The sequence below is a fragment of the Ranitomeya variabilis genome, chromosome 3, assembly GCF_051348905.1.
Source record: "Ranitomeya variabilis isolate aRanVar5 chromosome 3, aRanVar5.hap1, whole genome shotgun sequence".
NCBI classification, from domain to species: domain Eukaryota; kingdom Metazoa; phylum Chordata; class Amphibia; order Anura; family Dendrobatidae; genus Ranitomeya; species Ranitomeya variabilis.
Genome location: NC_135234.1, coordinates 239,866,186 through 240,154,543, shown reverse-complemented (window position 1 = coordinate 240,154,543; position 288,358 = coordinate 239,866,186). Strand labels below are relative to the sequence as shown.

The following is a 288,358-nucleotide window of genomic DNA, read 5'->3' as shown; positions in this document are numbered from 1 at the left end:
CATACCCATTTATAATTTAGAAAAAAAACAAAAAACTACATCATTGACCGCTTAAAACATAGGCACTGGATCATCAAACAGTTTTAAAATAAAATAATATGATTTGAAATGTCACAATTGGCTAATAGAAATGGTAAAAGAATACACCAGATCAGTGAATTCATGAGGAGCACAATCATCCCACCTATCTTCACAACTTTGGGTTGTGACTGATAGCGACTGGTATATAGCATACAGGCAATCACTTTGCTGAGGAATGGGACTAAACATGGGAATCACGCCACAGAAATACACCAGGGTAAACCTAGTGAATCACCTGTATTCTTAACAGTGGTGTTGGGATGACAAGATAGGTGATAACTAGTGTTGAGCATTCCGATACCGCAAGTATCGGGTATCGGCCGATACTTGCGGGTATCGGAATTCCGATACCGAGATCCGATACTTTTGTGGTATCGGGTATCGGTATCGAAACAACATTAATGTGTAAAATAAAGAATTAAAATAAAAAATATTGCTATACTCACCTCTCCGACGCAGCCTGGACCTCTCCGAGGGAACCGGCAGCGTTCTTTGCTTAAAATGCGCGCGTTTACTTCCTTCCGTGACGTCACGGCTTGTGATTGGTCGCGTGCCGCCCATGTGGCCGCGACGCGACCAATCACAGCAAGCCGTGACGTAATTTTCAGGTCCTCAATGCCTAATTTTAGGCTTTGAGGATTTTAAAATTAGATTCCGGCTTGTGATTGGTCGCGTCGCGGTCACATGGGCGACGCGACCAATCACAAGCCGTGACGTCACGGGAGGCAGGAAACGCGCGCATTTTAAAATTACGTCACGGCTTGTGATTGGTTGCGTGCCGCCCATGTGACCGCGACGCGACCAATCACAGCAAGCCGTGACGTAATTTCAGGTCCTGTATGCCTAATTCTGCATTCAGGACCTGAAAATTACGTCACGCTTGCTGTGATTGGTCGCGTCGCGGTCACATGGGCGGCACGCAACCAATCACAAGCCGTGACGTAATTTTAAAATGCGCGCGTTTCCTGCCTCCCGTGACGTCATGGCTTGTGATTGGTCGCGTCGCCCATGTGACCGCAACGCGACCAATCACAAGCCGGAACGTAATTTTAAAATCCTCAATGCCTAGAATTAGGCATTGAGGACCTGAAAATTACGTCACGGCTTGCTGTGATTGGTCGCGTCGCGGCCACATGGGCGGCACGCGACCAATCACAAGCCGTGACATCATGGAAGGAAGTAAACGCATGCATTTTAAGCAAAGAACGCTGCCGGTTCCCTCGGTAAGGTCCAGGCTGCGTCGGAGAGGTGAGTATAGCAATATTTTTTATTTTAATTCTTTATTTTACACATTAATATGGATCCCAGGGCCTGAAGGAGAGTTTCCTCTCCTTCAGACCCTGGGAACCATCAGGGATACCGTCCGATACTTGAGTCCCATTGACTTGTATTGGTATCGGGTATCGGTATCGGATTAGATCCGATACTTTGCCGGTATCAGCCGATACTTTCCGATACCGATACTTTCAAGTATCGGCCGGTATCGCTCAACACTAGTGATAACTTGTTGATAAGAAGAGGTCCAACAATTGGGACCTAGGGCACTTTTATCCCCAACCCTTTCCTTTGAGTAGGCGTAAAGTTGCTTCCACTGGATGAGCCCTTAAAAAACTCTTATTGGCAAAAAAGCACAACAATTTTTTTTCTAATGTTCAGTATTTGGTCAGTATTTTACATCAGTATTCTAAGCCAAAAACCAGGAGTGGAAAAATCAGAGGAAAGGTATAATAGAAACACGTCACCACTTCTGTATTTTTCACCCATTCTTGGTTTTGTCTCACAAACACTGATGTTCAGTATTTGGTCAGTATTTTATGTGTGAAGTTAGCTTAGGTCCTTAACTGTATTATGCTGCATTTACTTGATAAAGCATAATAGTTACATAAGAAATATTTGGTTACAATGTTTAGCTTTTTTTGCTTTGCTTTGTTTTCTTGAAAAAAAGCACAAAGTTGCTATGTGTACACCCTGTGTGTAAAACTACTCGAATTGGTGTTGTAATATGGTCTTGGAATATATACGGATAGCAACTCATTCTAGATGTGAGCCAAAGCAATTTGGAAAATGTTGTTTTCCTCATAAATTTGCAAATGTGTTAAGATTGTCAAATTATTTTAAAATGTGTATTCCGTATGATTCTTATTTTAGATTTGCTGCCTCTAATGCAAAATATATAACATATATTTTAAAATTAAATAGATGTGTTTTATTATTATTTATGAACTTGATTGACGTTAAGTCCCAAGACAGATCAATGATATTTGTCTAAGATGTGGTCAAGATGAATTCACCATTTAGTTAACAATTATGTGCAAGCAAAATAGCGGGTCGGAACTCCATGTAAAAGTGTGGTGCTCGCGGAGAAAAATTGAGGCATTTCTTTTTCCTATGACTGCATTTAGGGATATCAGTAGTCAGCACAGGGTTGGTGGAGCTGGACAATATTTTGAATCGTACTTTAATTAGCCTATTATTATTTTTATATATAATAAAAGATTTTGATCATGTACATACAATTAGAATTATGTTCCAATTTGTTGCAATAAAGAACATCAGGCAATTCTCCAATCATGTATGGTTCAGCGACGACATGTTTCTGTACCACCCTTTACCGAAATTTGAGTAAAGTGTACTAGAAAGAAAAACCAATAACAAACAAACCAAAAATATATCCGTTTCACAACCACCATCAAAGTAAAAATTCAGTAGCACTTGGACAATAGTTGTTGCAGATTTCCACTTTCAGCAGAATTATTCAGCGATTATGTGACAATTAACTGATTTACTTAGGATATATTTACACTACACAATTATCGTAGTGTTAAACAGGCTGCTAATCTTTCAACAAATAAGCAAAATGTTTGTTAATTTTTTAAATAATTTTTAAGCTTGCTTAAAAATGATCACTTTCTGGCTATTAACCCCTTTCTGACATTGGACGTACTATCCCGTCGAGGTGGGGTGGGCCTGTATGACCACCGACGGGATAGTACGTCCAGCGCGATTGGCGGCGCTCACGGGGGGAGCGCGGCCGATCGTGGCCGGGTGTCAGCTGCCTATCGCAGCTGACATCCGGCACTATGTGCCAGGAGGGGTGACGGACCGCCCCCGGCACATTAACCCCCGGCACACCGTGATCAAACATGATCGCGGTGTGCCGGCTGTACAGGGAAGCATCGCACAGGGAGGGGGCTCCCTGGGGGCTTCCCTGAGACCCCCGCAGCAACGCTATGTGATCGCGTTGCTCTGAGAGTCTCCTACCTCCTTTCTCGCTGCAGGTCCCAGATCCAAGATGGCCACGGCATCCGGGTCCTGCAGGGAGGGGGGTGTCTTACCGAGTGCCTGCTCAGAGCAGGCGCTGGTAAGCCTGCAGCGCTGTAAGTCAGATCGGTGATCTGACAGAGTGCTGTGAAAACTGTCAGATCACCGATCTGTGATATCCCCCCCTGGGACAAAGTAAAAAAAAAAATTTCCACATGTGTAAAAAAAATTTAAAAAAAAAATTCCTAAATAAAGAAAAAATATATATATATTATTCCCATAAATACATTTCTTTATCTAAATTAAAAAAAAACACAATAAAAGTACACATATTTAGTATTGCCACGCCCGTAACGACCCCACCTATAAAACGATATCACTAGTTAACACCTTCAGTGAACACCGTAGGGGGGGGAAAAAAAAAACAAGGCAAAAAACAACGCTTTATTATCATACCACCGAACAAAAAGTGGAATAACACGCAATCAAAAATATGGATATAAATAACCATGGCACCGCTGAAAATGACATCTTGTCCCGCAAAAAACGAGCCGCCATACAGCATCATCAAAGAAAAAATAAAAAAGTTATAGTCCTCAGAATAAAGCGATGCCAAAATACTTATTTATTCTATAAAATAGTTTTTATCATATAAAAGCACCAAAACATAAAAAAAATATAAATGAGGTATCGCTGTAATCGTACTGACCCGAAGAATAAAACTGCTTTATCAATTTTACCAAACGTGAAACGGTATAAACGCCTCCCCCAAAAGAAATTCACGAATAGCTGGTTTTTTGTCATTCTGCCTCACAAAAATCGGAATAAAAAGCGATCAAAAACTGTCACGTGTCTGAAAATGTTACCATTAAAAATGTCAACTCGTCCCGCAAAAAACAAGACCTTATATGACTCTGTGGACCAAAATATGGAAAAATTATAGGTCTCAAAATGTGGAGATGCAAAAACTTTTTTCCTATAAATAGCGTCTTTTAATGTGTGACGGCTGCCAATCAAAAAAATGCTATAAAAGTAAATCAAACCCCCCTTCATCACCCCCTTAGTTAGGGAAAAATAATAAAATTAAAAACATGTATTTATTTCCATTTTCCCGTTAGGGCTAGGGTTAGGGCTAGGGCTAGGGCTAGGGTTAGGGCTAGGGTAAGGGCTAGGGTTAGGGTTGGGGCTAGGGTTGGAGCTAAAGTTAGGGTTAGGGTTGGGGCTAAAGATAGGGTTAGGGTTGGGGCTAAAGTTAGGGTTAGGGTTTGGATTACATTTACGGTTGGGATTAGGGTTGGGATTAGAGTTAGGGGTGTGTCAGGGTTAGGGGTGTGGTTAGGGTTACCATTGGGATTAGGGCTAGGGGTGTGTTTGGATTAGGGTTTCAGTTAGAATTGGGGAGTTTCCACTGTTTAGGCACATCAGGGGCGCTCCAAACACGACATGGCATCCGATCTCAATTCCAGCCAATTCTGCATTGAAAAAGTAAAACAGTGCTCCTTCCCTTCCGAGCTTTCCTGTGCGCCCAAACAGTGGTTTACCCCAACATATCAGGCATCAGCGTACTCGGGACAAATTGGACAACAACTTTTGGGGTCCAAGTTCTCTTGTTACCCTTGGGAAAACATAAATTTGGGGGGCTAAAAATCATTTTTGTGGGAAAAAAAAAGGATTTTTTATTTTCACGGCTCTGCGTTGTAAACTGTAGTGAAACACTTGGGGGTTCAAAGTTCTCACAACACATCTAGATAAGTTCCTTGGGAGGTCTAGTTTCCAATATGGGGTCACTTTTGGGGGTTTCTACTGTTTGGGTACATCAGGGGCTCTGCAAATGCAACGTGATGCCTGCAGACCAATCCATCTAAGTCTGCATTCCAAATGGCGCTCCTTCCCTCCCGAGCTCTGCAATGCGCCCAAACAGTGGTTCCCCCCACATATGGGGTATCAGCGTACTCAGGACAAATTGGAAAACAACTTTTGGGGTCCAATTTATCCTGTTACCCTTGTGAAAATACAAAACTGGGGGCTAAAAAATCATTTTTGCAAAAAAAAAAAAGAATTTTTATTTTCATGGCTCTGCGTTATAAACTGTAGTGAAACACTTGGGGGATCAAAGCTCTCAAAACACATCTAGATAAGTTCCTTAGGGGGTCTACTTTCCAAAATGGTGTTACTTGTGGGGGGTTTAATGTTAAGTACATCAGGGGCTCCCAAACGCAACATGGCGTCCCATCTTAATTCCAGTCAATTTTGCATTGAAAAGTCAAATGGCGCTCCTTCCCTTCCAAGCTCAGCGTACTCAGGACAAATTGCACAACAACTTTTGTGGTCTAATTTCTTCTCTTACCCTTGGGAAAATAAAAAATTGGGGGCAAAAAGATAATGTTTGTGAAAAAATATGATTTTTTATTTTTACGGCTCTGCATTATAAACTTCTGTGAAGCACTTGTTGGGTCAAAGTGCTCACCACACATCTAGATAAGTTCCTTAAGGGGTCTACGTTCCCAAATGGTGTCACTTGTGGGGGGTTTCAATGTTTAGGCACATCAGGGCTCTCCAAACGCAACATGGCGTCCCATCTTAATTCCAGTCAATTTTGAATTGAAAAGTCAAATGGCGCTCCTTCCCTTCTGAGCTCTGCGGTGCGCCCAAACAGTGGTTTACCCCCACATATGGGGTATCAGCGAACTCAGCACAAATTGTACAACAACTTTTGTGGTCCATTTTCTCCTGTTACCCTTGGTAAAATAAAACAAATTGGAGTTGAATTAAATTTTTTGTGTAAAAAAGTTAAATGTTCATTTTTATTTAAACATTCCAAAAATTCCTGTGAAACACCTGAAGGGTTAATAAACTTCTTGAATGTAGTTTTGAGCACCTTGAGCGGTGCAGTTTTTAGAATGGTGTCACACTTGGGTATTTTCTGTCATATAGACCCCTCAAAATGACTTCAAATGAGATGTGGTCCCTAAAAAAAAATGGTGTTGTAAAAATGAGAAACTGCTGGTCAACTTTTAACCCTTTTAACTCCCTAACAAAAAAAAAAATGTGGTTCCTAAATTTTTCTGATGTAAAGTAGACATGTGGTAAATGTTATCTATTAAGTATTTTGTGTGACATATCTCTGTGATTTAAGGGCATAAAAATTCAAAGTTGGAAAATTGTGAAATTTTCTAAATTTTCGCCAAATTTCCATTTTTTTCACAAATAAACGCAAGTTATGTCAAAGAATTTTTACCACTATCATGAAGTACAATATGTCTCGAGAAAACAGTGTCAGAATCGCCAGGATCCGTTGAAGCGTTTTAGAGTTATAACCTCATAAAGGGACAGTGGTCAGAATTGTAAAAATTGGCCCGGTCATTAACGTGCAAACCACCCTTGGGGGTGAAGGGGTTAAACATGTAGCCAGTAGGCAGTTCTTTTTAGTCATGGCTTATGCAATGCTAATAGCACTTAGGACATACAGCAACTATTATCTTTATTATCATAACATGGGACATTACAGGAGAAAATAATACAAACAAACTAAAGAGGTTACACAATACAGTATAGACAATCTCCAAAAAATGTACACAGTGCCATCTGCATTCTATACAGTCTAGCTGAATCTGCTGTATATTTTACCAGGAGTTGGAATCACTTCTACAATAAAGCATGTGATACTTTACAGCTCATAAGTTTCCTTCTTGTTACCTCACGTTTATTGCAATATGTGTCCACTTGTATTTGGGCAACTATACCTACTGTATGGCAAAATGACACTATGGGCATACAAATATGGTATGATCTCTTTGGCACATTAAATGTATTATATCACACTCAGCTGTGTAACGTGAAGTTCTCAGGCCGTAATGCAAAATCAGTACATATGTTCACACATATGTGATTCTATATATGCAACAAGTATGCCTATATATATATATATATATATATATATATATATATATGCACTAGTATGTGGTTTTGCATATGTACCAGCATATATATGATTATATATGTACATATATCCTCATGTGAACTATTATGTAATTATTATATATACAACCCCTGGCAAAAATTATGGAATCACCGGCCTTGGAGGATGTTAATTCAGTTGTTTAATTTTGTAGAAAAAAAGCAGATCACAGACATGGCACAAAACTAAAGTCATTTCAAATGGCAACTTTCTGGCTTTAAGAAACACTAAAAGAATTCAAGAACAAAAATGTGGAAGTCAGTAATGGTTACTTTTTTTAACCAAGCATATGGAAAAAAAATATGGAATCACTCAATTCTGAGGAAAAAAAATTATGGGATCATGAAAAATAAGCAAGCAAAAAAACACTCCAAAACATCAGTAGTATTTTGTTTCACCACCTCTGGCTTTTCTAACAGCTTGCAGTCTCTGAGGCATGGACTTAATGAGTGTCAAACACTACTCTTCATCAATCTGGCTCCAACTTTCTCTGATTGCTGTTGCCAGATCAGTTTTGCAGGTTGGAGCCTTGTCATGGACCATTTTCTTCAACTTCCACCAAAGATTTTCAATTGGATTGAGATCCGGACTATTTGCAGGCCATGACTTTGACCTTATTTGTCTTTTTTCAAGGAATGTTTGCACAGTTTTTGCTCTATGGCAGGATGCATTATCATCTTGAAAAATGATTTCATCATCCCCAAGCATCCTTTTAATTGATGGGATAAAAAAAAGTGTCCAAAATATCAACATAAACTTGTGCATTTATTGAAAATGTAATGACAGCCATCTCCCCAGTGCCTTTACCTGGCATGCAGGCCCATATCATCAATGACTGTGGAAGTTTGCATGGTCTCTTCAGGCAGTCATCTTTATAAATTTCATTGGAATGGCACCAAACAAAAGTTTCAGCATCATCACCTTTCCCAATGCAGATTTGCGAATCATGACTGTAGATGACTGGATGAAAGTCATATTGACTTTCATCCAGTCATCTACAGTCCACGATTGCTTTTCCTTAGCCCATTGTAACCTTATTTTTTTCTGTTTAGGTGTTAATGATGGCTTTCATTTAGCTTTTCTGTATGTAAATCCCATTTCCTTTAGGCGGTTTCTTACAGTTAGGTCAAAGATGTTGACTCCAGTTTCCACCCATTCGTTCCTCATTTGCTTTGTTGTGCATTTCCTGTTTTGGAGACATATTGCTTTAAGTTTCCGGTCTTGGCGCTTCGATGTCTTCCTTGGTCTACCAGTATGGTTGCCTTTAACAACCTTCCCATGTTGTTTGTATTTGGTCCAGATTTTAGACACAGCTGACTGTGAGCAACCAACATATTTTGCAACATTGCATGATGATTTACCCTCTTTTAAAGGGAACCTGTCACCCCCAAAATCGAAGGTGAGCTAAGCCCACCAGCATCAGAGGCTTATCTACAGCATTCTGTAATGCTGTAAATAAGCCCCCGATGTATCCTGAAAGATGAGAAAAAGAGGTTAGATTATACTCACCCAGGGGTGGTCCCGGTCCGGGGCCTCCCATCTTCTTACGATGATGTCCTCTTCTTGTCTTCACACTGCGGCTCTGGCACAGGCGTACTTTGTCTGCCCTGTTGAGGGCAGAGCAAAGTACTGCAGTGCGCAGGCGTCGGGAAAGGTCAGAGAGGCCCAGCGCCTGCGTACTGCAGTGCTTTGCTCTGCCCTCAACAGGGCAGACAAAGTCCGCCTGCGCCTGAGCAGCAGCGCGAAGACAAGAAGAGGACGTCATTGTAAGAAGATGGGAGGCCCCGGACTGGACCATGACGCCCATCAGAAAGGACCGCAGCGGGACCGCCCCGGGTGAGTATAATCTAACCTCTTTTTCTCATCTTTCAGGATACATAGGGGGCTTATCTACAGCATTACAGAATGCTGTAGATAAGCCCCTGATGCTGGTGGGCTTAGCTCACCTTCGATTTTGGGGTGACAGGTTCCCTTTAAGAGTTTGATAATCCTCTCCTTTGTTTCAATTGACATCTCTCATGATTTATATCAGTCCACTTGGTGCAAAAGCTGTCCAAGGTGTGATCACTCTTTTTTAGATGCAGACTAACGAGCAGATCTAATTTGATGCAGGTGTTATTTTTGGGTATGAAAATTTCCAGGGTGATTCCATAATTTTCCACCTATGCTTGGCTAAAAAAGTAACCATTATTGACTACCACATTTTTTGTTCTTGATTTCTTTTAGTGTTTATTAAAGCCAGAAAGTTGCCATTTAAAATGACTTTAGTTTTGTGCCATGTCTGTGATCTGCTTTTTTTTCTACAAAACTAAACACCTGAGTGAACATCCTCCAAGGCCGGTGATTCCATAATTTTTGCCAGGGGTTGTATGTTCTAATTAGTGTTGAGCATTCCGATACCGCAAGTATCGGGTATCAGCCGATATTTGCAGTATCGGAATTCCGATACCGAGATCCGATACTTTTGTTGTATCGGGAATCGGTATCGGGATCGATATAATGTGTAAAATAAAGAATTAAAATAAAAAATATTGATATACTCACCTCTCCGACGCAGCCTGCACCTTACCGAGGGAACCGGCAGCCTTCTTTGCTTAAAATGCGCGCGTTTACTGCCTTCCGTGACGTCACGGCTTCTGATTGGTCGCGTGCCGCCCATGTGACCGCGACGCGACCAATCACAAGGCGTGACGTAATTTTCAGGTCCTGAATGCCTAGAATTAGGCATGACGTCACGGAAGGCACTAAACGCGCGCATTTTAAGCAAAGAAGGCTGCCGGTTCCCTCGGTAAGGTGCAGGCTGCGTCGGAGAGGTGAGTATATCAATATTTTTTATTTTAATTCTTTATTTTACACATTAATATGGATCCCAGGGCCTGAAGGAGAGTTTCCTCTCCTTCAGACCCTGGGAACCATCAGGGATACCGTCCGATACTTGAGTCCCATTGACTTGTATTGGTATCGGGTATCGGTATCGGATTAGAACCGATACTTTGCCGGTATCGGACGATACTTTGGGATACCGATACTTTCAAGTATCGGACGGTATCGCTCAACACTAGTTCTAATATCAGGTTATGTATTTGCACCAGTATATAATGATTACATATGTTTGTACACTAGTATCTGCTTATTACATAAGTGCACCAGGAGCTGATTACATATATCGAGCAGATTGCATACATTTTTTCAGAATTAATTTTTTATTAAAGCAAAAGCTTGACATAAGATTAGTGGAATAACAGATCCAAATGGATCTGACAATTCATGTAAAACAGATTTTCATATAGTTTTTCAATCTATTATTGATTTATGAGCCCTTTTATTTTTGAAGGGATGGTAGAAGGATAATTATTTTTTTCCAGTTTGAATAAAAAGGAAAGGAACGATTTATTTTTAATCAGCCATGCTTTAGATATATGTGCACGTCTTAAAATTATGTATACATGTATAACTCTTAAAACTCCACATAAAAATAGTAATTATGTGGGTTGTTTTTGTGTCATTTGTATTTAGAAAATAAATTTATGAGAAATTCAAAACGGAAACTGAATGTCCATTAAGCCTAATTCCTATGAAAGAAGCCACCTAGTAAATGATAATTAAACCTGAAAGATTATCCATCCGGCAGCATGGAGGCTTGTGATTATGCATTACCTAGCAATGCAATAGGGCTGCTCCTGCAACAAAGGGATTTACTGTGATCAGTATAAATCTTTTGGCTCTTCCTATGGGAAATAGAGTCAGTGTGTTATAAACGCTGTTCATGCCCTGTTTGCTCTAACATGAAAGCACTTAACTATTGATATCAAGAAACAAAACTGCCTGATGCTTTGCTTGTCCCACAGATACCGAGACTGAAAATAATAGTGAAAAAATGCTTGAAAAAAAATGTCTTCCTTACTGACAAATGTAGACAAACTTAACTATACAAATATCATGCCATCTTGATAAATTTTCCTAGATAGTTATCTCAACTAAATGAACTAATGTTTTATTTTTTTCTTTCATAAATCAAAAGTACATGTAAAAATAAGAAACTTTTCAATATGTCATATCAGAGAAGTCTGCTTTTTTCTCCTTCAGGACTGATTGAATATTCTCAAAATTCTCAATTCACAGGTAAAAATCTATATTTATATATCTATTTATTTACTTTCCCATTATTAAGATAGGAGATGGCAGTTGGTTTTATAGAATTTGCAGTAAAATGTCTGCGTCTGCTTATAGCTCCTCCCTTCTCCCTCCCTCTCCTCTTCATAGAATTTTAAAAGTGCCAAATGTTGTCTCCTATCTCAGTGATGGGGAAATCTGTCTTTACTGAATACTTACAGATTTTACTAATGAATCAGGATGAGAAAGTAGCAGATTTCTTTAGTAAGATATATTACAATTTATTTCCCTAATTCCCCTGATTTTCCTTCCCTCCTGGGAAACTATTGGACTCTGATTGCCTCCCCTCCATGCCCAAAACTGTATGTTAAAATTTGAAAATGTCAATAAAGTTTTTGAAAAAGATATATTACAACTTGCTTATTTTGACGTGCATCATTGATATATGAAATAAAAATTAAAATAATGGTTACACATTAACATTGTAAAAGCCATGGACTGCACTCAAGTTAGGTTTCTGCTTTTCTGAGCCCTGATATCCAAGTTCTGTGGTATCTGCATTCTTTTAACCATGGATATATCTTAAATAGTGCATGCACACAGTTGGTATGAACTTGTATATTATAATTGATTCTATTGCTCTAAATTTTACTAATGTTAAACATAAAACATGTCAAAGTACGTTAAAACTCCAAGGTTCATTGATAGTAATTAGACATTATGTGACTATGGGTACAGAAATAACGTATGATCTGCTTGGCATATTAAATGCATTATATCATACTCTGATGCATAATGGGAAGTTCTTGGACTGTAAGGCAAAATCTGTAGGACGATCCAACACTAGCCAGGTACCATTTATAATACCATGGGACCAAGAGACCTCCTTAGACATCAGTGTCCAGGTGTGACTGCTAACTTTGTATACTAGGGCCATGTTACAGAACCACATTTTACTTATTATATCTGTTCTAAATTAAGATTGATTAACCCTTTTACCACCCAAGATGGATTGCACGACCAGGCCAATTTTTACATTTCTGACCACTGTCACTTTATGAAGTCATAACTCTAGAATGCTTTTAGAGATGTCACTAATTCTGAGACTGTCTTTTCATGACATATTGTACTTAATGATAGCAGTAAAATTTCTGCAATATAACTTGCGTTTATTTGTGAAAAAATGTAAAAGTAAGTTTGGCAAATATTTGAAAAATGTTGCCATTTTCAAACTTTGAATTCTTACGCCCTTAAATCAGAGAGTTATGTCACACAAAATAGTTAATAAATAACATTTCCCACATGTCTACTTTACATCAGTACAAATTTTTAAACATTTCTTTTTTGTTAAGTTATAAGGGTTACAAATTGACCAGTGATTTCTCCTTTTTTCAAAAAAATTTACAAAATCTAATTTTTTTAGGGACTACCTCACATTTGAAGTGACTTTGAAGGGTCTATATGATAGCAAATACCCAAAAGTGTCATCATTCTAATAACTGCACCCCTCAAGCTGCTGTTTATTAACACTTTATAGGAATCTTTGGCTTGTGGAAAAAAAAACATTTAACTTTTTTCACAACAAATTTACTGTAGATACAATTTTTTTTATTTTCTCAAGGGTAACAGGAAGAACTAGATCGCAAAATGTGTTGTGCAATTTCTCCTGAGCATGCCGATATGCTGTATGTGGGGGAAAACCACTGTTTGGGCACACGGCAGAGCTCGGGAGCGAAGACGCCCATTTGACTTTTGAATCCACAATTTGCTGGAGCAATTAGTGGACGCCATGTCACATTTAGAGAGCCCTTAATGTGCTTAAACAGTGAAAATCCACCATAAGTGACACCATTTTGGAAGCTAGACATTTTGGAAACTAGACCCCTCAAGGAATGTATTTAGGTGTGGTGAGCACCTTGAACCCCCAGGTGCTTCACAGAAGTTTATAATGTTTAGCCGTGAAAATAAATATATCAAATTTTCCACACAAAAATTTTATTTTAGCCCCAAATTTTGCATTTTTATAAAGGCAACAGGAGAAATTGCACCATAAAATTTGTTGAGCAATTTCTCCTGAATATGTCGACACCTCATATGTGGGTGAATACTACTTTTAAGGCACAGTGGAAAATTCAGAAGGGAAGTAGCGCAACATTGGAATTCAGATTTTTCTGGAATGTATTGAGGGTGCCATGTCACATTGGAAGAGCCCCTGAGGTGCCAGAACAACAGAAACCCCCATATGTGAACTCATTTTAAAAACTACATTCCCCAATTAATACATCTTGAGGTGCAGTGATCATATTGACACCACATGTGCCTCACAGAATTTTATACCTTTGAGCAGTGAAGACAGAATAATTTTTACCACTAAAATGTTGTTTTAGCTCCAAGTTTTTAACTTTTCTAATGGCTAATAGGGACTTTTGCTTACAACAAACTGAGGTCCATATTTTCCTGAGTGCGCCAATACCCTGCATGTAATCAGGAAATATTTTTCAGGCACAGTGCAAAACTCAGAAGGGAAGGAGCGGCATACTATAATGCAGATTTTACTGTTATAGTTTTGCGTGTGCCATGACACACTGGGAGAGCCCCTGAGGTACCAGAACAGCAGAACGCACATAAGTGACCCCATTTTACAAATTACACGTCTCAACAAATTCATCTAGGTGTGCAGTGATCATATTGACACTACAGATGTGTTATAGAATTTTATACCTTTGGGCTGTAAAGAAAAAATAACCGCATTTTTACCACCATAATTTTGTTTTAGCTCCAGATTTTACATTTTCTCACAAGAAGTAGGTAAAAATAGCACCATAACTTGTCTTACAATTTCTACTGAAAGAGGCAATATCCCAAATGTGGCTGTATAGTACTGCTTAGCCATACGGAGAGACTCGGAAGACATAGAGCGCTATTTGGCTCCTGGAGTGCAGATTTTCATAGAATAGTTTATGGACTCCATGTAGAGAGCCCCTAATTTCTAGAAGAGCAGAATCCCCCCTCAAGTGACCCCATTTTGGAAATTATACCCCTTTGGGAATTTATCTACATGTGTATTGACGATTTTGACTCTGAGTGTTTTCCAGAAACAAGCAGCAGTGGATGTTGCTGAGTAGTGTTGAGCATTCCGATACCGCAAGTATCGGGTATCAGCCGATATTTGCTGTATCAGAATTCCGATACCGAGTTCTGATATTTTTGTGATATCGGAAATCGGAATCGGAAGTTCCCAGTGTATAGTTCCCAGGGTCTGGAGGAGAGGAGACTCTCCTTCAGGCCCTGGGATCCATATTCATGTAAAAAATAAAGAATTAAAATATAAAATATGGATATACTCACCCCTCCGGCGGCCCCTGGACCTTAGCGATGTAACCGGCAGCCTCCGTTCCTAAGAATGCAGTGAGTTTAGGACCTGCGATGACGTCGCGGCTTGTGATTGGTCGCGTGAGTGGTCACATGAGTGGTCAGGCGACCAATCACAAGCCGCGACATCATCGAAGGTCCTTCACTCTGCATTCTTAGGAATGGAGGCTGCCGGTTACATCGCTAAGGTCCAGGGGCCACCGGACGGGTGAGTATATCCATATTTTTTATTTTAATTCTTTATTTTTTACATGAATATGGATCCCAGGGCCTGAAGGAGAGTTTCCTCTCCTTCAGAACCTGGGAACCATCCAGGATACCTTCCGATATTTGTGTCCCATTGACTTGTATTGGTATCGGGTATCGGTATCGGCGAGATCCGATATTTTGCCGGTATCGGCCGATCCAATCCGATACCGATACTTTCGAATATCGGAAGGTATCGCTCAACACTATTGCTGAGTGAAAATTGCAGACTGCCATTGTAGTGACCCGTACATTGTAGTGACCAGTATGTTATGCCCAGCACATGCCTCTGGAGACATGTACCCATAAATTAGGTGAGCTCTCATCACTACAGAAATGCCAAAAGTGGATGCTTGTTATCAACAATTTGCATAATGTTTGGGATCACATTTATCCAGCACTCTGTGCTGAGCACTTACTTTGGGGTTTCCATCTAAATCTCTGAGTGACGTGAATCAGATGAATCCCCTGAGGAATCCATTTGATAAAAGGAGACAACAGAGTTACTCTGGTCTCTGTCTAGCCTCTGTTCAATGTTGTCCTTTTCAGAAGTGCAAAAAACTGTGGCCAACGGCAATTTTATGCTATCCTAAAAAGAAGGACACCGCCGAATCACAGGTCCTATGGCATCCACAATGCCTCCATCTGCCTAATTCAGAAGGGGGTTTAGTCTGATGATTTATACGGAAACACCGGTTTAAGTGCTCAGCACAGAGTGCAGGATAAATGTGCACAGAGCCTTATTGCAATTTTTGGGAGGCAGAATGAGCAAAACAGGAGGTGAAGTATTGGTTTTATTTATTTTTTTACGTCGTTCCTGGAGCGGTATAAGTGATTAGGCAACTTTATTCTTCGGGTAGGTGTGATTACAGCGATACCAGATTTACAGTGCCTTGTGAAAGTATTCGGCTCCCTGGAACTTTTCCACCTTTTCCCACATATCATGCTTCAAACATAAAGATACCAAATGTAAATTTTTGGTGAAGAATCAACAACAAGTGGAACACAATTTTGAAGTTGAACGAAATTTATTGGTTATTTTACATTTTTGTGGAAAATCAAAACTGAAAAGTGGGGCGTGCAATATTATCTTTATGTGTGAAGCATGATATGTGGGAAAAGGTTGAAAAGTTCCTGGGAGCCAAATACTTTTACAAGGCACTGTATATCAGATTTTTATGTTTGGCTGCTGTCACACATTAAAAAATGCTTTTTATTGCAAAAAATAGCTATTACATCTCCATATTTTGAGAGCTATAATTTTTCCATATTTCGGCTGACAGAGTCATGTGAGGGCTTGTTTTTTTGCAGGACGAGTTGACGTTTTTAATGGTACCATTTTTAGACACATGCCTTTTTTTATCGCTTTCTATTCTGATTTTTGTGAGACAAAATTAATAAAAACCAGTAATTGAGCTGTTTTTAATGGATTTATTCATTCCTCGTGTGGTAAAATTGATAGGGAAGCTTTATTAGTCGGGTCTGTACGATTACAGCAATACCGCAGTTATAACTTTTTTATGGTTGGCACTTTTACTCAATAAAAACTATTTTATAGAAAAAATAACTATTTTTGCAACGCTTTATTCTGAGACCTATACCTTTTTTATTTTTCCACTGATGGAATTGTATGATGTCTTGTTTTTTGCGGAACAAGATGACATTTTCAGCGGTCACATATTTATTTAAATTTGTCTTATTTATTGTGTTTTATTCTACCTTTTGTTGGAGGAATGATGATAAAGCATTTTTTTGCCTTTTTTTATGGCATTCTTTAAGGGGTTAAGTAGCGTGACAGCTTCATAATTTATGTCGTTGTGAATGCGGCAATAAGAAAAATGTGTACTTTTATTGTGTATATTTTTATAAACTTTTTTACTTTGTCCCACTAAATGACTATCATTTTTTGCAGGCTGATCGCTTGCATAACATTGAGGTGCAGCAGCATCCCCATACTATGCAATGCAAACTATCATCACTGCATTGACAGACAAAGTTGCTGATCATGCACTGCGCAACTTTCATGGCAACCATTTGGTCAATGTGTGACACCGTGGGATCTCCAATACAAGGGCAGAGGGGCTGTCATCCCACTGCCAGCTCCTGAAATGCTGCAAATGACTTCATGAGTTAAAGTGCTGGAAATGATGGCTCAGAATTAGCTGACATTCACAGCGATCGCACGTGCACAGCCTGTGTGCGCGCAAAATCGCAGGGACATATGCATAAGACCCGGGTCACAGGGACATACGGATACGTCCAAGGTGGGAAAGACGTTAAATAACCACTTACATCAAAGTTGTTATCCTCTTAATATATAGTAATCATAATATGATACGGTGGCATGTAAAACTTGTGCAACCTTAGTCAAATTTTCTGTTATTGTGGACATCTAATCAAATTGAAGAGGAAATGATCTCTAAAAGGGCTAAAGTTAAAGATGACACATTTCCTTTGTAATTTATGCAAAAAGAAAATATTGTCATTTTTTACATTTGAAAGATTACAAAAAGAAAAATAAGCTGATGCAAAGATTGGGCACCCTTAGAGATTAGTTTGCTCAGATAACTTTGACCAAGGTTTCAGACTTTAATTAGCCTACTAGGGTAATGGCTTGTTCACTATCATTGTTAGGAAAGGCAAGGTGATGCAAATTTCCCAGCTTTATGAAAATCCCGCCTACTTTATCCCTGTGGCAAAAAACAAGAGCCATGAGTTGTTCTATACATCTGCCTAGCACTCTGGAAATTAAAATGGTGGAGACACACAAAGCAGGAGAAGATTAGAAGATTAGAAGAAGATAGTAAAGCATTATCATGTTGCCCTTTCCTCATTTTGAAATGTAATTAAGAACTGGCAGTTAACAGGAACAGAGGAGGTCAAGATAAGGTCTGGAAAATTTCAGCGAGAGCTGCTTGTAGGATTGCTAGAGAGTTCAGAACTCCTGCTTGACTGCAAAATAACTTCAGAAGGATTTTGCAGACTCTGTAGTTGTGGTACATTGCTCTACTGTTCAGAGACAACTGCACAAATATGGCTTTAATGAAAGAGTCATCAGAAGAAAACCTCTTCTGCATCCTCACCAGAAAATTCAGTGTTACAAGTATGCAAAAGAACATTTAAACAAGCCTGATGCATTTTGGAAACTAGTTGTGTTGACAGATGAGGTTAAAATAAAACCGTTTGACCATAATAATTAAGGGTATGTGTGGAGAAAAAAGGGCACAGAATTTAAGGAAAAGAATATCTTGCCAACCCTTAAGCATGGGAGTGGATCAAACATGCCTTGGGGTTGTGTTGTAGCCAATGGCACAGGGAACATTTCACGGGTAGAGGGTAGAAAGGATTTAGTTAAATTTCAACAAATTCTTGATGCAAACAATATATAACACGACCTGTAAAAAAACCTGAAGTTGAAAAATGGATGGCTTCCACAAATGGATAATGATCCTAAAGTCACATCGAAATCCACAGTAGACAACCTCAAAAGATGCAAGCTTAAGGTTTTACAATGGCCCTCACAGTTCCCTGATCTGAGCATCATTGAAACTCTGTGGCTAGACCTCAAAATAGCCATGCATGCAAGACAACCCAGGAATCTCACAGAACTGTAAGTATTTTCAAAGGAAGAATGGATAAAAATCTATCAAACAAAAATTGAAAGACTCTTGGCTGGCTACAAAAAGTGTTTACAAGCTACTTTCAAAAGGTGGTGCTACTAGCTACTAACCATACAGGATTCTCTAATGTTTGCATCTGGGCAATTTCCTTTTTTTAAAAAATTACAATATTTGTTTTTTTTTGCCTAAAACACAAAGTACATGTTAGGAATGGCGGAACTCACCAAATAATGATAATAGAAAATATAAGGTGCGTTCACAGTCCGGGGTCCACCGTCCAGAGATGACTCCTGCTGCTGAGTAATGGCGGATGGACGCTTGCTCACACATCGGTTTACACTTCACCCAGTGTGAATGGAAGCAAACTCTGTTGCTTCACAGAGTCGCCAATATACGCTGCGCCCTGTTAGCAGTCACAGAGTGCAGCTGAAAGACACTAGTGGGATCCCTATGAATCACCCCCACTAAACTGGTGATTGAACTCGCTCTGACCCTCGGTGGCTTTTGAGCTGTGTCTGAGGACGCCCTGAGTCAGATGCTGAGTCCAAGCAGGAATTCCCACCCTACATTGACCGGTTGTCAGGAAAGCGCACTGATAGCGCATGGCGCAGCACTGGCGGGCACTGCAAAAAGAAGCTGTAACGTGTGCTGAGTGTGCAGGTTAGCACTGTCGGGCGCTAGGTAGCTTCCACCATTTGCAAGCAGTCATCAACACAAGGAATGGGAATGATTAAGGAGCTTTCAGCCATCGACAGACATTCATCTACTCACACACGTTAGTAAGTATACACTAGCGCATGGCCGAGCTGCCATGCAAAGCTTTTATAGCAGTAGGACACCGGGACCTTCCAGATGATCCAATAGGAGTCGCATCAGGACCTGAACATGTGACCCCCAACCTCCAATGGGAGGTCATTCCGTGGGCATGCTCAGTATGAGAAAAGCGGCATTTAGTCCCAGAAAGGCCTGCTTCCTGCTGATCAGTACTGGCTACAAAGGTAGAGGCTGAAAAGGCAGCAGTAACCAGTCGCACAGTATCAGCCTGAGCCAGACACTGGGACCGACGTCTCCGCTGAGCAGGTTCCACTGCGGCTGGAGAAGAATGGGAGACCTCAGTGGACATGGTTTGAGATTCCTCCTGTGCAGCGGCGGGAACTCGACACATAACAGTACATGTGTCATCTTTAACTTTAGCCCTTTAAAGATCATTTCATCTTAAACTTGCTTAACTGTTCAAAATAACAGTAATTTTGACAAGGGGTGCCCAAACTTTTACATGGCACTGTATACTTACAATTGCTCATTTTGAAACAGGAAACATGTAGAAACAGGAAGTATCTTGTCCCTGCATTTATCATTCCCTTCTTCAACTCCTGAACCAGCTGCTCCCTCCTCCTCCTGCCAGGGACTTTTGCAGAGAAAACAAAGAAAACTGACCTCCTATTTCTACATAGCCCTTATAAAAATTCAGCTAGTCAGTTTTTAATCTTATGATGTTTTGCAAAAATGCAAAATCTGCAGTTGTAGGTATACAGTGCTATGTAATATGATGACTGCAATATATTAAACCCTTAACCACCTTGTGTTTTTCCATTTTTGCTTTTTGCTCCCCTTCTTCCCAGTGCCATAACATTTATTCTTCTCTCAATATGGCCATGTGAGGACTTATTTTTTGCGGGAAGAGTTGTACTTTTGAACGAGACCATTGATTTTACCATATAGTATACTGGAAAATAATGTAAAAAATTCCAAATGCGGTGAAATTGCAAAAAAAGTCCAATTCCACAATTATTTATTTATTTATTTATTTTACCATTTTTACTCAATGCTAAAACTGACCTGCCGTTATGATTCTTCAGGTCATTATGAGTTTGTAAGTACCAAACATGTATAGATTCTTTTTTATTTAATGGTAAATCCAAAGATTTTTTTTAAAAAAGAAAAAAAACGCAGTTTTCCGAGACCCGTAGTGTCTTCATTTTTCGAGATATTCGGCCGAGTGAGGACTTATTTATTGCACGATGAGCTTACATTTTTATTGATAACATTTTGGGGTAGATATGATGTTTTGACTGCCCGTTATTGCATTTTATTTTAATGTGGCAAACATAAAAGCATAATTCTGGTGTTTATTTACTTATCTGATTAATTCTTTTCATACTTAAAAGCGGCAATACCAAATATGTCTATTTTTATTGCTTTATTTTGAATGGGGCAAAAGGGGGGTGATTTGAAATTTTATATTTTTGTAATTATTAAAATATTCTTCCCAACCTTTTTTTATGTTTTACGTGGATTAATAGTCTTCTTAGGAGACTTGAAGCTGCAATCATCTGATTGCTAGTGCTACACAAAACAGGACTCCAGCCCTGCTATGTGTAGCAAAAATTCTCATCTGCCATAAGCAGAGACCATAGGGTAGAGCTCATAGCAGTTCAGCGATGACAGCCTCAGGGGTTTTCTGCATACCCTGTGTTGTTATGCCAACCCATCGGCACTCCACTATCATGTGACATAGGGACTGATGGGCAGAGCAAATGATGCGCATCTGGTTTGCACAATTTAAATGCAACTGTCAGAGATTGACAGCAGCATTTAACATGTTAACAACCGTGGTTGGATCACGATTCCACTTGCGGCTGTTAGGGGCACATGACAACTGATCAGATCAGCTGTAATGGGCCAGAAAAGGTGCGGGCTCATCGCAAGAGCCCGCACCAAACAGGGAGAGGCTACCTATGACGTACCTATAAATCATGTGTTGTAAAGGGGTTAAGAGAACTAAAGTTTTGATGGGAGTGCTTCTTTTATCAACTGAACATTGTTGATATAGTTTTGATATCATGTTTTCTAAAGTAATCCATGACTTTCTTGCATCTTGTAGTTTATATTTGTGATAAATCTTTTATGTGACAGAGTAAAGCCAATACCAAGCTAGTGAAAAGGCTAGAAAAAACAATTGCCCATACAACATGGTGAGGTTAGCCCTTCATTTTTATTTTCTGTTCTAAAGGGAAAATTTGCTAGCATATTCAAATGAATTTGATATTCAATCAATGAAGATTAACTTGCCTAAGGTAAGATGGTTTTTACATTCATAAGGAAGTCAAATACGATTATGCATATGAGGAAATTCTACAGAGATGACTAGAGTATAATATATGATAATTATTTGAAAGGATATACTTACTCACTGATTTGCATATCTAGAGAGCCAGACAGAGATGGCAGAATGCAAAAGGTAAAGAGATTCATAGCATTGAACAAACCATAGGAAAACTACAGAAATAATGCAATAAGTTAAACTGTACACAACAAAGACATAGGAAGACATAAAACCGTTAAAAAAACACTAAATTTCCACTCAGAATAAATATGGATGTGTGAGTATATCCGAATCAAAATGTAATTTACATATTTCAAATGACAGAAAAAAGGTCATGATCTCCGCTTCCTGCTAAACACTTGGGGCTTCATTCTATTCAAAGCAAAGTGGTTGGAGATGTGACTTTTAATGAGATTTAGGCAAATATCTAGTTTGCTTATCTTTTGCTAGGTCTAGTTCTGACAGGTCTGTCTGACACATATCATTTCACATTCTTGCAGATCTGTATTCATATTAAATAAGGAATTGAAAGTTTGACTAAAATAACTTTTTCAAAGATTATATTACATATAACATTTTTTAAATGTAAAACATTAGACTAAAGACATTCACAACCGACAATATTAATGGGATTGGCCAACAATTCAATCTGTATGGAGGCCTCCTGACTCTCTCAGGACAAATAATGTAGTGGGAGATAAGGATTTGGTGTACTGAATTTCAATCCTTTTATTCTCCTGGAAATAAGCCATTGTACTTGGAGTCTAAAGCTGGAGTCACACTAAACGACTTACCAATGATCACGACCAGCAATACGACCTGGCTGTGATCATTGGTAAGTCGTTGTGTGGTCACTGGGGAGCTGTCACACAGACAGCGCTCTCCAGCGACCAACGATCAGGGGAACGACTTCGGCATCGTTGAAACTGTCTTCAACGATGCCGAAGTCCCCCTGCAGCACCCGGGTAACCAGGGTAAACATCGGGTTACTAAGTGCAGGGCCGCGCTTAGTAACCCGATATTTACCCTGGTTACCATTGTAAAAGTTAAAAAAAAAAAAACACTACATACTCACATTCTGATGTCTGTCATGTCCCCCGGCGTCCACAGGGTTAAAACTGCTTTTGGCAGGAGCGCTGCTAATGCATGCGCTGCTGCCGAGAGCTTCCCTACACTGAATGTGTCAGCGCCTGCAGTAACAGCGGTGAAGCTCTCGGCAGCAGCGCGTGCATTAGCAGCGCTCCTGCCAAAAGCAGTTTTAACCCTGTGGACGCCGGGGGACATGACAGACATCAGAATGTGAGTATGTACTGTTTTTTTTTTTACTTTTACAATGGTAACCAGGGTAAATATCAGGTTACTAAGCGCGGCCCTGCGCTTAGTAACCCGATATTTACCCTGGTTACAAGTGAACACATCGCTGGATCGGCATCACACACGCCGATCCAGCGATGACAGCGGGTGATCAGTGACCAAAAAATGGTCCTGATCATTCCCCAATGACCAAGCAGGGGCCTGATCGTTGGTCGCTGTCACACATAACGAGATCGTTATCGGGATCATTGCTACGTCACCAAAAGCGTGACATTGCAACAATATCGTTAATGATATCGTTATGTGTGACTCAGCCTTAGGCTGGAGTCACACTCAGCGTAAGACAATACGGTTCGTTTTAAAATATTAAAACAACCGGTGTGTTTATTTCATTAAAATAATTTTTAATAATGTGTGTGTGTGTTTTTTAACCCTTTGACCCTTTAACAATTGGATTAATAATGGATAGGTGTCATAATTGACGCCTCTCCATTATTAACCTGGCTTAATGTCACCTTACAATAGCAAGGTGGCATTAACCCTTCATTACCCCATATCCCACCGCTACACGGGAGTGGGAAGAGAGTGGCCAAGTGCCAGAATAGGCGCATCTTCCAGATGTGCCTTTTCTGGGGTGGCTGGGGGCAAATGTTTGTAGCCAGGGGGGCCAATAACCATGGACCCTCTCTAGGCTATTAATATCTGCCCTCAGTCACTGGCTTTACCATTCTGGCGGAGAAAATTGCGTGGGAGTCCACGCCAATTTTTTCCGCCATTTAACCCTTTATTTTAGCAGCTACAGCAACCAAATTTTGCACATACACACTACTAACATTAGTAGTGTGGAATATGCAAAAAAAAAGGGGATATGAGATGGTTTACTGTATGTAAACCATGTCTCATATCCTGTCGGGTTTGGGAAGGAGAAATGAAAAGCCGGCAATTGAATTACCGGCTTTTCACTAACACCGCTGCGTATTTCTCGCAAGTCACACTGCTGGTCCATGTGGAATCCGTATTTTTCTCGCCCCCATAGACTTTCATTGGCGTGTTTTTTGCGCAATACGCTGACAAACGCAGCATGCTGCGATTTTCTACGGCCGTACAAGACCGTATATTACGGATGCGTAATATACGGCTGATAGGAGCAGCCCAATTGAGAATAATTGTGCCGTTTGTTTGGCGAGTTTTACGGACGTATTTTCTGCGCTCTTACGTCCGTAAAACTCGCTAGTGTGACTCCAGCCTTAAAGGTACCTTCACACTCAGCAACTTTACAACGAGAACGACAACGATCCGTGACGTTGCAGCGTCCTGGTTAGCGATCTCGTTGTGTTTGAAACGCAGCAGCGATCCGGATCCCGCTGTGATATCGCTGGTCGGAGCTAGAAGTCCAGAACTTTATTTGGTCGTCAGGTCGGTGTATATCGTCGTGTTTGACAGCAAAAGCAACGATGCCAGCAATGTTTTACATGGAGCTAACGACCTGTGAGAACGATAAGTGAGTCACTGTTACATCACAGGATCGCTCCTGCATCGTTCTGGAGCTGCAGTGTTTGACATCTCTACAGCGACCTAAACAGCGACGCTGCAGCGATCGGCTCGTTGTCTATATCGCTGCAGCGTCGCTGAGTGTGACGGTACCTTAAGGCTATGTGCACACGTAGGAAGGGTCATCTGCGGGTTCTCTCACAGCAGATTTGATAAATCTGCAGGGCAAAACTGCTGCGGTTATCCCTGCAGATTTATCGCAGTTTGTCTTGCTGTTTCCGCTGCGGGTTTACTCCTGCACTTGTTTTACTATTGATGCTGCAAAGATCTAATGTTAAAAATAATAAAAAAATGGTTATACTCATCCTCCGACATCCCGATCTCCTCAGCGCTGCACACGGCGGTCCGGTTCCAAAGATGCTATGCGAGAAGGACCTTCATGATGTCACGGTCATGTGACCGCGACATCATCGCAGGTCCTGCTCGCATAGCAACCCTGCGACCGGACGGCCGCATGCAGCGCTGAGAGGCGGGAGGACTTCAGGGGCCATCAGAAGGTGAGTAAGTATATGATTATTTTTTATTTTAATTCTTTTTTTTACACAAATATGGTTCCCAGGGCCTGGAGGAGAGTCTCCTCTCCTCCACCCTGGGTACCATCCGCACATCATCCGCTTACTATGGGCTATGCCCACCATGCGGGAAGTAAGTGGATCAATGCATTCCTATGTGTGCAGAATCGCCGCGATTCCGCACAAAGAAGTGATATGCTGCGGATTGTAAACCGCTGCGTTACCGCGCGTTTTTTTCCGCAGCATGTGCACAGCGTTTTCTGTTTCCCATAGGGTTACATTGAACTGTAAACTCATGGGAAACTGCTGCGAACCCGCAGCTGCAGAAACGCTGCGGATCCGCAACAAAATCCGCAATGTGTGCACATACCCTAACAGTCGCCCCCTTATAGAAAACCAAGGTATGCTGAACAAAGTGTATGGGTTAGTCAGGAAAGACAGTTGTCAAAGATCGCTTGGCCAACACAGTTATGTAGTGCATATGGGTCCATTAACCTCTTTCTGACCTCGGACGGGATAGTACGTCCAAGGTCAGATCTCCTGCTTTGATGCGGGCTCCGGCGGTGAGCCCGCATCAAAGCCGGGACATGACAGCTGTTTTGCGATTCACCCTCCGCTATTAACTAGTTAAATGCCACTGTCAAACACTGACAGCCGCATTTAACTACCGCTTCCGGCCATCAGGACGGAAATGAGTGTATCGCAGACCCCCGTCACATGATTGGGGGTCAGCGATGCATCGGCATAGTATCCAGAGGTCTCCTTGAGACCTCTATGGCTGCTGATGCCAGCTTGCTGTGAGCGCCACCCTGTCATCGGCGCTCATAGCAAGCCTGTAATTCAGCTACATGAGAGCGATCTGATGATCGCTTCTATGTAGCTGAGCCGATCCAGTTGTGCCAGCTTCTAGCCTCCTATTGAAGCACAGCAAAAGTAAAAAAATGTTTAAAAAAATATGAAAAAAATATATATAACAGTTTAAATCACCCCCCTTTCGCCCCATTCAATATAAAACAATAAAAAAAATCAAACCTACACATAGTTGGTATCGCCAAGTTCTGAATTGCCCAATCTATCAATAAAAAAGGGATTAACCTGATTTCTAAACGGTGTAGTGAAAAAAAATTAGAATTTTTTTTTTTAGCCAAGTTTGGAATTTTTTTCACCACTTAGATAAAAAAGAACCTAGACATGTTTGGTGTCTATGAACTTAAAATGACCTGGAGAATCAAAATGGCAGGTCAGTTTTAGCATTTAGAGAACCTAGCAAAAAAGCCAAACAAAAAACAAGTGTGGATTGCACTTTTTTTGCAATTTCACCGCACTTGAAATTTTTTCCCCTTTTTCTAGTACGCCACATGGTAAAACCAATGATGTCGCTCAAAAGTTAAACTCGTTCAGCAAAAAAATAAGCCCTCACATGGCCATATTGATGGAAAAATAAAAAAGTTATGGCTCGGGAAGGAGGGGAGTGAAAAATGAACACAGAAAAACGAAAAATCCCAAGGTCATGAAGGGGTTAACCCCTTCACACACAAGCCTGTTTACACCTTCATGACTAGGCCAAATTTTACAATCCTGACCAGTGTCAAGCTATGTGGTAATAACTCTGGAACACTTGAACTGATCCCACTGATTCTGAGAAAGTTTTTTACTTTACATATTATACTTCATGATAGTGGTAAAATTTGTTTAATTTGACTTATGTGTATTTGCAAAAAAAATTGGAAATTTGTAAAAAAAAAATTGAAAATTTAGCAATTTTCAAATTTTTAATTTGTATGCCCTTAAACCAGGGAGTTATTTCACACAGAATAGTTAATAAATAACATGTCCCACACATCTACATTACATCAACTCAATTTTTAAAACATAATTATTTTTGTTAGGAAGTTAGAAGGGTTAAAGTTTGACCAGAGATTTCACACTTTTACAACAAAATTTACAAAAATAGTTTTTTTAGGGACCACATAACATTTGAAGTAACTTTGAGGGCTCTATACAACAAAAAATACCCCAAATTGACACTATTCTAAATGCTGAACCCCTCAAGGTGCTCAAAACCACATTCAAGAAATTTGTTAACACTTAATGTGCTTCACAGGAACACAAGCAACGTGGAAGAAAAAATTAGCATTTAACTTTTTGTCACAAAAATTTTAATTTAGCCCACATTTTTTATATTTTCACTAGGGTAACAGGAGAAAATGGACTTCAAGATTTCTTGTGTAATTTTTTCTGAGCACACCGATACCCTATATGTGGTGAAAAACTACTGTTTTGGCGCACAGCAGGGCTTGAAAGGGAAGAAGCACCGTTTGACTTTTTTAGCTCAAAATTGTCTGGAATCATTAGCGAACGCCATGTCACGTTTGGAGAGCCCTCATGTGCCAAAACAGTGGAAACCCCCCAGAAGTGACACCATTTTAGAAAGTAGATCCCTCAAAGAAAGTATCTAGATGCTTGGTAAGCACCTTGAACCACCAATGTGCTTCATAGAAGTTTATAACTTTGAGCTATGAAAGGAAAATATCAAATTTTTCCCACAAAAGTTCTCTTTTAGCCACAATTTTTTATTTACACAAGGGTAACAGGAAAAATTGAACCATACAGTGAAAATTCTACTGAGTACACCGATACTCCATATGTGGTCAAAAACTGGTTTTGATGAACAATGCAAAGCTCAGAAGTGATGAAGTGCTATATTAGAGTTCAGATTTGGTTGGAATATTTTGAGGGTGCCATGTCACATTGGCAGAGCTCCTAATTTGCCAGAACAGCAGCAACCCACCATAAGTTGTGTCATTTTACAAACTAAACTTCTCAATGATTTAATCTAGTGGTGCAGTGAGCATGTTTACACCACATGTTCCCTACAGAAATTTATACCATTGGGCGGAGATGAAAGAATACTTACATTTTTACCACTAAAATTATGTTTTAGCCCAAAATTTAAAATTTTTCTAAGGCCTAATAGGAAAAAATTGATTTTTCAGTTTGTTGTGCATTTTCTCCTGAGTGCGCCAATACCCTACTTGTAGTTGGGAACTACTTTTGAGGTATGGAACAAAACTCAGAAGGGAAGAAGCGCCATGATTTAGTGCAGATTTTACTGTTATGGTTGTGGGTGCCATGACCCACTGACTGAGACCCTAAGGTTCCAAAACAGCAGAACCCCCATAAGTGACCTCATTTTACTAACTACACATCTCAGTGAACTCATTAAAGGGTGCAGTGATCATATTGACACCACAGTTGTGTCACAGAATTTTATAACATTGGGCAGCAAAGAAAAAATTAAATACATTTTTACCATAACAAAAATTTTTGTTTTAGCTTCCGATTTTACATTTTCACATGGGGAAATGAGTAAAAATGGCACTAAAATCTGTCCCACAATTTCTGATGACGGTGTACATACACCATTTGTGTCTGTACAGTACTGTTTAGCAACATGGCGAGACTAGGGAGGGATGGAGCACTATTTGCCCTATGGAATGGGGATTTTCATAGTTTGCATGTTCCATATACAAAGTCCTCTAAGGGCTAGAAGAGCAGAATACCTCCCTCAAGTGACCCCATGTTGGAAATTATTGGATCGCCCCCAGGCGAAGGGCAGCGGGGTACTCGGTACTGGGTCTGTCTCTCTCAGTTCTAGGGATGTCACGGTGGCCCGACCCGGTCCGTGGCCCGACCCGGTCCGTGGCCCTTCTAAGGGGCGCCCAATTAAAGGTGTAGTGGTTTGTACGGTGTTCGTGACGCCACCTGTGGTATTCGGACAGGGTGACCGACTCTGCTGGGGGTCCGCTGGGGTGATGGAATGGCAGCTAGATGGTGTACTTTCCCACAGGTGAAGATTATATTCCCAGGGCTTCCCAGATGTGTAGATGGTGATGGTGGATGTCGTAAGGCGCAATGAATAACGAGGACACAAAGGTTGCAGTCTCTTTACCTTTTACAGAAGACTTCAGTGTCCACAGTCCAGAGTACCGTTCACAGGGCTGGCTGAATCCGGTCAGTCCGAAGGCACATCCAGAGTTCCCTTTGCAGGTGGAAATCAGTAGCCTTCCTACTAGCGCCTGTGTGTTGTAGTACCTCCCTGCTGAGCACCACGGGATACTCCTCACAACTTTTGTGGATGTTTCTGATGTTCTCTCTCTCTCTGTCCCCCCAGATGATATGGATAGGACAACCCGTATGACGGGGTAGGCCTAGAGCTATTTTATAGGGACCCTAGAGACGCCCATCTCCCTCAATTTGCCTCCGTTGTCTTCATAGGTGTTAAGGTCGGGCAGCCAACTTGGAATTAACTGTCCTGCTGGTCTCTGAAGTAATGCGTAGAGCCTATTACTCCCTCGGTGTTCTGGCCACCGGCTACATGCCTCGGAAGGATGTTGCCGGTCCTAGGGCAGGACTCCTCTCGGTGTCATCTCCTTGTGCTGTGATCTCGTTTCTCACTCTCCACAATATAGTTTGCTTTGTGTCCTTTCTTAGGATGCTGCCGCAATGAAGTGCAGGCGCAGCTCCGTAGCATTCTATCTCGTGCTTGGCCTCTGTCAGAATCCCACCCCTGACAGAGACCCTCTGTCTGCAGCTCAGATGTTCCTCCTTCTCCCCCTGTCTGCCTGATAGGTCTTCTCTGGGTCAAACCCAGGTAGCTTTCTGTCTAGCTTCCTATCTAACCCACCATTTTACCCATCTGTCAGGAGTGGCCTAGTACATAGATCCTTTGCTCCCCCTGGTGGACTAGAGTGTGAAGTGTAGTGTGTGACTGTGATACCTGGTCAGGTGAACTCCTTTAGTACAATCAGACGTAACATTACTCCCCTGGTGGAAGAGCGACATTACTGCAACGACCAGGACTCAGGGGCGCTGCACTCCCCCCTGTTAAATCCAGCACTCCTGGGTTGGGAAAAGAAGAACAACAATACATATTAGCAAAAGACATACAACATTTTTGGAATGCTGTAAACAAGTAAGTATAACAATGCTTCCCTTTATGGAAGTGAGAACACTTGAAAGTTGCAAACAAAAACATATTTACATTTTGCGTATAAATTTAAATAACACTTATTAACTAACTAACTATGAATAATCATTATTACCCATACAGGTATGCTATCTACGAAAACAGTACTTTTCCTTTAAGGGCGTGTACCCACTAAAGGTATACCATAAAATTCAAAAGTGCAAATCAACATTCTCTTTATTTATCTTCCACTTTCACGTATGCAGGCCTATCTGTCTACCCCTACGGGCCTACTGCATCTTCCCTTAGCTTCCTCTCATAAAATTCTAATTTTTACTTTAACTTCAATTTTTATTCAAAGAACATTATTAACATTTCTACTTCTAACTACATACTATCACTATGTAAGAACATTATTACTATCTAACTAGTTAAGGCAACATTATCACTTTTAGGCAAAGTGCAACAACTAACATTCCCTTTAAGAGGAAACCAAGTCTCTTCTGAGGTACTGCAAACAATCAGTTTGCAAGTCAGTTTAAAGCAAGAACTTTCACGCTGTAATCAGGAACAGTCTTTCCAAAAAGCTCTTCTTTGTAAAACCAGTAGAGAGCACCTTTAAGATGGTGCAAACTATGTACAGCGACAGTTTGTGAACCATTCACCGTCCTTGATTCGGCAGTCCTTTGATAAACGTAGAAAACTTGTGCAAAACTTAGAAACAATAGGGATCCCGGGTCAACAAAGGGATCCCTTTAAGAGAAATAACCCTAAACGGGTTTAAAGCAGCAAAACAGAAAAACAAACAGTTAACTATTTACAGTTTATGGTTCTCCGAGGTTTAGTTGGACGGCTTCCAGGGCTGCACCTGGCAATTAACCCTTCTTGACCGGGGAAGGGTGAGGTCCAGGGTTACACCCGGTGCTGGATAAATGCCGTTAATCCGTCTTTCATGTACGGTTAAGTCATGCGCAGCGATGGAGGTCTGCGTAGCTTGAGTAAGGGCATTTGCTGCAGAAGAGGTAGCGGCTGCTGCAAGATCAGTCACTGGAACGGAGTCAGCAGCTGTGGCACTAGCAGTCGCTGGAGTGTTGTCGGTCATCAGGGCAGGGTCATCCTTCATACCTGCTTCAGATGCGGTCCCTCCGGTGCCGGTCTGCTCTGTCTCCACTGGGGTCTGGAACGCTGGTTGCGGGGCCTTGTGCTGCAACGTTGTCATCTCTGCTTGCAACATCTCGCTTTCCGGCAGGGCCTTGCTTTCTGGCTTCGGAGCGCTGGAACCTCTTTCTTGCTCTGGACCAGACGAGGCTGCTGACAGGTGTCTGGGGAGGCTCCCGACGAAGGTCTTCTTCCACCTGGCCTCAGTGCTCAGCTGCATCCGCCGGAGTTGGTCGCTGAGCTCGTCCACTCCGGCCTGCAGGAAGTCAGGGCCAACAGGTGATGCCTGGCCGCGGTGTCTCTCTGGGTAGCTGGGGGAGTCCTCTGCTCCGACCCCACGTTCCGATCACGGGCGGCTGGCCATGGTGTCTCCCACGTGGCTGGCTCCTTCTTTGTCCTTTTCCCGCTCTCTCCTTCGGGGGCAGTTTTGTTTTCTTTGTCTCCGCCTGCTATTGAGGATCAGGAGGCGGATCTCGGCTGCTGACGGACGCGTCATCAAGGTACAGAAATATTTAGACTGGGCGGCCATTATTTTTCGTGCTTCTCAGTTCGTTCACACCAATAACTCCATGCCCTTCTTCTTCTTCTTCTGCGCTCCTCGTGGCGCGGTAATGGCGGCAATTTTAGCAGGAATTTTTTCTTTGGCGGCAACTGGCTATACACAGTCTTTAAGCAAATCACAGTTCCAATACAGTTCTGACACAGTTCTTAGGCACACATGACCTGATTTTCAGGCTTAAGTAGATCCTGTTCGTGACGCCAAAGTTGGATCGCCCCCAGGCGAAGGACAGCGGGGTATTCGGTACTGGGTCTGTCTCTCTCAGGTCTAGGGATGTCACGGTGGCCTGACCCGGTCCGTGGCCCTTCTAAGAGGCACCCAATTAAAGGTGTAGTGGTTTGTATGGTGTTCGTGACGCCACCTGTGGTATTTGGTCAAGGTGACCGACGCTGCTAGGGGTCCGCTGGGGTGATGGAATGGCAGCTAGATGGTGTACCTTCCCACAGGAGAAGTATATCCCCAGGGCTTCCCAGATGTGTAGATGGTGATGGTGGACATCGTAAGGCGCAATGAATAACAAGGACACAATGGTTGCAGTCTCTTCACCTTTTACTGAAGACTTCAGCGTCCACAGTCCAGAGTACCGTTCACAGGGCTGGCTGAATCCGGTCGGTCCGAAGACACATCCAGAGTTCCCTTTGCAGGTGGAAATCAGTAGCCTTCCTACTAGTGCCTGTGTGTTGTAGTACCTCCCTGCTGAGCACCACGGGATAGTCCTCACAACTTTCGTGGATGTTTCTGATGTTCTCTCTCTCTCTCTGTCACCCAGATGACATGGATAGGACAACCCGTATAATGGGGTAGGCCTGGAGCTATTTTATAGGGACCCTAGAGATGCCCATCTCCCTCAATTTGCCTCTGTTGTCTTCATAGGTATTAAGGTCGGGTAGCCAACTTGGAATTAACTGTCCTGCCAGTCTCTGAAGTAATGTGTAGAGCCTATTACTCCCTCGGTGTTCCGGCCACCGGCTACGCGCCTCAGAAGGATGTTGCCGGTCTTAGGGCAGGACTCCTCCCGGTGTCATCTCCTTGTGCTGTGATCTCGTTTCTCACTCTCCACAATATACTTTGCTTCGCGTCCTTTCTTAGGATGCTGCCGCAATGAAGTGCAGGCGCAGCTCCGTAGCGTTCTATCTTGTGCTTGGCCTCTGTCAGGATCCCACCTATGACAGAGACCCTCTGTCTGCAGCTCAGATGTTCCTCCTTCTCCCCCTGTCTGCCTGATAGGTCTTCTCTGGGTCAAACCCAGGTAGCTTTCTGTCTAACTTCCTATCTAACCCACCAGTTTTACCCATCTGTGAGGAGTGGCCTAGTACATAGAACCTTTGCTCCCCCTGGTGGACTAGAGTGTGAAGTGTAGTGTGTGACTGTGATACCTGGTCAGGTGAACTCCTTTAGTACAATCAGATGTAAAATCCCTCCCCCTGGTGGAAGAGCGACATTACTGCAACGACCAGGACTCTGGGGCACTGCCTTATACTCCTTTGGTAATTTATCTACAAGTAAAATGATCATTTTAACTACATGGATGTTTTCCAGAAACAAGCAGCAGTGGATGTTGCTGAGTGGAAATTGAAAATCTGCTATTGTAGTGCCATACATTGTAGTGCCCAGTATGTTATAGTGCCCAGTATGTTATTTCCAGCTGGAATCAGGCACCCATAAATTAAGCGGGTTCTCATCGCTACAGAAAAGCCAAACATATGGGCGCGAAATGTGGTTTAGGTATTGTCAAGCAGTGAATGTACGTGATTGGAGAAAGAGGCCCTGAACTGTCCCTAGGACTGGGGCCCTAACTATCCCTGCTCCCGAAGAAAGCAACAAAGGTACAAAAACACTCACCAAAACTATAAAGGTACATAAGGAGGGCTAGGAATGTAGCAACCAAATGGGAATAGGACATAGAGAAAGGAACAACACCCCTAAAAAGGTTGCAACATTCTCCAGTAGCAACAACGATCTCCAGTTCAGCACAGCGTCTCCAAGGAGCTAAGACGCAAAGCTTTCAAAGGCAAGGAAGAGAAGGTTTGACCAGATTTTATAGGGAGAGGAAATGACCAGGTCAGGAACAGCTGTGAGATAGAGCTGCAAATTTCTAACCAGCATAGAAAGGGTTGTTAACCTATTCAGCACCAAAGGAAACTAAATCCATTTAATATGAAACACAAACACATGGACTAAATGGAAGATCTGTGATTAACACTATGTAATGACTTTCTAACACCAGATCTCCCAGGAGCACGTGACCCACTCGTGACATGCACACTGTTAGGCTCAGAAGGGAGGGGGTTTGGGATCTGAGAGTGCAGAATTTGCTGGATTTCTTTTGAGTGCAAGCAGCCATGGTGCTTTTTTTCAGCCTTTGTACAACCAGTGTAATAATTATAGGGGATAACTCTGGAGACTCTTTGCTTGGAACAAGACAACTACAGGACATAGTTTTATAATGGTAAAGTCTATATTATCACACGGTGATTCAAACAGGTGCAGAGAGAAACTCAAGTCCACAACACTTGGTGTAAATATTAAACGCAGCTTAAACAGTCTATAGGGAACTTCAGAGGAAAATGCAATCACGCAGAAAGTTTATGAAGCACAGTTATTCTTGAGGATACTTGACACGAATAAGTCCTTGTTTTAGTCCAAACATAGATAGATATGCTTATAAGGCAGTTCAAGCAATGTCTTATCTCAACCAGGAAGGCGTGGGTGATAATCTCAGGTTTAAGCAGAGCAGCAACAGCTTACATGACCAGCAAATGCAGATGGGAGTAAACACGAGCAGCAGATGAAGGAGGATTACTGGAAACTGGTGTATGCAGCAGGAACTTAGAGCAGAGTAGCAGGATCTCCACACAGGTTCACAGGAGCAGGTATATAGCCAGGGAGTCATCAGAGTCAGGAGCTGGATGCAAGTCAGAATACTCTAGCACAGACTGAAGGCTGGGGTGGAGTTTTATAGCAGGAAGACAGTGCACATGAGACCAAAGATGCCATCTTGGAAAAGGGCAGTAATGCACAAAAGGTAATAAAAATGTTCAGAGTCCGACAACCAGTAATGTGGAAGCCTCCTATATTTTGGTTAACAGATGACGGACCTGAGTGGGAACTTGCTTCTTTTGTGGATTGAGTTTTCATTGGGAATATGTTACTTAATGTTGGGATCACATTTATCAAGCTCTCTTCTCTGAGCACTTATATCGGGGTTTCCATCTAAATCTTCAAATGATGTGATTTAAATAAAACCCCCAAGGGATCCAGTCACTATAATGAGGCAGCAGAGTTATTCTGGACTTCGTCTGGCCTCTGTTCAGAGGTGCCCTTCTTTTCAGGTGTTAACTAGTGGGGCAGTTTTATTGGTTGGTTCGTTCTGGAGGCAGCGATACCAAATATGTGTACTTTTCTTTATTTATGGGTACAATAGATTATATATTTTTATTGTTATTTTGTGATTTTTTTTATTTTTACCATTTTTTTCTTTTACTTTTTTACATAGTCCCTCTATGGGTCCTTGACTTTTTGCAGTTTGATTGCTTTATAAAGTATTGCAATGGATGAGCACTCACAACTGGAGATCACCTTGTCATTGGCTGCCGGGCACGCATGAATTGGCCAAATTATGTGCTAAGCATTTCAATTTTTTCTTATTATCTAGAGCAGTAATGCAATTCAAATTTCATATATTTCATGTTTACATGCTGAAGCACTACAGAGTGAAAATGTATTTGTTTGTTATGTATAGAGATGGCTACTCTTAATTTGCACCTGTACGAGAGGTTTTCTCTTTGGAAGTGACAGTCTTTTGTTATCTGTATATTGGATTTCTGACCGAGCACTCCACCCACTTGCCTGTGAAGGGACCTACCTACCCATAAATACAGGCTTCAGCCTAGGATTCACATTAGATAGATTCCCGGCAACTGCAGATCGCCTTGTTGTTGGATGTCGGGCACTCATGAATTGGCCAAATTATGTGCTAAGTATCTTCATTTTTTCTTATTATCTAGAGCATTACTGCTATTCATATTTCATGTTTACATGCTGTAGCACTACAGAGTGCAACTTTATCTGTTTGTTTTGTGTAGGGATGGTTACCCTTTGTTTGCACCTGTACACACCAGCCTTCTGTTTTTAAGTTACAGTCAGTCTTTTGTTATTAGATGCAATATCAGTCACAACTACTATCAAATGTATGGCCCCTGAACCTGATAAATAATAAAATGGAGGTATCGCTTGTAGGCATGCACCACAGCCATTACAATCACCTGATTGGTGATGCTGTATGTTTAATGTCCTAAGGTCAAAAATATCAGTCGCTAAAACCCTCTTGAATTTCAACAGACAAGCTACTGGATCATATAAAAGTTTCTGGGCAGCTCTTCAGCTATTTGTTACAGTTTTTTCAAATGATCACAAAATCATCAGACAACTGTCAATAATAAGGCAGAAATCACAACAAATATATCAAAGTATCCGGACCGAGGGGGGCCGAAGCCCTGCTCTCTCCGTATATGCATAAATGAAACCACACCAATTATGCGTGTACTACTCCTAGAAACATAATAAACTAGAGAACATGGAGTAAAAGACACTAACAAATATGAAAGATAAAACTGTAAATTTTATTGCAATATTTAAAATACACAAAATATGACAATATGTTGTCATATTTTGTGTATTTTAAATATTGCAATAAAATTTACAGTTTTATCTTTCATATTTGTTAGTGTCTTTTACTCCATGTTCTCTAGTTTATTAACTGTCAATAATATAAATCATGTGCATCAGAGGTATTTGAATGAATAAACTGATAAATTAACATTTACAAAGCAGCATTTGTATATATTGGAGAGCTTCGGACATTGCATTCTATCTTCAGAATATTTAAATCTAAATGTAGAGTTCATCCCTACAATGCCCAATGTTCCACAAGATTTAAAAATCTACAAATGCAGCAAAAATGCATTAATACAAAAACTGACACTGAAATATTTATGCGAGGATGTTCAGCTTATTGAGATTAATTCTGTGCATTCACCAAACGCTTCATTGACACTGGTGCTCGTTCAGTGTTGATGTGATAAAAATTGTTGTCTGACTGTGCATAAAATAAATGACAAGTAGATGGGGAAATAAAGGTATTACTGTACATGTAAAATAAACAGTTCATTGTAAAAATGCAAATGATAACAAATCCCATATTAAAATATTATTAAACAGGAATATTGTGATTGTTTTTAAATGGCTAAGCAGCATTTCATGGAAAAGAGATGACCACATGTCAAAAATCTAAATTAGAACCTCATTATGTTACCACTTGGCCCAAAAGATTCCATAGTCCATCAATGATCACTGGATCAACTCAGCACTGCCATTATAATATATATGGCACATGCTAGGTGTAGAGCTTCATAGAGATTTTGCATTGGCATCAGAGATTTAAAGCAGATTTGCCACAAGACTTTACAAGAGAAAATTAATATAATATTTAATAGATCTCAACTTGATAAGCTGATTTAACACTTTGAACATTCATGTCAGGATTAAAGTATATTGCAGATATTAAGATTGCATATTTTGTGGAATTTAGACCTAACCTCATAAAATGCTCATTTTAATATTAGGCTGGAAAGCATAAAAGAATAATACAGTCATTCTAACATAGGTTTTCAAAGTAAGTGCAACAGCCTCATCAGGTCTGATATATATCTGCTGTAGTATCCCAGCAATATAAGTTTGTCTGTGAATCGCTTCAGCATTTCAGAGAACAACATATGTTTTATAGCTACCAGAGCTCGAACTGTGCTGCACCATAGTCGGACAGTTGGTTCCTCATCAGTTTTTCCCTGCCTGCTGACCGTGACTGGCAAACCTCTGTTCGCGTGCACACAATGACAGAGAATGTCAGTCGCTGTCAGTGGATGGGAAGAAGCTGCCGGCAGCTATTAAAAGCATGTTTTTTTCTGAAACGCCACAGTGTTTCAGAGTCAGACATGCAGTCAAGGCAAAAAGTGTTGGCACCTGATATGATAGAGTAGCAAGTCACTCGGAATAAAAGGTAAATGTAAATACTGCAACTGACCCTGCCAATTCCTGTACAGACTAGAAATCCTGACTCCACAGTTCCTAGTGGTTCCTGCATGAGCAGAGATCACCCTAACCACAGACTAAAAGATGGCAATTTGGACTTATGCTGCCAAAAAGGCCATTGAGCGCATCACATTCCTCCTTAAGAACCAGAGGGAAGAGCAGAGTGTGAATTACTTGAAGAAGGGAAAGTGTGCCGAAAAAAGAAAAGATTCCAGAGTGAGTAAAATAAACCACAAAATACAAAATGAAGAAAAAAGTAGGTACACTTAGAAAATATGCTACCTATTTCCTAAAAATAAACAGAAGCTAGGTGCAGAGCAAAAAACAGAATCAGCAAAGACAGAAACCCTAGATAGAAATACACTGACTGGTTTTAAACTATAGCAGAATGGCTAAACATCCAAATTAAAATATTTCCAGCAGAAAATGACATCACCGGAAAGGCGATAAAGCAGACAAATGAAAACACCTGTATTACACTAAGCAGACTGTAGCCAGAATAGCAGAACTTAAACACCTGGAGAAAGGTTTGTCTGCTGCCGCTAAAGGGGCAGGAAGCCCACCGCAAAACACAGGCTCAAGAGTTCAAACCCAGGAGCATGACAGCACTCTTGAAACTGTGCCAGAAAATACATTATTTCTCCCAGAAAGTTATTGCAGGTATACACATGTTCATTTATTTTTTGTGTATTGAAATTACACAAAAAATTAGACAAAAAGGAAAATTGGACATAATTTCACACAAAACTAAAAAAAGGGCCTGACAATTGTTGATACCTTTCCAAAATTGTAAACCACTTTGTTTAAAGCATGTGATTCTCGGTCAAACTCACCTGTGGCAAGTAGCAGGTGTGGGCAATATGAAAATCACACCTGAAACCAGATAAAAATGGAAGAAGGTGACTCAATCTTTACATTTTGTGTCTGTATGCACCATGATAAGCAAGGAGAACAGAAAGAGAAGACAACTGTCTGAGAACTTGACCAAAATTGTTGAAAAATATCAACAATCTCAAGTCCAAATTTTGACAAACTTTTGTCCACAGTGTGCAACATAATCAAGAAGTTTACAACCCACAGCACTGTAGCTAATCTCCATTTACGTGAGGGTAGAGAAAAATTGCTGAAATGTTGCAATGCAGGATAGTCCAGCTAGTGGATAAGCCCCAATTAAGTTCCAAAGATATTCTGAAATCAGAATGAGGCCTAGAAAGAAAAGAATGCAGTGCCTACAGTCAAATATAGTGAAGGTTCAAAGATATTTGGGGTTGTTTTGCAGCCTCTGGCACTTAGTTCCTTGCCTGCGTGCAAGACCTCATGAAATATGAAGTTTAGCAATGGATTTTGGGTTGCAATATTGTACCCAGTGTCAAAAAGCTGACTTTGCATTCAAGGTCATTGTCCAGCAGGACAATAACCCCAAACATACTCCAAGAAGCACTCAGAAATGGATGGAAACAAATCACTGTAGAGATCTGAAGTGGCCAGCAATGAGTCTGGATCGAAATCCCATTGAACTCCTGTGAAGAGATCTTAAAATTGCTGTTGGGAGAAGGCAACCTTCAAGTATGAGAGACCTGGAGCAGTTTGCAAATGAAGAGTAGTCAAAAATTCCAGCTGAAAGGTGCAAGAAGCTTGTTGATGGTAATACGAAGTTATTGATTGCAGTCATTTATTCCAAAGAGTGTGCAATCAAATATTAAGTTTAGGGTTCCAACTATTTTGTCCTGCCAATTTTGGGGGTTTTGTGTGAAATTATGTCCAATTTGCCATATTTTCATTTTTTTGTGTTGTTCCAATACACACAAAGGAAATAAGCATGTGTATAACAAAACATGTGTAATTGAAATAATTATCCGGGAGAAATACTTCATTTTATGGAACAATTTTAAAGGTGCCAACACTTTCAGCCATGACTGTACATGGGAGGGACAATACAGCCAGTGGCTGATACATGCTGCCCACGGTTATCAGCTGAGAGGTTTTCTTTGAATTTAACACCTTAACGAGTGCCGATATGCCTTTTAATGGTGACAGTAAAGGGTATTTATTCCTCTGTGCTGCTTTTTAATGCCACTGAGAAATAAGGGTATAGCCCCTCAGCATCTGAAAATTTCCAGGTTTTTAGCTACCAGGGATAGATGAGACTCTGGAGAACATGATCAGGGCCAATTTTTATGGTCCCCTGTCAGATGATCATCGTTATTCACCAAATAACTGAGATCACAAACACAAATCAGATTTACAATTAATTCCCCAATACCTCCACCATCCTCGGACCCTACTGCTCTATCCCCTTGCCCTCAACATCATCTTCCTGGAAGAAAATGGCAGGCGCATGCGCAGTGCACCCGGCGAGATCTGCCGGCCAGTACCCGACAACAATAGGAAATTTTTCCTATTGGTTCACTTTTATCACTGTGATAGACCTTAACCCCTTTCTGCCAGCTGACGGAATAGTACATCAGCTGGCAGATCCCCCGTTTTGAGGTGGGCTCCGGCGGTAAACCCACCTCAAAGCCGCGACATGTCAGCTGTTTTGTACAGCTGACATGTGCGCGCAATGAGCGCGAGCGGAATCACGATCCACCCGCGCCCATTAACTAGTTAAATGCCGCCGTCGAGCGCTGACAGCAGCATTTAACTAGCGCTCCCGGCTGCGCGTCCGGAAGTGCTCGCACCACAGACCCCCGTCACATGATCGGGGGTCAGCGGTGCATTGCCATAACAACCAGAGGTCTCCTTGAGACCTCTATGGTTGTTGATGGCCGATTGCTTTGAGCGCCACCCTGTGGTCGGCGCTCAAAGTACACCACCATTTCTACTACATAGAGGTGATCTGTACTTCACCTCTGTGTAGCAGAGGCGATCGTGTAGTGCATGCTTCTAGCCTCCTATGGAGGCTATTGAAGCATGCCAAAATTAAAAAAAAGTGTTTAAAAATATAAAAAAAATAAAAAAATATAAAACTTCAAATCACCCCCCTTTCGCCCCAATCAAAATAAAACAATAAAAAAATCAAACCTACACATATTTGGTATTGCCGCGTTCAGAATCGCCCGATCTATCAATAAAAACAAAGGATTAACCTGATCGCTAAATGGCGTAGCGAGAAAAAAATCAAAACGCCAAAATTCCGGTTTTTTGGTCGCCGCGACATTGCATTAAAATGTAATAAAGGGCGATCAAAAAACGTTATCTGCACCAAAATGGTATCAATAAAAACGAAAGCTTGGCACGCAAAAAACAAGCCCTCGCATGACCCCAGATCACGAAAATTGGAGATGCTACGGGTATTGGAAAATCGCGCAATTTTTTTTTTTTTTTTTAGCAAAGTTTGGAATTTTTTTTTCACCACTTAGATAAAAAATAACCTAGACATGTTAGGTGTATATGAACTCGGAATGACCTGGAGAATCATAATGGCAGGATAGTTTTAGCATTTGGTGAACCTAGCAAAAAAGCCAAACAAAAAACAAGTGTGAGATTGCACTTTTTTTGCAATTTCATCACACTTGGAATTTTTTTCCCGTTTTCTGTTAAACGGCATGGTAAAACCAATGGTATCGTTCAAAAGTACAACTTGTCCCACAAAAAATAAGCCCTCACATGGCCATATTGACAGAAAAATAAAAAAGAGGGGAGCAAAAACCGAAAACGAAAAAAAAACGGAAAAAGCTCCGGGGGTGAAGGGGTTAAATCAATCCCCTTTTGTCAGCCCCTTAGTTGCATAAAAATGATAAAATAAAAAAATTATATATTTTTTCCATTCTTCGCAGATAGGGTTAGGGCTAGGGTTAGGTTGGGGTTAGGGCTGTGGTTAGGGTTGTGTTAGGGATAGGGTTGGTGTTAGCGTTGTGTTAGGGTTAGTGTTATGGTTGTGTTAGGCATAGAGTTAGAACATGGGGTTTTTTAAAAGTAAAAAAAATGATAACGATATGACCGCTAGTGTTGAGCGCAAGTGCTTGCTACTCGAGTTTACATCGAGTGCTCTGGTGTGCAACGAGTATCGCTGATGCTTGCATTTTTTAGGTGTCTAACATCCACAAAACATGCGGAGCAGGGACTCGAGCATGTCACTCGAGCACCCGCGATATTTGGTGCATACCCAAGCACCCGATGCAAACTGGATTAGTGAGCACATGCGCTTAACACTAATGATGACATAGTCAATATAATGACCTAATGTTATCAAATTCTGTGTAGTACCTGTGGGTTCAAGATGCCCAATATACCCAAGGATATAATCCTCAAGCGGTATGATTTTCAAAATAGGGTCTCTTGTGGGGGGTTTCCATTGTTTAGGCACATTGGGGGCTCTCTAAACGCGACATGGTGCTCGCCATCGATTCCAGACAATTTTGCGGTAAAAAAGTCAAGTTGCTGTTTACCTTCCGAGCTTTTCTATGCACCCAAATAGTAGTATTCACCCACATATGGAGTATCAGCGTACTCAGGAGAAAATGCACAACAAACTTTATGGTCCATTTTCCCCTGTTACCCTAGTAAAAATAAAAAGTTTGGGTCTAAAGTAATTTTTTTGTGAAAAAAGTTAAATGTTAATTTTTTCTTTCAACATTGCTTCAATTCTTTTGAAGCACCTGAAGGGTTAATAAATTTCTTGAATGTGGTTTTGAGCACCTTGAGGGGTGCAGTTTTTAGAATGGTGTCACTTTGGATTATTTTCTGTCATAGACTCCTCAAAGTTACTTCAAATGGTATGTGGTTCCTAAAAAAATTGTTTCGGAAGTTTTGTTGGAAAAATGAGAAATCGCTGGTCACCTTTTAACCCTAATGTAATAATTATAGGGGATAACTCAGGAGACTCTTTGCGTGGAACAAGACAACTACAGGACACAGTTTTATAAGTGGTAAAGTCTATATTATCACACGGTGATTCAAACAGATGCAGAGAGAAACTCAAGTCCGCAACACTTGGTGTAAATATTAAACGCAGCTTAGCAGTATATAGGAAACTTCAGAGGAAAATGCAATCAAGCAGAAAGTCAATGAAGCACAGTTATTCTTGAGGATACTTGACACGAATAAATCCTTGTCTTAGTCCAAACACAGATGAGCTTATAAGCAGTTCAAATAATATCTTAGCTCAAACAGGGAGGCCTGGTTAATAGTCTCAGGTTTTGCACAGCAGCAAACGTTACATGTCCAGCAAATGCAGATGGAAGTAAGTATGAGTAGCAGATGAAGGAGGATTACTGGAACTGGTGTATGCAGCAGGAACTCAGAGCAGAGTAGCAGGATCACCACACAGGTTTACAGGAGCAGGTATATAGCCAGGGAGTAATCAGAGGTCTGGAGCTGGATGCAAGGCAGAATACTCTAGCACAGACTGAAGGCTGGGGTGGAGTTTTATAGCAGGAAGATACAGTGCACATGAGACCAAAGATGCCATCTTGGAAAAGGGCAGTAATGCACAAAAGGTAAAAAATGTTCAGAGTCCTGACATTACTCCCTCCTTAGAAGCGGCCTCAGGACTATCCTGGACCTGGTTTCTCAGGGAATCTCTGATGAAAATGAGAAATCTTCTGTTGGGCATTGATGTTTTCCACAGGTTCCCAAGAGTCTTCCTCAGGGGGATATCACTGCCATCTTATCAGATATTGGAGACGATTCCTGCAAATCCTGGAATCAATCATTTCCTCCACCACAAATTGTTCTTGCCCATCAATCACCACAGGCTGCGGAGGTGGCACAACATGTCCCTGGAAGGTATTAGGAGATACAGGCTTTAGTAAAGATTAGTGTTGAGCGATACCGTCCGATACTTGAAAGTATCGGTATCGGATAGTATCGGCCGATACCCAAAAAGTATCGGATATCACCGATACCGATACCCGATACCAATACAAGTCAATGGAACACCAAGTATCGGAAGGTATCCTGTATGGTTCCCAGGGTCTGAAGAAGAGGAAACTCTCCTTCAGGCCCTGGGATCCATATTAATGTGTAAAATAAAGAATAAAAATAAAAAATATTGATATACTCACCTCTCCGACGCAGCCTGGACCTTACCGCTGTAACCGGCAGCTTCCGTTCCTAAGAATGAGCGCTTGAAAGACCTTAGATGACGTCGCGGCCTGTGATTGGTCGCGTGAGCGGTCACGTGACCGCCACGCGACCAATCACAAGCCACGACGTCATCTAAGGTCTTTCAAGCGCTCATTCTTAGGAACGGAAGCTGCCAGTTACATCGGTAAGGTCCAGGCTGCGTCGGAGAGGTGAGTATATCAATATTTTTTATTTTTATTCTTTATTTTACACATTAATATCGATCCCGATACCGATTCCGATATCACAAAAGTATCGGATCTCGGTATCGGAAATTCCGATACAGCAAATATCAGCCGATACTTGTGGTATCGGAATGCTCAACACTAGTAAAGATACATGAAAAACTGGGTGTACCTTCATTGTCCTAGGCAGCTTCAGCCGGCAGGCCACAGAGCTCACAATACCGTTGATCTTGAAAGGGCCAATGAATTTCTGTCCAAGTTTTTGTGAAGGAACATTTAACTTCAGATTCTTAGTTGCTAACCACACGGAATCTCCCACCTTGAACATGGGTGCAGGTTTACGGAATCTATCAGCCGATCTCTAATAACATTCTAGAGCTGTGGTCAGGGATTCCTTCAGAACCTCCAGATTTTGTCTCATTGCAGTCAGCCTTTCCTCCACTGCCGGAACTGGAGAATTAATTGGAGACCTAGGGAGAATACACGGATGATAACCCAGATTGGCAAAAAAAGATGTAAATTTAGTGGAGGCGCTCTGAGAATTACTGTATGATATGAAAATTCGGCTAACGGCAGCAACTCCAACCAATCATCCTGGAGATGGCTGACATAGCATCTTAGATATTGTTCCAGCGTCTGGTTGATATACTCAGTCTGACCATTTGTCTGGGGATGGTAAGTGGAAGAGAGACAGACATTAATATTGAGTGCAGAGCAAAACCCCTTCCAGTATCTTGAAGTGAACTGTACTCCACGATTAGAGATGATCTCATCCGGAACCCCATGCAACCGAAAGACATTCTGTATAACCAAGTTCACTGTATCTTTAGCTGAGGGGAGGCCAGTGCATGGAACAAAATGAGCAGCTTTAGTCAGGCGATCAACTACCACCATGAATGTATTCATGCCCCCCGATGTAGGCAGCTCCACAATAAAGTCCATTGATATAGACCCCCAAGGGCAGGACGGAACAGGTAATGGTTGTAGAAGACCCGTAGGTGCCACATGAGGAGTCTTGTAATAAGCACATACCTCGCAAGAGAGAACATAGTCATTGGTATCCTTCAGGCAAGTTGGCCACCAGAAGAATCGGCTCAGGAAAACTTGTCTTCTGTACCCCCCTGTGACCAGCCAACTTGGAGTCATGTACCAACTTGAGGATCTGCAGATGGACGACCTCAGGGACGTAGATACGTCGATCTCTGAACCACATGCCACCCTTAAAGACAAGATTAATATCCACAGGTGGGTTGGCCAGAAATACATCACCTTCATAGGCCTCCCTGCACTCCTTCCACAAGTCCTGATCGTGGATAACTCCGATGAAATTGGCATCAAATAGAATGGTCTTGAACGGGGCTCCAGGTACGGAATCCGCAGCATGGATTCGGGATAAAGCATCAGCCTTCCCATTACGAGAACCTGGACGGTACGAGATAACAAAGTTAAATTGATTTAAAAATAAGTTCCAACGAGCCTGACGAGGAGAAAGACATCTAGCGGATTTAAGGAACTCTAAATTGCGATGGTCAGTTAGCACTATGATCTGTTGTGCAGCTCCTTGCAGATGATGCCTCCATTCTTTGAAAGCCGCAATAATAGCCAGCAATTCCTTGTCTCCCACATTGTAATTCTTCTCTGCTGAGGTTAGTCTACGGGAAAAGAAAGCACAAGGATGTAGCAGACCCTTTTCTCCAGTTCTTTGGGACAGAATAGCCCCCAAAGCATTATCAGAAGCGTCCACCTCCACAATGAATGAAAGTGTTGGATCTGGGTGTATCAACAGCGGTGCTGATGTGAAACAGATCTTAAGCCGATCAAAAGCTTCTTGAGCCTGTGATGACCACTTAAAGGGCTTTTCCTTCTTTGTCAAGGAAGTAATGGGACGGACAATATCAGAAAAATTTCGAATGAAGCGTCTTTAGAAATTTGCAAAACCAGTAAAATATTGGACCTCCTTAACGTTCTTGGGTACCGGCCAGTCAAGGATAGCCTGAATCTTACCAGATTCCATGTTCAGCCCCTGTGGAGAGATGATATAACCTAAGAACTGTATCTCAGAATGATGGAACTCGCATTTCTCCGGCTTAATATACAGATGGTTCTCTTTCAGACATCTTAAAACATTTTTGATATGTTCTGCATGTTCCTGTAGAGAGTCAGAAAAGATTAGTATATCGTCCAAATAGATCACCACAAACTCCAACAAATCTCTGAAAATGCCATTAGCAAGGTGTTGAAACGTCGTAGGGGCGTTACAAAGCCCGAAGGGCATCACAAGAGATTCAAAGTGTCCATACCGGCATCTGAATGCTGTCTTCTATTCATCCCCTGGACGAATATGCACCAAATTATAAGCCCCACGAAGATCCAGTTTAGAGAACACCTTAGCATGGCGGACTCTTTCCAGTAATTCGGGAATCAGAGGCAAAGGGTAACGGTTTTGTACGGTTACCTTATTGAGTTCCCGATAGTCAACACAGGGTCTCAGGGTCCCATCCTTCTTTTTTACAAAAAATATAGGTGCCCCTGCTGGTGAGGAAGAAGAACGTATGAAGCCTTTGGCCAGATTTTCATCAATATACTCTTTTAAGGCTTGAAGCTCAGGTGCTGCCAAAGGGTTTACGTTACCAAAAAGAATAGCTGCCCAGGAAGCAGCTCAATGGGACAGTCATAATGCCTGTGTGGAGGAAGCTGATCTGCCTTCTTCTTGTCACAGATGTCAGAGAACTCTTTATATGCTGGAGGTACATGTGGTTCCGTAGCCGTGGACTCCGGGACAGCTTCTGTTAACGCTGAGTTGCTCCTTGTTGGAAAGGTAATCTCCTTGGTCTCCCAGTTGATAATTGGGTTCTGAGAACGCAACCAAGGAATGCCTAAAATCACAGGAAAATGAGAAGAAATTAGCAAGAAAGAACGTTGCTCCTGATGATTAGGCTCCAACACAATTTCAAGGCGTACGGTCTCCTGATCCACAGGCCCAGAAATTAAAGGTGGCCCATCCACTGTTTCCATGGTAATTGGAGAGGCTCTTTGCTGAATTTCAATACCATGTTCTTTGGCAAATGTGATATCCATGAAATTGCCACCTGCACCAGAGTCAATCATTAGGGTTGAGCGAAACGGGTCGGCAATTTTCAGAAGTCGCCGACTTTTGGCAAAGTCGGGTTTCATGAAACCTGACCCCTGTGTGGGGTCGGCCATGAGGTCGGCGATCTTCTGAATCTGGAATCGGAATTCCGATACCGATTCCCGATATGTTTAAGATATCGGGAATTGGTATCGGAATTCAGATTTAAGAGTAAAATAAAGAATTAAAATAAAAAATATCGCCATACTTACCCTCTGACGGGCCCTGGTACTAACCGGGAACCTTCCTTCCTTAGAATCAGCCTTCCAGGACCTTGCGGTGACGTCGCGGTGACGTCGCGGCTTGTGATTGGTCGCGCGGCCCCCATGTGACCGCTCGCGCGACCAATCACAAGCCGCGACGTCACCGTGACGTCACCGAAGGCCCTGGAAGGGCTGATTCTTAGGAAGGAAGGCTGTCGGAAAGAATCAGGGCGTGTCCGAGGGTGAGTATATACCTAATAGGAATATACTCACCCTCGGCTTCGTTCCGGCAGCCTTCCTTCCTAAGAATCAGCCCTTCCAGGACCTTCGGTGACGTCACCGAAGGTCCTGGAAGGGCTGATTCTTAGGAAGGAAGGCTGCCGGAAAGAAGCAGGGCGTGTCCGAGGGTGAGTATATACCTAATAGGAATATACTCACCCTCGGCTTCGTTCCGGCAGCCTTCCTTCCTAAGAATCAGCCCTTCCAGGGCCTTCGGTGACGTCACGGTGACGTTGCGGCTTGTGATTGGTCGCGCGAGCGGTCACATGGGGGCCGCACGACCAATCACAAGCCGCGACGTCACCGCGACATCACCGCAAGGTCTTGGAAGGCTGATTCTAAGGAAGGAAGGTTCCCGGTTAGTACCAGGGCCCGTCAGAGTGTAAGTATAGCGATATTTTTTATTTTAATTCTTTATTTTACACTTAAATATGGATCCCAGGGCCTGAAGGAGAGTTTCCGCTCCTTCAGACCCTGGGAACCATTGGAAACCCAATGCACTGCATTGGGTTTCGAGTTTCGGCCGACCCCGACCCCGACTTTTTTATAGGATCGGCCGATTTCACTTGACCCGACTTTTGAAAAAGTCGGGTTTCGTGAAACCCGACCTGATCCTATAAAAGTAAAGGTCGCTCAACCCTATCAATCATAGCTGCACTGGAAATCCACTGTCCTGAACACAGGATCTTAATAGGGAGAGAACAGTGAGAGTTCTTTTCCTTCAGCTCCTTGGGGGGTGAAGTCATAGAAAGTGAATGGAATACAGCGTTTAAAGGCAGGCTACATTCAGAGATGTCAGATTCATCATTACAGTTGTCATACTCCCCTACTGCTGCTAGCACCTTGTTAGGCCGTCTAGGACACTTAGGACAATTGATCATGAAGTGGTCAGACTGGCCGCAGTAGAAACATAGACTTTCACGAAGGCGATGCTCCCGGCGCTCATTGATCTCGCGCCTCTAAACGGAATCAATTTGCATGGGCACCTCCTCCACCTCCCAAGAGGTTTTACCTGCAGGCTCTTTGGAAGGAAGGGAAAAGTTAGAAATACAGTTATAAGCAGCAAATTTCTCCTGCCTACGCTCAGTAAGGCAAATGTCTATGCGCACACAATGCTGTATAAATGTCTCTAGCTCTTGGGGTGACTCTGAGTGAGCAAGTTCATCTTTTATAATACTAGACAGACCCCTTTTAAAAATAGGTAATTGTGCATAACTGTCCCAATTGGTATCTAATCTCCTGAGTTCAGTGGCATACTCAAAAACAGAACGTTTAGCCTGGCGTAAAGACAACAAAGCAGATTCAGCGGTTGCACAGCAATTAGGGTCATCAAACATTAATGCCATAGCGGCCAATAAATTATCCTAGTTATTTAACCGTTGGTCACGAGACTCAATCATCGGATTCGCCCAGGCGAGCACTCGTGCGGTCAGCAGCATTATTACACACAATACTTTGGATCTATCAGTAGGAAAATGGTCAGCATGCAAAATATAGCATACATTGATTCACAAAGCCACGAAATTTGTCGCGATCACCATTAAATCTGAATGGGGGCAACTTAGGTGGGCTAGGTGGTGGTGGGACTCTATGCCAGCAAGTTTGTTTTCCTGGGCTGTCATGCGGTTGCTTAAGTCCTGCAAAGTCTGTCCAAACACTTGTTGATTGAGTTCAAAGCTTCCAAACTTCTTTTGCAGACCTTCCACATCTTTCTGCAGTGATCTAATTATGGAAAACACCTGCTCTAGTCTGCTTTCTGCAGTCATTGTTCCAGCAGTCTCCTTTTTTTTATGGCTAGAGTATCCTGTAATAATTATAGGGGATAACTAAGGAGACTCTTTGAGTGGGACAAGACAACTACAGGACACAGTTTTATAAGTGACAGAAAAAAGACTCGCACATCCAAACTATTGTGAATAGGTGCATACCAGGAGCAGCTACCTCCATACATCTTGATGATGGTTGATGGGCTCACACTATTTGATTATATCAAATTCTGTGCAAAGCGTCTCTTAAATATTTTCCTAATGTTCAAAAGCCATTTTGCTATTCATATTTCATGTATTTCATATTAGACATGCTTTGGCACGATAGAGTGCAACCTTTTTTGTATATTAATGTATGGAGGTAGCTGCTCCTGGTATGCACCTATTCACACTAGTTTGGATGTGCGAGTCTTTTTTCTGTCATTTCTATGTTAGCTGACTGACTGAACACTCCCCCCATCACCATGTGGTTTTTAATTGCATCTCATCACACTTGGTCCCGGCCAACTCATATGTAGGCTTTGCTGAGCAGAGGTGTCCACATTCACCCAGGCATACAGACATTGGCCTTCGGTAAGTGTTCACATTTGGACAGGGAGGTCAGGGACCCATCAGTTTTATGAGACCACCTTGACGATGGTTGATGGGCTCACACTATTTGATTGTATCAAATTCTGTGCAAAGCGTCTCTTAAATATTTTCCTAATGTTCAAAAGCCATTTTGCTATTCATATTTCATGTATTTCATATTAGACATGCGTTGGCACGATAGAGTTCAACCTTTTTTGTATATTTATGTATGGAGGTAGCTGCTCCTGGTATGCACCTATTCACACTAGTTTGGATGTGCGAGTCTTTTTTCTGTCATTTCTGTTAGCTGACTGACTGAGCACTCCTCCCATCACCATGTGGTTTTTAATTGCATCTCATCACACTTGGTCCCAGCCAACTCATATGTAGGCTTTGCTGAACAGAGGTGTCCACATTCACCCAGGCATACAGACATTGGCCTTCGTTAATTGTTCACATTTGGACAGGGAGGTCAGGGACCCATCAGTTTTATGAGACCACCTTGACGATGGTGGATGGGCTCACACTATTTGATTACATCAAATTCTGTGCAAAGCGTCTCTTAAATATTTTCCTAATGTTCAAAAGCCATTTTGCTATTCATATTCCATGTATTTCATATTAGACATGCTTTGGCATGATAGAGTGCAACCTTTTTTGTATATTTATGTATGGAGGTAGCTGCTCCTGGTATGCACCTATTCACACTAGTTTGGATGTGCGAGTTTTTTTTCTGTCATTTCTATGTTAGCTGACTGACTGAGCACTCCTCCCATCACCATGTGGTTTTTAATTGCATCTCATCACACTTGGTCCCGGCTAGTGTTGAGCATTCCGATACCGCAAGTATCGGGTATCGGCCGATACTTGCGGGTATCGGAATTCCGATACCGAGATCCGATACGTTTGTGGTATCGGGTATCGTTATCGAAACAACATTAATGTGTAAAAGAAAGAATTAAAATAAAAAATATTGCTATACTCACCTCTCCGACGCAGCCTGGACCTTACCGAGGGAACCGGCAGCGTTCTTTGCTTAAAATGCGCGCGTTTACTGCCTTCCGTGACGTCACGGCTTGTGATTGGTCGCGTGCCGCCCATGTGGCCGCGACGCGACCAATCACAGCAAGCCGTGATGTAATTTTCAGGTCCTGAATGCCTAATTCTAGGCATTCAGGATTTGAAAATTACATTACGGCTTGTGATTGGTCGCGTCGTGGTCTGCATTCAGGACCTGAAAATTACGTCACGGCTTGCTGTGATTGGTCGCGTCGCGGTCACATGGGCGGCACGCAACCAATCACAAGCCATGACGTAATTTTAAAATGCGCGTGTTTCCTGCCTCCCGTGACGTCACGGCTTGTGATTGGTCGCGTCGCCCATGTGACCGCGACGCGACCAATCACAAGCCGTAACGTAATTTTCAAATCCTGAATGCCTAGAATTAGGCATTCAGGACCTGAAAATTACGTCACGGCTTGCTGTGATTGGTCGCGTCGCGGCCACATGGGCGGCAAGCGACCAATCACAAGCCGTGACGTCACGGAAGGCAGTAAACGCATGCATTTTAAGCAAAGAACGCTGCCGGTTCCCTCGGTAAGGTCCAGGCTGCGAAGGAGAGGTGAGTATAGCAATATTTTTTATTTTAATTCTTTCTTTTACACATTAATATGGATCCCAGGGCCTGAAGGAGAGTTTCCTCTCCTTCAGACCCTGGGAACCATCAGGGATACCGTCCAATACTTGAGTCCCATTGACTTGTATTGGTATCGGGTATCAGTATCGGATTAGATCCGATACTTTGCCGGTATCGGCCGATACTTTCCGATACCGATACTTTCAAGTATCGGACGGTATCGCTCAACACTAGTCCCGGCCAACTCAAATGTAGGCTTTGCTGAACAGAGGTGTCCACATTCACCCAGGCATACAGACATTGGCCTTCGGTAAGTGTTCACATTTGGACAGGGAGGTCAGGGACCCATCAGTTTTATGAGACCACCTTGACGATGGTTGATGGGCTCACACTATTTGATTATATCAAATTCTGTGCAAAGAGTCTCTTAAATATTTTCCTAATGTTCAAAAGCCATTTTGCTATTCATATTTCATGTATTTCATATTAGCCATGCGTTGGCACGATAGAGTGCAACCTTTTTTGCATATTTATGTATGGAGGTAGCTGCTCCTGGTATGCACCTATTCACACTAGTTTGGATGTGCGAGTCTTTTTTCTGTCATTTCTATGTTAGCTGACTGACAGAACACTCCTCCCATCACCATGTGGTTTTAAATTGCATCTCATCACACTTGGTCCCGGCCAACTCATATGTAGGCTTTGCTGAACAGAGGTGTCCACATTCACCCAGGCATACAGACATTGGCCTTCGGTAAGTGTTCCCATTTGGACAGGGAGGTCAGGGACCCATCAGTTTTATGAGACCACCTTGATGATGGTTGATGGGCTCACACTATTTGATTATATCAAATTCTGTGCAAAGCGTCTCTTAAATATTTTCCTAATGTTCAAAAGCCATTTTGCAATTCATATTTCATGTATTTCATATTAGACATGCTTTGGCACGATAGAGTGCAACCTTTTTTGTATATTTATGTATGGAGGTAGCTGCTCCTGGTATGCACCTATTCACAATAGTTTGGATGTGCGAGTCTTTTTTCTGTCATTTCTATGTTAGCTGACTGACTGAGCACTCCTCCCATCACCATATGGTTTTTAATTGCATCTCATCACACTTGGTCCCGGCCAACTCATATGTTGGCTTTGCTGAACAGAGGTGTCCACATTCACCCAGGCGTACAGACATTGGCCTTCGGTAAGTGTTCACATTTGGACAGGGAGGTCAGGGACCCATCAGTTTTATGAGACCACCTTGACGATGGTTGATGGGCTCACACTATTTGATTACATCAAATTCTGTGCAAAGCATCTCTTAAATATTTTCCTAATGTTCAAAAGCCATTTTGCTATGCATATTTCATGTATTTCATATTAGACATGCTTTGGCACGATAGAGTGCAACCTTTTTTGTATATTTATGTATGGAGGTAGCTGCTCCTGGTATGCACCTATTCACACTAGTTTGGATGTGCGAGTCTTTTTTCTGTCATTTCTATGTTAGCTGACTGACTGAGCACTCCTCCCATCACCATGTGGTTTTTAATTGCATCTCATCACACTTGGTCCCGGCCAACTCAAATGTAGGCTTTGCTGAACAGAGGTGTCCACATTCACCCAGGCATACAGACATTGGCCTTCGGTAAGTGTTCACATTTGGACAGGGAGGTCAGGGACGCATCAGTTTTATGAGACCACCTTGACGATGGTTGATGGGCTCACACTATTTGATTATATCAAATTCTGTGCAAAGCGACTCTTAAATATTTTCCTAATGTTCAAAAGCCATTTTGCTATTCATATTTCAGGTATTTCATATTAGACATGCTTTGGCATGATAGAGTGCAACCTTTTTTGTACAGTTTTATAAGTGGTAAAGTCTATATTATCACACGGTGATTCAAACAGGTGCAGAGAGAAACTCAAGGCCACAACACTTGGTGTAAATATTAAATGCAGCTTAGCAGTATATAGGAAACTTCAGAGGAAAATGCAATCAAGCAGAAAGTCTATGAAGCACAGTTATTCTTGAGGATACTTGACACGAATAAATCCTTGTCTTAGTCCAAACACATATAGATGAGCTTATAAGCAGTTCAAATAATATCTTAGCTCAACCAGGGAGACCTGGTTAATAGTCTTAGGTTTTTGCAGAGCAGCAAATGCTTACATGTCCAGCAAATGCAGATGGAAGTAAGAACGAGCAGCAGATGAAGGAGGATTACTGGAACTTGTGTATGCAGCAGGAACTCAGAGCAGAGTAGCAGGATCACCACACAGGTTCACAGGAGCAGGTGTATAGCCAGGGAGTAATCAGAGGTCAGGAGATGGATGCAAGGCAGAATACTCTAGCACAGACTGAAGACTGGGGTGGAGTTTTATAGCAGGAAGACACAGTGCACATGAGACCAAAGACGCCATCTTGGAAAAGGGCAGTAATGCACAAAAGGTAAAAAATGTTCAGAGTCCTGACACCTAATAAGAAAAAAAATGACGGTTCCAAAATTGTGCAGATGTAAAGTAAACATATGGAAAATGTTATTTATTAAGTGTTTTGTGTGACATAACTCTTTTATTTAAGGGCACAAAAATTTAAAGTTTGAAAATTGCAAAAATTTGAAAATGTTTGTCAAATTTCCATTTTTTTCATAAATAAACGCAAGTCATATCATAGAAATTTTACCATTTTCAAATGCTGTGTTGTATTTTCCGCAGCACGTCAATTCTTTGTGCGGATTCCGTTTTACACCTGTTCCTCAATAGGAATCCGCAGGTGAAATCTGCACAAAAAACACTGGAAATCCACGATAAATCTGCAGGTAAAATGCAGTGCCTTTTTTCCTGCGGATTTTTCAAAAATGGTGCGGAAAAATCTCACACGAATCCGCAATGTGGGCACATAGCCTTAGGGTTAGGGTTGGAATTAGAGTTAGGGTTGGAATTAGGGCTAGGGTTGGAAATAGGGTTAAGATTAGGCTTGTGGTTAAGGGTTATGGCTAGGGTTAGGGGTGTGTTGGGGATAGGGTTGTGGTTATGGTTGGGATTAGGGTTAGGATTAGGGTTAGGGTTGGGATTAGGGTTAGGGGTGTGTTGGGGTTAGGGTTGTGGTTAGGGGTGTGTTGGGGTTAGGGTTGTGATTAGGGTTATATCTAGAGTTGGGATTAGGGTTTGGGGTGTGTTGGGGTTAGTGTTGGAGTTAGAATTGAGGGGTTTCCACTGTTTAGGCACATCAGGAGTCACCAAACGCAACATGGCGCCACCATGGATTCCAGCCAATCTTGCGTTCAAAAAGTCAAATGGTGCTCCCTCCCTTCCAAGCCCCGACATGCGCCGAAACAGTGGTTTACCCCCACATATGGTGTACCAGCATAAAAAATTGCTTGCTAAAACTTAATTTTTGAGGAATGAAAAATTATTTTTTATGTTCACGGCTCGGCGTTATAAACTTCTGTGAAGCACTTGGGGGTTCAAAGTGCTCACCACACATCTAGATAAGTTCCTTGGGGGGTCTAGTTTCCAAAATGGGGTCTCTTGTGGGGGGTTTCTACTGTTTAGGTACATCAGGGGCTCTGCAAATGCAACATAATGCCCGCAGACCACTCCATCAAAGACTGCATTTCAAAACGTCACTACTTCCCTTGCGAGCCCCGACGTGTGCCCAAACAGTGGTTTACCCCCACATATGGGGTATCAGTGTACTCAGGACAAACTGGACAACAACTATTGGGGTCCAATTTCTCCTGTTACTCTTGTGAAAATAAAAAATTGCAGGCTAAAAAATAATTTTTGAGGAAAGAAATTTTTTTTTTTTTTTCACGGCTCTGCGTTATAAACTTCTATGAAGCACTTGGGGGTTTAAAGTGGTCAACGCACATCTAGATTAGTTCCATGGGAGGTCTAGTTTCCAAAATGGGGTCACTTGTGGGGGATCTCTAATGTTTATGCACACAGGGGCTCTCCAAACGCGACATGGTGTCTGCTAAAGATTGGAACCAATTTTTCATTTAAATAGTCAAATGGCGCTCCTTCCCTTCCGAGTCCTGTTGTGCACCCAAACAGTGGTTCCTCCCCCACATATCAGGTATTGGCGTATTCAAAACAAATTGTACAATAACTTTTGGGGTCCAGTTTCTCTTTTTACCCTTGGGAAAATAAAAAAATTGTTGCTACAATATAATTTTTGTGACTAAAAAGTTAAATGTTAATTTTTTCCTTCCATGTTGCTTCTGCTGCTGTGAAGCACCTGAACGGTTAATAAACTTCTTGAATGTGGTTTTGAGTACCTTGAGTACCTTGCGGGGTGCAGTTTTTAGAATGGTGTCAATTTGGGGTATTTTCTGCCATATAGACCCCTCAAACTGGCTTCAAATGTGAGGTGGTCCCTAAAAAAAGTTTTTTGTAAATTTCGTTGTAAAAATGAGAAATCGCTGGTCAAATTTTAACACTTATAACTTCCTAGTAAAAAAATTTTGTTTCCAAAATTGTGCTGATGTAAATTAGACATGTGGGTAATGTTATTTATTAACTATGTTGTGTCACATAACTCTCTCGTTTAACAGAATAAAAAATTCTAAATTTGAAAATTGCGAAATTTTCTAAATTTTTGGCCAAATTTCAATTTTTTTCACAAATAATTGCAAAAATTATCAACCTAAATTTACCACTAACATGAAGCCCAATATGTCACGAAAAAACATTCTCAGAACTGCAAGGATCCGTTGAAGCATTCCTGAGTTATTACCTCATAAAGGGACACTTGTCAGAATTGTAAAAAACAGCCTGGTCATTAAGGTCAAAATAGGCTGGGTCATGAAGGGGTTAAGGTCAAAATTGGCTCAGTCACTAAGAGATTAATATTGTATGCAGTTTGTACTGTGAAATCTTGTAACTCATGTTTAAGTTAAGCCCCAACCTAAACCCAGCATGTGGTAAGAAATATCTATGAACATTTTCATTTCCTAGATTTGTACTGAACCACACAGTTTTACAATAAACAGAGAATATACCATTTATAACCACCCTCTGCTTTCTATCACTAAGCCAGTTACTTACCCATTTACACACATTTTCCCCCAGACCCAGCATTCTCATTTTGTGTACCAACTTCTTGTGTATACCACGTCCATGGTCTCACCTTGGTCCAGTCTATAGCTTAGCTCTTCATAAAAACTGATTAGATTGATTTGACAGGAGTGATTCCTCATAAAACCATGCTGATATGGAGTTAAACAGTTATTTTCATTGAGATAATCCAGAACAACATCTCTCCGAAACCCTTCAAATATTTTACCAACAATAGAGGTTAGACTTACTGGCCTATAATATAAAGGTTCGCTTTTAGAGCCCTTTTTGAATATTGGTACCACATTTGCTATGCGCCAGTCCGGTGGTACAGACCCCGTCGCTATAGAGTCCCTAAATATAAGTTAGCTCTCTTAGTACTCGTGGGTGTATGCCATCTGGACCCGGAGATTTATCTATTTTAATCTTATTTAGCCGGTTTCGCACCTCTTCTTGGATTAGATTGGTGACCCTTAATATAGTGTTTTCTTTGTCTCTTGGCATTTCACCTAGCGATTTATTTTCCACCATGACTACCATGGAGAAGAAGGTCTTTAATATATTAGCTTTTTCCTCGTCATCTACAACCATTCTTTGCTCACAATTTTTTAAGGGGCCTAGACTTCCACTTATGATTCTTTTACTATTGATATAGCTGAAGAACAGTTTGGGGTTAGTTTTACTGTCCTTAGCAATGTGCTTGTCTGTTTCCTTTTTTGGCAGCTTTATTTAGTGTTTTAGATAAAATATTTTTCTCCCTGTAGTTTTTTAGAGCTTCAACGGTGCCATCCTGCTTTAGTAGTTTAAATGCTTTCTTTTTATTGTTAATTGCCCCTCTTACTTCTTTGTTTAGCCACATTGGGTTTTTCCTATTTCTTGCCCTTTTATTCCCACAAGGTATAAACCGCTTGCAGTGCCTATTTAGGATTTTCTTAAACATTTCCCATTTATTATCTGTATTCTTATTTCTGAGGACATTGTCCCAGTCAGCCAGATTAAGGGCATCTCTAAGCTGGTCAGACTTTACCTCCCTAAAGTTCAGTGTTTTTGTGACTCCCTGATAAGTCCCCCTACGAAAAGACAAGTGAAACTGTACAATATTGTGGTCGCTCTTTCCTAGATGCCCGACGACCTGCAGATTTGTTATTCTGTCAGGTCTATTAGATAGTATTAGGTCTAGAAGTGCTGCTCCTCTAGTTGGATTCTGCACCAATTGTGAAAGATAATTTTTCTTGGTTATTAGCAGAAACCTGTTTTTATGGGTTTTGTAGGTCTTTGTTTCCCCGATAATATCCGGGTAGTTAAAGCCCCCATAACTAAACCCTGACACCATTCTAAAAACTGCACCCCTCAAGGTACTCAAAAGCACATCCCAGAAGTTTATTAACCCTTCAGGTGCTTCACATAAATATTTGGAATCTGGAAGGAAAAAATAAACATTTACTTTTCTTTCACAAAAATTTTCCTTTAGACCTAATTTTTTCTACTTTCGCAAGGGTAACAGGAGAAAACAGAACATACATTTTGTTGTGCTATTTCTCCTGAGTATGCTGATAACCCCATATGTGGGTCAAATCTACTGTTTGGGCACACGGCAAGGCTTGGAAGGGAAGGAGTGCTATTTGACTTTTTGAATGTAAAATATGCTGGAATAATTATCGGTTTCCATGTCATGTTTGGAAAGCCCCTGATATGCCTAAACAGTGGAAACCCCCACAAGTGACACAATTTTGGAAACTAGACCCCTTACAAAACGTATCTAAATGTGTATTGAGCATCTTGAACCCACAGGCGCATCACAGAAGTTATAGCGTAGAGCCGTGGAAATAAAAATTCAAATTTTTTCCAAATAACTCTTTTTTAGCTCCATATTTTGCATTTTCATAAGGGTAACAGGAGAAATTGCTCCATACAGTTTGTTGTGCCATTTCTCCTGAGTACACCGATACCCCATATGTGGAGGAAAACCACTGGGTGCACGGCAGGACTTGGAATGGATGGAGTGCCATTTGACTTTTTGAATGCAAAATTTGATGGAGTAATTAGCGGATGCCATGTCCTGTTTGAAAAGCCCCTGATGTGCCTACACAGTGGAAACCCCCGTTGGAAACTAGACTCCTCTGGGACCTTATCTAGATGTGAATTGAGCACTTTGAACCCACAGGTGCTTCACAGAAGTTTACAATGTTAAGCTGTGAAAAAAAAAAATCACATTTTTTCCACAAAAATCAGTTTTAGCTACAAATTTTGTATTTTCACAAGGGGAAAAGGAGAAAATGGACCCCAAAGTTTGTTGTGCAATTTCTCCTGAGTTCAACGATACCCCATAAGTGGTCAAACACTACTTTTGAGGCACAGTGCAAAGCTCAGAAGGGAAGTAGTGCCATATTACAGTGCAGATTTTGCTGCACTTGTTTGAGGTTGCCATGTTACATTGACAGAGCTCCTAAGGTGCCAGAACAGCAGAACCCCCAAAAGTGACCCCATTTTACCAATTAAACCTTTCCATGAATTCATCTAGGGCTGCAGTGATTATATTGACACCACAGGTGTGTAACAAACTTTTATACCATGGAGAAGTGAAGTGAAAATAATGTACATTTTTACCACCAAGATTGTGTGTTAGCCCCAAATTTTACATTTTCACACTGGGAAATGGGTAAAAATGGCACCAGAATTTGTCTTACAATTTCTGCTGAATGTAGAAATACTCCATATGTGGCTGTACAGTACTACTTCGCCATACGTAGTGACTCGGGAGGGACAGAGCGCTATTTGCCTCCTGGAACGCAAATTTTCCTAGACTAGCTTGTGAATTCCATATAAAGAGCTAGAAAATCATAATCTCCCCTCAAGTGACCCCATTTTGGAAATGATAATCCTTTGGGAATGTATCTACAGATGTAGTGACGATTTTGACTCCATGAGTGTTTCGAAGAGAAAAAGGCAGCAGTGGATGTCACTGAGTGAAAATTGTAAACTGCTGTTGTAGTGACCAGTATGCTGTAGTGACCAGTACACTGTATTGACCAGTACATCATGCTCAGTTCACGCTTCTGGAGACACGCACCTGTAAGTTAGGTGGGCTCTCATCACTTCAGAAATGCCAAACACGTTGGCACTAAATGTTGTTTAGGTACACTGCGGCTCAGAAGGGAGGGGTGCACTTGGATTTGGGAGTGGAGAATTTGCTGAATTTCTTTTGGCAGGTGAGGAGCGATTTCACTTTTCCAGAGCCTTTGTGCTACCAGTAAGTGGAAGCCCCCTATATTTCTGTTAAGAGATGACATATCTGAGTGGGGACTTGCTTTTTTTGTGGATTGAGTGGAAGCTTTTATTGGGAACATTTAACTTAACGTTTGGGATCACAGTTATCCGGCGCTCTACGCTGACCACTTACCTTGTGGTTTCCATTTAAAACTCAGAGTGATATGATTCAGATGAAACCCCCAATGGATCAATTCACTATATTGAAGCAGCAGAATTACTATGGACTCTGGCCTCTGTTCTGCAGTTTCCTTTTTTTCAGAAGTGCACAAAATAGTGGCCAATGGCTCTTTTATGCAATCCTAAAAAGATGGACACCGCCAAATCACAGGTCTTATAGCATCCACAGTGCCGCCATCTGCCTCATTATAGGGAATGTTCTGGCAGAGGTTCTGTCTGAATCATGTATTTCAGAGATTTACATGGGAACCCGGTGTAAGCACTCAGCGCGGAGCGCAGGATAAATGTGCACCAAGCCTTACTGCATTCTTTGGAAGGCAGAATGAAAAAAACAGCATGTGAAGAATTGGTTTTATTTATTTATTTATTTTTTATGCCGCTCCTCAAGGGGGATAAGTGATTAGGCAACTTTATTCTTCAGGTCGGTGCGATTACAGCAATACCAGATTTATATCGGGTTTTTATGTTTGGCTGCTGTCACACACTAAAAGACGCTTTATTGCAAGAACTAGCTTTTGCATCACCACAATTTGAGAGTATAATTTTTTCATATTTCAGCCGACAGAGTCTTGTGAGGGCTTGTTTTTTGCGGGACGAGCTGACGTTTTTATTGGTTTCATTTTCGGGCACATGACATTTTTTGATCCCTTTCTATTCCGATTTTTGGCAGACAGAATGAACAAAAACCAGCAATTCAGGAATTGCTTTTTTTATACTGTTTAGCATGTGGTAAAATTGGTTTGACAGCTTTATTCTTCGGTATTCAAAGAATAAACAATTCACAGCACCTCATAGCAAACAAAGGGTTAACTATTACACACAAGAGAGGCGCACGTCAATTCCAGAGAGTCCATCCTGGAAAATATCCAAACATTCAAATAGAGAATGAAGAGAGGGCCTCATACGTTGGTTAAAAATCGCAGTTCCTTTATTCCAAACATTCAAATAGAGAATGAAGAGAGGGCCTCATACATTGGTTAAAAATCGCAGTTCCTTTATTCTACACTCTTCGGGTCAGTAAGGATACAGCGATACCTCATTTATACCATTTTTTAATGTTTTGGTGCTTTTACACAATAAAAACTATTTTATAAGAAAAATTATTATTTTTGCATCGCTTTTTTCTGAGAGCTATAATTTTTTTTAATTTTTCTGCTGATTGAGCTGCGGAACAAGATGCCATTTTCAGCTGTACCATTTTTAAATACTTCTGTCTTTTTGATCGAGTTTTATTGCACTTTTTGATCGGCGGTATGATGATAAAGCATTGTTTTTTGACTCGTTTCTTATTTATTTTTTTTACGATGTTCACTGAAGGGGTTAACAAGTGGGACAGTTTTATACAGCGGGTCGTTACGGACGCGGCGAAACCAAATATGTGTGATTTTATTGTTTTTTAACATAAATAAATGTATTTATTGGTAAATTATTTTTTTTTTCTACATTTGGGTATATTTAACCCCTTCACCCCAAAGCCTGTTTTCACCTAAGTGACACGGCCAATTTTTACAATTCTGACCACTGTCACTTTATGAGGTCATAACTCTGAAACGCTTCAACGGATCCTGGTGTTTTCTCGTGACATATTGTACTTTATGATAGTGGTAAAACTTCTTCGATATGACTTGCATTTATTTGTGAAAAAAACAGAAATTTGTCGAAAATTATGAAAATTTAGCAATTTTCAAATTTTTCGTTTTTATGACCTTAAATTAGAAAGTTATATCACATAATATAGTTAATAAACAACATTTCCCACATGTCTGCTTTACATCAGCACAATTTTGGAAACATAATTTTTTTTTGTTAGGGAGTTATAAGGGTTAAAAGTTGACCAGCGATTTCTAATTTTTGCAACAAAATTTGCAAAACCATTTTTTTTACGGACCACCTCACACTTGAAGTGACTTTGAGGGGTCTATATGACAGAAAATACCCAAAAGTGACACCATTCTAAAAACTGCACCCCTCAAGGTACTCAAAACCACATTCAAAAAGTTTATTAACCCTTCAGGTGCTTCACAGGAATTTTTGGAATGTTTAAAAAAAATTGAACATTTAACTTTTTTTTAACAAAATTTTTACTTCAGATCCAATTTGTTTTATTTTACCAAGGGTAACAGGAGAAATTGGACCAAAAAAATTGTAGTACAATTTGTCCTGAGTATGTCGATACCCCACATGTTGGGGTAAACCATTGATTGGGCACATGGCAGAGCTCGGAAGGGAAGGAGCGCCATCTGACTTTTCAATGCAAAATTGGCTGGAATTGAGATCGGAACCCATGTCGTGTTTGGAGAGCCCCTGATGTGCCTAAACAGTGGAAACCCCCACAAATGACACCATTTTGGAAAGTAGACCCTCTAAGGAACTAATCTAGATGTGTGGTGAGCACTTTGAACCTCCAAGTGCTTCACAGAAGCTTATAATGTAGAGCCGTAAAAAAAATTAATATTAATTTTCACAAAAAATGATCTTTTTGCCCCAAATTTTTTATTTTCCCAAGGGTAGCAGGATAAATTGGACCCCAAAAGTTGTTGTGCAATTTGTCCTGAGTGCGCTGATACTTCATATATGGGGATAAACCACTGTTTGGGCGCAATGCAGAGCTCGGAAGGGAAGGAGCGCCATTTGACTTTTCAATGCAAAATTGGCTGGAATTGAGATCAGAACCCATGTCGAGTTTGGAGAGCCCCTGACGTGCCTAAACAGTGGAAACCCCCACAAGTGACACCATTTTGGAAAGTAGACCCTCTAAGGAACTAATCTAGATGTGTGGTGAGCACTTTGAACCTCCAAGTGCTTCACAGAAGTTTATAATGTAGAGCCGTAAAAAAAATTAATATTAATTTTCACAAAAAATGATTTTTTTTGCCCCAAATTTTTTATTTTCCCAAGGGTAGCAGGATAAATTGGACCCCAAAATTTGTTGTGCAATTTGTCCTGAGTACGCTGATACTTCATATATGGGGATAAACCACTGTTTGGGCGCATGGCAGAGCTCAGAAGGGAAGGAGCGCCATTTGACTTTTCAATGCAAAATTGGCTGGAATTGAGATCGGAACCCATGTCGTGTTTGGAGAGCCCCTGACGTGCCTAAACAGTGGAAACCCCCACATGTGACACCATTTTGGAAAGACGACCCCCTAAGGAACTTATCTAGATGTGTGGTGAGCACTTTTAACCCCCAGTTGTTTCACTAAAGTTTAGAATGTAGCGCTGTGAAAATTAAAAAATCATTTTTTCTTTCCACAAAATGATGTTTTAGCCCGCAATTTTTTTCCCCCAAGGGTAACAGGAGAAATTGGACCACAAAAGTTATTGTCCAATTTGTCCTGAGTACGCTGATACCCCATACATTGGGGGGAACCACTGTTTGGGCGCACGGCAGAGCTCGGAAGGGAAGGAGTGCCGTTTGAAATGCAGACTTAGATGGATTGGTCTGCAGGTGTCATGTTGCATTTGCAGAGCCCCTGATGTACCTAAACAGTAGAAACCCCCCACAAGTGACCCCATATTGGAAACTAGACCCCCCACAGAACTTATCTAGATGTGTTGTGAGAACTTTGAACCCCCAAGTGCTTCACTACAGTTTATAACGCAGAGCCGCGAAAATAAAAAATATATTTTTTTCCACGAAAATTATATTTTAGCCCCCATGTTTTTATTTTCCCAAGGGTAAGGCTGGTTTCACCCTTGAGTTTTTATCTGCATGCGTTTTTAAAAAAAACGCATGTGTGAAAAAATGCATGTAAACGCGGTAAAACGCATGCGTTTTTTAGACGCATGAGTTTTTATAGAAAAACACAAGAAAAAACCAAAAAACCCTAACCCTACCCCTACCCCTACCCCTATCCCTAACCCTACCCCTAACCCTAACCTGAAATACGTGGCACTGAAATACGTTTATATACGTATATACGTATATAAGTGCCATGATATTTCAGTGGCCACGTATATAAGTGCCACGTATTTAAGTGCCACGTATTTAAGTGCCACGTATTTAAGTGCCATGTATTTCACGTAAATGCCACGATATTTCAGTTGCATGTATTTCACTGAAATATCGTGGCACTTAAATACGTGGCACTGAAATATCGTGGCACTGAAATATCGTGGCACTGAAATATCGTGGCACTGAAATATCGTGGAACTGAAATATCGTGGCACTGAAAGACGTGGCACTGAAATACGTGGCACTGAAATATCGTGGCACTGAAAGACGTGGCACTGAAATACTGAAATGACTGTCAGAAAATGTTCATTAAACGGTTAGGGGTGAGTTTAGGGGTAGGGTTAGGGTTAGGGTTTGGATCCCTTTATCACCTTGATGGTGGTGGGTGACTTTTCAGTGTGTGTTCTGTTTTTTTTCTATAAAAACGCATGTGTTTTTAGCGCAAACAAACGCGTTGAGATCGGACGCCATGTCGCGTTTGGAGAGCCCCTGATGTGCCTAAACAGTGAAAACTCCCCAATTCTAACTGAAACCCTAACCCCAGCCCTAACCCCAGCCCTAACCCTAGCCCTAACCCCAACCCTAACCCTAGCCCTAACCCTAGTCCTAACCCTAGTGCTACTTTCACACTGGCGTTTTTTTGCATACGTCGCAATGCATCGTTTTGGCGAAAAAACGCATCCTGCAAAGTCATCTGCAGGATGCATTTTTTCCCCATAGACTAACATTAGCGACATATTGACACACGTCGCAAGCGTCGTGCGATGGTTGCGTCGTGTTGTGGCGGACCGCCGGCAGCAAAAAACGTTACATGTAACTTTTTTTGTGCCGACGGTCCACCATTTCCGACCGCGCATGCGCGGCTGGAACTCCGCCCCCACCTCCCCGCACCTCACAATGGGGCAGCGGATGCGTGGAAAAACAGCATCCGCTGCCCCTGTTGTGCGGCGCTTGCACAGTATGCGTCGGTATGTCGGGCCGACGCAGCGCGATGGCCCCGTACCGACGCTAGTGTGAAAGTAGCCTAACGGGAAAATGGAAATAAATATATATTTTTTTAAATTTAATTATTTTTCCCTAACTAAGGGGGTGATGAAGGGGGATTTGATTTACTTTTATAGCATTTTTTTGGGCGGATTTTTATGGTTGGCAGCCATCACACACTAAAAGACGCTTTTTATTGCAAAAAATAGTTTTTGCATCACCACATTTTGAGAGCTATAATTTTTCCATATTTTGGTCCACAGAGTCATGTGAGATCTTGTTTTTTGCAGGACGAGTTGACGTTTTTACTGGTACCATTTTCGGGTACATGACATTTTTTGATCGCTTTTTATTCCGATTTTTGGGAGGCGGAATGAACAAAAACCAGCAATTCCTGAAATTCTTTTAGGGGGGGCGTTTATACCGTTCCGCGTTTGGTAAAAAGGATAAAGCAGTTTTATTCTTCGGGTCAGTACGATTACAGCGATACCTCATTTATGTAATTTTTTTATGTTTTGGCGCTTTTACACAATAAAAACTATTTTATATAAAAAAATAATTGTTTTTGCATCGCTTTATTCTGAGGACTATAACTTTTTTATTTTTCTGCTGATGATGCTGTATGGCAGCTTTTTTTTTGTGGGACAAGATGACGTTTTCAGCGGTACCATGGTTATTTATATCCGTCTTTTTGATCGTTTTTTTACGGTGTTCACTGAAGGGGTTAACTAGTGATATAGTTTTATAGGTGGGGTCGTTACGGACGCGGCGATACTAAATATGTGTACTTTTATTGTGTGGTGTTTTATTTATTTAGATAAAGAAATGTATTTCTGGGAATATATATATTTTTTTTTCTTTATTTAGGAATTTTTTTTTTTTTTTTTTTTACACGTGGAAAAATTTTTTTTTTACTTTGTCCCAGGGGGGGACATCACAGATCGGTGATCTGACAGTGTGCACAGCACTCTGTCAGATCACCGATGTGACAGGCACATTGCAGAGGCTTGCCGGCGCCTGCTATGAGGAATTCTCAGCAGACGCCGGCAAGCAGGGTCATCTCATGACCCGGAAGGAGTCCCGCGGCCATCTTGGATCCGGGGACTCCTTCCAGGTCACCGGAGCAGCGCGATCTCATCGCGCTGCTCCGGTGGGAGAGCGCAGGGAGCCCCCGTCCCTGCGCGATCCCCCTCTATGCCGCTGTCACTATTGACAGCGGCATCAGAGGGGTTAAATGCCCGCGATCAGCGACAGCGCCGATGGTGGGCATTGCTGCGGGGTGTCAGCTGTCATATACAGCTGACACCCGCACCCGATCACCGCGGCGCTCAGCGCGAGACCGCAGTGATCGATGCGCCGTACTAGTACTGCGGCTGACACTAATGCAGTGCCGGCAGCGCCGTACTAGTACGGCGCATGGCACGAAGGGGTTAAAAGAATATTTTTACAAATTATAATTTTTTTTAACTTTATTACATTGTTTTAATATGGGACATTACTATATTACTGCAGATCACTGGTCTGACACTTTGCACAGTATGGTGTCAGATCAGGATCTGACAGGCAGGGAAGGAGGCATGCCAGGGCCTGCTCTCAGCAGGCGCTCAAAAGCCACCTCCTTGCAGAACCTGGAAGGACCCCACGGCCATCTTGGTGCTGGGGGTCTCCATGGAGACCCTCAGAACAATGCGATCGCATCGCCTTGTTCTGAGGGAAGTGTGCAGGGAGCCCCTTCTCTGCGCGATGCTTCTCTATGCTGCTGTCACTACTGACAGCAGCATCAGAGGGGTTAAATGCCTATGATTGGTGGTAGCACCGATAGTGGGCATTGCTGCAGGGTGTCAGCTGTCACATACAGCTGACACCTGCACGCAATCGCTCAGCGGGAGGCCGCAGTGATCGCAGTGCCGTACTAGTACTGCTCTGGGCACAAATGCAACTCAGCAGAGCAGTACTAGTATGGCACATGCTGCTAAGGGGTTAAAGATTACAATTATAATCACCACTACATAACGAAATTGCTAAGAAATCGATCAACTTGAGTGATGCAGAGCACAGGCATCAGATGCTTACTAGCCAAGCTGCAAAACCAACAAGGACTTCTTACCAGGCTTCACACATCCTGGGATAGTTATAATAGATGAATGTGGATAAAATCCACGCTGCTGCGACAAATAATGGATCTGCAGCAGCAGACAAACTACACGCCTTTACTGTGTACCACCAGGTGAGCAGTTCTGTCATAATTGATTAGAAGCAATCCTGAGGATAACACCCTATTTGCGCTTTTTTTGTCTCCTACTTTTCTATACTAACATCCTGGGATAGAGCAGTCAAGACCAGTCATGTGATAGCCCAAAGAATTGCAAAAAGAAGTAATCCTTTTTTTGATGGTGAGTTTATCCAAAAATATTTAGAATTGAGTGTCCTCAGTGGTTGATACCTTTTAATGGCTAACTGAAAAGATGGCAACAAATTGCAAGCTTTCGAGACTACTCGGGTCTCTTCATCAGGCACAGACTAAAGCAAATTCTGAAGAATTACATATTTATACACAACACAGCACAGAACTGTCATTATGGGAGAATGATAAGTGATAAACAGTTGTGTCCATACCTGATGAAGAGACCTGAGTAGTCTCGAAAGCTTGCAATTTGTTACCATCTTTTCAGTTAGCCATTAAAAGGTATCAACCACTGAGGACTCTCAATTCTAAATATTTTTCTATCTACTGGCTAACACGGTACCAAGATATATATCTATCCTGTGTCAAAATGCAGTTTATCCAAGAGTTTTTGGTGGACTCTGCATCTCTAATATGCACCTATAAAAAAGAAGCTTTGAGAATGTACCCCTCTCCAGAAGAACCGTAACCAGAAGAATCAAGGACATTGCGGAAAATCTGGAGCTTCAGCTGCAAAACAAAGTGGGCAATTTTGACTTTTTCTCCTTGGCTTTGAATGAGAGCTCCAAAATCTGCAACACTACCCATTTGCTCATCTTTGTGCGTGGAATATCAAAGGACTTTAAGATTATGGAAGAGATGGCAACAATACGGTCCATGAAAGGGACAATAGGGAGTGATTTGTTCACAGAAATTAATGGATGCTTGGACAAGCTGGGGCTCAAATGGGACAAATTAACTGGTGTTACAACGATGGTTCTCGAAATCTGACAAGGAAAAATGTTAGGCTTTTGAAACGATGCAGGACAAAGTGACTAAAATCAACCCTGAATAGAAACTGGTATTTTTACATTGCATTATTCATCAATCGGTGCTGTCAGTGCTAAAATGAGCCATATTATAGTTGTTGTAACTAGTGTTGAGCATTCCGATACCGCAAGTATCGGGTATCGGCCGATACTTGCTGTATCGGAATTCCGATACCGAGTTCCGATATTTTTGTGATATCGGAAATCAGAATCGGAAGTTCCCAGTGTATGGTTCCCAGGGTCTGGAGGAGAGGAGACTCTCCTTCAGGCCCTGGGATCCATATTCATGTAAAAAATAAAGAATTAAAATAAAAAATATGGATATACTCACCCTCTGACGCGCCCTGGTAGTAACCGGCAGCCTCCGTTCCTAAGAATGAGGAGTTTAGGACCTGTGATGACGTCGCGGCTTGTGATTGGTTGCGTGAGCGGTCACATGAGCGGCACGCGACCAATCACAAGCCATGACGTCAGCCGCGACGTCATCGAAGGTCCTAAACTCCTCATTCTTAGGAACGGAGGCTGCCAGTTAACAGCGGTAAGGTCCAGGGGCCGCCGGACGGGTGAGTATATCCATATTTATTATTTTAATTCTTTATTTTTTACATTAATATGGATCCCAGGGCCTGAAGGAGAGTTTCCTCTCCTTCAGACCCTGGGATCCATCCAGGATACCTTCCGATACTTGAGTCCCATTAACTTATATTGGTATCGGGTATCGGTATTGGCGATATCCGATATTTTTCGGGTATCGGCCGATACTATCCGATACCGATACTTTCAAGTATCGGAAGGTATCGCTCAACACTAGTTGTAACTACTAACATAGTTAACTTCATCAGGGCAATAGAGCTAAATTACAGACAGTTTATTGCACTTTTGGAAACTGAACATCGTGATATAGGCTACCACACAGCTGTCCGATGGCTCCGCCTGGGGAAAGTGTTTAAAACAGTATGGGACTTGAAAGCAGAGATTCAAGAGCTCTGTAACTTCACTAATGAATGAGCTAAATACCAAGCTTCAATGCAAGGGCCTTTTTGTAAGTAAAATGTATAGCTTGGTGAAGGCTGTAATGAGAAAATTGCAATTTTTTTCAAGACAAATGGATGACAATATTCTTAATCATTTGCCAACCCTAAAGGAATCCACACCATCAGCTGATGACTGCCGCAGTTACTCCTCCATCTTAGGAGCACTGCATGATGAATTTTCAAGGCAATTTCAAGCCTTCAAATCAGTTGAGAATGAAATACAGTTGTTTTTTTCTCTCTTCAGCTGCATCGTTGGTAATACACCCAGCAATGTTCAGCTTGAACTCGTTGACCCACAGTCTGATAGACTACTAGAAGAAAACTTTAGGTCAGCATCACTGCAGGATTTTTACTCTTCTCTCAAAGAGAACTTTCCAAACATGAGAAGTCATGCTCAGAAGATATTTGTTATCTTTGGATCTATTTACATATGTGAACAAACATTCTCAGTAATGAAATTCAACAAATGTAGATACAGAGCCTCTCTCACTGATGATCACTAGTGTTGAGCATTCCGATACTGCAAATATCGGGTATCGGCCGATATTTGCTGTATTGGAATTCCGATACCGAGTTCCGATATTTTTGCGATATCGGAAATCGGAATCGGAAGTGTGCGGTGCATATGGTTCCCAGGGTCTGGAGGAGAGGAGACTCTCCTTCAGGCCCTGGGATCCATATTCATGTAAAAAATAAATAATAAAAAATATACTCACCCCTCCGGCGGCCCCTGCTCTTAGCTGTGCCTCCGTTCCTAAGAATGCAGGGAGTGAAGGACCTTCGATGACGTCGCGGCTTGTGATTGGTCGCGTGAGCGGTCACATGAGCGGTCACGCGACCAATCACAAGCCGCGACGTCATCGAAGGTCCTTAACTCTGCATTCTTAGGAACGGAGGCACCGCTAAGAGCAGGGGCCGCCGGAGGGGTGAGTATATCAATATTTTTTATTTTTATTATTTATTTTATACATGAATATGGATCCCAGGGCCTGAAGGAGAGTTTCCTCTCCTTCGGACCCTGGGGACCACTCCGATATTTTGTGTCCCATTGATATGCATTGGTATCGGGTATCGGTATCGGCGATATCCGATATTTTTTGGATATCGGCCGATCCAATCCGATACCGATACCTTTGCATATCGGAAGGTATCGCTGAGTCAACACTAATGATCACCTGTCAGCCATCCTGCGTATATCCACCTCAGACATTCAACCTGACTTCAGCGCAGTTGTTCAAGCCCTAGCCAGACTGGATTTTTCACACAATATGTTTTTAAAATCCGATCACTGCATCACTATTTAATTGTCTTTTAACTTTTATCAGTAGTGAAAATGTGCTTGCTTTGCTGTAGGGGTAACATATGTTGACTAGCTTCCAGTTGATTTTACTATAAAGCTTATTGTAACCTGTATTCTTACCAGTATAAACACCTAATCAGAACCATATTTTCAAAAATAATAAAATATTGAGTTGAATTAACTTCAGCCAATTGGTTGGGCCCTCCACAACTGTCCCAATTCCTCATGTGGCCCCTTGGGAAACCAGTGTGAGCCCCCATGTAGCCTCCTGTAAACAGGATGAACCCGCACATAGCCCAACTATATACAGTATGAGCATGCACATAGCCTCCTGCATTCAGAGTGATCCCCTATATGGCCTCCAATATAGAGTATGTGCCCACACATAGCATCCTGTATACAGTGTAAGCCCCTATATGGCTTCATATATACAGTTTGAGCCCTAATATAGCCTCCTGTATACAGTGTGAGGCTGCACATAGCCTCCTGTATACAGTGTGATCCCCTAAATAGCATCCTGTATACAGTGTGAGCCCCTCTATAGCCTCCTATATACAGTTTGAGCCCCTATATATTCTCCTGTGTACATTTTGAGGCCGCACATAGCCTCATATATACAGTGTGATCCCCTATATAGCCTCTTGTATACAATGTGAGCCCCTTTATATAGCCTCCTGTGTACAGTGTGAGCCCCTGTATAGCCTCCTTTATACAGTGTGAGACCCTATATAGCCTCCTATATACAGTGTGAGCTCCTGTATAGCCTCCTGTATATAGTGAGCCCTTATATAGCCTCCTGTATACGGTATTAGCCCCTATATAGCCTCCTATGTACAGTGTGACCCCTAAATAGCCTCCTGTTTACAGTGTGAGCCCACATATAGCCTCCTTTACATAGTGTGAACACCTATATCGCCTCCTGTATACAATATGAGCCCCTATATAGCCTCTTATATACAGTATGAGCCTCTAAATAGCCTCTTGCATAGCGTGAGCCCCTATATAGCCTCCTGTATACAGTGTGAGACCTACATAGCTTCCTGTACACAGTGTGAGCCTTTGTATGGCCTCCTATACACTGTATGAGTCCTCACGTCTCATACACATATTATTGAAAAAAAAAAAGACAAACAGACATACTCACTTTGTTCACATTCTCCTGGTGCTCTGCTCTGGTCCCCGAGGCTCCACTTATTGTCTAACCAGCGCGATGACATCATCATGTCGCCGTCAAGTGATGACATCATCGCGCTAGCACAGCAGAGGTGACGGGAGCTCCCCTGGAGCTGCACTACCATTCTGTATCATCTGCAGCATAAAGACCGGAAACCTCCCTGCTGGGATACATTATGAGGGCTATCTGATGATGGGTCCCCTGTAGCCTTAAGCCTCTGGCAATAGCCCAGATTGGCCTCATTATAATCCGCCTATATGTTAGGAAGACCCCACTGCACTTGTTCACTGAGCCAGTGCGTGTGTCCTGAGTAAAACAAACTGTGCCCAAAGATACCTGTGGAAAGGAGCAGCAGTGGTGAAGACAAACAGGACCTGAAGCATGTGACTGCTGGGGGCGTGGCCTAAGCTCCAGAGAGCTAGGAGCTGAAGGAAAACTCTTAGGAAGGTAACTATGGGACAAAGTTACCAAGGGATTAGACAGAACAGATAGTCAGAACATAGCCAAGGGATCATACACAGAGAAAGCAGTGCAGTACAAGAGAAGCAGGCAGAGGGTAGTCAGGAGGTAGCCAAGGGGTCATTCACAGAGAGGGAAGCACAGTACAAAATGGACAGGCAAAACTTGTAACAGGGATGCAGCCAAATCAGAACCAGACAGACATAACGTATCACAAAGCACAACAGGGTCAAACACACTTGGCCAAGGGTCAGAGTATAAGCAACTGAGAATGGCCCCACAATGAGGCTATAAGAAGCCTCCCAGAATCCCAGAGTGAGGCCATCTGTGTTAACCCTAAAACCACCTAATCCCAGAAACTCAGCAGACCATGACACTATGATTACGGCTGTCTAACAGCCGTGAAACTTGTAGCTGCGGGGTCTCGAACATATTTTCCGAGCATGCTGAAGATACTTGGCTAGCACCTGACCATGCTCGGATAAAACCTTATCCAAGCTAGTTCGCTCATTGTTAATAGGCACTAATGCAACCCCACACTATAAGAGATACAAGCTTTTGAACTATGCGCTTATAGGGTTGAGCGACACGGATCGGACAAATTCAAAAATCGCCGACTTTCAGCAAAGTCGGGTTTCATGAAACCCGACCCGATCCTAGTGTGGGATCGGCCATGCAGTCGGCGATCTTCGCGCCAAAGTCGCGTTTCATATGACGCGTTCAGCGCCATTTTTCAGCCAATGAAGGAGGACGCAGAGTGTGGGCAGCGTGACAATATAGGTCTCGATCCCCACCATCTTAGAGAAGGGCATGACAGTGATTGGCTTGCTTTCTGCGGCGTCACAGGGGGTATAAAGGGGTGTGCACGCCGACCACCATCTTACTTCTGCTGATCTTAGCATAGGGAGAGGTTGCTGCAGCTTCATCAGAAGAAGGAATATAGTTAGGGAGGGAAGATTAACCCCCAAACCGCTTGTGCTGTAGAGATTTCCACTGTCCAACACCACCTTTTTTTTGCAGGGACAGTAGAGGGTATATTTTTGTACATCAGCTCTGTAGCTTATTAGGCTGCCTTATAAGGCTCCCTGATAGCTGCATTGCTGTTTGCACACTGCTGTGCAAACCAACTGCTTTTTTAAAAGCAAAAATCCTGTTGCTCCTTTTTTGCACATGCAGCGCCCCAGAGTCCTGGTCGTTGCAGTACTGATGCTCCGCCGCAAAGGGGAGTGATGGTACATCTGATGGCACTTAAGGAGTTCACCTGACTAGGTATCACAGACACCAATACACTTCATAGTCTGGCCTCCAGGGGGAGCAAAGGGCACTATGCATTAGGCCACTCCTCACATTCTGGTAAACACTGGGGGTTGGATAGAAAGTTAGACAGAAGCTGACTGGGTTGGAACCAGGCAACATCCTGTGGCAGAGGGTGTTGCAGGGGAAGATTCAGGGGGGTCCCTGTCAGGGGTGGGATCCTGACAGAGGCCTAGCGAACAAGACAGAACGTTAAGGAACCGCGCCTGCACTATATCGCGGTGGTATCTCAAGAAAGAACAAGAAGCAAGGTTTATTGTGAAGAGTGAGAAACGAGATCATAGCAAAAAGGAGATAACACCAGTAGGAGTCGTGCTGTAAGATCGAGGTAACATGCTACTGAGGCGCGTAGCCGGTGGCCGGAACGCCGAGGAAGTATTGGGCTCCAAGCATTACTTCAAACCAACGGCAGGACAGTTAATTATAGGTTGGCTGTCTCACCTAAATCACCTAAGCAGACATAGGGGGCAACTGTGGGAGAGGGGCGTCACTAGGGTCCCGGAAGAACTCCAGGCCTACCCATCATACGGGTGCATCCTAGCCATATCATCTGGGGGACGGAGAAGAACATCAGAACAGACATAAGTTGTGGGAAAGAACATCAGAAACAGACACAACAGTTGTGAGGACTATCCCGTGGTGCTCAGCAGGGAAGTACTACAACACACAGGCGCTAGAAGGTAGGCACAGATTTCCACCTGCAAAGGAAACTCCGGAGGTGCCATCGGACCGGCCGGTCTCAGACAGCCCTGTTAACCGTACTCTGGATTGAGGATCTTGAAGCCTTCAGTAAAGAGGTAAAGAGACTGCAACCCTGTGTCCTCGTTATTCACCGCGACCTGCACCACGCACCACCACCTACACCTTTCTTTGGACGCCCCTTAGCAGGGTCACGGACCAGGTCTAGTCACCGTGACAACCCCAGAACTGAGACAGAGAGGCCCGGTACCGAGTACCCCGTGACCCTGCATCTGGGGGCGCTCCACACAGTTATCTTGTTTATTTGTCCACACTTTTGTGTGCAGCAGTCCTTTGTATTGCTGCCATACTTGTCCTGAGATCATTGTAGGGAGATTGAAAATGTACTACAGTCCTTGTATTTTTTCATATATCTTTCAGCCACTTTCTACCACTTACATTGTGTTGTGTTATACACTGGGCCTGAGTTTTGGTGCAGTCTCCCCCCAAAAAAAAGGGAGATTCAAATTGTCACAAAGTGGATATACGTCAGTTCTGTTAGTTTGTTGTATATCAGCCAGCCACGTTCTGCCACTTACATTGTGTTGTGTTATACACTGGGCCTGAGTTTTGGTGCAGCCTCCCCCCCAAAAAAGAGAGATTCAAATTGTCACAAAGTGGATACAAGTCAGTTCTGTTAGTTTGTCGTATATCAACCAGCTACGTTCTGCCACTTACATTGAGTTGTGTTATACACTGGGCCTTAATTTTGGTGCAGTCTCCCCCCCAAAAAAGGGAGATTCAAATTGCCACAAAGTGGATATACGTCAGTTCTGTTAGTTTGTGGTATATCACCCAGCCACGTTCTGCCACTTACATTGTGTTGTGTTATACACTGGGCCTGAGTTTTGGTGCAGTCTCCACCCCAAAAAAAGGGAGATTCAAATTGTCCCAAATTGAATATACGTCAGTTCTGTTAGTTTGTCGTATATCAGCCAGCCACGTTCTGCCACTTACATTGTGTTGTGTTATACACTGGGCCTGAGTTTTGGTGCAGTGTCCCCCCCAAAAAAAAGGGAGATTCAAATTGTCACAAAGTGGATATAAGTCAGTTCTGTTAGTTTGTCGTATATCAGCCAGCCACGTTCTGCCACTTACATTGTGTTGTGTTATACACTGAGACTGAGTTTTGGTGCAGTCTCCCCCCCAAAAAAGGGAGATTCAAATTGTCACAAAGTGGATATACGTCAGTTCTGTTAGTTTGTCGTATATCAGCCAGCCACATTCTGCCACTTACATCATGTTGTGTTATACACTGGGCCTGAGTTTTGGTGCAGTCCCCCCCAAAAAAAAGGGAGATTCAAATTGTCACAAAGTGGATATATGTCAGTTCTGTTAGTTTGTCGTATATCAGCCAGCCACGTTCTGCCACTTACATTGTGTTGTGTTATACACTGAGCCTGAATTTTGGTGCAGTCTCCCCCCAAAAAAAGGGAGATTCAAATTGTCACAGATTGGATATACATCAGTTCTGTTAGTTTGTCGTATATATCAGCCAGCCACGTTCTGCCACTTACATTGTGTTGTGTTATACACTGGGCCTGAGTTTTGGTGCAGTCTCCCCCCAAAAAAGGGAGATTTAAATTCTCAACAAGTTTATATACACCTTCTACCTTGTTTTACAGTACCATATAATGGTTGTTATTTTGGTTAGATTTTCCCAAAAATGAGGATGTCTGGTGGAAGAGGCCGTGGGCAGTCGTTGCCAGCTGGTACTGATGGTGGTGGTGGTGGTGGAGGTGGAGCATCTGGTGGTAGTGGGAAAAGCAAATTAGCACGTAAGCCTGGAGGTGTTGAGCCAGCATCATCATCTGGCTACACAAGGCCTCGAAGGCTCCCTTATCTTGGAGTAGGAAAACTGCTTTTAAAGCCGGAGCAGCAGGAAAAAGTTTTGGCTTTCCTTGCTGACTCAGCCTCCAGCTCTTTCGCCTCCTCTTCAGAAAGTTCAAAATATAAAAGCAGCGAGTCATCAGTGGATGCTCCCGGTCAGGAACAAGACGTTTCCTTGTGTCCTTCACCCAAACCAAAAGTGAAGGATGCATCAGGCGACACTACAGGTTACTCCCTGGAGCTCTTTACACATACCGTGCCTGGGTTAGAAAGGGAAATTGTTAACTGGCCATTACAAGATGAATCGGACATGGAGTACACTGATGCACAGCCACAGCTAGATTATTATGCTGTTCCATTGACTCAGATCACTACATTGCCCTCGCAGTGTACTCAGCCAGAATCTGACCCTGATGAGACTATGGTGCCCCGTCCCGAACGCTATAGCACCTTACACGGTGACACAGAGAAAGGTGCACATGACATTGAAGAGGAGGTGATAGATGACCCAGTTGTTGACCCAGATTGGCAGCCATAGGGGGAAGAGGGTGCCGCTGCCAGTAGCTCAGAAGCGGAGGTGGATGATTCGTAGCAGCCATCTACATCGCAACAGCTATCATCTGGCAGGCCCGTATCAGGCCAAAAACATGTGTCAAAAACAAAATCAGTTTTAAGACAGCGTGGCCATCCGGTGAAAGTAGCACAGCGTGCAATGCCTGAAAAGGTATTCGATAGAAGGAAGAGTGCAGTGTGGCAATTTTTTAACCAAGATCCGAATGATCAGTCAAAAGTTATCTGTAAGAAATGCTCAAAGACCTTTAGCAGAGGGAAGAATCTTCAAAATTTAAATACAACGTGCATGCATAGACATTTAACCAGCATGCACTTGCAAGCCTGGACTAACTACCAAACATCACATACCGCTGGTACCCCTGTTCAGAATGAATGTAGTCAGCAACGCTACATTGCTTCCCTCACTATAAGCCCACCGGTTAGGACACCACCACCAGCAAATGTGGAGGTATCTTCGCAAGGCCAAAGCAGTCAGGAAATCACAAGGTTATTGGTAGGAAACACTGTATGTAGGCCAACATCATGAATACCATCACGAACCCTCTCTCAATCCGCCATGTTCACCACCACCACCACCGCTAGTTCCACCATATGCAGCTCTCCAGTCCAGCTCATCCTACAAGAGACTCTCATTAGGAAAAGAAAGTACTCATCCTCTCATCCGCGTACACAGGGTTTGAATGCCCACATTGCTAGACTAATCTCGTTAGAGATGATGCCCTACCGGTTGGTTGAAAGCGAAGCTTTCAAAGACCTGATGGCCTATGCAGTACCACGCTATGACCTACCAGTCGGCACTTCTTTGCAAGAAAAGCCATCCCAGCCCTCCACCAGCATGTCAAAGACCGCATTGTCCATGCACTGAGGCAATCAGTCAGTGGAAAGGTGCACCTCACCACAGATGCATGGACCAGTAGGCATGGCCAGGGACATTACGTGTCCATCACGGCGCACTGGGTTAATGTGGTGCATGCAGGGTCCACAGGGGACAGCCATAGTGGGACAGTTCTGCCTAGCCCACGGTCTAAGAAACAGTTGGCTGTAGGCGTTCGCCACCCTTCCTCCTCCTCCTCCTACAGAAGCGAAAGTTCATCCACAGAGCGCAGTAGCACGACCACTCCATCCGCAGCTGCCAGTGTTGCACATGAGGTGTCCCATTATCGAACAGCTAGTGGTAAGCGTCAGAAGGCTGTGTTACAAATGAAGTGTTTGGGCGACAACAGACACACCGCGGAAGTACTGGCCGAGTACTTGCAGCAACAAACACAGTCATGGCTGGGCAGTGTACATCTTGAGGCAGGCAAGGTAGTCAGTGATAACGGAAGGAATTTTATGGCTGCCATAGCCCTTTCAGAACTAAAACACATACCTTGCCTGGCTCACACCTTGAACCTGGTGGTGCAGTGCTTCCTCAAAAATTATCCGGAGTTACCAGTCCTGCTCCTGAAGGTGCGAAGACTTTGCTCGCACATCCGCCGGTCGCCCGTTCCCCCCGGCGTATGCTGAACCATCAGCGATCGCCGAATCTTCCCCAGCACCGCCTAATAATCAACGTTGTAACAAGGTGGAACTCCACACTACACATGCTTCAGAGGCTGTGTGAACAGAGGCATGCTGTAATTAATTTGTGGGAGGATACACATACATGGGCAGGCACTTGGATGGCAGACATGGAGTTGTCTGGTGTGCAGTGGTCGAAGCTACAAGACCTCTGTCAAGTCCTTCAGTGTTATGAGGAATGCACACAGCTGGTAAGTGCAGACGACGCCTTCATAAGCATGAGCATCCCACTAATGCGTCTGCTGATGCAAAGTTTGACGCACATTAAGGAGCAGGCGTCTGCAGCCGAGGAGGAGGGAATCCTTGATGACAGTCAGCCATTGTCTGCTCAGGGAACTCTCCTGGACGAGGTGGCGGACGAAGAGGAGGAGGATGATGGAGATGAATATTTATGGGAGGAGGATGCTTCTCAGGGGGCAATAGAAACTGGTGGCGTTGCAAGGTCAGGTACAGGGTTTTTGCGGGACACAAGTGATGTTGATTTGCAAGAAAGTGCTCCTCAACCCAGCACAAGCAGTGAATTGACACCTGGAACATTGGCCCACATGGCTGAGTATGCCTTGCGTATCATAAGAAGGGATTCCCGCATTATCAAAATGATGACCGATGACGATTACTGGTTGGCCTGCCTCCTGGATCCACGATATAAAGGAAAATTACAAAATATCATGCCACATGAGAACCTTGAGCAAATATTGGCTACCAAACAAGCAACTCTTGTAGACCGTTTGGTTCAGGCATTCCCAGCACACAGCGGCGGTGATGGTTCTCACACGAGCCGTAGGGGGCAACATGGCAGAGGTGTTAGAGGTGCACAAATCCGAAGTGGCATTGGACAGAGGGGTTTTACGACCAGGTTGTGGAGTGATTTCGCAATGACCGCTGACACGACAGGTACTGCTGCATCGATTCAAAGTGACAGGAGACAGCATTTCTCCAGTATGCATACGAACTACTTTTCCTCCCTTATCAATGTTCTCCCTCACAGGTCATTCCCCTTTGATTACTGGGCATCTAAAATCAACACCTGGCCTGAATTGGCAGAATATGCATTACAGGAGCTCGCTTGCCCTGCTGCTAGTATGCTATCAGAAAGAGTCTTCAGTGCTGCTGGTTCAATACTGACCGAAAAAAGGACACGTCTGGCTACCCGAAATGTTGATGATCTAACCTTCATTAAAATGAACCAATCATGGATTTCAAATTATTTGGCCCCACCTTCCCCTGCAGACACGTAGCTTGCCTGAAAAATGTCTTGCTTTTGGCCTCCTCTTACTGACTGCTCCAACTCCTCCATTTGCAGCTGCTGACTGTCCACCATAGGCCATTTTTATACCTTCCTAAATGGGCTGACTCCCCCCACAGGGCCGTGGTCACCACCTGGTGCAAGCACCCATGCGAGTGCCGTTTGCCTGGACAGGTGGGTGTGCCCACTCTTGGGCGACGGCACTGGCACAGGGTCCCTCATAGTACAATGAAGTGTCTCTGACGGGGGTGGTGCACAAGCAATGTCAGACACACCATCATAATAATGAGGGGCCATGTGCCAGTACCCCCACCCATGAGAGAGTGTTCCCCCCAGCTCGAACAGTGCTCTACCACTTGCAATACTTACCTCTCCCTGCTTCACCACTGTGTAGTCTGGGCTGTTAAATCCTTCAATGGCACTGGCAATACAAATTTGTTGAAATGATAGATGATAGTTAAAATATACAGGGGCCCTGGCCTCCATTTTGACCAGTTAATACTTTGCGCCTACTACCACTGTCTGCTACTCAGCAGAGGAGCCCACCCCTGTACCTAGCTATGCCACCTGTTCATTTATGAACAATTTTTTGGCAGACATTTAGCCCACTTTATTATTTGGGCCTACTAACTGTGTCTGCCACTCATTACAGTTGTCCTCCACTGAACAAAGCAATACCGCCTGTTTAGTCCTGTTACCAATTTTGAACTGCATTTAGCCCACTTTATTATTTTGGCCTACTAACTGTGTCTGCCGCTCATTACAGTTGTCCTCCACTGACCAAAGCAATGCCGCCTGTTTAGTCCTGTTACCACATTTGAACTGCATTTAGCCCACTTTATTATTTGGGCCTACTAACTGTGTCTGCAACTCATTACAGTTGTCGTCCGCTGAACAAAGCAATGCCACCTGTTTAGTCCTGTTACCAATTTTGAACTGCATTTAGCCCACTTTATTATTTGGGCCTACTAACTGTCTGCCACTCATTACAGTTGTCCTCCACTAAACAAAGCAATGCCGCCTGTATAGTCCTGTTACCACATTTGAACTGCATTTAGCCCACTTTATTATTTGGGCCTACTAACTGTGGCTGCAACTCATTACAGTTGTCCTCCGCTGAACAAAGCAATGCTGCCTGTTTAGTCCTGTTACCAATTTTGAACTGCATATAGCCCACTTTATTATTTGGGCCTACTTACTGTGTCTGCAACTCATTACAGTTGTCCTCCGCTGAACAAAGCAATGCCACCTTTTTAGTCCTGTTACCAATTTTGAACTGCATTTAGCCCACTTTATTATTTGGGCCTTCTAACTGTGTCTGCCACTCCTTACAGTTGTCCTCCGCTGAACAAAGCAATGCCGCCTGTTTAGTCCTGCTACCAATTTTGAACTGCATTTAGCCTACTTTATTATTTTGGCCTACTAACTGTGTCTCCTCCTCATCCTGCCCATTGCCCAGCCACTGCTAGATGAGTCTGCTGGTACATTGACCCAGACCACTACATTCCCCTTGCACTCTACACAGCCAGAATCTGACCCTGCTGAAAGTCAGGTTCCCCTACCCGCATACTATACCACCTTACACGGGGACAAAGAGGAAGGTGCAGATGAAAGTGCAGGTTCATTCATCAGGTGGGGGGGCATACTCATTGGCGACATCACTGGCACAGGGCCCCTCATAGTACACAACAGTGTCTCTGCCGGCAGGAAGCGCCACCCACTGTCAAACACAACGCCGTACTATGAGGGGCCCTGTGCCAGTGCCAATGCCAACGAGTGGGCCCCCCCTGCTTGCTCAGGATCACAGCACTTGCAAAGTTGAAATACTTACCTCTCCCTGCTCCACCGCCATGACGTATTACGCATTTCCACGAAAATCTTGAGCCAGCCCTACCCCCCCACAACTTTAGCCAAATGACCCCCAGTTTTCAATGCCTAACTATTAATATAAAGTAAATTAAGATTGACAAGCTTCAGTAATAAGAATTGATGTTTTTGGCATTAAATGGGCACTGTAGGTGTTTTCCTGTTCTCCACTCACTGCCGACTTTGATTCCTCATTGACTTGCATTGGGTTTCGTTTTTCAGACGGCCCCCGACTTTACGCAATAATCGTCCGATTTCACCCGACCCGACTTTTAATAAAGTTGGGTTTCGCGAAACCCGACTCGATCCGAAAAAAGTAAAAGTCGCTCAGCTCTACTTATAACAAGCTGGATGGTCCCTCTCCTCTTAGATTAAAAATAATATATTACTATAATAAATATGGCTATAAGAGTTTACAAATCAGTGCAGTCTTGTTTTTTTACACTCTGCAGTGTCCCAACATTTTGGAAATATTGGTTGTACATGGTGAGAATAGTTCCCAAAGTACATGTCAAAAATACACTACCGTTCAAATGTTTAGGGTCACCCAGACAATTTTGTGTTTTCCATGAAAACTCATACTTTTCTTAATCAAATGAGTTGCCAAATGAATTGAAAATCTAGTCCAGACATTGGCAAGGCTCAAAAAAAAAGATTTTTATTTGAAACAATAATTTTCTCTTTCAAACTTTGCTTTCGTCAAAGAATGCTTTCTTTGCAGCAATTACAGCATTGCAGACCTTTGGCATTCTAGCAGTTAATTTGCTGAGGTAATCAGGAGAAATTTCACCCCATGCTTCCAGAAGCCCCTCCCACAAGTTGCTTTGACTTGATGGGCACTTTTTGCGTACATACGGTCAAGCTGCTCCCACAACAGCTCAATGGGGTTGACATCTGGTGGCTGCGCTGGCCACTCCATTATAGATAGAATACCAGCTGCCTGCTTCTTCCCTAAATAGTTCTTGCATAATTTGGAGGTGTGCTTTGGGTCACAGTCCTGTTGTAGGATGAAATTGGCTCCAATCAAGCGCTGTCCACAGGGTATGGCATGGCGTTGCAAAATGGAGTGATAGCCTTCCTTATTCAATATCCCTTTTAACTTGTACAAGTCTCCCACTTTACCAGCACCATAGCAAACCCAGACCATCACATTACCTCCACCACACTTGACAGATGGCGTCAGGCACTCTTCCAGCATCTTTTCAGTTGTTCTGCGTCTCAAAAATGTTCTTCTGTGTGTCCAAACACCTCAAACTCGGATTCATCTGTCCATAACACTTTTTTCCAATCTCCCTCTGTCCAATATCTGTGTTCTTCTGCGCATATTAATCTTTTCCTTTTACCAGCCAGTCCCATATATGGCTTTTTCATTGCCACTATGCCCTGAAGGTCAGCATCCCAGAGTCGCCTCTTCACTGTAGACGTTGACACTGCATTTTGCGTGTACTATTTAATGAAGCTGCCAGTTGAGGACCTGTGAGGCATCAATATCTCAAACTACAGACTCTAATGTACTTGTCTTGTTGCTCATTTGTGCAGCGGGGCCTCCCACTACTCTTTCTACTCTGGAGGGAGTAGTACACGCCGTTGTAGGCAATCTTCAGTTTCTTGGCCATTTCTCACATGGAATAGCCTTCATTTCTAAGAACAAGAATAGACTGTCGAGTTTCACATGAAAGTTCTTTTTTCTGGCCATTTTGAGAGTTTAATGGAACCAACAAATGTAATGCTCCAGATTCTCAACTAGCTCAAAGGAAGGTCAGGTTTATAGGTTCTCTAATCAGCCAAACTGTTTTCAGCTGTGCTAACATACTTGCACAAGGGTTTTCAAGGGTATTCTAACCATCCAATAGCCTTCTTACACAGTTAGCAAACTCAAAGTACCATAAGAACATTGGAGTGATGGTTGTTGGAAACGGGCCTCTATACACCTATGAAAATATTGCATTACAAACCAGATGTCTGCAGCTAGAATAGTCATTTACCACATTAACAATGTATAGAGTGTATTTCTGAATCATTTAATGTTAGCTTCATTGGAAAAAACTGTGCCTTTCTTTAAAAAATAAGGAAATTTCTAAGTGACTCTAAACTTTTGAACGATAGTGTATGTCTGAATTGAAAACAGCAGATTGTCATACTAGCCGTGCAAGACTGTAATGGTGCATCCTGTTAAGAAAGGCTGTGCATTATGACAGTAATGTTAAGTTTGTATTCCAAAAATCATTTAATAACACATTCTGAAAAAATATTTATTGTATCCCTTATATAAAATTAAATATGTTTACTTATGCCAGACCATAGTGTATATAGAATTCAGTGTGTGAACCTCATCTGCAGAGAAGGAATAAAGTATCCTTTTTCGAACAAAACATTTGTGTATATTTTATTCATGTCACAAAATTTCATTATAGACCAGCTACCAATGAAGATAGTAATAAGTAATGTTCCTGAAATTTTGTACAGCAGTACCTGAATAATTAGTTAATAAATATTAAAAGCACATCCAGTTCCCTATTATTGCAAATTGTGATAGGTATTATGTTATCTTTATTACTACCAATATTTTCTGTTTGAATTACATGTTGCTGCAATGCAACAAAGATTTTACTTTTGAATGAAAAATTATGCATATATTTTCTGCTCAGAAATCAGTCAATGCTGAAACTTTATCCAGATAGCACTTGGAACTGAAAGCAACTATTACCCTTTAGATGTTAAATTAGCGGCATTGACCAACACACACAATGAAATGTACTGGACTGCTCTTTATCTGCATAAACTGAAGACCTAGCAGCCTAAATTCACCAAAATAAAGTGCCCATAGCCCATGTCATTTTTAAATTTACTTATTTTCCAATGTGCAAAAATCCAAATAAGGTTTACTCTTATCTACGTATATCCATCCTCACACGGACAATTTGGTATAAAAAAAGGGAAAAAATGCACTTTTTAAAATTATCTCTTGACATATTTTTGTGATGAAAAATACTTGTCCACATGGAGCAAAATCTGGATTAAAAGTTTTCAAAATCCAGTGCTGTGACCTCTGCCATACACATCACAGCCCACAGAGTGGATTCCTGCACTTCACTCATTTTTTAGCATACAAAGGCAATCAAAAGCAGCAGCTCGTAGAATATTACACAGCAGTGGCGAGCTGTCTGGATGTGAAACAGCTTTCAAATGAAGTAAATGACTTCTTAGAAACTTCAACATGATCTTTCTGTGTCTCTTGCCCATTTTCTCACTATACTGCTCACCCACTCCCCTCCAATCTTCACCCAGTCAGCCATGAAATTCACTTATTGTCCCTGCCCATAGAGGCGGTTCCAAGTATTTAAGGTGATGCAGTGGACAAGGAGCTCAAAGACAAGTTGAGAAAGCAGTCCATGTTCTCTTGTATGTGGAAGAAGAGAGCAAGAAATGATGGTGGCTTGTAAATTCCAGCAAGGCTGAATATAATATATAAGCAAAGTGATGGGTAAAGTGCAAGTGCCTATGAATACATATAAGGTGCTAAGACAAGATAATGTCTTAATACCAATCACAAAAGAACTTATAGTTTTAAATAGTATACTGAACACATAAAATTAAATCCAAGCAGCTAGAGAATAAAGCCAAATAGTTGGCAGGGCAGCTTCATCATGGGAAGATATTCCAACTTCAAGGTTTGCCCTTGATAAGAGTGCTACTACCGCTGCCAAAGCCCCTATCACCACAGCTGGGCATTTAAATCATGTCCTTCGTCTCCTCTGACCTCATGTCATCTGAGTTCAAATACTGTCTGTTCTTCTGCTCCAATGAATCAAATGGAAAAAGATGTTCCGGTGAAGTATCTTCATTGTCCCCCAGGGTGCTGTGGCTTAGGGGACTGAGTTACTAGGGCAGTACAGTGTCCATTTTAGAACATGATCAGATATCAAAGTCAATCATCAGAATAATTTCAGTTTGAGGCACTTTCTGTGAAATAACTTTGACATTTGACTTTGATATGTGACTTTGACATCTAAATCTCATATGTGACTTTGACATCTGACTTTGATAAGTGATTTTGACATTTGAATCTATCTGAATTTTACATGTGACTCTGACATGTTACTTTGATATCTGACTCTGACACCTAACCTATTGAATGTTTATTATATATTACTAGCTAAAGTACTAATCAAAAAATAATTAAGCTATAGCATAATGGTAAGGCATCTGTGTGATACATTGTTTTGGTCTGAAAGTATTAAAACACTGTATTTTTCCGACTATAAGACGCACTTTTTCCCCCCAAAAAAAGGGGGGGAAATGGGGGGTGCGTCTTACAGTTGGAGTACAGGCTTACCGGCAGTGGTGTGGCGGCAGCAGAAGTGCGGTGGCGGCAGAGGTGCGGGGATGAGGAGGCGCAGTGAGCGGTATGGCGTGAGCGGGGTCCCTTCCACAGGTGAGGTGATGCAGCAGCCCGGTAAGCAGCAGAGTCGGGTGAATCATGCCATTATCGGTGGTGGCGGCCATCTTCCTGAGGCCACGCATGCGCAGATGGAGTGCTCTGCTTCCCGAGGCTTCAGTTAAATGGCCGCGGGAGGCCGCGTGTGTGCAGATGGAGATCGCGGCCGCCATTTTCCTGATACCGAGTTTGCAGATTTAGATCTCGGCTTCAGGAAAATGGCCTGATCTAATGCATCTAAAGGATGCATTAGTCAGCACTGATTAAGCCCGCCATATGGCGTCACTAATAGGCTTTGAGTCAGATGCTCTGCATTTCTGTGTGAACATGCCACATACAGTTTATTTGTCTGCACTGGTGTGCCAAGCGGCCAATCCCTGATTGTAGGCTGGCTGTCTCATTGGTATTATTGCACCTGTGTAGTTGACATCTTAACTTGGGTCCACTGCACCTTGATAGTGCATTTGTTTGGAGACCGCGACAGGTAAACACCTTTTACCTGTGTACTGTTTTTTTTTTTTCTAGAAGTTAGTGGAGGTTTTTCCTCCCATGTCCAGAAATGCTATTTACCTGCAGATATTGGGCCAGTCTGCAAATAATGTTTCAATCCTGTGCAGCTGACATGCTGTAAGCGTGTTTACAGGAAGAAAATGAAGTTCTAATCACCATGTACCCACTCTCTCTGAGACATTGCGGGAGTGAATGGGTGAGATTATGTCACCGCTTACTTAACAGTGACTGAGGCTATAATCACTCCTGCTTGTGCCTCACATCTGCACTGCACACACACTGCAAAGTAGGCTATCAATCAATGTGATGGGGAGAGAATACAGCACCACTCAGCCTGGCAAGGAGGGCATGAATCAGAGAGGCAGCACAGAGACCATAGATATCCCTGAAGGAGCTGCAGAGTTCCCAAACAGAGACTCGAATATCTGTCCATGTGACCCTAGAAGCTGTACTCTTCATAGAGGTGGCCTTTATGGAAAAGTGGGAAGAAAAAAGCCTTTACTTACACACAAAAGTTATAAGGCTCATTTTGAGTTTGTCAAAAGACATATGGAAGATTCCCCAAATGTGTGGAGGAAGCTCCTGTGGTCAGATTAGACCAACATTGATTTTTTTTAGTCAATAGGTAAACACTGTCTAGCACCAAACCAACACAGCTCATCACCCCAAGAACAACATCCCCACAGAGAAACATGGAGGTAGAAGCATCATTCTGTGGGTATGTTTTTCAGCAGTAGAGAAAATGGTCTGAGTAATGGGGAAGATGGATGATGTAATATACAGGGATATTTTTGAGCAAAACCTGTTTCAGTCTGTTAGTGGTTTGAGACTGTGACCGAGGTTCACCTTAAAACAAGACAATGACCCAAAGCATACTGCTAAAACAACACTCGAGTGGTTTAAGGACAAATGTGTAAATGTTTTGGAATAGCTTTAATCCAATTGAGAATCTGTGGTCAGACTTGAAAAGAATGGACAAAAATTCAAATGGCAAGATGTGGAAAGCTCATAGAGACATATCCAAAGCGACCTGTTATTAATAAACAAAATAGTTGCACTCTGTAATGCTAAAACATGTCAATGTGAAATGTATGAAATATGAATAGCAATGCTGCTTCTGAATACTAGGAAAAAATGAGACACTTAGCACATAATTTGGCCAATTCATGCATGCCCATCAACCAATGACAAGGTGGTCTCAAAACTGATGGGTCCTAACATGTCTAATGTGCATACCTCTCTAAGGCTTCTTTCACACTTGCGCCGTTTGGCATCCGTCGCAATGCGTCATTTTGGGGAAAAAATGGATCCTGCAAATGTTTCCACATGATGCATTTTTTGCCCATAGACTTGTATTGCCGATGGATCACGACGTATGGCCATACGTCGCATCCGTCGTGCACTGGATGCGTTGTGTTTTGGCAGACCATCGGCACGAAAAAAACGTTCAAGGGAACGTTTTTTTGTACATCAGGTCCGCCATTTCCTACTGCGCATGAGCGGCCGGAACTCCGCCCCCTCCTCCCCGGGACTTTACAATGGGCAGCAGATGCATTGAAAAGCTGCATCCGCTGCCCAGGTTGTGCCAAATTTTCACAACGTCCGTCGGTATGTTGCGCCGACACTTAGCGACGGACCCGTACCAACGCAAGTGTAAAAGAAGCCTAAGACTGAAGTCTGAATTCCTGGGTGGATGAGAATACCTCTCTTCCAAGTCTGATTTTATGGGCAGGAAGGACCCTACTGCAATTAAAATCCACCACATGCTCAAAGATGGAGTGCTCAGTCAGAGAGCTGATATACAATGACAAAAAACTGACTGGCACTTGCAGCTGTAATTGGCTATGGTAATTGGTTATTTTGTCCTATTTGTTTATTTCGTGAAAAAAAGTAAACCAAACATTTACAATTGTAGGCATGTTCTTTACATGAGATGATGCAATCCCTCAAAAAAAAAGTGAAATTCCAGATTGTGAGGGAGCAAAACACAAAAAATGCCAAGGGGGTGAATACATTCACAAGACACTGTATTTATCAGCAATGATAAGATATGTGTAGGATCATAAAACCTAATTTTATTTTGCAATTTAAAAGAAGGCTGAACCTATACAATCAAAAATTTAACATATAATAGAAGCACATAGATATAACACATATAAAGGTGCCCATATATATCAGTATAATATTAAAAAAATGGGATTTGGTCGTGCCCCATGTCGTGCCCCATGTGAGATCTCCCATCCTGACGAGGACAGTACCCAAGTGTGGTCCTATCCCACTGGAGGTGTCCTTAATTTTCCCTCCCAAGCAGTGGTATAATCACTCCCTGGCATTGTGTTGATGACTCAGAGAGATTGGTTACAGGGAGACTATAGCTTCATTTTCTTTGAAATGCTACTTACCTGCAGATCAACCCTACATCTGTAGATAAATAGCATTTTGGACATGTTAGGTTTACTTTAAGATGGGGTTTTCCAAGTATCTTTAAAAATAATTGATTTTGATCAGATTCTTAACTTAAAGTATTCAAGAAATTGTTCAAATTTCTTTATATAAAAAGTAAGAGTCTCATGCATAACAGGGCAGATTTATCAATATTTTCATATTTTTAGACAGTGCAAATTTAGTCTAGACAATCTTAAAATGTGCCACATTTATCAAACGGCCACATTTATCATGCTTTTTATACCATATTTTAATTTTTTTATTTCATGCCAGAATTAGGTGCATTTTTGGTGCATTGTTACAATGTTAGGCAACACCCTTTCTGGTAAATCACGCGCCTTTCAGCTAGTGCTACCTCTTGTTAATCATGGTGCAGAAAGTATCTAAAATATATACGGTAATAAATATTGTGTGGGTCATTAATAAAAGGTTTTTGGAGCAAATTGGGACAGAATTCTGAAGCATTTAGATTGATAATTCAACCCTAATGTGTATACTGTATGTATAACTGGAACTCTGCATGTTGGATTTACTTGCTGAGCTCTCACTATCCTTTCAGGGTTGTTAGCCATCTGACCAATTCCGATAATACATATAATATATTAGAAATGTTATAATCCTTATAAGTAGGTTTTCTTGATGTCTCCTTAAACACCTATATTCCCTATATGAAATGTCTCCTCCGCAAGCATCTATATTCCCTGTTCTTACATCAGCATACTTAGTTAATTTAATACAATAACAGGAGTTGAATACTCAGAATGCCCATTTTCTGTGGCACCCTTTGCTTGTGCATCACTTTAGCCAGCACTGCCATCTATTGTACACAACAATTTCTGAGTATCTAACAATGCTTAGTTCTTTTATTAAGGTTTGAATATTTGGGCATTCTGTTCAGATGTGCTTATTTTTGGGCAAACTTGATATTTGAAATGTTGGCTGAAATTTTAAAATACAATCTGAAATGGGAAGGAGGAATGTATTAATTTGACTCTTTTGCACAGTTATGGCTCTGGCTTTTAAAAGAGTGCTGTAGATTCATCAACTCCACACGATTTTGTCAAATCTGACAGCTAACTTCGATGTTACGACAAATCTGGCCCCAGAGGATATTAAGGAAAGACACATGAGCCTATAATTTTCTTCTTCCACATGTAAGATGCTATAATGATCAAAAGAAAATGACTTTCTAACTACCACAGCTCTTTGTGCTGTTTTCTTCATGCCTTCTGCACTAATTGAATCCCCCCAGAGTCACTGTATCAATTCTAACTTATGTATTAGGATTTAATCAGGCATGTTGAAAGACCAGCTTGGAGAGGTGAGGGGTCTTTTGTGAGGTGTCCATCTGCCTCAGATATTAGAGCCAGCTGAATGCAATGTGGATGGATAGCCCTTGAAAGAACTGTCAGGACGCTGTCTATGAGATAAATTTTGGAAGGCAGTTCATCTAAGAATCCAAAATAGGCAAAAAATGTATATTTCTAAATAAAATCATAATATCAATTTATTGGAATTCTTTTAAAGGATCTGCATTTCATAATCTTGTATTGCCCTGTAGAGAAGTCATACAAAACACAAAATAATAATTGAATTATAACTTTCAGAGAATAACAATTCTATTTTGTAACATTAAAATCACTTGAGGTGCACAGAAGGATCGAATCTGAGACGTCACAAAACAACCAACTTGGAGACGTACTCATTACAAAGGCTGAGGAGCAACAACATTTTTATGAGCCAGTCAAATTCCAGAACAATAGAGATGCTATAGAATGAAATGAAAGAACATTTCATGCATGAAACCCTAACAATAAAAGCAATAAAAGTTTTAGAAAACTGACCTTAACAGCATTGTTGGTAGAATTTACTATAGCAATATATAACAGAGGTCAAAAAAATTCTAAATCAATTGACCTATGGAAGTCAATTGACCAGATGATGGTATAAGAAGTAGCAATAGAAGTGGTGTTATAAGTACTGTAAATATCATAAGCAGCAGTAAGATTAAGTTGGTAACAAGCCACAACCACTTTTTTACGGTGAACAATATACAATGCAGTATGTTCTCTTGAAGATGCAACAATTTTAATGAAACCTTTATCTGGTTATTCCCAAAAACCTCAAAAGCACAGTTACCTGCTTAGATCTAAACATAAGGTTATATTCATACATCAGTTTTAAAAATGGATCATTGTCTGTGGTCCTTAAGAACATGTCCTGTTCTCATCTGTTTTGTGGATAAATCTTGGACATCAAAGTCTATGGGGATCCGTACAAAACTTAGTCCAAGAGTCCTTCTCATGCACCACTGGTGGCTCCATCCTGACTCATTTAGACCCCCAAAAGGTCCAAAGCCTATAGAGAATCCAAGATTCCGAGGCACCAGAGTAAATGGGTATAAAACATAACCTTTATTCCATTATTCCATCCTTAAAAATCATATGGTGAAGTACAATTGAGGTAGACAAGAGAAGCTTCCACAGTAGGGAATGCAGCTCCCGCACAGCAGTATGTGTACGGCGCATGTGAGAAAGGGATTACTAACCAGCAAAGGCTAGGCAGACAGCTGTGGGCTGATATTAATAGCCTAGGAAGGGGCCATGGATATTGTCCACCTCCCAGACTAAAAACATTAGCTCTCAGTCACCTCGGAAGAGGCGCATCCATAAGATGAGACAATTCTTGCATTTAGCCCAGCTCTTCCCACTTACCCTGGTGCGGTGGAAGGTGGAGTGATAGTTGAGGGCTTTTATGTCACCTTTGTATTGTCAGGTGACATCAAACGCAGAAGTTAGTAATGGAGAGGCATCTAAGATGCCCCCATTACTAACCCCACAGTGATATTGTACAAAAAACACACCCAAAATACAGTCCTTTAATTGAAATAATGACACAGACTCCTTTAATGAATTTACATTTTCCAAAAACACATATACTCACATCAACACCCAATCCACTGAAGCCAATGTCTCCTGTAGCAGAATTAAAATAATAACCATATTCCTCACCTGTTCACCAAGAGATAATAATTTATTTGTCCTGCGATATATATAAATGCCAGGCTGCATTGTTGCATGATACAACCATACTGCACTTTGTCTTTTATATTGCTATACTGTACTGTGGATGCAAAACGTACTTTACTGAAGTTGCTAAAATAACAGTTCACAAAATAGAGCTCATTTTTTGCTTCTTCAATTCTTTTGCTCCCTTGAAAAAGGGATAATTTTTGATAGGCTTGATAAAAAAAAATCCTGTGTAATTGTTTACTCATTTTGAGAATAGCTAATCTGTTTCAGATTAGAAAAAAAGATGATTCTTTTCACTATTAGAGGAAAATCGATTACATTTTCTCTCTCAAAGGTTGAAGTGTATGCCAAGGACACTTGTTTTTACTACATAAAAAATGGATAATTTTTGAATGTCTAATGAAAAAGGTTTTGCTTTTTCACTGGTGAGTCTGTGATGCTGCTGCAAAGAAACCAGTAGCTTCAAGATTTTTCCATGCCACTGTTTTATCCTTTCTTGCCCAACATCTTGGTGGAAGGCTATTTAGAAACTGACAAAACCGCAGTTGGTGAAATGCGCATCGAGGTGTTCAGTAGCCTGTCCTTTTCCACTGTGACCAGAGGTAATTACTACTTTACCTTTAATTTAATGTATTATCATTGTGGTGAAAGATTCATACATACATCTGGAGACTATTATAGTGGTAATTTTTTGTAATTTCATATGTATGCCTATTCATATGATTTTGGTAGTAAAAAAGTTAGGGTTGGCCAAGTTATTTTTTCACATGAATCATTGATATTATTATATATGGCCCCTACTTTTTACAGATTTCTCGTCATAACATGAATTTGTTACTTTGCTACAGCTTCTTTGCTTCTGTATGTCTATACTATGTATTTATTTTATCATCAATAGGTATTCTATTGTCTTTTACGAATTAATGTATTTTATATTTAAAATAAACTTTGATATTGTCAGGGCTGGCACAATGCACCAAATAATAATAAGGAAGATATAAGGAGCGTTCGCAGTCCAGGGTCCACAGTGCAGAGATGACACCTGCTGCTCGGTAATGGCGGACAGTATATGGAGGTATAATGTGAACACACACGGGTTAGCTTTACCGGGTATGTAAGGAGGCAAACCCTGTTGCATCACAGGGCCGCAATACCGCAGAGTGAACACTAGTATTAGGTCACAGGACTCTGCCCCAAGGACACGGGGTTAGAGTCCCTCCAGACAACTAGTGCTCGGCGCCGCAACTGCTGTGCCAGGGAAAAACTAAAGTTTTACCACACTAAGTGCGTACAAGGCCGCTCTGGCGGACGCCACTAACCACCCTAATCACCCAAGTACATGCAACAACGATAGGGATGGGTATGATTAAGGACCTTTCACCAGATTCAGACACACACTAGTTTAGTTTTATACTAGCGCATGGCAGAGCGGCTATCAGAGCCTTTTATAGATGAAGCCTTCTGGGACCTTCCTAGTGGTCCAATCGGAGCCGCTACAGGACCAGAGCATGTGACCTCCGACCTCCAATGAGAGGTCATCCCACGGGCATCCTCAGTAGACGAAAAGCAGGACTTTGTCCCTGGAATGTCTGCTCGCCTCTGATCAATGCTGGTTACGAAGGCTGAACCTGATGCGGCAGCTGTCACCAGACACACAGTATCAGCTTGAGCCAGAGGCTGGGATCGACGTCTCTGCTGAGCAGACTCCACTACGGCTGGGGAAGAATGGGAGATTGCAGAGGACATGGTTTGAGATTCCTCCTGTGCAGCGGCCGGAACTCGACACCTAACATTACCCCTCTCCTAGGGCCCCCTCCTTAAGCATCGCTATGCTCAAAGGCAGCAATGAGCTGAGGAGCCTGAATGAGCTCAATAGGCTCCCAAGTCCTGTACTCTGGGCCATGACCCTTCCAATCCACCAGATAATACTTTTTGCCACGTAACACCTTACACCCAATGATAGCATTCACCTCGTAATTGTATGTGGATAAGCCCGATGTTCTGGCAGATGACTCGGAAAACCGGGACATGTGAATGGGTTTTAGGAGGGACACATGAAAGGTGTCGTGATACCTAAGCATGGAGGAAGGGGCCAATTGATAGACCACACATGGTTGACTTGTTCCAGGACCTTGAAGGGACCAATGTAGCAAGGAGCAAACTTAGTGTGCTCAACTCACAGCCTGATGTTATGGCCAGACGGCACAGTCACCAGGAGCAAAGGTCGGAGAGGGACGCTGGTGAGCATTGGCAGAGACCCTCATTCTCTCCTTGGAGGCCCGGAAGGTATCCTGTGTGCAGTCCCAAATGTCATGTGCCTCCACCGCCCAGTCTGCCACCCTAGAATCGGTGGATGACATGGGCATAGGCACAGGGACATGCGGATGCTGGCTGTAGTTAAGGAGGAATGGAGTCTGACCAGTGGGCTACGGCGATGTTCAGTTCAAACTCCGTTCATGGTAGCAAGGATGCCCAGTCATCCTGTTTGGTCGAAACAAAATGTTGCAGGTATGTGACCAAGGTCTAGTTGGCCCTCTCTACCAACCCATTCATCTTATGATGATAAGCTGAAGAGAGATTCAGCTCAATGCTGAGTAGACGACAGAGCTCTCTCCAGAATCGAGATGCAAACTGGGGACCCCGGTCACTGACAATTTTGTCTGGCATACCGTGTAGGCAGAAAACATGTTTAATAAACAATGCCGCCAAGGCCCGTGTGGAAGGTAGCCATGGAAGAGGCACCAAGTGCACCATTTTGGAAAAATGGTTGGTGACTACCCAGATAACGGTGCAACTACGAGACTTGGTAAGCCCACCACAAAGTCCACTCCGACCATTTCCCAGGGCCTGTTTGACACAGGCAGGGGGTAAAGTAGCCCAGCAGGACAATGCAGAGGAGACCGATTCTTGGTGCAGGAGACACACGCCTGAATATAGTCTACGACGTCATGGGCCATATGAGGCAACCAGTACGTCCTCGCCAGGAGTTCAGATGTCCTCGTGGTCCCAAAATGTCCATCCACCCTGGATGAGTGAGCCCAAGAGAGAACTCCGGTCACAAATTAGGTGGAACAAAAGTCTTACCTGGAGGCACAGACTCTAGCGAAACTGGGGCCACAGTTCTCAGGCTCTCTGAAGGGACAGTAAGGCAAAGCTCCTCCTCCTCTTCCTCTGATGACACTTAGGAGTGGGAGAGAGCATCAGCATGAGTGTTCTTCTCCCCAGAGAGAAATTGGAGGGTGAAGTGGAGCCGGGAGAAGAACAGGGACCATCTGGCCTGGCAAGAGTTTGGCCCCTGGGCGGTTCGAAAACATACCAAATTTTTGTGGTCGGTGAATACTTGGAAGGATTAGCGAGCCCCCTCCAGGAGGTGTCTCCACTCTGAAAAGGCCAACTTCATGGCTAGAAACTCCCTGTCCCCGATGGAATAATTCCTCTCTTCCGGTGTGAAGGTCTTGAAGAAGAAGAAGCAAAGATGCTTCCGACCTTGAGCATCCTTCTGGGAGAGAACTGCTCCAGCACCAACGGAAGAGGCATCCACTTCCATGATAAATGGTTTATCAAAAACGGGGCGCTAGCGAAGTGTGACTTGATAGAGAGGAAGGCCTTGAAGATCTCCTCCGACCACAATTTGGGATTAGCTCCCTTCTTGGTGAGGGTAACCAGGGGAGCTACCAAAGTTGAGAAGTGGGGAATGAACTGGCGATAATAGTTGATGAACCCCATAAAACGCTGCACCGCTTTGAGAGAATGGGGTTGCTGCCAGTCCATCACAGCCTGTAGCTTAGCAGGATCCATGGCCAATTCCTGGGCGGAGGTGATATAGCCCAGGAAAGACAAGGACTCCTGCTCAAACACACACTTCTCCAACTTGACATAGAGGGAGTTTGCCCGTAAGAGGTAGAAGACTTTGCAAACATCTCTCCGGTGGGAGTCTATATCTGGAGAGTAGATGAGAATATCATCCAGATAGACTAAAACCAAGATGGTGAGCATATCCCGGAAGATATCGTACACAAAGTCTTGGAAAATGGTAGGAGCAATACAGAGGCCGAAGGGCATCACCGGGTATTCATAGTACCCGTCCCTCGTGTTAAATGCCGTCTTCCATCCGTCCCCGTCACGGATGCGAATCAGATTGTAAGCACCCCGCAGATCAAGCTTAGTAAATACCCTTGCCCCCCGCAACCTATCGAAGAGCTCAGATATAAGTTGCAGAGGGTACTTATTCTTAACGGTTATAGTGTTAATGTAGTCTATGCAGGGATGTAATTCACCTTTCTTCTTCTGCACGAAGAAGAACTCAGCCCCTACTGGTGACACTGACTTCCTAATAAATCCTCTTGCCAGATTCTCCTGGATGCACTGAGACATTGTCTCCATCTCCGGGAGAGATAACAGGTAGACTCGACCTAGGGGAGGTTCAGCACCAGGCAAGAGGTCAATAGGACAGTCATAGATGCAGTGGAGCAGAAGGGTCTCTGTTGCCCTCTTGGAGAACACGTCCACATAGGGCCAATAGTGCTTAGGGAGAAAGGAAAGATTTGTGGGTACCTCAGTGGTAGAAAACTGAACGCACTCCCTCTGACATCTACCCTTACAAGATTCACTCCATCCCCAAATTCTCCCTGTGGACCACTCTATATGAGGGGAGTGGTACCGTAGCCAAGGTATCCCTAACAGGACCTCATCAATTCCCTTGGGAATGACAAGTAAAGAGATAATCTCCTGATGGAATGGCGACATAGAAAGAGTAAATGAGATGGTCTGGTGTGTTATCTGTGAGGGCAGTGTCGACCCATTCACCACTCGTACGGTCACTGGTTTGGCGAGCATCACCAGGAGTATTGCGTGTCATTGGGCAAAGGCAGAAGAAATTAAGTTGCCCTCCACCCCAGAATCTATGCAAAGCTCTACCATATCAGTGGATGGGCCTATGGTGATTGTCCCCTTGAAGGACAATTTGGAGGAAAACGTCGCAGTGTCTAGTGTACCTCCTCCTACAACCACTAGACGCTGACGTTTTCCCAACCGCTGGGGACATTTCCTGGCATAATGTCCCGACTGCTGGCCAACAGGACAGACCTTGGGTGCACGAGCGGCCCGCGACTTAGACCCCGCTCATGACACCTCCATAGCCTCATTTGGCTTGGACGCCTGGACTGGAGATTCCAGAGGTTTGATGAAGGTGGGAGCCAGCTGAAACCTCTGCCTACACTGGGCTCGCTCCAACATTCGCTTGTTAAAACGAAGGTCGATGCAGGTAGATATTGCTATTAGCTCCTCCAGTGTGGCGGGAATCTCCCTAGTGGCCAAGGCGTCCTTCACATGGTCAGCCAGTCCCCTCCAGAATACAGGGATGAGGACTTTATCCAGCCACTAGAGCTCAGATGCCAAAGTCCGGAAGTGGACAGCAAAATGGCTGACCATGGACGAGCCCTGTGTCAATGCCAGCAGTTGGGGCGCCATATCATGAGTGACACGAGATCCCAAAAAGACCAGTTTCAGAGTGCTCAAGAAATGTGGAGCACTCTGCACCACATGACTGGCGCACTCCCACTGCGACGTAGCCCACTCCAACACCCTGTCCAACAGGAGGGATATAATAAAGCCCACCTTACCCCACTCCATGGGAAAACATGCAGCCAAGAGCTCAAGATATATAGCACACTGGCTCACGAATCCCGGACACAGCTTACTGTCACCAGCAAACTTGTCTGGCAACGGGAGACGGGATAACATCAGAGCAGGGTGGCAGTGGACAAACTATCTGCAGCCACGCTAGCAGCCTGAACAGCAACTGCGGTAACATCCACCACCGAGGTTGTGCGCTCGAGAGCAGCCAAAGTGCCCTCCAGCTGCTGGATGTACCAATGTAGTCTCTGTTCGTCCGCCATTACTAGCCATATCCTGGTGCTTGTATAATGTTAGGGCTGGCAGAACTCGCCAAATAATAGTAAGGAAGATACTGTATAAGGTGCGTTCGCAGCCTGGGGTCTACCGTGCAGAGATGACACCTGCTGCTCAGTAATGGTGGACAGTATATGGTGGTATAATGTGAACACACATGGGTTAGCTTCACCCGGTATGTAAGGAGCCGAACCCTGCTGTGTCACAGGGCTGCAATACCGCAGAGTGAACGCTAGTGTTTTGGGCACAGGACTCTGCCCCAAAGACACAGGGTTAGAGTCCTTCTAGACGCTAGATTTACCACACTAAGTGCATGCAGTGCCGCTCTGGCGGATCCCACTAACCACCCTAACTAGGGCCTGGAAAGTGCACTAGTTGCACATGGCACCGCACTGGCGAACGCTGCTGTAATGATGCTGTATTTCGGGCTCTTGTGCTGGATTGCACTACCTGGTGCTAGTCAGCTCCAAACGCCCAACCACATACAACAACATTAGGGAAGGGGATGATTAGTCACAGGACTCTGCCCCAAGGACACAGGGTTAGAGTCCCTCTAGACCACTTCGCACGGTGCCGCAACTGCGTTGCCAGGGAAAAACTAAATAAAGATTTACCGCACTAAGTGCGCACAGTGCTGCTCTGGTGGACCCCACTAACAACCCTAACTAGGGCCTGGAAAGCGCACTAGTTGTGCATGGCGCCGCACTGGAGGTCACTGCTAATAGACTCAGTATACTCATGCCTAGTGCTGGATGGCACAGTCTGGCACTAGATAGCTCAATCACCCAAGTACATGCAACAACACTAGCGATGGGTATGATTAAGGAGCTTTCATGAGATTCAATCACACGTCCACACACACAGAGTTTAGTTTTATACTAGCACATGGCCGAGTGGCCATGTGAGCCTTTTACAGATGTAGCTTTCCGGACCTTCCTAGTGGTCCAATCGGAGCCACTACAGGACCTGAGCATGTGACCTCCGACCTCCAATGAGATGTCATCCCACAGGCATGCTCAGTAGATGAAAAGCAGGACTTTGTCCCTGGAATGTCTGCTCGCCTCTGATCAATGATGGTTACAAAGGCTGAACCTGGGGCGGTAGCTGTAACCAAATGCACAGTATCAGCTTGAGCCAGAGGCTGAAACCAACGTCTTTGCTGAGCAGACGCCACTGTGGCTGGGGAAGAATGGGAGACCGCAGAGGACATGGTTTTAAATTCCCCCTGTGCAGCGGCAGGAACTTGACACCTGACAGATACAGTTTAACATTTTGGACCGTACTGCTCCTTAATAGTCTCTATAGGTTTATATTTAGAGACTGTGTTAGAGAGAATATGATGCTATTCTAGAATGGCAGGGAAAGTATCTAGGGGTGACCATAACTGACTGCTATATGATCAGCATCATTACCTATATCCCTTCTGCAAATGAAATACAGTGCTGGAGACTAGAAAGGAGTGGACCAATGGATGTTTGGGTTCTGCTGAACTGTAGTTCAAAATTCGGTTCAGCATCCGAACTTGACCCCGAACCAAAACCCAATGGAAGTCAATGGGGACCAGAACTTTGGTGAATTTAAATGGTCATAGAAAGGTCTAGGGGGCTGGGAAAGGAACCAAAATGGGGGTAAGGGCAGGAAAATTGGTCTGCCAACAAATGTGAATAGGAAAAATACTTAAAATAACATAGAATAATTTTTTTTTAAATAATAATCTTTAACCAGGAGACAGAGGTCCAAGTGGAGGAGGAGGTTGTTGAGGAGGTGGACATGGTGGTGTAGGCTGAAGACACGGAGGAGGTAGCCAACACCGTTTTTGTGTTTTTGTTTTTTGGGGGGTTACTCTGAGAATAGGCTCTGTGAGGGCACTCTGCATATGGGCAGTGTAATAATCTGCTGGCCACTCTCTCTCTGTTTACAGGCCATGTAATGCTCTACATTTCTGGGGGGTACAAAGAATGTTGTAGGCAAATGGCTTAAAGGTGTTTTCCTATGAATAAAGTTAATTTTAAAGTGGATTTTAATCAATACATATTGGAATAATAATAATTTCCATAATTGGATCTGTTTAAAAAATGTTCCTGTGCAGAGATAATCTTACAAATGTGCCCTTACTGCTGTGTACTGTGTAATGGCTGTGTCTGGCCATTCGGTAACATGGACTGATCATACCACATCTCATAGCACAGTATGAGATCAAAGCTGATTCTTTTTGTGATATAAAGCATTTCCATGCCTGTTTTTAACCCCTTGTTGACATTGCGTTAGTGACCCGATGTCATCAAGATGACTTCCGGGTCACCAGAGCTAAGAATGTTGCTTGATCATGCATAGTGCATAATCAGCAACTTTCCCTGTCAGTGCAGAGCTGACAGTTTGCACAGTATGAGGATGCTGCTGAATCCCCATACTATACAAATGGTCAGCCTCCAAAAAATGATAGTCCCAAAGTGGGACAAAGTAAAACAGTAAAAAATAATGTTTTCAATAATTGTAAAAAATATTGTAAAAAAATATAAAAATAATAATAAAAAATTAAAAGATATTGTATCTATAAATAAATATTTATATGGAAAAAAATTATATGTAAACAATAAAAGTACACATATTTGGTATCGCCGCGTCCGCAACGACCCGACCTATAAAATCGCTACACTAATTATCCCCTTTATTGAACACCATAAAATACAAGGTAAAACACAATGCTTTATAATCATGCCGCCAAACAAAAAGTGGAATAAAACGCGATAAAAATATGGATATAAATAAACATGGTACCGCTGAAAATGTCATCTTGTCCAGCAAAAAAAAAGTCACAATACAGCTCCATCAGTGGAAAAATAAAAAAGTTATAGCTCTCAGAACAAAGCAATCTCTGTTAGGGCTAGCGGAACGCACCGAGTAAATATAAATGTTTTATTGAAATAGATGCGTTCGCAGCCCGGGGTCCACCGTGCAGGAGAACCTGCTGCTAGCAAACGGTGGCACTATATGGCGGTATGAACTAGCGCTGTTAGTTTCACAGAGTAGCCGTGAAAGCAAAGCTCTGTGCCCTGTTAGACTTCACAGAGGCACAGGCTAACTACCCAAATGAGAGCAGTCAGTGGTCATGCATGCACACAATACTCCTCGCCGGAGGTGCCAGCATTCTAGGGGCTTATTTCAGCCAGGTCCCTGAATACATACAAACACAATCTCCTCCCTGGAGGTGCCAGCATTCTAGGGGCTTATTTCAGCCGGGTCCCTGAACACAAACTCACATGACCACACTGGCGCAAAGCACATAACTAAGGGCTCATTTCCACATGCGAGGCACACGTCCGTATCTCGCATGTGGAAACCAAGCTGTGGAGCCGGCACTCCAGAGCGGAGCGTGCGGCCGCATAGGAACACATGGAGCTGCACAGCTCCGCTCCAAAGTGCCGGCGCAAGAGCTTGGTTTCCACATGCGAGATACGGACGTGTGCCTCGCATGTGGAAATGAGCCCTTAGAAAGATACTAGCGCATGGCCATGCGGCCATGCGAGCCTTAAATAGTTGCAGCACATGCAGGACCTTCCTAGAAGGACCAATGAGAGGCTGCTACAGAGCCTACGCACCTACAGGACCTTCCTAGAAGGACCAATATATTTGACTGCAGTATCTGAACATGTGACCCTTGATCTCCACTGAGAGATCTTACTCTGGGCATGCTCAGAACGAGAAAAGCAGGACTTATGGTACCGTCACACTAAGCGACGCTGCAGCGATACAGACAACGATGCCGATCGCTGCAGCGTCGCTGTTTGGTTGCTGGAGAGCTGTCACACAGACCGCTCTCCAGCGACCAACGATGCCGAGGTCCCTGGGTAACCAGGGTAAGCATCGGGTTGCTAAGCGCAGGGCCGCGCTTAGTAACCTGATGTTTACCCTGGTTACCAGTGTAAAATGTAAAAAAACAAACACTACATACTCACATTCGCGTCCCCCGGCGTCCGCTTCCTGCACTGACTGAGCGCCGGCCCTAACAGCACAGCGGTGACATCACCGCTGTGCTGTGCTTTCACTTTACGGCCAGCGCTCAGTCAGTGCAGGAAGCGGACGGCAGGAGACGCGAATGTGAGTATGTACTGTTTGTTTTTTTACATTTTACACTGGTAACCAGGGTAAACATCGGGTTACTAAGCGCGGCCCTGCGCTTAGTAACCCGATATTTACCCTGGTTACCATTGTAAAACATCGCTGGTATCGTTGCTTTTGCTGTCAAACACAACGATACACGGCGATCTGACGACCAAATAAAGTTCTGAACTTTAATCAATGACCAGCGATATCACAGCAGGATCCTGATCGCTGCTGCGTGTCAAACACAACGATATCGCTATCCAGGACGCTGCAACGTCACGGATCGCTAGCGATATCGTTTAGTGTGACGGTACCTTTAGTCCTAGAAGCGTCTGCTCGCCGCTGCCCAACATTGGCTTCAATGGCAGAAGCAGGAAAAGCAGCAGTAACTCTTTGTACACAGTCAGCCTGAGCGAAATGCTGGGACCGACGTCGGGGCTGAGCAGGCTCCACTGCGGCAGGAGAAGAATGGGAGATCGCAGCGGAGATGGCCCGAGATTCCCCTTGTGCAGAGGCGGGAACTCGACTCCTAACATTACCCCCCTCCTTGGACCTCGCTACGCTTGAAGGCAGCAATGAGCTGCAGAGCCCGAATGTGCTCAGCAGGCTCCCAGGACCTGTCCTCAGGGCCATAACCCTTCCAGTCCACCAAACAAAATTTTTTGCCACGTACCACCTTGCACCCCAAAATAGTGTTCACCTCGTAATCGTCCGTAGACGAACCCGATGTCCCAGCAGATGACTCGGAAAATCGGGACATGTATACGGGTTTCAAGAGGGACACCTGAAAGGTGTCGGTGATACCCAGGCATGGCGGAAGGGCTAAACGATAGACCACAGGGTTAACCTGCTTGAGGACCTTGAAAGGACCCAAGTAGCGAGGTGCAAACTTAGTGGACTCAACTCGCAGCCTGATGTTACGGGTGGAGAGCCACACCAAGTCACCAGGAGCAAAGGTCGGAGCGGGGCACCGATGTGCATCGGCGGAGGACCTCATTCTCTCCATGGAAGGCCGAATGGCATCCATGAGTGCGGTCCCAAATATCCCGTGCCTCCACAGCCCAGTCTGCCACCCTGGAGTCGGTGGAAGACACGGGCATAGGCACAGGTACCCGCGGATGCTGACCATAGTTGAGGAGGAATGGAGTTTGTCCAGTGGAGTCGGCTACGGCGTTGTTCAGTGCTAACTCCACCCATGATAGCAAGGATGCCCAGTCATCCTGCCTGACTGAGACAAAATGTCGCAAATATGTGACCAAGGTCTGGTTGGCCCTCTCTACCAACCCATTCGTCTCGGGATGATATGCGGAGCAGAGATTTAACTCAATGCTGAGAAGATGACAAAGCTCTCTCCAGAACCGAGACGCAAACTGGGGACCCCGGTCACTGACAATTTTGTCCGGCATACCGTGTAGGCGGAAGATGTGTTTTATGAACAACGCTGCCAAGGCCCGTGCAGAAGGTAACCATGGTAGCGGCACCAAATGCACCATTTTCGAGAAATGATCGGTGATGACCCAAATGATGGTACAGCCACGAGACTTGGGCAAACCCACTACAACGTCCATGCCGACCATCTCCCAGGGCCTGTCTGCCACTGGCAAGGGATAGAGTAACCCAGCTGGCCATTGTCAAGGAGACTTATTTTTGGCGCAGGAGACACACGCCTGAATATAATCTCTGACATCTCGGACCACATGTGGCCACCAGTACATCCTCGCCAGCAGCTCAGATGTCCTCTTTGTGCCAAAGTGTCCACCCACCCTGGACGAATGAGCCCAAGAGAGAACCTCCGGTCACAAATTAATGGGCACAAAAGTCTTGCCCGGAGGCACAGACTCTACCGAAACCGGAGCTACGGTTCTCAGGCTCTCCGAAGGGACAATAAGCTGAGGCTCTCCTTTCTCTTCCTCAGATGACACAACATAGCGAGATAGGGCATCAGCACGAATGTTCTTCTCCCCAGCGAGATAATGGAGGGTGAAGTGGAACCGGGAGAAGAACAAGGACCATCTGGCCTGGCGAGAATTTAGCCGCTGGGCTGTTTGCAAATATAACAAGTTTTTGCGGTCCGTGAAGACTTGAAAGGGAAAACGAGCCCCCTCCAAGGGATGTCTCCACTCAGAGAATGCCAACTTCATTGCCAGCAACTCCCTGTCCCCGATGGAATAATTCCTCTCCGCTGGTGTGAAGGTCTTGGAGAAGAAGAAGCACGGATGCTTCTGACCTTGAGCATCCTTTTGGAAGAGGACTGCTCCTGCACCAACGGAAGAGGCATCCACCTCCATTATGAACGGCTTATCAAGATCAGGACGATGTAGGATGGGAGCGCTAGCAAAATGAGACTTAATAGAAGAAAAGGCCCTGGAGACCTCTTCAGACCACAAATTGGGATTTGCTCCCTTCTTGGTGAGGGCTACCAAGGGAGCTACCAAAGTTGAGAAGTGGGGAATGAACTGGCGATAATAATTAATGAACCCCATAAAGCACTGCACTGCTTTAAGAGAATGGGGTTCTTGCCAGTCCATCACGGCCTGTAGTTTGGCAGGATCCATAGCCAATCCCTAGGCTGAGATGATATAGCCCAGGAAAGGTAAAGACTCCTGCTCAAACATAACTTCTCCAACTTTGCATAAAGAGAATTTGCCCGTAAGAGGTCGAAAACTCTGCCAACATCTCTCCGGTGGGAGTCAATATCTGGAGAGAAGATGAGAATATCATCCAGATAGACTACGACCGAGGTAGAGAGCATATCCCGGAAGATGTCGTTGACAAAGTCTTGGAAGACGGCTGGGGCATTACAGAGCCCGAAGGGCATCACCAGATACTCATAGTGCCCATCTCTGGTGTTAAACGCCGTCTTCCATTCGTCCCCCTCACGGATGCAAATCAGGTTATAAGCACCCCACAGATCTAATTTGGTAAATACCCTTGCTCCCCGAAGCCTATAAAAAAGCTCAGAAATCAGGGGCAGCGGGTACTTATTCTTAACGGTGATGGCATTAAAACCCCTGTAATCTTTGCAAGGACGTAACTCTCCATTCTTCTTCTGAACGAAGAAGAACCCCGCCCCTGCTGGTGACACTGACTTCCTAATGAACCCTCTTGCCAAATTCTCCTGGATGTATTGGGACATAGCCTCCGTTTCTGGGGGAGAGAGGGGATAGACACGTCCCCGAGGAGGTTCTGCTCCAGGCAAGAGATCTATAGGACAGTCATAGGGACGGTGAGGCGGAAGGGTCTCCGCAGCCTTTTTGGAGAAGATGTCTGCATAGGACCAATAGCATTTGGGAAGAGAAGAGAGATCTGCGGGTATCTCAGTGGTGGAAACCTGAACGCACTCTTTCACACATCTGCCCTTACAAGCTTCACTCCAACCCAATATCCTCCCAGAGGTCCACTCAATAGGTGGGGAGTGGAAACGGAGCCAGGGTATCCCCAACAGAATCTCATCCATTGCCTCGGGAAGGACAAGAAGGGAAATAATCTCCTGGTGGGATGGGGACATGGCTAACGTGAAAGGGACAGTCTGATGTGTGATTTGTAATGGAAGTGTTGACCCATTCACCACTCTAACAGTTACTGGTTTGGCAAGCATTACCAGAGGTATTGTGTGGCGCAAAGCAAAAGCAGAGGACATGAAATTTCCCTCTGCTCCTGAATCCACACAAAGCTCAACTGTATGAGTGGATGAGCCTAAGTGGATTGTCCCTTTAAAGGACAACTTGGAGGAAAATACCGCTGAGTCTAGTGAACCCCCTCCTATGGTCACTAGACGCGATCGTTTCCCGACCGCCGTGGACATTGATTAGCGTAATGTCCCAGTTGTTGGCAATTTTACACATCAACGGTACTCGAGTGGTCTGAGACCTAGGTCCCGCTCAAGAAACCTCCATGGCCTCATGGGAGTCGGACGCCAGAACAGGAGATTCTAGAGGTTTGGCAAAGGTGGGAGCCAGCCAAAACCTCTGCCTACACTGGGTCTGCTCCAACCTCCACTCGTTAAAACGGAGATCGATGCGGGTAGAAATGGAAATGAGCTTCTCCAGTGTAGCGGGAATCTCCCTGGTGGCTAAGGCGTCCTTTACATGATCTGCCAGTCCTTTCCAGAACACCGGAATAAGGACTTTATCTGGCCATTCTAGCTCAGAGGCTAGAGTCCAGTATTGGATGGCAAACTGGCTGACCATGGACGATTCCTGAGTAATTGCCAACAATTGGAGCGCGGTATCGTGGGTGACACGTTGTCATGTCGGACGCTGTTCAGACCAGGTCGTCCGACAGACAGCGGTAATTCCGCTTTTGACCACTATTTACTCATTGGCGTCTGCTAGATTTTGTCTAGCTGTTCCGGGGTTAATTTACCTGATCCTCGGATTGGAAGCTGGGCCATTTCCATGGCCTTTAAATAGTTCTCCTGATCATTGGGCGTCGCCGATTATAGCTTCTGTCTTGCGTTGTTATCTCGGTCTGGAGTGGAGAGCTGGTGGTTGGAGATTCGTTGCTGGTGGTGTATATTCCTTCGTCTTATTTACTCCTTCCTATATTTGTGTTTATTTTGCCCTGCACATTTATAGTGTATTCCTAAATGTGTCTGCGGCGTGGTGTATATTTTCCTTTATCCTTGTCTGTGCTAACTGTGGGTATTTAAGTATTACATCTTCACTGGGTGGTGGGTGGAGGTTTCAGCCTAGGGCTGAGCTCAGGAGTTAGGGTGAGGTTCGAGGCCGGAACATGCACACCATCAGTGTAAACTTCAGGTAGAGGGTCAGTCAGGATTTCCCTAGTCTTAGGGAAATTGCAGGAGCCCGGGTTATTAGCTCTCGCTCACCAAGTCTCTCCCTGACATTATAATCGGCCAACAACAACAAAGAAAAAAAAAATAAAAAGAAAAAGAAAAGCGGTTTCTTTTTTTGTTTGTTTTGTCATGGATCCCATGACTTCCATAACCTGCCAGTTGGAGGCGCTGTCCCTACAGGTCACTGAGTTGAGGGGGGCAGTGCAGCAACAGGGACTAGCAGTGTCCAATGTGCAAGCTGGAGCGACAGGAAGAGTTACTGAGCCTAAATTTCTGTTGCCTGAAAAATTTGCTGGGGAACGCAGTAAATTTGTTTCTTTTCGTGAAGCTTGCAAACTATATTTCCGTATGCGCCCGATATCTTTGGTAATGAGGCTCAGCGTGTGGGCCTGGTGTTGTCATTGTTAAGTGGGGATCCCCAAGCATGTGCGTTTTCTTTTCCATCTGATTCTGCGGCATTTGTCTCTGTGGAGAGTTTTTTTTCTTCTCTTGGGAAAATCTACGATGAACCTGACAGAATGGATCTGGCAGAATCTAAGATACGCTCTATTCGCCAGGAGGAGCGAGTTGCAGAGGATTACTGTTCTGAATTTCGTCGCTGGGCGATCGATACCCAGTGGAATGATGCAGCATTGCGGAGTCAGTTTATACATGGGATTTCTGGAGGGGTTAAAAAAGCCCTTCTGATGTACGAGACTCCTACTTCTCTAGATTCTGCTATGAGTCTGGTTGTCCGCCGTTTGCGTCAGGGGGAGCATAAGACACCGCCTATGGGAGAGGGTTTAGGTTCATGTGAGGTTGCTGCAGGTGAGCCCACGGAGCCTATGCAAATCGCAGGGGTGTCACATGCCAAGCATCGAGCCCCTGAGCTCAGGAAGCAGGGAGCCTGTTTTTACTGTGGTAAAACTGGTCATTTTATTAACATCTGTCCTCTGCTGCCTAAGAAAAACGCAACGGCGGAAAACTTCTGAGCTCAGGGGGTTAGGAGGAGACCAGTCTGAGCTTATGTATATCCTCCATGGTGGTTTCTCAGTGCATGCTCCCTGCTAAGGTTTTTGTTGCTGGCAGTGAGCTGCCAATTACTGTTTTTGTGGATAGTGGTTCAGCCACAAATCTCATTGATGAGGGGTTTGCGCGCACAGCAGGTTTTAGGATTGAAAAACTGTCTCATCCTATCCGCGTGGTCACCATCAATGCTGCTCCTCTCTCTCAGGGGGAGATTACTGAATTTGTGGCTGAGGTGAAACTCCACATTGGAGTTCTACATTCTGAGTGGGTTACATGTAAGGTGCTCAGGAATCTTCCTGCTCAGGTGGTTTTGGGTTTTCCTTGGTTGTCTATGCACAACCTGGGAATTGACTGGAAAACTCAGGACATAATTCGGTGGAGCGAGTTCTGCCAGGAGAATTGCCTGGCCACATGTGTGGCTGCGGTGACTTCAAGCGTTCCGGAGTCACTTCTGGATTTTGTGGATGTGTTCTCTGAAAAGGGTTGTTCAGAGTTGCCGCCACATCGTCCTTATGACTGTTCTATCAGGTATAAACCAGGGGCCAAATTACCTAAAGCAAGGATGTTTAACATCTCCGGTCCGGAGAGACAAGCGTTAAAAGATTACATTGCGGAAAGCTTGAGCAAAGGGCACATCAGGCCTTCATCCTCGCTGGTGGCAGCAGGGTTCTTCTTTGTGAAGAAGAAAGATGGCGGATTACGCCCGTGTTTGGATTTCAGGGAGTTGAACCAGATTACGGTTCATGATCCATACACTATGCCTCTGATACCAGATTTGTTCAACCAGGTGGCAGGTGCTAAGTGGTTCACCAAGCTTGACCTCAGGGGGGTGTACAACCTCATAAGAGTCCGTCAAGGTGATGAGTGGAAGACGGCTTTTAATACCCCTGAGGGTCATTTTGAAAATTTGGTGATGCCGTTTGGGTTGACTAACGCACCTGCAGTGTTACAACATTTCATCAATGATGTGTTCTCGCATGTTTTGGGGAAATTCGTTATCGTGTACCTAGATGACATTCTCATATATTCTTGTGACCGTGAGGCTCATTTAGATCATATCAGGCAGGTGTTACAGCTTCTCAGAGAGAATAAGCTGTATGCTAAACTTGAGAAATGTGTATTTTCTGTTCAAGAGTTGCCTTTCTTGGGTTATATTGTGTCTGCTTCTGGTTTTAAAATGGACGCCGCTAAGGTGCAGGCGGTGCTGCATTGGGAACGTCCTGATAACCTGAAAGCACTTCAGCGGTTCCTTGGGTTTTCTAACTACTATAGGAAATTTATCAAGGATTTTTCCATCATTGCTAAGCCGCTAACTGACATGACTAAAAAGGGTACCAATTTCTCTGTTTGGCCTGAGGCTGCTGTGCGCACATTTGAATTTCTTAAGAACAGTTTTGTTTCAGCCCCCATTCTTGTGCAGCCAGATGTATCTAAACCATTTGTTGTGTAAGTCGATGCGTCTGAGGTTTGGGTGGGGGCGGTACTATCTCAAGGCTCATCTTTGAGTGGTTTGCGTCCGTGCGCCTATTTCTCCAAAAAACTGTCGTCCGCCGAACGTAACTACGATATCGGCAACAGGGAGTTGTTGGCAATTAAGTTGGCCTTTGAGGAATGGCGATACTTCTTGGAGGGGTCGGTCCATCAGGTAACTGTTATTACTGATCATAAGAATCTGCTGTATTTGGAGTCAGCCAAGCATCTGTCCCCCAGGCAGGCTCGCTGGGCATTGTTTTTCACGCGGTTCAATTTTGTGGTCACTTACAGACCGGGGTCTAAAAACACTAAGGCGGATGCTCTGTCCAGGTGTTTTCCGGGGGGAGAACCTCGGGAGGATCCAGTACCCATCCTCCAAAAGGGTGTTGCGGTTTCGGCTCTCACTACCGAGGTTGAGGCTGAGATTGCCGAGGCTCAGGAGGAGGTACCATCTGAGCTTCCCATGAACAAATCTTTTGTTCCGCTTCATCTCCGCTTAAAGGTTTTGGCGGAGCATCATGATGCCGTCCTGGCTGGTCACCCAGGGGTTAGAGGTACCTTGGAGTTGGTGTCACGTCAGTTTTGGTGGCCCAAGATAAGACAAGACGTGGTCTCATACGTGTCAGCTTGTACCACGTGCGCTAGGGCTAAGATGCCCCGCTCCCATCCTGTTGGCACACTACTTCCTCTTGAGGTACCTAGTAAGCCATGGATGGAAATATCCATGGATTTCATCACTGATTTGCCCTCATCAGCTGGAAACACGGTCATCTTGGTGATTGTCGATCGTTTTTCTAAAATGTCGCACTTTGTGTCTTTGCCTGCGTTGCCTAACGCTAAGACTCTGGCTCAGGTATTTGTGCAGGAGGTGGTCATACTTCATGGGGTTCCATCTGACATCGTGTCTGATAGGGGATGGGTCTCAGTTTGTGGCAAAATTTTGGAGAGCGTTTTGCTCACGGCTGGGAATCAAGTTATCTCATTCTTCGGCGTTTCATCCTCAGTCAAATGGTCAGACTGAGCGTATGAACCAAAATTTGGAACAGTACTTACGCTGCTTTGCCTCTGATAACCAGGAGGAGTGGTCTACCTTTCTTCCTTTGGCTGAGTTTGCCATCAATAATCACCGCCAGGAGTCATCTGGGGAGTCTCCGTTTTTTTGTGTTTACGGGCTACATCCTCAATTTTGTACCTTGAGTCAGAGGGGCTCTTCTGGCGTTCCGGAGGAGGACCAGTTAGGAACACAATTGTCATCAGTCTGGAGGAGAGTTAAACAGCGCCTGTTGAGTGTGGGTGCTAGCTACAAACGTGTGGCTGACAGTAGGCGTGTGCCAGGTCCGGACCTGAGTGTGGATGACTGGGTGTGGTTATCCACAGAAAACATAAAACTCAAGATACCGTCCCTTAAATTGGGTCCACGGTTTATTGGTCCATTTAGGGTCACTGCCGTCATTAACCCAGTTGCGTACCGATTGGAGCTCCCTACAGTGTATAAGATACACAACGTGTTCCACAGGTCTCTTCTAAAGAAGGTGGTGGTTTCTGTGGATGCGGCGCCTATGCCACCTCCAGTCTTGGTGAATGGTAATTTGGAGTTTGAAGTCTCCAAGGTGGCTGACTCTCGTGTAATGCGTCGCACTTTACAGTACTTGGTACACTGGCGTGGTTATGGGCCTGAGGAGAGGTCCTGGGTATCAGCCTCGGACGTTCATGCTGACCAGCTGGTCAGGTTGTTTCACCGCCGTCATCCGGACAAGCCGGGTCCTATAAGCCGTGAGGGCCCTGGGGTCCCTCGTAGAAGGCGGGGTACTGTCATGTCGGACGCTGTTCAGACCAGGTCGTCCGACAGACAGCAGTAATTTCGCTTTTGACCACTATTTACTCATTGGCATCTGCTAGATTTTGTCTAGCTGTTCCGGGGTTAATTTACCTGATCCTCGGATTGGAAGCTGGGCCATTTCCATGGCCTTTAAATAGTTCTCCTGATCATTGGGCGTCGCCGATTATAGCTTCTGTCTTGCGTTGTTATCTCGGTCTGGAGTGGAGAGCTGGTGGTTGGAGATTCGTTGCTGGTGGTGTATATTCCTTCGTCTTATTTACTCCTTCCTATATTTGTGTTTATTTTGCCTTGCACATTTATAGTGTATTCCTGAGTGTCTGCGGCGTGATATATATTTTCCTTTATCCTTGTCTGTGCTAACTGTGGGTATTTAAGTATTACATCTTCACTGGGTGGTGGGTGGAGGTTTCAGCCTAGGGCTGAGCTCAGGAGTTAGGGTGAGGTTCGAGGCCTGAACATGCACACCATCAGTGTAAACTTCAGGTGGAGGGTCAGTCAGGATTTCCCTAGTCTTAGGGAAATTGCAGGAGCCCGGGTTATTAGCTCTCGCTCACCAAGTCTCTCCCTGACACACGTGGTCCCAAAAAGACCTGCCTCAGAGCATCCAAGAAGAGAGGAGCACTCTGTACCACAAGATAATCATGCTCCCAAAGCGGCATTGCCCACTCCAACGCCCTGCCCAACAAAAGAGATATAATGAATCCCACTTTCGCCCATTCCGTAGGAAAATGTGCAGCCAGGAGCTCGAGGTGTATGGAGCACTGGCTCACGAATCCTCGACATAGCTTACTATCACCAGCAAACTTGTCTGGAAGCGGGAGACAGGATATAGTCGGAGCAGGGGTGGCAGCGGACAAACTGGCTGCAGCTACACTTGCAGCCTGAACAGCGACAGCAGTGACGTCCACAGCTGAGGTTGTACGCTCTAGAGCTGCAAACCTACCCTCCAGCTGCTGGATGTACCGCTGTAGACGCTCATCGTCTGCCATTTACTAGCCAGACCCTGGCGCTAGTATACTGTTAGGGCTAGCGGAACGCACCGAGTAAATATAAATGTTTTATTGAAATAGATGCGTTCTCAGCCCGGGGTCCACCGTGCAGGAGAACCTGCTGCTAGCAAACGGCGGCACTATATGGCGGTATGAACTAGCTCTGTTAGTTTCACAGAGTAGCCGTGAAAGCAAAGCTTTCTGCCCTGTTAGACTTCACAGAGGCACAGGCTAACTACCCAAATGAGAGCAGTCAGTGGTCATGCATGCACACAAAACTCCTCGCCGGAGGTGCCAGCATTCTAGGGGCTTATTTCAGCCTGGTCCTTGAATACATACAAACATAATCTCCTCGCCGGACGTGCCAGCATTCTAGGGGCTTATTTCAGCCAGGTCCCTGAACACAAACTCACATGACCACACTGGCGCAAAGCACATAACTTGGAAAGATACTAGCGCATGGCCGTGCGGCCATGCGAACCTTAAATAGTTGTAGCACATACAGGACCTTCCTAGAAGAACCAATGAGAGGCTGCTACAGAGCCTGCGCACCTACAGGACCTTCCTAGAAGGACCAATAGATTTGACTGCAGTATCTGAACATGTGACCCTCGATCTCCACTGAGAGATCTTACTCTGGGCATGCTCAAAATGAGAAAAGCAGGACTTAGTCCTAGAATAATAATTTTTTTAACAATAATAATAATTTTTATTTATATAGCGCCAACATATTCCGCAGCGCTTAACAACTTATAGAGGGGACTTGTACAGACAATAGACATTACAGCATAACAGAAATCACAGTTCAAAACAGATACCAGGAGGAATGAGGGCCCTGCTCGCAAGCTTACAAACTATGAGGAAAAGGGGAGACACGAGAGGTGGATGGTAACAACTGCTTTAGTTATTTGGACCAGCCATAGTGTAGGGCTTGGGTGTTCATGTAAAGCTGCATGAACCAGTTAACAGCCTAAGTATGTAGCAGTACAGACACAAAGGGCTATTAACTGCATAAAGTGTATGAGAACACGATGCAAGGAACCTGATTATGTGTTTTTTTTTTTCTATTTTTAATAGGCCACACAGGGATAGTTAGGTTAATGCGTTGAGGCGGTAGGCCAGTCTGAACAAATGCGTTTTTAGGGCACGCTTAAAACTGTGGGGATTAGGGATTAATCGTATTAACCTAGGTAGTGCATTCCAAAGAATCGGCGCAGCACGTGTAAAGTCTTGGAGACGGGAGTGGGAGGTTCTGATTATTGAGGATGCTAACCTGAGGTCATTAGCGGAGCGGAGGGCACGGGTAGGGTGGTAGACTGAGACCAGAGAGGAGATGTAGGGTGGTGCTGAGCCATGGAGTGCTTTGTGGATGAGGGTAGTAGTTTTGTAATGGATTCTGGAGTGGATGGGTAGCCAGTGTAATGACTGGCACAAGGTAGAGGCATCGGTGTAACGGTTGGTGAGGAATATGATCCTGGCAGCAGCATTCAGGACAGATTGGAGCGGGGAGAGTTTGGTAAGAGGGAGGCCGATTAGTAGAGAGTTACAATAGTCCAGACGGGAATGAATAAGAGAAACAGTAAGAGTTTTTGCAGAGTCGAAAGTAAGAAAAGGGCGAATTCTAGAAATGTTTTTGAGATGCAGATAAGAAGAGCGAGCCAGTGATCGGATGTGGGGGGTGAATGAAAGCTCGGAATCAAGGATGACCCCAAGGCAGCGGGCATGTTGCTTTGGAGTAATGATTGAACCACACACGGAGATGGCAATGTCAGGCAAAGGTAGGTTAGTAGAGGGAGAGAACACGAGGAGTTCAGTTTTTGACAGGTTCAGTTTCAGATAGAGGGAGGACATGATGTTAGAGACAGCGGTAGAAGCGTCTGCTCGCCGCTGCCCAACACTGGCTTCAATGGCAGAAGCAGGAAAAGCAGCAGTAACTCTTTGTACAGAGTCAGCCTGAGCGAGACGTCTCCGCTGAGCAGGCTCCACTAATGCAAAAATAATTATTTTTTCTATTAAAAAGTTTTCCTGGTTTTTGTTAATTCTGCCTCCCAAAAATTGGAATAGAAAGCGATCAAAAATCATGTGCCTGAAAATGGTACTAATAAAAACGTAAACTCGTCCCACAAAAAACAAGTCCTCACATGACTCTGTGGGCCAAAATATCAGAAAATTATAACTCTCAAAATGTGGTGATTGCAAAAACTATTTTTTACAATAAAAAGCATCTTTTAGTGTGTGTCAGCATCCAAACATAAAAACACTATATAAATCTGGTATCAATGTAATCGCACCGAACTGAAGAATAAAGTCACCCGATCACTTATACCACACGAGGAATGGTGTAAAAAAAATAAATAGATAAAACCAATTATTCACCTGCTGTTGATGTTTTCATTTTGCCTCCCAAAGATTGCATTAAGGCTCGGTACACATTTATCCTGTGCTCTACGCTGTTCGCCTACATCAGGGTGTCCGATTAAAACCTATAATGAGGCAAATGGAGGCACTGTGTACGCTGTCTGACCGGTGAAACGGTGGTGTTCATCTTTTTAGGATTGTATAAAAGTGCTGTCGGACACAGTTTTGTGCACTTCTGAAAAGAAGGACACCGCTGAACAGAGGCCAGACAGAGTCCAGAGTAACTCTGCTGCCTCATTATAGTGAATGGATCCCTCGGGGATGTCAGCTGAATCATGTCTCTCAGAGATTTAGATGGAGACCCCAAAATAAGGGCTCAGAATAGAGCACTGAATAAATGACATCCCAAATGTTAAGTAAAATGTTCCCAATAAAAGCTTCAACTCAATCCACAAAAAAGCAAGTCCCAACTCAGGTCTGTCATCTGTTAATGGGAATATATGGAGCTTCCACATGCTCTGGAAAAGTGAAATGGCTCCTCCAAAGAAATTCAGCAAATTCTCTGCTCCCAAATACAAATGCCCCTTCCCTTCTGAACCCCACAGTGTACCTAAACCACATATATCGTCCAAGTTTGGCATTTCTGAAGCGATGAGAGCCCACCTAACTTACAGGTGCATGTCTCCACAGAAGCACGGACTAGGCTTTACGCACCGGTGACTGCAACATACTACAATGGCAGTTTACAATTTTCACTAGGCAACATTCATTGCTTCTTGTTTCTTGAAAATACCCATGGAGTTAAAATCTTCACTACACATGTAGATAAATTCCCCAAGGGGTATAGTTTCCAAAATGGGGTCACCTGAGGGGGATTCTGCTCGTCTAGCAATTAGGGGCTCTGTATATGGAGTCCGCAAACTGTTCTAGGAAAATCTGCGCTCCAGGAGGCAAATAGCACTGTGTCCCTCCCGAGTCTCTCCGTATGGCTAATTAGTACTGTACAGCCTCATATGAGATAACACATAAACCACCAACACAACCACATATTATGGGGGATTCTAAACTTTATCCAGTATTTTTTATAAATCATAGGCCCCCTTGTGGAGACTTTGTTATAGCGGGCACATCATTATACCCACAATCACATTCCACTAAGGAACAAATGATGTACTAGTCTAGTAAAGCTTTATATAACATCTTTATTAGAAAACCATTAAAAAGATTGACAGGTGTATGTCGAAGTACAACTATGAAGCAATACTTATACCTAAGGGCACAACACCCCCCTGTACCACCCCACCTTATCAAATTTGCATAACAATTTATCAATAATTATAGCCCGGGTCTTTTCTCTTTTAAATTACCCTGCACCACTTGTGTCACATATCCATTGCTTGTGACTAGTCACTGGGGCCCGTCTCTATCCAAGATGCAGCACCCCAGGGTCCTGGTCGTTGCAGTAATATCATTCTCCTCTAGGGGGGAGTGATGTTACGTTTGGAGGCAAAGAAGGACAACTGAATCCAGGTTTCACAAACATGCAACACATTTCATACTCCAGTCCACCAGGGGGAGCTATGCTCCTATTTATTAGGGCACTCTTCACACTTAGGTAAAACTGGTGGCCTGCGGAGGAAGTTAGGCAGTTGCTGGCTGAGCTTCGCTCAGGTAGTTGGTCCCTGACAGGGGTGGGATCCTGTCAGAGGTCGAGACAGAAGGACGCGGAGCTGTGCCTGCCTAAGTGAGGCAGTTCCTAAGAACGGACACTGAAAGAGAATTGCATTGTAGAGAGGGTGAAGAAGTCATAGCAAAGGAGTGGATACCAGGAGGAGTTCTGCCCTACACAGGCTGCCTCCTTCTGAGGCGCAGAATCCCGGTAGCCGGAAAACCGAGGGAGCAACAGTCCTTTATGCCTTGCTCCAGAGGTCGGCAGGACAGCTAATTTCACGTTACCTGTCTGCCCTACACCCAGTAGGCAAGGTGGCACCCACTAGAAGCTGGGGCATGATAGAGTCCTTGTAAAATGCCTCAAGCCACCGGTCATACAGGTTTGTCCTATCCATCTGGGGGACAGAAAAGAGAGAGACACAACGTCTACAACATCTGTGAGGACCTTATGAGGCACTTAGCAATAAGGTACTACAACACCATGGCGCTAGAGGAAGGCTACTGATTTCCACCTGGATAAGGGGACTCTGGATTTGCCTCTAAACCAGCCGGACTCTGCCTACCCTGTGGTCTGGTGCTCTGGACTGTGGATGCTAAAGCCTTCAGTAAAAGGTAAAGAGACTGCAACCTTGTGTCCTCATTCTTCACTGCGCCTTTCACCATACCACCATCTGCACATGGGAAAGCCCTGGAGATACACTTCACCTGTGGGAAGGTGTACCATCCAGCTGCAATAACATCACCCCAGCGGACCCCTCAAAGCAGCGTCGGTCACCCTGACCGAATACCACAGGTGGCATCACGAACACTTCCCCCTTAAAGACCTTTCCCTTTTCCACGGACGTCCCTAGGGCCACGGACTGGGTCAGCCACCGTGACATTCCCCTGTGAACCTAAGGAACCGGGACTGAGTACCCCACTGACCTGATGAGGCGATGCAGAGACACCACTCCATATACTTTTATATAGCAATACTTACTATAAAGTGCAGAGTACACAAGAAGGGGTAGAGGATCAGGAGAGTGTGCACCCGCCCCAATGTATGTTTTGGTTGTCCTTTGTCAGATTGGTTAGTCAAGCTGTCATTCAACACACTGACAGCTCAGCACTCCCCTGAACCAGATTGGTTGGCCATGCTGTCAAAGTACTGACAGCTTCAGCACGCTCCTGTACCAGATTGGACGGTCGAGCTGTCAGTAACTGCATCATAGACACCCTGAGTGGTAGAACCGTGATAAAATTGCAAAACAAATTGTATGGTGCAATATCTCCTGTTACCCTTATGAAAATGCAACACTTGGGGCCAAAATAACATTTTTTGTGGGGAAATGTGATTATTTTTTTTTTTCTTGGCTCAACATTATAAACTTTTGTGAAGCACCTGGGGATTCATCTAAATACATTTCTTGAGGGGGTCTAGTTTCCAAAATGTCATCACTTGTGGAGGGTTTCCACTGCTTAGCCACATCAGGAGCTTTCCAAATGGGACATGATGTCATCTAATGATTCTAGAAAATTTTACATTCAAAAAGTCAAATGACGCTACTTCCCTTCCGAGCCCTGCTATGTGCACAAACAGTAGTTTTCGACCTTATATGAGGGATCTGCGTACTCTGAAGAAAATGCACAACAAATTGTATGGTGCAATTTCTCCTGTTACCCTTATGAAAGTGCAACATTTGGGGCTAAAATAACATTTTTGTGAGGAAAATGTTATTTTATTATTTTCATGGCTGAACGTTATAAATTTCTGCGAAGCACCTGGGGGCTCAAGGTGCTCATCACACACCTAAATATATTTCTTGAAGTGTCTAGTTACCAAAATGGGGTCACTTTTGGGGGTTTCCACTGTTTAGGCAAATCAGGGGCTCTCCAAATGGAACATAATGTCAGCTACTGATTCCAGAAAATTTTACATTCAAAAAGTCAAATGACACTCCTTCCCTTACAAGCCCTGCCGTGTGCCCAAACAGTAGTTTTCTCTCTCATATTGGGTATTGGTATACTCAGGAGAAATTGCACAACAAATTGTATAGTGAAATGTCTCCTGCTTCCCTCATTAAAATGCAATATTTTGTGCCAAAAACAAATTTGTGGGGAAATTTTTTTAATTTTTAAGGCTCAACGTTATAAACTCCTTGGAAGCACTTGAAGATTCAGGGTATGTGCACACGTCCGGATTTCTTGCAGAAATTTCCTGAAGAAAACCGGAAATTTTCTGCAAGAAATCCGCATTTTTTTTTTGGCGTTTTTTTTCCGTTTTTTTCGCGGTTTTTTTAGCATTCTGCAAGTGTAATTAGCTTGCAGAATGCTAAAGTTTTCCAAGCGATCTGTAGCATCGCTTGGAAAACTGACTGACAAGTTGGTCACACTTGTCAAACATACTGTTTGACAAGTGTGACCAACTTTTTATTATAGATGCTGCTTATGCAGCATCTATAGTAAAAGATAGAATGTTTAAAAATAATAAAAAAATAAAAAATGGTTATACTCACCCTCTGCAGACAGCCGATCTCAGCGGCGTTTGTTCCTATAGATGCCGGTGTGGTTCAGGACCTTCGATGACGTCGCGGCTTGTGATTGGTTGCGTGAGTCACATGAGCGGTCACGCGACCAATCACAAGACAGCGACATCATCACAGGTCCTGAACCACACCATCTATAGGAACGGAAGAGAGAGCATGCACGGGAGAGGCGGGAACACTTCGGGGGCCATCAGAGGGTGAGTATATCACTATTTTTTATTTTAATTCTTTTTTTTTACCAATTATATGGTGCCCAGTCCGTGGAGGAGAGTCTCCTCTCCTCCACCCTGGGTACCAACCGCATATAATCTGCTTACTTCCCGCATGGTGTGAACAGCCCCGTGCGAGAAGTAAGCAGATCAATGCACTCCTAGGTGTGCGGAACCCCGCAATTCCGCATTTTTTATGAACATGTTGCTTTTTTTTCCGCGATGCGATTTTTTCGCGGAAAAAAATGCAACATTTGCACAAAAAATGCGGAATACCCTGTAAATAATAGGAGGCATATGTAAGCGTTTTTTTTCGCGTTTTTATCACGTTTTTATAGTGAAAAAACGCGAAAAAAATGCGAAAAATCCTGAACGTGTGCACATGGCCTCAATGTGATCACCACACATCTAGATCAGTTATCTGAGGGGTGTAGTTTTCAAAATGGTGTCACTTGTGGTTTTTTCACTGTTTAGGTACATCAGGAATTTTACATTCAAAAAGTCAAATGGTGCTCATTCCTTTCCGAGCTCTGCCGTGCACCAAAACAGTGGCTTTTTCTCTCATATTGGATATTCGCATGCTTAGAAGAAATAACATGGCACATTTTGGGGTCCGTTTTTTCCTGTTACCCTTATCAAAATAAAAAAAATTGGATATGAATAAATTTTTTGTGAAAAAAGTTAAATGTTCATTTGTTTCCACATTCCAAAAATTCCTGTAAAGCACCTGAAGGATTAATAACCTTCTTGAATGTGGTTTTGAGCACCTTGAGGGGTGCAGATTTTAGAATGGTGTCACTTTGGGGTATCTTCTATCATATAGACTCCTCAAAGTGACTGCAAATGTGATGTGGTCCATCAAAAAATGTTTTGTGAATTTTATTGTAAAAATGAGAAATCGCTGGTCAACTTTTAACCCTTATAGCTTCCTAACAAAAAAAAATTATGTTTCCAAATTGTGCTAATGTAAAGTAGACATGGACATGTGGGAAATGTTACTTATTAACTATTTTGTGTGACATATCTCTGTTATTTAAGGGCATGAAAATTCAAAGTTGGAAAATTGGCAAATGTTAAACATTTTTGCTTAATTTATGTTTTTTCACAAATAAATGCTAGTCATATCAAAGAAATGTTACCACTATCATGAAGTACAATATGTCTCGAAAAAACACTATCAGAATCTCTGGGATCTAGAGTTATAACCACGTAAAATGACAAAATGGTCAAAATTGAAAAAAATTGCCTGGTCATTAACGTGCAAACTATTTTGGGGGGTAAAGGGGTTAAAATGTATACTTTTTCTCCCCTGCCCAGAAGATGTTCCTTGCACAGTAAGAAAAGCAACCTTTACACAGACACAGCAGAGGAACATTTATAAGATTATTTTGGCACATGTGCTCAACTTGATAGTTCAGTGGTTTCTGAAAACATATCCAGATTTGCCAGAGCTTTTGGTTTAGGTACACTACGTCACCACCCATTTCCACAAGTCGCCTACAGCTGCCACCACTCTGCAAGTGCCAGCTCACCCAAATGCTGGAACTACACACTGCACATGCTGGAAAAACTTTGTGAGCAGCAGAGACTACATTGTGTGCAGAATTAATAGGCAAGTTGTATTTTAGAGGATTATTTTTATTATTGATCAACAACTATGTTCTCAATCAACCCAAAAGACTCATAAATATCAAAGCTTAATATTTTTGGAAGTTGGAGTGGGTTTTTTTTAGATTTGGCTATCGTAGGAGGATATCTGTTTGTGCAGGTAACTATTACTGTGCAGAATTATTAAGCAACTTAAAGGGAACCTATCACCCCGTTTTTTAAAGATTAGATAAAAATAGTGTGAAATAGGGGCAGAGCTGGGCTTTACATTACTGCCTTTTTGGTGCCTTTACACCCCCGTTAGGCTGCCGAAATACCTTTGTGAAGTGGCCGTTTTGTCCTGTCACTCAAGTTGGTCAGGTCGGATGGGCGTGGTCACAGCGCTGTTTCTCCCCCAGATCAGGCTCATCATTATGTTGGTGGCGTAGTGGTGTGCGCATGTCCAAGGTCCCGAATCCTGCACAGGGGTGTGAAAATAGCAGCGATGTCCGTTATTCCATTGGTGGTCGGTGGGCGCGGCCATCTTGCTTTGGCCGCGCGTGCGCAGAAGCGGCGCTCTGCTGGCCGCGGCTTCAGGAAAATGGCCGCGGGCATCCGCGCGTGCGCAGATGGCTATCGTGGCGGCCATTTTCGTGAAGCCGAGATGCGAACTCTGCTTCACGAAAATGGCCGCCGCGATAGCCATCTGCGCACGCGCGGATGCCCGCGGCCATTTTCCTGAAGCCGCGGCCAGCAGAGCGCCGCTTCTGCGCATGCGCGGCCAAAGCAAGATGGCCGCGCCCACCGACCACCAATGGAATAACGGACATCGCTGCTATTTTCACACCCCTGTGCAGGATTCGGGACCTTGGACATGCGCACACCACTACGCCACCAATGTAATGATGAGCCTGATCTGGGGGAGAAACAGCGCTGTGACCACGCCCATCCGACCTGACCAACTTGAGTGACAGGACAAAACGGCCACTTCACAAAGGTATTTCGGCAGCCTAACGGGGGTGTAAAGGCACCAAAAAGGTAGTAATGTAAAGCCCAGCTCTGCCCCTATTTCACACTATTTTTATCTAATCTTTAAAAAACGGGGTGATAGGTTCCCTTTAATAAAAACCAAATATATTACCATCTCACTTGTTTATTTTCACCAGGTAAACCAATATAACTGCACAAAGTTTAGAAATAAACATTTCTGACATGCAATAACCCCCAAAAAAATTAGCGACCAATATAGCCACCTTTCTTTATGAAGACACTCAACAGCCTTCCATCCATAGATTCTGTCAGTTTCTTGATCTGTTTACGATCAACATTGTGTGCAGCAGCCAGCACAACCTCCCAGACACTGTTCCGAGAGGTGTACTGTTTTTCCTCCCTTTAGATCTCACATTTTATGAGGGACCACAGGTTCTCTATGGGGTTCAGATCAGGTGAACAAGGGGGCCATGTCATTATTTTTTCTTCTTTTGAGACCTTCACTGGCCAACCACGCTGTGGAGTAGTTGGAGGCATGTGATGGAGCATTGTCCTGCATGAAAATCATGTTTTTCTTGAACGATACCGACTTCTTCCTGTACCACTGCTTGAAGAAGTTGTCTTCCAGAAACTGGCAGTAGTTCTGGGAGTTGAGCTTCACTCCATCCTCAATCCAAAAAGGTCCCAGAAGTTCATCTTTGATTATACCAGCCCATACCAGAACCCCACTTCCACCTTGCTGGCATCTGAGTAGGAGTGGAGCTCCCTGCCCTTTACTGATCCAGCCTCTGGCCCATCCATCTGGCCCATCAAGAGTCACTCTCATTTCATCAGTCCATAAAACCTTTGAAAAGTCAGTCTTAAGATATTTCTTGGCCCAGTCTTGACGTTTTATCTAATGTTTCTTGTTCAAAGGTGGTCGTTTTTCAGCCTTCCTTACTTGGCCATGTCCCTGAGTATCGCACACCTTGTGCTTTTTGTTACTCCAGTAACGTTGCAGCTCTGAAATATGGCAAAACTGGTAGCAAATGGCATCTTGGCAGCTTCACGCTTGATTTTCCTCAATTCATGGGCAGTTATTTTGCACCTTTTTTGCCCAACATGCTTCTTGCGACCCTGTTGGCTATTTGCATGAAACGCTTGATTGTTCGGTGATCACGCTTCAAAAGTTTGGCAATTTCAAGACTGCTGCATCTCTCTGCAAGACATCTCACAATTTTGGACTTTTCAGAGCCTGTCAAATCTCTCTTCTGACCCATTTTGCCAAAGGAAAGGAAGTTTCCTTATAATTAAGCACACCTTATATAGGGGTTTGATGTCATTAGACAACACCCCTCCTCATTACAGAGATGCACATCACCTGGTTTACTTAATTGGTAGTTGGCTCTCAAGCCTGAACAGCTTGGAGTAGGACAACATGTATAAAAAGTATCATGTGATCAAAATACCACTTGCCTAATAATTCTGCAAACAGTGTAGTTGTTGAGTAACAGCTTTAACACACACTTCAGTATTCTGGTCAGCCTCTGCACATAACAACTGAAGAGTGGGCATGGATGTATAACATTATTTCGGTTCTCCAATACTCCAAGACTTTGAGTACTCCACAAAAATATTGAGCGGCGATGACACCATAGTCAGCTTAACGATTTCTGCTTCTATGTCTACTTAAACAGTCACTGCTCCCAATTAAACATGGAGCACTGCATGTGGACCGGGTGGAAATGGAGGAAGATAAGAGACAGGGAAATACTAAAGTCAAGTCTGATCTCATCTGCTCAGTGTGGATTGAGTAACAATGAAGAGGTGAAGGCTGATGAGGAGGAACAGAAGCTGGTGGCAAGTGCAATAGAGGCTAGTACTCACACAAACTTTGTCCCATCTCTCCTACATTGATGGGCTGAGGAGGGGAATGATGAGCAAGAGCAGGAGGAGGAGATGGAGAGTTATCACCATGGTAGGGACAGGTAAATGTTTGCTGTAGAGAGCTTGGCACATATGGTTGACTTTATGTACTGCTGTCTTTCCTGCGAACCTCGTATTATATTTATCTTGGCCAAAAAAAAGTACTGGTTGTTCACCCTGCTATACCCATGCTACAAGAAGTACTTTGCATTTCTCCTTCATGAGGTGGAGAAGTCTTCTAAAATGGTGGTATACTAGAAGGCTATTGTGAAAATTATGTGGAAAAAATTCCCATAAGACTTGCATAGTTTGGTCTCAGAAGAAACTTGTGAGATAGATTACATGGGGTAATTAACCTTTTATCTACATCATGCATCAGCTTCTTAATACAGCATAACAAGAAGTCTAAAGGGCCTTTAAATCAGAGAGAAAGTGAAACTAAAGTACAACAAGTATATGCATTACATTCAACTGAGCATATAACAGTAACAACATTGCCATCTACTGGCAGAAAAGTGTAAACTCCTCCTGCACACAAATAAGTCTGTATTTGTTGCATATCTGCCAACACCGTTTCTCAACAGTCCTCAATAAGGACTTATTCAGTTAAGCCTGCTTTCTTGATCAGTCTCTGATGTCTTTCAGCATTCAATGCCTTTGTGAAAATATCTGCTGTCATATCTTCAGTTGGGCTGTACTCTAAATTTAGGATTCCTTGCTCCTGGTGATCTCACAAGAAGTGAAACTTCACATCAATGTGCTTAGCTCTTGGATTAACTCTTTCCATCTGAGCAAGAACTAGACATCCTTGATTGTCCTCATACATCTTTGTTGGTCCTAATTGTTGTTGTCCTAAGTCTGTTAGCAGTTGTCTTAACCATAGAACTTTTTGACTGGCATGTGTTGAGGCGACATATTCTGCTTCTGTCGATGACAGTGTTACTATAGATTGTTTCTTACTAGTCCAACTAACTGGTCCGCCTGAGAGCAAGAAAATATAGCCACTGGTAGGTTTCCTGTCAATTGGATCTCCAGCTCAGTCTGCATCAACCTATCTGGTTAAAATGCATTTATCACTTGCGGGTAGTTTCAGTTTAATGCTTGTGGTTCCCTGCAAATAACGGATTACTTTCTTCACTGCATTCCAATCCATTTTGTTTGGCTTTGACATCCTCCTGCTCAAAATTCCCACTGCTGCTGCAATGTCTGGCCTTGTACCAGTCGCAAGATATAATAATTTTCCAAATTGCCTTTCTGCATTGTTCATGAATCATTACATTATTCAGTAACAGATTCTGTTCATTATTTATTTCCTTAAGATAGTTAGCTTCCATTGGAGACTTTACTGTTTTGTCATCTTTCAATCCAAATGTTTTGATTATGTCTTGAATCATGTGATTTTGATTAGGAAGGAAACTCCTGTCTTCTTCTCTTTCTATCTGTATTCCAAGGTACTGTTTTACATTTTCCAGATCTTTGATCTTGAAGTGTTGATCCAAAGCTTTCACTATCTCCACTTCATCCCTTTCTTTTTCAAAACAAGCTAAAATATCGTCCACATACATCAGAACATAGATCCATCTGTCTGTCAGTCTCTTTGCATATAGACAAGGATCCGCTTTGTTTCTTTGAAAGTGTTCATTTATGAGTACTTCTGTGATTTTATCATTCCATGCTTTAGCGGCTTGTTTTAAACCATTTATATATTTTATATATTTTCCATAGCTTACAAACCATGTTTGGTTTCCTTTCATCCTTGTCTCCTGGGGGTTCTTCCAGGTAAATGTCTTCTGTTAAGTCTCCATTCGGAAATGCTGCCTTTACATCCAGATGTTTCAACTGCATTTGTTTCATTGCTGCAACTGCAAACAAAGTTCTGATTGTGGTGTGTTTGACAACTGAAACAAATGTCTCATCACAGTCTTCTCCATATTTCTGAGAATAGCCTTTAGCTATGAGTCTTGTTTGGTATCGATCAGCTTTGCCAACTGCTTGGTATTTTACTTTAAAAGCCCATTTACATCCTATAGCCTATTTTCTTTTGGTAGTTCTGTCAGTGTCCATGTCTTTGAATCATGCATGGATTCTATTTCTGTTTCTGCAGCGTTTATCCATTTGTTGGCCTCTTCTTCTGAAAGTTGAGATATGTCCTCCCAAGAAGTAGGTTCATAAATTGTATTTGTACTTGCCTTGTATGAAAGACGTTGAGGTGGTCTTCCCTTGTTTTCTCTTATTGAGCCTCTTGGTTCTGTGTCTGCATGGAGCTGTATCTCTTGACTTTCAGTTTTTTTTTTTTTCATTGATTTCGACTTCTTTCTCATCAGATGTTCCTGCAGTTATATCACTGTTGTTTCTCTCATTTTGATGTCTTTATGTCATCATTTAGATCTTCAATGAATGTTACACTGTTACTCACTGTGATTCTGTCTGTCTTGGGATCTAGGATTCTGTATCCTTTGCAATTGTCACTATATCCAACAAATATTATTTCAATGTCTCTATTTTGAAGTTTGGAGCGTTTTTATTCTGGAATAAACACAAAAACTTTACAACCAAAAACTCTTAAATGATTCACACTTGGTTTTTTACCTTGCCATATGGGATTATTTTCAATTTTCTTGAAAAAAGTCTGTTCTGCAGATAAGTAGCTGTCATTGCTCCTTCACCCCAGTATTTCTCTGGTAGTTTGGAGTCTGTTAGCATACATCTTATCATTTCAGTCAGAGTTCTATTTTTGCTTTCTGCTACCCATTCTGTTCAAGTGTGTATGGAACAGTCTTTTGATGCTCTATTCCATTCTGTCTTAAGTAGTTTTCTATTTGGTGTCCTGTAAATTCATCTCAATTATCACTTCTGATGATGATTGGCTTCCTCTGAAACTTGTTATTTGACTTTGTCACATAGTTTTCTAATTTTTCAAAAACTTCACTTTTGCTCTTTATCAAGAACGTGACTGTGTATCTTGAGTAGTCATCTATGAAGGTCACCATATATCCATTACCTCCTGATGTGGTCACTTTCATGGGTCCACATACATCAGTGTGTACCAAGTCAAGTGGTATTGTGCTTTTTGTCTCACTCACTTTAGGTATGGATACTCTTGTAGCTTTAGATTTTATACAACATTCACATTTTACGGTAATTGAGCAATCAGATATCAATAGGACTTTGTCAATATCTCCTTTTTGTAACGCCATTATACTCTCAGGATGTCTGTGTCCTAGGATGCCACATGTGAATACAATTCTTGTGATCATGTGTACATAACTTCATCTGTTCCTTTAATGCGTCTAGATGATATAATTGTTCACCTGTTTTGACATTATCTTATCTCCTGCTAGGAATGTACAATTATCATCTTTGAATTTTACAGTAAATAATTTGACTGGCAGACACTTTACAGATAGCAATCCTCCTTCTAGTCCTGGAACATATAACACATCCTTTACTAGTAATTTTGAATTATGCCCAAATCTATCAGGACAGATTAGCATTCCTTGTCCAATACCTTCTGCAGTTATTTTCCTCCAATCTGCAAGATAAATTGCTCCCTTCTTATTTTCATCAAGTTCAGTAAAGAAGTTTTATCACTAGTCATGTGACTTGTTGCTCCTGAGTCAATAAACCAGCCTGACGATGACTCTTTATCAGTTACTTTAAACGTACCATTCCCGTGATCTGCATGTGGGTTAGAAATTGTCCTTTTTTACTTTCTGTTTATTCTCCTTTTGGTGAAAGTTATGTTGTTCTGCTTTCCATATAGTACAGTCTTTCTTTAAATGTCCCTTTTTCTTACTTCTGAAACATTTTCTTGTCTCTGTATTATGTGGCTTCTTGTCTGTCGCTTTAAGAGCATTTTCACTATCCCTTTCAGTGGAATCATTTCTTTGCTCTTTCCTTCTATGATATTCATCTATAAGTCTGGTCTTTACAAACTCTAGTGTAATGTCTGCTTCAGGTCTTGTCTCTAGTGTATTTATCAGAGCAGTGTATGAATCTGGTAAACTGCACAATAATATTGCTACTATATGGCATTCCTTAATGTCTTCACTGACAGATCTCAGCTGTGTTACCATCTCAATCATGGAGTTTATATGCTCCTGCATGTCTTTCCTTGCACTTAATCTCATCTTGTAAAGTTTTCTTAGCAGGAATAGTTTGTGATTTAAGCTGGATGTAGTTTTCTCAATGCTTCCCACATTCCCTTTGCTGTATTCTCATTCCTTATGTGGACTAACTGATCATCCTCCACTAATAAGCTGGTAGTAGCTCTTGCTTCTCTGTTTTTCTTATCCCATGTCTGATTATTATCATTGGGTCTGTCTGTAGTGATTACTTACCATAAATCATCTTTAGACAATAACATCTCCACTTTGAATTTCCATAACTGATAGCTCTCATTGTTCAGCTTAGCTACTGTGAGTCTCAGCTCTGAACTGCTGTTCATCTTTAACTTATTTGTCTTACTTGTTTGGAGAGAATTGATTTGAAGTATTCTTTTGCATTCACCAAGTCCTTTTTGTCTTCTGTGCTGGGCCCTTAAACTGTTGCATAGTTTGGTCACAGAAGAAACTTGTGGGAGTAGCTTATATAGGGTAATTCGACTTTTATCTACACAGAATATGAGGTACATGCATCAGCTTCTTAATACAGCATAACAGGAAATCTAAAGGACCTTTTACCACAGAGAAAGTGAAACCAAAGTACAAGTATATGCATTAAACTCACCTAAGCATATAACAGTAACAACATCGCCATCTACTATCAGAAAAGTGTAAACTCCTCCTGTACACAAATAAGTCTGTATCTGTTGCATATCTGCCAACAAAGACAACACTAGCAGCAGAAGGCAAGCTTCCTCCTTGCCAACCAAAGAGGAGAGGTGAAGGAGACACACAGCAGAGGCAGGGGCACACTGTCAAAAGCCTGGGATAATTTCATGACACCATCCCAGCATCCAGGGCCTGATGACCCAGTATTTGTGACAAGGAGGGAAAAGTTTTAACACCTTCACGACATGCACTGTACATGTACTGCGCATGTCCTGTCCCTCCCTTTGCTGTGGGCTCTGGCGCTGACTCCACATCTTTCCCAGCACATGTTGGCTGTTTTGAACAGCAAACATGTGCCCCTAACAGCTGTGAGTGGAATTATGATACACCTGCAGCTGGTAACCCATTAAATGTAGCTGTCAATCTCTGACATCGGGTCGCCGATGGGTAATCATGACAACCTGGGGTCTGCAGTAGACCCCGGTGGTTGGTTGTCATTGCCGGATTGCTATGAGCACTCATAGCAAGTGAGCATTTCTGCTACACACAGGGGATCTGATCATCACCTGCGTGTAGCAAAGGCGATCAGACAACTGCAGCTTCTAATCTCCCATGGAGACTATTGAAGCATGCAGAAAGTAAAAAAGAATGTTTTAAAAAATATTTAAAAATTTTGAAAAACATAAAAATTCAAATTGCCCCCAATCACCCCATTCAAAATAAAACAAAAAAAATTCACATATTTGGTATCATCACATTCAGAATCGCCCGATCTATCAAACTATAAAATGAAGTAATCTGATCGGTAAATGGCAAAGCGAAAAAAAAGTCAAAACATCAGAATTACGTTTTGTGGTCGCCGCAACATTGCAATAAAAAATGCAATAACAGGCGATCAAAATATTGTATCCACACTAAAATGGTATGATTAAAAACATTAACTCGGCACACAAAAAAATAAGCCCTCACCCAGCCCCAGATCATGAAAAATGGAGACACTACGGGGCTCAGAAAATGACCTGGAGAATCATAATGGCAGATCAGTTTTAGCATTTGGTGAACATGGTAAAAAGAATCCAAAAAACAGTTGTGCAATTGCACTTTTTTCGCAATTTCACCACACTTGGATTTTTTTCCAGTATACAATTTGGTAAAACCAATGGTGTCATTCAAAAGTACAACTCATCCTGCAACAAAAACTAGCCCTCACATGGCCATATTGATGGTAAAAAGTTATGGCTCTGGGAAGAAGGGAAGTGAAAAACAGAAGTGCAAAAATGGAAAAGGGCTGCGATGTGAAGGGGTTAAAGATGGTCAAGCAATACCTGGCTGACCAAAGCAGTGTATTCGCTAATTCCTCTGTGACCTTCAACTATTGGGTCTCAATGCCTGTGGCAATGGCATGTGCTGTCCCTCTATGCCTTGGAGGTGTTGTGCTGCCCTGCTGCTAACTTCTTATCTGAGCAGGTTTTCAGTGCCGCCGGGGGGTCTTGACAAACAGGTGCTTTAATCTGCCAACAGAGAATTATGACAGGCTCACACTCATAAAAATGAACAAAGCCTGGATTAGCCTCCACTTTTCCACACCACTGCATGACAGCAGCATATAAAGTATTTTTTAATATTCAATAATTGAATGAGGTTCTACAGTTGTTGTGTATGGATGACCCTCCTTATAATTTTTTCCTGGCTTTGCACTTTGACCAAAGCCTTTTTGAGTGTATGAGTACAGCATCTACAATTTAAAATATTTTAAACACTGAAATTCCTTACACAATGGGAAATGTAGAAAGTAAAAAAAACTCAGAAAATACTATAGCCACAAAAGTCCCAACAAGCTGATTAGAGCAAAAAAAGAATCATAGAGTAGATTAGACTCAATGTTATTTTCTAACACTAGTTCTACAGTGTGGTAGGTGGATTATTTTGGGGTAGTGCTGCTAGTATCCTTCTGCTTAATTTGTGCAGCATTATATTTTGTACTTAAATGTTTGCCAATATTCACCTATGTGCTTCAGCAGTACTTCTCGGTTGAATCCCCAATGAAATCCTGCATAATTAGTAATACTCTGCTTTCCTTTTAATGTGGTGTTATTTAATGTTAATAAAATGTATACATTTAAGTATAATATACTCTATGATTCCCTTTGTGCTCTAATCAGCTTGTTGGGACTTTTGTGACTTTAAAATATTTGAATGAGGCCCACCAGTTTTTGCCTTTCAGGGGTCTATGGATGACTGAATGACCTGCCTTATAATTTTTTCTTGGCTTTTCATTTTCTGCTAAGCCTTACTGAGTATAGAAGCATATCAAATACATTTTCTAAATATTTGCGTTCCAATTTTTTTTTCTGGATTCAATTAGTCATTCAAACAGTCTGAAGCAGTTATTGTTACATTACGGTGGTATGTAAAACTCCGAAAAAAGCATTGAAAATTTTTTCTTGATTCAATTTGTCATCCATAGAGTATTCTGTGCTTTCTGTGACATTACAGTGGTATATAACACTCCAAAAAAGCATTGACATTTCTTCTTTCAGTCCTGTAAAATTTTTCTGGATTTAATTTCTCATCCATAGGGTATTACAGGGTTTGTGGGATACTTCTGTGTTATGTAACACTTCAAAAAAATGGTGAATTATTTTCCAGATTTAATTATTCATCCATATAGTATTATGAGCTTTGTTGTACATTTGTCACGAACTGACTCAGTTAAAGGGAACCTGTCACCTGAATTTGGCGGGACCAGTTTTGGGTCCAACGGATGACACAACGAACACCAACAACAGGGATGGAAAAAAGGGGAGGAAGTCCCTCACAATAGGGAACGAGAGATGGGGCAACTCCTAACTCAGCCTCTGCCTATCCCTAAGCTCCCCTAACGCCATATGTGGGTCTTCTCCCCGCCACTGTCATGAACCTCTTCCTTAGCTGTCACCTCACTATACCCTGGCTAGTGCAATGGCCAGCAAGGATGCTAGCCTCACCACAGCAGATGGTGAAAACACAGGGGCTAGTGACAAGCACAAGACAGGCAAAGATAAAGAATAAGGAAACTTAGCTTCCAAGCTGCTTGTCAGGACTCTGAACATTTTTATTACCTTTTGTGCATTACTGCCCTTTTCCAAGATGGCATCTTTGGTCTCATGTGCACTGTGTCTTCCTGCTATAAAACTCCACCCCAGCCTTCAGTCTGTGCTAGAGTATTCTGCCTTGCATCCTGCTCCTGACTCTGGTGACTCCCTGGCTATATACCTGCTCCTGTGAACCTGTGTGGTGATCCTGCTACTCTGCTCTGAGTTCCTGCTGCATACACCAGTTTCCAGTAATCCTCGTTCATCTGCTGCTCGTGTTTACTTCCATCTGCATTTGCTGGACATGTAAGCTGTTGCTGCTCTGCAAAAACCTAAGACTATTAACCAGGCCTCCCTGGTTGAGCTAAGATGTTATTTTAACTGCCTTATAAGCATATCTATCTGTGTTTGGACTAAGACAAGGACTTATTCGTGTCAAGTATCCTCAAGAATAACTGTGCTTCATAGACTTTCTGCTTGATTACATTTTCCTCTGAAGTTTCCTATAGACTGTTAAGCTGCGTTTAATATTTACACCAAGTGTTGTGGACTTGAGTTTCTCTCTGCACCTGTTTGAATCACCGTGTGATAATATAGACTTTACTACTTATAAAACTGTGTCCTTTAGTTGTCTTGTTCCACGCAAAGAGTCTCCTGAGTTATCCCCTATAATTATTACAGGATACTCTAGCCAGAAAAGAGGAGACTGCTGGAACAATGACTGCAGAAAGCAGATTAGAGCAGGTGTTTTCCATAATTAGATCACTGCAGAAAGATGTGGAAGGTCTGCAAAGGAAGTTTGGAAGCTTTGAGCACAATCAACAAGTGTTTGGACAAACTTTACAGGACTTAAGCACCCGCATGGCAGCCCAGGAAAACAAACTTGCTGGCATAGAGTCCCAGTATGGACGGGCTTTTCAGGACATAAGCATGCAAATAGCTGCACAAGTGACTTTACCCTCTGGGCAACCGCCACCAGCTAGCCCACCTAAGTTGCCCCCATTCAGATTTAATGGTGATCGTGACAAATTTTGTGGCTTTGTGAATCAATGTATGCTATATTTTGATGTGCATGCTGACCGTTTTCCTACTGACAGATCCAAAGTATTGTGTGTAATAATGCTGCTGACCTCACGAGCGCTCACCTGGGCGAATCCGATGATTGAGTCTCGTGACCCACGATTAAATAACTTGGATGATTTCTTGGCCACTATGGCATTAATGTTTGATTATCCTAATCGCCGTGCAACTGCTGAATCTGCTTTATTGTCTTTATGCCAGGCTAAACGTTCTGTTATTGAGTATGCTACTGAATTCAGGAGATTAGCGGTAGATACCAATTGGGACAGGTATGCACAATTTCCTATTTTTAAGAGGGGTCTGTCTTGTATTATAAAAGATGAACTAACTCGCTCTGAGTCACCACAAGAGCTAGAGACATTTATACAGCATTGTGTGCGCAAAGACATTCTCCTTACTGAGCGTAGGCAGGAGAAGTTTGCTGCATATAACCGTATTTCTAACTTTTCCCTTCCTTCCAAAGAGCCTGCAGGTAAAACCTCTCGGGAGGTGGAGGAGGTGCCCAAGCAAATTGATTCCGTTCAGAGGCGCGAGATTAATGAGCGCCGGGAGCATCACCTTCGTGAAAGTCTATGTTTCTAATGCGGTCAGTCTGACCACTTTTTAATCAACTGTCCCAAGTGTCCCAAGCGGCCTAACAAGGTGCTAGCAGCGGTAGGAGAATATGACAACTGTGATGATGAATCTGACATCTCTGAATGTAGCCTGCCTTTAAAAGCTGTATTCCATTCACTTTCTATGACTTCACCCCCCAAGGAGCTGAAGGAGAAGAACTCTCACTGTTCTCTCCCTATTAAGATCCTGTGTTCAGGACAGTGGATTTTCAGTGCAGCTATGATTGACTCTGGTGCAGGTGGCAATTTCATGGATATCGCATTTGCCAAGGAACATGGTATTGAAATTCAGCAGAGCCTCTCCAATTACCATGGAAACAGTGGATGGGTCACCTTTAATCTCTGGGCCTGTGGATCAGGAGACCGTACCCCTTAAAATTTTGTTGGAACCTAATCATCAGGAGCAACTTTCTTTCTTGCTAATTTCTTCTCCTCATTTTCATGTGATTTTAGGCATTCCTTGGTTGCATTCTCAGAACCCAATGATCAACTGGGAGACCAAGGAGATTATCTTTCCAACAAGGAGAAACTCAGCGTTAACAGAAGCTGTCCCGGAGTCCACGGCTACGGAACCACCTGTACAGGTATTTACTTTACCTTCAGCATATAAAGAGTTCTCTGACAAGAAGAATGCAGATCAGCTTCCTCCACACAGGCATTATGACTGTCCCATTGAGCTGCTTCCTGGGGCAGCTATTCCTTTTGGTAACGCATAACCTTTGGTGGCACCTGAGCTTCAAGCCTTAAAGGAGTATATTGATGAAAATCTGGCCAAAGGCTTCATACGTCCTTCTTCCTCACCAGCAGGGGCACCTATATTTTTTGTAAAAAAGAAGGATGGGACACTGAGACCCTGTGTTGACTATCGGGAACTTAATAAGGTAACCATACAAAACCATTACCCTTTGCCTCTGATTCCCAAATTACTGGAAAGAGTCCACCATGCTAAGGTGTTCTCTAAACTGGATCTTCGTGGGGCTTATAATTTGGTGCGTATTCGTCCAGGGGATGAGAGGAAGACAGCATTCAGATGCCGGTATGGACACTTTGAATATCTTGTGATGCCCTTCGGGCTTTGTAACACCCCTGCAACGTTGTTGGACCAGTTTGTGGTGATCTATTTGGATGATATACTAATCTTTTCTGACTCTCTACAGGAACATGAAGAACATGTCAAAACTGTTTTAAGACGTTTGAAAGAGAACCATCTGTATATTAAGCTGGAGAAATGCGAGTTCCATCGTTCTGAGATACAGTTCTTAGGTTATATCATCTCTCCCCAGGGACTGAACATGGAATCTGGTAAGATTCAGGCTATCCTTGACTGGCCGGTACCCAAGAACGTTAAGGAGGTACAATGTTTTATTGGTTTTGCAAATTTCTACAGACGCTTCATTCGAAATTTTTCTGATATTGTCCGTCCCATTACTTCCTTGACAAAGAAGGAAAAGCCCTTTAAGTGGTCATCACAGGCTCAAGAAGCTTTTGATCGGCTTAAGATCTGTTTCACCTCAGCACCACTGTTGATACACCCAGATCGAACACTTTTTTTCATTGTGGAGGTGGACGCTTCTGATAATGCTTTGGGGGCTATTCTCTCCCAAAGAACTGGAGATAAAGGTCTGCTACATCCTTGTGCTTTCTTTTCCCGTAGACTAACCTCAGCAGAGAAGAATTACGACGTGGGAGACAAGGAATTGCTGGCTATTATTGCGGCTTTCAAAGAATGGAGGCGTCATCTGCAAGGAGCTGCACAACAGATCATAGTGCTAATTGACCATCGCAATTTAGAGTTCCTTAGATCTGCTAGATGTCTTTTTCCTCATCAGGCTCGTTGGAACCTATTTTTAAATCAATTTAACTTTGTTATCTCATACCGTCCAGGTTCTCATAATGGGAAGGCTGATGCTTTATCCCGAATCCATGCTGCGGATTCCATACCTGGAGCCCCGTCCAAGACCATTCTATCTGATGCCAATTTCATCTGAGATATCCACGATCAGGACTTGTGGAAGGAGTGCAGGGAGGCTTATGACGGTGATGTATTTCTGGCCAACCCACCTGTGGATATTAATCTTGTCTTTAAGAGTGGCATGTGGTTCAGAGATCGATGTATCAACATCCCTGAGGTCGTCCGTCTGCAGATCCTCAAGTTGGTACATGATTCCAAGTTGGCTGGTCACAGGGGGGTATAGAAGACACAAGTGTTCCTGAGCCGATTCTTCTGGTGGCCAACTTGCCTGAAGGATACCAATGACTATGTTCTCTCTTGCGAGGTATGTGCTTATTAGAAGATGTGGCACCTACGGGTCTTCTACAACCATTACCTGTTCCGTCCCGCCCTTGGGGGTCTATATCAATGGACTTTATTGTGGAGCTGCCTACATCGGGGGGCATGAATACAATCATGGTGGTAGCTGATCGCCTGACTAAAGCTGCTCATTTTGTTCCGTGCACCGGCCTCCCCTCAGCTAAAGATACAGTGAACTTGGTTATACAGAATGTCTTTCGGTTGCATGGGGTCCCGGATGAGATCATCACTGACCGTGGAGTACAGTTCACTTCAAGATTCTGGAAGGGGTTTTGCTCTGCACTCAATATTAATGTCTGTCTCTCTTCCGCTTACCATCCCCAGACAAATGGTCAGACTGAGCGGACCAACCAGACGCTGGAACAATATCTAAGATGCTATGTCAGCCATCTCCAGGATGATTGGTTGGAGTTGCTGCCGTTAGCCGAATTTTCATATAACAATTCTCAGAGCGCCTCCACTAAATTTACATCTTTTTTTGCCAATCTGGGTTATCATCCGTGTATCTTACCTAGGTCTCCAATTAATTCTCCGGTTCCGGCAGTGGAGGAAAGGCTGACTGCGATGAGGCAAAATCTGGAGGTTCTGAAGGAATCCCTGACCACAGCTCAAGAACGTTATAAGAGATCGGCTGATAGATTCCATAAACCTTCACCCATGTTCAAGGTAGGAGATTCCGTGTGGTTAGCAACTAAGAATCTGAAGTTAAATGTTCCTTCACAAAAACTTGGACAGAAATTCATTGGCCCTTTCAAGATCAACGGTATTGTGAGGTCTGTGGCCTGCCGGCTGAATCTGCCTAGGACTATGAAGGTACACACAGTTTTTTATGTATCTTTACTAAAGCCTGTATCTCCTAATACCTTCCAGGGATGTGTTGTGCCACCTCCGCAGCCTGTGGTGATTGATGGGCAAGAACAATTTCTGGTGGAGGAAATTATTGATTCCAGGATTCGCAGGAATCGGCTCCAATATCTGATAAGATGGCAGGGATATCCCCCTGAGGAAGACTCTTGGGAACCTGTGGAAAACATCAATACCTAACAGAAGATTTCTCGTTTTTATCAGAGATTTCCTAAGAAACCAGGTCCAGGATTGTCCTGAGGCTGCTTCTAAGGAGGGAGTAATGTCAGGACTCTGAACATTTTTATTACCTTTTGTGCATTACTGCCCTTTTCCAAGATGGCGTATTTGGTCTCATGTGCACTGTGTCTTCCTGCTATAAAACTCCACCCCAGCCTTCAGTCTGTGCTAGAGTATTCTGCCTTGCATCCTGCTCCTGACTCTGGTGACTCCCTGGCTATATACCTGCTCCTGTGAACCTGTGTGGTGATCCTGCTACTCTGCTCTGAGTTCCTGCTGCATACACCAGTTTCCAGTAATCCTCCTTCATCTGCTGCTCGTGTTTACTTCCATCTGCATTTGCTGGACATGTAAGCTGTTGCTGCTCAGCAAAAACCTGAGACTATTAACCAGGACTCCCTGGTTGAGCTAAGATATTATTTGAACTGCCTTATAAGCATATCTATCTGTGTTTGGACTAAGACAAAGACTTATTCGTGTCAAGTATCCTCAAGAATAACTGTGCTTCATAGACTTTCTGCTTGATTACATTTTCCTCTGAAGTTTCCTATAGACTGTTAAGCTGCGTTTAATATTTACACCAAGTGTTGTGGACTTGAGTTTCTCTCTGCACCTGTTTGAATCACCGTGTGATAATATAGATTTTACCACTTATAAAACTGTGTCCTGTAGTTTTCTTGTTACAGGCAAAAAGTCTCCTGAGTTATCCCCTATAATTATTAGACTGCTGCTGTAAATTCCACACAGCAGATCATAGGAACCAGGACCTCTAAATGCTGATACATGCTGACACCATAGAGCTCCTCACTCATCAGCTGGTCTCCACAGAAACTCTATCACCAACAGTCAGCTGATGCATCAGGTGATTATTTAAAGGATGGTGGGAGTGGTCACCACCCACATCAGCTGACCAGCAACATCGCAGCTGCCAGCAAGGAAAACTGACATTAACTCTTGCTGACCTGAAAGGAAAAAAGCTACATTTAAATTGTGCAGAACCAGAGCTGCCACGAATCCAAAAATCAATTGTGACAACATTTCTGTGTTATATAACACTCCCAAAATGCGTTGACCTTTTTTCTGAAATCAATAACTCATCCATAGAGTATCACATGCTTTGTGGTATATTTTGGTGGTATATAACACTACAAAAAAGCATTGTAAAATTTTTCTGGATTCAATTAGTCATTCATACAGTGTAACATGCTCAGTGGGTGACAAAGAAGGCAGAATCATGTGAGATTCTCGAAGTAGTGGCCAGATGAGTAATGGAGCCAGATGAAGGTTGTGCAAAAATGGATGTGGCAGGAGCCTGTGGTCTGGAACCTCAAAATGGAGGGGCAACATCGCTGGTATGCGGTGGGTGTGACGGTGGGTGTGATCTGAGAAGGAAAGGAGCAGGATGAACCATTCTTGAGGAATGAATGGGCCTGGGAGAGGCTTCTTGAGGAGGCTCAAGATGGGGCTGCTGCCACTCCTGAGATATTGGACTGTCCTTGGGGTTCCCCATCTCCTATGCAGAAGCAGGCCATGGTGTAGGTGACACAGGGGGATGTTGCCCATTTCTACATGTCGGTCACTCTGGCACTACCCAAAGCCAGGTCACTTACAGCCCAGGCACCTGGGAATCAGACTCCAAGAAGCAGATAGAGGCAGTCCCCTCTGCCTCCTGAGGAAGGAAAAGAAGAAGCATACACTTGAAGAGGATTGCTGTATTACTGTTCTTATAATTTTTTCCTGGCTTTTATATTTGTGCAAGGCCTTTATCGGTGTAGGAGTACAGCAACTACACTGTAAAATTTAAATGAGGCCCGCCAGTTGTTTCCTTTGGGGTTTGAGGTCTATGGATGACTGGATGACTCTACTTATAATTTTTTATGGCTTTGCACTTTCTGCAAAGCGTTTATGAGTGTAGGAGTTCATCAACTAAACTTTCAAAATATTTAAGCAAGTGGTAATGGGTGTTCTTGGAGATAGCAAAGGGTTGTAGGAAGCAATCCGGAGATGAATGAGAACAGTCTCAGTAAGAAACTTCAGAAGCTGAAGACTGGAACTAGACTAACAGCTAGGCACAATACTCAAGAAATGAGTGAGAGATCCATGTGGCATTAAGTAGGCCCAAACAGGAAACACGATGGATTCCATAGGTTCAAAATCTGCCATCTTAGTAAAAGGCAATTTCAGAATGCAACAGCAGCCTCCAATGAAAAGGAGTGAAATTTCACCACAATTATTAAGGTGAACAATTTCAGCCACTAGTGGTCAAACTTTAGAAGGACAATAGGAATCCTGACAATACTTTGTCCTTTCAACAGCAGCCTCTGGACCATTGATTATGTGGTTAGTCTTAGTCAAATTCTTTAAGCAGTTGTGAAGCATTTATATTTTCTACAGGTAACCAGGAGTTATCTTCAAGGCCGTACCCTTGACACTTTATTAAGTACTGCAACTTGTTTCTGAATATTTGGGAGTCCAGAACCTTTTCAACTGTGTAATGCTCTTGTCCATCCATTTCAATAGGATCAGGAGGAGGCAGACAATGCCCTGGAAAAGGATTTGGAGCAAATGGCTTTAGTAAGGAGACATGGAACACTGGTTGTATCTTCATTGCTCTGGGAAGTTGAAGGCAAAAAGCTACTGAGCTAACTTGTCGAATGATTTTGAAAGGACAAATACATTTTTGGCCCAATTTTAGTGAGAGTATATGGAGATTCAAATTCTTGATGGAAAGCCATACTTCATCATCCACTTGGACACTTGATGAAGGTCTGCGAGGTTTATCTGCTGCTTCTTTATATTTCTCGTGGGCAATACTTAAAATGTCTTTTAGCATTTCTGGATTCTTTTGCATGAGCATTGCAAAATCCAAATGACATGACTAAATATTCATAGCATCCATAACGTGATCTAAATGCCATTTTGCATTCATCACCACCTGGTCTAACCAAGTTATATGCCCCACCAGAGATCTAGTTTTGTGAACAGTTTTGCATGACAAACTCTGTCCAGCAACTCAGGGATCAAAGGCAGAGGGTAATGATCCTATACAGTAATGTTATTCAATTCTCTGTAATCAACTCAGGATCTTAAGGAACCATCTTTTTTTTTTACCAAAAATATAGGTGCACCTGCTGGTGATGAAGATGGACGAATAAACCCTTTAGCTAAATTTTCATCAATGTATTCCGTGAGTGTTTTAAATTCCTTCTCTGCCAGTGCATAAATGCTTCCAAAGGGTATTGCTGCTCCAGGCAATAGATCAATTGGACAATCATAAGGCCGATGAGGAGGGAGTTTGTTGTCATTTTTCTTCTCACATACATCAGCAAATTCCTTATATATAGATGGTAGCTTAGAAGATTGTTCAGGATGCTCTACAACCTGTTCATTTGGTGAAGCCTGTGGGGAATGTACAGTAGATGGAAAAGGCAATTCTTTGGTTTTCCAATTGATTGTGGGATTTTGAGCTTGCAGACATGGCAACCCCAGGAATACTGGAAAATTTTGAGATTAGTAAGAAGGATGAAACTGCATGGTGATTAGGTTCCATAATTATCTCTAAAGGTTCAGTCTCTTGACTCACGGGTCCTGAATTTTGTGAAGATACCTCGACAGTTTCAATAATAAAAGATGAAAGCCTGTTTTGAATTTTTACCCCATATTCCTTTGTGAAGAGATGTTCATAAAATTTTAGTTTGCTCCTGAAACAACCATAGCAGTTGTGGAAATCCATTGAGAATCAACTTCAGCCTTGATAGAAATGAAGCAATGATGGATGACAGCATTCAGTAGAGGTTCTGATTCAGACAAGACCGATACTTCATCAGAAAAGTTGGGATACGCTATCGCTGCCACTGTTTTACATAGTCGAGAAGGACAATTGATGAGAAAGTGGTCATACTTGACACAATAAAAACATCGATTTTCCGAAGTCTCCGTTCTTTTCTCTCAGCACTTTCACTTTTTATCAGGCTATCAACCTGCACTGGTTGATGAATCCATAAAATTTGTAACGGTCTCCACCAAACCTGAAAGGTGAGAGTGGAAGGATGGGTGAAGGGATGGGAGAAATATGTTGGTTTTGTGATTGAAGAAACTGCTCAGACTACAGTGAAATCTTTTTGCTTAGATCTTGCACAATATTCTGTAGATCCTGTGTAGATTGTCCAAAAATTTGAACATTATTAGTTGTCTGAGTTTCAAATGTTGTGTATTTTGCTTTTAGTATTTTCTCATCTGCATAGATGGTTGGTAAGCAAACTGTTCATCTTATTTTGCTGCACCTCCAATTTTCCTCCCTCAGCAGCTTCCATGATGAAGGCTGGAGTATCCTGTTATGATACAGGAGAAGCACTGACGGAAACCAGTGGCTGGAGGAGCGCGAGCAGGAACAGCAAGTGGTAATGGATGTTCTTGGAGATAGCAAAGGGTTGTAGGAAACAATAAAGAGATGAATGAGAACAGTCTGGGTAAGGAAGTTCAGGAGCTGGAGACTAGACTAACAGCTAGACACATTATTAAAGTAGTTGGTGCTTTCTGCTACATTTTGGTGATATATAAGACTACAAAAAAGCTTTGAAATATTTTGTCGGGCGCCAGCACAAGGTGGAATGCAATATGGTACCCTAAATGATTGAGACATCCTGACCCGGAAGTCATGATACAGGAAGGGGATGGATCTCCTATCTCCGGCGTTAATTTACGAATGTATATGGCTGTCATTGATCTTCTGATACATATGGATGGACATTGCTTCCCGCTACTAATGGACTCTCTGAACGTATGTACCATCTTGTTAACCTAAGTGTATGTAGTCTAGACATACATGGTAATTTGGTATTTTTTAACCTCTTTACAATGTATGATGTACCTATAAGTCGTAAATCGCCTCCCTCCCTACCTGATACCAGCTTCCCGCTGAGCCTGCATCTTTTCAAGCACATGACAGCTGATCTGATCAGCCAGCATGTGCCCCTAACAGCAGCAAGTAGAATCGTGATTGAATCATGGCTGTTAACATGTTAAATGCAGCTGTCTATGGTTGAGTGAGTTCTTATTAAAGCACCTTGTGAAGATGATTGTAGAAGCTGGTAAGATTGTGTCAATATCCACAGTGACAAAGAGTACTGTATGGACTGAAAGGCCACTCTGCCAGGAAGAAGCCATTATTCAAAATGAAACATAAAAAAGCCAGGTTAATGTTTGCAAATGTAAACAGGAACAAAGACTTTCATTTTTGGAGACATGTCCTGTGGTCTGATGAAACAAAAATTTAACTTTTTGGGCATATTGACCATCGTTAAGTTTGCCAGAAAAAGGGAGAACATTGTAAGCCTAAGAACACCATCCCAACTGTGAAACACGGCTGTGGCAGCATCATGTTGTGGAGTTGTTTTGCTGCAGGAGGGACTGGTGCACTTCACAAAATAGATAGCATCATGAGAAAAGAAGATTATGCAGCAATACTGAAACAACATCTCAAGGCATCAGCCAGGAAGTTAAAGCTTGGACAGATATGGGTCTTCCAAATGGACAATGACCCGAAACATACTGCCAAAATGGTAACAAAGTGGCTTAAGGATAACAAGGTCAATGTTTTGTAGTGGCCATCTCAAAGCCCTGACCTCAATCCTTTTGAAAATTTATGGGCAAAAGGCAGGTGCGAGCAAGGCGACCCACAAACCTGGATCAGTTACACCAGTTTTGTCAGGAGGAATGGGCCCAAATTCTGACCAACTATTGTGAGAAACTTCTAGAAGGATAACCCAAAATGTTTGACCCAAGTAAAAAGGGTGTCAAATACTAATGAAATGTATGTAAACTTTTGACTTTGCAGTAAGTAATGGAAATGCCTTAAAACACTCTCTCTCTCTCATTATTCTGACATTTGGCAAATATTAATAAATATTGTAATCCTAATTCACCTAAAACAGGGAAGGTTTATGCTGATTTCATGTCAGATATTGAGAAAAACATGCATATGTGTCTTTTTATATAGTGTATGTAAACTTCTGCTTTCAACTGTACCTGACATTCTGTGTCCACCTTATTGTGGTTTGGCAGTAGGTTGGCATAGCCTTAATATAGGATATCACTACATAAGAAATTGCAACTAAGTATTCTGCAGTTTAACATTTCTTGCACCATTTTGCCCTAGGTACGAGCCCCAGGACAGCAGGCGCTATCATTGCTGGACAGCGCCCATGCAGGAGGTTAATGAAGTTTTTAATATTTTACATTCTGGAAATAAAGTGATTGAGAAGGGATTGTTGGAGTAGTGACAATAAAGTTGAACTGTTTGCAAAACATTCTCTATTATTGTCCGCAATTCACTTGTGAGGATAATACTTAGAATTTAGACTTAGAATTTAATCATTATTCCACTTTGGAAATTGCTTTTTGACTTTGGAATGGTGAGTTTAAACTATGAGCTTGCCCTATGGATTCCATTGGTATTTGGCATCTCCAGAGGGTAACATCTACATTGCTTGCCTAGAACAGCTATGATGGTTTTTATATTAGTAAAATTAAAAGTAAAGTACTATAAGTAAATCTACACATTCGGTATTTTATGTTTTACTATACAATCTGCTACAGCTACATTGTTGACTTTGGGATTCAATAAGCAGTTGCAAGGAATGTATGGTGGGCTAATTTAGTTTATGCTTTCTTCAACCTAAGCCAGCAGAAACATACTATTATATCTCCTATATTTGTGTACCTGCACACTGTAATTAAAAATGTCCTAAAATGTCCTAAAAATGTTCAAAAATGCACTTTTAATTAATGGGAACATATAGATCTCAAGCAAAGATTTGTTTTACAGTTCACTGCATTTTTATATAAAAAAAGCAAAGAAAAAACATGTAAAACAGTGATCTGTGTGAATTTTGGCTCAGTATTATTATTCGTCAAAAATAAATATGTGGTTTTCAATTACTTTGGCTTTAATCCTTTAGTTATATATAGTATAACTCACTGACTCCAAATAGATTAATTTCAGTCAAAGCTTCACAATTTGTGGGATCGCATTGAACAATTAATATGTATGAAAAAAATGTACATTTTATTGAGAATATGGACTAATACAGATATAATAAAGCCATGTTAGTTAGCATATTTTACTATATGGCTTTGTCTATTCAGTTTTCTGTGGCATGTGTGGGATTAATTTAGCATATTTTACTTTTTACAACATTATGATTTGTCAGAAGAGCAGTACATTGATTTATGCATAGTCAGTGTCATAGTTCAATGAGACAATTAGTCAGCAGTGGATGTCTAGTTTACAAGAAACATTGAGATGATCTATGTTTCAATGAAGGTGCGAACCACAGAGCATCTCCATAGCTTCATCCCTAAGTGCAGAGGATGTCTTTCAGAGTGGAAAGCAGAAGGTGACAATGGGGTCATCATGCCTTTTTCCCTGAATGGAAGCCTCTTGAGTGAGGCACCATATGTCGTCTCTTTCCTACCCATATAAGAATTTTAACGGGTATTGGATGGAAAAATTGGCACAATTCATCTATGCAGTTTCTCAGCTGGTCTCCACACCCCACTTGACATGAAAACGACCTTTCCTTTGTGGGCTTCACAAAATAAAAAGATGACATCCCATCCAATGAATTAAAATCTTTTCTACATCACATTTAAATGATGGCTGTAAAAGTGTGTTTGTTAGAAAGCGGAGGACAGTCACTTAAAGGGAAATTTATAATTAATAGCACGAAAAATATTTAGGTGTTTATTTAGGTTTTTATTAAAACAGAAGTAAAATAGAGCTAAGGAGCCAAGGTATGTAAGTAATATGAAGATGCAAGTATTGCAGATGAAGATGTAAAAGTGATTAAATAGACTTTAAATATATAATATAAATATGTACTTATTAGTGTTGAGCGATACCGTCCGATACTTGAAAGTATCGGTATCGGAAAGTATCGGCCGATACCGGCAAAGTATCGGATCTAATCCGATACCGATACCCGATACCAATACAAGTCAATGGGACACCAAGTATCGGATGGTATCCTGTATGGTTCCCAGGGTCTGAAGGAGAGGAAACTCTCCTTCAGGCCCTGGGATCCATATCAATGTGTAAAAGAAAGAATTAAAATAAAAAATAGGGATATACTCACCCTCCGACGCAGTCTGGACTTTACCGCCGTAACCGGGAGCCGTTGTACCTAAGAATGCGCGCTTGAAGGGCCTTAGATGACGTCACGGCGCTCTGATTGGTCCGTAGCGGTCGCGTGACCACTACGCGACCAATCACAAAGCAGTGACGTCACCTAAGGTCTTTCAAGCGTTTGAAAGACCTTAGGTGACGTCACTGCTTTGTGATTGGTCGCGTAGCGGTCACGCGACCGCTACGGACCAATCAGAGCGCCGTGACGTCATCTAAGGCCCTTCAAGCGCGCATTTTTAGGTACAACGGCTCCCGGTTACGGCGGTAAAGTCCAGGCTGCGTCGGAGAGGTGAGTATATCCCTATTTTTTATTTTAATTCTTTCTTTTACACATTGATATTAATCCCGATACCGATTCCCGATACCACAAAAGTATCGGATCTCGGTATCGGAATTCCGATACCCGCAAGTATCGGCCGATACCCGATACTTGCGGTATCGGAATGCTCAACACTAGCAAGCACTAAAATGCTAGGGTACTCGTTACTTGAGTTGAGCAAATCATAATACTTGGGTGCTCAATTCAAGTAATGAGCATAAAGGAAGTCAATAGGAAACTCAGGAATTTTACTGGTAGCCCCCACCAGAGGTATGGAGGGAGTCTAAAAAATGCTGAAAACTATGGTTGAGCGACTTTTATTTTTATAGGATCGGGTCGGGTTTCACGAAACCCGACTTTCTCAAAAGTCGGGTCGAGTGAAATCGGCCGATCCTATAAAAAAGTCGGGGTCGGGGTCGGCCGAAACGCGAAACCCAATGCAGTGCAATGGGATACTATGGTTCCCAGGGTCTGAATGAGAGGAAACTCTCCTTCAGGCCCTGGGATCCATATTTACGTGTAAAATAAAGAATTAAAATAAAAAAAATTGATATACTCACCCTCTGACGCACCCTGGTAGTAACCGGCATCTTCCGTTCCTAAAAATGGCGCTTGAAAGACCTTTCAAATGCTTCACGGCTTGTGATTGGTGGCGGCGGCCCACGTGACCGCTGAGCGACCAATCACAAGCCGGTGACGTAATTCTCAGGTCCTGTTCTGGTTCTCAGGTACATGAGAATTACGTCACGGCTTGTGATTGGTCGCTGAGCGGTCACGTGGGCCGCCGCGACCAATCACAAAGCCGTGACGTCATCGGAAGGTCCTTCATGTGTTCATTCTTAAGAAGGAAGGCTGCTGGAAAGAAGCAGGGCACGTACGAGGGTGAGTATATACCTAATAGGAATATACTCACCCTCGGGTTCTTTCCGGCAGCCTTCCTTCTTAAGAATGAACGCGTGAAGGACCTTCCGATGACGTCACGGCTTTGTGATTGGTCGCGGCGGCCCACGTGACCGCTCAGCGACCAATCACAAGCCGTGAAGCATTCGAAAGGTCTTTCAAGCGCCATTTTTAGGAATGGAAGATGCCGGTTACCAGCGGCGATGTCCAGGCTGCGTCGGAGAGGTGAGCATATCAATATTTTTTATTTTAATTCTTTATTTTACACTTAAATGTGGATTCTGATACCGATTTCTGATATCGCAAACATATCGGAACTCGGTATCGGAATCCCGATACCAGATTCAGAAGATCGCCGACCTCATGGCCGACCCCACACAGGGGTCAGGTCGGGTTTCATGAAACCCGACTTTGCCAAAAGTCGGCGACTTCTGAAAATGGTCGACCTGTTTCGCTCAACCCTACTGAAAACGATGGAAACAGCACTGAAATGGCATGGTAACTGCAAAGGGAAGACTCCCTGGATGCATCTCTGAATCCCATGTCGGTGCTGAGAACAATATTGTCAAAGCATTTCATCGCTTTTACGGACTGACAATAAAACATACAAAACTTAACCCCTTTCTGACATCGGATGTAATAATCCATCCATGTGACCTGGGCCTATTTGACCAGGGACGGATTATTACTAGTGATTAGCGAGCACTAAAATGCTCGGGTGCTCGTTGCTCGGGTCGAGCAAATTGGAATACTCAGGTACTCGTCCCGAGCAACGAGCCCAATGTAAGTCTATGGGAAACCTGATAATTTTTACCACGATCCCCCCGGGGGTCCTTTTAAGGTCTAAAAATGTCTGAAAATGATGTAAACACTGCTCAAATGACACAGGAACATCATGGGGATCACCCCTGGAAGCATTTCTGACTCCTAGGTCTCAGCTGTAAGCAATGTTGTCAGAGTTTCACACCATTTTTTCAGGTGCACCAAAAAACATACAAAAACGAAATCAAAATGGATTTTGCTGGGAAATATGTTAAGGTACATCCTTTCCAGGGTAATGACTTGTATATAAGGCCAAATAATTAACCCCAGACCAAAATGTTCCTCCACCACTTGGGCTATGTTCACACGCAGCGTTTTTAATGCGTTTTTCAACTTTAATATTGCTTTCAACCAATACAAATGCATTCACTGGGAAATGTCATTGTAACATTTAACAACCCTAGCTGGCCATGTGGTGTGTGACACATAAGGAGTAGTGTTGAGCGATACCATCCGATACTTGAAGGTATCGGTATCGGAAAGTATCGGCCGATACCGGCAAAGTATCGGATCTAATCCGATACCGATACCCGATACCAATACAAGTCAATGGGACTCAAGTATCGGACGGTATCCCTGATGGTTCCCAGGGTCTGAAGGAGAGGAAACTCTCCTTCAGGCCCTGGGAACCATATTAATGTGTAAAATAAAGAATTAAAATAAAAAATATTGCTATACTCACCTCTCCGACGCAGCCTGGACCTCACCGAGGGAACTGGCAGCGTTCTTTGCTTAAAATGCGCGCTTTTCCTTCCTTCCGTGACGTCACGTAATTTTCAGGTCCTTCTAGGCATTCAGTATTTTAAAATTACGTTCCGGCTTTGTGATTGGTCGCGTCGCGGTCACATGGGCGATGCGACCAATCACAAGCTGTGACATCACGGGAGGCAGGAGACGCGCGCATTTTAAAATGCGCACGTGTCCAGCCTCCCGTGACGTCACGGCTTGTGATTGGTCGCCTCGCCCATGTGGCCGCGACGCAACCAATCACAGCAAGCCGTGACGTAATTTCAGGTCCTTCAGGATTTTAAAATTACGTTCTGGCTTGTGATTGGTCGCGTCACGGTCACATGGGCGACGCGACCAATCACAAGCCGTGACGTCACGGGAGGCTGGACACGCGCGCATTTTAAAATGCGCGCGTCTCCTGCCTCCCGTGACGTCACGGCTTGTGATTGGTCGCGTCGCCCATGTGACCGCGACGCGGCCAATCACAAAGCCGGAACGTAATATTAAAATACTGAATGCCTAGAAGGACCTGAAAATTACGTCACGGCTTGCTGTGATTGGTTGCGTCGCGGCCACATGGGCGGCACGCGACCAATCAGAAGCCGTGACGTCACGGAAGGAAGGAAAAGCGCGCATTTTAAGCAAAGAACGCTGCCGGTTCCCTTGGTGAGGTCCAGGCTGCGTCGGAGAGGTGAGTATAGCAATATTTTTTATTTTAATTCTTTCTTTTACACATTAATGTTGTTTCGATACCGATACCCGATACCACAAAAGTATCGGATCTCGGTATCGGAATTCCGATACAGCAAATATTGGCCGATACCCGATACTTGCGGTATCGGAATGCTCAACACTAATAAGGAGACATATCTTGTTTCATTTATGAAGGAGGGACTCTTAAAGTCACAAAGCCTATTTTTAGAGGAGCATCAGGCGGCATTAATATTTTTAAATGGACATTATTAAACATTGGGTCTCCTATGCTGTTATTGCCTATTCAGTGAGTAGCTGGGCTGCCACGAATTATAACGCACCCCAATACCCCTTTCATGAGAGTTACAGGAGGGCCTCCTGAAAAAAAGCTCCATTGAATGCAAGGCCTTCTCTGCTATCAAAGTCAAAACAAAAGAAAGTCAAAACCGCACCCTTTTATATATAAATTGAAGGTCTCAGCGGACACAAGGGTGCACGTCCAAAACCAGGGAGCCCATCCCGGCCAGTACCAAGACCACAAAGAACAAAAAGACAGTGCCTCAATGGATGGTGGAAAAATAGGAGCTTACAATTATTCTGCCTCCTGTAGTGATGTTTCGGTCAACAGACCTTTATCAAGCCTTGATAAAGGTCTGTTGACCGAAACGTCGCTACAGGAGGCAGAATTAATGTAAGCTCCTATTTTTTCACCATCCATTGTGGTGCTGTCTTTTTGTTCTTTGTGCTCTGCTATCAAGTCATATGCACCCCAATAAGCCTTTGAACCCAGGAACTGGATGGACACAGGAAAATACACTACACATTATTCATTTTGTAATCCCATACTGTTTTCTTATGTATTAACTGCAAGGCCTGCCCTGCTAACAAGTCATATGCACCCAATAAGTCTCTGAACCCAGGAACTGGATGGCCACAGTAAACCCACTTCACATTCTTCAGTTGGTCCTGCCATACTGTTTCCTTATGCATTGAATGCAAGGGCCAGCTTGACCCAAATTTGCACGCAACACAATCCCCCCTTGGAAGCATCATGGAGGAGGATCTCATAAAAAAATTCACATTACAAAGGAGCGGGTGTCCTTGACTCGTAATGCCCATACACTAAGTGCATGGGCTGACAAACATTTCCCCATGGGGGGCACATTTTTTAAAAATTTTTTTATGGGGATCATAGATGCCCTTGCCCAAAAATTGAATGGCTGTAGCAGCACAGAACACGTTCACCATGGTGTTCTAGTGGTGGAGAATGATGATATGTGGAGGAAGGCCTTATTAAAAACTAGGCCCAATGTTAAGGAGTGGGTCTTCTAGACTTGTACACTAAGTGCATGGGCTGACATACATTTCTCCATAGGGGTACATTTTTTTAAAATTATTTATGGGGATCATAGACACCCTTGCCCAATAATTGAATATTGAATGGCTGTAGCAGCACAGAACATGTTCACCATGGTGTTCTAGCTGGCAGAGAATGATGATACGTGGAGAAAGACCATATTAATAACTAGGCCCAATGTTAAGGAGCGGGTCTTCTAGACTTGTAATGCCCATACACTAAGTGCATGGGCTGACAAACATTTCTTCATGGGGGTACATTTTAAAAAAATTATTTATGGGGATCAAAAACACCCTTGCCCAAAAATTGAGTGGCTGTAGCAGCACAGAACACGTTCACCATGGTGTTCTAGTGGCGGAGAATGATGGTACGCGGAGAAAGGCGGGTCTTCTAGACTTGTAATGCCCATACAATAAGTGCATGGGCTGACAAACATTTCTCAATTGGGGGTTACATTATTAAAAAATTATTTATGGGGATCATAGATGCCCTTGCTCAAAAATTGAATGGCTGTAGCAGCACAGAACAAGTTCACTATGGTGTTCTAGTGGCAGAGAATGATGATATGTGGAGGAAGTCCTTATTAAAAAGTAGGCCCAATGTTAAGGAGCGGGTCTTCTAGACTTGTGATGCCCGTACACTAAGTGCATGGGCTGAAAAACATTTCCCCATGGGGGGTACATTTTTTTCAAATTATTTATGGGGATCATAAACACCCTTGCCCAAAAAGGGAGGGGCGAACACACGTTCATACATATAAATCCAGAATGTGTCCAACGAGATATCCTGGTCCCTAGCAACAGCTCAGAGACAGGGATATAAATAAAAATATAACATAATAGTTTTTCAATATTTTTAGATTGGAAAGGTATACACTAGGTTATAAGAGGATGGTCCAGAAATCGGAATCAGAAAAACGAAAAGACTGTGTGGAATACATGGAATTGGTGGTGGTGGCTAAATGACTGGAAGCATTATCCGCTATCCAACCAACAACCGTTTCACACTGCTCTGGATTCAATAGTGGTGTGCTGCGGTCCCCACAGATACACCGAGCATCTGACGAAGATACCAGTTAAATTATTTTAAAAATTTTTTGCAAATATTTTTTAAAGAAAAAATAATGAGTAGACCAAGGCTAGCAGACCCAAAAATACAACGTATGACTGCAAAGTGAAGATTTGGACACCACAGATACATCAGGCGTCTGACGGAGCAAACAGACTATAAATTTTCTTTAAGGTTTTTTGTAAAACAATAAATAATGAGTAGACCAAGGCTAGCAGACAGAACAATGCAACGTCCAGAGAAAATGCAGACGCACTGCCGTTATATGTTGGAACCTTATGCCTCAAAGTGATCACCGTGTGTGCCTATTTAGTCAAATGAAAAAGAAACGCTGAACTTTGCTGTACCTGGGTGCTGCTTGAGAAAAAACAATATGTAATGTCCAAATAGAAGAAAAATGATAGCGCACTCACCGGTATTCAGCAGACAGCGATTTTATTCATGTGCAATATTGCAGTGCAGGGAGGGTAGACAACGCATGGTGGATGACAGCTGTTTCGTGCTATCAAGCACTTCAACAGATCCTATTACCTTATTATCATAGGATCTGTTGAAGTGCTTGATAGCACGAAACAGCTGTCATCCACCATGCGTTGTCTACCCTCCCTGCACTGCAATATTGCACATGAATAAAATCGCTGTCTGCTGAATACCGGTGAGTGCGCTATCATTTTTCTTCTATTTGGACAGAACAATGCAACGTATGTTAGGTGTCGAGCTCCCGCCCCCGAACCATGTCCACTGCGGTCTCCCATGCTCCAGCCGCAGTAGAACCTGCTCAGCAGAGACGTTGATCCCAGCATCTGGCTCAAGCTGATACTGTGTGATTGAGTACTGCTGCTCTTGCAGGCTCTGCCTTTGTAGCCAGCACTGTTCAGCAGTGAACATGCGTTTCAGGGACTAAGTCCTGCTTTTCCCACACTGAGCATGCCCACGGGACGACCTCCCATTGGAGGTCGGGGTCACATGCTCAGGTCCTGTTACGGCTCCTATTGGACCATCAGGAAGGTCCCCGAGCGCTACTACTATAAAAGGTTTGCATGGCCGCTCGGCCATGTGCTAATGTAAACGTGTTAACTTGTGTGTGTGGATGAATGCCTGTCGATGGATGAAAGCTCCGTATCATTCCCATCCCTAGTATTGTTGCCTGCTCACGAATGGTAGAGCTACCTAGTGCCCTACAGTGCTATCCTGCACAATTGCACAAGTTACTGGATCTATTTAGCAGTGACCGCCAGAGAGGCGCCATGTGCAGATAGTGCACTTTCCTGGCCCTAATTAGGGTGGTTGGTGGCGTCCACCAGAGCGGCACTGCACGCACTCCTGTGCAGTAAACGTTTGGTTTAGTTGATTCCCTGGCACCACAGTAGCGGTGTCGAGTGCAAGAGATCTAGAGGGACTTTTACCCTGAGTCTTGGGGCAGAGTTCTGTGTCGCCTTGCTTGCACTCTCTGTGCGGTATCGCGGCCCTGTGACGCAACAGGGTTTGCTTCCTTCATACCGGGTGAAGCTAACCGGTGTGTGTACTCACATTATACCGCCATATAGTCCGTCATTACCAAGCAGCAGGTGTCTTAGCTGCACGGTGGACCCCGGACTGCGAACGCACCTTATATCATCTCTAATTATTATTTGGTGCGTTCCACCAGTCCTAAAAACGTATGCCTGCGAACCGAAGATTTTGACACCACAGATACACCAGGCATGCGACGGAGATACCAGACTGTATAATTTTTTTCTTTTTTTAAAATTTTTTAGAAAACAATAAATACTGAGTAGACCAAGGCTAGCAGACAGAACAATATAGCGTATGCCTGAAAAGCACGGATTTTGACACCACTGATATAACAGGCGACATCCATAGATAACAGACTGATCAAAATGTGGCCTTGATTTTTTTGGGCATACCACAATTGTGTCAAAAAGTTGGCTATTACACCCCCAAAAAAATTGGAGTACTAAAATTGTAAGTTATTTAGCGCAATGATATGCAATGCGTGTGGCGTACAACTCACAGTGATAAATATAACAACTGTAGCTAAATATTTTTGGGTGGGCTACAGATTTTTGGGGAAGCAAACTGGTGTCCAAAAATGTTTTAATACACAACAAAATATTAGATAGTGCCAAAAAAAGGCCAGATTTTTGGCGCACTCGCATCTGATGCCAGGGCCCCCCCAAAAAATAGTTACAAAAATTATATTTTCATGCTCTTGTATTGCAATGAGCTGGCTGTAGTCTGCAGTGTGACCAAGCAAATAAATGTCGAAAAAGGGGGCTATGGATTGCTTTTTAATAAAATGAGCAGGTGCAACATTAAAAAAAAAGCTTGTCACGGATAATTTCAGCTAGGTATATATAAAATACGCAGCAGCAGACAGTAATGGAGCCTTTTGATGTATACAGGGAGATCTATAGACTGACATACAGTGCCTACAAGTCTTGCAGTGATGTGGATATGTGCACATAGACTCCCCTACCCAACTAGCACAATTAAAAACTAGTCCCAATGTTAAGGAGTGGGTCTCCTAGACCTGTAATGCCCATATACGAAGTGCATGGGCTGACAAACATTTCCCCATGGGGGGTACATTTTAAAAAAATAAACTATGGGCATCATAGACACCCTTACCAAAAATTGGTCTGCCTCTATCAGCACAGAACAGGCTAACCATGGTGATCTGGTGGCAGAGAATGTGGAGACACTGATGAAGGACTCATTGCAAACTAGGCCCAATGTAAAGGAGTGTGTCTCCTAGACTTGTAATGCCCATACACGCAGTGACTGCTAACAGGCAAGACTTCTGTGTCCTCACCAACAGGATGACCGACAATGCTGTCCTCCTCTTCATCCTCCTCATTCTCCTCCTCCTCCCTGTCCTAGTGTATAAAAGTAGCTCCTGTTCTTCCTCTTCCTCCTCCTCATTTTTACCAATCCATGTTGTGACGATATGAGACTGAGCTGAGTGTAATCACCCTGTATGGTTCCTTGCTGCATGTCCTCTTGCTCTGCCTGTTCTGAAATATGGTACATATGTCTGACATCCATGTCCACTCCTGAGGTCTTATGTGTGGAGTCTGAACTGAATATTGATGGTCTTGTTGATGCTGGTAATCAACAACTGCCCTGTTCTGCTCACAAATCCTTTCCAACATATGCAGTGTAGAGTTGCAACGGGTGGGCACATCACTCACAAGTCGGTGAGCCGGAAGCTGCAAACGCTTCTGAAGCACGGCAAGGGTGGCTGAAGCTGTAGCTGACTTTCTAAAATGGGCAGACAGATGGCGTACTTTCACTAGCAGATCCAGCAGCTCCGGGTAGCTTTTCAGAAAACGTGGAACCACAAGGTTAAGCACATGATCCAGGCAAGGTACGTGTGTGAGCTCACCTTGCCTCAGAGCCGCCACCAGATTCCGGCCATTGTCACACAATACCATGCCTGGCGGTAGGTTCAGCAGTGTCATCCATATATCTGACTGCTCTTTCAGCGCTGTCCGCAACTCTCCTGCATTGTGTGGTTTGTCACCTATGCAGATTAGCTTCAGCACAGCCTGTTGCCGCTTGGCTGAGGCAGTGCTGCAGTGCTTCCAGCTTCTGACTGATGTGTTCATTTCAAAGATGGAGGCTGAAGAGAAAGAGGTACAAGAACTGTAGACTGTGGAGGCAACCTTGATTGACGTAGGGCCCGCAATCCTCGGCATGGGATGTGCTCCATCCCAAAGTCCAACTGGGTCCCAGCTTCCACTATGTTAACCCAGTGTGCCATCAGTGAGATGTACCATCCCTGCCCACAAGCACTTGTCCACGTGTCCGTGGTTAGGTGGACTTTCTCAGTAGCAGCATTGTTGAGGGCACAGGTAATGTTGTGGGACACATGCTGGTGTAATGCCATTACGGCACAACGGGAGAAATAGTGGTGACTCTGTACTGAGTACCTTGGGACGCCACCATCAGGTTGCAGAAAGCTTCCATCTCAATAAACCTAAATGGCAACATTTCGAGCGCAAGCAGATGAGAAATGTTAGAATTTAGGACTGTGGCCTGTGGGGTGTTGGCTGGGTATTTCCGCTTGTGCTCCAATGACTTAGGTATAGAAAACTGAAGGCTGTGCTGGGACAAGGACATGGATGGGTTTAATGATGGTGCTGCTTGACTATACAAAACAGTGGAAGAAGCAGTAATGTTACCTGCAGACAGTGTTCCCTGGTGCGTGGGGTCCGGCCCACAAAGTCAGGTGCTTTGCTGCCATGTGCCTGATCATGCTGGTGGTGGTCAGGCTGATAGTTTTGCTACCCCTGCTGATAGGGGCATGACAGGTGGTGCAAATGACCTGTTTGGGTTTATCGGCAGAGTCTTTAAAAAATAACCAGACTCGGGAAGATCTAACAGTTGGAATGGCAACTTCCCTCATGTTGGTGTTACGGGGAACAGATGCACGCCTTCTGTCTGTGGCCACCACACTGCTTCTTCCTACCTGTTGGGGTGATATGCCTCCTTCCCCATGTGTGCTTCTGTCCTCGCTCTGCATGTCCTTCTGCCAAGTTGGGTCAGTCACTATGTCATCCACCACCTCATCTTCCACATCCGCACCCTGATCCTCCATCCTGACTTTCTGGCAATTGTGTCTCATCATCGTCCACCTCTTGTGACACTTTCCCACCATCGCCTTCATGTGACCGTAGCTGTTCAAAGCTTTGGGCATCGCTACATGCAATTTCATCTGGCCCCACTTCAAGTTGACCAGCCGAGTGTCCGGAATCTTTAAAGGGGAAACTGAACAGCTCTTTGGAGTGTCCAAATGTGAGATCACTTGTCTCAGGGTTCTCAGCATGGTGGGAGGAAGGAGGATCAGAGTGAGGAATATCCAGTCCACACTCACGGCTACTCAGACTTGACCATGTGGAAGACATGGTGGTGGTGGTGGTGGAGGTGCTGGCTAAGTGACTGGAAGCATTATCCAATATCCAACCAACAACTGTTTCACACTGCTCTGGCTTCAATAGTGGTGTGCTGGGGTCCCCAAGAAACTGGGACAGGAAGGTTGAGCGAGGAGATGTGGGTATTTGTTGTGGCCCACTTTCAGCTTAGCCACGGCCTTGTCCTCTGCATGCACCATCAGCATCACGTCCACTTCCCCGTCCCTTGCCTTGCCTTGCCCATTTTAATTGGACTACTGAACTATTTCAAAAGTTCAACACAAATGTATTTTTTTGGAGCAAAATTATTTGTGATCAGTATGCCTGCAAAGCTATGATTTTTCCACCACAGATACACCAGGCCACAGCCACAGATAACAGACTCTATAATTTTTTTCTCTGTTGTTTGTGAAATTTGGAAAAAAATAAAAAATGAGTAGAACAAGGCTAGCAAACAAAACTATGCTACGTATGCCTGCGAAGCTACGATTTTTACACCACAGATACACCAGGCCGCAGACTGACATAACAAACTGCATACATTTTTTTTTGGTTTTTGGTGAATTTTTGAAAACAAAAAAAGAGTGGAACAAGGCTAGCAGACAGAACTATGAAACTTATGCCTGCAAAGCTATGATTTTTCCACCATAGATACACCAGCCGTCAGCCTGAGATAACAGACTGATCTAAATGTGGTTTTGATTTTTTTGGGCACAACTAAATTCTGTCAACAAAATAAAAAAAATATATATATTTTTTTTGGTGCACTCACATCTGATGCCTGAGACAAAAAAAAATTCTTAGATTTGTACTCTTTTCGATTACAATAACCTGGCTGTACTCTGCAGTGTGACCAAGTAAATAAATGTAGAAATAAGGGGGCTATGGATTGCTTTAGAATAAAAGGAGCAGGTATAAGGTGAAAAAAAAAATTGCCACAGAAAACTGCAGCTAGGTATATATTAAATAAGCAGCAGCAGACAGGAATGGAACTTTTAGAGGTATGCAGTGATATCTATGTACTCACATACAGTACCTGCAGGCCTTCCACTGATGTGCATATGCGCACATAGACTCCCCTACCTACCTAGTGCTGCAATCATTGGACCCCTGAATTAACTCTAAAAAGGACTGCTGGTTTCTCTGGATTACTGGACTGAACACTAGCAGACCCAAACTATTAAAAGGACAATTCTGACCCTATCTCAGCAGCAGCTCTCCCTACACTCGCTAAGTCCGGAGCATAATGCGGCTAGCAGGGCGGCGCTAGGTCTCTTATAGACCTAATGATGCTGTGCGGCTAGCCAATCACTGTAATACCACAACAAAGATGGCTGCGGCTTTACAGTCCATGGCAGACAATCCCTGCATTGTCATTGGCGCTCTAAAGATCACCAGAATTGTAGGGCAGAGACCTGAGCTCCCGCTGAATAATCCCGGAAATACTCAGTGCTCGCCAAGTACACTGAGCATAGTGATACTCGGGCTAGTACCGAGTAGTGTGTCAAGCACGTTTGCCCATCACTAATTATTACGTCTGCACGATTGCTCATGCACACAGGTGGTGTGTGGGTGATCAACGCCGGGTGTCAGCTGATTCTGACAGCTGACACCTGGCACTAAGTGTCAGGAGGGGTCACGCACTGATCCCAACACTTTAACCCCCAAAATACTGTGATCGAACATTCTGGGAGCTGGAAGAGGGCTGACAGCCCCTCTACCTTTGGATCGGAGAACCCGTGACATGACTCGGGGTCTCAATCACTGCCATGGTGACCCGATGTCATCATGGCGAAATCCGGGTAACCAGAGCTAGGAAACTTTCCGATCATGCACAGTGCATAATCAGCAACTTTGCCTGTCAGTGCAGAACTGACAGTTTGTACAGCATGGGGATGCTGCTGCTTCCCAATGCTGTAGAAGCAATCAGGCTGCAAAAAATGATTTTCCCATAGTGGGACAAAGTAAAAATGTTAAAAAAAGTTAAAAAAAAAAAGAAAAAAAAAGATTTTTGTAAAAATATTTAAAAGAGAAATAAAAAAAAAAAAAAATCAAAAGATATTGTATCCATAAATAAATATTTGTATGAAAAAATAAATAAATAAAAATACACATATTTGGTATCACCGCGTCCACTACTAACCGACCCATAAAACTGTCCCACTAGTTAACCCATTTAGTGAACACCACACAAAAAAAAAATAGGAGGCAATAAACAATGCTTTATCATCATACCGCTGAACAAAAAGTGGAATGAAACCCGATCAAAAAGACAAATATAAATAAATATGGTACAGATGAAAATGTCATCTTGTCCTGCAAAAAAACAAGCCGCCATATAGCTCCATCAGCAGAAAAGTAAAAAACTTTCATAATGAACAATGCAAAAATAATTATTTTTTCTATAAAATAGTTTTTATTGTGCTGCAATGCCAAAACGGAAATAAATTATATAAATGAGGTATCGCTGTAACCATACTGACCCGAAGAATAAAACTGCCTTATCAATTTTACCACACACGGAACAGCTTAACCCCCCCAAAAAAATTCCTGAATTGCTGGTTTTTGTTCATCTTGCCTTTTCCCAAAAATCAAAATAGAAAGCGATCAAAAAATATAATGTGCCTGAAAATGGCAACAATAAAAACGTCAACTCATCCAGCAAAAAAACAAGCCCTCACATGACTCTGTGGGTCAAAATATGGAAGAATTATAGCCCTCAAAATATCAAAATATGGTGTTGCAAAAACTATTTTTTGCAATAAAAAGCGTCTTTTAGTGTCTGACAGCAGCCAAACATAAAAAAATCCGATATAAATCTGGTATCGCTGTAATTGCACTGACCTGAAGAAAGAAGTCACCTAATCACTTATACCACATGAGGATCGTCGTAAAAAATAAATAAAAACAATTCTTCACCTGCTGTTGATTTTTTCATTCTGACTCCCAAAGATCACAGTAAGGCTCAGTGCACATTCATCCTGTGCACTGCGTTGAGCACTTACACCGGGGTTTCCCTGTAAATCTCTGAAATACGTGATTCAGACGGAACCTTTGGCGGAAAGCTCACTGTAATTAGGCAGATGGAGGCATTGTGGATGCCGTCTGACCTGTGATCCGGCGGTGTCTGTCTTTTTAGGATTACATAAAAGTGATGTCGGACACAGTTTTATGCACTTCTGAAAAGAAGAACATTGCTGAACAGAGGCCAGATGGAGTCCAGAGAATCTCTGCTGCCTCATTATAGTGAATGGGGAATCATCTGAATCACATCACTCAGAGATTTAGATGGAAACCCCAAAGTAAGTGCTCAGCGTAGAGTGCTGGATAAATGTGATCCCAAACATTATGGAAAATGTTCCCAATAAAAGCTTCAACTCAATCCACAAAAAAGCAAGCTCTCACTCAGGTCTGCTATCTGTTAATGGAAATATAGGGGACTTCCACTTTACTGGTAGTACAAATGCACTGGAAAAGCTGAGTGGCTCCATAACCCTCCAAAAGAAAATCAGCTAATTCTGTGCTCCCAAATCCAAATGCCCACTCCGTTCTGAGCCCCACAGTGTACTTAAACCAGATAAACCGTCCACATGTTTGGCACTTCTGAAGCAATGAGAGCCCACCTAACTTACAGCTGCATGCCTCCAGAAGCACGGGCTGGGCATAACTTATTGGTGACTTCAACATGCTTGTCACTACAATGGCAGTTTGCAATTTTCACTTGCAAAAATTCATTGCTTCTTGTTTCTGGAAAATACCCAAGTCAAAATCGGCACTACACCTGTAGATAAATTCCCCAAGGGGTATAGTTCCCCAAATGGGGTCACTTGAGGGGATATTCTGCTCTTCTAGCAACTAGGGGCTCCGTGTATTGAGTCTGCAAGCTCTTCTAGGAAAATCTGCGCTCCAGGAAACAAATAGCACTCTGTTCCTCCCGAGTCTCACCGTATGGCTAAGTAGCACTGTACAGCCACATAAGGGGTATTGCCACGTTCAATATAAATTGTATGACAAATTTTGGTGTCATTTTTACCCACTTCGTGTGTGAAAATGTAAAATCTTTGGCTAAAACTAAATTTTGATGGTAAAAATGTAGTGGTTTTTTTTCACTACTCAATGGTATAAAAATCTGTGACACACCCCTGGTGTCAATATGATCACTGCACCTCTAGATGAATATTCATTGAGAGGTGTAGTTTGTAAAATGGGGTCACTTACGGTGGGTTCTACTGTTCTGGCTCCTCATGGGCTCTCCCAGTGGGTCATTAAACCTGCAAAGAATAACCATAAAATCTGGCGCTCCTTGCTTTCTAAGCTTTCCACTGTGCCTGAAAAATATTTCCCAATTACATGTAGGGTATTGGTGCACTCAGGGGAAAAAATGGACCTCAGTTTCTTGTAAAAAAAAAATCTTCCTATTAGCCCTTAGAAAAATATAAAACTTGGGGTTCAAACAATATTTTTGGGAGGAAAATATGATTTTACTATTTTCACGACTCAAAGTTATAAACTTCTGTGAAGCACCTGGGGGCTCAAGGTGCTTGCCACGCATCTAACATCCCTGCCTTTCTTTATGATATATATATATATATATATATATATATATATATATATATATATATATATATATATATATCAAAAAAAGAGGCAGCACTCCATTTTTCAAAAAAGGTGCAGGATTTATTCAAATCCACATGTCAGTGCGACGTTTCAGCTCTATTGAGCTTTTCTCAAGCAGTGGATACAGGTTCCTTAGTACTTATATATAGTGTTCTAACAACCTTAATTACAGCCATTCGTGTTCAATTATATGTAAATACTTTAAATAAAGTGCATCTGTGCATTTGTGCGTTTATACATGTAGATATCATCAGCCATTCTTACCGCTGCTGGAGACAGCTAATCATGGAGGACGCCATTGTCTCTGTCGGCGTTCCTAGATCTCCATTGCGCATGTCTATTATTTTACTAAGCTTGGTTGAACTGCAGAGCAAACTCGGCGCATGCGCAGTAGCGCTAAATATCGCCATTTTCTTGTAGGCATGATCTCTAGAGCTCCAAGCATACAAGAACCGACGAAAAAATTATACGCGTGCTTCCAAGTCTGTTAGAATTATATAGGTGAACATACTTATGGCACCACTTGTTATAATACCACAAAACTATTAGGTACCATGTTTATTTTATGTTTACCAACGTCACATATGGACTGGGGTTCTTAGCGATATATATTAATACCAAATGGACTTAATCCACACCACCCTAATCTTGCAAGTGTAGCTTTTTATAGGCCACATCCTGCAGATCAGATAGCTCTCGGCATGGGCCAGTCGGACCTTAGCGGCCAGACTACCCATATCCCAAGCTGCTATATAGTGGTGGAGTGTCCTGGCGTATAAATAAATTTTAACACAAACAACAGGTACCATAGTCTTATTTTAGCACATTTTATTTACTTAGCCTCAGTTCAACAAAATATTTATATATATATAGGTTCATAGAAAATAATTTTTTCCTTGATGTAATATACATGTCCTCCATGTTCAAACTGTCCCCTACAGCAGCAACTCGGCATAGATGACTTCTCATCTACATAAAAAATTAAAACAGATAAAGTGCATTAGTATCTATATTAAAAACAAACTAATAATAACATGGGACCATATATCTATACAACGGATTCAAATAATCGTATGCATCTTAAAATCAACATTAAGACCCCCAGGTTTTAGGGTATTGAGCTCGTATATCCACATAAGTTCTCTCTTTTTAAGCATTGATTCTCTGTCACCCCCTCTTCTCTGTATGGGGACAGTATCAATAATTTTAAATCGTAGATCTTTTTCTGTATGTTTTTGTTCAGTAAAATGTTTGGGGACCGGGAGATCAGTTCTTTTTTTTTTTTTTTTTCCTTATGGTATATCTGTGTTGGTTCATTCTAACTTTGAACTCACAGGTTGTTTCCCCAACATACCATAAGTTGCAAGGACATATCAGCACATAGATGACAAACTCTGAACTACAGGTCAGGAAATGCTTAATTTTAAAAATTTTATCTGTCATTGGGTGTTTAAATGTAGATCCTTTAAGCATATGATTGCAGTTTATACAATTTAAACAGGGGAAGCATCCACGTCTACCAGATCCAGTCAAGGACATTTGAGTACTTCTCCTCATAGGGCCCATATCTGACCTAATGAGTATGTCCTTGATATTCTTGCTTCTTTTATATGAATATAGTGGAGGCATCTTAAATGCTTAATTTTATAAATTTTATCTGTCATTGGGTGTTTAAATGTAGATCCTTTAAGCATATGATTGCAGTTTATACAATTTAAACAGGGGAAGCATCCACTTCTACCAGATCCAGTCAAGGACATTTGAGTACTTCTCCTCATAGGGCCCATATCTGACCTAATGAGTATGTCCTTGATATTCTTGCTTCTTTTATATGAATATAGCGGAGGCATCTTAAATTCGTGAATATTAGGGAGACATCTTCCCAACATTGTCCAGTGTTTTTTAATAATATTAGCAATTTTATCACTTTCCTCCGTGTATGTAGATACAAAAGGAACTCTTTTGGATGATTTTTACATTAGACTTTTTATTGATAAGTTGTAATCTGTCCTCTTTTATAACAGTATTTTTTGTCTGCTCTAATAGCCTCTTAGGGTACCCCCTATCCAAAAAATTTTTGATCAATAGGTCTATCGTTGAAATGGCTTTATCTTCTTCTCTCACAATTCGTCTGACCCTGAGTAATTGGCTCAAGGGAATTGATTTCTTTATAGAATTTGGGTGGTGGCTGTCGTATAACAGTAAATTGTTTCTATCAGTATTTTTCACAAATAGAGTTGTGTCAAGCTGGCCATTTTTTTGTTCAATCAGCACGTCTAAGAATTGAATTTCAGTTTTAGATTTTACTAAAGTAAATTTAATTGTTTGATCTATTGTGTTGAGAAACGCATGGAACTCATTCAACTCTTTTTCTGTACCTGTCCAAAGGGGGAAGACGTCGTCTATGTATCGCCACCACACCAGCACATGCCGGAAGTGGTGGGACACATAGACAAGGTCCTCCTCCAGGACTTCCATGACCAGGTTCGCATATGAAGGGGCCATATTGGCCCCCATGGCTGTACCTTGTTTTTGAGCGTAAAACGCGTCACCAAAAAGAAAATAATTATATTTAAGAATTATTTCCAACATCTTGAGGAGAAAAGCCCTACCCTCTATTTTGTATTTTATTGGATCTAACATCTTACTCACAGCTCCTAAACCTCGTACATGATCAATAGAAGTATATAGTGACACTACATCGAAGGAGGCTAGAATCACCTCCTCCTTCAAATCCAGTGTCTCCAACTTCTTCAGGAAGTCTGTGGTGTCTTTGATGTAAGACCTACTATTTTTTGTGATAGGGTTCAGTATTTTATCAAGGAAAATACCCATTTTGTTGAACAAGGACCCAACCCCGGACACAATAGGTCGCCCCGGAAGACTTTGAACCTCAGAAAGAGAGATCAGAATTAGTGGTGAATATTTCCCACAAGGTATTAACTAATGCACAAATATCTGTACTTAGTAAGGGGTTGAATTTTAGTCCATGTACCCATGTAAATTGGTTCGAGTTACAAATTGAACTAGAAAGCTTTTTTAGACAAATCAAATTGAGAGAATGGTTTAATGATAAAAGTGATGGCGGGTCATGTAAAATAAGTGAATTTGATTTAAAAATGGTCGAGCTAAAGAAAAAAAGTAAATTTATTCCACCAACCAATCCTGCCATTATTGAAGCTTTTGAAAAAGCTGTAAAAACAGATATTGAATTGTTGAGAAATGGATGTACCAATGAATATAGACACCCCAACATTCGGGGGGAGGAGGTTGAAGCCTTACAGGAGCTTGTCCATGACGACAACATTATAATAAAACCCGCTGACAAGGGGGGAGCGGTTGTCATCATGGACAAGCAAACTTATATAAAAGAAGTCATGAGACAATTAAATGACAAAAATGTATATGAAAAATTAGATAGGGACCCAAAATTCAGTATTCAGGAAATAATTAAAAAATGCCTGAAAGAAGCCATGCAGGCATCTATAATAGATCAAGATCTCTATAACTTTTTATGGGAGGAGAACCCACGTACCCCGGTGCTATATATGACACCAAAAATACATAAAAGTTTGGTCGACCCTCCGGGGCGACCTATTGTGTCCGGGGTTGGGTCCTTGTTCAACAAAATGGGTATTTTCCTTGATAAAATACTGAACCCTATCACAAAAAATAGTAGGTCTTACATCAAAGACACCACAGACTTCCTGAAGAAGTTGGAGACACTGGATTTGAAGGAGGAGGTGCTTCTAGCCTCCTTCGATGTAGTGTCACTATATACTTCTATTGATCATGTACGAGGTTTAGGAGCTGTGAGTAAGATGTTAGATCCAATAAAATACACAATAGAGGGTAGGGCTTTTCTCCTCAAGATGTTGGAAATAATTCTTAAATATAATTATTTTCTTTTTGGTGACGCGTTTTACGCTCAAAAACAAGGTACAGCCATGGGGGCCAATATGGCCCCTTCATATGCGAACCTGGTCATGGAAGTCCTGGAGGAGGACCTTGTCTATGTGTCCCACCACTTCCGGCATGTGCTGGTGTGGTGGCGATACATAGACGACGTCTTCCTCCTTTGGACAGGTACAGAAAAAGAGTTGAATGAGTTCCATGCGTTTCTCAACACAATAGATCAAACAATTAAATTTACTTTAGTAAAATCTAAAACTGAAATTCAATTCTTAGACGTGCTGATTGAACAAAAAAATGGCCAGCTTGACACAACTCTATTTGTGAAAAATACTGATAGAAACAATTTACTGTTATACGACAGCCACCACCCAAATTCTATAAAGAAATCAATTCCCTTGAGCCAATTACTCAGGGTCAGACGAATTGTGAGAGAAGAAGATAAAGCCATTTCAACGATAGACCTATTGATCAAAAAATTTTTGGATAGGGGGTACCCTAAGAGGCTATTAGAGCAGACAAAAAATACTGTTATAAAAGAGGACAGATTACAACTTATCAATAAAAAGTCTAATGTAAAAATCATCCAAAAGAGTTCCTTTTGTATCTACATACACGGAGGAAAGTGATAAAATTGCTAATATTATTAAAAAACACTGGACAATGTTGGGAAAATGTCTCCCTAATATTCACGAATTTAAGATGCCTCCGCTATATTCATATAAAAGAAGCAAGAATATCAAGGACATACTCATTAGGTCAGATATGGGCCCTATGAGGAGAAGTACTCAAATGTCCTTGACTGGATCTGGTAGACGTGGATGCTTCCCCTGTTTAAATTGTATAAACTGCAATCATATGCTTAAAGGATCTACATTTAAACACCCAATGACAGATAAAATTTTTAAAATTAAGCATTTCCTGACCTGTAGTTCAGAGTTTGTCATCTATGTGCTGATATGTCCTTGCAACTTATGGTATGTTGGGGAAACAACCTGTGAGTTCAAAGTTAGAATGAACCAACACAGATATACCATAAGGAAAAAAAAAAAAAAAAAGAACTGATCTCCCGGTCCCCAAACATTTTACTGAACAAAAACATACAGAAAAAGATCTACGATTTAAAATTATTGATACTGTCCCCATACAGAGAAGAGGGGGTGACAGAGAATCAATGCTTAAAAAGAGAGAACTTATGTGGATATACGAGCTCAATACCCTAAAACCTGGGGGTCTTAATGTTGATTTTAAGATGCATACGATTATTTGAATCCGTTGTATAGATATATGGTCCCATGTTATTATTAGTTTGTTTTTAATATAGATACTAATGCACTTTATCTGTTTTAATTTTTTATGTAGATGAGAAGTCATCTATGCCGAGTTGCTGCTGTAGGGGACAGTTTGAACATGGAGGACATGTATATTACATCAAGGAAAAAATTATTTTCTATGAACCTATATATATATAAATATTTTGTTGAACTGAGGCTAAGTAAATAAAATGTGCTAAAATAAGACTATGGTACCTGTTGTTTGTGTTAAAATTTATTTATACGCCAGGACACTCCACCACTATATAGCAGCTTGGGATATGGGTAGTCTGGCCGCTAAGGTCCGACTGGCCCATGCCGAGAGCTATCTGATCTGCAGGATGTGGCCTATAAAAAGCTACACTTGCAAGATTAGGGTGGTGTGGATTAAGTCCATTTGGTATTAATATATATCGCTAAGAACCCCAGTCCATATGTGACGTTGGTAAACATAAAATAAACATGGTACCTAATAGTTTTGTGGTATTATAACAAGTGGTGCCATAAGTATGTTCACCTATATAATTCTAACAGACTTGGAAGCACGCATATAATTTTTTCGTCGGTTCTTGTATGCTTGGAGCTCTAGAGATCATGCCTACAAGAAAATGGCGATATTTAGCGCTACTGCGCATGCGCCGAGTTTGCTCTGCAGTTCAACCAAGCTTAGTAAAATAATAGACATGCGCAATGGAGATCTAGGAACGCCGACAGAGACAATGGCGTCCTCCATGATTAGCTGTCTCCAGCAGCGGTAAGAATGGCTGATGATATCTACATGTATAAACGCACAAATGCACAGATGCACTTTATTTAAAGTATTTACATATAATTGAACACGAATGGCTGTAATTAAGGTTGTTAGAACACTATATATAAGTACTAAGGAACCTGTATCCACTGCTTGAGAAAAGCTCAATAGAGCTGAAACGTCGCACTGACATGTGGATTTGAATAAATCCTGCACCTTTTTTGAAAAATGGAGTGCTGCCTCTTTTTTTGATCTATATTGAATGTGGAAGACCAGTGGACGGGTTGCCTGGAGGCTCTGCACCCAGAGATAAGTTATACCAGTGTGCTGTTCCCCTTTTTTACTATATATATATATATATATATATATATATATATATATATATATATATATATATATATATATACAGTACAGACCAAAAGTTTGGATGCACCTTCTCATTTAAAGATTTTTCTGTATTTTTCTGACTATGAAAATTGTACATTAACACTGAAGGCATCAAAACTATGAATTAACACATGTGGAATTATATACTTAACAAAAAAGTGTGAAACAACTGAAATTATGTCTTATATTCTAGGTTCTTCAAAGTAGCCACCTTTTGCTTTGATGACTGCTTTGCACACTCTTGGCATTCTCTTGATGAGCTTCAAGAGGTAGTCACCGGGAATGGTCTTTACTTCACAGGTGTGCCCTGTCAGGTTTAATAAGTGGGATTTCTTGCCTTATATATGGGATTGGGACCATCAGTTGTGTTGTGCAGAAGTCTGGTGGATACACAGCTGATAGTCCTACTGAATAGACTGTTAGAATTTGTATTATGGCAAGAAAAAAGCAGCTAAGTAAAGAAAAATGAGTGGCCATCATTACTTTAAGAAATGAAGGTCAGTCAGTCTGAAAAATTGGGAAAACTTTGAAAGTGTCCCCAAGTGAAGGGCAAAAACCATCAAGTGCTACAAAGAAATTGGCTCACATGAGGACCGCCCCAGGAAAGGAAGACCAAGAGTCACCTCTGCTTCTGAGGATAGGTTTATCTGAGTGACCAGCCTCAAAAATCACAGGTTAACAGCAGCTCAGATTAGAGACCAGGTCAATGCCACACAGAGTTCTAGCAGCAGACACATCTCTACAATAACTGTTAAGAACAACTGTTAAGAGTAGACTTTGTGCAGCAGGCCTTCATGGTAAAATAGCTGCTTGGAAATCACTGCTAAGGCAACAAGCAGAAGAGACTTGTTTGGGCTAAAGAACACAAGGAATGGACATTAGACCAGTGGAAATCTGTGCTTTGGTCTGATGAGTCCAAATTTGAGATCTTTGGTTCCAACCACGGTGTCTTTGTGCGATGCAGAAAATGTGAACGGATGGACTCTACATGCCTGGCTCCCACCATGAAGCATGGAGGAGGAGGTGTGATGGTGTGGGGGTGCTTTGCTGGTGACACTGTTGGGGATTTATTCAAAATTGAAGGCATACTGAACCAGCATGGTTACCACAGCATCTTGCAGTAAGGGCTATTTGACCAAAAAGGAAAGTGATGGGGTGCTATGCCAGATGACCTGGCCTCCACAGTCACCAGACCTGAACCCAATCGAGATGGTTTGGGGTTAGCTGGACCGCAAAGTGAAGGCAAAAGGGCCAACAAGTGCTAAGCATCTCTGGGAACTTCTTCAAGATTGTTGGAAGACCATTCCTGGTGACAACCTCTTGAAGCTCATCAACAGAATGCCAATAGTGTGCAAAGCAGTCATCAAAGCAAAAGTTGGCTACTTTGAAAAATCTAGAATATAAGGCATAATTTCACACTTTTTTGTTAAGAATATAATTCCACATGTGTTAATTCATAGTTTTGATGCCTTCAGTATGAATGTACAATTTTCATAGTTATGAAAATACAGAAAAATCTTTAAATGAGAAGGTGTGTCCAAACTTTCGGTCTGTACTGTATATATTGCATATACAGTCATGGTGGAAACTGTTGGCACCCTTGAAATTGTTCTAGAAAATGAATTATTTCTCCAAGAAAAGTATTGTAATTCCGCATATTTTGTTATACACATGTTTATTTCCTTTGTGTGTATTCGAACAACACAGAAAAGAGAAAAAGGCAAAATGGACAAAATTTCACACAAAATACTAAAAACGGCCTGGATAAAAATGTTGGCACTCTTCCAAAGTTGTGAGTAAGCAACTTTTTTTCAAGCATGTGATACTCGTTCAAACTCACCTGTGGCAATTAACAGGTGTGGGCAATGTGAAAATGAAACCTGAAATGAGATAAAAGAGAATACGTTGACTCAATCTTTGCATTATGTATCCGCATGTGCCACATTAATCATGGAAAACAGAAAGACGAAAAGAAAACTGTACCCACTGTACATACATATATATATATATATATATATATATATATATATATATATATATATACACACAATGTTTTATTTTGTGAATAACTTTTTAATAATCCAATCTAACCACATATCACATATGGGTATGTCATTTCTTGCAGGTGCTTCCCACAAATGGTTGTACCAGTACATGATGGCAATGCTGGTATAGGAGCTCCACCCAATTGACACCTCCAGGGTGTAATCACGGCCTGCAAATGGTTGTTATGGCAACCCTAGTTCAAATAATGAACTCTGGATCTGTCAGCTACGGTGGCCTGTTAGACCATGCCAGTTGCATGGTCTAAAAGGCGTTCTGTCAGTGTCACAGTGACAACTTTAATACATTGCAGTACATGTCTATTGAAATGCATTATACCAGTCATCAGAGTAATAACAGTTAAAGTCTCATAAGAGTAAGGCCAGGTTGATACTGCATTAAAGCAGCCCATTCAACGCATAGCATTGACGGACTGCATTAACGCTATAGCATACACGCCATCGCGTTATACTATACCGCTAGCGCAGATGATTCATCTGTGCTAGCGGTGACGGGGCCTCAGATGCTGCAGCCTGTGTCTGAGGCTCCATCACTGAATTACGGCACATCGTTGGCGATGCACCCGATAATAGGGGTTAATGGCAGCGTTAACGGACTGCATTATACCACGTTATGCCATGGTGTAATGCAGTCCGTCTAACGGACTGCCATAATGCAGTGTGACCCCAGCCTAAGAAAAAAAGCAAAATATGTAAAAAAAAAGTCAGAGAGAAATCGAAAAAAAATTACACCAATAAATACGTATATTTTTATTAAATAAATAGTACACATATTTAATATTGCCACATCCAGAAAAACATAATCTATAAAACTGTTACATCATTTAACCGCTACAGTGAATATCATAAAAAATACTTTAAAAAAATAGCAAAAACTATGTGTTTTCATCATGAAGCCGACAAAATGGCAGAATGAAACAAGATAAAAAATTTGTTTGTAAATAGAAATGGTACAGCTGAAAACATCATCTTGCCCTGCAAAAAAACAAGTCACAATACAGCGCCGTCAGCAAAAAAATAAGAAATCAACAGCTGTATAAGGCCATACTAAACCTATTATGCACCCATATGTTCTCTTGTGCTGCTCCTAATTTTTTCTTGATGGATAGATACTATATTAAGATAGCAAATGTTAGATAAAACATAGATTCTTAGATGGATGGATAGATAAATAGATAGATAGATAGATAGATAGATTGATAGATAGATAGATAGATAGATAGATAAGAAAAAATTGGAACAGCATCCAGCGTTACCTCAGATGACATGCAGAGCTTTCCTAACCACCAATCCAGTGACCTCCAAATGTAGAATCAAAAAAAGGAAAACAGCACAAATAGATAGATAGATAGATAGATAGATAGATAGATAGATAGATAGATAGATAGATAGATAGGTAGATAGATAGAATGGCTGAAACAAAAAATCCATTTGTCTCTGTTGTTTGCGGCCCTACATCTAGATAGATAATAAATGTGAGATAGATAAAACATAGATTCCTTGATATATAGATATAGATAGATAGCTGTACATGCAGTGAAGAAATCCATTTGTCTCTGCTATTTGCAGCACTACTTTATTCAATAGCCACCAGCATTATGCGAGTACTGGGCACACCTGCTGAGAATGAGACATTTTTCTCTATTTGACCACAAAAGCAATTTTAGATCATTATTTTCCCATAATAATAAGGCTGACTTTTCTAGGGCACTGGCATGCTTTATTAGGCTTTTAAACAGCTCCATTAATGCACATCTAAAATCCGACTTATTTAATGAGGGTTAAAATGACTGGTTATGGCATTTGTTGTCACTATGAAAACACACAAAGCTGTTGACTCTCCAGCTATGAGGAACAGTCTTGCTGACAAGATAACTGCAACGTGTGCGCTGTGAATGGTTACAGTTGGAAGACACAGTGCTTGGCTGCTACCTATGCTACTAGCTCTGCTAGTGCTTGCTTATCACAAAAAGCTGTGGACAGATACATGGCATCTGTTAACAGACTGCAAGCTGTTATATGGGCATCTGTCCTCAAATCCAAACACAAAACAGATGTTAGCTTAATGCAAAATAAAGGAACAATTACACATAGCTTTTATATCAATGTTGTCATGAATTCCCCCAAGAAAGTTAAGGTGCTTAGGAAGAACAAATTGAGTCAAAACAAACTAGAACAAGTCAATCTTTCAAGATGTGTCATCCATCTATCTACAATAAGCAGTCAATTGTTGTTTATGTCACAAGTCCCCAAAAATACATATAGTCCATATTTTTGCAAGATACCGTAATGCTTGTGTGCAGATAGAAAAATAATTAACAGGGATAGATAGAAAAAAGCGACACCAAAAATGCTATAAAGTGGGTGCAATAGGTCCAATATAATATATGAAGGAAAATTAACAGCATTCCAAAAAGATATGAAAAAGTGGAGCACTTTTTATTAGCCCATGTGGCAACATTTCGGTTCCATAACAGAACCTTTCTCAAGCAACAAACAAGTGTACCATATGAACACATATAGGTATACAATCAACATATAATTAGCGATAATTAAGAAAATTTATGTAAAAAAAAGTCCATAATACAGACATATTACATAGTTATAAAACCTACAGTTCAATGCTTCTAAGGTGTCATTTGATATGATAAGAGTGAAATTCATCCACATATTGTGCAAAAGTACATAAAGTGCATTAATGACGAATTATTAAACACGTGGTGATATTATGAGAAAGAGGACATATCCTTACAAAATATATATTAAATGTCCTTGAGTGTTCATATGGGGATGCCTAATTCAGTATTTCCGATACCATACTGTAGCAGTGCCTGAATGACACCACCTAACATGACTTAAATACGTTACAGTAGATGAGAAGGCAGAAACAAAACAACATCTTTATTGAAAAACAGAGAGTTATATGCCGGAAAATAAGACTAACAGTTATTGTCATGAAAACAGCAATAATAGATACAAGGAGAGATAGTTGGAGCGTGTCATAAAAGATGCAATCCAGCTATGACAATGCAAAGTTCATTACAAACAGTATAAACAAGTTTCACAAACTATTTTCTTCTAACTTACTACCTGGCTTCCGATAATTGGGCCACGCTGTTACAGCGTCCTAGCTAAAGAAGCTTACTCTACACCCTAATACAGTTAAACACCAGTGTCTCACTCAAAGTTCTGCAGATTAGAAGGAAGTCTGGTAGCTGCTGCTTGGTCCTGACGTAGCTGAGCAGAGTTTATTGCGTTGAGCTCTTCTTTCAGATTCTGGTAAGTCTTGTTCCCACTTTCAATTTTGAATGATTGCTGGTACTGCAGTGTTGTTTTTTCTCAAGATACAGGTGCTCCAGGAAAACTAACTGGCTGTGTGATACGACTCTTTCCTTTTGACACAGTCGATCTTCCAGTAATCGGGCACTGTCTTCTCCCTTGATGTCGTCAGTTCTTTTATCAGTCTATGATTGTTAGGACACAGAAAATAGTCCTGCCTGTCACCCTCAGACACGAGGCTTCTTTCACTACCTCCTTCTCATCCAAAACAACACACAGCAAACTGCAGGGGAGAAAAGACTAGTCCAAGTGCACACAAAGCAATCAGAGGAGAGCATGGTCTCTTAAAGTCACAGTGTCATTCAGTGCCTAGCAAGGGTTGACCCCCTACAATACTGCACATGTCAATTGCTCATATGGTCATCAACTAAGGCCAAGAGTTGTGGGGTCAGTCAGATAAGCTGCATAGGTGCAATTAGACAATGAAGGTCTCCAGCGTCTTAGCAAGGGAGAAGAACATTCAGTCCTATATTATAGCAAATATGCATATTTGAAGAAGATAAAGGTACCAAATTGTAAATAAGCAAATCAGATATATTCAGTTAGAAATTGACCGACAGATTAAGACAGACAGATTAAATTAAAACATTGTTTTTCAAACAGTACTTTGCTGCCCAAATCATCTGTCAGCGAACTTAATTTACAGCAAGTGTCGCTTACTAAAAATAGCAAATTTACACCACTGGTAAAAATTGAATGTTCTGGTAAATGATGCTTTTATAAATTTTTATTATTATTTATTACAGTGCCATTTAACCCATGGTGCTTTACATGTGAAGAGGGGTATACATAATAAAGAACAAGTACAGTAATCTTAACAATACAAGTCACGACTGGTACATATATGTCATTTAACAGGATATAGATGTAAAAAGAAAAGTGCAAATAAATAATTGAAAGATCCAATATGACAACTAAGAAACAGTAGGCTCTGTCCGATTTGGCCAGTGACATCTCAGTATGACAGACAAAGGTGGTTCAGTCATCATCATTGACACAATATCATATATTGTCAAAATTAAAAGACAACTTAATGAATCAGATATACCACAGGATAGATAATGACCGAATATTTGGCATTATTAGAACTATAAGATCTATTTTGGATGAAGCAAAGAATGATGGTTTAATAGTGATCTTTATGTTTTCTTTTAATTTAGAACTCTTCTACACCAGTAATATAAGTGTTAGCAATAATGTATATATCCCTGGTCAACCCCCTGGTGACCTATAGTGTCAGGGGTAGGGTTGAGCGACTTTCATTTTTTTAAGATCGAGTCGGGTTTTGTGAAACCCGACTTTGTCCAGAGTCGAGTCGAGTGCAGTCGGCCGATTATCGCTAAAAGTCGGGGATCGACCGAAACACGAAACCCAATGCAAGTCAATGGGGAAGCATAGTCGGCAGTGAGTGGAGGCCAGGAAAACACCTACAGTGCCTATTTTAATGCCAAAAACATCCATTCTTGTTTCTGAAGCTTGTCAATCTTAATTAACTTTATAATAATAGTTGTTCAATGGAACTTGGGGGTCATTTGGCAAATTTGTGGGGGGTAGGGCTGGTTCAAGGTTTTAGTGGGCCCAGGAATTGTGGACTACGTCACGGCGGTGGAGCAGGGAGAGGAAAGTATTTCAACGTTGCAAGTGCTGTAATCCTGAGCAAGCAGGGGGGAACACTTGTTCGCATTGGCACTGGCACAGGGCCCCTCAAAGTACAGCGGTGTGTTTGCACGGCGGGGGCGCCTCCCACCAGCAGCGACACTTTTGCGTACTCTGAGGGGCCCTGTGCCAGTGACGTCGCCAACGAGTATGCCCCCCCCACCTGATGAAGGAACCTGCACTTTCATCTGCACCTTCCTCTTTGTCCCTGTGTAAGGTGGTATAACATGCGGGAAAGGGAAACTTACTTTCAGCAGGGTCAGATTCTGGCTGTGTAGAGTGCAAGGGGAATGTAGTGGTCTAGGTCAATGTACCAGCAGACTCATCTAGCAGTGGCTGGGCAATGGGCAGGATGAGGAGGAAACAGATATAGGGCCAAAGAATAAAGTAGGCTAAATGCAGTTCAAAATTGGTAACAGGACAGGACTAAACAGGCGGCATTGCTTTGTTCAGTGGAGTAGCAAACCCAGGAGCAGCAGACACTGTTTTAAGGGCCCAACCACACTAGTAGGCCAAATGCAGTTTAATATCTGATACTATAGGCCGAAAGCCAGAAGGTTGAAGCTCAGCTTTATTCAGTTGAGGGCAAACACCAGGGAGGGGCAGACACCGTTAGTAGGCCCTAACCACCAATTTTTAAAATAACAGCACTTAATGAGAGCCAGAAGGTTGAAGCTCAGCTTTATTCAGTTGAGGGCAAACACCGTTAGTAGGCCCTAACCACCAATTTTTAAAAACACAGCACTTAATGAGAGCCAGAAGGTTGAAGCTCAGCTTTATTCAGTTGAGGGCAAACACCAGGGAGGGGCAGACACCGTTAGTAGGCCGTAACCAACGTTGAAGGCCAAATGCAGTTTAATATCTGATACTATAGGCCGAAAGCCAGAAGGTTGAAGCTCAGCTTTATTCAGTTGAGGAAAAACACCAGGGAGGGGCAGACACCGTTAGTAGGCCCTAACCACCAATTTTTAAAATAACAGCACTTAATGAGAGCCAGACGGTTGAAGCTCAGCTTTATTCAGTTGAGGAAAAACACCAGGCAGGGGCAGACACCGTTAGTAGGCCGTAACCAAAGTTGAAGGCCAAATGCAGTTTAATATCTGATACTATAGGCCGAAAGCCAGAAGGTGGAAGCTCCGATTTAGACAGTGGAGGACAATTTGAATTAGGGACTGCAGACAGACTTAGTAGGCTGTCCCCTGTGGACCATGCATCCAACACATTAAACCCATTGCGCCGTAATGGACACGTAATCTTCCGTGGCCATGCCTACAGGTCCATGCGTCTGTTGTCAGGTGCACCTTTGTACTCACAGATTGCCAGAGTGCATGGACAATGCGGTCTTCTACATGCTGGTGGAGGGTTGGGATGGCTTTTCTCGCAAAAGAAGTGTCGACTGGTTAGCTTGTAGCGTGGTACAGCGTAGTCCATCATGGCCTTATTAATAGTAAATAAAATATATAACTAGGCTCTATGAATTATTTATTTATTTATTAATAGTAAATAAAATATATAACTAGGCTCTATGAACTTTTAAATAGGTTCCAGGGGTACACGGGCAGCATTGGTGTGGTCAGTGGAGGAGTATTGCAAGTAGGGGCCGCAGACAGGCTCACAAAGGCCTAAAATAACAAACAATAGGCTCATGGCAGTTTTATATCGGTTACACGGATACACGGGCAGGCAGCATTGTGGTCAGTGGAGGAGTAATGCAAGTAGGGACGGCAGACAGGCTATCAAAGGCCTAAAATAACAAACAATAGGCTCATGGCAGTTTTATATCGGTTACATGGATACACGGGCAGGCAGCATTGTGGTCAGTGGAGGAGTATTGCAAGGAGTGTCTGACACAGTTAGTACTCCAAAAAAAAAATAGATGTTAATGTCTCGCAAAACAACTATAAGTAAAAAAAGGGTGGCATGCTTAGGTACAGGGGTGGGCTCATCTGCAGAGTTTATGACAAAGTAATTTGGCAGTAAATTAGTATTTACTGGTGTCAATATAGGACACTGACCCAGAGTACTTTAACTAGCATCATAGATGCAAACAAATTGGTATTGTTTGTCAGTGCCAGGCATTGAATGATGTCAGTGCATAGACTACACATTAGTGGAGCTGTGCGAGATAATTTTTCACGTGGTACAGCACAGTTTGAGCTGGGGGGGGGGAACGCTCTTGTGGCCGGCAGTACCGCCCCAGGGCCCCTCATGTTACAACGGCGTGTCTGACGTTGGGTGCGCACCACCACCACTAGAGACACTACATTGTACTATGAGGGACCCAGTGGCAATGCCGTCGACCAAAAGCGGGCACACCCGCCTCTTCAGACAATCAGCAAAGTAACGGGTACTTGCGCCAAGTGGCGAGACAACGGCCCCTTGGGGGGATTGTTCCCATTGGGGGAGGTGTAAACATGTCGTATGCTGGACAAACAGCTGCTGCAAATTAACAGATTGGAACACTCAGTAAGACCAGTCCACAAGCAAGACCTTTTTATAGGAAAGCTAGGTGTCAGCCGGGAAAGGTGGGGCAAAATAATTTGAAATCCAGGAGTGGTTCATTTTAATGAAGGTGAGATCATCCACATTTTGGGTAGCCAGACGAGTCCTTTTTTCGGTTAATATTGAACCAGCAGCACTGAATATTCTTTCTGATAGCACACTAGCTGCTGGGCAAGCAAGCTCCTGCAACGCATATTCTGCCAATTCAGGCCAGGTGTCTAATTTTGATGCCCAGTAATCAAATGGGAATGATGGTTGAGGGAGAACATCGATAAGGGAAGAAAAATAGTTAGTAACCATACTGGACAAATGTTGTCTCCTGTCACTTTGAATAGATGCTGCAGTACCTGTCCTGTCTGCGGTCATTGCGAAATCACTCCACAACCTGGTCAGAAAACCCCTCTGTCCAACGCCACTTCTGATCTGTGCACCCCTAACACCTCTGCCATGTAGCCCCCTGCAGCTTGTGTGAGAACCATCACCGGCGCTGTGTGCTGGGAATGCCTGAATCAAACGGTCTACAAGAGTAGCTTGTTTGGTTGCTAAGATTTGTTCGAGGTTCTCATGTGGCATAATATTTTGCAATTTGCCTTTATAGCGAGGGTCAAGGATGCAGGCCAACCAGTAATCGTCATCGCTCATCATTTTAGTAATGCGTGGGTCCTTTTTGAGGATACGTAAGGCATAATCCGCCATGTGGGCCAAAGTTCCTGTTGGCAAATCTGCGGTTGTGCTGGTTTGAGGTGCAGTTACAGGCAAATCTACGTCACTTGTCTCCCTTAAAAAAACAGAACCCGGCCTTGCAATGCCACTAATTTCTGTTGGCCCAGGAGAAGCTTCCTCATTAAAAAAGTACTCATCCCCATCATCCTCCTCGTCCTCCTCCTCCTCTTCGCCCGCTACTGCGTCCTCTACACGGCCCTGACCAGACAATGGCTGACTGTCATCAAGGCTTTCCTCTTCCTCGGCTGCAGACGCCTGCTCCTTTATATGCATCAAACTTTGCATCAGCAGACGCATTAGGGGGATGCTCATGCTTATTATGGCGTTGTCTGCACTAACCAGCCGTGTGCATTCCTCAAAACACTGAAGGACTTGACACAGGTCTTGTAGCTTCGACCACTGCACACCTGACAACTCCATGTCTGCCATCCAACTGCCTGCCCGTGTATGTGTATCCTCCCACAAAAACATAACAGCACGCCTCTGTTCGCACAGTCTCTGAAGCATGTGCAGTGCAGTTCCACCTTGTTGAAATGTCGATGATTAGGCGATGCTGGGGAAGGTTCAAAGACCGCTGATAGTTCTGCATACGGCTGGAGTGTACGGGCGAACGGCGGATATGCGAGCAAAGTCTGCGCACTTTGAGGAGCAGGTCGGGTAACCCCGGATAACTTTTCAGGAAGCACTGCACCACCAGGTTTAAGGTGTGAGCCAGGCAAGGAATGTGTTTCAGTTGGGAAAGGGCTATGGCAGCCATGAAATTCCTTCCGTTATCACTCACAACCTTGCCTGCCTCAAGATGTACAGTGCCCAGCCATGACTGAGTTTCATTCTGCAAGAACTCGGACAGAACTTCCGCGGTGTGTCTGTTGTCACCCAAACACTTCATTGCCAATACAACCTGCTGACGCTTGCCACTAGCTGTCCCATAATGGCACACCTGGTGTGCAACAGTAGCAGCTGCGGATGGAGTGGATGTGCGACTGGGGTGTGTGGACGAGCTCTCGCTTCTGCATGAGGAGGAGGAAGAGGAGGAGGGGGGGCGAACGCCTACAGCCAACTCTTTCCTTGACCGTGGACTAGGCAAAACTGTCCCAATATTGCTGTCCCCTGTGGACCCTGCATCCACCACATTCACCCAGTGTGCCGTGATGGACACGTAACGTCCCTGGCCATGCCTACTGGTCCATGCATCTGTTGTCAGGTGCACCTTTGTAGTCACAGACTGCCTGAGTGCATGGACGATGCGGTCTTTAACATGCTGTTGGAGGGCTGGGATGGCTTTTCTAGAAAAGAAGTGCCGACTGGGTAGCTCGTAGCATGGTACAGCATAGTCCATCAGCGCTTTGAAAGCTTCGCTTTCAACTAACCGGTAGGGCATCATCTCTAATGAGATTAGTCTAGCAATGTGGGCGTTCAAACCCTGTGTACGCGGATGCGAGGATGAGTACTTCCTTTTCCTAACAAGAGTCTCATGTAGGGTGAGCTGGACTGGAGAGCTGGAGATCGTGGAACTAGCGGTGGTGCCCGTGGACATGGGTGACTGAGAGAGGGTTGGAGATGGTATTCTTGCCGGTGCCCTACATGCAGTGTTTCCTACTACTAACTTGGTGATTCCCTGACTGCTTTGGCCTGGCGACGAAAGCTGCACAGATACTGCAGGTGGTGTGGGAAATGGTCGGCTTACAGGGAGGGAAGGGATGTAGCGTTGCTGATTAGTTTCATTGGGCGAGGGTGCTGCAACCTTTAGGGACGTTTGGTAGTTAGTCCAGGCTTGCAAATGCATGGTGGATAAATGTCTATGCATGCAACTTGTATTTAGACTTTTAAGATTCTGACCTCTGCTTAAGGTAGTTGAACATTTTTGACAGATGACTTTGCACTGATCATTTATATGTTGTTTAAAAAAATGCCAGACTGCACTCTTTCTACTATCGGATACCTTTTCAGGCATTGCAGACTGAGCTTCTTTAACCGGATGGCCACACTGTCCTCCAACTGGTTTTGGTTTTGCCACGCGTTTTTGGCCAGATACGGGCCCGGTAGATGGAACCTGTTGTGATGTTGATGCCTGCTGCGGCTCCTCCTCCTCCGCTTCAGAACTACTGCCGCCTGCACCCTGTTCCCCCAATGGCTGCCAATCGGTGTCCACAACTGGGTCATCTATGACCTCCTCTTCTATGTCGTGTGCGATTTCATCTGTGTCACCGTGTAAGCCGGTGGTATAGCGTCGGGGCACCATAGTGTCCGCTGGGTTTGATTCTGCCTCAGTACACTGCGAGGGCAATGTTCTGGTCTGAGTCAAAGGAACAGCATAGTAATCTGGCTGTGGCTGTGCATCTGTGCACTCCATGTCCGATTCAACTTCTAATGGACATGGCCTGTTAACTGTTTCACTGTCTAACCCAGGAACAGTATGTGTAAAGAGCTCCATGGAGTAACCCGTTGTGTCTCCTGACGCATCCTTCTCTCTTGTTCTGGGTGAAGAAGACAAGGAAGCGACTTGTCCCTGACCGGGAGCATCCACTGACGATGCACTGCTCTGACATTTGGCACTTTCCGAGGAGGAGGCGAAAGAGCTAGAGGCAGAGTCAGCAATGAAAGCCAATACTTGTTCCTGCTGCTCCGGCTTCAAAAGTGGTTTTCCTACTCCCAGAAAAGAGAGCGTTCGAGGCCTTGTGTAGCCAGACAAGGAACCTGGCTCAACAACTCGAGACTTAGGTGCTGTACTGCTTTTACCACGACCACCTGATGCTCCACCACCACTACCATCATTACCAGCTGACAATGACCGCCCACGGCCACGACCTCTTCCACTAGACTTCCTCATTGCTTGCAAAACGTAACCAAAGTAACACTATTTGTTACTGTAAAACAACTTATAAGGTGAACTTAAACTTCTGTAGGATTTATATATACCTTTATAGGTGCCTGACACTGAAAGGAAAATCAGGCCCAATGTTACACACTAGGTTTTCTGTGGCCCAATAATTTGAGACAGATGGCACACACAGGCCCAGCACTCAAGCAGAAATGCCAATCTTAATCTCCCACTATTTTTTTTTTTTTCTGGGAGAATTTACCCCCCCCCCCAAAAAAAAAGGCCCAGTATTACACAGTGTTTTCAGTGGCACACAATGAGAGAGAGATGCCACACACAGCAATGGCACGGAGTCAGACTTGACAATATTTATCTCCCACTAATTTTTTTTTTGGAAAAGGGAAGAATTTAGAAAAAAAAAAAAAAAAAAAAGGCCAAGTATTACACAGTGTTTTCGGTGCCACACAATGAGAGAGAGATGCCACACACAGCAATGGCACGGAGGCAGACTTGACAATATTTATCTCCCACTAATTTTTTTTTTGGAAAAGGGAAGAATTTAGAAAAAAAAAAAAAAAGGCCAAGTATTACACAGTGTTTTCGGTGCCACACAATGAGAGAGAGATGCCCCACACAGCAATGGCACGGAGGCAGACTTGACAATATTTATCTCCCACTAATTTTTGTTGGAAAAGGGAGAATTTAGGACAAAAAAAAAAAAAGGACAACTATTACACAGTGTTTTCAGTGCCACACAATGAGAGAGAGATGCCACACACAGCAATGCCATGGAGTCAGACTTGACAATATTTATCTCCCACTAATTTTTTTTGGGGAAAAGGGAGAATTTAGGACAAAAAAAAAAAAGGACAAGTATTACACAGTGTTTTCAGTGCCACACAATGAGAGAGAGATGCCACACACAGCAATGGCACGGAGGCAGACTTGACAATATTTATCTCCCACTAATTTTTTTTTTGAAAAAGGGAGAATTTAGAAAAAAAAAAAAAAAGGCCAAGTATTACACAGTGTTTTCGGTGCCACACAATGAGAGAGAGATGCCACGCACAGCAATGGCACGGAGGCAGACTTGACAATATTTATCTCCCACAAATTTTTTTTTGGAAAAGGGAGAATTTTGAAAAAAAAAAAAAGGCCAAGTATTACACAGTGTTTTTGGTGCCACACAATGAGAGAGAGATGCCACACACAGCAATGGCACGGAGGCAGACTTGACAATATTTATCTCCCACTAATTTTTTTGGGGGAAAAGGGAGAATTTAGAAAAAAAAAAAGGCCAAGTATTACACAGTGTTTTCGGTGCCACACAATGAGAGAGAGATGCCACACACAGCAATGGCACGGAGGCAGACTTGACAATATTTATCTCCCACTAATTTTTTTTTGGGAAAAGGGAGAATTTTGGACAAAAAAAAAAAAGGACAAGTATTACACAGTGTTTTCAGTGCCACACAATGAGAGCGAGATGACACACACGACACACACAGCAATGCCATGGAGTCAGACTTGACAATATTTATCTCCCACTAATTTTTTTTTTGGAAAAGGGAGAATTTAGAAAAAAAAAAAAAAGGCCAAGTATTACACAGTGTTTTCTGTCATGGTTCCCAATGGCAAGGGAACGTCAGGACACATAAATAACGGACGAGCTCTTGGGTGATGGAATCTCGAGCTGACCGTGAGCTAAACCTACCACACAACTAATAGTGGCCGGGGGGCGTGCCTAAGTTTTATCCCTAGACGTCTCTCACCAGCCGGAGAACTAACTCACCCTAGTAGAGGAAAAAACAGACCTGGCTTACCTCTAAGGAAATTCCCCCGAAAAGGAGACAGAAGCCCCCCACATATATTGACGGTGAGTTCAGAGGAAAAGACATACGCAGTATGAAGGTAGGTTCAGCAAAGAGAGGTCCGCTTACTAGATAGTAAAAAGATACAAAATGGAACTGCACGGTCAGCTGAAAACCCTTTTAAAATACCATCCTGAAATTACTTTAAGACTCATTTCATGTGTCAACTCATGACACCGGAGTGGTAATTTCAGCCCACAAGAGCTTCCAGCTACAGAGAATGACATAACTGTAACCTGGAACAAAAAGTGCAAACAAACTTAGGACTAAGAGTCCAACTTAGCTGATCAGTAGTCTAGGAGCAGGAACATGCAACCGAAAGGCTCTAGTTACATTGATGGCCGGCAAGGCAATGACTGAAGAGCAGGAATAAATAGGAACTCCCCACTACTGATGAAAACAGGTGAACTGAGAAAGAAAACACACCCGAGTCACCAGTACCACCAGCCACCACCAGAAGGAGCCCAAAAGCAGATTCACAACAGTACCCCCCCCTCAAGGAGGGGGCGCACGAACTCTCACAAGAACCACCAGGGCGATCCGGATGAGCCCTATGAAAGGCACGAACCAAATCAGAGGCGTGAACATCAGAAGCAGTTACCCAAGAATTATCTTCTTGACCATAACCCTTCCACTTAACCAGATATTGTAGTCTCCGTCTGGAAATATGGGAGTCCAAGATTTTCTCCACAACATACTCCAATTCACCCTCAACCAGCACAGGAGCAGGAGGCTCGGTAGAAGGAACAACCGGCACCTCATACCTCCGCAACAACGACCGATGGAAGACATTATGGATAGTGAAAGATGCCGGAAGGTCCAAACGAAAGGACACAGGGTTAAGAATCTCCAAAATCCTATAAGGACCGATGAACCGAGGCTTAAACTTAGGAGAAGAAACCCTCATAGGGACAAAACGGGAAGACAACCACACCAAGTCCCCAACACGAAGACGAGGACCAACACGACGACGGCGGTTGGCAAAATGCTGAGTCTTCTCCTGGGACAACTTCAAATTGTCCACCACCTGTCCCCAAATCCGATGCAACCTATCCACCACAGTATCCACTCCAGGACAATCCGAAGACTCCACCTGACCGGAAGAAAAACGAGGGTGAAACCCCGAATTGCAAAAGAAAGGAGAAACCAAAGTGGCAGAACTAGCCCGATTATTGAGGGCAAACTCTGCCAACGGCAAAAAGGCAACCCAGTCATCCTGATCCGCAGACACAAAACCACATTTTGAAAAAAACAGAGGAACCAATTCGGATGAGGAAGGCAACTTAGGCAAAGGTACCAAATGAACCATCTTTGAAAAACGGTCACACACCACCCAGATGACAGACATTTTCTGAGAAGCAGGGAGATCAGAAATAAAATCCATAGAGATGTGAGTCCAAGGCCTCTTCGGAATAGGCAAAGATAACAACAATCCGCTAGCCCGAGAACAACAAGGCTTGGCCCGAGCACAAACATCACAAGACTGCACAAAAACTCGTACGTCTCGAGACAGGGAAGGCCACCAGAAGGACCTAGCCACCAAATCCCTAGTACCAAAGATTCCAGGATGACCTGCCAACGCAGAAGAATGAACCTCCGAGATGACTCTACTGGTCCAATCATCAGGAACAAACAGTCTACCAGGCGGGCAACAATCAGGTCTATCCGCCTGAAACTCCTGCAAAGCCCGTCGCAGGTCTGGGGAAACAGCAGATAATATCACCCCATCCTTAAGGATACCTGTAGGTTCAGAATCACCAGGGGAATCAGGCTCAAAACTCCTAGAAAGGGCATCTGCCTTCACATTTTTAGAACCTGGTAGGTATGAGACCACAAAATTAAACCGAGAGAAAAACAACGACCAGCGCGCCTGTCTAGGATTCAGGCGCTTGGCAGACTCAAGATAAATCAGATTTTTGTGATCGGTCAATACCACCACCTGATGTCTAGCCCCCTCAAGCCAATGACGCCACTCCTGAAAAGCCCACTTCATAGCCAAAAGCTCCCGATTACCAATATCATAGTTTCGCTCGGCGGGCGAAAATTTTCGAGAAAAGAATGCACAAGGTCTCATCACGGAGCAGTCGGAACTTTTCTGCGACAAAACCGCCCCAGCTCCGATCTCGGAAGCGTCGACCTCAACCTGAAAAGGAAGAGCAACATTAGGCTGACGCAACACAGGGGCAGAAGAAAAGCGGCGCTTAAGCTCCCGAAAGGCCTCCACAGCAGCAGGGGACCAATCAGCAACATCAGCACCCTTTTTAGTCAAATCAGTCAAAGGTTTAGCAACATCCGAAAAACCAGTTATAAATCGACGATAAAAATTAGCAAAGCCCAAGAATTTCTGAAGGCTCTTAAGAGAAGTAGGTTGCGTCCAATCACAAATAGCCCGAACCTTGACAGGATCCATCTTAATGGAAGAAGGGGAAAAAATGTACCCCAAAAAAGAAATCTTTTGAACCCCAAAAATACACTTAGAACCCTTCACACTCAAGGAATTAGCCCGCAAAACCTGAAAAACCCTCCTGACTTGTTGGACATGAGAGTCCCAGTCATCCGAAAAAATCAAAATATCATCCAGATACACAATCATAAATTTACCCAAATATTCACGGAAAATGTTATGCATAAAGGACTGAAAGACTGAAGGGGCATTTGAAAGACCAAAAGGCATTACTAAATACTCAAAATGGCCCTCGGGCGTATTAAATGCGGTTTTCCACTCATCCCCCTGCTTAATTCGCACCAAATTATACGCCCCACGAAGATCAATCTTAGAGAACCACTTAGCCCCCTTTATTCGAGCAAACAAATCAGTCAGCAGTGGCAAAGGATACTGATATTTGACTGTAATTTTATTCAAGAGTCGATAATCAATACATGGCCTCAAAGAGCCATCTTTTTTAGATACAAAGAAAAAACCGGCTCCTAAGGGAGATGAAGAAGGACGAATATGTCCCTTTTCCAGGGACTCCTTAATATACTCTCACATAGCAACATGTTCAGGTACGGATAAATTAAACAAACGACCCTTTGGAAATTTACTGCCTGGAATCAGATCTATGGTACAATCGCAATCTCTGTGAGGAGGGAGTGAACCAAGCTTAGGCTCCTCAAAAACATCATGATAATCAGACAAAAATGCCGGAATCTCAGAGGGAATAGATGATGAAATGGAAACCAAAGGTACGTCCCCATGAGCCCCCTGACATCCCCAGCTTAACACAGACATTGCTTTCCAGTCAAGGACTGGATTATGAGATTGTAACCATGGCAATCCGAGCACCAAAACATCATGTAGATTGTACAACACAAGGAAGCGAATCACCTCCTGATGGTCTGGAGTCATACGCATAGTCACTTGTGTCCAGTATTGTGGTTTATTACTAGCCAATGGCGTAGAATCAATACCCTTCAGAGGTATAGGGACTTCCAGAGGCTCTAGATTAAACCCACAGCGCCTGGCAAAGGACCAATCCATAAGACTCAAAGCGGCGCCAGAGTCGACATAGGCGTCCGCGGTAATTGACGATAATGAACAAATCAAGGTCACAGATAGAATAAACTTAGACTGTAAAGTGCAAATTGAAACAGACTTATCAACCTTCTTTGTGCGTCTAGAGCATGCTGATACAACATGAGTTGAATCACCACAATAGAAGCACAACCCATTTTTTCGCCTAAAATTCTGCCGTTCGCTTCTGGACAGAATGCTATCACATTGCATATTCTCTGGCGCCTTCTCAGAAGACACCGCCAAATGGTGCACAGGTTTACGCTCCCGCAAACGCCGATCAATCTGAATAGCCATTGTCATGGACTCATTCAGACCTGTAGGAGCAGGGAACCCCACCATAACATCCTTAATGGCATCAGAGAGACCCTCTCTGAAATTCGCCGCCAAAGCGCACTCATTCCACTGAGTAAGCACAGACCATTTACGAAATTTTTGGCAGTATATTTCAGCTTCATCTTGCCCTTGAGATAGGGCCATCAAGGCTTTTTCAGCCTGAATCTCTAAATTAGGTTCCTCATAAAGCAACCCCAAAGCCAGAAAAAACGCATCCACATTGAGCAACGCAGGATCCCCTGGTGCCAATGCAAATGCCCAATCTTGAGGGTCACCTCGCAGCAAGGAAATTACAATCTTAACCTGCTGTGCGGGATCTCCAGCGGAGCGAGGTCTCAGAGAAAGAAATAATTTACAATTATATTTGAAATTCAGAAAACGAGATCTATCTCCGGAAAAAAACTCTGGTATAGGAATTCTAGGTTCAGATATAGGAGCATGTATAACAAAATCCTGTAAATCTTGAACTTTTGTGGCAAGATTATTCAAACCTGTAGCCAAACTCTGAGGATCCATTTTAAGCAGGTGAGATCAGAGCCATTCAAGGGTTAGAAGGAGAGGGAGACAAAGACTGCAATTAGAGCTGAAATGCAACTGATTCAACTATAGAGCAAGCACCAAGGGGGAAAAAAAAAATTTGCAGACTTCTTTTTCTCTCCTTTCTTCTGCCAACAGTTTTAACACCTGGCCGGCCATACTGTCATGGTTCCCAATGGCAAGGGAACGTTAGGACACATAAATAACGGACGAGCTCTTGGGTGATGGAATCTCGAGCTGACCGTGCGCTAAACCTACCGCACAACTAATAGTGGCCGGGGGGCGTGCCTAAGTTTTATCCCTAGACGTCTCTCGCCAGCCGGAGAACTAACTCACCCTAGTAGAGGAAAAAACAGACCTGGCTTACCTCTAGGGAAAGTCCCCCGAAAAGGAGACAGAAGCCCCCCACATATATTGACGGTGAGTTCAGAGGAAAAGACATACACAGTATGAAGGTAGGTTCAGCAAAGAGAGGTCCGCTTACTAGATAGTAGAAAGATACAAAAGGGAACTGCACGGTCAGCTGAAAACCCTTTTAAAATACCATCCTGAAATTACTTTAAGACTCATGTGTCAACTCATGACACCGGAGTGGTAATTTCAGCCCACAAGAGCTTCCAGCTACAGAGAATGACATAACTGTAACCTGGAACAAAAAGTGCAAACAAACTTAGGACTAAGAGTCCAACTTAGCTGATCAGTAGTCTAGGAGCAGGAACATGCAACCGAAAGGCTCTAGTTACATTGATGGCCGGCAAGGCAATGACTGAAGAGCAGGAATAAATAGGAACTCCCCACTACTGATGAAAACAGGTGAACTGAGAAAGAAAACACACCCGAGTCACCAGTACCACCAGCCACCACCAGAAGGAGCCCAAAAGCAGATTCACAACAGTTTTCGGTGCCACACAATGAGAGAGAGATGCCACACACAGCAATGGCACGGAGGCAGACTTGACAATATTTATCTCCCACTAATTTTTTTTGGGAAAAGGGAGAATTTAGAAAAAAAAAAAAAAAAAGGCCAAGTATTACACAGTGTTTTCGGTGCCACACAATGAGAGAGAGATGCCACACACAGCAATGGCACAGAGGCAGACTTGACAATATTTATCTCCCACTAATTTTTTTTTTGGAAAGGGGAGAATTTAGGACAAAAAAAAAAAGGACAAGTATTACACAGTGTTTTCAGTGCCACACAATGAGAGAGAGATGCCACACACAGCAATGCCACGGAGTCAGACTTGACAATATTTATCTCCCACTATTTTTTTTTTTTGGAAAAGGGAGAATTTAGAAAAAAAAAAAAAAAAGGCCAAGTATTACACAGTGTTTTCGGTGCCACACAATGAGAGAGAGATGCCACACACAGCAATGGCACGGAGGCAGACTTGACAATATTTATCTCCCACTAATTTTTTTTTTGGAAAAGGGAGAATTTAGAAAAAAAAAAAAAAAGGCCAAGTATTACACAGTGTTTTCGGTGCCACACAATGAGAGAGAGATGCCACACACAGCAATGGCACGGAGGCAGACTTGACAATATTTATCTCCCACTAATTTTTTTTTTGGAAAAGGGAGAATTTAGAAAAAAAAAAAAAAAAGGACAAGTATTACACAGTGTTTTCAGTGCCACACAATGAGAGAGAGATGCCACACACAGCAATGGCACGGAGGCAGACTTGACAATATTTATCTCCCACTAATTTTTTTTTTGGAAAAGGGAGAATTTAGAAAAAAAAAAGGCCAAGTATTACACAGTGTTTTCGGTGCCACACAATGAGAGAGAGATGCCACACACAGCAATGGCACGGAGGCAGACTTGACAATATTTATCTCCCACTAATTTTTTTTTGGGAAAAGGGAGAATTTAGAAAAAAAAAATAGGACAAGTATTACACAGTGTTTTCGGTGCCACACAATGAGAGAGAGATGCCACACACAGCAATGTCACGGAGGCAGACTTGACAATATTTATCTCCCACTAATTTTTTTTTGGGAAAAGGGAGAATTTAGAAAAAAAAAAAAAAAAGGACAAGTATTACACAGTGTTTTCAGTGCCACACATTGAGAGAGAGATGCCACACACAGCAATGGCACGGAGGCAGACTTGACAATATTTATCTCCCACTAATTTTTTTTTGGAAAAGGGAGAATTTAGAAAAAAAAAGGACACGTATTACACAGTGTTTTCGGTGCCACACAATGAGAGAGAGATGCCACACACAGCAATGGCACGGAGGCAGACTTGCCAATATTTATCTCCCTGCAGTTATCTCAGAAAAGTATGGCAGGCAGCTGAAAAGGACTGCTGCACACAAAAGTGTGGACAAACACACAAGATAGCTGTGCAGAAAGGAAGGAAAAACAGGATTTGTGCTTTGAAAAAAGCAGTTGGTTTACACAGCGGCGTACACACAAAGCAACGCAGCTATCAGGGAGCCTTCTAGGGCAGCCCAATGAGCCCCTGTGACGCCGCAGAAAGCAAGCCAATCACTGCAATGCCCTTCTCTAAGATGGTGGGGACTGAGATCTATGTCATCACGCTGCCCACACTCCGCGTCCACCTTCATTGGCTGAGAAATGGCGCTTTTAGCGTCATTGAAACGCGACTTTGGCGAGAAAGTCACGTACCGCATGGCAGACCCCACACAGGGATCGGCTCGGTTTCATGAGACGCCGACTTTGCCAAAAGTCGGCGACTTATGAAAATGAACGATCCGTTTCGCTCAACCCTAGTCAGGGGTTGACTCGGTATGTAACAACATTGCAATTTTTCTTGATAAAATATTAAATCCTCTAGCGAGATATACACCTTCTTTTATACAGGATACCACAGAGTTCCTTTATAAATTATAACAACTACATTTACAAAATGAAGTTTATCTATTGATCTGTTGAACATGCTAGAGGGGATGGTAGCAGTTAAAAGCATACATGTACTAATTCTTCTGAATAAAAAGTCAAAACATATTGATTAAACTAGTAGATTGTGGTATTGAGAAATAACTACCGTATATACTCGAGTATAAGCCGACCCGAGTATAAGCCGACCCCCCTAATTTTGCCACAAAAAATGGGAAAACTTAATGACTCGAGTATAAGCCTTGGGTGGAAAATGCAGCAGCTACTGGTAAATTTCAAAAATAAAAATAGGTACCAATGAAAGTAAAATTAATTGAGATATCAGTAGGTTAAGTGTTATTGAATATCCATATTGAATCAGGAGCCCCATATAATGCTCCATAAAGTTCATGATGGGCCCCATAAGATGCTCCATACAAAATACGCCCCATAAGATGCTCCATACAGTTTATGATGGGCCCCATAAGATGCTCCATACAAAATACGCCCCATAAGATGCTCCATACAGTTCATAATGGGCCCCATAAGATGCTCCATATTAAAATATGCCCCATATAATGCTGCACAAAGGTTAATAATGGCCCCATAAGATGCTCCATAGACACATTTGCCCCATACAGTACTGCATAAAGGTTAATAAGGGCCCCATAAGATGCTCCATAGAGATATTTGCCCCATATAATGCTGTACAAATGTTGATTATGGCCCCATAAGATGCTCCATAAAGATATTCGCCCCATATAGTGCTGCACAAAGGTTGAATATGGCCCCATAAGATGCTCCATAGTGATATTTGCCCCATATGCTGTTGCTGCTATTAAAAAAAAAAAAAATTACATACTCACCTCTCATTGCTCAGGCCCCTAGCACTTGCAATACTCACTGGTCCTCGTTCCGGCGCCGCTGTGTCTTACACGTCTTCTGCACTAATGTTCAGGCAGAGGGCGCGGACTAACCACGTCATTGCGCCCTCTGACCTGAGCGACACTGCAGAGGACATGGAAGATGGAGCGGCGCCCGGAACGAGGACAGATGAATATCACGCATTGCTCCCTCTCCCTATTATACTCAACTGCTCCTGGCGAGGTCCCTGCATCTCCGGTCTCCGGGGCGCTGACAGGTTCTTCCAACATTGAGTGGTCACTGTTACCGCTTATAACAGTAATGAATATGTGGCTCCACCCCTATGGGAGTGGAGTCGGGTCCATATTCACTACTGTAATGAGCGGTACCACGTGACCACTCAATGCTGGAAGAAGCTTCCAGCGCCCGGAGACCGGAGATGCAGGGACCTCGCCAGGAGCAGGTGAGTATGTCACAGCCGCTGCTCCCCCTCCCCCGCCGACCCCCCTGGGACAAAGACTCTAGTATAAGCCGAGAGGGGCACTTTCAGCCTAAAAAAATGGGCTGAAAATCTCGGCTTATACTCGAGTATATACGGTACTTCCTATCTGGAGACAGCTATTATGCACAGCGATGTGGAACTGCCATGGGTGCAAGCATGACGACTGCACATACAAACACAGTCAATGATGGAGGAATGCCTTATCTATATATCCCACAACTACAGAAGTGTATTCAGGTGGTGGAGATTTCTAGATGATGTTTTCCTGCTATGGACAGAGACCATGGGAGAGCTCCATCAGTTCCATAATTGTCTAAACTAATTGGATGAGAGTATCAATTTTTCTTTGACTAGTTCTAAAACAGATATACAGCTCCTAGATGTACTTAGAACACAAGAAAATGATACACTCTCCACTTCCTTTTTTGTCTAATCTACAGACAGGAATAATTTAGTGGAATACAAAAGCCATTACCCTAAAAACAGTCCAATCACTACTATACAGTCAGTTCCGCAGAGTTAGGAGGATTGTCACTGAGGATATGAAATACAATCTTCCATAGACCTTCTAACAGACAAATTTGTGGCTACAGGCTACCCAAATGTTTATTTCAGAGTCAGAGAAAGAAGGCCATACACATGAGCCACTCTACTCTTATTAACAATACAGCAAAAACAAATCCCGTTAAAATATCCTTGGTCTCAGAATATGGGGGAGAAAATGGTGAAGTTGCAAAAATTATAAAATGAGACTAGGAAATGTTGAATAATTGTTCAGCAGAAGTCCCATAGTTTAAAGGTAATCTGTCAGTCCCTAGACGATTTTGATCTATTACTATGGAAATACAGGTAATAGATTGGTTAAATGTAATCCCGCGAATGCACTATGCACGTGCACGATTCTGCCCTCCTATAGACAGTGTCAGGAGGCAGTGATTTCTTACAGGCACCGTATGCCTGGGATCCTGGAAGAAATCATTAGCCTATAACATTATAACTGCATTTCTCAAGATCTGTACCACAGCTATGAGGCATACAGGTAAGACGGGTTTAACCATTCTATTACCTGCATACCCAGTGCCTATAGTAAAAGATCAAAATCGTCCAGGAAGTGAAAAATTCCCTTTAAGAACTTTACATTATTTTCATATAAAAGAAGTTAAAATGTGGGATACAGGCTCATATATTTGCATGGGGTTCCCCTCAAAGCAGCAACTTGGACATATTTAATAGGAGCACAAAGAATAGATTGCTTTCCTTGTCTGTCTTGTATGACCTGTCCTATTATGCTTAAGGGTTTAACAGGTTTACACACCCAATATCACAAGAAATGTGTTATATCAATCATTATCTCACATGTAATTCTGAATATGTCATTTACTATGAAGTGTCCTCGTTCATTATAGTATATTGGTAAAACGACATGGAACTTAAAGAGCTGTGTCAATCATCAGCAATATATCATAAGAAAGGAAAGGATGAATTTACCAGTCTCTAAACATTTTACAAAATGTGGTCATATAGAGATACAATTAAGATACAGAATCAAAGATCATGTTCCTCCTCAGAGGAGAGGAGGTAATAGGATTAATTTGTTAAAAATATAAAGAACTTGAGTGGATCTATGAACTTAATACTTTAAAATGAATTGAATGTACACTTCTAGATTAATATAATATTTTAGCATGGTAGTTCGCCTTTATCTCTGTAATAATCAGGTGTATTTGAAAAATAAGATGATCTATAACTAACACGATGGGAGACTGATGTTCCTGTGTATCTGCTTTGTTTAAAAAGTGTAAAACAAACTGACAGTCTGTTTCATTGTTATCTAATACTAGATGGAGGCCCGATGCTATTGCATCAGGAGGGCTGTAATGTCACGATGGGGGCAGGCTTTGCAGAGTTGAGAATCTCTCCCCCCCATGGGCTAACTCACCTATCCACTCTCTCTTTCCCCATGTGCTGACTTCTCCCGTCTGTGCTCTCTTCTTTGACCTGTCTACCCCATGTGCTATTCCCCTTTTCTGCTGTCTTTCTCCTTCCTGTGCTATGTTCTCCCCTCATGTGCTGTCCGTTTGAGCTGTCTCCCCCTGTGGTCTGTCTCTCTTACTCCTGTGTGCATTCTCTCTCCACCATCTGCTCTCCTCTCCTCTCATATCATCTCTTCTTTGACCTGTGTACCCAATGTGCTCTCCCCTTGTGTTCTCTCGCTCTCTCCACCAATGTGCTGTCTTCTTCCCTCATGTGTTCTCTCGTTTGAGCTGTCTCCCCCCTGTGTGTCCTCTTTCCTATGTCTATTCACCCCCTCCCCCTGTGTGCAGCTCCTGGGCAGGGGAGGAAGCAAACGACAATACTGACATTACAGCAGGATATCACAGAGGAGATACCTTTTGTGAGGTAAAATATTGTTTAAAAAAAGTCAGTGAAATATTTTACCTGACAAAATGAATCATCTGCAATCCACTGCTGTAATGTCCGTATTGTCTTTTGCTTCCTCCCCTGCCAAAGAGATGTGATATGCTCTGTACACTGTTAGACACAGACAATTTTTAAAATGAACTTTCGTTCGTGGGAAAATCCCTTTAGGCTGTGTGCACACGTAGCAGATTTTTTGCGTTTTTTTCGCGGTTTTTAACTATAAAAACGCTATAAAACCGCGAAAAAAACGCTAACATTAGGCATCCTATTTAAGAGAATGCAATCCGCATTTTTTGTGCACATGCTGCATTTTTTTCCTGAGCGGAATCGCAATCCAGAAAAAAATGCAGCATGTTCATTAAAATTGCGGAATCGCGGCGATTCTGCACACATAGGAGTGTATTGATCTGCTTACTTCCCGCACGGGGCTGTGCCCACCATGCGGGAAGTAAGCAGATCAAGTGCGGTTGGTACCCAGAGTGGAGGAGAGGAGACTCTCCTCCACGGACTGGGCACCATATAAGTGGTAAAAAAAAAAGAATTAAAATAAAAAATAGCGATATACTCACCTTCGGGCGGCCCGACCTCCTCAACGGCTTCTGTGGTGTGTGTGTAGGACCTGCGATGACGTCACGGTCACATGACCGTGGGTCACGTGACCGCTACGTCAATGGAAGGTCCTGAACACACAGCATTAGGAACGGAAGCCGCTGAGGTGAGTATAACCTTTTTTTTTTTTTTTATTATTTTTAACATTCTACCTTTTACTATAGATGCTGCATAGGCTGCATCTATAGTAAAAAGTTGGTCACACTTGTCAAACACTATGTTTGACAAGTGTGACCAACCTGTCAAACAGTTTTCCAAGCGATGCTACAGATCGCTTGGAAAACTCTAGCATTCTGCAAGCTAATTATGCTTGCAAAACGCTAGTTTTCTGCAGGTATATGCATGCAAATTCTGCATGCGATATACCCGCGGCAGGAGGCGCAGAATTGCCGCGGAAATTTCCGCTGCAATTCTGCTACGTGTGCACATAGCCTTAGGGTATGTTTCCACGTTCAGTTTTGCTTCAGGCTTTGGTCAGGATTTTATGCAGGTAAAATCCTGACCAATACTGCACCTGAGGTCACTGGCAGGTCACCTGCGGTGTGCCTGCGTATTTTGCTCATAGTAGCAACATGCTGCGTTTCGAAAAAACGCACCACGCATGCGTTTTCGCAGCAAAAACGCATGCGTTTTTTAACGCATAGTGGAGTCTGGATTTCATGAAATCCCATCCACTATGCTGTAACATCTGGACGCTGCGTTTTTGACGCTGCGGAAAAACGCAGCGTCAAAAACGCAGCGTTTCCTGAACGTGGAAACATACCCTTAATGTGACTGGCTTTCTATGCCTGTAGACACATCGCGCATCTGCCACTGGGATCAGTCGAATGATTCACTGCGCCTGCTTGGAATTAGGCCTCTTTCACACTAGCGTCGTACGACGCACGTTGCAATGCGTCGTTTTTGAAAAAAAACGCATCCTGCAAAATTGCTTGCAGGATGCGTTTTTTCTCCATAGACTAACATTAGCAACGCATTGTGACACATTGCCACACGTCGCAACCGTCGTGCGACGGTTGCGTCATGTTGCGTCGGACCGTCAGCACAAAAAAACGTTGCATGTAACGTTTTTTGATGCGTCGTGTCCAGCATTTCCGACTGTGCATGCGCTGCCGGAACTCCACCCCCTCCTCCCCGCAGCTCACAATGGGGCAGCGGATGCGTGGAAAAACTGCATCCGCTGCCCCCGTTGTGCGGCACTTTCACAGTTTGCGTCGGTATGTCGGGCCGACACAGCGCGACGGCCCCGTACCGACGCTAGTGTGAAAGTAGCCTTAGCACAAGCGCAGTAAATCATACCACCGCCATCTTTGTGCAGACAGATAGCGGTGGTCAAATTAAAACTGCATATGCACTCCTCCTGTACAAAGATGGCAGTGGTCAGTGAATCATTTGGCTGTTCGCGACGGTGTTCCACTAGTGGTACCGTGCAAGAGGCTGCATATGGTGTGTACAATGTGTGTGAGTGTGGGTTGTGCGTATGGCGTATACAGTGTGCGTGTGGTGCGTACGGCATATACAGTGTGTGTGTGTGTGTGTGGTGCGATGGTGTTCCGCTGGTGGTACCACGAAAGAGGCTGGTACCACCAGCTGTTTCCATATTGAGACACCCATCACTTGGGTGTCCCAATATGGCGGTCGGTGAACTTCCACTGCTTGGAATTCTGGGATGCGGACACATCTGGAAGGAACAGGATGTGAAGACATTACAAGGTAAGTATGTATTAAGATTTTTTTCTTTACTAAATACAGAATATTAATATTATTTACAAATATGGTTATCTATGTTACAATTGGCACAGAATGCATTATAGTAAAGTTTATGAACTACTTATAGCATGATTTTGAGGTGAGATCCTTGACTTAATGCAATTGATGGGGACATAATGGTGTGGCATGGTCTTTTATTTACTTATTGTATGTAACCTCTTTACATCAATCCTCTCTATCCTTATTCTAATAATTGATATACACTGAATTAATCACGAATCTTATGAAGAACTATATTAACCCCTTAAGCCCCAAGGGTGGTTTGCACGTTAATGACCAGGCCAATTTTTACAATTCTGACTACTGTCCCTTTATGAGGTTATAACTCTGGAACGCTTCAATGGATCCTGATGATTCTGACATTCTTTTCTCAAGACATATTGTACTTCATGATAGTAGTAAAATTTCTTTGATATTACCTGTGTTTATTTATGAAAAAAATGGAAATTTGGCAAAAATTTTGAAAATTTTGCAATTTTCCAAATTTGAATTTTTATGCCTTTAAATCACAGAGATATGTCGCACAAAATACTTAATAAGTAACATTTCCCACATGTATACTTTACATCAGCACAATTTTGGAACCAGAATTTTTTTTGTTAGGGAGTTATAAGGGTTAAAAGTTGACCAGCAATTTCTCATTTTTACAATACCATTTTTTTAGGGACCACATCACATTTGAAGTAATTTTGAGGGGTCTATATGATAGAAAATAACCAAGTGTGAAACCGTTCTAAAAACTGCATCCCCCAAGGTGCTCAAAACCACATTCAAGAAGTTTATTAACCCTTCAGGTGTTTCACAGGAATTTTTGGAATGTTTAAAAAAAATGAACATTTTAACTTTTTTTCACAAAAAATTTACTTCAGCTCCAATTGTTTTATTTTACCAAGGGTAACAGGAGAAAATGGACCCCAAAATGTGTTGTACAATTGGTCCTGAGTACGCCAATACCCCATATGTGGGGGAAAACCACTGTTTGAGCACATGGCAGAGCTCGGAAGGGAAGGAGTGCCGTTTGGAATACAGACTTAGATGGACTAGTCTGCAGGTATCACATTGCGTTTTCAGAGCCCCTAATGTACCCAAACAGTAGAAACCTCCCACAAGTGACCCCATAATGGAAACTAGACACCCCAAGGAACTTATCTAGATGTGTTGTGAAAACTTTGAACCCTCGAGTGTTTCACTACAGTTTATAACGCAGAGCTGTGAAAATAAAAAAAATCATTTTTTTCCCACAAAAATGTTTTTTTCGCCCCCAAAATTTTTATTTTCCCAAGAATAACAAGAGAAATTGGACCCCAAAAGTTGTTGTGACAACGGGACTTTTTTGATTGCTTTTTATTCCAATTTTTGTGAGGCAGAATGATCAAAAACCAGCTGTTCATGAATTTCTTTTGGGGGGGCGTTTATACCGTTTCACGTTTGGTAAAATTGATAAATAAGTTTTATTCTTCGGGTCAGTGCGATTACAGCGATACCTCATTTATATCTTTTTTATGTTTTGGCACTTTTATACAATAAAAACTATTTTATAGAAAAAATAATTATTTTTGCATCGCTTTATTCTGAGGACTATAACTTTTTTATTTTTTAGCTGATGATGCTGTATGGTGGCTCGTTTTTTTGCGGGAGAAGATGTTTTCATCGGTACCATGGTTATTTATATCCGTATTTTTAATTGCGTGTTATTCCACTTTTTGTTTGGCGGTATGATAATAAAGCGTTGCTTTTTTTTTTTACGGTGTTCACTGAAGGGGTTAACTAGTGGGACAGTGTCATAGGCCGGGTCGTTACGGACGCGGAGATACTAAATATGTGTGCTTTCATTGTTTGTTTTTTTTTAGATAAAGAAATGTATTTATGGGAACAATATATATTTTTTTCTTTATTTAGGAATTTTTATTTTTTTTTCACATATGTGAATATTTTTTTTTAACTTTACAACATTGCCCCGGGGGGGACATCACTATGTAGTGACAGATCACTGATCTGACACTTTGCACAGCACTGTGTCAGATCAGCGACCTGATGTGCACTGCTGGAGGCTTCCTGGTGCCTGCTCTGAGCAGGCGCTTGTTAGCCACCTCCCTGCAGGACCCGGAAGCAGCCCCGCGGCCATATTGGATCCAGGGCCTGCAGGGAGGAGGAGGTAGGAGACCCTCGAAGCAATGCGATGACATCGCGTTGCTCCGAGGGTCTCAGGGAAGCACGCAAGGAGCCCCCTCCCTGAGCGATGCTTCCCTGTCACACCAGAGGACCCCTTTAAGCAGCGTCGCTCCCTACTGACCGAATACCACAGGTTGCGTCACAAACAAACTTTATTCTTAAACTCCCTTTAAAGACCTTTCCCTTTACTTGGGTGCCCAGGGCCACGGACCTGGTCGCAGCCACCGTGACGTCCCCTTCAAGTACTGGACCCGGTACCGAGTACCTCACTGCCCTGGTGGGCGACTCAACTTGGCACCACGAACAGAATGTACCCGGGGGCAAACTGCTGGGGGTGAAACATCCTATAACAGATAGATAGATAGATAGATAGATAGATAGATAGATAGATAGATAGATAGATAAATAGATTTAATATTGCAATGAATGTGATAATTCCTCATAGATAGACCGATAGATACAATAGATAAATAGATAGATTTAATATTGCAATGAATGTGATAATTTCTCATAGAGAGACACAATAGATAGATAGATAGATGATAGAAAGATAATTAGATAGATAGATAGATAGATAGATAGGCGTAATAGATAGATATTAGATAAAAGAAAAATAGATAGATATGGGATAGATAGCTAGATAGATAATTAGATAGATAATAGATTTAATATTGCAATGAATGTGATAATTCCTCATAGATAGATAGATACTATAGATAGATAGATAATAGATAGATAGATAGATAGATAGATAATAGATAGTTAGATAATAGATAGATAGATTTAATATTGCAATGAATGTGATAATTCCTCGTTTACTATTTTAATTAAATATATACTGGTAGTGACAATAATTATTGAAATCTCATTGATCAATGAGGTTTAAGGCTCTTTTCACAACAGACTTAAGCAGCAGGACTTTGGAATATTTTCAATGAGGGGAAGAAATCATTACAATGCACACAACTGACAACAATAAAATCAGCTGATGGTTAATGCGAGGACATCAACGTGATGTGTCTGTAACATACCAAATAGGCTTTTAATTTTCTGGGGAGGTTGGGGGCGTCTCTGCAATGCCTGCATCAATCATCATCATGAGAGCTTCAGGTCTTAGATCCCCAGGGTCCTTTTTTTTCTAACGGACTCGTTTTTAGATTTCTGACTGGGGGCTGTTTTACCAATACCACGTGTCATATAGACTAATTGCTGACTTGTTCCCCTTATGATGATAAAACACATGTCATTTCAGTATAGAACATACACACAAAGAATTTAAAAATGCATCACTGGCAGTATGTTCTGTATCTTATTTCCTGAATAAGTGTCAAGGCTTCTTATACGTCATTAAGCACCTGTTCAGGTTTGCATTTCAGGTACAGACTTTGCATGTATTTTTTTTATTCTCTACAAATTTTTAAGATTAAGATTTTAAGGATTCATTCATGCTTTAAAGATTCAGGCAGGGGGTAGGAGATTAGCATAGATTCCAAAGCAAATAAAATAGGGTTTTCCCAATCTTACATACAGTGGTGTAAAAGAAAACCAACCATTTATGATGTTAACACATGAGAATATATGTAGTAATTATTAAAAATATTATATGTATTATATGCATGATATATTATACAGTTGGATTATATATAGTACATGTTACAGGTTTTGCATTGAAGTTTGGGGACTTCAGTTTATGTCTTTATTCCAATTATTGTATTTAAGGTTCAAACCAAATGTACAGACCCTCTACAGGGGCACATTCACACACCTACTGTGCCTGATGAAACTACAGTTAATACATTCTACTTGAAAAAATACATAAATGACTTTATGACAGTTTTTAGAAATAAAAATCACACAGTTTTGTGAAACTTATGCAAATATATTACACCAGCCCTGCCATTTAAAAAAAAAAGGGTGTGATTAAAAGAAGAGTACAGGGCCAACCTTGGCATGAACGATCCACTATAATTGGTTTACATTACAACAGATATCTACTCCAGCTCACAGATAGATTTTAGATTCTGGGTCACAGGCTGCTCAAAAGAAAAAATAAGTTCATTAAAAAGCTTACTGTTTATGAATCTGGTGCATCCTATTCCTACAGGCAGCTTTGCAAGACTGCCGTTGTATTCTTCCCAAGCAGCAATATTTTTAGGAAACACTCATACTCAGAATATTTAAAAGTGGCAAATTTTTACAAAATCATGCAGATATTGATGAATATTTACTTGCAGTTTTCTTTTGCTGTGAATTCCAAAAGCAGCTGATATCTAAAATAAGGTATGGATCTAAATCACAGCAGAGATGTACATTTTTAGATGTTTTTTCTTTCTGTAAAACCTCATTTAGTCAGTGACTTTTATGGTGCAAAAACATTCAGATTTTTATCAGTATTTTTGAACAGATTTTCATCTGTGTTTGATCAGTGCTTTATTTTTCACCATCATTGTTTAATCAGTGCTTTTCTGAAAAGAATCAGATAAAAAAATGAACTTCTTGGCTTGTTCTTTTTTGCAAAAGGAAAGAAAGTAGATCCTCCAGCGAAATGTCTTCTGGTAAGTAAAAACTAGAAGTTTATTTCACAAATGCATTAAAACTAGGAATTAAATCACATAGCATACCAGCCTAGAAAAGGAAGAAGCCACAATCCTACGTGTTTTGGCATATAGCCTTAATCATTGAGTAATGAGTATGTCATGCCCCCTGGAAGACCTGCAGTTTGAAGGTGATGTCGGGTAATCAATCGCAGTCCTCTTTAGAGACGTTGTGATTAGAGATAAGTGAATATTTCAATATTCGGTTTGGCTCACAATCATCGAATTTGCAATATTCACCGATTTAATCACCCAATATAGCTGAACATACACAGTACAAAAGCCAGTGTTTCCCACGCTGTGTGACAGCGTGGGAAACACCGGCATAGCATTTCTGATCGGCAATTAAATGATCTCCGATGGTCAGAGAGCCACGGTTTTCTTGTTGTCAAAAGACAGCATGAACACTCAGCTGTGATCAGAGGTGTTATGACCAGAGGTCCAAAGAAGATCCAGTGAGTCACAAACCGAGACAGAGGCAGAAATTACAAAACTTTCTTTTACTGGGATAGGAGTTGGAGTGACTATCAATATTGTATTAAATAACCTGAGACTCCCTTATTATTTACACTCATTCAGCCAGAGCTGAAATCAATGTGCCAATCCCAAAGTTCCCACTTTGAGTGTGTTACACTGAGGTTTAGAATAAATTTACCTGTCCAAAAGGTCAAACAAGGTACAAGAAAACAGGTGTAAATCGGATGAGGTGGTGTTATGGGACCCCCTGGGATGGCACACTGAGTATAAACCATTTAAAACCCACAATAACAATACATATAAATATACATATAAATATAACAGAAGTTCTTAAACACTTAATCTGGGGATACCCAGGTATTTATTACTATGGTACCATTAACCTGAGGTGAGTCTCTACTCAGGAATATAATTTTAATCGGATGCAGCCAGTCCCAAAATCTTCGGCGCAAAAGCAACCACAGGAAAACAAGGATAGATGTTTTCTGTTGCTTTTCAGCTCAGCGCAGCACTGACTCCACAGAGCTCCAAAGTCACACAGCTCTAATGAATGTTCTGTAATTGTTCCACAACAGAACCACAGGTTCACCAGAGGAAGGGGTTAACACCCTCACTAACACGCTGGCAGCAAAACAGTCTTTTTTAAGTCCAAACTCCTCACTTCACATCAGCTGCCCCATGCTGCATCTCACACAGCAGTTTCTCTTTTCCCCCTCCCTTCGTCTCTCATGAACTTTCCTGCCCACACAGTTTCCCGTCTCTCGTCTTTCGTGAACGTTCACACCCACACAATTTCCTGGGTTTTTTCTCTCAGCTCAGATGTGCAGAAACAGCAGGGTCCTAATGCTCTCCTGATGTTATTACAGTTAACCTTCTTACAGGAGGTATAAAGTTTACCTCCAGTCACTGGTGTCAGCTGATGGGACTATGGCTCCCATCATCCAACACCTGGTGCCACTAAAAACTGAGAGCAGGAGCGGTGGATGGGAGTATTCATCAGCCGCTCCTGCACTGTAAATAAATAATAAAAAAACGGCGTGGGTTCCCCTGTATTTTTGATAACCAGCCAGGTAAAACTCATACCTGGGGGCTGTAACCCTCAGTTTCCAACTTCAGCAAGGTTGGTTATCAAGAATAGAGGGGTCCCCATACCGTATTTTTTTATTATTTTAAAAAAATTAAAAAAACACCCCATTTTTGACAACCAGCCTTGCTAAAGCAGATAGCTGGGGGCTGGTATTCTCAGGCTGGTAAGGGGCCATGGATATTGGATGCCCCAGCCTAAAAATAGCAGCCCTCAGCTGCCCAGATAAGGCACGTCTGATAGATGTGCCAATTCCAGTGCTTTGCCTGGCTCTTCCCACTTGCCCTGTAGCAGTGGCAATTGGGTTCATATTTGTGGGGTTGCTGTCACCTTTGTATTGTCCAGTGACATCAAGCCCATGGATTACTAATGGAGAGGTGTCTATAAGACACCTATCCATTACTAATCCAATAGTTTTATTGTAAATAAAAATAAAGACAGCCAGAATAAAGTCCTTTATGAGAAATAAGACTAAACACACTTTTCCATTTTATTTAAAAATAACAAACACAGTTATACTCACACAATGCCTAATTACACCGAAGCCCTCATTCTCCTGTAATAAAGCTAAAATAAAAAGCAACAATATCCCTCACCTCTCCATTGTTCTGTCCCACGCCATAATCCATGTCTGGGGGATAAAAAGTTTTCAACCTCGATGGTGCCAAGATGCAACCCTCCAGACTGAGAACCATTGGTGACTGAACTGCTATGAGAGCAGCATCAGTGACCAGAGGTGACCTCAATGACATCAACGCCAGTCACTGACGCTGTCCTCGCAGCAGCTCATTCACCAGTGGTTCTCAGCCTGGACGGTCGCATCTTGGCACCATCCAGGTTGAAAACTATTAATCCCCTAGACATGGATTATGGCATGTTACAGAATGACCGACAGGTGAGGGATATTGTTTTATTATTTTAGTTTTATTACAGGAGTTTGAGGGCTTCAGTGGAATTAGGCATTAGGTGAGTATAACTGTTTGTTAATTGTAAATAAAATGGAAAACTGTGTTTAGTCTTATTTCTAATAAAGGACTTTATTCTGGCAGTGTATTTACCATACAACTAAGAGCTGGGCAAAGCATCAGAATTGGTGTATCTAATAAATGTGCCTTTTCTGAGCAGCTGCGGGTTATTTTTATGCTGGGTGGGTCAATATCCATGGCCCCTTGCCAGCCTGAGAATACCAGCCCCCAGCTGTGAGCTTTAGCAAGGCTGGTTGTCAAAAATGGGGGGACCCACAGCCATTTTTTTCATTATTTATTTACAAATTTTAAAAAAACAGAGACCCTTCTAAGCTTGATAGCCAACCTTGCTGAAGCTGACAGCTGAGGGTTGCAGCCCCCAGCTGTGAGTTTTGCCTGGCTGGTTATTACCCCTCTCTGACCTTAGATGTACTATCCCATCGAGGTGACCTGGGCCTATCTGACCCTCGATGGGATAGTACGTCATATGCGATCAGCCGCGCTCACGGGGGGAGCACGGCCGATCGCGGCCCGATGTCAGCTGACTATCACAGCTGACATCCAGCACATTAACCCCAGGAACACTGCGATCAAACATGATCGCAGCGTTCCGGTGGCATAGGGAAGCATCGAGCAGAGAGGGGGCTCCCTGCATGCTTCCCTGAGACCCGATGTGATCGCGTTGCTCCTAGGGTCTCCTACCTCCTTCTCCATGCAGGCCCCGGATCCAAAATGGCCACGGGGCTGCTTCCGGGTCCTGCAGGGAGGTGGCTTGCAAGCGCCTGCTCAGAGCAGGTGCTGGTAAGCCAGGAGCACTGCCTGTCAGATCGCTGATCTAACACAGTGCTGTGCAAAGTGTCAGATCAGGGATCTGACACTATAATGTGAAGTCCCCCCCTGGGGCAATGTAAAAAGTAAAAAAAAAAAATTACATGTGTAAAAAAAGATTAAAAAAATTCCTAAATAAGAAAAAAAAATATTGTTCCAATAAATACATTTCTTTATCTAAATAAAAAAAAATAAATAAAGTACACATATTTAGTATCGCCGCGCCCGTAATAACCCAACCTATAAAACTGTCCCACTAGTTAACCCCTTCAGTGAACACCGTCACAAAAAAAACAGGAAAAAGAAACGCTTTATTATAATACCACCGAACAAAAAGTGGAATAACACGCGATCAAAAAAAAGTATATAAATATCCATCGCTAAAAACCGCTAAAAACGTCATCTTCTCCCGCAAAAAATGGGCCGCCATACAGCGTCATCAGCGAAAAAATAAAAAAGCTATAGTCCTCAGAATAAAGCGATGCAAAAATAATTATTTTTTATATAAAAGAGTTTTTATCGTATAAAAGCGCCAAAACATAAAAAAAAGATATATATGAGGTATTGCTGTAATCGTACTGACGTGAAGAATAAAACTGCTTTATCAATTTTATCAAACACAGAACGGTATAAACGCCCCCCCCAAAAAAGAAATTCATGAATAGCTGGTTTTTGGTCATTCTGCCTTACAAAAAGCGATCAAAAAATGTCACGTGCCCGAAAATTGTTCCAATAAAAATGTCAACTCGTCCCACAAAAAACAAGACCTCACATGACTCTGTGGACCAAAATATGGAAAAATTATAGCTCTCAAAATGTGGAGACGTAAAAACTATGTTTTGCAATAAAAAGCGTCTTTTAGTGTGTGACAGCTGCGAATCATAAAAATCCGCTAAAAAATCCGCTATAAAAGTAAATCAAACCCCCCTTCATCACCCCCTTACTTAGGGAAAAATAAAAAAAAATAAAAAAATGTATTTATTTCCATTTTCCCATTAGGGTTAGGGTTAGGACTAGGGTTAGGGCTAGGCTTAGGGTTGGGGCTAAAGTTAGGGTTGGGGCTAGGGTTAGGGTTGGGGCTAGGGTTAGGTTTAGGGCTAAGTTTACGGTTGGGGCTAGGGTTAGGCACCCAAACAGTGCTTTACTATCACATATGGGGTATCAGCGTACTCAGGACAAATTGCACAACAACTTTTGGGGTCCAATTTCTCCTGTTACCCTTATAATAAAACAAATTGGAGCTGAAGTAAATATTTTGTGAAAAAAAATTCAATGTTTTTTTTTTTAAACATTCCAAAAATTCCTGTGAAACACCTGAAGGGTTAATAATCTTTCTGAATGTGGTTTTGAGCACCTTGAGGGGTGCAGTTTTTAGAATGGTCTCACACTTTGGTATTTTCTATCATATAGACCCCTCAAAGTGACTTCAAATGTGATGTAGTCCCTGAAAAAAATGGTGTTGTAAAAATGAGAAATTGCTGGTCAACTTTTAACCCATATAACTCCCTAACAAAAAAAAAATTTGGTTCCAAAATTATGCTGATGTAAAGTAGACATGTGGGAAATGTTACTTGTTAAGTATTTTGTGTGACATAACTCTGTGATTTAAGGGCATAAAAATTCAAAGTTGGAAAATTGCGAAATTTTCAAAATTTTTGCCAAATTTCCATTTTTGCACAAATAAACACAGGTAATATCAAAGAAATTTTACCACTATCATGAAGTACAATATGTCATGAGAAAACAGTGTCAGAATCATCAGGATCTGTTGAAACATTCCAGAGTTATAACCTCATAAAGGGACAGAGGTCAGAATTGTAAAAATCGGCCTGGTTATTAACGTGAAAACCGCGGTGACTGATGAATACCCCCATCAGCCACTCCAGCTGTCACTGTTATTAGCGGCATGTCGGATGATGGTAGTAAGGCCGGTTTCACACTACCGTAGAGTACAGGCGAGTTCTATGTGAGAAAACAAAACATAGCACTCGGACCAGTGTTAATCTACAGGGTAGTTCACATCACCATTTATTTTCTCTGGCATATTCATCGTGCGTGTAAATTCGCAGCATGCTACGATTGTCACTGAGACTTGGCCGAGACTCGCCAATGCAAGGCTATGGGTGCAAGAAATAAATCGCACAGCACTCGGACCATGCAAGTGCTGCCCGATTTTTAATGCACCGGTGTGCTTTGAAAAGACGACAAGTCATGTGCCACATACAGTAAAATCACACTGACAGGTTAGAATAGAATAGATAGAATAGATATATACACATAGAATACACATATATAATATATATATATATTATATATATATATGTCAGTGACACACACATATATATGTATATATTATATAGATAGAAAAGCTGGCAATTCATGTGCCGTTTACAGTGCAATCACAGCAGGAGCAAACAGGATAGAAGAAATGGATTACATACAGTAAATACACATAGAATATATAGTTGTCTGTGACAAATACAATTATTAAAGTGTGTGTGCAGCTTACTATACATGTATTTAATTAATAAAAGATTATTCTACTGAAAAAAATGGCGTGGTCTCCCGTGCAATTTGTGTAACCAGCAGAGGAAAAGCTGATGGCTGGAGGCCGATTTTGATAGCCTGGGAAGGGGGTAAGGCCGATGGAGCTTCCCAGGCTATTAATATCAGCTCACAGCTGTATAATTAGCCTTTACTGACTATTAAAATGGAGGACCCCCAAAAAATGACATATGCTCCCCCTATAATTAATAACCAGCAAAGGCTATGCAGACAGCTGCAGGATGATATTAATAGCCTAGTAGGAAGGGGCCATTTATACAGCCCCCCAGGCTAAAAACATCAGCTCTCAGCCACCCCAGAAAGGGCACATCTCTAAGATGCACCAATTCTAGCACTTGGCCTCATTTTTCCCACTTGCTCTGTAGCGGTGGCAAGTGGTATGATTGTTGGGGGGGTTGTCAGGTGACATCAAGCCCCGAGGACAGTAATGAAGAGGCGTCAATAAGACGCCACAATTACTAACCCTATAGTCACATTGTAAGAAAGCACAGACACCCAGAAAAAAGTCCTTTAAGTGAAAGAAAGACATAGACTACTTTAATGCTCCTAATTAAACCATACTAATGACCTCACCCATTCCCCGTATGCCCTTATCATCTGCAAAAGAGGTAAAAAAAAGCAACAATATTCCTCACCTTTCCGCAGCGATGATTTTAATCCACTTGTCCCATGAAGGGTCCAGCTCTGCTGCATCTAGATAGCAGGCTGCATGATGCAACCATGCAGCTTGTCTTCAAGTAGACACTCAGCTGTGTGGGAGGCAGAATGAAAAAATCAACAGCATGTAAAGAACTGGTTTTATTTATTTTTTACTCCATGCCTCATGCGGTCTAAGTGACTAGGTGACTTTATTCTTCGGGTCGGTGCGATTACAGAGATACCAGATTTATATGGGGTTTTTTGTTTGGCTGCTGTCACTCACTAAAAGAAGCTTTTTATTGTGAAAACTACTTTTTGCATCATAATATTTAGACAGCTATAAGTTTTCCATATTTCGGCCAACAGAGTCATGTGATAGCTTGCTTTTTGCGAGACAAGTTGAAATTTTTATTAGTACCATTTTGGGGCACATGACTTTTTTATCATGTTCTATCTGATTTTTGGGAGACAGAATGAACATAAAAAGCAATTCAGGAATAGTTTTTTTGGGTAGATTTTTTAATACCTTTCCGTGTGTGTAAAATTGATAAAGCAGCCTTATTCTTCGGGTTAGTACGACTACATCGATACACAATTTATATATTTAAAAAAAAACAACTATTTTATAGAAAAAATGATTATTTTTGCATCACTTTTTTCTCAGAGCGATAACTTTTATATTTTTCTGATGATGAAGCTGTATCGTGGCTTGTTTTTTGAGGAACAAGATGATGTTCTCGGCGGTACCATTTTTATTTACATTTGTCTTTTTGATTGTGTTTTACTGCACTTTTTGTTCGGCGGTATGATGATAAAGCATTGTTTTTTGCCTCATTTTTTTTATGGTGTTCACTGAAGGAGTTTACTAGTGGGACAGTCTTATAGAGTCAGTCTTTATGGACGTGGTGATACCACATATGTGTACTTTTATTGTTTATTTTTATATTTACATAAATAAATGTATTTATTTGAAAAATATTTGTTTTTTTGTTCTTTGAGGATTTCAAAAAAGTATTTTTACACTTTTCAATTTTTTTACTTTGTCACAGTATGTGACTTTACTGTATATCATCAGATTGCTGATCTGATGCTCTGCAATGCTTGTGCACTGTAGGGCATCAGAACAACATCTGACAGGCAGGGATGGAGAAGTCTTTGGACCTGCTCTCTGCAAGCACTGCAAAGCCACCTTCCCTGATGGATCCCGCGGCCATCATACGGCCAGAAGTCTTCATGGAGACCATCAGGACAATGCAATCTAAGAAACCAAAATAAAAGCTAACATAGGAATAAAATGATCATATACCGTGCTGTAAGTAAGTAAATAGCAATAATACGTATAAATAGCATAAGGTACTTAGAAAAACACTGTCTTTAAAAGAAGTGTAAAAACCATCCCACCATGACAAGGTATACCCCAATATGAACTGTCCTATCCTCTAGTATTAAAACCTCACCTTGTGTAAGACTACTTCACTGTACGTGAAGGTAGAGCAGGACCGGAGGCTGACTGTTTAGACACCTGACCATAGAAAGTTATATAAGTTAAATGCCTATCTAAAAAAAGATGCCATACCCCTGGTCATACAAAGTACAAGAAATTACAGCAAAACCAAATAAAAGTGCCAGAGCATAAGTTAGTATATGTGCAAAGCATAAGAGCATGTTCACACTGTGGACATTTAACAGACAATACCTAAGAGAGAAACAAAATGGGCATATACATTAGGGTTAGGGTTGAGCGACTTTTATTTTTATAGGATCGGGTCGGGTTTCACGAAACGAAATCGGCTGATCCTATAAAAAAGTCGGGGTCGGGGTCGGCCGAAACACGAAACCCAATGCAGTGCAATGGGATACTATGGTTCCCAGGGTCTGAAGGAGAGGAAACTCTCCTTCAGGCCCTGGGATCCATATTAATGTGTAAAATAAAGAATCAAAATAAAGAATTCCTAAGAATGAGCGCGTGAATGACCTGCGGTGACGTCGCGGCTTGTCCATGTGACCGCTCGTGACCAATCACAAGCCGCGACATCACCGCAGGTCATTCACGCGCTCATTCTTAGGAAGGAAGCCTGCCGGTTAGTACCAGGGCACGTCCGAGGGTGAGTATATCAATATTTTTTATTTTGATTCTTTATTTAACACTTAAATATGGATACCGATTCCCGATATCGCAAACATATCGGAACTCGGTATCGGAATTCCGATACCAGATTCAGAAGATCGCCGACCTCATGGCCGACCCCACACAGGGGTCGGGTCGGGTTTCATGAAACCCGACTTTGCCAAAAGTCGGCGACTTCTGAAAATGGCCGACCCGTTTTGCTCAACCCTAATTAGGGTACTTAGTAAACACTGTTTTTTGATAAAGAAAAAAGGATAAAAGACATCCAACCACAACAAGGTGTACCCCAGTTGAGACAGCCCTATTCTGTAGTATTAAAACCTCACCATGTGTCAATAGAAAAGCATATGGGCATGTAAAGTCACATAGACTATAATGGGCACATGTTCTATCCATGAAAATAACGGGCACTGGCAAGAGTCAGGACAACATCATTCATTGCATGTGCTTCACTTTTCAGTAGCAAATTCTGCACATCAGAAGAAAAGAGACTAGACTAATAATGGTATGCACATCCACAAATTAGAAAAATAGAAAAAAAACCTTTATTGCACCTCAAACAACACAAGATTAAAAATATTTAACACACATACAGGTGATAACAAAAAACCAAACACCCCCAATTCTATAGATCATGGAAATCCACCATGAAGCAAAATATGTGAGCTGGCTGTGTTAGGATCAATTAACCCCTTCATGGCCCAGCCTATTTTGACCTTAATGACCTGGACATTTTTTGCAATTCTGACCAGTGTCCCTTTATGAGGTAAATACTCAGGAACGCTTTAACGGATCGTAGCGATTCTGAGATAGTTTTTTCATGACATATTGTGCTTCATGGCAGTGGTAAATTTATGTCGATAATTTTTGCATTTATTTGTGAAAAAAATGGAAATTTGTCGAAAATTTTGAAAATTTCCCAATTTTCAAATTTTTTATTTTTATTCTGTTAAACCAGAGAGTTACGTGACACAAAGTAGTTAATGAATAACATTACCCACATGTCTACTTTGCATCAGCACAATTTTGGAAACAACATTTTTTTTGCTAGGAAGTTACAAGGGTTAAAATTTGACAAGCGATTTCTCATTTTTACAGCAAAATTTACAAAACCATTTTTTTAGGGAACACCTCACATTTGAAGTCAGTTTGAGGGGTCTATATGGCTGAAAATACCCAAAAGTGACACCATTCTAAAGACATCACCCCTCAAGGTGCCCAAAACCACATTCAAGAGGTTTATTAACCCTTCAGGTGTTTCACAGCAGCAGAAGCAACATGGAAGGAAAAAATGAACATTTAACTTTTTAGTCACAAAAATGATTTTTAGCAACAATTTTTTTATTTTACCAAGGCTAAAAGGAGAAACTGGACTGAGAAAGTTGTGGTACAATTTGTCCTGAGTACGACGATACCCCATATGTGGGGGGGACCACTGTTTGGGCGCACGACAGAGCTCGGAAGGGAAGGAGCGCCATTTGACTTTTTGAATAAAAAGTTGGCTCCAATCTTTAGTGGACACCATGTCGCGCTTGGAGTGCCCCTTTGTGCCTAAAGATTGAAGCTCCCCCACAAGTGACCCCATTTTGGAAACTCGACCCCCAAGGAACTTATCTAGATGAATAGTGAGCACTTTAATCTCCCAGGTGCTTCACAAATTGATCCGTAAAAATGAAAAAGTACTTTTTTTTCACAAAAAAGTTCTTTTAGCCTCAATTTTTTCATTTTCACATGGGCAACAGGATAAAATGGATCCTAAAATTTGTTGTGCAATTTCTCCTGAGTACACCAATACCTCCCATGTGGGGGTAAACCACTGTTTGGGCACACGGCAAGGCTCGGAAGGGAAGGAGTGGCATTTGACTTTTTGAATGAAAAATTAGCTCCAATTGTTAGCGGACACCATGTCGCGTTTGGAGAGCCAAAGTGTGCCTAAACATTTGAGCAGGAGAAATTGGATGCCAGAAGTTGTTGTCCAGTTTGTTCTGAGTATGCTGATACCCCATATGTGGGAGGGAACCACTGTTTGGGCACACGTCGGGGCTCGGAAGGGAAGTAGTGACGTTTTGAAATGCAGACTTTGATGGAATGGTCTGCGGGCGTCATGTTGCGTTTGCAGAGCCACTGATGTGCCTAAACAGTAGAAACCCCCACAAGTGACCCCATTTTGGAAACTAGACCCCCTAAAGAACTTATCTAGATGTGTGGTGAGCACTTTGAACCCCCAAGTGCTTCACAGAAGTTTATAACACAGAGCCGTGCAAATAAAAAATCATTTTTCTTTCCTCAAAAATATTTTTTTAGCCCGCAAATTTTTATTTTCTTAAGGGTAACAGGAGAAATTGGACCCCAAAAGTTGTTTTCCAGTTTGTCCTGAGTATGCTGATACCCCATATGTGGGGGTAAACCACTATTTGGGCACAATTCCAGGCTCGGAAGGGAAGTAGTGACGTTTTTAAATTCAGACTTTGATGGAATGGTCTGTGGGCATCACGTTGTGTTTGCAGAACCCCTGATGTGCCTAAACAGTAGAAACCCTCCACAAGTTACCCCGTTTGGGAACCTAGACCCCCCAAGGAACTTATCTAGATGTGTGGTGAGCACTTTGAACCCCCAAGTGCTTCACAGAAGTTTATAACGCAGAGCCGTGAAAATAAAAAAATCATTTTTCTTTCCTCAAAAATGATTTTTTTAGCCCGCAATTTTTTATTTTTACAAGGGGTGACAGGAGAAATTGGACCACAAAAGTTGTTGTCCAGTTTGTTCTGAGTATGATTTTACCCCATATATGGGGGTAAACCACTGTTTTGGCACATGTCGGGGTTCGGAAGGGAGGGAGCACCAGTTGACTTTTTGAACGCAAGATTGGCTGGAATCATTAGTGGCGCCATGTCGCGTTTGGAGACCCCCTGATTTGCCTAAACAGTGGAAACACCCAATTCTAACTCCAACACTAACCCCAACACATCTCTAACCTTAATCCCAACTCTAACCATGACCTTAATCACAACCCTAACCCCAACACACCCCTAACCACAACCCTAACCCCAACACGCCCCTAACCCTAATCCCAACCGTAACCACAACCCTAACCCCAACACACCCCTAACCCTAATCTCAACCATAACCCTAACCACAAACCTAGCCCTAACCCCAGCACACCCATAACCCTAATCTTAACCCTAATTCCAACCCTAACCCTAATTTCAACCCTAACTCTACATCCAACCCTAAGGCTATGTGCCCACGTTGCGGATTTGTGTGCAGAGATTTCCGCACCATTTTTGAAAGATCCGCAGGTAAAACGCACTGCGTTTTACCTGCAGATTTATCACAGATTTCCAGTGTTTTTTGTGTGGATTTTACCAGCGGATTCCTATATAGGAACAGGTGTAAAACGCTGTGGAATCCGCACAAAGAATTAACATGCTGCGGAAAATACCGAGCAGTATTTACCGCACCATGGGCACAGGGGATTTGGTTTTCCATAGGTTTATATGAAACTGTAAACGTGAAGGAAAGCTGCTACAAATCTGCAGCGTCCAATCCGCTGCGGATCCGCAGCCAAATCCGCACCATGTGCACATAGCCTAATTCTATCCCTAACCCTAATTCTAACCGTAACCCTAACACTAACCCTAATTGCAACCCTAACCTTAATTGCAATCCTAACCCTAGTTCTAACCCTAACCCTAGTTCTAACACTAAACCTAACCCTAGTACTAACCCTAACCCTAGTTCTAACCCTAACCCTAGCTGTAACCCTAACCCTAGTGGAAAAATAAAAATAAATATATTTTCTTTATTTTATTATGTTCCCTACCTATGGGGGTGATAAAGGGGGGGTTATTTACTATTTTTTTTATTTTGATCACTGTGATATGATCTCTAACAGTGATCAAAATGAATGAACAAATCTGCCGGCTAGAAGATTCGGTGGGCACACTGTGCATGTGCCCGCTATTTTGGAAGATGGCGGTGCCCATGCAGAAGACGGACGGACACCGGGAGGGACACCGGAGGTCGGTAAGTATGAAGGGGTGGGATTGGAGCACGGGGAGTGGGATCAAAGCACGGGGGAGCGGACAGGAGGATGGAGGGGAGCAGAGGACGGAGGATGGAGGAGAGGAGATCGTTGTCAGTGGCAGGGGCAGATCGTGGTCTCCAGCCATGGCCGAAGATATTTTAGCATCGGCCATGGCTGGATTGTAATCTTTCACCAATTATCATTGGTGAAATATTACAATTTCTCTGACTGAAAGTGAAAGTGAAACGTCACTTTCAACAGCCAATCAGAGCGATCGTAGCCACAGGGGGCAAAGCCACCCCCCTGGGCTCAAGTAAAACTTCCCCTGTCCCTGCAGTTAACCCGACCTGCAGGGATGTGATCCTGCCATGACACCACATTGGCATCACAGGTCGGATTGGCACCGACTTTTATGACGCCTACGTGGCATCACAGGTCAGGAAGGGATTAAAGGGCTGCAGTTGGCCCAAGTACTGCCCAGGGACCGGAGGAATTGAAATTGCGGGTCATAAACGGTTCCCCACCCCTGTCCTATTGGAACATATCTTTAAAGTTCTGTATAGAAACGAAAATGAGTAAAAAAAATGCAGTATCTACAGCATCTTCACAAAATATCAGAGACTCCAAGGAAGCTACTAAAATGCAACAATCCAAACCGTATTTCTTAGATTGTCCATAAATAAGATCTCCACAACATGTGAACAGGGGTAGATTTGTGAAATAATTTAGTCCAGTTTTCTGTCATAAATTATAAAAGAATGTATCTCTATACCCCTTTTCCTCACTCACTTTTAAAATAGGATGTTGCACAGGGTCAAATTTTTGCAGGGTCACAAAAGTCACAAAGAAGAAATGACGAATTCCTATCTGTGTATTTAGTTACTTTGATTTCTCCCCTTAGACTTTAAAATATGACACAGGGTTTTAGAACCAAAAAACCTTAATAAAAATTAAATGAAATGTTGAGTAAGAAAAAGATCTGAAATTTGATCAATAAAAAGTACACATCATTTGGGCACCTTAAAAATAAAAATACATCCTTCTATAAAATACATCGTCCTATGTTCGTCTAAGCAGTGTGATACAAAAATTATAAGCTAAAATTACAAACTCTGCAGACAAAGTTTTTAGACATTGCAGAATTTCCACCCATTTGCATGCAGAAAATTGGCAGTGTTAGGCTATGTGCATATGTTACGGATTTTGATGCGGATCTGCAGAGTTTTTGGATGTGCGGAATTGCATCAAATACGCAGTGTAGTGCAAAAGCAATGTTAGTCAGCAGGAAATTGACATTTGGTGTTCACATGCTGCGGGAAAAACGCGCGGATTCACAGCTTTTATTTTCCGCAGCATGTCAATTCTTTTTGCGGATCTGCAGCGTTTCTGCAGCCATTAACTAGCATTGTGTCAGGCCAATCCGAAGCAAAACCACAGGTTTAAAAAAGATCTGTGGTTTTGCTGCGGATGTTCCTGCGAGAAATGCTGCAGATCGGGAGGGGGAAAAGCGTGTGGGTGGAGTGTGGGTGGAGCCTATGTGTGTGGGAGGAGACTATGTGTGAGCGGAGAAGATGTGTGTGTCTGTGTGCGGGTGTTTGTGTGTGTCTGAGTGTGTGTGCATGGGGTTGCGGGGGTTGTGGGTGTGTGCAGGGCTATGTGTGTTTGTGCTCCGCTGGGTGTGTGTAGGCAGGCATCGTCCGATGGGACTACTTTGTGTTGGTTTATTATTTTTTCTTTTTTTTCAGGAGATCGAGGGCATTGTATGGATTGACAGAACAATAAAGATGGCAAAACTGTGTATTGTTTTATTTCATTAAAACACTTTATTCTGGCTGTGTCTTTGTTTATTTAACCCTTTCACAACTATAGGATTAGTAATGGATAGGTATCTTATTGACACCTCTCCATTACTAAGCCAGCTTGATGCCATCTTACAATTCAAAGGCTGGCATCAACCCCAAACTATTACCCTACATGCCACCACTACAGGACAGTGGGAAGAGAGAGGCTAAGTGTCAGAATTGGCGCATCTTACAGATGCGCCATTTCTAGGGAGGCTGTGTGCTGGTGTTTGAAGCCGGGGGGGCAATATCCATGGTCTCTTCCTAGGCTATGAATATCATCCCACAGCTGTCTGCATAGCCTTTTCTGGCTATTAATTATAGGGGGACTCCACGTCATTTTTTGGGAGGGTCCCCCTATTTTGATAGCCAGTAAAGGCTAAATATACATCAGCAGACTGATATTCATAGCCTGGGAAGATCCATGAGTATTAACCCTTTCCCAGGCTATAAACACCGGCCCCCAGGCACTGGCTTTCCCTCTCTGGCGCAGAAAAAATGCGTGAGAGCCCAAACCATTTTTTTTTCAATTTTTTTTTAATTAAACAGATATTGCGCTTAAGGTAGGCGTCACATTTGCTAGAAACTTGCACGAGTCTCTCGCATCAATACCCGACACTACCGCCGGCACTCATGCCGGAGCGTGCAGCTACATGTATTTCTATGCACCTGAGCGCTCCGGTCCCGAGTGCCGGCGGCAGTGCCGGGTATTGAGGTGTGAGACTCGTGCGAGTTTCTTGCAAGTGTGACCCCGGCCTAACGCAGATTTTGTGTGTGTGTGTGTGTCTTTAACTCTTATGTACCATTTTATTATGTTTATTACAAAACATCGGGCTTGGTATTATCTATCCATCTATCTATAGATATAGCTATCTATCTATACATATATCTATCTATAGATAAATAGATAAATCTATAGATAGATATATATATCTATAGATAGATGGATAGATATATCTACAGATAGATAGATCGATAGATAGATCTATAGATAGATAGATCTGTTTATCTATTTATAGATCTATAGATCTATCTATCTATTATCTATCTATCTATAGATCTATCTACTGTATCTATCTAAAATAGACTGAGCTGTGCTTTATAACTGTGTCTTTATTGTCCCTTGATTCCCCACCTTTCCTGCCAAAATACCTTAGTAAAGTCACCGTTTTCGCCGGTCTGGTCAAATGGGTGTTGTGAATTCGCTGTTTCTCCCCCACCTCTTGCTTTTCCCTAAGTATTTCCTCCTGGCATTTGCGTAGTGTTTCGTGCCTGCGCAGTTAAGTCTAATGTAGTGCCTGCACATTATGCTTTGCCCAACTGTGGGCATAGCATAAAAGCTCGTCTCTGCGCATGCGTGGCTCTTCTCTGTAACCTGTGTGCCCCAGAAGTCTGGCTGTGCAAATGGTGTTGTCCTGGATGCCGGTAAAATTTCCCCATCTGGAACTTCTTGCATAAGTTTTGTAAGAAAATCGCTTATCAACAAAACTTACACAAGAAGTTCCGGATGGGGAAATTTTACCGGCATCCAGGACAACACCATTTGCATAGCCAGACTTCCGGGGCACACAGGTTACAGAGAAGAGCCGTGCACGCGCAGAGACGAGCTGTATGCTATGCCCACAGTTGGGCAAAGCATAATATGCAGGCGCGACATTAGACTTAACTGCACAGGTGCGAAACACTATGCAAACGCCGGGAGGAAATTACTTAGGGAAAAGCAAGAAGTGGGGGAGAAACAGCGAATTCACAACGCCCATTTGACCAGACCGCCATGATTGACAGGCGAAAACGGCGACTTTACTGAGGTATTTTGGCAGGAAAGGTGGGGAATCAAGGGACAATAAAGACACAGTTATAAAGCACAGCTCAGGCCCTATTTAAAGCTCTTTTTAGCTCATATTGAAAAAACGGGGTGACAGGTTCCCTTTAAGTTTACTTATCAGAATGCACAGTCTATGTATGTATGTTGTTTGTAATGCAGTGTTCCTAGCTTAAGGCTCATTCATTGGGCCAAGTACTAATATGAGTGTTGCATAAACCATATGTGCTTCTAGTGGTCAGTCTATCTGGTAACATATTGATATAGTTAAGCTGAAAGTGAGGATAAAAGCAATGTGTCATATGAATAATGTAGGCATTACTGACAGATTTGTAAAGATGTGCATTATGCATTATCCTGTTAAGTATAACATGATAAGTATAGGAGTAATATGCACAGTAGAGCCAATCTGTGAAGTGGTTTTAATAATAGTAGCCCTTTCATAATTGTGTACTGTATTGCCGAAGTACATAAACCACTTCCTATTGAAATGCAGAGAGCATGGCCAGGTCCTAGGAGATGTGCCATGGCTGATGTTTACATGTAGCAAATTTCTAACCCCTTAGTGACAGAGCCAATTTGGTACTTAATGACCGAGCCAATTTTTACAATTCTGACCAGTGTCACTTTAAGAGGTTATAACTCTGGAACGCTTTATCGGATCCCGCTGATTCTGAGATTGTTTTTTCGTGACATATTGTACTTCAAGTTAGTGGTAACATTCCTTCGATATTAATTGCGATTATTTATGAAAAAAATTGAAATATGGCGAAAATTTTTAAAATTTTGCAATTTTCAAACTTTGTATTTTTATGCCCTTAAATCAGAGAGATATGTCACAAAAAGTAGTTCATAAATAACATTTCCCACATGTCTACTTTACATCAGCACAATTTTGGAAATTTCTCATTTTTACAACACCATGTTTTTTTTAGGGACCACATCACCTTTGAAGTCATTTTGAGGGGTCTATATGATAGAAAATAACCAAGTGTGACACCATTCTAAAAACTGCACCCCTCAAGCTGCTCAAAACCACATTCAAGAAGTTTATTAACCCTTTACGTACTTCACAGGAACTGAAACAATGTGGAAGAAAAAAATGAACATTTAACTTTTTTTTGCAAACATTTTACTTCAGAACCATTTTTTTTAATTTTCACAAGTGTAAAAACAGAAATTTAACCACAAATTTTGTTGTGCAATTTTTCCTGAGTACGCCGATACCCCATATGTGGAGGTAAACCACTGTTTGGGCGCACCGCAGAGCTTGGAAGTGAAGGAGCACCGTTTGACTGTTTCAATGCAGAATTGGCTGGAATTGAGATCGGACGCCATGTCGCGTTTGGAGAGCCCCTAATGTGCCTAAACAGTGGAAACCCCCCACAAGTGACACCATTTTGGAAACTAGACCCCTTAAGGAACTTATCTAGATGTGTGGTGAGCACTTTGAACCCCCAAGTGCTTCACAGAAGTTTATAACGTAGAGCCGTGAAAATAAAAAATCGCATTTGTTTTCACAAAAATGATTTTTCGCCCACAAATTCTTATTTTCACAAGGGTAACAGGAGAAATTAGACCACAAAAGTTGTTGTGCAATTTCTCCTGAGTATGTCAATACCCCATATGTGGGGTTAAACCACTGTTTGGGCGCACCGCAGAGCTTGGAAGAGAAGGAGTGTCGTTTTACTTTTTCAATGTAGAATTGGCTGGAATTGAGATCGGACGCCATGTCACGTTTGGAGAGCCGCTGATGTGCCTAAAAAGTAGAGACCCCCCACAAATGACACCATTTTGGAAACTAGACCCCTTAAGGAACTTATCTAGATGTGTGGTGAGCACTTTAAACCCCCAGGTGCTTCACAGAAGTTTATAACGTAGAGCCGTGAAAATAAAAAAATCGCATTTTTTCTACAAAAATTATTTTTTGCCTCCAAATTTTTATTTTACCAAGGGTAACAGGAGAAAATGGACCCCAGAAGTTGTTGTACAATTTGTCTTGAATACGCCGACACCCCATATGTGGGGGTAAACCACTGTTTGGGCGCACGGCAGAGCTCGGAAGGGAAGGAGCGCCATTTTGAAATGCAGGCTTTGATAGAATGGTCTGCGGGCGTTATGTGCTCGGGCTAAGCCTTGTTGTTCTCGTGCTAGCGGGTTGCTTCTGCCCTTGCCCGTCCCGAAGAGGCCTTGGACACACATTTCCATGGATTTCATTTCTGATCTTCCGGTGTCTCAAGGAATGTCTGTCATCTGGGTGGTGTGTGATCGTTTTTCCAAGATGGTCCATTTGGTACCCTTGCCTAAGTTGCCTTCCTCTTCCGATTTTTTCAGAATGTGGTTCGTTTACACGGCATTCCGGAGAATATCGTGTCTGACAGAGGATCCCAGTTTGTGTCCAGATTCTGGCGATCTTTTTGTGCTAAAATGGGCATTGATTTGTCGTTTTCATCTGCCTTCCATCCTCAGACTAATGGTCAAACGGAGCGAACTAATCAGACACTGGAGGCTTATTTGAGATGTTTTGTTTCTGCGGACCAGGATGATTGGGTGACCTTCTTGCCATTGGCGGAGTTTGCCCTTAATAATCGGGCTAGTTCCGCTACTTTGGTTTCGCCATTCTTCTGCAACTCTGGTTTTCATCCTCGTTTCTCCTCGGGTCATGTTGAGTCTTCTGACTGTCCTGGGGTGGATTCCGTGGTGGATAGGTTGCAGCGGATTTGGAATCATGTGGTGGACAACTTGAAGTTGTCACAGGAGAAGGCTCAGCGTTTTGCCAACCGCCGCCGCGGTGTGGGCCCCCGACTTCGTGTTGGGGATTTGGTTTGGTTGTCTTCTCGGTGTGTCCCTCTGAAGGTTTCCTCTCCTAAATTTAAGCCTCGCTTTATTGGTCCTTATAAAATTTTGGAAGTTCTTAACCCGGTTTCTTTTCGTTTGGATCTTCCGGTGTCGTTTGCCATTCACAACGTGTTCCATAGGTCTTTGTTGCGGCGGTACGTTGTGCCTGTGGTTCCTGCTGTTGAGCCTCCTGCTCCGGTGTTGGTTGAGGGCGAGTTGGAGTACGTGGTAGAGAAGATCTTGGATTCTCGTCTCTCTAGACGGAGGCTTCAGTATTTGGTCAAATGGAAGGGCTATGGTCAGGAGGATAATTCCTGGGTGGCCGCCTCTGATGTTCATGCGGCCGATTTGGTTTGTGCCTTCCACGCTGCTCATCCTGGTCGCCCTGGTGGTCTTGGTGAGGGTTCGGTGACCCCTCCTTAAAGGGGGGGTACTGTTGTGAACTATACTTCTTGGCTCCCTCTTGTGGTCACTAGTGATTTGGCACTTGGATTGTCTTTTACCAGGTTGGTACTCACCTGCTTCGTTAGGCCTGGGGTGTTGCTATTTAAACTTCCTGGATTCTCAGTCCAGTGCCTGGCATCATTGTAATCAGTTCATTTCTGTTTGCTCCTGTCTTCAGGTCCTGGTACTTTGCAAGATAAGCTAAGTCCTGCTTTCTTATTTTTTGTTATTTTGCTTGTTCATATTTTTGTCCAGCTTGTACAAAATGTGATTCTTGATATTGCTGGAAGCTCTAGGGGGCTGATGTTCTCCCCCCTCACCATTAGTCGGTTTGGGGGTTCTTGGATATTCAGCGTGGATATTTTGCAGGGTTTTTTGCTGACCATATAAGTCATCTTACTATTTTCTGCTATTAGTCAGTGGGCCTCTCTTTGCTAAAATCTAGTTCATTCTTACGTTTGTCTTTTCTTCTTACCTCACCGTTATTATTTGTTGGGGGCTTGTATTACTTTGGGGTCTTTTCTCTGGAGGCAAGAGAGGTCTTATTTTCCCTGATAGGGTTAGTTAGTTCTCCGGCTGGCGCGAGACGTCTAGGATCAACGTAGGCACGTTCCCCGGCTACTGTTAGTGTTTGTGCTAGGATCAGGTACATGGTCAGCCTAGTTACCACGTCCCTATGAGCTGGTATTTATGTTTGCAGACTTTGCTGTAATCTCTGAGATCCTTGCCATTGGGATCATAACAGTATGCCAGGCCATGAATAGTTAATGCATTGCAGAAGTGGGATTAAAAGAAAAGGAGTTCTGAGTTTTTTTTTTTCTCCTCTTTCTTCCTTCCCCTTTTTCTCAGAGTGGCTGTAAGCTTTGCTGCAGACATGAATGTTCAGACCTTGATTACTAGTGTGGATCAGCTTGCTGCACGAGTGCAGAGCATTCAGGATTTTGTTGTTAGCAGTCCTATGTCTGAGCCTAAGATACCTATTCCTGAGCTGTTCTCTGGAGATCGATTTAAATTTAGGAATTTTAGGAATAATTGTAAATTGTTTCTATCTTTGAAACCTCGTTCGTCTGGAGATTCAGCTCAGCAAGTTAAAATTGTTATCTCCTTTTTGCGTGGCGACCCTCAGGATTGGGCTTTCTCGTTAGCGCCAGGAGATCCGGCATTGGCGGATGTTGATGCGTTTTTTCTGGCGCTCGGATTGCTTTATGACGAGCCTAATCTTGAAATTCAGGCAGAAAAAGCTCTACTGGCTATCTCTCAGGGCCAGGATGAAGCCGAAGTGTATTGCCAAAAATTTCGGAAATGGTCCGTGCTTACTCAATGGAATGAATGTGCTCTGGCCGCAAATTTCAGAAATGGCCTTTCTGAAGCCATTAAGAGTGTGATGGTGGGTTTCACAATTCCTACAAGTCTGAATGATTCTATGGCGCTGGCTATTCAGATTGATCGGCGTTTGCGGGAGCGCAAATCCGCTAATCCTCTGGCGGTGTTGTCTGAACAGACACCTGTTTCAATGCAATGTGATAGAAACCCCGATCCAGCAATGCAATGTGATAGAATCCTGACTAGAACCGAATGCCAAAATCATAGACGACAGAATGGGCTGTGTTTTTACTGTGGTGATTCTACACATGTTATATCAGCATGCTCTAAACGCCTAACCAAGGTTGTCAGTTCTGTCTCCATTGGTAATTTGCAGCCTAAATTTATTTTGTCTGTGACTTTAATTTGTTCATTGTCTTCCTACCCTGTTATGGCGTTTGTGGATTCAGGTGCTGCCCTGAGTCTTATGGACTTGTCATTTGCCAAGCGCTGCGGTTTTGTCCTGGAGCCTTTAAAAATTCCTATTCCTCTCAGAGGAATTGATGCTACGCCACTGGCGGAAAATAAACCGCAGTTTTGGACACAAGTGACCATGTGCATGAGTCCTGAACATCGGGAGGTGATTCGTTTTCTTGTTCTGCATAAAATGAATGATTTGGTCGTGTTAGGTCTGCCATGGTTACAGACCCATAATCCTGTTTTGGATTGGAAGGCTATGTCTGTGTCGAGTTGGGGTTGTCAGGGAATTCATTGCGATTCTCCGCCGGTGTCTATTGCTACTTCTACTCCTTCAGAGGTTCCTGAGTATTTGTGTGACTATCAGGATGTATTCAGTGAGTCCAGGTCCAGTGATCTTCCTCCTCATAGGGACTGTGACTGCGCTATAGATTTGATTCCTGGCAGTAAATTTCCTAAGGGACGATTATTTAATTTGTCTGTACCCGAGCATGCCGCGATGCGTTCTTATGTCAAGGAGTCTTTGGAGAAGGGGCATATTCGTCCATCCTCTTCCCCTCTTGGTGCGGGATTCTTTTTTGTGGCCAAGAAGGACGGGTCTTTGAGACCTTGTATAGACTATCGGCTTCTGAATAAAATCACTGTTAAGTTTCAGTATCCTTTGCCACTATTGTCAGACTTGTTTGCTCGGATTAAGGGTGCCAAGTGGTTCACCAAGATAGATCTTCGTGGTGCGTACAACCTTGTGCGCATTAGGCAGGGAGATGAATGGAAAACTGCATTCAATACGCCCGAAGGTCATTTTGAATACTTGGTGATGCCCTTTGGGCTCTCTAATGCTCCTTCAGTGTTTCAGTCCTTTATGCATGATATCTTCCGGAAGTATCTGGATAAATTTATGATTGTTTATCTGGATGATATTCTGGTTTTCTCGGATGATTGGGATTCTCATGTAAAGCAGGTCAGGATGGTGTTTCAGGTTTTGCGTGATAATGCTTTGTTTGTGAAGGGCTCAAAGTGTCTCTTTGGAGTGCAGAAGGTTTCCTTTTTGGGTTTTATTTTCTCCCCTTCTGCTGTGGAGATGGACCCAGTCAAGGTCCGAGCTATTCATGATTGGACTCAGCCCACGTCTGTTAAGAGTCTTCAGAAGTTCTTGGGGTTTGCTAATTTCTACCGTCGCTTTATCGCTAATTTTTCTAGCGTTGTTAAACCTTTGACGGATATGACCAAGAAAGGTTCTGATGTGGCTAATTGGGCCCCTGCAGCCGTGGAGGCCTTCCAGGAGCTGAAGCGCCGGTTTACTTCGGTGCCTGTTTTGTGCCAGCCTGATGTCTCACTTCCCTTTCAGGTTGAAGTGGATGCTTCTGAGATCGGTGCTGGGGCTGTTTTGTCGCAGAGAGGCTCTGGTTGCTCTGTGATGAGACCATGTGCCTTTTTCTCTAGGAAGTTTTCACCTGCTGAGCGGAACTATGATGTTGGTAATTGGGAGTTGTTGGCCAGGAAGTGGGCATTTGAGGAGTGGCGTCATTGGCTTGAGGGTGCTAAGCATCGTGTGGTGGTCTTGACTGATCACAAAAATCTGATGTATCTCGAGTCTGCTAAGCGCCTGAATCCTAGACAGGCTCGTTGGTCATTGTTTTTCTCTCGTTTTGACTTTGTGGTCTCGTACCTGCCTGGTTCGAAGAATGTTAAGGCTGATGCTCTTTCTCGGAGCTTTGTGCCTGACTCTCCTGGAGTCTCGGAGCCAGCTGGTATTCTTAAAGAGGGAGTAATCGTGTCGGCCATATCTCCTGATTTGCGACGTGTGTTGCAGAGATTTCAGGCTGGTAGACCTGACTCTTGTCCACCCGACAGACTGTTTGTTCCTGATAAATGGACCAGCAGAGTCATTTCCGAGGTTCATTCCTCGGTGTTGGCGGGGCATCCGGGAATTTTTGGTACCTGAGATTTGGTGGCTAGGTCCTTTTGGTGGCCTTCCTTGTCACGGGATGTGCGGTCATTTGTGCAGTCCTGTGGGATTTGTGCTTGGGCTAAGCCTTGTTGTTCTCGTGCTAGCGGGTTGCTTCTGCCCTTGCCCATCCCGAAGAGGCCTTGGACACACATTTCCATGGATTTCATTTCTGATCTTCCGGTATCTCAAGGAATGTCTGTCATCTGGGTGGTGTGTGATCGTTTTTCCAAGATGGTCCATTTGGTACCCTTGCCTAAGTTGCCTTCCTCTTCCGATCTGGTTCCTTTGTTTTTTCAGAATGTGGTTCGTTTACACGGCATTCCGGAGAATATCGTGTCTGACAGAGGATCCCAGTTTGTGTCCAGATTCTGGCGATCTTTTTGTGCTAAAATGGGCATTGATTTGTCGTTTTCATCTGCCTTCCATCCTCAGACTAATGGTCAAACGGAGCGAACTAATCAGACACTGGAGGCTTATTTGAGATGTTTTGTTTCTGCGGACCAGGATGATTGGGTGACCTTCTTGCCATTGGCGGAGTTTGCCCTTAATAATCGGGCTAGTTCCGCTACTTTGGTTTCGCCTTTCTTCTGCAACTCTGGTTTTCATCCTCGTTTCTCCTCGGGTCATGTTGAGTCTTCTGACTGTCCTGGGGTGGATTCCGTGGTGGATAGGTTGCAGCGGATTTGGAATCATGTGGTGGACAACTTCAAGTTGTCACAGGAGAAGGCTCAGCGTTTTGCCAACCGCCGCCGCGGTGTGGGCCCCCGACTTCGTGTTGGGGATTTGGTTTGGTTGTCTTCTCGGTATGTCCCTCTGAAGGTTTCCTCTCCTAAGTTTAAGCCTTGCTTTATTGGTCCTTATAAAATTTTGGAAGTTCTTAACCCGGTTTCTTTTCGTTTGGATCTTCCGGTGTCGTTTGCCATTCACAACGTGTTCCATAGGTCTTTGTTGCGGCGGTACGTTGTGCCTGTGGTTCCTGCTGTTGAGCCTCCTGCTCCGGTGTTGGTTGAGGGCGAGTTGGAGTACGTGGTAGAGAAGATCTTGGATTCTCGTCTCTCTAGACGGAGGCTTCAGTATTTGGTCAAATGGAAGGGCTATGGTCAGGAGGATAATTCCTGGGTGGCCGCCTCTGATGTTCATGCGGCCGATTTGGTTCGTGCCTTCCACGCTGTTCATCCTGGTCGCCCTGGTGGTCTTGGTGAGGGTTCGGTGGCCCCTCCTTAAAGGGGGGGTACTGTTGTGAACTATACTTCTTGGCTCCCTCTTGTGGTCACTAGTGATTTGGCACTTGGATTGTCTTTTACCAGGTTGGTACTCACCTGCTTCGTTAGGCCTGGGGTGTTGCTATTTAAACTTCCTGGATTCTCAGTCCAGTGCCTGGCATCGTTGTAATCAGTTCATTTCTGTTTGCTCCTGTCTTCAGGTCCTGGTTCTTTGCAAGATAAGCTAAGTCCTGCTTTCTTATTTTTTGTTATTTTGCTTGTTCATATTTTTGTCCAGCTTGTACAAAATGTGATTCTTGATATTGCTGGAAGCTCTAGGGGGCTGATATTCTCCCCCCTCACCGTTAGTCGGTTTGGGGGTTCTTGGATATTCATCGTGGATATTTTGCAGGGTTTTTTGCTGACCATATAAGTCATCTTACTATTTTCTGCTATTAGTCAGTGGGCCTCTCTTTGCTAAAATCTAGTTTATTCTTACGTTTGTCTTTTCTTCTTACCTCACCGTTATTATTTGTTGGGGGCTTGTATTACTTTGGGGTCTTTTCTCTGGAGGCAAGAGAGGTCTTATTTTCCCTGATAGGGTTAGTTAGTTCTTCGGCTGGCGCGAGACGTCTAGGATCAACGTAGGCACGTTCCCCGGCTACTGTTAGTGTTTGTGCTAGGATCAGGTATATGGTCAGCCTAGTTACCACGTCCCTATGAGCTGGTATTTATGTTTGCAGACTTTGCTGTAATCTCTGAGATCCTTGCCATTGGGATCATAACAGCGGATGCTGTTTTTTCAACGCATCCGCTGCCCCATTGGTAGGTGTGGGGAGGCGGGGGCGGAGTTCCGGCCGCGCATGCGTGGTCGGAAATGGCGGACACGTCGCACAAAAAAGTTACATGTAGCTTTTTTTGTGCCGACGGTCCGCCAAAGCACGACGCATCCGTCGCACGACGGATGCGACGTGTGGCAATCCGTCGCAATGCGTCGCTAATGCAAGCCAATGGAGAAAAAACGCATCCTGCAAGCACTTTTGCAGGATGCGATTTTTCTCCAACGACGCATTGCGACGGAAGCCAAAAAACGCTAGTGTGAAAGTAGCCTAACCCTAGCCCTAACCCTAAATTTAGCCCTAACTCTAACCCTAACTCTAACCCTAGCCCTAACCCTAGCCCTAACCCTAAATTTAGCCCCAACCCTAACCCTAACCCTAGCTCTAACCCTAACTCTAACCCTAACCCTAACCCTAACTCTAACCCTAACCCTAACCCTAACCCTAATTTTAGCCCCAACTCGTCTCTCCTGCTGGCCGGCAGATGGCAGCAGATGGCGGGCGCACTGCGCATGCGCCCGCCATAAGGAAAAAGCCGGCAGGCAGGAGGAGACAGAAGAGGACCCAGGGACACCGGGTGAGTATCATAGGGTCCCCGAATCCCCCTATTTCTCTGTCCTCTGATGTGCGATCACATCAGAGGACAGAGAATTACAGATCGCTTTTTTTTTTTTGCAGTCGCCAGTAAACTGTTAATTACCGGCGATCGCAAAACAGGGGTCAGTGCAAACCGACCCCGATCATGTTCTTTGGGGTCTCGGCTACCCCCAGCAGCTGAGACCCCAAAGATCTTCCGGGTGCCGGGCGGCGGGCGCACTGCGCGTGCGCCCGCCATTTTTTCCCGGAAAAAAGATGGCGGCGCCCATCGAGAGCCACGAGGAGCACCGGGGGAGGTAGGTAAGTATCGGGGGGCTATTGGGGGCCATCGGGGACCACATTTCTCTGTCCTCCGATGTGCGATCACATCGGAGGACAGAGAAATTAAACGGCAAATCGCGTTTTTTTTTTTTTTTGCGACCGCCGGTAAACGGTTAATTACCGGCGATCGCAACTCGGGGGTCGGTAAAAACCCCCGAATCATGTTCTCTGGGGTCTCGGCTACCCTCGGCAACCGAGACCCCAGAGAAAATCCGACTCTGGGGGGCGCTATTCACTTTTTCCACAGCGCCGTTAATTAACGGCGCTGTGGTTTAAGTACCCTTAGCGGCCGCCGTTAAAAGGCGTATCGGCGGTCGTTAAGGGGTTAAACATGTCGCCAACTGTTTAGCAAATATTTTTAAAGAAATTATATATTATATATATATATTGCTAACTGAATAACAGTAAGAGAAGGTGTTCATTAAAGATTTCCCCTGACCCGTTTCCTGTGGACTAAAGGCCCCGTCACACATAGCGAGATCGCTAGCGAGATCGCTGCTGAGTCACAAGTTTTGTGACACAACAGCGACCTCAGTAGCGATCTCGCTATGTGTGACACGTACCAGCGATCAGGCCCCTGCTGCGAGATCGCTGGTCGTGTCGGAATGGCCTGGGCCGTTTTTTGATCGTTGAGGTCCCGCTGACATCGCTGAATCGGTGTGTGTGACACCGATCCAGCGATGTCTTCACTGGTAACCAGGGTAAACATCGGGTTACTAAGCGCAGGGCCGCGCTTAGTAACCCGATGTTTACCCTGGTTACCAGCGTAAATGTAAAAAAAAAAAAACAGTACATACTCACCATCTGATGTCCGTCAGGTCCCTTGCCGTCTGCTTCCCACACTGACTGAGCGCCGCAAAGTGAAAGTGAAAGTACAGCACAGCGGTGACGTCACCGCTGCGCTCTGCTCTCACTGTACGGCCGGATCTCAGTCAGAGCAGGAAGCAGACGGCAAGGGACCTGACGGACATCAGATGGTGAGTATGTACTGTTTGTTTTTTTGGGTAACCAGGGTAAACATCGGGTTACTAAGCGCGGCCCTGCGCTTAGTAACCCAATGTTTACCCTGGTTACCCGGGTGCTGCAGGGGGACTTCGGCATCGTTGAAGACAGTTTCAACGATGCCGAAGTCGTTCCCCTGATCGTTGGTCGCTGGAGAGAGTTGTCTGTGTGACAGCTCCCCAGCGACCACACAGCGACTTACCAACGATCACGGCCGGTCGTATCGCTGGTCGTGATCGTTGGTAAATCGCTATGTGTGACGGGGCCTTAAGAGCAATGAAATTTGGCACAGTTATTAGTCCTTCGCTACATAGGTGTGATCTAGGTAGAGACTAGTGTTGAGCGATACCTTCCGATATCGGAAAGTATCGGTATCGGAAAGTATCGGCCGATACCGTCAAAATATCGGATCCAATCCGATACCGATACCCGATCCCAATGCAAGTCAATGGGACGAAAATATCGGAATTAAAATAAACCCTTTATAAACTTGTAGGTTCATTCTACATGAAGGAAAACAACTAAGAATAATGTAGGATGTATTGGGGGACGTGGCGGAGATATTAAAGGCACAGAGGTTTAGCCCAATGTAATAGAATAGCAGGATTTTTTTTTTTTTATGACGTTCGGCGTTAGAAAGAATTTGACTATGTTAATTTTTTTTTTTTTAATGTCAGATATTGATGTTTCACTACTTCCACGCCTTTCTCCTTCTTTTTTACTTCTCCCACGCTTTCTTCTTCATTATCCTCATCATCAGCTTCTTTGACATCAACTTCTTCACCTTATTCATCTTCTTCTTCATCTTCTACCTATTATTTTTTGGGTTACATTGTTCATATTCTTTTTATTTTACTATTATCTTCATCATATTCTACTTCTTCATCATATTCTTATTTGTGACAGGCATTCCCGTAGTTGTTATCTATAAAAGTTTGAAGATTACACCTTCCGTTCTGCCTGTCACAAAACAGTTACATTTGTCCGCGTTCAGTTTGTCCTGCAGCATCAGGCTTTATCCAGGGGCACCACGAGGAGGAACGGACTCACCCCCATACACTGCTTAGTCTTCTTCTGCTTATAATTTAGATAATATTTTTTGCTCTGATATTTTGTGTTATGCTTAATGTTCTTCTGCTATTTGTTCTGCAGCCTCTTGTTCTTCTGCTTCTCGGTCTTTCAGGTCGTCGTCGTCTCCAGGGTCGTCGTCTCCGGGGTCGTCGTCTCCGGGGTCGTCGTCATCGGGGTGGTCTTCAGGGTCGTCGTCTCCGGGGTCGTCGTCATCGGGGTGGTCTTCAGGGTCATCGTCTCCAGGGTCGTCGTCATCACGGTGGTTGTCGTCTCTGGTGTCGTTGTCATCTTAGGGGTGGTCTTCCGGGTCATCGTGTTTAGTCTCTTGAACTTGGAAATGTAGCAGAAGGTACAAGAAGGCTGAGAAAATGCCGAGAACCAGCTGATGGAACTGGAACTCGGATGGCTACCCGAAGGTCCAAGAGCCAATGGAACTACCGAGGACCAGCTGACGTTACTGGAACCCGGTTACTAAGCAGGAGGTACCCGTGCCTGAAAGCACTACCAAGGACCACCTGACGTTGGTGGAACTCGGATACCCAGAGGGAGGCACCTAAGCCAAAGGCTCTGCCCGGAACCAGCTGACGGTACTGGAACCAGGATGGGGAGCAGAAGGTACAAGAGCAAAAGACACTGCCGAGAACCAGCTGACGGTGCTGGAACCCGGATGGGTAGCCGAAGGTCCAAGAGCCAATGGAACTACCGAGGACCAGCTGACGTTACTGGAACCCGGTTACTAAGCAGGAGGTACCCGTGCCTGAAAGCACTACCAAGGACCACCTGACGTTGGTGGAACTCGGATACCCAGAGGGAGGCACCTAAGCCAAAGGCTCTGCCCGGAACCAGCTGACGGTACTGGAACCAGGATGGGGAGCAGAAGGTACAAGAGCAAGTGTCTGCGTGGCTTTTGCAGGACACAATGCCGGCTGCACAGCAGGGGAACAGCTGGCGGTGCTGAACCCCACTGACACATTGGCTGGTGTTTTTCTCTGTGCAGCTAGCAGTACCGGGCCCCAACTGGCGGTGTTGGAGCCCGGGGTCAGCAGGAGGAGGAGAGGGAGCAGAGTGTAGGCCGAAGCCTGCACTGGCGGCAGCTTTTGGGTCTGTTGTGCCTGCGTGGCAGTTGCAGGACACGTTGCCGGCTGCACAGCAGGGGAACAGCTGGCGGTGCTGAACCCCACTGACACATTGGCGAGGTGTTTTTCTCTGTGCAGCTAGCAGTACCGGGCCCCAACTGGCGGTGTTGGAGCCCGGGCTCTGCAGGGGGAGCAGAGTGTAGGCCGAAGCCTAATTGAACCAATTTCAAAGGTAACCTTTAACCCCCCCTCAGGGGTTACAAAGTAGAAGAGCCACAGCTTATGCAGCAGTAGTGCTGCACAAGTCAAAGGTTGCTCTTTTAATTTCGCTCCTTGCACACGCTGAATGAAACACGTCTAACATTTAGCCCTTTATACAGTCAAACTGTGTTGGAGGCGCGAGTTCCCTTTGTAATGAGACGCAGCACAGATGTCAAGAATCCCACCTTGGTGCTGGGTGCAGCCTCCTGAGCGTTGTTATTTGCTGTACAGGAGTCTGCGCTGTCGTGTTGTCCCCTGGCCTAGTGCTGTTAGCGCTGCCCATCTTCTGACATCATTTAATGTCGGCCGGTGCGGTTCGCGATGACCATGAATCCCAGCCCCGCAGTGTCTTAACATTGTTAAAACACTGCGGGGCTGGGAATCAGGGCCTGGCGCAGCACATATGTTCGCCTCTCACACTCGGGTCCTTACACCCGCTTCAGACTGTGCGGCGTCATCTGATCCCTTATCGCATGCCACGGCCATGAAGCCGCACAGTCCGAAGAAGGCGGAAGGAGAGGAGGGACAGGCGAACTGATGCACTGATCATGCCCATCAATCACACCCTCGCAGTCCCAATAAATAAGACACCGAGGGGCGTTGTGTGGGTCAGGGCGGCCGCAGAGGCGCAGCCAGCCAAACAATGATGCCAGAAGACGGGCAGCGCTACCAAGGGGGTTGCAGCGTGTCATTACAAAGGAAAGTCACACCACCGGGACGGTTAAATGGTCACACAGAGGACACATTTCAGACGTGTTTTCAGTTCCACATGTGCGAGGAGAATACGTTTATGAGCCACCTTGCACACATGCAGCATTACCGCTGTACAAGGTGGCTGGATAACGTAAAAACGCCTGGGGGAGGGGGGACAGGTTCCCTTCAATTTCAGTTCTGGTGTCTGCGTGGCTTTTGCAGGACACGATGCCGGCTGCACAGCAGGGGAACAGCTGGCGGTGCTGAACCCCACTGACACATTGGCTGGTGTTTTTCTCTGTGCAGCTAGCAGTACCGGGCCCCAACTGGCGGTGTTGGAGCCCGGGGTCAGCAGGAGGAGGAGAGGGAGCAGAGTGTAGGCCGAAGCCTGCACTGGCGGCAGCTTTTGGGTCTGTTGTGCCTGCGTGGCAGTTGCAGGACACGTTGCCGGCTGCACAGCAGGGGAACAGCTGGCGGTGCTGAACCCCACTGACACATTGGCGAGGTGTTTTTCTCTGTGCAGCTAGCAGTACCGGGCCCCAACTGGCGGTGTTGGAGCCCGGGCTCTGCAGGGGGAGCAGAGTGTAGGCCGAAGCCTAATTGAACCAATTTCAAAGGTAACCTTTAACCCCCCCTCAGGGGTTACAAAGTAGAAGAGCCACAGCTTATGCAGCAGTAGTGCTGCACAAGTCAAAGGTTGCTCTTTTAATTTCGCTCCTTGCACACGCTGAATGAAACACGTCTAACATTTAGCCCTTTATACAGTCAAACTGTGTTGGAGGCGCGAGTTCCCTTTGTAATGAGACGCAGCACAGATGTCAAGAATCCCACCTTGGTGCTGGGTGCAGCCTCCTGAGCGTTGTTATTTGCTGTACAGGAGTCTGCGCTGTCGTGTTGTCCCCTGGCCTAGCGCTGTTAGCGCTGCCCATCTTCTGACATCATTTAATGTCGGCCGGTGCGGTTCGCGATGACCATGAATCCCAGCCCCGCAGTGTCTTAACATTGTTAAAACACTGCGGGGCTGGGAATCAGGGCCTGGCGCAGCACATATGTTCGCCTCTCACACTCGGGTCCTTACACCCGCTTCAGACTGTGCGGCGTCATCTGATCCCTTATCGCATGCCACGGCCATGAAGCCGCACAGTCCGAAGAAGGCGGAAGGAGAGGAGGGACAGGCGAACTGATGCACTGATCATGCCCATCAATCACACCCTCGCAGTCCCAATAAATAAGACACCGATGGGCGTTGTGTGGGTCAGGGCGGCCGCAGAGGCGCAGCCAGCCAAACAATGATGCCAGAAGACGGGCAGCGCTACCAAGGGGGTTGCAGCGTGTCATTACAAAGGAAAGTCACACCACCGGGACGGTTAAATGGTCACACAGAGGACACATTTCAGACGTGTTTTCAGTTCCACATGTGCGAGGAGAATACGTTTATGAGCCACCTTGCACACATGCAGCATTACCGCTGTACAAGGTGGCTGGATAACGTAAAAACGCCTGGGGGAGGGGGGACAGGTTCCCTTCAATTTCAGTTCTGGTGTCTGCGTGGCTTTTGCAGGACACGATGCCGGCTGCACAGCAGGGGAACAGCTGGCGGTGCTGAACCCCACTGACACATTGGCTGGTGTTTTTCTCTGTGCAGCTAGCAGTACCGGGCCCCAACTGGCGGTGTTGGAGCCCGGGGTCAGCAGGAGGAGGAGAGGGAGCAGAGTGTAGGCCGAAGCCTGCACTGGCGGCAGCTTTTGGGTCTGTTGTGCCTGCGTGGCAGTTGCAGGACACAATGCCGGCTGCACAGCAGGGGAACAGCTGGCGGTGCTGAACCCCACTGACACATTGGCTGGTGTTTTTCTCTGTGCAGCTAGCAGTACCGGGCCCCAACTGGCGGTGTTGGAGCCCGGGGTCAGCAGGAGGAGGAGAGGGAGCAGAGTGTAGGCCGAAGCCTGCACTGGCGGCAGCTTTTGGGTCTGTTGTGCCTGCGTGGCAGTTGCAGGACACGTTGCCGGCTGCACAGCAGGGGAACAGCTGGCGGTGCTGAACCCCACTGACACATTGGCGAGGTGTTTTTCTCTGTGCAGCTAGCAGTACCGGGCCCCAACTGGCGGTGTTGGAGCCCGGGCTCTGCAGGGGGAGCAGAGTGTAGGCCGAAGCCTAATTGAACCAATTTCAAAGGTAACCTTTAACCCCCCCTCAGGGGTTACAAAGTAGAAGAGCCACAGCTTATGCAGCAGTAGTGCTGCACAAGTCAAAGGTTGCTCTTTTAATTTCGCTCCTTGCACACGCTGAATGAAACACGTCTAACATTTAGCCCTTTATACAGTCAAACTGTGTTGGAGGCGCGAGTTCCCTTTGTAATGAGACGCAGCACAGATGTCAAGAATCCCACCTTGGTGCTGGGTGCAGCCTCCTGAGCGTTGTTATTTGCTGTACAGGAGTCTGCGCTGTCGTGTTGTCCCCTGGCCTAGCGCTGTTAGCGCTGCCCATCTTCTGACATCATTTAATGTCGGCCGGTGCGGTTCGCGATGACCATGAATCCCAGCCCCGCAGTGTCTTAACATTGTTAAAACACTGCGGGGCTGGGAATCAGGGCCTGGCGCAGCACATATGTTCGCCTCTCACACTCGGGTCCTTACACCCGCTTCAGACTGTGCGGCGTCATCTGATCCCTTATCGCATGCCACGGCCATGAAGCCGCACAGTCCGAAGAAGGCGGAAGGAGAGGAGGGACAGGCGAACTGATGCACTGATCATGCCCATCAATCACACCCTCGCAGTCCCAATAAATAAGACACCGAGGGGCGTTGTGTGGGTCAGGGCGGCCGCAGAGGCGCAGCCAGCCAAACAATGATGCCAGAAGACGGGCAGCGCTACCAAGGGGGTTGCAGCGTGTCATTACAAAGGAAAGTCACACCACCGGGACGGTTAAATGGTCACACAGAGGACACATTTCATACGTGTTTTCAGTTCCACATGTGCGAGGAGAATACGTTTATGAGCCACCTTGCACACATGCAGCATTACCGCTGTACAAGGTGGCTGGATAACGTAAAAACGCCTGGGGGAGGGGGGACAGGTTCCCTTCAATTTAAGTTCTGGTGTCTGCGTGGCTTTTGCAGGACACGATGCCGGCTGCACAGCAGGGGAACAGCTGGCGGTGCTGAACCCCACTGACACATTGGCTGGTGTTTTTCTCTGTGCAGCTAGCAGTACCGGGCCCCAACTGGCGGTGTTGGAGCCCGGGGTCAGCAGGAGGAGGAGAGGGAGCAGAGTGTAGGCCGAAGCCTGCACTGGCGGCAGCTTTTGGGTCTGTTGTGCCTGCGTGGCAGTTGCAGGACACGTTGCCGGCTGCACAGCAGGGGAACAGCTGGCGGTGCTGAACCCCACTGACACATTGGCGAGGTGTTTTTCTCTGTGCAGCTAGCAGTACCGGGCCCCAACTGGCAGTGTTGGAGCCCGGGCTCTGCAGGGGGAGCAGAGTGTAGGCCGAAGCCTAATTGAACCAATTTCAAAGGTAACCTTTAACCCCCCCTCAGGGGTTACAAAGTAGAAGAGCCACAGCTTATGCAGCAGTAGTGCTGCACAAGTCAAAGGTTGCTCTTTTAATTTCGCTCCTTGCACACGCTGAATGAAACACGTCTAACATTTAGCCCTTTATACAGTCAAACTGTGTTGGAGGCGCGAGTTCCCTTTGTAATGAGACGCAGCACAGATGTCAAGAATCCCACCTTGGTGCTGGGTGCAGCCTCCTGAGCGTTGTTATTTGCTGTACAGGAGTCTGCGCTGTCGTGTTGTCCCCTGGCCTAGCGCTGTTAGCGCTGCCCATCTTCTGACATCATTTAATGTCGGCCGGTGCGGTTCGCGATGACCATGAATCCCAGCCCCGCAGTGTCTTAACATTGTTAAAACACTGCGGGGCTGGGAATCAGGGCCTGGCGCAGCACATATGTTCGCCTCTCACACTCGGGTCCTTACACCCGCTTCAGACTGTGCGGCGTCATCTGATCCCTTATCGCATGCCACGGCCATGAAGCCGCACAGTCCGAAGAAGGCGGAAGGAGAGGAGGGACAGGCGAACTGATGCACTGATCATGCCCATCAATCACATCCTCGCAGTCCCAATAAATAAGACACCGAGGGGCGTTGTGTGGGTCAGGGCGGCCGCAGAGGCGCAGCCAGCCAAACAATGATGCCAGAAGACGGGCAGCGCTACCAAGGGGGTTGCAGCGTGTCATTACAAAGGAAAGTCACACCACCGGGACGGTTAAATGGTCACACAGAGGACACATTTCAGACGTGTTTTCAGTTCCACATGTGCGAGGAGAATACGTTTATGAGCCACCTTGCACACATGCAGCATTACCGCTGTACAAGGTGGCTGGATAACGTAAAAACGCCTGGGGGAGGGGGGACAGGTTCCCTTCAATTTCAGTTCTGGTGTCTGCGTGGCTTTTGCAGGACACGATGCCGGCTGCACAGCAGGGGAACAGCTGGCGGTGCTGAACCCCACTGACACATTGGCTGGTGTTTTTCTCTGTGCAGCTAGCAGTACCGGGCCCCAACTGGCGGTGTTGGAGCCCAGGGTCAGCAGGGGGAGCGGAGTGTAGGCCGAAGCCTGCACTGGAGCAAGTTGAAAGGAAACCTTTACCCCCCCCCCCAGGCGTTTGTAGCTGGAAGAGCCATCGTGTACAGCACTAATGCTGGAAAAGGTCAACTTAGCTCTTTTAATTATGGTCCCTGCAGATGCTGAACCTAACACTTATGAAATGTGTCCCCTCACAGCGTTCAACCGTCCGGTAGGTGGAACTTTCCTTTGTCATGTGACGCAGCACAGCCGTCATTTTTACCCCCTTGGCGCCGTGCGCCACCTCCTCAGCGTTGTTTCAATCTGTCCCGGAGCCTGCGCTGTTAGGTTACCCCTTGGCCATGCACACATTTTGCGCTGCCCGTCTTCTGACATCATTTGCTGTCAGGCTGGCTGCGCCTGTGCTGGTGCGCTGTCCGAGATTCAGCCTCGCGGTGTCGTCTAATGTAATCCCACCGCGGGCCTGGGATCCGTGTCCATGCGCAGTGCATATCCTCGCCTCTCACTCCCCTCCCTACGGCTTCTTAAGACTGTGCGGTGTCACGGCCGTGGCATGCTATTAGGGATCAGCTGACACCGAACAGTCTTTAGAAGCCGTAGGGAGGGGAGTGAGAGGCGAGGATATGCACTGCGCATGGACACGGATCCCAGGCCCGCGGTGGGATTACATTAGACGACACCGCGAGGCTGAATCTCGGACAGCGCACCAGCACAGGCGCAGCCAGCCTGACAGCAAATGATGTCAGAAGACGGGCAGCGCAAAATGTGTGCATGGCCAAGGGGTAACCTAACAGCGCAGGCTCCGGGACAGATTCAAACAACGCTGAGGAGGTGGCGCACTGCGCCAAGGGGGTAAAAATGACGGCTGTGCTGCGTCACATGACAAAGGAAAGTTCCACCTACCGGACGGTTGAACGCTGTGAGGGGACACATTTCATAAGTGTTAGGTTCAGCATCTGCAAGGAGCACCACGAAAAGAGGCACTTTTTCCCTTTGCATCATTATTACTGCTGCACAAGGTGGCTCCTTCAGTAACAAACGCCTGGGGGGGGGGGACAGGTTCCCTTAAATTTAACTTGTTGTGCCTGCGTGGCGGTCGCAGTACACGTTGCCGTATACACAGCAGGGGAACAGCTGATGTTACTGAACCCCAATAACAGAGGAGGGTCTGTTGACTGTGCGTACAGCACTTCTGGACGGCAACTGGCGGTGTTGGAGCCCAGGGACAGGTGGAGGAGGAGGAGGTTGGAGGAGGTAGGAGGGATTGCCACACACACAGCAGGGGAACAGCTGACGTTACTGAACCCCAATAACAGAGGAGGGTCTGTTGACTGTGCGTACAGCACTTCTGGACGGCAACTGGCGGTGTTGGAGCCCAGGGACAGGTGGAGGAGGAGGAGGTTGGAGGAGGTAGGAGGGATTGCCACACACACAGCAGGGGAACAGCTGACGTTACTGAACCCCAATAACAGAGGAGCGACTGTTGACTGTGCGTACAGCACTTCTGGACGGCAACTGGCGGTGTTGGAGCCCAGGGACAGGTGGAGGAGGAGGAGGTTGGAGGAGGTAGGAGGGATTGCCACACACACAGCAGGGGAACAGCTGACGTTACTGAACCCCAATAACAGAGGAGGGTCTGTTGACTGTGCGTACAGCACTTCTGGATGGCAACTGGCGGTGTTGGAGCCCAGGGACAGGTGGAGGAGGAGGAGGTTGGAGGAGGTAGGAGGGATTGCCACACACACAGCAGGGGAACAGCTGACGTTACTGAACCCCAATAACAGAGGAGCGACTGTTGACTGTGCGTACAGCACTTCTGGACGGCAACTGGCGGTGTTGGAGCCCAGGGACAGGTGGAGGAGGAGGAGGTTGGAGGAGGTAGGAGGGATTGCCACACACACAGCAGGGGAACAGCTGACGTTACTGAACCCCAATAACAGAGGAGCGACTGTTGACTGTGCGTACAGCACTTCTGGATGGCAACTGGCGGTGTTGGAGCCCAGGGACAGGTGGAGGAGGAGGAGGTTGGAGGAGGTAGGAGGGATTGCCACACACACAGCAGGGGAACAGCTGACGTTACTGAACCCCAATAACAGAGGAGCGACTGTTGACTGTGCGTACAGCACTTCTGGACGGCAACTGGCGGTGTTGGAGCCCAGGGACAGGTGGAGGAGGAGGAGGTTGGAGGAGGTAGGAGGGATTGCCACACACACAGCAGGGGAACAGCTGACGTTACTGAACCCCAATAACAGAGGAGGGTCTGTTGACTGTGCGTACAGCACTTCTGGACGGCAACTGGCGGTGTTGGAGCCCAGGGACAGGTGGAGGAGGAGGAGGTTGGAGGAGGTAGGAGGGATTGCCACACACACAGCAGGGGAACAGCTGACGTTACTGAACCCCAATAACAGAGGAGCGACTGTTGACTGTGCGTACAGCACTTCTGGACGGCAACTGGCGGTGTTGGAGCCCAGGGACAGGTGGAGGAGGAGGAGGTTGGAGGAGGTAGGAGGGATTGCCACACACACAGCAGGGGAACAGCTGACGTTACTGAACCCCAATAACAGAGGAGGGTCTGTTGACTGTGCGTACAGCACTTCTGGATGGCAACTGGCGGTGTTGGAGCCCAGGGACAGGTGGAGGAGGAGGAGGTTGGAGGAGGTAGGAGGGATTGCCACACACACAGCAGGGGAACAGCTGACGTTACTGAACCCCAATAACAGAGGAGCGACTGTTGACTGTGCGTACAGCACTTCTGGACGGCAACTGGCGGTGTTGGAGCCCAGGGACAGGTGGAGGAGGAGGAGGTTGGAGGAGGTAGGAGGGATTGCCACACACACAGCAGGGGAACAGCTGACGTTACTGAACCCCAATAACAGAGGAGGGTCTGTTGACTGTGCGTACAGCACTTCTGGACGGCAACTGGCGGTGTTGGAGCCCAGGGACAGGTGGAGGAGGAGGAGGTTGGAGGAGGTAGGAGGGATTGCCACACACACAGCAGGGGAACAGCTGACGTTACTGAACCCCAATAACAGAGGAGCGACTGTTGACTGTGCGTACAGCATTTCTGGACGGCAACTGGCGGTGTTGGAGCCCAGGGACAGGTGGAGGAGGAGGAGGTTGGAGGAGGTAGGAGGGATTGCCACACACACAGCAGGGGAACAGCTGACGTTACTGAACCCCAATAACAGAGGAGGGTCTGTTGACTGTGCGTACAGCACTTCTGGATGGCAACTGGCGGTGTTGGAGCCCAGGGACAGGTGGAGGAGGAGGAGGTTGGAGGAGGTAGGAGGGATTGCCACACACACAGCAGGGGAACAGCTGACGTTACTGAACCCCAATAACAGAGGAGCGACTGTTGACTGTGCGTACAGCACTTCTGGACGGCAACTGGCGGTGTTGGAGCCCAGGGACAGGTGGAGGAGGAGGAGGTTGGAGGAGGTAGGAGGGATTGCCACACACACAGCAGGGGAACAGCTGACGTTACTGAACCCCAATAACAGAGGAGGGTCTGTTGACTGTGCGTACAGCACTTCTGGACGGCAACTGGCGGTGTTGGAGCCCAGGGACAGGTGGAGGAGGAGGAGGTTGGAGGAGGTAGGAGGGATTGCCACACACACAGCAGGGGAACAGCTGACGTTACTGAACCCCAATAACAGAGGAGCGACTGTTGACTGTGCGTACAGCACTTCTGGACGGCAACTGGCGGTGTTGGAGCCCAGGGACAGGTGGAGGAGGAGGAGGTTGGAGGAGGTAGGAGGGATTGCCACACACACAGCAGGGGAACAGCTGACGTTACTGAACCCCAATAACAGAGGAGGGTCTGTTGACTGTGCGTACAGCACTTCTGGACGGCAACTGGCGGTGTTGGAGCCCAGGGACAGGTGGAGGAGGAGGAGGTTGTAGGAGGTAGGAGGGATTGCCACACACACAGCAGGGGAACAGCTGACGTTACTGAACCCCAATAACAGAGGAGCGACTGTTGACTGTGCGTACAGCACTTCTGGACGGCAACTGGCGGTGTTGGAGCCCAGGGACAGGTGGAGGAGGAGGAGGTTGGAGGAGGTAGGAGGGATTGCCACACACACAGCAGGGGAACAGCTGACGTTACTGAACCCCAATAACAGAGGAGCGACTGTTGACTGTGCTACAGCACTTCTGGACGGCAACTGGCGGTGTTGGAGCCCAGGGACAGGTGGAGGAGGAGGAGGTTGGAGGAGGTAGGAGGGATTGCCACACACACAGCAGGGGAACAGCTGACGTTACTGAACCCCAATAACAGAGGAGGGTCTGTTGACTGTGCGTACAGCACTTCTGGACGGCAACTGGCGGTGTTGGAGCCCAGGGACAGGTGGAGGAGGAGGAGGTTGGAGGAGGTAGGAGGGATTGCCACACACACAGCAGGGGAACAGCTGACGTTACTGAACCCCAATAACAGAGGAGCGACTGTTGACTGTGCGTACAGCACTTCTGGACGGCAACTGGCGGTGTTGGAGCCCAGGGACAGGTGGAGGAGGAGGAGGTTGGAGGAGGTAGGAGGGATTGCCACACACACAGCAGGGGAACAGCTGACGTTACTGAACCCCAATAACAGAGGAGGGTCTGTTGACTGTGCATACAGCACTTCTGGATGGCAACTGGCGGTGTTGGAGCCCAGGGACAGGTGGAGGAGGAGGAGGTTGGAGGAGGTAGGAGGGATTGCCACACACACAGCAGGGGAACAGCTGACGTTACTGAACCCCAATAACAGAGGAGCGACTGTTGACTGTGCGTACAGCACTTCTGGACGGCAACTGGCGGTGTTGGAGCCCAGGGACAGGTGGAGGAGGAGGAGGTTGGAGGAGGTAGGAGGGATTGCCACACACACAGCAGGGGAACAGCTGACGTTACTGAACCCCAATAACAGAGGAGGGTCTGTTGACTGTGCGTACAGCACTTCTGGACGGCAACTGGCGGTGTTGGAGCCCAGGGACAGGTGGAGGAGGAGGAGGTTGGAGGAGGTAGGAGGGATTGCCACACACACAGCAGGGGAACAGCTGACGTTACTGAACCCCAATAACAGAGGAGGGTCTGTTGACTGTGCGTACAGCACTTCTGGACGGCAACTGGCGGTGTTGGAGCCCAGGGACAGGTGGAGGAGGAGGAGGTTGGAGGAGGTAGGAGGGATTGCCACACACAGCAGGGGAACAGCTGACGTTACTGAACCCCAATAACAGAGGAGCGACTGTTGACTGTGCGTACAGCACTTCTGGACGGCAACTGGCGGTGTTGGAGCCCAGGGACAGGTGGAGGAGGAGGAGGTTGGAGGAGGTAGGAGGGATTGCCACACACACAGCAGGGGAACAGCTGACGTTACTGAACCCCAATAACAGAGGAGGGTCTGTTGACTGTGCGTACAGCACTTCTGGACGGCAACTGGCGGTGTTGGAGCCCAGGGACAGGTGGAGGAGGAGGAGGTTGGAGGAGGTAGGAGGGATTGCCACACACACAGCAGGGGAACAGCTGACGTTACTGAACCCCAATAACAGAGGAGGGTCTGTTGACTGTGCGTACAGCACTTCTGGACGGCAACTGGCGGTGTTGGAGCCCAGGGACAGGTGGAGGAGGAGGAGGTTGGAGGAGGTAGGAGGGATTGCCACACACACAGCAGGGGAACAGCTGACGTTACTGAACCCCAATAACAGAGGAGCGACTGTTGACTGTGCGTACAGCACTTCTGGACGGCAACTGGCGGTGTTGGAGCCCAGGGACAGGTGGAGGAGGAGGAGGTTGGAGGAGGTAGGAGGGATTGCCACACACACAGCAGGGGAACAGCTGACGTTACTGAACCCCAATAACAGAGGAGGGTCTGTTGACTGTGCGTACAGCACTTCTGGACGGCAACTGGCGGTGTTGGAGCCCAGGGACAGGTGGAGGAGGAGGAGGTTGGAGGAGGTAGGAGGGATTGCCACACACACAGCAGGGGAACAGCTGACGTTACTGAACCCCAATAACAGAGGAGCGACTGTTGACTGTGCGTACAGCACTTCTGGACGGCAACTGGCGGTGTTGGAGCCCAGGGACAGGTGGAGGAGGAGGAGGTTGGAGGAGGTAGGAGGGATTGCCACACACACAGCAGGGGAACAGCTGACGTTACTGAACCCCAATAACAGAGGAGGGTCTGTTGACTGTGCGTACAGCACTTCTGGACGGCAACTGGCGGTGTTGGAGCCCAGGGACAGGTGGAGGAGGAGGAGGTTGGAGGAGGTAGGAGGGATTGCCACACACACAGCAGGGGAACAGCTGACGTTACTGAACCCCAATAACAGAGGAGCGACTGTTGACTGTGCGTACAGCACTTCTGGACGGCAACTGGCGGTGTTGGAGCCCAGGGACAGGTGGAGGAGGAGGAGGTTGGAGGAGGTAGGAGGGATTGCCACACACACAGCAGGGGAACAGCTGACGTTACTGAACCCCAATAACAGAGGAGGGTCTGTTGACTGTGCGTACAGCACTTCTGGACGGCAACTGGCGGTGTTGGAGCCCAGGGACAGGTGGAGGAGGAGGAGGAGGTTGGAGGAGGTAGGAGGGATTGCCACACACACAGCAGGGGAACAGCTGACGTTACTGAACCCCAATAACAGAGGAGCGACCGTTGACTGTGCGTACAGCACTTCTGGACGGCAACTGGCGGTGTTGGAGCCCAGGGACAGGTGGAGGAGGAGGAGGTTGGAGGAGGTAGGAGGGATTGCCACACACACAGCAGGGGAACAGCTGACGTTACTGAACCCCAATAACAGAGGAGCGACTGTTGACTGTGCGTACAGCACTTCTGGACGGCAACTGGCGGTGTTGGATCCCAGGGACAGGTGGAGGAGGAGGAGGTTGGAGGAGGTAGGAGGGATTGCCACACACACAGCAGGGGAACAGCTGACGTTACTGAACCCCAATAACAGAGGAGGGTCTGTTGACTGTGCGTACAGCACTTCTGGACGGCAACTGGCGGTGTTGGAGCCCAGGGGCAGGTGGAAAAGCAGAGGAACACAATGTAGGCCGAAGCCTGAGAAAGTCGAAAGGGAACCTGTCATGATCTCCATGGCCAGAGAACTAGCATAAGCCTCAATAGGAACAAGCTCTTGGAAGATGTAACTGTACTGACCATGAACTAAACCTACCGCATCATCTAGAAGTAGCCAGGTAGCATGTCCTACTTTTTATCCCTATATGCCCAGCGCCGGCCGGAGAACTAAATAATGCTAGCAGAGGGAAATATAAGACCTGACTCACCTCTAGAGAAATGCCCAAAAAAAGGAGACAGAGGCCCCCCACATATATTGGCGGTGATATGAGATGAAACAACAAACGCAGCAGGAAAATAGTTTTAGCAAATTTGAGGTCCGCTTTCTAGATAGCAGAAGACAGAAAGCATACATTCATGGTCAGTAGAAAACCCTAACAAAACACATCCAGAAATTACTTTAGGACTCTGGCATTAACTCATAATACCAGAGTGGCAATTCCTGATCAACAAGAGCTTTCCAGACACAGTAACGAAACTGCAGCTGTGAACTGGAACCAAAATACAAAAACAAAACATGGACGAATGTCCAACTTATCTAGTAGATGTCTGGGAGCAGGAACAAGCACAGAAAGGCTTCTGATAACATTGTTGACCGGCAAGCATCTAACAGAGAAGCCAGGTTATATAGCGACACCCAGATCTAATCAGAACAGGTGAACAGGGAAGATGATGTCACAAGTTCAATTCCACCAGTAGCCACCGGGGGAGCCCAGAATCCAAATTCACAACAGTACCCCCCCCTCAAGGAGGGGGCACCGAACCCTCACCAGAACCACCAGGGCGATCAGGATGGGCCCTATGAAAGGCACGAACCAGATCAGAGGCATGAACATCAGATGCAGTGACCCAAGAATTATCCTCCTGGCCGTATCCCTTCCACTTGACCAGATACTGGAGTCTCCGTCTGGAAACACGGGAGTCTAGGATTTTTTCCACAACGTACTCCAACTCACCCTCAACCAACACCGGAGCAGGAGGCTCAACGGAAGGCACAAACGGTGCCTCATACCTGCGCAATAACGACCGATGAAAAACGTTATGAATAGAAAAGGATGCAGGGAGGTCCAAACGGAAGGAAACAGGGTTAAGAATCTCCAATATTTTATACGGACCGATGAACCGAGGCTTAAACTTAGGAGATGAGACCCTCATAGGGACAAAACGAGAAGACAACCACACCAAATCTCCAACACAAAGCCGAGGACCAACACGACGGTGACGGTTGGCAAAAAGCTGAGTCTTCTCCTGGGACAACTTTAAATTGTCCATCACCTGCCCCCAGATATGATGCAATCTCTCCACCACCGCATCCACTCCAGGACAATCCGAGGATTCCATCTGACCGGAGGAAAATCGAGGGTGGAACCCCGAATTACAGAAAAACGGGGACACCAAAGTGGCAGAGCTGGCCCGATTATTGAGGGCGAACTCTGCCAATGGCAAAAAAGCAACCCAATCATCCTGGTCAGCAGACACAAAACACCTCAGATATGTCTCCAGGGTCTGATTAGTCCGCTCGGTCTGGCCATTAGTCTGAGGGTGAAAAGCAGACGAAAAAGACAAATCTATGCCCATCCTAGCACAGAATGCCCGCCAAAATCTAGACACAAATTGGGTTCCTCTGTCAGAAACGATATTCTCAGGAATACCATGCAAACGAACAACATTTTGAAAAAACAGGGGCACCAACTCGGAAGAAGAAGGCAATTTGGGCAGGGGAACCAAATGGACCATCTTAGAAAAACGGTCACACACCACCCAGATGACAGACATCTTCTGAGAAACAGGCAGATCTGAAATAAAATCCATCGAGATGTGTGTCCAAGGCCTCTTAGGAATAGGCAAGGGCAACAATAATCCACTAGCCCGAGAACAACAAGGCTTGGCCCGAGCACAAACGTCACAAGACTGCACAAAGCCTCGCACATCTCGTGACAGGGAAGGCCACCAGAAGGATCTTGCCACCAAATCCCTGGTACCAAAAATTCCAGGATGACCTGCCAATGCAGAAGAATGTACCTCAGAGATGACTCTACTGGTCCAATCATCAGGAACAAACAACCTATCAGGCGGACAACGATCCGGTCTATCCGCCTGAAACTCCTGCAAGGCCCGCCGCAGGTCTGGAGAAACGGCTGACAAGATAACTCCCTCCTTAAGAATACCTGTGGGGTCAGAGTTGCCGGGTGAATCAGGCTCAAAACTCCTAGAAAGGGCATCCGCCTTAACATTCTTAGAACCCGGTAGGTACGATACCACAAAATTAAACCGAGAGAAAAATAATGACCAGCGCGCCTGTCTAGGATTCAGGCGCCTGGCGGTCTCAAGATAGATCAAATTTTTGTGGTCAGTCAATACCACCACCTGATGTCTGGCCCCCTCGAGCCAATGGCGCCACTCCTCAAACGCCCACTTCATGGCCAAAAGCTCCCGATTCCCAACATCATAATTCCGCTCAGCGGGCGAAAATTTACGGGAAAAGAAGGCACAAGGCCTCATCACGGCGCAGTCAGAACTTTTCTGCGACAACACTGCCCCAGCCCCGATCTCAGAAGCGTCAACCTCAACCTGAAAAGGAAGAGTCACATCAGGCTGACGCAACACAGGGGCAGAAGAAAAACGGCGCTTAAGCTCCTGAAAGGCCTCCACAGCATCAGGGGACCAATTAGCAACATCAGCACCCTGTCTAGTCAAATCGGTCAATGGCTTAACGACATCCGAAAAACCAGAAATAAATCGACGATAAAAGTTGGCAAAGCCCAAAAATTTCTGAAGACTTTTAAGAGAAGAGGGCTGCGTCCAATCACAAATAGCTTGAACCTTGACAGGATCCATCTCAATGGAAGAGGGAGAAAAAATATATCCCAAAAAGGAAATTCTCTGAACCCCAAAAACGCACTTAGAACCCTTGACACACAGAGAATTAGACCGCAAAACCTGAAAAACCCTCTTAACTTGCCGGACATGAGAGTCCCAATCATCCGAAAAAATCAGAATATCATCCAGATACACTATCATAAATTTATCCAAAAAATCGCGGAAAATATCATGCATAAAGGACTGGAAGACTGAAGGGGCATTAGAAAGACCAAAAGGCATCACCAAATACTCAAAGTGGCCCTCGGGCGTATTAAATGCGGTTTTCCACTCATCCCCCTGCCTGATCCGCACCAAATTATACGCCCCACGGAGATCAATCTTAGAGAACCACTTGGCCCCCTTTATGCGAGCAAACAAATCAGTCAGCAACGGCAATGGGTATTGATATTTAACCGTGATTTTATTCAAAAGCCGATAATCAATACATGGTCTCAAAGAGCCGTCTTTTTTTGACACAAAGAAAAAACCGGCTCCTAAGGGAGATGACGATGGACGAATATGTCCCTTTTCCAAGGACTCCTTTATATATTCTCGCATAGCAGTATGTTCAGGCACAGACAGATTAAATAAACGACCCTTTGGGTATTTACTACCCGGAATTAAATCTATAGCACAATCGCACTCCCGGTGCGGAGGTAATGAACCCAGCTTGGGTTCTTCAAAGACGTCACGATAATCAGACAGGAACTCAGGGATTTCAGAGGGAATAGATGATGAAATGGACACCAAAGGTACGTCCCCATGAGTCCCCTTACATCCCCAGCTCAACACAGACATAGCTCTCCAGTCAAGGACTGGGTTGTGAGACTGCAGCCATGGCAATCCCAGCACCAAATCATCATGTAGATTATACAGCACCAGAAAACGAATAGTCTCCTGGTGATCCGGATTAATACACATAGTCACTTGTGTCCAGTATTGTGGTTTATTATTAGCCAATGGGGTGGAGTCAATCCCCTTCAGAGGAATAAGAGTCTCCAAAGGCTCTAAATCATACCCACAACGATTGGCAAAGGACCAATCCATAAGACTCAAAGCGGCGCCAGAGTCGATATAGGCGTCCGTAGTAATAGATGACAAAGAGCAAATCAGGGTCACAGACAAAATAAATTTAGACTGTAAAGTGCCAATGGGAACGGATTTATCAAGCTTTTTAGTACGCTTAGAGCATGCTGATATAACATGAGTAGAATCCCCACAATAGAAACACAACCCATTTTTCCGTCTAAAATTCTGCCGCTCGCTTCTGGACAGAATTCTATCACACTGCATGTTTTCTGGCGTCTTCTCAGTGGACACCGCCAGATGGTGCACTGGTTTGCGCTCCCGCAGACGCCTATCGATCTGAATGGCCATTGTCATGGACTCATTCAGACTTGCAGGCGCAGGGAACCCCACCATAACATCCTTAATGGCATCAGAAAGACCCTCTCTGAAAGTAGCCGCCAAGGCACACTCATTCCACTGAGTAAGCACAGACCATTTACGGAATTTTTGGCAGTAAATTTCAGCTTCATCTTGCCCCTGCGATAGGGACATCAAAGTTTTTTCTGCCTGAAGTTCCAAATGAGGTTCCTCATAAAGCAAGCCCAAGGCCAGAAAAAACGCATCCACATTGCGCAACGCAGGATCCCCTGGTGCCAATGCAAAAGCCCAATCTTGAGGGTCGCCGCGGAGCAAGGAAATCACAATCCCAACCTGCTGTGCAGGGTCTCCAGCAGAACGAGATTTCAGGGACAAAAATAACTTACAATTATTTCTAAAATTCTGAAAGCTAGATCTATTCCCTGAGAAGAATTCCGGCAAAGGAATTCTCGGCTCTGATACCGGAGCATGAACAACAAAATCTTGCAAACTTTGTACTTTCGTGGCGAGATTATTCAAACCTGCAGTTACACTCTGTAGATCCATTATAGACAGGTGAACATAGAGCCATTCAAAGATTAGAAGGAGAGAGAAAAAAAAGAAAGACTGCAGCATAGACAGACTGGCAAGTGATCCAATTAAGAGCACACTAACTACTAGAAAAAAAAAAAAAAAAAAAAAATTTTCAGCAGACTTCTTATTTCTCTCCTTTCACAGCCAAGGATTTTAACCCTTTAGTGCGTCCGGTCAAACTGTCATGATCTCCATGGCCAGAGAACTAGCATAAGCCTCAATAGGAACAAGCTCTTGGAAGATGTAACTGTACTGACCATGAACTAAACCTACCGCATCATCTAGAAGTAGCCAGGTAGCATGTCCTACTTTTTATCCCTATATGCCCAGCGCCGGCCGGAGAACTAAATAATGCTAGCAGAGGGAAATATAAGACCTGACTCACCTCTAGAGAAATGCCCAAAAAAAGGAGACAGAGGCCCCCCACATATATTGGCGGTGATATGAGATGAAACAACAAACGCAGCAGGAAAATAGTTTTAGCAAATTTGAGGTCCGCTTTCTAGATAGCAGAAGACAGAAAGCATACATTCATGGTCAGTAGAAAACCCTAACAAAACACATCCAGAAATTACTTTAGGACTCTGGCATTAACTCATAATACCAGAGTGGCAATTCCTGATCAACAAGAGCTTTCCAGACACAGTAACGAAACTGCAGCTGTGAACTGGAACCAAAATACAAAAACAAAACATGGACGAATGTCCAACTTATCTAGTAGATGTCTGGGAGCAGGAACAAGCACAGAAAGGCTTCTGATAACATTGTTGACCGGCAAGCATCTAACAGAGAAGCCAGGTTATATAGCGACACCCAGATCTAATCAGAACAGGTGAACAGGGAAGATGATGTCACAAGTTCAATTCCACCAGTAGCCACCGGGGGAGCCCAGAATCCAAATTCACAACAGGAACCTTTAACCCCCCCCCCAAGGCGTTTGTAGCTGAAAGAGCCAGCTTGTGCAGCACAAAAGATGCAAAAGGAAAAGGTGGCTCTTTTCATCATGCTCCTTGCAAACACAGAACTAAACACTTATAAAATGTGTCCCCTGAAGCCATGAAACCGTCCCGGAGGTGGGACTTTCCTTCGTAATATGACGCAGCACAGCCGTCATTCCTACCCCCCCGCCGCCGTGCCCCGGCTCCTCAGCGTTGTTTGATTCCGTCCCGGAGCCTGCGCTGTTATGTTATCCCGTGGACAGGCACACTTAGCGCTGCCCGTCTTCTGACATCATTTGGTGTCAGGCTGGCTGCGCCTGTGCGGCCGCGCTGGCCGAGAGCCCGCCTCGCAGTGTCTTCTGATTTAATCCCACTGGGGGCCTGGGATCCATGGACATGCGCAGTGCATATCTGAACCTCTCACTCCCCTCCCTATGGCTTCTTAAGACTGTGCGGTGTCACGGCCGTGGCATGCTTTTAGGGACCAGCTGACACCGAGCAGTCTGAAGAAGCCATAGGGAGATGAGTGAGAGGTGGAGGTTCAGATATGCACTGCGCATGTCCATGGATCCCAGGCCCCCAGTGGGATTAAATCAGAAGACACTGCGAGGCGGGCTCTCGGCCAGCATGGCCGCACAGGCGCAGCCAGCCTGACACCAAATGATGCCAGAAGACGGGCAGCGCTAAGTGTGCCTGGCCACGGGATAACATAACAGCGCAGGCTCCGGGACGGAATCAAACAACGCTGATGAGCCAGGGCGCGGCGCCGGGGGGGTAGGAATGACGGCTGTGCTGCGTCATATTACGAAGGAAAGTCCCACCTCCGGGACGGTTTTACGGTATCAGTGGACACATTTTATAAGTGTTAAGTTTTGCGTGTGCAAGGAGCAAAACCAAAATAGCTACCTTTTTCCTTGTGCAGCATTACTGCTGTACAAGGTGGCTCTTTCAGTAACAAACGCCTTGGGGGGGGGGGGACAGATTCCCTTACATTTCAGTTGTTGTGTCAGCGTGGCGGTCGCATGACACATTGCCGGCTACACAGCTGGGGATCAGCTGACGTTACTGAAACCCAATAACACTGGGTCGTATGTTTTGACTGTGCAGACGGCACTTCTGAGCCTCAACTGGCGGTGTTGGAGCCCAGGAATTTAAGTTCAGGTGGTAGAAAGATGAACACAACAGGAGACCTGGATAACGTATACAGTGACCTAATTAGTTAATCAGGAGGAGGAGTGGGAAATTCATGCGAGATCCAGGCCTTGTTCATTTTCAGGAAAGTAAGCCGGTCAACGTTATCGGAGGATAGTCGCATGCGACGGTCAGTTAGTACACCACCTGCAGCACTAAAGACACGTTCCGATAATACACTGGCCGCAGGGCAAGACAGCACCTCCAATGCATACTGGCTTAGCTCTGGCCATGTATCCAGCTTTGAGACCCAAAACTTGAAAGGGGAAGAGCCGTCTGGGAGTACAGCAAGAGGGCAAGACATGTAGTCTGTCACCATCTGACGGAACCGTTGCCTCCTGCTGACTGGAGCCGTCTGTGATGGTGTAGACTTTTGTGGCGGGCACAGAAAACTGTGCCACAGTTCGGCCATACTGGTCTTGCCTTGGGCAGAGGCACTGCTTCTGCTCCCTCTTTGTGCAGAGCCTCCACCACTGCCTGGACGCACTGAGCTGCTTTGGAATGCACTAGCAGCACTTCTCTCAGTTGGAATGGAGAAGATGATGGAATTGACCAGTGTGTCTTGGTACTCCCGCATTTTTCGCTCCCGGTTCAACGGTGTGATGAGGCTTTCTACGTTGTCCCGGTAGCGAGGATCGAGGAGGGTGAACACCCAATAATCAGACATGTTGAGAATGTGGGCGATGCGGCGGTCGTTTCTCAGGCACTGCAGCATGTAATCCACCATGTGCTGCAGACTGCCAACTGCCCAAGAAACGCTGTCCCCTGCTGGAGGCGTGATCTCTGCCCGCTCGTCATCACCCCACCCTCGCTGTACACACTGAGTACTGGACAATTGTGTAACTCCCTCCTCTGGACGGATGTCTTCCTCCTCCATTGACTCCTCCTCATCCTCCTCACAAACTGTCCCCTGCCTACGCGTTTGTGAGGAACCACGTGGCGCTGACTGTCCAGAAGATGATGGAAATGGTGAATCCTCATCCTCCACCTCTTCCACAACATCATCCCTTAGCGCTTGCAGTGATTTTTCAAGCAGGCAGATAAGGGGGACAGTCATGCTGACTAGTGCATCATCTGCACTCGCCATCCGCGTGGAATAATCAAAGGGACGCAAAACCTGGCAGACGTCATTCATAGTGGCCCACTCTGTGGTTGTGAAGTCTGTACGGCGCTGACTGCGACTTTTTTGCGCCTGAAGCAGCTGGTACTCCATTACAGCTTGCTGCTGCTCACACAACCGCTCCAACATATGTAACGTGGAATTCCACCTGGTAGGTAGGTCACATATGATGCGATGTTCCGGCAGGCGGTGTCGGCGCTGCAGAGCCGCAATGCGCGCTTTTGCCGTGCTGGAACGCCGCAAGTGAGCACACTCTAGGCGGACCTTGTGCAGCAGTGCATCAAGATCCGGATAGTCCCTCAAAAAGCTCTGCACGACCAAATTGAGCACATGTGCCAGACATGGGATGTGAGTGAGGTTGCCGAGGCCCAGAGCTGCCACCAGATTTCGGCCATTATCACACACTACCATGCCTGGCTGGAGATTCGCTGGCACAAACCACACATCGCTCTCCTGCTTGATGGCATTCCAGAGCTCCTGCGCTGTGTGGCTACGATTCCCCAAAAAAATTAATTTCAAGACGGCCTGTTGACGTTTGGCCACGGCTGTGCTCATGTCGGTCGTAACAGGTACACGTTCATCATGGGTCCATGTGGAGGTGGACTGTGACGGCTCCTGCAGCGATGATTCTGAGGAACTGGTGTAAGAGGAGGAGTCAATGCGTACAGAATGGATTCCTGCAATCCTTGGAGTGGGCAGGACACGTCCTGCGCCACTCGCACGGTCTGTACCTGGCTCAACAACATTAACCCAATGGGCAGTGAGGGAAAGGTATCGCCCCTGTCCATGTTGACTGGTCCACGCATCGGTGGTGAGGTGGACCTTGCTACTGACGGCGTTCAGTAGCGCGTGTTTTATGTGTCCCTCCACATGCTTGTGCAGGGCAGGGACGGCTTGCCTGCTGAAGTAAAAGCGGCTGGGCACATTGTACTGTGGGACTGCCAATGACATCAAGTCACGGAAGCTGTCAGTCTCCACCAGCCTGAATGACAGCATTTCCAGTGACAGAAGTTTGGCAATGCCTGCAGTCAGAGCCTGTGCTCGTGGGTGGTTTGACGAGAAAGGCCGCCTTTTCTCCCATGCCTGTACTACCGATGGCTGTAGACTGGGCTGGGAGTGTGTGGATGACTGGGAAAGTGGCGCTGCGGGTGGAATTACAGCGGGTCTCTGGACAACAGGGCCAGAGGTTCTTCCACGGCGATCCTGGGAGGAAGCCGAACCAGCTGCGTGTGAGCTAGAGGAAGAGGCAACACGAGCTGAAGAGGTGGTAGCTGCCGCTGTTGGTTGGCCTACCTCTTCAGTGTGTTTTTCTAACTCCGCCGGGTGCCTGTTGCGCACATGTTTCCACATGTTGGAGGTATTGAGGTTGCTGACATTTTTCCCTCTTTTGACTTTTTGATGACACACGTTGCATCTGACATAGCAAATGTCATCTGCAACTGTGTCAAAAAAGGACCAGGCACTGCAAGTCTTGGGAGCGCCCTTTTTGGCTTTTGGAAGAGACATGCTCCTAACGGGTGCCAAAGCGGAGGCTGCAGGATCCGCAGTCTTCCCCCTCCCTCTCCCTCTTTGGGCCGTACGGGGAATCTCTTCCTCAGAGCTGCTCCCACCACCTTCCTGTCCCTCACGCCAAGATGGGTCGAGGACCTCATCATCTACACTACCCTCTGCCCCCAACTGCTCCTCCTGGGTAGTCTCAGCAGCAGAGCACGCACCAGTAAGTGGCACCTGAGTGTCATCATCAGCTGATGCGGCCTGCGATGTGGTGACCGGAGCCACTGGCCCACCCGCCTCTTCAGAGGAAGACAGAAAAAGCTGTTGGGCATCACTGCACCCTGCCTCTTCTTCCATTTTTCCAATGCTGCTTGGCTGGCCCCCTGTTTCCAAGCCAAGAGATTCAGAGAACAGAAGTAGAGACGGCTCCTGTCCTGGGCTCTCTGTCTGCCTGGGCAATTTGGCAGGTGGTGAAGAGACAGATGGCTGCTCTCCAGTGCTCTGTGTCTGAGAGGATGTGGCACTAATGGAAGTTGATGCATTAGCTGCCATCCATCCGACAACAGCTTCAATTTGTTCTTCACGCAGCAGCGGTGTACGGCGCTCTGACACAAAGCTACGCATGAATGACTGTTGCCTGGTGAAAGTGGGTGCTGATGAGTCACCGGTGCCCGCAGCAGGCACAGAATCCCCACTTCCCCTCCCTGCTCCGCGACGGCTCCCACGCCCACGTGCCTTACTCACTGCCTTCTTCATCTTGGTTGACTGATAAAGATAAGCAGAAAAGTACTAACGGATTTGTGTGCTTATTCCTGAGCAACTCCTCCTAACAGGTATAAGAAACACTAATTTTCTAAAGTGTGGACTAGACTTTAATATGAGCTAATGTGGCCTACACAAATGTAAAGTGGTGTAACTGGTGTGTTTGGTGAACTTTATTATTTATTTATTTTTTGGGGGCTGAACTGACAACAGATAGAGCTGCAGTCACACGGAGACCGTGCAGACAGACGTAAACGGCGCTACAAGGCCCAAAAACCCTCCTCTACGTTATCCTATGTAGTGTTTTTCCACAAATTAGCTGGAGACGGGTGGAAAGACACTAATAGGATTTTTTTGAAGAAATTAGCAGCAGACTACACTACTTGAAAAAAAATGAAAATTGATTTGGCGGTATGACGCAGTGAACAACCCTGAGCTGGAGACAACCAGGCTACGGCTGCTCACAGACTACAGGGCGAGCTGCAGTCACACGGAGACCGTGCAGACAGCCGTAAACGGCGCTGCAAGGCCAAAAAACCCTCCTCTACGTTATCCTATGTAGTGTTTTTCCACAAATTAGCTGGAGACGGGTGGAAAGACACTAATAGGATTTTTTTGAAGAAATTAGCAGCAGACTACACTACTTGAAAAAAAATGAAAATTGATTTGGCGGTATGACACAGTGAACAACCCTGAGCTGGAGACAACCAGGCTATGGCTGCTCACAGACTACAGGGCGAGCTGCAGTCACACGGAGACCGTGCAGACAGCCGTAAACGGCGCTGCAAGGCCCAAAAACCCTCCTCTACTTTATCCTATGTAGTGTTTTTCCACAAATTAGCTGGAGACGGGTGGAAAGACACTAATAGGATTTTTTTGAATAAATTAGCAGCAGACTACACTACTTGGAAAAAAAAAAAAAAAAAAAAAAAAGAACAGTATGAGGCAATGAACCACCCTCCCTGAACTGAATACAACCAGCTATGGATGGCCTATGTGGCTGCACTCAGACTAGAGAGTGGGCTGCACTCACACACACACACACACAGACCTTGCAGATCGCTGTGAAAACAGCGCTACAAGGCAAAAGCAAGGTGAATAGTAGGTGAACACAGCGGTTGCTAAATTAGCCTTTGGAAAGCACAAAGAAGCAAATCGCTATCTCTAAACTGTCCCTCAGTCAGCAAACAGCGTCCTGTCACTAACTGAATTCACAGCAGAGTGATCGCAAAATGGCGCCAGCGACTTTTAAACTGCATCATGACATCATTTCAGCAGCCAATCACAGCCTTGCCAGTACTTTCATGCCCTCCATGCTAAACAGGATGTGCCCACACTTGGAATCATTCTCATTGGCTGAATTTCTGAATTTTGAATCTTGGAACTTCCGATTCCGGTATCCGATACGCGGCAAGTATCGGAATCCCGGTATCGGAATTCCGATACCGCAAGTATCGGCCGATACCCGATACTTGCGGTATCGGAATGCTCAACACTAGTAGAGACACTTCTTCCATCTCTTTGAGCAACTGTAAACACCTCGCTTGTAGAAGCCGACAGCTTGCTCCAAAAGCCACGTTGTGACTTCGGAAATCAGAATGTCATCATCTGGAAAATGCTTGCTCTTCAAAAATAGCTTAATTGTTGGAAAGAGGTGGAAGTCCGATGGTGCGTGGCCAGGTGAATAAGTGGGATGCGGTAGAATTTCAAAGCCACAGGAGCATGCTTCCATTTGGGCAACATGTGAGTTGTGAACTGGTGCATTGTCTGGCAGAAGGCAGACACCTTTGGTGAGCATGCCACGTCTCTTATTTTGACGGCCTCCCCCAATTTCCACAGCAATGAAGCATAGTATGCCCCTGTGATCATGGTAACTTTGCTGGGAAATCCATCAATACTACTCCATGCTGGTCCCAAAATACTGTGAGCATGACCTTACCTACCAAGGGTTGGGTGCGTGCCTTCTTTGGAGGTAGTGAGTCATAATGCTTCCATTGCATCAACTGGACTTTTAGTCTCAGAATCATAGTGATGGACCCAGCTTTCAGTCCAAATGGTTTCCATGGCACATTGTCAATAGAGCCTGAGATCATTTGACTTGTTCCTGCTTATGCATGTGAAGATGGTCTTGGTTGATTTTTTACACGGACCCCACACTAACCTTGACATTTTGGGCTAGGTGGCGAATGGTTACACTGTGATTTTCCAAAATGGTAACCTCCCCTTACTTAATGGTGTGTTCATCAATAGCAGAGTGAGGTCACCCTTGAATTGAAGCTGCTTGCACTGAAGTCCAACCACATTTGATTTGACGATGCTAGTTCTTGACTACATCATATGCTGGGGAATCGTCACCATAAACCTCTTTCATCTCATTGAACGTCTCCTTTGGTGTGCAGCCTTTCAAGTAAAGGAACTTGATGACTGCTCTGTATTCCACTGGGTCCATTATCAAAACTCACACCACTTCAGCACCTGTAAAATCAAAACCGTTATCAGTTGTGAGTTGCAAAATGGCACATAACCTATAGAGACTTATATCATTACACATGCGCAGTTTCAGCATCCTGTGACAAATAGAATTGGGTCATTGGAAATTTTTAATGACCACCCCCTCGTACATACAGGGTGATTCACTCTCTTTTTTACCCAGAAAAATGGCTGTAACTTCTAAAAGAGATTTCATAAACAGGAGAAGAAAGTCAGCTCACCCACTAGAGAGTCAGGGGAGTCACGGAACAATTGATGATACAACAAAAGCAGAGAAACAAGGTACTGTAAGTAAACCAAGATTGCAGAAATGTCCCTTAAGATCCAAAAAGTTTTATTGAAAAATGTTAAAAACAGTCGCAGCTATACACCTTCATTGTAAAAGCAAATGCATTTCAGACGCCAATGTCCTTAGTCATTGCATGAAGGTTAGTGACTAGGTCAGCTTTAAGTATCATATCCCGTTTAATCACATGAAAATGAAGAACCTTTGACAGCTGATATGAAATTCTCAATGCAGCGAGTAATAAATATACATAAAAAAAACTCATTTAGTAAATAATTATATTAATGATATTCAAACATAATGAGAAATCAAGTCCTGCCTGAGATGTAAGGCTGCGGGTACTCTTGATTGTAGCGAGCATACCCACCATGATTCAAGGTTCAGTAACTCCATCCTATGGTCACCACCCCTAATGGGTTTTTTAACTCTTTCAGTCCCAATGATATGGCATGTGGAAACACGTGATCAAATAGACTCCAAAAGTTGTATTGCAATTAATGTAAGAATTAATATTAAAGTATTTTTGTGTAGCTAATGATGTAAAGGTTTTAGTTTGGTCCACATGTTAGTGTCAGGGTGGGCCAGGGCAGTAGTCATGGCTGAGGACTTCTGCTCCATCACACCATGGCCTCCCCTCACATACACTCCACGACTCCCAGTCAGCATACCTGCTGCTCCCTTAGGCTACTTTCACATTAGCGTTTGAATCTGCAGCGTTTAATCCGCAAACGCAAGGACACGAAAAACGCATGAAAACGCGTGTAAACGCAGCGTTTTTAAAACGCTTACGGTTACCGCATGCGTCATTAAAACGCAGCGTTTACATGCTTTTGCTCGCGTTTTCTATGCGTTTGAGTTTTTTGTGCGCATGTCGCAAAATTTTACCAGAGAAAAATTCTAGATGCAAGAACCAGCCAATGGGACTACAGAGGGCGTGTATTATGTGAAATCTATATATAGACCCTAGGACAGCTGAAATCTTCAGATTTTGCTCCTGTGTCCTGTGAGAAGATGGATCTTCACATGGATAGCTATTACTTTAAACTAGATCTGAGCATCAAGATTTTTCTGGCATGTGCGTTTGCTTGGGAGCAACACCGAAACCGGGAAAGACAGAGAAGGACAAGGCGTAGGCGGTTTTGGCAACACCCCATTGTAGAACTGCGGGAGAGCCGTGGTACATATCACACCCTGTATGGCGAGCTCAATGAGAACCCAGAAAAATTCCCAGAATATACCAGGATGTCACAAGACTCTTTCCGGGATTTGCTTGATCGTGTCCAAGGAGCCATCCGGAGACAGGACACACAGCTCCGTAGAGCCATTCCACCAGCGGAACGTCTCCTGGTTACCTTAAGGTACGTAATAATTCTAAACAAAAGCTAACCAAAATTTTTTGCAGGTCTGATGTTTTTTTGCCTAATTTGTAAATTATTTATTCTTACTACAGATTTCTTGCAACTGGAGAGAGCTTGTCATCCCTTCATTTCCAGTACCGCCTTGGGATTTCCACGCTGTCCGGAATTGTTTTTGAAACCTGCCGGGCTTTATGGACCATTCTCCGTGAGGAATTTATACCCATACCCACGGAGGACATGTGGAAAGAAATTGCTGACAAATTTTGGACTGTTTGTGATTTTCCCAACTGTTTGGGTGCGGTGGATGGGAAGCACATCCGGATTACCAAACCAGCCAGAACGGGATCACAGTTCTTCAACTACAAAAAATATTTTTCAGTAGTTCTTATGGCAATAGCCGATGCGGACTGTCGCTTCATTGCTGTGGACATTGGTGCTTTTGGCCGTGGCAACGATTCACAGACTTTTAAAACCTCTGATATGGGCCGACGTGTTTATGGCAAAAATTTTAATTTCCCACAGCCACGACCACTCCCCTACACTCAAGGCCCACCGCTGCCATTTGTAATGGTTGGGGATGAGGCCTTTCAGATGAGTGAAAATCTCCTGAAGCCCTATTCAAGTCGGGACTTGAACCGCACAAAACGGATCTACAACTACAGACTAACCAGGGCACGCAGAACAGTAGAGTGTGCCTTTGGGATTATGGTGTCCAAATGGCGCATTCTAGCAACTGCAATAAATCTAAAAATGGAGACAGTGGATGAGGTAGTTAAAGCCTGTGTGGTTCTCCACAATTTCATTCTGGCTAAGGAGCGACCCACCATAGAACTTGATGAACCTGTTGCCAACCCTTTGCCTGATTACCGTCATCACCCGCTGCGGTCAACAGTTGAAGTAGGCCACATGCGGGACCAATTTGCAGCGTTTTTTGATTCTGACATTGGACGTGTGCCATGGCAGCACAATATGGTGTAAAATGTACTGCTGGTTTCGGGTCTTCAAATTTATGTTTGGAATGTTAATGTTTTTTCAAATAAAATAATTGTGATTTACTTTCTTCACCATGTTTCCTATCTATTTCCTTAACAAACCACTTTGGGTTTTTGGGCTTAGGTTGTTGACGTGAGTCCTGTCTTGGTTCACCATTAGCTTTTTGCCGCAGACTGTATAGACGATGTCCGTTATTGTCGCAGTATTTGTCCAGTACTTAACATCAGTATTTGTAAGCCTAAACCAGGAGCGGTAGTTAAATTCTTTTAGTGGTGCATATCTGTTTAATGTACTTTTCCTCACATAGTTCCACTCCAGGTTTAGGCTTACAAATAGTGCTGTAAAATACAGAGCGAATACTGACAGTGTGATGGCAGCCTACACCAGAGATCTATAGTCATCAAGTCAGGTGTCTGAACTAATGAATTCATGATGCTATTTGCTCTTGAATTCATTTTTCCTGACACTTGTCCGGCTGAGTATAGATATGCCATGTACATTGTTCCTTCACTTTGTGTGAAATATATGTATATGTACCAATAAGATAAAATGGAGGTAATACAATGCATTTCTAAAATCAGCAGGTCAGGGGTCATAAATAATGTTTCGGATAAGAAAGGACCTGTTGAGTATAGTTGTGCTGTGTATTACCACCATTTTGTCTTCTGTGTGCGACCAAAAGTCACGGAGTAAACAGAAAGAACTGTTTTTGGAGAAAATACAAGTGTTATTTTTGGGGGCAACCTCATATCTCTCAACCAAACACACCAAGCTTCAGTGTTCTGCTAAGTAGGTACTGGAGGTTGGAGGTGGCCCCCAAAAATGTGTTTGACGCATAATTTGTTATTGGCGCATGCTGTGTGGTGACGGTGGCGAAATACACAATTAACCAAACCTTATTGGGGCAAAAAACACAGGTTTATTAAACACACACAAACCAAAAAATTAACTGCGCCTGCTTGGGGTTGAGTGCCGATATTGTGGGGTGTTGAGTAGTGAGGTCTGGCTTACTGTAGCCGACATAGGGGTGGCAGGAGAAGGCGCTATGAAACTACTGGGGTCAGGATATTCAGGGATAGGGCTAGACACATGAGAGGGTTGAGACACACTGGAAGGGTGAGACAAACCAAACATTACAGACACATTGGGAGGTGAGGGGGGAGGGATAGCTATGGTTTTTTGTTTTTTTTTGCCTTTCCCCTTCCTTGTTTTGCGCGGGCACGTTGTCGTGGTGGCAGGGAACGCCAGGGCAGGGTCCGGCAACGGCAGTCTGGTAGTGGTGGTGCCAGAGAACGCCAGGGCAGGGTCCGGCAACGGCAGTCTGGTAGTGGTGGTGCCAGAGAACGCCAGGGCAGGGTCCGGCAACGGCAGTCTGGTAGTGGTGGTGCCAGAGAACGCCAGGGCAGGGTCCGGCAACGGCAGTCTGGTAGTGGTGGTGCCAGAGAACGCCAGGGCAGGGTCCGGCAATGGCAGTCTGGTAGTGGTGGTGCCAGAGAACGCCAGGGCAGGGTCCGGCAACGGCAGTCTGGTAGTGGTGGTGCCAGAGAACGCCAGGGCAGGGTCCGGCAACGGCAGTCTGGTAGTGGTGGTGCCAGAGAACGCCAGGGCAGGGTCCGGCAACGGCAGTCTGGTAGTGGTGGTGCCAGAGAACGCCAGGGCAGGGTCCGGCGGCGGCAGTCTGGTAGTGGTGGTGCCAGAGAACGCCAGGGCAGGGTCCGGCGGCGGCAGTCTGGTAGTGGTGGTGCCACGAAACACCAGGGCAGGGTCCGGCGGCGGCAGCATGCTGGTGGCAGTGGAGGAGGCCCAAGCAGGAGCAGCAGTTGTCATGGTGGTGGCGGTGGGCTGACCCACTGCACTGGGCATGGTGGTGGTGCTATAATACGGTCCGGAAGTGTTTGGAATGGAGGTGGCCGTGCAGTGGTATGCAGCAGATGTCGGCATTGATGTAAAGCGTGACAGTGTGGGCACTGTTGGAAATGTCCCCACTGTCTGCTGAAAATACCGACTCTGCTGCATAGCCTGCACGTAAGCAGCATTGCAGGCCTGCATAACAGTAATCTGGAGCTCAGGACTAAGGTGTTCCGACATGCCCTGTTCTATCTGATTAAAAAAATGATGTGCTGGCCTCTGGAGGTCGGCTTTCACTTGGGCAAGGGCTGTGGTTACCTCCTGGATACGTGTGCTCATATGACTAATGGCAGTATCCAGTCGGTCACCCATCGCCTTGAGTCCCTCATGGAAGACCGAGCTCAAGTGCAAAAACTCGGGCATGAGTGACCTGTCCGCGGCCCTCTGCCGCTGCCGGGAGGAGCCCATAAAAAATTGGCTAGAGGCAGAGGACTGGGGAAGGGGAACACCTAATGGACCAGCTTCCTGGTCTCCAGGTTGTGTGGCAGGCCCACTTGCTGCAGCGCTGGAGGATGGCTGGGACGGGTCCGTGGCTGACTGATGAAGGACCGCTCCAGAACCTGGGCCAACAGTGGAGCTCCAAGTGCTGCGGAAAAAAAAAAAAATATATTACAAAACATTTACAAAAAGATAACTGAACAGTTAGATACACATTCAGATAGGGAAAGGTCACACTACTATTTGTAGTGAATTTTACATCAGAATTTGCAAGCCAGGAGTTCAACAGTAGGAATAAAAGTTTCATAAAACAACATGCTATACTTCTGCATGCATCGACCAGTCCTTGGGGATTAAAAAAACTGATGTAAACTATGAAGAGATGATGGAGACAATACAAGCCATATCTCTATACAAGGTATTGGTATGCCAAAACCTGGAGAGGAACTATGTGAGGGAAAGTATTCAAAGAACACGTACCCCACTGCTGCATCTATCAATCAATCAAGGTTTCGGATTACAAATACTGATGGGAAATACGAATTGACGACAGAGGACATACAAGCCTCCTGTATACTCACCAGGACAAGTGTCAGGAAAAATGAATTGAGGAGCCATTGGCATCCTGAATTCATTATTTCTGACACCTAACTTGCTGAGTATAGATCTGTTGTGCAGGCTGCCGTCACACTCTCAGTATTTGATCAGTATTTCAAATCAGTATTGGTATGCCAAAACCTGGAGAGGAACTATGTGAGGGAAAGTATTCAAAGAACACGTACCCCACTGCTGCATCTATCAATCAATCAAGGTTTCGGATTACAAATACTGATGGGAAATAATGACCAGCAACAAATTGCATTATACACCATTTTTTTTTTCTTTTTTAACCAATATACTTACGTTCTTCGTGCAAGGACTGGTCTCAAAAACGCAAGGATGCGGTGGTACTTGTATTTGCGTATCCTTGCTGCAGAACCACTTGGAAGCCGGCTCTCTTGGCGCAGGTCCTTGTTGAAGCGGTCCTTCATCGATCTCCAACGTGTTTTCACTTTTGACACTGTTGGCAAAACAAAACATAATAGTTAGGACAATGGTCTTTTGACCATGGTCACACAACTGTATGTGCTGTGAAAAAGTAATGACTTTCTCACATCATACACAGTTGTGTGAGCATGGCCAAGGTATTGACTACATCACACTGCATTGCGATACTTACCAAATGCAGAACGGACCCGAGCCGGGGCATTGGCCCAGCCATCCCACAACGCTGCGGCCACCTCATTCCAAAGCCTCCGGATCGTCACATTGTTGGCGTGCAGTGGATCCCGGGTGTCCCACAATGCGACTCGCTCGTGAACCAGGGAGATGAGGTGTTCATTCTCAATTAGGTCCTCATCCTCCTCTGGAACCTAACAACAAAAAGTACATTAATATAGGAGGCGTTCACATACGGAAGACAGAAAACAGAATCAGAGGAATGGCATGAATATTGAAGTAAAAAAAAACACTGGTGCTGAAGCAAAAGGGAAAGAAAGAGAGAAGTAGAAAGAAATGAAGATTCAAGAATTATAAAGTGAGGATACAATACACATTCAGCCAGCTATACTTACACGATGCCGCCGTCTTGCCCGACCATGACTACGCTGCTCCTGCCCAGTCTCCTGCCCAGTCTCTTCCGCTGTAGAAGAAGTGGTCTGAAAAAGGGAAAATATACATTGTCATATGTGTAGATGTGACAGTGAATACAATCTGAGGAGGTGAATACTCACTTCGCTGACATGTTCCCCTTGTGCAGGCCCAGGCGTTTCCTCATCAGAAGAAGAAGACATTCTGATGTGTGCAGAAAGAAAGGAATGACAGAAATTAGGGCACATAGACACAGATTATAGAAAAGAAATGCATTGGATAGGATATACTCACATAGTTCTGAGGCTTGTTTGCTGATCCAAGGGGCTGTGGGGCGTCTCGTCTGCAAGGCAGTCTGCTGACTAGTGACCTGCAAATGTCCACTACCTCCCTTTATCACCTTGTATGTGGGGGGTGGCTTATCAGTGTCTAGACATGTTTTTCTCAATTGAGACGCATGCGTCGGTAAACGCAAGCAAACGCATGTACTGAAAAACGCATGCGTTTACATAGACTACAATGCGTTTTTTGGGCGCAAACCTTGCGCAATCAGCCGCATACGTTTCCAGGCGGCAAATTGACGCCTCTAAAAATTACTACATGTTGCATTTCCGCGCCAAGACGCAGACGGCTAGACGACGCATGCGTCGTCAAACGCGGCAAAACGCGAACATAGAAAAACGCATGCGTCGTTAATGTTAAAGATAGGAATACACAACGCATGCAGATATTTGCGGAAGAAACGCTGCGGACACAACCGCAAATGTGAAAGCGGCCTTAGTAAGTGTACCTGTGTCTCCAGGTCCAACTCCTTCAGAGTTTCCTCTCCTGCAGGGGACTCTCTTCAGTTGATTTCACACAAACAGAGACACAGTCCCGTTGAACGCTTGAACAATGAACTTTACTTGAAACAGGCACATAACAGTTCTTTCAGCATTTACAGCAGTCTTTATAATACACAGTTCCTTCTCTGTCTCGTAGCCTTCCTGGCCCTGGTGCTGCCTGACTGGACCTTGGACTTCTGCAGAGCTGACTGCCCTGATAGGGCGCCCCCGCCCAACTGATTCAAATATCAGCTGCTCTGAACCCTAACTGTCACTAGCCCCTCCCACATTAACCATCTACTTGCTGAAACTCTCTAACCCCACCTAGTGGACAAACTAGGGAACTATGCTTTCCCTATCTACATAACAGTACATTTACATGCCAGGGAAATGCACAATATGGACACTTACATAGACATTACAAGTAATATTTACGGACAGCTCCTTGTGTCCCTAACATTTGCAACAGGTGCAAATATTATGGCCACAAAGAAAAAATCCTTTGCTGTTTAACCACGTGCAGTTCATTTTATGGGTATCATTCAGATAGACAAGGAAAAAGAAAATTGCCCAATGTGGGTGCTTTTTTTGCCATAAAATTGACAGGATGGCAAAGTACCATATATACTCGAGTATAAGCCGACCCGAGAATAAGCCGAGGCACCGAATTTTGACACAGAAAACTGGGTAAGCTTATTAACTCGAGTATAAGCCAGGTATGCATTGTCCCCTCATCCCTGTTCGGCTATGTGTGGCTTCCCCAGTCTCCTAGTTGTATGCATGGCTTGGCGTCCTCCCCATCCCCCCCTTGTATGCATGGCTTGGCATCCTCCCCTTGTATGCATGGATCGGCATCCTCCCCATCCTCCCCCTTGTATGCATGACTCATTGTCCTCCCCTGTTCTCCCCCTTGTATGCATGGCTCGGCATCCTCCCCCGTCCTACTCACCCTCCTTGCGTGGTCACTGTACGTCCCTGCATCTCTGTTGTTCTGGTGCAGCAGCTCTTCCTGTGCTGAGTGGTCGTGTGCTACGTTCATTAAGGTAATGAATATGCGCTCCAGGCCTATGGGAGTGGGGACGCGTGCATATTAATTACCTTAATGAGCGGTACCACGTGATAGCTGAGCACAGGAAGAGCTGCTGCATCAGGACAACAGAGATGCAGGGACGTGCAGCGACTGCGCGAGGAGGGTGAGTATGATGTCACAGCCGCCGGCTCCTGCTGTTGCTCTGCCTCTCCCCCTCTCCCACTGGCTTTCTGGACCATGACTCGTATATAAGCTGAGGGGGGCGTTTTCAGCACAAAAAAAATATGCTGAAAATCTCAGCTTATACATGAGTATATAAGGTAGTTGTCTTAATTTTTGGTCTTTATGTAATATTGGTAGATGGTTTTTAATGATGTAGTTAACATACAAATAATTGGGGGCTAAATGCAGAGCTAAAGATAATTTGATTAGCAACTCTATTTGTTTCTCCCTTAACATGTCTTTTCTATCAATACCCTGTATGATATGATTAGCTTTATCAAGCATCCAGGTGGTACATTTACGTGCTATTAGTCTATCATTCATAAATTTTGATTCCTCCACAAAATCAGTATGTAAAGTAGTATTATGGTAGATTTGGTTCTAAAAAATCCCCCCACAGAAATATTTTTGATAACATGTTTTGAATGGCATTATGTAGTTAAGAGGATTGAGTTTGTAGCAATCAGTTTCCTGAATGGTGTAATGGTTACAGTATCTAAAATATTAGATTAAGTAATTATTATTGAAAAGTTAATATTAGTAACTTCAATATTATGTGTACATTTTAGACTCATGTTGTTATCATTCATGCACTGTATGTGACAAAATTCAGAGCCTGTGGTACAGTACCTTCCCATATCAGGAGAAGGTAATGTATGAAATGGCCATACCACCTGATATGGGAGGCAAATGTCCACTGTTCGCATTCAAACATGCCTGTACATGCCGTTCCATAATGTTGAATTTATTTTGCAGGATGTCTGGGGTCATAGCCTGAATTTCTGGCTGTATGTTCTCTTGGAGTGCCTGTAATGTTTGTGGCGTGATATTGTACACCTGACCCTACAAATAGCAGCAAAGGAAAAAAATCAGGCAATAACTAATTCTTTTCTTTTTATCGAGCCATTTCAATACTTAAATGACTCTGTACACAATCTGCACACAATCTTTCTTGGTGACTTGTGGAAAACGACATGCCTGTTTCCTGGAAAAGCGTGTGCAACGATTTACATGGAGATGCCAAAAGTCGCTGTTTTACATCTTGAATAGTGTTGAGCATTCCGATACCGCAAGTATCGGGTATCGGCCGATATTTGCGGTATCGGAATTCCGATACCGAGTTCCGATATTTTTGTGATATCGGAAATCGGAATCGGAAGTTCCCAGTGTATGGTTCCCAGGATCTGGAGGAGAGGAAACTCTCCTTCAGGCCCTGGGATCCATATTCATGTGTAAAATAAAGAATAAAAATAAAAAATAGGGATATACTCACCCTCTGACGCGCCCTGGTTGTAAGCGCTGCAACCGGCAGCCTCTGTTCCTAAGAATGAGCGAGTGAAGGACCTGCGATGACGTCGCGGCTTGTGATTGGTCGCATGAGCAGTCACATGAGCGGTCACGCGACCAATCACAAGCCGCGACGTCATCGAAGGTCCTTAACTCGCCATTCTTAGGAACGGAGGCACCGCTAAGAGCAGGGGCCGCCGGAGGGGTGAGTATATCAATATTTTTTTTTTTTATTCTTTATTTTATACATGAATATGGATCCCAGGGCCTGAAGGAGAGTTTCCTCTCCTTCAGACCCTGGGAACCATTCCGATATTTTGTGTCCCATAGATATGCATTGGTATCGGGTATCGGTATCGGCGAGATCCGATATTTTGCCGGTATCGGCCTACCCAATCCGATACCGATACCTTTGCATATCGGAAGGTATCGCTCAACACTAATCTTGAATTGTTTCCTCAGACATTTTTGGACTTGCTAAATTATGCCTATCCAGTATTGTTTTTGTACGTTCGACTTATTCACCAATTACAGAATACACAGCTTAGACAGTGAATTTTAACCTCCAAATTTCTTTAGATACTTGTTATGGCTAGGTTTGAGCGAAACGGATTGGTCATTTTCAAAAGTCGCCGACTTTTGGCAAAGTCGGGTTTCGTGAAACCCGACCCGACCCCAGCGTGGGATCGGCCACACGGTCGGCGATCTTCGTGCCAAAGTCGCGTTTCGTATGACGCTTTTCCTGCCATTTTTTCAGCCATTGAAGCAGTATGGGCAGCGTGATGATATAGTTTCCGGCTTGCTTTCTGTGGCATCACAGAGCCATATTACCGTTTGGGATGTAGCGATTTCCACAGTCCAACACAACCTATGCTTTGCACAGAGGAGAGAGAGAGAGAGAAAGAGAGAGAGAGAGAGAGAGAGAAAAAATAATATAATTCCCCATTGACTCGCATTGGGTTTTGTGTTGGGTTTCGTGTTTCGGTCGGCCCCCCGACTTTTCACAATAATCGGCCGATTTCACACGATCCGACTTTCGAGACAGTCGGGTTTCATGAAACCCGACTCGATCCGAAAAAAGCAAAAGTCGCTCAACCCTAGTTATGGCACCTCTTTAAGGATTCAGTTTTCCAATAAGTTTTCACATTGAAAACACACTCTGTTATGATCCCAATGGCAGAGGATCTCTGATATTCCGGCAAGATAACAAAAATATAAATACTGCTCTAGGGAGGTGGAAACTGGGCTAACCGCATACCTGATCCTGACACAAACAACTAAAAGTAGCCGGTGAACGTGCCTACGTTGGTTCTAGACGTCTCGAGCCAGCCGGAGAACTGACTACCCCTAGAGGGAAAAAATAAGACCTCGCTTGCCTCCAGAGAAATTGAACCCCAAAGATATAGAAAGCCCCCAACAAATAATAATGGTGAGGCAAGAGGAAAACACAAACGTAGAGATGAACTAGATTCAGCAAAGTGAGGCCCAATAGTCTAGATAGCAGAAAATAGATAGTGGACTATGCGGTTAGCAGAAAACCCTACAAAACATCCACGCTGAACATTCAAGAACCCCCACACCGACTGACGGTGTGGAGGGAGAATATCAGCCCCCTAGAGCTTCCAGTGAGTCAAAAATCAAATGTAAAGCAAGCTGGACAAAAACACTGAATAATGCAAACGATCCAAATTGTACAAAACAGACTTAGCTTTTCTTGCATGAGGCAGACTGAAAGGAATCCGGAGGAGACCAAATAGGTCTGGATACAACGATGCCAGGCAAGAGACTGAGTCCAGAGGAGACTCAAATAGGAAACACCCGCTGCTTAACGACACAGCTGGAGCTCAGGCCTGCAACAAGACATACCTAACACAATACCGTTAGTGACCACCAGAGGGAGCCCAGAAACACAGTTCACAACAGTACCCCCCCCTTGAGGAGGGGTCACCGAACCCTCACCAAGACCCCCAGGGCGATCAGGATGGGCAGCGTGAAAGGCATGAACCAAATCAGCCGCATGAACATCAGAGGCGACAACCCAGGAATTATCCTCCTGACCATAGCCTTTCCACTTAACTAAATACTGGAGTTTCCGTCTAGAGATACGAGAATCCAGAATCTTCTCCACCACGTATTCCAACTCGCCCTCAACCAAAACCGGGGCAGGAGGCTCAACAGCAGGAACCATAGGCACCACGTACCGCCGCAACAAGGACCTATGGAACACATTATGAATAGCAAAAGATGCTGGAAGGTCCAAGCGAAAAGACACCGGGTTAAGGATTTCCAAAATCTTATAAGGACCGATAAAGCGAGGCTTGAACTTAGGAGAGGAGACTTTCAAAGGAACATGCCGAGAAGACAACCAAACCAAATCCCCAACACGAAGTCGGGGACCCACACCGCGGCGGCGGTTGGCAAACTGCTGGGCCTTGTCTTGTGACAATTTCAAATTGTCCACCACATGGTTCCAAATCCGCTGCAACCTATCCACCACAGAATCAACCCCAGGACAGTCAGAAGGTTCAACCTGACCCGAGGAGAAATGAGGATGAAAACCAGAGTTGCAGAAAAAGGGTGAAACCAAGGTGGCAGAACTAGCCCGATTATTACGGGCAAACTCGGCCAGTGGCAAAAAGGTAAACCAGTCGTCCTGATCAGCAGAAACAAAACATCTCAAATAAGTCTCTAACGTCTGATTAGTTCGCTCGGTCTGGCCATTAGTCTGATGATGAAAAGCCGACGAAAAAGACAAATCAATACCCATCTTAGCACAAAAGGATCGCCAGAATCTGGACACAAACTGGGATCCTCTGTCAGATACAATATTCTCAGGGATGCCATGCAAACGAACCACATTCTGAAAGAACAAAGGAACCAAATCAGAGGAGGAAGGCAACTTAGGCAAGGGCACCAAATGGACCATTTTAGAAAAACGATCGCACACCACCCAGATGACAGACATCTTCCGAGACACCGGAAGATCCGAAATGAAATCCATGGAAATGTGCGTCCAAGGCCTCTTTGGGATAGGCAAGGGCAAAAGCAACCCGCTGGCACGAGAACAGCAAGGCTTAGCCCGAGCACAAATCCCACAGGACTGCACAAAAGAACGCACATCCCGCGACAAGGAAGGCCACCAAAAGGACCTGGCCACCAAATCTCTGGTACCAAAAATCCCAGGATGTCCCGCCAACACCGAAGAATGAACCTCAGAAATAACTCTGTTGGTCCATCCATCAGGGACAAACAATCTCTCTGGTGGACAACGATCAGGCCTATCAGCCTGAAATTTTTGCAGCCCTCGTCGCAAATCTGGGGAAATGGCAGACAAAATTACTCCCTCTCTGAGAATACCAGCCAGCTCAGAGACTCCCGGAGAATCAGGCACAAAACTCCTAGAAAGTACATCAGCCTTCACGTTCTTCGAACAAGGCAGGTACGAGACCACAAAGTCAAAACGGGAGAAAAACAACGACCAACGGGCCTGTCTAGGATTCAGGCGCTTGGCAGACTCGAGGTAAATCAGATTTTTATGATCAGTCAAGACCACCACACGATGTCTAGCTCCCTCGAGCCAATGTCGCCACTCCTCAAATGCCCACTTCATGGCCAACAACTCCCGATTACCAACATCGTAGTTCCGTTCAGCAGGCGAAAATTTCCTTGAAAAGAAGGCGCATGGCTTCATCACGGAGCCATCAGAACTTTTTTGCGACAAAACAGCCCCTGCACCAATTTCAGAAGCATCAACTTCAACCTGGAAGGGAAGAGAGACATCTGTATGGCACAATACTGGCGCTGAAGTAAACCGACGCTTCAGCTCCCGAAAGGCCTCCACGGCCGCAGGAGACCAATTCGCAACATCAGAACCCTTCTTGGTCATATCCGTCAAAGGTTTAACCACGCTGGAGAAATTAGCGATAAAACGACGGTAAAAATTAGCAAAGCCCAAGAACTTCTGCAGGCTCTTAACAGACGTGGGCTGAGTCCAGTCATGAATGGCACAGACCTTAACTGGGTCCATCTCCACAGTAGAAGGGGAAAAAATAAAACCCAAAAAAGAAACCTTCTGTACTTCAAAGATACATTTTGAGCCCTTCACAAATAGAGCATTCTCCCGCAAAACCTGAAACACCATCCTGACCTGGTTCACATGTGACTCCCAATCATCAGAAAAAACCAAAATATCATCCAGATAAATAATCATAAATTTATCCAGATATTTCCGGAAGATGTCATGCATGAAGGACTGAAACACAGAAGGAGCATTAGATAATCCGAAAGGCATCACCAGGTACTCAAAATGACCCTCAGGCGCATTAAATGCCGTTTTCCATTCATCTCCCTGCTTTATGCGCACAAGGTTATACGCACCACGAAGATCTATCTTGGTGAACCAACTGGATCCCTTAATCCGAGCAAACAAATCAGACAACAATGGCAAAGGATACTGAAATTTAACAGTGATCTTATTCAGAAGACGATAATCAATACAAGGTCTCAGAGACCCGTCTTTCTTGCCCACAAAAAAGAATCCTGCACCAAGAGGGGACGAGGATGGGCGAATATGTCCCTTCTCCAAAGACTCCTTTATATAACTCTGCATCGTGGCATGCTCTGGCACAGATAAATTAAAGAGTCGTCCCTTAGGAAACTTACTACCAGGAATCAAATCTATAGCACAATCACAGTCCCTATGAGGAGGAAGGGCACTGGACCTGGCCTCATTAAATACATCCTGAAAGTCTGACAAAAACTCAGGGATCTCAGAAGGAGTAGAAGAAGCAATAGACACCAATGGAGAATCGCCATGAATCCCCTGACACCCCCAACTAGACACAGTCATAGCTTTCCAATCTAAAACTGGATTATGGGCCTGTAACCATGGCAGACCCAAAACGACAACATCATGCATTTTATGCAGTACCAAAAAACGAATCACCTCCTGATGTACAGGAGTCATGCACATGGTCACCTGCGTCCAATACTGAGGTTTATTCTCTGGCAATGGCGTAGAATCAATTCCTCTAAGAGGAATAGGATTTTCCAAAGGCTCCAGGACAAAACCGCAGCGCTTGGCAAATGACAAATCCATCAGACTTAAAGCAGCACCAGAATCCACAAAAGCCATAACTGAGTAAGAAGATAATGAACAAATTAAAGTCACAGACAAAATAAACTTAAGGTACCTTCACACGAAGCGACGCTGCAGCGATAGCGACAACGATGTCGATCGCTGCAGCGTCGCTGTTTGGTCGCTGGAGAGCTGTCACACAGACCGCTCTCCAGCGATCAACGATGCCGAGGTCCCCTGGTAACCAGGGTAAACATCGGGTAACTAAGCGCAGGGCCGCGCTTAGTAACCCGATGTTTACCCTGGTTACCAGCGTAAAATGTAAAAAAAACCAAACAGCACATACTTACATTCACGTCCCCCTGCGTCCACTTCCTGACTGACTGAGCGCCGTACAGTGAGAGCAGAGCGGTGACGTCACCGCTGTGCTGCTTTCACTTTCACTTTGCGGTGCTGAGTCAGAGGAGGAAGCAGACTGCAGGGGACGCAATGTGAGTATGTGCTGTTTGTTTTTTTTACATTTTACGCTAGTAACCAGGGTAAACATCGGGTTACTAAGCGCGGCCCCGCGCTTAGTTACCCGATGTTTACCCTGGTTACCAGTGTAAAACATCGCTGGTATCGTTGCTTTTGGTGTCAAACACAACGATACACAGCGATCGGACGACCAAATAAAGTTCTGGACTTTATTCAGCGACCAGCGACATCACAGCAGGATCCTGATCGCTGCTGCGTGTCAAACGAAACGATATCGCTAGCGAGGACGCTGCAACGTCACGGATCGCTAGCGATATCGTTATAATGTCGTTTCGTGTGAAGGTACCTTTAGGCTGAAAAGTACCAATGGCGACAGGATTAACTTTTTTCTTTAACCCCTTCACCCCCAAGGGTGGTTTGCACGTTAATGACCGGGCCAATTTTTACAATTCTGACCACTGTCCCTTTATGAGGATATAACTCTGGAACGCTTCAACGGATCTTGGCGATTCTGACACTGTTTTCTCGTGACATATTGTACTTCATGATAGTGGTAAAATTTCTTTGATATTACCTGCGTTTATTTGCAAAAAAAATGGAAATTTGGCGAAAATTTTGAAAATTTTGCAATTTTCCAACTTTTAATTTTTATGCCCTTAAATCACAGAGATATGTCACACAAAATACTTAATAAGTAACATTTCCCACATGTCTACTTTACATCAGCACAATATTGGAACCAAAATTTTTTTTTGTTAGGGAGTTATAAGGGTTAAAAGTTGACCAGCAATTTCTCATTTTTACAACACCATTTTTTTTTAGGGACCACATCTCATTTGAAGTCATTTTGAGGGGTCTATATGATAGAAAATACCCAAGTGTGACACCATTCTAAAAACTTCACCCCTCAAGGTGCTCAAAACCATATTCAAGAAGTTTATTAACCCTTCTGGTGCTTCACAGGAATTTTTGGAATGTTTAAATAAAAATGAACATTTAACTTTTTTTCACAAAAAATTTACTTCAGCTCCAATTTGTTTTATTTTACCAAGGGTAACAGGAGAAAATGGACCCCAAAAGTTGTTGTACAATTTGTCCTGAGTACGCCGATACCCCATATGTGGGGGTAAACCACTGTTTGTGCGCATGACCGAGCTCGGAAGCAAAGGAGCGCCATTTGACTTTTCAATGCAAAATTGACTGGAATTGAGATGGGACGCCATGTTGCGTTTGGGGAGCCCCTGATGTGCCTAAACATTGAAACCCCCCCACAAGTGACACCATTTTGGAAAGTAGACCCCCTAAGGAACTTATCTAGAGGTGTGGTGAGCACTTTGACCCACCAAGTGCTTCTCAGAAGTTTATAATGCAGAACCGTAAAAATAAAAAATCACATTTTTTCACAAAAAATATTTTTCGCCCCCAATTTTTTATTTTCCCAAGGGTAAGAGAAGAAATTGGACCCCAAAAGTTGTTGTACAATTCGTCCTGAGTACGCTGATACCCCATATGTGGGGGTAAACCACTGTTTGGGCGCATGGGAGAGCTTGGAAGGGAAGTAGCACCGTTTGACTTTTCAATGCAAAATTGACAGGAATTGAGATGGGACGCCATGTTGCGTTTGGAGAGCCACTGATGTGCCTAAACATTGAAACCCCCCACAAGTGACACCATTTTGTAAAGTAGAGCCCCTAAGGAACTTATCTAGATGTGTTTTTAGCGCTTTGACCCACCAAGGGCTTCACAGAAGTTAATAATGCAGAGCCGTAAAAATAAAACAAAAATTTTTTCCCACAAAAATTATTTTTTTAGCCCCCAGTTTTGTATTTTCCCGAGGGTAGCAGGAGAAATTGGACCCCAAAATTTGTTGTCCAAGTTGTCCTGAGTGCGATGATACACCATATGTGGGGAGAACCACTGTTTGGGCGCATGGGAGGGCTCGGAAAGGAAGGAGTGCCATTTGGAATGCAGGCTTAGATGGAATGGTCTGCAGGCGTCACATTGCGTTTGCAGAGCCCCTAATGTACCTAAACAGTAGAAACCCCCCACAAGTGACACCATGTTGCAAAGTAGACCCCCTAAGGAACTTATCTAGATGTGTGGTGAGCGCTTTGACCCACCAAGGGCTTCACAGAAGTTTATAATGCAGAGCCGTAAAAATAAAAATAAAATTTTTTCCCCCAAAAATTATTTTTCAGCCCCCAGTTTTGTATTTTCCCGAGGGTAACAGGAGAAATTGGACCCCAAAAGTTGTTGTCCAATTTGTCCTGAGTGCGCTGATACCCCATATGTGGGGGGAACCACCGTTTGGATGCATGGGAGGGCTCAGAAGGGAAGGAGCGCCATTTGGAATGCAGACTTAGATGGAATGGTCTGCAGGCGTCACATTGCGTTTGCAGAGCCCCTAATGTACCTAAACAGTAGAAGCCCCACACAAGTGACCCCATTTTGGAAACTAGACCCCCCAAGGAACTTATCTAGATGTGTTGTAAGAACTTTGAACCCCCAAGTGTTTCACTACAGTTTATAACGCAGAGCCGTGAAAATAAAAAATATTTTTTTTTTCCCACAAAAATAATTTTTTAGCCCCCAGTTTTGTATTTTCCCAGGGGTAACAGGAGAAATTGGACCCCAAAGGTTGTTGTCCTATTTGTCCCGAGTACGCTGCTACCCCATATGTTGGGGTAAACCCCTGTTTGGGCACACGGGAAAGCTCGGAAGGGAAGGAGCACTGTTTTACTTTTACAACGCAGAATTGGCTGGAATTGAGATCAGACGCCATGTCGCGTTTGGAGAGCCCCTGATGTGCCGAAACAGTGGAAACCCCCCAATTATAACTGAAACCCTAATCCAAACACACCCCTAACCCTAATCCCAACAGTAACCCTAACCACACCTCTAACCCTGACACACCCCTAACCCTAATCCCAACCCTATTCCCAACCGTAAATGTAATCTAAACCCTAACCGTAACTTTAGCCCCAACCCTAACCCTAACTTTAGCCCCAACCCTAACTGTAGCCTTAACCCTAGCTCCAACCCTAGCCCTAATGGGAAAATGGAAATAAATAAATTTTTTTTATTTTTCCCTAACTAAGGGGGTGATGAAGGGGGGTTTGATTTACTTTTATAGCGAGTTTTTTAGCGGATTTTTATGATTGGCAGCCGTCACACACTGAAAGACGCTTTTCATTGCAAAAAATATTTTTTGCGTTACCACATTTTGAGAGCTATAAATTTTCCATATTTTGGTCCACAGAGTAATGTGAGGTCTTGTTTTTTGCGGGACGAGTTGACATTTTTATTGGCAACATTTTTGGACATGTGACAGTTTTTGATCGCTTTTTATTCCGATTTTTGTGAGGCAGAATGACCAAAAACCAGCTATTCATGAATTTCTTTTGGGGGAGGCGTTTATAACGTTCCGCGTTTGGTAAAATTGATAAGCAGTTTTATTCTTCGGGTCAGTACGATTACAGTGATACCTCATTTATATTATTTTTTTATGTTTTGGCGCTTTTATATGATAAAAACTATTTTATGGAAAAAATAATTATTTTTGCGTCGCTTTATTCTCAGGACTATAACTTTTTTATTTTTTTGCTGATGATGCTGTATGGTGGCTCGTTATTTGCAGGACAAGATGACGCTTACAGCGGTACCATGGTTATTTATATCTGTCTTTTTGATCGCGTGTTATTCCACTTTTTGTTCGGCGGTATGATAACACAGGTCAACAAAAAAAATTTTTTTTTCTGGTGTCCAAAATATTTTAATGAATTTGGGGTATTTTTGGGGTGCTGATTCTGAATATGCTATCATTTTTGCCAGATTGGCTCAAGTTTTTGAGATTTTTGGTATCTTATTTATAGCACTTGTTGGTAAATGCGACGCATCATCTCATTAATTTCTTTGGATTAGTACTTGAACTGAGCAGTTCTCAATATAGTTTTGTGTTAATTAGTGTTCTAAAAGTTTGTTCATAGCTTGATTTTTGCACTAACTTTATGTTGTTGTCTGTTTTCCAGTGAAAAGCATGAACTCATCAAGAAGAAGTTGTCTTAACGATCCAGACTCTTTCTGTTACATTTGTGGTGAATACACACTGCCAAAACATAGAAGAAACATAACAGACTTCGTAAAAAAAGTGTATTTTGCCTATTTTGGGGTTATGCTTGGGGACCAAGACAAGTTTTGGGCACCACACATAGTGTGCAAAGCATGTATCGAATTATTACGAAAATGGAGCAAAGGACAAAGAAAAAGCTTCAAATTTGGTGTTCCAATGGTGTGGAGAGAGCCAAAAAATCATCATGATGACTGTTATTTCTGTGCAGTGCAAGTGCAAGGATTCAATAAGCATAAGAAACGAAAATGGGAGTAACATGGAATCTGCAAGAAGGCCTGTCCCTCATTGTGAAGATGTGCCTGTACCTGTGTTTACCATAAATAACAGTCATCATGATGATTTTTTGGCTCTCTACACACCATTGGAACACCAAATTTGAAGCTTTTTCTTTGTCCTTTGCTCCATTTTCGTAATAATTCGATACATGCTTTGCACACTATGTGTGGTGCCCAAAACTTGTCTTGGTCCCCAAGCATAACCCCAAAATAGGCAAAATACACTTTTTTTTACGAAGTCTGTTATGTTTCTTCTATGTTTTGGCAGTGTGTATTCACCACAAATGTAACAGAATGAGTCTGGATCGTTAAGACAACTTCTTCTTGATGAGTTCATGCTTTTCACTGGAAAACAGACAACAACATAAAGTTAGTGCAAAAATCAAGCTATGAACAAACTTTTAGAACACTAATTAACACAAAACTATATTGAGAACTGCTCAGTTCAAGTACTAATCCAAAGAAATTAATGAGATGATGCGTCGCATTTACCAACAAGTGCTATAAATAAGATACCAAAAATCTCAAAAACTTGAGCCAATCTGGCAAAACTGATGACATATTCAGAATCAGCACCCCAAAAATACCCCAAATTCGATGAAATATCTTTGGCACCAAAAATGCTGTTGACCAGTGTAATAAAGCGTTGTTTTTTGCCTCGTTTTTTTTTTTTTTTCTTACGGTGTTTACTGAAGGGGTTAACTAGTGGGCCAGTTTTATAGGTCGGGTCGTTACGGACGCGGCGATACTAAATACGTGTACTTTTATTGTTTTTTTTATTTTATTTAGATAAAGAAATGTATTTATGGGAATAATATTTTTTTTTTTTTTACACATTTGGAAATTTTTTTTTTTACTTTTTTACTTTGCCCCAGGGGGGGACAATACAGATCGGTGATCTGCCAGTTTGCATAGCACTCTGACAGATCACCGATCTGAGAGAAGTGCAGGCTGCTTCACAGTGCCTGCTCTGAGCAGGCTTCTGTGAAGCCACCTCCCTCCCTGCAGGACCCGGATCCGCGGCCATCTTGGATCCGGGTCTGGAGCAGGCAGGGAGGGAGGTAAGACCCTCGCAGCAACGCGATCACATCGCGTTGCTGCGGGGGGCTCAGGGAAGCCCGCAGGGAGCCCCCTCCCTGCGCGATGCTTCCCTGCACCGCCGGCACATCGCGATCATGTTTGATCGCGGTGTGCCGGGGGTTAATGTGCCGGGAGCGGTCCATGACCGCTCCTGGCACATAGTGCCGGATGTCAGCTGCGATAGGCAGCTGACACCCGGCCGTGATCGGCCGCGCTCCCCCCGTGAGCGCCGCCGATCGCGCTGGACGTACTATCCCATCCGTGGTCATGGGGGCCCACCCCACCTCGACGGGATAGTACGTCCGATGTCAGGAAGGGGTTAAACATTAAGAGCATGCTGAGATAACATGTGTTGAATCACCACAGTAGAAACACAACCCATTTTGATGTCTATGATTTTGTCGCTCGGCTCTGGTCAGAATTCTGTCACATTGCATAGAATCAGGTGACCGTTCAGACAGCACCGCCAAAGGATTATCAGATTTGCGCTCCCGCAAACGTCGATCAATTTGAATGGCTAGAGCCATTGAATCATTTAGACCTGTAGGGATAGGAAACCCCACCATCACATCTTTAATGGCTTCAGAAAGACCATTTCTGAAATTTGCGGCCAGTGCACACTTATTCCATTGAGTAAGCACGGACCATTTCCGAAATTTTTGGCAATATACCTCAGCTTCATCCTGACCCTGAGAGATAACCAGCAACATTTTTTCAGCCTGATTTTCAAGATTAGGCTCCTCTGTCATGGTTCCCAATGGCAAGGGAACGTAAGAAACATATAAGTAACGAACGAGCTCTCGGGTGATGGAAACTCGAGTTGACCGTGAGCTAAATCTACCACACAACTAACAGTAGCCAGGGAGCATACCTACGGCTTCCTATATGCCACGCGCCAGCCGGAGGACTAACTACGCCTGGTAGAGGAAGAAACAGACCTGGCTTACCTCTAGGGAAATACCCCAAAAGATGATAGCAGCCCCCCACATGTAATAACGGTGAATTAAGAGGAAAAGACATACACAGTATGAAAGTAGATTTAGCAAAGAGAGGTCCACTTACTAGATAGCAGAAGGATACAAAGGAGGACTTCACGGTCAACTGAAAACCCTTTCAAAAACCATCCTGAAATTACTTTAAGACTCCTGTGTCAACTCATCGCGTTGCTGCGGGGGGCTCAGGGAAGCCCGCAGGGAGCCCCCTCCCTGCACGATGCTTCCCTGCACCGCCGGCACATCGCGATCATGTTTGATCGCGGTGTGCCGGGGGTTAATGTGCCGGGAGCGGTCCATGACCGCTCCTGGCACATAGTGCTGGATGTCAGCTGCGATAGGCAGCTGACACCCGGCCGCGATCGGCCGCGCTCCCCCCGTGAGCACCGCCGATCGCGCTGGACGTACTATCCCGTCCGTGGTCATGGGGGTCCACCCCACCTCGACGGGATAGTATGTCCGATGTCAGGAAGGGGTTAAACGTTTAGAGCATGCTGAGATAACATGTGTTGAATCACCACAGTAGAAACACAACCCATTTTGACGTCTATGATTTTGTCGCTCGGCTCTGGTCAGAATTCTGTCACATTGCATAGAATCAGGTGACCGTTCAGACAGCACCGCCAAAGGATTATCAGATTTGCGCTCCCGCAAACGTCGATCAATTTGAATGGCTAGAGCCATTGAATCATTTAGACCTGTAGGGATAGGAAACCCCACCATCACATCTTTAATGGCTTCAGAAAGACCATTTCTGAAATTTGCGGCCAGTGCACACTTATTCCATTGAGTAAGCACGGACCATTTCTGAAATTTTTGGCAATATACCTCAGCTTCATCCTGACCCTGAGAGATAACCAGCAACATTTTTTCAGCCTGATTTTCAAGATTAGGCTCCTCTGTCATGGTTCCCAATGGCAAGGGAATGTAAGAAACATATAAGTAACGAACGAGCTCTCGGGTGATGGAAACTCGAGTTGACCGTGAGCTAAATCTACCACACAACTAACAGTAGCCAGGGAGCATACCTACGGCTTCCTATATGCCACGCGCCAGCCGGAGGACTAACTACGCCTGGTAGAGGAAGAAACAGACCTGGCTTACCTCTAGGGAAATACCCCAAAAGATGATAGCAGCCCCCCACATGTAATAACGGTGAATTAAGAGGAAAAGACATACACAGTATGAAAGTAGATTTAGCAAAGAGAGGTCCACTTACTAGATAGCAGAAGGATACAAAAGAGGACTTCACGGTCAACTGAAAACCCTTTCAAAAACCATCCTGAAATTACTTTAAGACTCCTGTGTCAACTCATGACACAGGAGTGTCAATTTCAGCCCGCAAGAGCTTCCAGCTACAGAGAATAACAAAACTGCAAACTGGACAAAAGGTACAAAACAAAAGGACAAAGTCCACTTAGCTGATCAGCAGACTAGTAGCAGGAACATGCAACCGAAGGCTCTGGTTACAATGATGACCGGCAAGGAAAAGACTGGAGAGCAAGGCTAAATAGGAAACTCCCAAACACTGATGGAAGCAGGTGAACAGAAGCAGCAAAGTGCAAACAAGTCACCAGTACCACCAGCAACCACCAGGGGAGCCCAAAAAGCGGATACACAACAGTACCCTCCCCTTAAGGAGGGGGCACCGAACCCTCACAAGAACCGCCAGGGCGATCTGGATGAGCCCTATGAAAGGCACGAACCAAATCCGAGGCATGAACATCAGAGGCAGTTACCCAAGAATTATCTTCCTGACCATAGCCTTTCCATTTAACCAGATATTGAAGTCTCCGTCTGGAAATACGGGAGTCCAAGATCTTCTCTACGACGTACTCCAATTCACCCTCCACCAGCACAGGAGCAGGAGGTTCAGTAGAAGGAACCACCGGTACCTCATATCTCCGCAACAACGACCGATGGAACACATTATGGATAGCGAAAGATGCCGGGAGGTCCAAACGAAAGGAAACAGGGTTAAGAATCTCCAAAATCCTATAAGGACCGATGAACCGAGGCTTAAATTTGGGAGAAGAAACCCTCATAGGGACAAAACGGGAAGACAACCACACCAAGTCCCCAACGCGAAGGTGGGGACCAACACGACGACGATGGTTAGCAAACTGCTGAGTCCTCTCCTGGGACAATTCCAAATTATCCACCACTTGTCCCCAAATCCGATGCAACCGATCCACCACCGCATCCACTCCAGGACAATCCGAAGATTCAACCTGACCAGATGAAAAACGCGGATGAAACCCTGAATTGCAAAAGAAAGGAGAAACCAAAGTGGCAGAACTAGCCCGATTATTAAGAGCAAACTCCGCCAACGGCAGAAAGGCAACCCAATCATCCTGATCCGCAGACACAAAACACCTCAAATAAGTCTCCAAAGTTTCATTAGTTCGCTCCGTCTGGCCATTGGTCTGAGGATGGAATGCAGACGAAAAGGACAAATCAATGCCCAACCTGGCACAGACTGCCTGCCAAAATCTAGACACGAACTGGGTACCCCTGTCAGAAACGATGTTTTCCGGAATACCATGCAAGCGAACCACATTTTGAAAAAACAGAGGGACCAACTCAGATGAGGAAGGCAACTTAGGCAATGGCACCAAATGAACCATTTTAGAAAAACGGTCACACACCACCCAGATGACAGACATCTTCTGAGAAACAGGAAGATCCGAGATAAAGTCCATAGAGATGTGCGTCCAAGGCCTCTTCGGAATAGGCAAGGGCAACAACAACCCACTAGCCCTAGAACAACAAGGCTTGGCCCGAGCACACACATCGCAAGACTGCACAAAAACACGCACATCTCGAGACAGGGAAGGCCAACAGAAGGATCTAGCCACCAAATCTCTGGTGCCAAAAATTCCCGGATGACCTGCCAGAGTAGAAGAATGAACTTCCGAGATGACTCTAGTGGTCCACTCGTCAGGAACAAACAGTCTACCAGACGGACAACGATCAGGTCTATCCGCCTGAAATTCTTGCAAAGCACGTCGCAAATCTGGAGAGACAGCAGACAAAACCACTCCATCCTTAAGGACACCAGCAGGTTCAGAATTCCCAGGAGAGTCAGGCTCAAAACTCCTAGAAAGAGCATCTGCTTTCACATTCCTAGAACCCGGTAAGTACGAGACCACAAAATTAAACCGGGAAAAGAACAACGACCAACGTGCCTGTCTAGGATTCAGGCGCCTGGCAGACTCCAAATAAATTAAATTCTTGTGATCAGTCAAAACTACCACCTGATGTCTGGCACCCTCAAGCCAATGACGCCACTCCTCAAATGCCCACTTCATGGCCAAAAGCTCCCGATTACCAACATCATAGTTTCGCTCGGCGGCCAAAAATTTTCGCGAAAAGAACGCACAAGGTCTCATCACTGAGCAGTCGGAACTTTTCTGCGACAAAACCGCCCCCGCTCCGATCTCGGAAGCATCGACCTCAACCTGAAAGGGAAGAGAAACATCAGGCTGGCGCAACACAGGGGCAGACAAAAAGCGGCGCTTAAGCTCCCGAAAGGCCTCCACGGCAGCAGGGGACCAATTGGCAACATCAGCACCCTTTTTAGTCAAATCCGTCAGAGGTTTAGCAACGCCAGAAAAACCAGCTATAAATCGACGATAAAAATTAGCAAAGCCCAAGAATTTCTGGAGACTCTTCAGAGAAGTAGGCTGCGTCCAGTCGTAAATAGCCCGAACCTTGACAGGGTCCATCTCAATAGAAGAAGGGGAAAAAATATACCCCAAAAATGAAATTTTTTGAACCCCAAAAACACACTTTGAACCCTTTACACACAAAGAATTCTCCCGCAAAACCTGAAAAACCCTCCTGACCTGCTGAACATGAGACTCCCAGTCATCAGAAAAAATCAAAATATCATCCAAGTACACAATCATAAATTTATCCAAATATTCACGGAAAATATCATGCATTAAGGACTGAAAGACAGAAGGTGCATTAGAAAGGCCGAAAGGCATTACCAAATACTCAAAATGGCCCTCGGGTGTATTAAATGCGGTCTTCCACTCATCCCCCTTCTTAATTCGCACCAAATTATACGCCCCACGAAGATCAATCTTAGAGAACCACTTAGCCCCCCTTATGCGAGCAAACAAATCAGTCAGCAAAGGCAACGGATACTGATATTTGACTGTAATTTTATTCAGGAGACGATAATCAATACAAGGCCTCAGAGAGCCATCCTTTTTAGAGACAAAGAAAAAACCAGCTCCTAAAGGAGATGAAGAAGGACGAATGTGTCCCTTTTCCAGGGACTCCTTAATATACTCGCGCATAGCAGCATGTTCAGGTACAGATAGGTTAAACAAACGACCCTTTGGAAATTTACTGCCAGGAATCAGATCTATGGCGCAATCACAATCCCTGTGAGGAGGGAGTGAACCAATCTTAGGCTCTTCAAAAATATCACGATAATCAGACAAAAATGCTGGAATCTCAGATGGAATAGATGACGAAATGGACACCATAGGAGTGTCCCCATGAGCCCCCCGACATCCCCAGCTTAACACAGACATAGCCTTCCAGTCAAGGACTGGGTTATGAGACTGTAACCATGGTAATCCAAGCACCAAAACATCATGTAAATTGTACAACACAAGGAAGCGAATCACCTCCTGATGGTCTGGAGTCATACGCATAGTCACTTGCGTCCAGAACTGTGGTTTATTACAAGCCAAAGGTGTAGAATCAATACCCTTCAGAGGTATAGGGACTTCCAGAGGCTCAAAATCAAACCCACAGCGCCTGGCAAAGGACCAGTCCATAAGACTCAGAGCGGCGCCAGAGTCCACATAGGCATCCACGGTAATAACTGATAATGAACAAATCAAGGTTACAGACAAAATAAATTTGGACTGTAAAGTGCCAATTGAAATGGACTTGTCAACCTTCCTAGTACGCTTAGAGCATGCTGATATAACATGAGCAGAATCACCACAATAGAAGCATAACCCATTCTTACGCCTATAATTCTGCCGCTCGCTTCTGGACATAACTCTGTCACATTGCATTTTCTCTGGCGTCTCTTCAGAAGATACCGCCAAATGGTGCACGGGTTTGCGCTCCCGCAAACGCCGATCAATCTGAATTGCCATTGTCATGGACTCATTCAGACCTGTAGGCGCAGGGAACCCGACCATAACATCTTTAACGGCATCAGAAAGGCCCTCTCTGAAATTTGCCGCTAAGGCGCACTCATTCCACTGAGTAAGCACAGACCACCTACGAAATTTTTGGCAGTATATCTCCGCTTCATCTTGCCCTTGAGATAGGGCTATCAAAGCTTTTTCAGCTTGAATCTCCAAATTAGGTTCCTCATAAAGCAACCCTAAAGCCAGGAAAAACGCATCCACATTGAGCAACGCAGGATCCCCTGGTGCCAATGAAAATGCCCAATTTTGAGGGTCACCTCGCAGCAAAGGGATTACAATCTTAACCTGCTGGACAGGATCTCCTGAGGAGTGAGGTCTGAGAGAAAGGAATAATTTACAATTATATTTGAAATTCAAAAACCGAGATCTATCTCCGGAAAACACCTCTGGTGTAGGAATTTTAGGTTCAGAAATAGGAGTATGCATAACAAAATCTTGTAAATTTTGAACCTTCGTAGCAAGATTATTTAAACCTGCAGCCAAACTCTGAGGATCCATCTTTAAACAGGTGAGCTCAGAGCCATTCAAGGATTAGAAGGAGAGAAAGGCAAAGGCTGTAATTAGAGCTGAAATACAACTGATCTAACTATGGAGCAAACATAGGAAAAGAAAAAAAAAAAATCTACAGACTTCTTTTTTCTCTCCTTTCTTCTGCCAATAAGTTTAACACAGGCCGGTCATACTGTCATGGTTCCCAATGGCAAGGGAACGTAAGAAACATATAAGTAACGAACGAGCTCTCGGGTGATGGAAACTCGAGTTGACCATGAGCTAAATCTACCACACAACTAACAGTAGCCAGGGAGCATACCTACGGCTTCCTATATGCCACGCGCCAGCCGGAGGACTAACTACGCCTGGTAGAGGAAGAAACAGACCTGGCTTACCTCTAGGGAAATACCCCAAAAGATGATAGCAGCCCCCCACATGTAATAACGATGAATTAAGAGGAAAAGACATACACAGTATGAAAGTAGATTTAGCAAAGAGAGGTCCACTTACTAGATAGCAGAAGGATACAAAAGAGGACTTCACGGTCAACTGAAAACCCTTTCAAAAACCATCCTGAAATTACTTTAAGACTCCTGTGTCAACTCATGACACAGGAGTGGCAATTTCAGCCCGCAAGAGCTTCCAGCTACAGAGAATAACAAAACTGCAAACTGGACAAAAGGTACAAAACAAAAGGACAAAGTCCACTTAGCTGATCAGCAGACTAGTAGCAGGAACATGCAACCGAAGGCTCTGGTTACAATGATGACCGGCAAGGAAAAGACTGGAGAGCAAGGCTAAATAGGAAACTCCCAAACACTGATGGAAGCAGGTGAACAGAAGCAGCAAAGTGCAAACAAGTCACCAGTACCACCAGCAACCACCAGGGGAGCCCAAAAAGCGGATACACAACACTCCTCATAAAGCAAACCAAGTGCCAGAAAAAACGCATCAACATTCACCAATGCAGGATCTCCTGGCGCCAGAGAGAAGGCCCAATCCTGAAGGTCGCCGCGCAAGAAGGAAACAACAATCTTAACTTGCTGAGCGGAATCACCAGAGGAACGAGGTTTCAGAGACAGAAACAATTTACAATTATTCCTAAAATTCAGGAATTTAGATCTATCTCCAAAAAACGGCTCAGGAATAGGTATTTTTGGTTCAGACATAGGGCTATGGATAACAAAATCCTGAATGCTTTGCACCCTAGCAGCAAGCTGATCCACACTAGAAATCAGAGTCTGGACATTCATATCTGCAGCAGAGTTTCAGCCACTCAGAGAAAAAGGGGATGGAAGAAGCTAGGCAAACTGCAGCAAAAAAAACCAAAAAACTCAGAACTTCTTTTTAATCCTGCTTCTGCGATGCATTACACATTTTCTTCTGGCCTGGCATTCTGTTATGATCCTAATGGCAGAGGATCTCTGATATTCCGGCAAGATAACAAAAATATAAATACTGCTCTAGGGAGGTGGAAACTGGGCTAACCGCATACCTGATCCTGACACAAACAACTAAAAGTAGCCGGTGAACGTGCCTACGTTGGTTCTAGACGTCTCGAGCCAGCCGGAGAACTGACTACCCCTAGAGGGAAAAAATAAGACCTCGATTGCCTCCAGAGAAATTGAACCCCAAAGATATAGAAAGCCCCCAACAAATAATAACGGTGAGGCAAGAGGAAAACACAAACGTAGAGATGAACTAGATTCAGCAAAGTGAGGCCCAATAGTCTAGATAGCAGAAAATAGATAGTGGACTATGCGGTTAGCAGAAAACCCTACAAAACATCCGCGCTGAACATTCAAGAACCCCCACACCGATTGACGGTGTGGAGGGAGAATATCAGCCCCCTAGAGCTTCCAGCGAGTCAAAAATCAAATGTAAAGCAAGCTGGACAAAAACACTGAATAATGTAAACGATCCAAATTGTACAAAACAGACTTAGCTTTTCTTGCATGAGGCAGACTGAAAGGAATCCGGAGGAGACCAAATAGGTCTGGATACAACGATGGCAGGCAAGAGACTGAGTCCAGAGGAGACTCAAATAGGAAACACCCGCTGCTTAACGACACAGCTGGAGCTCAGGCCTGCAACAAGACATACCTAACACAATACCGTTAGTGACCACCAGAGGGAGCCCAGAAACACAGTTCACAACAACACTCCTCTAAACTGTATCTGTACCTTGTTAACAAATGAAGAAGGAATTAGGCAAAAGTGAAATGCAAACACCGTCCATAAACTACCAATGCGCAGAAAAGAGTGTAGCAAGTCTATCTCAGAGTGGAGATGACCGGCAGGGCGACAAGTCGGACAGACAACACTGGCATGAGAATGCTTCTCATCACTGTCAATGATGCTTATTGCACTCTCACTTCTTATGAACTAAAGTATGTACAGGCCTTTTAGAAGTTACAACAAGTGAATTACCCTGTATTGTCACTGAAATCTATAATCTTTAAGAAGCTTCTACTTCAGTAAAACATGGTTGTAATAAGTTACATGTCCTAGAAGAAAACATTGACAAAAGTAACTTTGATTCAAGTTGTGTTTTTTAACGACGATATCCTGCCTAAATAAATGACAGATTTGATTGGTGCTCCTGAGTCCTGATATGTTTCTTAACAGTTTCCCATAAGGGTTATTATATGCAATGGCCATTGCGGAGTAGTCTAAATCTACATGTCATTATTAGTGTTGAGCGATACCGTCCGATACTTGAAAGTATCGGTATCGGAAAGTATCGGCCGATACCGGCAAAGTATCGGATCCAATCCGATACCGATACCCGATACCAATACAAGTCAATGGGACTCAAGTATCGGACGGTATTCCTGATGGTTCCCAGGGTCTGAAGGAGAGGAAACTCTCCTTCAGGCCCTGGGAACCATATTAATGTGTAAAAGAAAGAATTAAAATAAAAAATATTGCTATACTCACCTCTCCGAGGGAACCGGCAGCGTTGTTTGCTTAAAATTCGCGCTTTTCTTTCCTTACGTGAAGTCCCGGCTTTGTGATTGGTTGCGTCGCAGTCACATGGGCGACGCAACCAATCACAGCAAGCCGTGACGTAATTTCAGGTCCTTAAGGATTTTAAAATTACGTCCGGCTTTGTGATTGGTTGCGTCGCAGTCACATGGGCGACGCAACCAATCACAGCAAGCCGTGACGTAATTTCAGGCCCTTAAGGATTTTAAAATTACGTCCCGGCTTTGTGATTGGTTGCGTCGCAGTCACATGGGCGACGCAACCAATCACAAGCCGTGACGTCACGGGAGGCTGGACACGCGCGCATTTTAAAATGCGCGCTTGTCCAGCCTCCCGTGACGTCCCGGCTTGTGATTGGTTGCATCGCGGTCAACCAATCACAAGCCGGGAGGCTGGACACGCGCGCATTTTAAAATGCGCGCGTGTCCAGCCTCCCGTGACGTCCCGGCTTGTGATTGGTTGCGTCGCGGTCAACCAATCACAAGCTGGGAGGCTGGACACGCGCGCATTTTAAAATTTTAAAATGCTCGCGTGTCCAGCCTCCCGGCTTGTGATTGGTTGACCGCGATGCAACCAATCACAAGCCGGGACGTCACGGGAGGCTGGACAAGCGCGCATTTTAATAAAATGCGCGCGTGTTTAGCCTCCTGTGACGTCACGGCTTGTGATTGGTTGCGTCGCCCATGTGACTGCGACGCAACCAATCACAAAGCCGGGACTTCACGTAAAGGAAAGAAAAGCGCGAATTTTAAACAAAGAACGCTGCCGCTTCCCTCGGTAAGGTGCAGGCTGCGTCGGAGAGGTGAGTATAGCAATATTTTTTATTTTAATTCTCTCTTTTACACATTTTTACATTAATGTTGTTTCGATACCGATACCCGATACCACAAAAGTATCGGATCTCGGTATCGGAATTCCGATACCCGCAAGTATCGGCCGATACCCGATACTTGCGGTATCGGAATGCTCAACACTAGTCATTATAGAATTACATTGCATTGTAAAATATCGTTCTTTTGTTATTTCTAGTGAAATCAGTTAGTTAACTTTAACTTCCACGCGAGTGTTTTTCTTCTGACATGTTGGGAAATTCGTGTTTTTACTGTCTAGTACTGTATCAATAAAATGCAGCAGATTTCATCACACAGGAAGATAGTACAATCAGTGACTACATCATCCTCTGGTTTCCTCTGATAAATAAAATAACTAGTGTGTCTATGCCAAGGAGCATAATTTGTCAAGGATTGGGAGTAATTATTATCTGCATATAACTATGAAGAATAATACGGCAAAAAAACTAATCACACTCTTCACTGTGATATGTACTACTTACTTTCTACATACTCTGATTTGTACTACATACTTTGGAATAAAGCGACAGACTTTCCTTATGCTTTATTTTTATTATGGTGGCCAGATTTCACATTAGCAATGTCGATATTAGACCCGTTTGTTGTTCGGAAGATAAACCACTGACTGAGCTATTTATCTTCTCTCTCTTTTTGGAGAAAATATGAATGTTCAGTGGAGCCTAACCCTCATGTGTATAGGGGTGTCTGGAGAGTTTGCTGTCCGCCAAATGAGCACTTAGCCATCAATAATAGTATGTGCATGGCCAGACTTCAGCAAAGGAACTGAATTGCTAAATCTTTCTCCTGATGGTAAAAGTTGAGCAAAGAAGGTTAGAGAATCTAAATTATGGCTTTAAACTTACAAGAGGGTGTTTACACAGTATAACCGCTTTAATTATAATCATATTTAGTGAATTTGAAACATTATCCAAAGCGCAAACATATTAATCCTAATGGGACTAACAAAACTGGGGCCCAGGAATATGAAGCCTTTGGTGCCACACAGAATATTTCAGCTTAGAAAGGGGTTGTCCACTACTTATATTGAGGGCCTATCATAAGGATAGTCATCATCACAATATCAATGGAGGTCCAACACCTGGCAACTCAACCAATCAGCTGTTTTCACCTCCGGCGATAGATGGATATAAGCAGTGTCAAGAGCAGATCACCGCTGCTCCATTACACTGTTTAATAGCTGCTGCCGGATACTGCAGATCAGCTGCTCCCATTCTCTTCAAAAAACCCAGCAGTAGCGATGAGAAGATGGATCCTCAAAGGATTGATTTTGAGTAGAATTTTCTGAAATTTGCAGTTTCCCACAATTTTGGACATTTTGAGATTTGATTCAGGGTTTGTTAGAAAAGAGAAAACTTCCTTGTCACCATTTCACACAGTTTGTATAAGAGTTGTTTTCCATTGCTTGATTTACTGTGTAAGTCTCGCCCATATAATGTAAACTCTTCTTATCAGAAGGGACCTCTTTGTCATTTGCCCACATAGTATAAGCTTTTATGGTCAGCGGAGTCTTATTTTTCTCTCACCTGTTTAGTGTAAGCTTTTCTGATCAACAGGGTCCTCTTAGCCTCCCACCCATATAGGGTAAACTCTTCTGATCAGAAGGGTCCTCTTTCTCTCTTGTCCCTATAGTGTAAGGTCTTACGATCAGCAGGATCCTTTTATCTCTTGCCCCTATAGTGAAAGCTCTTATGGTCAGTATGGTCCTCTTTGTCTCTTGCCCCTATAGTCTAAACTCTTGTGATCAATAGGGTACTCTTAGTCTCTGGTCCCTATAGTGTAAGCTCTTATGATCAGTAGGGTCCTCTTTCTCTTTCATCAGTGTAGTGTAAGAACTTATGATTGGCAGGTTCTCCTTTCTATCTTGCCTATAAAGTGTAAGCTCTTATGGTCAGCAGGGTCTCCCTTCTATCTCGCCTGTAAAGTGTAAGCTCTTATGGTCAGCAGGGTCTCCCTTCTATCTCGCCTGTAAAGTGTAAGCTCTTATGGTCAGCAGAGTTTTTTCTCTTTCTCACTAATTTCCCTCAGGTGTATTTGCTGAGCAATTACAAGCTTTTGAGAAATGAGAGTCAAGCAAATTTATTCTCTGCAAATCAAATTTTGGGGAAAATCTGGCAAAGTCAATGAATTTGAATTTCATAAGGTCTGTTTGTCTCTACCTAGCAGTGATCACTAAACAGTGTATGGAGTGGTAGTGTTCCAAAAGAAGTAATAACAACTGATTGTTGGTTATGTCAGGTGTCGTAGCCCCACAGTTCTAATATTGATGATCTAGGCAACAGACAATCTGCACATAACTTTATTTAAAGTTCAGATCAGTCCAATACACATGCCACTAGGTGTCTCCAATCTATCTAACTTGCTGTCCGATTCCTGTTGCCAAGTGTCATGAATGTGTGGCAGCAGATACGCCAAAACGAATTACGGAAATTGTGGGCTGGTCTTGTCTCTCTGCTCCTCCTCCTCTTCCGTCTGTCAAATTTTATATGGCACAGAGGGGCAGGCTTTCAATTCTGAGAGCCAAACCATTGGACAAAATGGATAATTTGGGACAATGACAAGAAGAATATGTGCTGGT

General features: G+C 44.0%; 1 protein-coding gene across 1 annotated transcript; it reads right to left on the bottom strand.

Moving 5' to 3' along the window:
* Nucleotides 1-138,575: 138,575 nt before the first annotated feature.
* On the bottom strand, nt 138,576-260,314 carry LOC143817670 (uncharacterized). Its single transcript, XM_077299161.1, has 5 exons — nt 260,127-260,314; nt 258,368-259,371; nt 142,256-142,305; nt 140,130-140,256; nt 138,576-138,772 (listed from the first exon to the last, which is right to left on the bottom strand). The coding sequence occupies exons 1-5, from the start codon at nt 260,252-260,254 to the stop codon at nt 138,576-138,578; spliced, it is 1,506 nt and encodes a 501-aa protein (XP_077155276.1). The 5' UTR covers nt 260,255-260,314.
* Between the last annotated feature and the right edge of the window lie 28,044 nt (nt 260,315-288,358).

Excerpts from the sequence above, each read along its gene's own strand:
- LOC143817670 (XM_077299161.1), bottom strand. The coding sequence starts at position 260,254 with ATGAAGGACCGCTTCAACAAGGACCTGCGCCAAGAGAGCCGGCTTCCA. Across the intron at positions 259,372-260,126 it reads CCAGTCCTTGCACGAAGAAC|CACTTGGAGCTCCACTGTTG; the intron begins GTAAGTATATTG and ends TTTTTTCCGCAG. Across the intron at positions 142,306-258,367 it reads CCCTGCCCTGGCGTTCTCTG|GCTATGCCAACCTACTGCCA; the intron begins GCACCACCACTA and ends TCCTATATTAAG.